General features: G+C 46.1%; 3 protein-coding genes and 1 long non-coding RNA gene across 4 annotated transcripts; 2 read left to right on the top strand and 2 right to left on the bottom strand.

Moving 5' to 3' along the window:
• The first annotated feature begins 20,403 nt into the window (after window positions 1-20,403).
• Window positions 20,404-30,467, top strand: LOC129381100 (uncharacterized). Its single transcript, XR_008609326.1, has 2 exons — window positions 20,404-20,564; window positions 30,162-30,467. It is a non-coding gene; the product is annotated as an uncharacterized lncRNA (long non-coding RNA).
• Window positions 30,468-43,814: 13,347 nt separating this feature from the next.
• On the bottom strand, window positions 43,815-106,241 carry LOC126548468 (cytochrome P450 4V2-like). The gene is made up of 11 exons (XM_050196661.3): window positions 104,222-106,241; window positions 96,022-96,131; window positions 93,343-93,431; window positions 72,316-72,515; window positions 68,232-68,301; window positions 67,563-67,689; window positions 58,828-59,043; window positions 55,089-55,262; window positions 52,021-52,087; window positions 49,380-49,559; window positions 43,815-44,223 (listed from the first exon to the last, which is right to left on the bottom strand). The coding sequence occupies exons 1-11, from the start codon at window positions 104,469-104,471 to the stop codon at window positions 44,030-44,032; spliced, it is 1,677 nt and encodes a 558-aa protein (XP_050052618.1). The 5' UTR covers window positions 104,472-106,241; the 3' UTR covers window positions 43,815-44,029.
• A 9,626-nt stretch (window positions 106,242-115,867) lies between these two features.
• Window positions 115,868-222,301, bottom strand: LOC126548471 (cytochrome P450 4C1-like). Its single transcript, XM_050196662.2, has 11 exons — window positions 222,049-222,301; window positions 160,520-160,629; window positions 158,721-158,809; window positions 150,645-150,838; window positions 143,539-143,608; window positions 141,858-141,984; window positions 139,883-140,089; window positions 123,181-123,354; window positions 120,082-120,148; window positions 116,868-117,047; window positions 115,868-116,453 (listed from the first exon to the last, which is right to left on the bottom strand). Exons 1-11 carry the CDS (start codon window positions 222,281-222,283, stop codon window positions 116,278-116,280), a joined length of 1,629 nt encoding a protein of 542 aa, XP_050052619.1. The 5' UTR covers window positions 222,284-222,301; the 3' UTR covers window positions 115,868-116,277.
• LOC140215494 (uncharacterized) lies at window positions 173,675-175,639 on the top strand. Its single transcript, XM_072286016.1, has 2 exons — window positions 173,675-174,218; window positions 174,295-175,639. Exons 1-2 carry the CDS (start codon window positions 173,711-173,713, stop codon window positions 174,531-174,533), a joined length of 747 nt encoding a protein of 248 aa, XP_072142117.1. The 5' UTR covers window positions 173,675-173,710; the 3' UTR covers window positions 174,534-175,639.
• Window positions 222,302-281,110: the final 58,809 nt, after the last annotated feature.

Raw genomic sequence — 281,110 nt, 5'->3', positions numbered from 1 at the left:
GTTGGAATAGCCCCTTGTGTTACTTATGACCTAGACACTAACAGATTAGAAATCTTCGCAGTACAGGTAGCTGTGAACAATCACTCAGATGAGGGGATATTTAAATCAGAGCAAGGCAGACATTCTTTGGGTGAACAAATAAAGCAGCTAGCGTCTGTGAGCTCAAAAGAATGCGAACGCACCGTTTCACAGTGAAATCTCGTAAGAGCTTCCTCCGCTTAGTGGTTGTCATGTCCTTCGTAGCCACCGGTGTCCACCGGTGACCGTCACGCGAATCCTGAAGCGAATCGCAAGAAGTTTATAATTGAATAAACGATGAAATGTTCAGTGTCCTGCGAAGATTCAGTTATCGGACTCGCAGATGGTCAGTTGAAGATTTCACCTCTCAGAAATTGCGCCGATTCTGCAGCAGAAAAGAACTCTTGTGATAACATAACTGGTACCTATAAGTAATGGACAACCCGCCGTGGTTGCTCAGTGGTTGTGGTGTTGGGCTGCTGAGCGCGAGGTCGTGGGATCGAATTCCGACCACGGCGACCGCATTTCGATGGGGGTGAAATGCGAAAACACCGGTGTACTTAGATTTAGGTGCACGCCGAAATTTCCGGAGTCTTTCACAACGGCGTGCCTACTTCAGAAAGTGGCTTTGGCACGTAAAACGCCATAGTTCAATTTTTAAGTAATGGACAGTACAGTCAAAGGAGTGTTTCAGGCTGTAGCCAAAGTTTCGACAAGGGTGCTTATCTTTATCAGGGCAACTTTCAACTCAAAGACAAGTCATCTTGTCGAAAGGCTGGCTACAGCCTGAGACACCACTTCTTTGATCACTTTAGATTACTTCGTTTTAATCTTCACGTGAACTTTCTATTTTTCTTAACACTGTTGCGCAGAGTGACGAAGGGACAGGAGCGAGAAAACAACGCACGACCCCTGAGCGCAAACTATCAACTGGTTTATTTTTCCGCAAACGAACCATAATAGTCTACACGCATGTGCAGAGGTGCTTATCCCGGTCTACCTACGCCCTCTATTGCCAGTGATTATGCTAATCTCTTTGTTGCTGAGTAAGATCGATGGCGCGCTTACACATGAGTCCCGTGTGTCCATCATGACGTCGTATGCTTCCACGACTTCACTTTTTCTTTGGTTCGTAAATTTCAGCAGAATCACTGTCTTGTGGAAGCTAGCCTTGCACTTGCATGAAGCGCAATGAGTGTCTAGGTGCCATAGTGCTTGTATCAGGCTGGAGTTGTAAAGATGTTCTCGCAGTCTGTATTTTACGCACCTGCCTGTTTGGCCCACGTAATCAGCCCCGCATTACAAAGGCATCCTGTAGACTACTCCCGTCGCGCAGTAAATAAATCTTTTGTCGTGGTTTGTAGTGCCTGTACTCTGCGTGTTCCTTTCTCTGGTCATTCAATTTACTTTTGCACACACTTCCTTTAGCTTTTGTGGTGCTGTGATGACCACTCGTACGCCATACCTAGCAGCTACTTTTTCAGTCGTTGTGATACGGTGTGCATGTAGGGCATGGTTATGAAAGGTTTGTCCTTCGTATCTTCCTTGCACCAGGGCTTCTTTGAAGCAAGGCATTCATGATGGAATCTATGAGATGGCGCCGGTATTTACTCCTCTTCAAGTGCTCGATGTGCATCCGAACACCGACTTTCCCAATGTGTTCGCATGCCTTCCTTGTAGCCTGCAGCAGGTACACAGTGGCAAAGCTTCTCTTCACTACCTTTGAGTGCCCCGAGTCATATGGCAAAATCCTTTTTTCACTTCTTATCTTGTAAGTCTAGCATGTGTGCTTGTTGTCAAAGGGTAAATTCAAGTCTAGAAATTGAGAGGAATTCTCGCTCGGCAGTTCGAACGTAAACTGCAGCCCGCTGTGTTCATTGTGGAACAGCCTGAGCACCTCGTCCTTACAGCTCTCAGTAAATTTTGCTGCAGGTAGGCATACAAGGAAGTCATCTACGTACCTAAAGCACCTGGTTGCGCGAATCTGCGCGAACATTGTTACAATTGCAGCCTGATACAAGCACCATGGCACCTAGACACACATTGCGCTTCGTGAAAGTGCAAGGCTATCTTCCACAAGACTGTGATTCTGCTGAAAAGTAGGAACCACAGAAGACAAGAAGTCGTGGAAGCATACAACATCAAGATGCACCCCCAGGGCTTATGTGCCAGCGCGCCGTCTATCTTACTCAGCAATTAAGAGATTAGCATAATCACTGACACTATAGGGTGTAGGTAGACCGGGAAAAGCACCCCTGCGCATGCGTGTAGGCTATATGGATGCTTCGTTCGCGGAAAAATAAACCAGTTGGTAGGTTACGCTGAGCTGTCGTGTGTTGTTTTCTCGCTCAGATCCTGCGCCTTAATCGCTCTGCGCAACAGTGTTAAATATGTCCAACCAACTAGCCCACTGCGGAATTTTCCTGAACTTCTGTTTTGTTTGCATAAGGGTTTGCATGCCGCGGGAACTGTCGAGGTTATTGGTTCGACCGCGGTTGCGAACGCATTGCCTTCTATTGAGTACATTTTTTTCCAAGTCCACGCTAGAAAGAAAATGAAAGCGAATTTTGTTGAAGGATGACTCTCAGTGGCACCGTCACAGCACTTGCCTGCCCTGAGGAGAACTACCACGCCGCTGCTTAGCCGGCGATAGCGAGCCGCACAGCGTAACGGCCGACAGCGTATGCGCGTCAAGTCACCTCTCGGAGCTGGCAGTTACGTCAGGCCGCGGTGGTGACAAGGATGTTTTCCTCAGCGAATACGTGCAAACGTTGCGAAGCTTGCACACCGACAACTCACCAGTGGATGACGTCATAGTTATGAAATGTCAGGAGTTCAGCGTCAGTGCGAAGAGCGTTTCATATTCTATACGCACTACACTCGTTTAAGATGACAAAGACTTCAACAAAGGAAGTGAATCGCGCAACTCACGCCACTTAGCGTGTAAAAAAGACATATCTGGCGGCACTGTGTGCTTTCTCGTATAGATAACACCTGCTTTAGAAGCATGAGTAGGACAGTGATCTCAATGCACTTAGATCATTGTATGAGAACAGCTTGAGTGCTATTCGCTGTTGTCAAGCAGGCGACGGATGGTGTTGCTTTTTCGATATTTCTTTTTTTCTTTTGTTCGTTTGTTAACCATTGCAGGGTGATTGCACTGACTGCTTACACTAATTGCGTTCGCGGCTTTTGTAGAGAAGAAAAGAAGTATTCCTGTGACTTGGGCAGGTCATGGTGTATTGGTTAACGGATTTTGAGGTACGAATCAACGCTCACGATGTAGTATGATGGGAACCGTGGTTGAGCACTTCGGTTTCGTTTTGCGCAGCTGGGTGATTTAGTGACCGGAAATCTGAATACACTCTCGGTGCTTTGCATTTCGGCTGCGTCGGAGTGCGGGAATGGGCAGCAAGAAACCAAACGCCCGTCAGCAATCTGAGTCGCAGAACGTCATACACGGTCAGCCCACCGGGGCTGCGCAGCTGTGAGCTCTAAGAAAAAAAAAAGATTAATAAAACAGCCGCGGTATACTAGGAGTGTGCGAACATTCGAAAGTTTCAGATAACGAGTCAAACGCCTTTATAACGAACTACTCTCAGGACCTCCAAAATCCTCCGTTATACACGTGACTACGTCGTAAAGGTCATGCACCGTACCGCTAAGAATAGAGAAGGCTAAGCACGCCCAACAAAAGGTAACCTTTATGTGCATGGAATCCAAAGAGGCTAAGTGAAATAAGTTGTTTTTTTTTGTTTGGGCGACTGCTGTTAAATTCATTCCAACGAAGTTCACAGCATGCTCTGCGGTAAAAGGCAGCAGCTGCGCATAAAGCTGCAGATTATCGAACGCTGCTATCGTCTCGTTAGTTACGTCGGCGCGGTATTTTATAAGGATACAAAGAGACAGCTTGCCTGTTCACGATTCGCCGATTATTCATAGAGTTGTGGTACGCACAGGAATTTATGGGGCCAGCGCTGAGGCACGCGCTTCAGGCTAAACACACTCGACGTGGAAGGCGCCTTGAGCATTCTTGTTGTGGCCTTGCGACGCAAGATGGTCTCGAATTCATCGTCAGAGGCAGAGTACGACTCGGTGCCCTCGCTCTTGCTGGAAACGTATCCCCGTTTCTTTCAGGCTGTTCCGGGCGAACATCGCGAGCCAGGCGGAGTCTCGGGTGGCTTTCGTACGCATCGCTGCCCAGGAGTCGCAGTGTGCTGCTCCTACTCCGGTACACAGTGCTCCTACTGATGAAGTGTCAATTGCAGGTCGTCAGATCATATGCTTCCTGCGCTCAATAATGGACGTTTTCCGTGTGCGTCAGCTAAATGTGCTGTGTACATAGTTGACGCACTGCGTGCAGTGCTGGCATCTCTGGAGCAGAGGAACGCTTAAAAAGCTCGACAACACCTTAGCTAGATTTTATTATTAGTAGTATTATTATTTAGTTGCCGGTATTATTTCCATTTATTTGCTTTTAGAGAAGCTATTACGTGTATTTAAGGTTTGAATTAGTGGACGCAGCATTAGAGTGCGGTAATAGACGCAACAGCCAGTGACAGACTGCGGCGTTCACTACAGTGGAACGCCCGCCGTGGTGGCATAATAACTATGGCGTTGCACTACTAAGCCCTAGGGCGCGGGATCGAATCCCGGCGGCGGCGACGGCCGCATTTCGATAGGGATGAAAGGAAAAAAAAAAACGCCCGTCTACTGTGCATTGGGTACACGCTAGAGATCCCCAGGTGGTCAAAATTAATCCGGAGTCCCTCACTACGGCGTGCCTAAATGATGGTTTTGGCACGTAAAATCCCAGAACTTAGTTGTTAGCTACTGTCGAATAAGGCGAAAGAATTACATTGCAGATTTATTATGTAGCCGCTGCAAGGCTTCTTGCAATAAGCCCAAAGATAGATAAGTTTGATATATATATATATATATATATATATATATATATATATATATCATGGTTCCATAAAATTGGCCAAATGCCGTTCTTGATGGAGACAACAACGTCTTCACATTTAGCTTGGTGGCGGTCGAATAGGTAGTTCGTGTGTCACCGGCCCCCGATAAGGTAAGGCTGTAGAGCTGTGCAGAGCATGAGCTGGTGCAGAAGCGCTTGATGTTATGTCATGCGGGTTGTGTTCTGATGTGCTGTCTCCCCTTTCGGGTATCTTTTCTTTTTGATATGTGCGTATGTGCTCCAATAATTGCACCGGCTTTCCTAATTATTCTTATAGAAGTAATGCGAAATTGATACTGAACATCTACTTGATTTTTTTTATGAATTACAGGGAAAACCCATTACGAGCAAAACGAGAACATGGTGAAAGTGGAAGCCATCGTTTCGACAAGTGGACTTGTCCTTCAAAGCGGTTTCGAGCACCGGTTTCGTGCCGCTTCTTCTATTGCCTCTTTCAGAGACCCGATGGCCCACGACCACCAGCGAAGCAGGTAATACAGGGGCGCTGTGCACGCCGTTGACACGCCGGCTGACACATGGCCGTTGACACGTGGCTCACAGGCGGCCGTGTCACCGGCTTTGTGCACAGCACTCCTTTACTCTCCATTCTAAAATTTTTTTTAATTATGGGGTTTTACGGGCCAAAACCACTTTTTGATTATGAGGCACGCAGTGGAGGACTCCGGAAATTTCGACCACCTGGGGTTCTTTAACGTGCACCTAAATCTAAGTACACGGGTGTTTCCGCATTTCGCCCCCATCGAAATGCGACCGCCGTGGCCGGGATTCGATCCCGCGACCTCGTGCTCAGCAGCCCAACACCATAGCCACTGAGCAATCACGGCGGGTTCTCCATTCTACAGCTTCGCCTCTAACACAGCTTCGCTCGTTGCCGCACCCACCCGCCTTACTCCCTCTCCCGTTTAGAAGAACCTTACCTATATACATTGTGCCGAGGAAAGCATATGTCGCCTTGAAAAAGACAAGTCCATTTGTCGAAACATTGGCTACCGCTTTCACCTTGTTCTCGTTTTGCTCACGGTTTCGAATTTCCATCTCCCACCTGCTCCCTGTTTTCGACAGAAAACTATTGAAGTGCATATGAAACAGCGTCAAGAGGGCTTCTCTAGCAAGTGGGTGTGGTGTACACTTTATGAGACACTTGCTAGCCCTCTCTTATTTCGGTTTTATTATTATACTTTCTTAATGTTGCAGTGGCTAACGTCCCGAAACAACTACGCGGTGGGTTATGGGGGACGCCGTATTGAGCAACTCTGGATAAATTTCGACCACCCGGGGTTCTTTAAGGTGCACCTTAGTTTAAATTCTGTCCACATCAGAATGAGGCCGCAGCTGCAGAAAATCGAACCCGCGACCCCGTGCTCAGAAGCACAAAGCCTCCACTGAACTACCGCGGCTGGTTTGCGTTATGTTCACAAAAAATAACATTAGGCTGACTGAAAGCACCTAAATCTTATTGCTAGGTTTTTCTTCTCCTCCTTTTTAATATTGATAATATATTATTCTTGCAGCGTAAGATGTTACGGGCTCATTCCGATAGCCCTTTCTGTTGGCGATGGTGTCCGCCGCCTCCGCCTCCGGTGTCTGTAACAGCTATCGCCGGGAATGAGAGAAAAAAAGATACTTACGTCCCGCCGGATGCGAACTAGGCCCACTGCGTGGGAGTGAGCTACTCAAGCACTTAGCCACGCCAGCGCTTGCTAGCATGCAGCGGAAAAATGTCTTATAAACGCATCCTAGGGTGCTATTATGGTGGCTAGAGGGGGGTAGTGTGACGGGCGCCTCATCCGCGCCATGGAGGAGGAACGCGCGGAACGCCGTGAAAATTTTGCCACCGCTAGGGGCACTGCTGTGTTCAAAGGTGCCACGCTTGCGACGGCCGGGCACTGACAAGGCTTCGCCGGCTGCGTTGAAGCTTCGCTGTCGCCTCTGTCGTCGTCCGTGAAATTTGTCTGCAGTGTTGGGTCGTGGCGTTGCCACACTGTTCAGACTGTTCAGACTGTTGGATGTAATGAACCCTGCCGTCAAGCCGCTCAAGCACGTGCTTTATACCTGGATGCAAAGGCGGGTATCGATCTTGCTCGCAAAAGCTTTCTGTGTTTAAAGCCCCAACTGATGTCTTGCGAAGGGAGCAGTGGGCCTGAAATATTAAACGGGCTGAAAAAGCGCTTACTAACAACAGCGTGGTTCGTGAACGGCACTTCGACGAAAGATTCGTCGAAAGGACCTACCGGCACACAGTGAACGGTGAGGTTGTGGAATTGCCGCGCGATCGTCCGCGTCTGAAAGAAGACGCCGTGCCCGCTGTGTTCCCTGAGGCACCTAAGTATTTCATGAAGAAAGCTCCGATGAAAAGGAAAGAGAAATATATGCGAGCAGCTTGGACCTGCTGCAAAACGGCAAAAGCTGAACGCAATCAACAGGCAAGACGCCCAGCAAGAAAACACCGTAGCGCACGCGCAGCTACGCCAGAGGCCAGATATACCAGATATCATTGCCTCAGATACACAGCATGCCGTGCAACTTGAGCGTGCGTGTCATAATGTCTGCCTACCTGATGCAACATGGAATAAGGTAACCTTTCCAAGTGAACGTTACAGTGAGGTTTTCGGAGCCAGTGAGCTCGAGGGCGAGCAGGTTGACCACATCTTGGGGCCGAATTTAGTGAAATTCAAGTCAGAAAGCAACCAACCGGAATCGTTGTGTTGCTCTGTATTACTCAGGGGCCAATTGCGCTCACAGTGCACTGTTTCTTCGCCGGAGGAAGCGCAGTCAGTGCTCGACAGCACACATGCACTTATGTGTGGAGGCTGCAGCGTGAAACCAGAGAAGCAAGGAAGATAGATATCGCTTGCTGGGTGTTACTTTTCCATCAAGTGCACTTACGCATGTGAAAGTAACGGCCCCTGAATTCATTGCAAATACTTGAGAAAACTGCTGCAGAATCAATTTTCACGAAAGCGACGGAACGGGAGAGAAAGTTGAAAAAATAGTGAATGAAAATGTTCGGTGCAACAGAGCCCTGACTACACCATTGCCATTTCTACTCTAAAAATATTAGCTCTCCAAGGAAAAGAGAAAATTCAATTTAAATGATTTCAACACTGAACCTTCGAGAGCGAAAAATAAACACGCGAACCATTGCTTCTTATAAGAGAAAATATTAAGCAGTTTACACTCCAAAGCGCATAAAGAAACAAACACTCAAGGCACAGTTTGACTGTTCGCTCACGTAAATGGATTAATTCACAAGAAGTTGGCGAAAGATGTGAAATCTGGTCAATGCTGAGAAACATTTAATTATAACCTAAACGCCGCTTGCCAGTTGCGTCTATCAGAAATATTGTGGTTTTCGTTTATGTTCAGTAGCACCATTTAAAATTTCAAACGCACGCTTTTCAACGAACTAACAAAATTACTAGTTCATGTCCTGTTAACACGGACGCGGCGTGTAATTATTGGAAAAACAAGGTGAAAGTAAAAACACGCGGCCCAACGCGATACCGGCCAGCGCCGCTGGCACCTGTCGCGCAGCCAGCGCCATCTGCGGGGGCCGCCATTTTTCATCACAAATTTGTGCACCCCTCCGCTCCCGCCCGTGACACTACCCCCCTCTAGCCACCATAGTGCTATTCTCGACACGCATGGCGGCTGCACGGCCGCCATTATCCGCCATGTTGACTCTCTGATTGGCTGTGGCGAGCTCACGTGCCTTGAAATTTGTGCCGGGAAACGGAAGTTTTGCGAAATGTCATTTTGCGTTTTCATCAAGATGACGAAACGTGACGTGGAGCTGCAAATTTTATGGACTAATACATTTCTTTTGGTCCTTGGCAGATATATTGTGATGTTAGCGCTTCAAAAAGAATGTGAGCGGTAGCGTGCAGAAGCCAGTGCAATGCATCTGCAATTGCGCGAATATGTGGTGGCGATCCAAGATGTGCGCCATGCCAGCTTGCTGATTGGCTGAAGGAATATCTCGTGAGGAGCGTCACAGGAAGGGCTGTTTCGTAAACGTCATTTTGACGATGCGTGGCGTTGCGCTGGGCCGCCATTGCTGAGATTTTCCGCCATAATTTTTGCTGCGACGAGCCGCGCGAATTATGCTAATGAGCAGCCATATGCAATGGCAGCCTAGAGGAATGCGTATCGCCACATTTTCCCCGTCGTTTGGCACCACGAAAATCTTTTGTTCATAACGCGTTGTTGGAATCGCACCGCTGGCCCGAGTTGTTGGGGTCTCGGTGCTGACGCCCGTTATTGCCAATGGGTCGCAAGCCCCAAGGGTAGCGTTGGCCTGGCGGCCTGGGGCACTGGAAGCATCCGAAGGTCCCGGCAAAGCATGAGAAGACTGGTAACAGAACAACTTGTTTATTCTAACATAGCAAAAGAGCGGCCGGTCAGGTCGACCGAATTGGAGAGACGGGAGAGCACGTAACTCAACAGTACAAATCGGAGCCTCTCCCCTGGCGTCCGGGGGCAGCTGCTCTTATACTCTCGGCGTCGCGGTCCAAAAGGGAAGGAGGGAAGGTCACGGGATGAAGGTCACGGGACGGCGGAGCATGAGCCCACGACGGCGCGAACTGTCGGGCCGAGAGACCTGCTGAACCGAGTGTAGTGACGCATCGCCAACCCTCACCCACACGACGGCGCGAACAGTTGAGCCGAGAGACGTCCAGGCTCCTCATTCGGGGAACTCCGCTCCCCGGCTGCCGCGCTTTGACAAGCGAGGGCACACACACACACACGCACACACGAAGACACGTGGCACTGAAACACGCCTGGACACGCTTGGCGGGTAGGCGTTGCGGCGGCGTCGAACAGGCCAAAATGTCCGCCGTTCTGAACAAAGCCCCGGCGTCCGTTGCATCCGCGCCGGCATTACCGCGCGTTGTAGGCGAAACGTAACAGACCGCCCCGCCGGGGGAAGGAGATCCCGATGGTCAGGGGACTGCATCCGCTGTCCGGAGGGATGTCGCTCGATGATGCTCATAACCGAAGTTGGGCGTCCTTGGGCGTTTCTTGAGCGCAGCGCACAGAGAAGGCCTCGTTCTCACGTTCAGGTGCACACAGGACACTGCAAAGTGACTTCGGGAGAGTTGACATTTTTGTTCTCGTTTCCGGCAAGCGTTAGAACCACGCCAAAAGTCAACCGCTCAGTCAGCAAGCACGGCACAACCCTCACTAAGCCCTGCCAGGCTCTTCCCCCTTTTATACTGCTGCCTAGTTCCTTACAGTAGTTTAGCAGCACTCAGAACGCGTCCACAAATCGGAAAAATTTCACTAAAAAGCACATCATCACTTTGAAACACTACACAAAAGCAATAGGTTAAAAATCCTGCCTCAGGAAGAAAAACATCAGTAACAAGCAATTTTGAGGCTGATTCCCACGTTAGGGGCTTCGACTTAAGCCATCGGCGTTACCGTTGAGACTCCCCTTTTTGTAACGCACCTCAAAGGAATATTGTTGCAAAGCGAGGCTCCAGCGCAGGAGGCGGCCATTTTTGGGAGAGATGGTATGCAGCCATTGGAGAGGGCAGTGATCCGTTTCAATGATAAACCTCGAGCCAGCTAGGTAACATGACAATTTCTGAACGGCCCACACGATACACGCACACTCTTTCTCGGTGGCGCTATACGCCTGCTCACGACTGGTCAGCTTACGACTAGCATACAGGACGGGGTGTTCTACTTCTCCATTTTCCCGTTGGCACAGTACAACGCCCATGCCTCGCTCACTAGCATCACACTGAACAACGAACCCTTTTGTGTAGTCGGGTGATCGTAGCACAGGTTGGCTTGTTAGGGCGCTCTTTAGGGCGCTAAAAGCTCTTTCCTTCGTCTCATCCCAGACGACTGTTTGCGGCTCTGTCTTTCTTAGAGCATCCGTCAAGGGAGCCGCGATATCAGAGTACCTGGGGATGTACCTCTGATAGTAGCCGGCGACACCTAAGAACGACCGAATATCGGTCTTCGTGCGCGGTTGCGGGAAGTCTCGCACAGCGGCCACCTTTATTTCAGAGGGGCGGCGACGACCCCGACCAATCACGTGTCCGAGGTAGACAACCTCGGCCTGTGCTAACTGGCACTTGGGAGCTTTGACTGTCAAGCCCGCATCGCGCAGGCGGGTTAGCACTGCCCGCAAGTGCGCCATATGCTCAGGCCAGGATGCGGAGAATATCGCTACGTCGTCTAGATACGGTAAAGCGAATTCTTGCTGTCCCCGCAACACTTTATCCATGAGGCTTGAAAAGCAGTATGGCGCGTTCTTCAAACCAAAACTCAAAACTTTAGGACGGAATGTCCCCATTGGTGAAATGAACGCCGCATACCTACTAGCCTCTTCTGTAAGTGGAACCTGCCAATAACCCCTGACAAGATCTAGGGTGGAAATAAACTGAGCGCTACTCACTCTCTCAAGGCGCTCCTCGATGTTAGGGATCGGATAAATTTGATCCTTAGTGATGGAATTAAGCCTGCGGTAGTCGACGCAAGGACGAGGTTCCTTGCCCGGTACCTCAACTAAAATCAAAGGGGAGGTATAATCACTCTCACCCGCTTCAATAACACCGAGCTGTAGCATTTTCTTTACCTCAGCCTCCATAATATCGCTCTGGCGGGGTGACACCCGGTACGCCTTGGATCGTACTGGCTCTGGGGAGGTAAGTTCTATGTCATGAGTAAGGACAGAAGTCCTACCAGGCCTCTCAGAGAACAGACCTTGAAACTCTTGTAAGAGCTGGTGTAGTTCGGTTTTCTGCTCAGGCGACAGCGATGCTTTACTTATTAAGTCACTAATGACTTGATCGGTGTCTTTCCTGTTTGTCACTGAGCCTAGTCCCGGAAGCTCGACTAACTTTCCCGCATCGGGAATTTCCTCTCCAGTATCTGGTGCCTTTAACGCTACAGGCTCAATTTTATCCCGTTCGGGCGTGCTCTGAATACTAGCTTGCTGCGCCTCTGACCGTTTCTCATCGTTCAACAACGTCGGCCCCGCAACTACCGCCTTTGCAGCGAGCTCCCGAACCTTCGATCTGGTTAAGGCCTGAACGCTAGCCTCACCAAACAAAAGCCCCTTCTCGCGCAGGAGGTGATCGGACCTGTTCGAAAATAGGTACGGGTACTGGGGGGGCAGCATAGATGACACTGCGGCCTCCGTCTCAAGTGCTCCGAAAGGTCCTTCAATAAGCACTTTTGCTACCGGCAGACACACGCTATGAGCTTCCACTGCTTGCTTGATCCATGCGCACTCGCCCGTGAACATATCGGGTTCTACGTAAGAGGGGTGAACTACATCCATTGTAGCTGCGGAATCGCGAAGCACTCGGCACTCTTTCCCGTTCACGAGGAGGTCTCGCATGTAAGGCTCGAGAAGCTTCATGTTCTCGTCAGTGCTGCATATAGACAAAAACACGACTTGTGTTTTTGTTTCTGGACACTGCGCCGAAAAGTGACCCGGCTTCTGGCATGTATAACAAACGCGCGCTTGCCTCATCTCGAACCGCTTTCTGCGTTCGGCTTCGGTTGCCGCCGTCTCCTTACGTTCGGTCGGACTGCTTTCACTCGCATCCGCACTACGTGTGTCCCCCTTTGCTCTCATGGGCGTGAACTTTGGCCTCTCAAACTTGGAGCCAAATTCACCCTTTTGACCGTCCTTAGCTCCACGAGCCCGACGCGTCACAAACTCCTCGGCTAACTCAGCGGCTCTAGCCACCGTACTAACGTCTGGCCTATCCAAGACCCAGTACCGCACGTTCTCAGGTAACCGACTATAAAACTGTTCTAGCCCGAAACACTGCAGAACTTTCTCGTGGTCACCAAACGCTTTCTCTTCTTTGAGCCACTCCTGCATGTTTGACATAAGCCTGTACGCAAACTCTGTATATGACTCACTTTTGCCTTTCTCATTTTCCCGAAACTTCCGACGGAACGCCTCCGCTGACAGCCGGTACTTTTTTAGCAGACTCGATTTCACTTTGTCGAAATCCTCTGCCTCCTCTCTCTCCAAGCGAGCGACTACGTCGGCCGCCTCGCCGGGTAGCAAAGTGAGCAAGCGCTGTGGCCACGTTTCCCGAGAGAACCCCTGCTTCTCGCACGTTCGCTCAAAGTTAACCAGGAACAAACCAATGTCCTCTCCAAGCTTAAACGGCCGCATCAGGTCAGTCATTTTGAACAATACTCGTTCTCCTGCACCGTGTGCCTGACTTCCATTACGAGCGCGTTCCATCTCTAACTCGAGACGCTTCATTTCCAAAGCGTGTTCGCGCTCTTCTTTTTCTTTCTGTTCTTTTCGTTCACGCTCATCTTTCTCTTTCTGTTCTTTAAGTTCGCGCTCCTGTTTCTCTTTTTGCTCTTTAAGTTCGCGCTCCTGTCTTTTTGCCGTCTCCCTCTCCTCAATGGTCTCAAGGCATTCCGACAGCTCGTCATCCTCAGCTTCTAACTCAAGAATAGCCCTTAGCAGTTCTGGTTTTCTGAGTTTGTCTGAGACATCCAGACCCAACTCTCTCGCAAGCTCCAGCAATTTCGGTTTGCGCAACGACTTCAAATCCATGGCTGCTCTGAATGCTGCTTTCTCTACTGCCTACTATTGTCTTGCCGCAAACTAACCCGGTAGCAACGACAACCACAATTACCAGCTCTGTTTCTAACACTAACAAAAGCCTGGCAAAACTCAGAAGAAGAAAGTCCCGCACTCACCAAACCTCGCAGCCAAGACTTCAGCGCAGTCGTTCCGCTGCAGGCAACCAGTCATCACACAGGGCTCGTTGCGCTGCTCCCGGATGGTCGTTGTGCTGCTCAGCATACAGTCAACCGCATCTCTTCGCTGCTGGCCTCCGTTGTCGCGATCTCACCGCTGGCAACCAGATGTTGGAATCGCACCGCTGGCCCGAGTTGTTGGGGTCTCGGTGCTGACGCCCGTTATTGCCAATGGGTCGCAAGCCCCAAGGGTAGCGTTGGCCTGGCGGCCTGGGGCACTGGAAGCATCCGAAGGTCCCGGCAAAGCATGAGAAGACTGGTAACAGAACAACTTGTTTATTCTAACATAGCAAAAGAGCGGCCGGTCAGGTCGACCGAATTGGAGAGACGGGAGAGCACGTAACTCAACAGTACAAATCGGAGCCTCTCCCCTGGCGTCCGGGGGCAGCTGCTCTTATACTCTCGGCGTCGCGGTCCAAAAGGGAAGGAGGGAAGGTCACGGGATGAAGGTCACGGGACGGCGGAGCATGAGCCCACGACGGCGCGAACTGTCGGGCCGAGAGACCTGCTGAACCGAGTGTAGTGACGCATCGCCAACCCTCACCCACACGACGGCGCGAACAGTTGAGCCGAGAGACGTCCAGGCTCCTCATTCGGGGAACTCCGCTCCCCGGCTGCCGCGCTTTGACAAGCGAGGGCACACACACACACACGCACACACGAAGACACGTGGCACTGAAACACGCCTGGACACGCTTGGCGGGTAGGCGTTGCGGCGGCGTCGAACAGGCCAAAATGTCCGCCGTTCTGAACAAAGCCCCGGCGTCCGTTGCATCCGCGCCGGCATTACCGCGCGTTGTAGGCGAAACGTAACAGCGTGCTCATAGTATTTGCATCGCTTTCGGGTGGTGTTGACATTTGTGTTTGGGGCCATCATTTTTTAAAAGAACGCGTTTATACGAAATAATATTGGTTGAACATAGCAAACTTTCGGCAATGTTGTCCACTTTTCACTGCTGCATTTGTATTGTAATCAAGATTAATGCCTTTTTGCACAATCAAAAGTTATGACAACGGCCTCTTTCTAATTTATAAAAAGAAATGTACGCAAGGCGGCGCCTTGAAGTTTCCTCCCTCGGTGCGAGTAACCAGCGAAATGAACAAGAGATGGCAGCGCCGGCGCTTGCGTCGCGCTAGTGGATATCTCTGGCGCGCGCAACGCTATCGGTGATACTCGGCTGTTTCTCAGCCAGCCGAGTCGGGCTGAGTCACTTGCGTTTCACGAGATAGCGATGACGTGGCCTAGAACGTGCGCGCATCACCACTGGTAGGTCGCGTATGTTGTCTCAAGCAAGAAAACAAGCGCATTGGCGCCAACCATGCGATGACTCATTCCATTTTCCGGGGACACGCATCCCAGCTATTGAAGCAGACGACGGCTTGTACGCAGCAGACGACGGAAGCGAGAAGCGTTTTCGACGGAATAATCATATGCTTTGAGATAGCTGCTTTATTTTTACTGCGGAGGAAAACTGTTTTGCTTTACTGATAACGCTACATTCAGTGCCATCTTTTCAGTTTCTTAGGCGAAACGTCAAGTTGGCGTCACGTTACATAAGCAAAACTGGGCCACCAGCGCCATTTTGTTTGCGTCGCGCCTACGTCACGCACCGAAGAAAATGGCGGAATGTCCAGGGGCCGAATCTTATAACGGTTCGGAATACGAACCGTTCGCTTCGCCGCTTACGTCACTAGATGTGCCACTCCCAAGCCGGCGGTGGAAGAAGGGGAGCACGCGACCAATAGATGAGAGGGTGCCACCTCTGAAGTGTACGTCATTATATGACGAGGTAATCGAGGAATTGCAGAATGTTTCTGCTTGCTAAATAAATGTAAAATATAAATTAAATATTATACGCCAAGTTCTGAAGTATAAACGTGTGGTGCCAGGCGTTTACGCAATGCAGAAGTAATTTATTAATGTCATTCTTTTTTATTCTCAGCCGACAGGCGGTATCGCAAGCGTAAATGAGTTGGCAGAGCGCAGCGCTATGTCGTCTGCTACCAGGAGCTCGCACGATGCACGCAACAGGAACGCACTGCCGGCACTTCTCAAGTAGCGAGTGCGACAAAACCGTGAACTGGTTCTTAGGGACACCTTTACTAGCCGACTATATCAATTTTCCATCTTTTTTCGCCCTTCGTCATCGGCTCGGACATGACTCGCTCGCCGCCGCGCTGCCGCTGTCCCTGCGATAAGCCCCACGGCGCGTCGCGTGATAAAAGCAATGGAACTTGAAATCGAACATTACGATACACGGGCCCTGCATTGCCTGCGCGAAGTCAAATCGAAGAGTGTGGTTCTGACGATGCGCGCTGTGCCGTAAAATTGAGTAACAAAGTGCGGCACTCCCGAACCAGAGAAAAAAAAGGGCAGCCAAATAAGAGATCTCCACAATATCTTCCCGTCCTGACTGTATAGTTTTATCAGCCGAACGAAGGAAGTGCTGAACGAGCCTAGGTTGAACCCTTCTGACTGCTGAACGGCGATATGCGAGCTATTCACGCTGGCGATAGCACTGAGAATTCGATGTCACCATGCAAATATCTCCTTGGCATTGGCTTTGAAGCTGAGGTCACGGGAAAGCTGACCCAGCCCTTCAACCGGCCAACACATTAATTGCGAGAGCAACTTTGTGGACAGTGTCGGCAGCAGAGATCTAGGTCATTCCGATGAATGCTTCACGTCCGACCGACCTCTGGGAGCTGCAGGCCGGTGGCGATGAACCGCAGCGCGCAATATTCCTTCCTCTGCGTGGAATGGCCACTCGTACGCTTGCACCTGAGTCCCCTCCATTTGATAGCGTAGCCTGCAAAAGGTTTACTTAGAAAGCCAGGAAGGGCGGTGCAACTCATTATCCGTCACTTCTTCGAACGCGTATCGCGCTTCCAGCCGTGGTCGACACCGAAAGAGGAACGCCAAGCAGACGACGAAGGCAAGTAATAGCCTCCGAAGCAACCAACGCACGCGCGCGCGACGCCCGCGTGTCTCCGGAGTCGCGCGCGGCCACGGTCACAAGCCAAAGCCAAGCCACAGCAACGGAGCCCAAAGCGGACTACCCCTTCGCCGGTTACTACGACCGGTTCGCTTTGAAGATGATTGACAGATGCGTGACGTATTCAAAAATTGCAATACCGCCCCGCTGCCTCTGACGACCTGTGACGTAATCAAAATGTTGGCCAATCAGGTGAGGCCAAAGGAACGGTTCCCCAACCGAACCGTTATAAGATTCGGCCCCAGAATAGCGCCCCTAGCGCGCAAGGAGACACGCGGTGTGACATGCGCGCCACGTAGTGTCGATACGTGGACATTTTGCATTGAAGTTGCATATTATTACACAAGGTAGTAAGCCATGTAGTAACACAGGGAGCGGTACAAGGCAGTTAAGGAAGGTTTGAGGAAGAAAAAAGAAGTTTAAAAAGGTGCATACAAAGATACCATTAAAAATATATATTTTGTATACCTTATTAAATAAAGCTGGCCAGGTGACTATGTCACCCCCAATCGGATACCATCATCATTAGCATCGTATCGTGCCACTTACCTTGCGAAGTGAGATGCGCGCCGCATAGCGTCAGTACTTGGGCCCTTTGCATTGCAGTCGATTGTATTACACCAGGTCACGGTGGTAGAATAGGAGCGGTGGCCAAACGAGCGCCCCAAGCGCGTTGCCGCCCCTCTCGAGTTTCTACAGCCGTCGCCAGGTGGCGAAAGAGGTTTATGGACTCAAAGACGCGCATCGCAAGCTTTCGCTGTGCTGTAAAAGCTCGGTTATTACCGCAATTTTTCTGGCTTTAAAAGGCTGTTTATGATTTTACTAGTTTGTAGAGGCTGTCTATTGGCCTTGCCCACAGAAATAAGTATGTCAATTCTATGGAGCTTAAGAATTTCTAATCGGCGCTGGTAATGTCGATGAGACTGACACGGAACGCCGATCGCCAGGGACGCGCGTGTGTTTTTCTGGAAGCGTGAAAATTCTTACCGGCACGTGTAGAGCATAAAAAAAAAAAAAAAACTTTTGGTTTTCCCATCACTGTGGGTAGCATTGGGCTTATGGACGTAGTTGATTTACAATCGCCTGGCTCTAACTAAATTTCACTGTGTGCTCACCAATTATTTAATTATTGTTTAGCTCCCTATAGAAAACAAAAAAGAACTGTGCAAAATAAATATAGCAAAACATTTTATTGGCAGTTAGCTTGTGAATACAATTACGCTATGCTAGAAACTCAATACTTTTTCAAGGTTGCAGTGTACAGTTAAATGAAATGCACCACGAAGGCACAATTGAGGGCAAGAAAGTACGTGAACACGAAATCTCGTACGCCTTTTGTTGCGAAGCGCTAGTTCAAACCAGTTTTGATAGCTTCCTTAGTTTTTTAGTCTTCTCCTCCACTTTTCGGTTTTTTTCTTTTGCATACTGCCGCATTCTCATTCATACGTAGTGTAGTAGTGCAGCAAATGAACCATAATGGCTGCCTTGTGATCATAGCATGCAAAGGCAAACGTATATATATATATATATATATATATATATATATATATATATATATACATATACGTCAGTTCTTTTTTACCCTTTATAACACGGGTTTCGTAAATCTCTGTCTTGCGAAACTCAACTATCCGAATTTACGCACGACCTACTACTACACATGGACGATCATCTTCAAATAGATGCAATACTCCTAGATTTTTCAAAGGCCTTTGATCGCGTGTCTCACAATCATCTCCTTGCAAAATTGTCCTCCCTAGGTATCCACCCCGAGATTATCAAATGGATAGAAATAGAAACAGGACGCGTCCAGTTTACCTATGCTAACAATTTTCAGTCAACCCTTACCAGTGTAACTTCCACTGTTCCCCAAAGCGCAGGTTTATCTCCTCTATTGCTTTTTGATTTACATAAATGACCTTCCCACTAACATATCAACGAAGCTGCGGCTTTTTGCAGGTGGTCGCGTTCTTTATAACCCTCTTCATACACCTAACGACACAATCGCCCTACAACATGACCTTGACACTATCGATTATTGGTGCGAAAAATGGCATATGCCTCTAAACCTCACTAAATGCAAAGTAGTATCTTTCACGCGCAAACACACCGCCATACACCACGCTTATCGCATTAACTCTGTTGTTATTGACCACACGTGTACTTACAAATATCTAGGAGTTCATATGACGCCATTACTTTCATGGGTGAAGCATATTCAGACAATTTGCTGTGAAGCTTCACGCACACTAGGGTATTTGCGACGTAACTTAAGATCCGCATCGTCCGAAAAAAAAAAAAAACTAGCATGTTTAATGTATGTGCGACCCAAACTTGAGTACGCATCATAAATCTGGCCTCCCTCGCAAGCTTATCTCACCGATGACTTAGAACCCGTACAAAACCGCGCTGCTCGCTTCATTACGTCACAATATTCAAGACATATGGGTGTAACCACCTTAAAACAAACTTTGTCTCTTCCACTGCTTGCTTCACGGCGCGTAACCTCTCGTCTTTGCCTTCTTCACACGTTTCCTTACTTCACCCACTCAGGACACGCCCTCTTAGAACGCCCGTTCAGAACATCATCCCGTTTATCTCATACTCGCCCCTTGGCGGCGATAAAGGGCCGGACGACGGCGATGAGCAGCTCATTCTTTCCGCGTGCCGCAACACTTTGGAACGCACTCCCGGATAATATTGTTTCGTGCAGCGACCGCAGAACATTTCGCGAAAAACTAAACGATTTTGATAATACCAACGTGACCACCTAAATACCACACTTGTCTTATTAATATTTATTTATCGCCTCGTTGGTACTGTTTATATGTTCCTTTTGCTTCTTTTTTGTAATTTTCTCTCTTCCTTTTGTACATATTACAATCAATGTGCCCTTTCCTATGTTACTTTCTTATGAAGCTGTGCTACATTAAAGTACGCCCCCCGCCCCTTGTGTAATGCCTTCGGGCCCTTAAGGTTGAATAAACGAAATGAAAAAAAAATATATATATATTTACTGATTAACACGAGAAGAAACAGATGTACTTATTGATCGTGAACATATCAAAAAGATAATCGTGTCAAACGTGATTCATTTGACAATGACGCATTAGTCACCGCATAGTTCTCGGAACCAATCTTTATCCAGCAAAATAAAGAAATAAAACAATTAAACAAACAAGGAATAAACGACGCGTCTGAAGTCACGCGTAAATCCGCGCGAAAATTCCGCTTTAGACGACGGTCAGAGACATAAAAATACAGTTTGTATGATCGCGAATGCCCGCCGGGTACGTACTTTCAAGTACGGCGGAGCGGTGAAATGGGCCCAGATAATGTTCCTATATATCTCCCGCAGGGAGCAGAGTTGCGCATAACTTTTCCGGCGCCGCTCGCACCGCTATTCGCCGAGAGCTATCACGTGGTGGAAAATGACGTCAAATGTTCAACGGCGCCGCTGAGAAGCCAACTTTACAGGCGCGACGCCGACTAGTCGTTTCCGTCAGTGCCATGGATATCGCAATCAGCGGACCGTCGAGCGTGCGTTGCATTCATAGGCTCCGTGTTGCAGCTACGGCATTCGACTATATTAAGTCAAGGACCTTGGGGAAGTGATACGAAACGCATCATATTGACACTTGTGTTCCAGCATGACGCGGCGCAGCGCACCGAACTGCGCAAACCGCAAGCACGGTGGCAAAGCTTTTTACGCGGTACCGTGCGGGCGGAAAGATGTGCGCCGGCGACTGGTATGACTACTGCTGCGTATGGGCCGAGACCGGCCGGCTCCGAAAGGGCAATGTGAGGTGCGTTCGCCTTGTTTGCACTGAAGCAACATAAATTATCTCGAGTAACACCCCTGTCAACGCTGAGGTGCCTACGCCTTGCATGAGATGTTGTTCACTTGTACGATTTTCGGCGTATATGTGCAGAACGACACAGAGACGGGACGAAGAATGAACGACTCGTCTGCATCGGGCTGCACATATACGCCTACCATATATAACCTACCAACTCACCCAATTCGCTGTATTGCTTGTACGATTGTTCTGACTATGCGGGTCTAGAACAGTCGGTTCAAAACGGAGTAAATACTAGCAGATACAATTCTTCTGTTATTTACTCCTCTGTTAATACTCCTCTGTTATTTATTTCTGTCGGCGTTTTAATATTAATGTAACGTTGATTGACGTGCTAGTCTTCATTTTTTTGCAAGCGAAAACCTCGCGCACTCCCTCTTATGAGACAGCTGTGATAGCTTCAGCATTTACCGCCCGCAAAATCTTGCTTCTTAGATCGGCCTTAGTCGACACGAGGAATGTAAAATTTTGCCGGTATGTATAATAAGCGCTATGTTATACTACATTGACCTTTGTAGTATGAAGAGATAAAGAAAAATGTGTTCTCATATTACATTCAGCAATGTGCGAATAATTACTTTGCAAGTATGCCATCTTGGTGTGATTAGTTCAATAAAAATGACCTGTTGTTACTCTTAATAGCTTGTCGCCTTTCCATTTGCTTTGAATTGCCTTTCCAGTTACTGCGACAAAACTTCATATGCAAGCTGAAAAACATTGCACCCCATTCGTTGCAAAGTACTGTGTGTTTGCACGTGAACTTTGAGCTGTTAATTCGAGCCACGGGCGTAATCAGGATATTATTTGGGGGGATCGGGGGGGGGGGGAGGGGAGTGTCCTACCTCCTATATGCACGTCCATGCCTTTGTTTATATATGTACGTGTACATTAGTGCATACAAACTAAACATTTCGGTAGACTGGAACTCTACCCAATTCCGGCTACGCCAATGGGTCGAGCGTAGCCTGCATTAAAGAGTGCCATCGTTCTGAGCGCTTGCGAACGATTGCCGGATGTAGCTCGCGAACAACAGACAAAAAATTGGCAGTGGCTATACGTAGCGAAAGGTAAGGCATAACACGGTTAGCCTTTGTTAATCTTGAGTGCAAGTCCAGGTTAGTCTGGTTGTCTAGCTATGTTGCGGCGTTTAGCCAGTCGTTCGGCGCGCTGTTCGTCTGTTTCCTGGGCAATTCGTTTGCTCTTCATCTCGTTCCGATGCCGATTCCAGGCCTCCTCCTGCTTATCAGACTTGTCGCCGTCCATACTGCCGCCTCGACTGTGGTTGCGACGCCCGCGAGCTCTCGTTTTCAATCCTCCGACATGTTATCAGGCATGCGACGCAGCTGGCGAAGCGAGCGGAAGCGAGCGCAACGACGAGGAACGCGTGTGACGTCATACCAAATGGCGGTAGCGGAAAAGCGCGGCGCTGCGCAGTGGCGGAACAACTGTGGCTCGGTGCTACTAGTTGCGCACGCGCAGTAGTGACTAGGGAGCGAGAGAGAGAGAAAAGTATCCGCGGCTAGGCACGCGTTGTGACGTCATGTGCCTCCTCGGAGCACCGCCACGGCGAAATCGCAAGTTCGCGGCCAGTAAAGCTTTCGCTTAAAAAAAAAAGAAAAGCAAATGGAACACTGCGCAGCAATAGCCTCCTGCGGGCGCGAGTAGCGGCTTCACTGCATAACTGGAACATAATGCGGGACCTATGTGCTACTCTGCTCCCTGCGGGAGCATATACAGGGACACTAGGCCCACCTGCTGCCACCTTGCGCAAAGCCGCCGCAACTTGAGAGACGTCGCGTATTGCGCAGCGCATTGGCGAAGCGGCGCCGTTTGGCCACCTCTCCCATTCTACCACCGTGCACCAGGTTGAACGCCATGTAGCAGTTCCGTAGGTAGTGGTAAAAGGTAGATCGAGAAGTCTTGACGAAGAAAAAGAAGTATATGATGTATAAATATTGACGTGATGAAAAACATGTATGGCATACCTGATTAATTCAAACAGGCTAGGTAACTATTGGTCACCGTCCGTTTAAAAAAATCCAATTAGATCATCATCACCATCATTAGCATCATGACGTGCCATTTCACATGCGATGTGACATGCGTGCCGCGTAGCGTCGATACGTACAAACTTTTCATTGCAGTTCCATTATAATCGACCAGGTGTCCCGATATGTAGCATTGCATATAGCATTTGCATAGTGCCTGTAGCTCAAGCTGGTTAAGTCAAGCAGGCTAGGTGACTATTTACCACCACCCCGTTACGAAGGGTATGCCAATAAACGATCATTACCATCGTCATCATCACCAACAGCAATGTACCTACCTGGCCAATATACCTGGCCAAAGCAAGCGGGCAGCGCAACACCAATAACAGAAGCAGGCGACACCGGCGTCGGTCGTCTGCTGTGCGGTACTCCTCACAAGCGTCATTGCGCTTTCGATACACATTAACTTTCTAGGCAACTAGAAATTATTCAGACGTCGCCTGTCATTTTAAAATTTAGATTGTAAGTGAATATTATTCAAAACATTATTATTAGTAAGTAAACATTGTTCTGGTATTAGTGCAACTACCGTTAGAATCCAGGCGGCGCTAGCGTCGACTGCGAAAATCGGCCCCATTGGCTCTGGGTATGTCACGGGCTTGGTATATAGAGCAGGAAAAGTCGCAACTCGCCGTTGACGCCGGGCGGTCAGTTCAGAACATTCTCGTGAAAACGACTCGAATATACTTCGCCGCGAAGAGCTCGTACTGCGTGGTTACGAAAATGGAGCTCCTGAGGAGCCGCTCTCCAGCTATGACTGTGCTGCATGTGCTGCACAAAAACCTGTGACTTTTATTGCTACAGCAATTATATGAACACTGCAAACGCATTTCTGCCGTCGCCATCGCCGTGAGGTTCCGTACGAAGTCCAAGGGCGATAAAATAATCGCCGCGCACCGTGTGCTGTATGTGCGAGTGTAAGCGTGCGAGGGTGAGCCGGCAAACACGGCTCAATCTCGCGTGTACGAACGAGGAAGGCGGGTTGGAAGCGGGCCCTCTCCTGTCGCGTGCTAGGCACGGGCGTGAGGCGAGGAAGGGGGGGGGGGGGGGGGGCGGGGCGTTCTTTTCCGGCGGCTGCTGCGCGGCCGTGCGGGCGCCGTATCTTGAAAACGGATGTGCGACGTGACAAAAGTGCGCGCCCGCGCGGGCCTCATCTTCAAAGTGATCTGCGATGTTTGCAGAGTGCACGTAGTACCGGTAGCTTCGCATGCGCTGTGCTTTCGACGTTTCGTTCGCATTGAAGCGAGAGATGTACGAAGGTCAATTCAATCCCGGCTGCTGCCGCGATTCTTCACTCCAGCCTTTTCACAGCGAGTTTCTCCGCTCATCGAGGGAGATGTGTTCATGTTTACGCGTGCGCGCGTGATACTGTGCTTGTTAATTTAGTTAAAACACGTTGGCGGGCTAGTTGGTTTGAATCCACGATAAAATGTGTAAGCTTGACTGAACTAGGACAGAGCTGTCTCTGTGTGTATGTTTCTTTCTACGTCCTCCTACAGTCGTGCTTATTCATTATATCATTGTTAATTTAGTTAGTGAGCGAATCATTGCAAATTTATACGGATGATAAAACTACTATATTTACTTCGTATAGCTATCTACTAATTTGCTATCGCAATCGGTGCTTCGCCTTTTGGGCGAAATTGCGACTTTTTTATTACTTCGCCAATAAGTGTTTTCTCGTAGCCACATGCATGCTGTCGAATGCTCAGAGTTCGATGGCAGCCTTCGATGTTTCACGTTTCAAGTTTCAAGTTGATTGCTTCATCCATTAGTGGTACATATATGCAGTAGAAGTTGTACAGAAAGAGGTCCCACAGTTAGAAACTACCAGGGAACACCACGCCATATGCGACAGTAAAAAAATTGACTCGCCATCCCGGCCCAGCGAAAATGAATGTCCAGTGAAGCTGTTGGAAACCACCGCTACAACTGGTGAAGGGGGTATGCAATGCTTCATTGGTTTAGAGTAATGTGAATAATAATAATTTAGAGTAATGGTAGTAATGCTAGTAATGGTAATTTTGGCAGCACGCCGACACAGGTCGTATTGCAGTGTTTTTTTATCCCTTTGACGTTCCTCGTATTCACGTTGCTCCTCGGGAGTCCTAAGTGTGGGTTGCGTAGCCATAACGGTGCTACAACAACAATGAAATAAGTTGCTAGGCTGGTTCTTTTATGTACAAACTCTCCACGTCATTCCCCACGTCGCAGGAGGCCGTCGTCGCGGCAGCTTGCGCAACAGTAATGTTTACCGGGAAACGTACGCGGGGAGCGCTATACATACCTCGCTTTGTTATTAGGAGCGCCTTATTATCAATTATGGGGTTCGGGTGCTTGTTATTTATTGAAACAAATGCTGTTCTCTATGCTGTATGCGTGATTCCAAAGAATGTATGCACTTGTCGCTTCACTTTGGTGAGTGCTTGAAACCTCTGACTTACTTACCGTACGAGCCGCTGTTCCTGGCCTGCACTGCCGCCGGGATCGGCCCACATTTTCTGCTAATGAACGCGGACACGAAAAATGCCGACCAACTAGAGGTTAACAGCTTCGCCGTAATAATACACGACATGGTAGCCACAATTGTGAGTGAAATCGCCCGAAGGCAGGTTTGAGCAGTCTGTGCACACCTAGAACCTATAGAATGGCAATGTCGCATGCACGTGGACTCTCCCAAACACGCCGAGGTAATTGCGTGCGCGAGCCACGCAACGTAAGCTTAATATTGATCGATCTATCCAAGCCGTGCTCACGCATGCATTGCCTCGTTTGTGCTTCGGCTATCGAAGGCGCGTAAACTAGTTGGTATCTGCCGATGACCCTACATGCGCGAAAGCTGGTGTGCTTCTACACTTGCCACAGTGCAGAGCCAAGTTGTTCCGTTGCTTCTGGCGAGAGTTGTTTTCGTGTTCTCCGAGGCGAACATTGAGGTACCGTCTGGTTTTGCCTATGTACGTCTTCTTGCAATACAGTGGAATTTCGTTCACGAAATTCGTTCAGTTCACGTGTGGTCCCGTGTGCCTGATGGTACATTCATCCTTTTTTGGCTCCTTCGGGGTTTACACGTCTCCTGAGCCAGCTTAACTTGTTTGGGGCTGTAAAAGTGACAGGAACTCCTACTCACTGAGCGACATTTTTGATCCCATGGGATAAGATACTGATATAAGGAATCACGCTCGTTTTTGACCAGTCGCGGGTATTTTGCCCGTGTTGGATACTCTTGCGGATGAATTTCAGGACTATTTCCGCTAGGTCTTGAAGTAGCCGGACAAGAAATCCCGCGTCGGTCAACCTGCTTACTCGAGTTTTGGAGCTCGAGCCAGCCTTGTGGCTACATGACCTTGAAAGGGCGTTTGTAAGTGCGGCGGTCCTTATTACTCGCTCGACAAGTTTCGAGTGGGTCGAGTTGGAGGGAAGTAGGCCTTTCGTTGAGCGGGGTGCATGTTGCCAACATACATGCTCATCGAGAAAAGTTAGGTTTGTGTCCAGAAACCTGAGCTCCAATTGACTTTTCTAGTGACTAACTCTACAATGACTCTACAACGGAGTGACTGTATGGGATATCATTAACAGGATTATCAGAATTGCCCTGCTTGCAGGATTGGATCGAGTAACAAACGACAGTAAACCCCTTGAGAGGACACATGGTGTCACCAAAGGACCAACATTAATTACACAGTTGAGGGAGTCGGCCAAGTTTACTAGTGTACTTACTTCGGGATAGCTCCACTTTGCTCGGCGAGAAACCGATCGACGGACCGACAGGAACCGAGAGAAGGGGTTGTAGGCACTGGAACGCCGTGATTTAATAATAAAATTTTAATGTCACACAAAACAAGCTTGGGCTGAGAAGACCCTTCAGGTTGTCTAGGTTGAACTGAACTGCTCGATGACCAGAATAATACAACATATCAGCGCGAGAACTTGAACGAGATACAACGACGAAACGACATACACGTCTACTTGTCTACGAGAACGGCCATACTCCTCGTCTCTAGTTCAAGTTTTCGCGCTAGTAAGCTGCATCATGGATTTCCAACTAGCACGACCTCTCACACGACCAGAGTAACAACGAGTCGTGGAACGAAAATGATCTACAAGTACGAACTACCCCTCGACATAACCCAGGTCACGTTTGCGCAGCTAATCTATATGTATACTCCCACATACACAACGCTGAGAAGTGAAACGACTCGTGCAACCGCTGCAAACCCGACCGCCTTATGAGGTACTGCATGTACGACGGCTTTAATAAAGTGACGTTGTCGCCCTCGAATGGGTCGCTGTGTATGCTTGCCACATAGCCAGAAACAGTGCCACGTACTGGACCGCAGTCACGCTTCATCGGTCGCTGTAAGTTCATGAGCTCCATCATAGTCTTGGGCTAAAATATTGCCTTTCATTGTGAATGCCTTGTAGTTGTTGATATTGATATTTTTTCACATATACCCTGCGGGCGTCGTTGCGAATAAGGCGAAGCGTAAGGTAGGAGTGACTAAGTGGCACAGCACACGTGAACATTTTATAGGCAGCGTGGTTGAGTTCCATGGCGTCAAGCTCGAGCTGTCACAAAGGCGACGAGCAAATGGCATGGGGTGCAGACGCCGAGCGTTTCAAACATAGAGTTTCCTATAATATACTAGAGGGAACTCTGGCGCTGCAATCATTGAGCCACCATGGGAATGATGGGAAATACATGTATTTGTCTGATCTTTGTGTTTGTGGAATCAGACGTTCTTGTGGATTCGTTTATTACGCTTTTTGTATGCCTTCATTGTCGTAAATTTCGGTGCAATCTATACTTTTCTAAGTGCAGAAGACTTTGCGAACACGCACACTCACGACTACTTGCAACGGTTCAGCTTTTAGAGGTGGCAAAATTGAAACGCGCCAAGCGTCTCAAAACAGTGGCTTGCCTGCGATAAATTAATAAGGCCGTTATATGTCACTCGTCGATGCATGGGTCCGTACGTAATGGTTTCCCTATCGGGCGTCTGCACTAAATGACTAAAGGTCCTGTGTTCAAATCCTGCTGTTGGCCAATTTTTAATATTGTTTATTTAATTATTTATCACGCAGTACATTGTTGAGAATGTCGAGTTGAAGTAGGCATGAAGCCGTCTGAGGCCAGAAGGACGAAGTTTAGGCCAATTCATGTACATCGCATAATTCCCATGTTGGCGCAACCACTCCCATTTCAGCTTCAGGGGGCACTAGCGCCAGAGTTGCCTCTAGTAATTATGGTACGAAACTCTATGGTTTCAAAGAGCTGATTGGATTTGGAAGGAGAGAAGTTGGCATGGGATCGTGGCCTAATGGTTAGACCACTGGGTTGCTGTGCTCGGCGGTCGAGGTTCGATTCCACCGTCGGCCACACATTATTAAGGCGGAAGCCTTAAGTGGCTCGTATCCACGATGGTCTCGAAAACGCGGCGTGCGGTAGTTGTTGTTGTTGTTGTTGTAGCCGGCGTGCGGTACTGAAAGTCATTTGAGCTTGCCTCGCGCAGGCACGTGGTCGTGCCACTGCTCGCGCGTTCGTCGTCGTCTTCCACAGCTGGCTCCGATGCTGCTCATCACGCAAAAAAAAAGAAATAAAAACACGGCAAAATAATTAAGATATAGGTAATTCAGGCACTCGAGCCTTCGAGCTTATGTGGAAGTCGAGTGCATGAGGTTTGTTCCAATTAAGGTAGCGTCAATTAAGGCACTCGAACCGATGACCGTTGGTGGGAGAAAACGAGCAAGAAGTAACAACGAATTCGAATGAAAATATCAAGTAATTAAATTAATGACTTTTGAACGCGCAGGCCTTCGCCTTCACTTTCTTAGGTGTATGCTTAAGTGACTGTCAAGGTTTTTTTTTTTTTTTTCAGTTTGCGCGGGGCTGTAAAAGAGGCTTCACCCAGACAGAAGCGAAATACAGATTGCTAGCAAGCAGCGCTTTCGCACTAAAATAAGCGAGGAAGTTAACTGCGTTCTCGATTATTTGCGTGGTTCCTTGATACTCGCATCACTTTCTGTAAAACTACTAGCATATTCGACATAAGTACGACCGAAAATAAAATATTCCCGTCACGTCTAGGACCCTCGAATCTATTCAAAGCCCTTCTGCTATATTCATTTATAACGAGTGTTTCTACAACAGTAGCGCGTCCTTAGAGACTAACTTTCACGACTTAGAAATAAGACACAAAACTTGCAAGTTCTTTTTTTGTAGTTCAAATTCTTCCTCTCCTAACTCTGCAATTTTGCCTGAGCATCGCCACTGCGCCATTGCGCATCCATCATAAGAAGACTATGTATATCAGCCACCCGCACATACTTCTTTGTACGTGAGGTCCTTCGTTCAGATGACCAGGGACTGGAATGATCACGACGATCAAACTCTATAGAAAAAATTTCCTTTATTGAACAGACGCCCACCCCTCATGTAATATAATACCCTGACAGGGTAGGGTGTCTGATGAATCAAACAATTATTTAAACAAAACAAATAGTGGGTATTCTGCAGAGCTAAAATGGATTACGGCTATGTATTGCCATAGATAGTCTTTAGCTTGCTTAATCGCCTTGCGTTTTATAACATAGCACTAAGAACAAGGGTGAATATAGGTGACCTGCTTGCTGTAAAGTGTCTGCTACAGTTAGAAGTTTTCAACTTTTTTTCTGCAAAGCTCCTACTCGCTATGACTGACGAAGGTAACAATCTAACGTAACCCTATTTGGAATTGCACGCCTTGTCTAGTATGCCCTGTAATTTTTACAGGTTAACCACAAAGAGCAGGTACTGATGCTCTGAAAGAAGTATGTGAGGTTAGGCAGTATATTTCGCAACTTGGGGGGGTATCCACAAGTTACAGTGACTTGTATTAATGTGCTCAATCTCCTTACCCTTATTGCACAGATAGCATTGCCTGTAAACAATAAGACTCAAGAAAATGAACACAAGGCAGATTTATTGTACTAGCGTCTGGGGGGGTTTTCATTTCATTGTACCTGATTTTGACTTTTCCATCAGAAAGACAACATTCCGTTTTTCATTTCTGCATCCTCTTACATTGAAAGTATCACTTCTTCTTTGCTTATGTTGGGAAGTTTGAAACTGATAAGTTATCATATTCGCATTATTTTTTGCGTATTTAAGAACAAAAGTTTCAGTTGGTCCATCCCTGAGTATGCGTGTTAAGAATGCAGGTACACATATATTTACACACGCTGCTCTTGCGTGGATACCATCATGGCTAAAGGTATTTCCGTTGCAGTGCGGAATAACCAAGCATCAGTGCCAAGATTAGGATAGATAATCCTGTGTGGCTGCTGAGATCTGTGTGCATCTTAAGAAGTTATGATGGTGGTAGGGGCTGAAATTACGTGCCAGGCTTAGTAGGTGATGCGGAATAAATCTGGGATTGTAAGTTAGTTGTCACAATTGTGTTTTTGCATGGGTATTTTTAATTGTATTTGCCACCTGCCTATCTCATATTCGTTCCAGGTGCTTCATTGGCATATGCGAAGAAGAGGGAACACAAAGGAGCCCACTCAAGAACTCTGGCGGCTCTTCAAGAAGAAAGGGAGCTTTCTGAGTCTATTTTATTATTGCTTTATTGACTTCAGGTACAGGCTTACATTTTCCGCTTTTCATTTTAAGCTCTTCTGATGGAGCAAGACAGGCTGTTCATAATCTTAAAGTACATGGCAACTGAAAACGGACCTTCTTGTGTTTTTCTTTTTTTTCCGACGTCTGTCCTGAGCATTCATGTAACCTTTATGGAGCGTCAATTATAATTGCATAAAGACATTTGGTTGTGTTAGACAGAAAAGGAGAAAGCTCATCAACAAAAGTTGAGCTGCTGACCCATACAACAGTCAAAAAGGTGGTTTCATTCATTATTCTGCCTAACTATTTATTTTCTAATGAACTCTTGACTGCATGACTTCCACTTTAATTAGACTACTTAATAGATGCCTACAACACTGGGGAATGCTGCACAACAAAAAGGAAAGGGCTCACACACACGAGCACCTGTAGCAATGGCTCGTGTTGCGATTTCTTTTTTCCGTGTATTTGTGTTGCATAACTTTATGACGTTTTCATTTGTCATCAAAACTGCTGTACAGCACAGCAACCATACATATTCATTACGGTGTCATTACGGTCACGATGTCTCTGAGGTGAGATACCTCATGCACGAGTTACGGTTCTGACCCTGAACTGACATATTACGTTTATATAACCGTTTACCCATGCTACAGCATTGAAAATGACGGTAGGTAACTACGTCTTTAAAAGTTTTCGTTCGTGGTCCGGCATTGACAATGTTGGGATGTACTACGGCTTCAATGGTAGTTTCTTGTGGTGCGGCATTTCTAATGGTAAATAAGTATGGCTTTAGAGGTTTTTGCTTGTGGTACGGCATTGGTAATGTTAAGGATCACAACAGCTGTAAAAGTAGTTTCTTTAGTTACGGCATTGGTGATGTTGGTTGGTAATTACACCTCGAGTAGTATTGTTGCGTAGTTGTGACGGTAAAAAAAAATGAGTAGCAACACTGCGAATGACGAAACTGACATTTATCGGACGAATATGTACCCACAAAAACAGGCTACACTCAAAGAAGGATAGCAGCGAATATAGTCGGCGATCGTCAAAATCGGATCTGCGGGCAAGCGCGTCGGCTTTTACACATGAGTCATCGAAAGTTCCAGAATAATCGCACAATGCGGGTCCTACACAATGCGGGTCGCGCATACATGCAATCAGATTACACAAGGTTCGGTGACAACGGACAGCGGATAGAACCGTCGATAACATTCCAGAAGCTTCCGATACATGTAGGCGCGTCCTGCGCTGAGGGATGACATTTGTCAGACGGTGATAAGCGGTCACCCAAAAAACACGTGTCAGTATCATGTATCATTGCGGGAACTTTCTCGCATCAAGAGTTTGCAGGTTGTTGTACCGTAATTTGACGGGACTTTTTTTAACACTGTGAGCTACAGGAAAAAAGTGGGGGCCTAGTCAGAGGCAGTGCTTCTGCGCAATACTAAACGAAAGGGGGTGGGTGTGGACTCGGGACTTCAACAAGTGGACCCAGCAGCATGAGGCTCGGAAGCCCTTCAGTCTACATGGGGTTAAATAAAGTTATGAACTTTCTAGCTGAAAGCATTCACGCGTTTTCAATAATCTTCCGCTAATCATCATCATCAGCCTGGTTATGCCCACTGCAGGGCAAAGGCCTCTCCCATACTTCTCCAACTACCCCGATCATGTACTAATTGTGGCCATGTTGTCCCTGCAAACTTCTTAATCTCATCCGCCCACCTAACTTTCTGCCGCCCTCTGCTACGCTTTCCTTCCCTTGGAATCCATTCCGTAACTCTTAATGACCATCGGTTATCTTCCCTCCTCACTACGTGTCCTGCCCATGCCCATTTCTTTTTCTTGATTTAAACTAAGATATCATTAACTCGCGTTTATTCCCTCACCCAATCTGCTCTTTTCTTATCCCTTAACGTTACACCTATCATTCTTCTTTCCATAGCTCGTTGCGTCGTCCTCAATTTAAGTAGAACCCTTTTCGTAAGCCTCCAGGTTTCTGCCCCGTACGTGAGTACTGGTAAGACACAGCTGTTATAAACTTTTCTCTTGAGGCATAATGGCAACCTGCTGTTCATGATCTCAGAATGCCAGCCAAACGCACCCCAGCCCATTCTTATTCTTCTGATTATTTCAGTCTCATTATCCGGATCCGCAGTGACTACCTGTCCTAAGTAGATGTATTCCCTTACCACTTCCACTGCCTCACTACCTATTATAAACTGCTGTTCCCTTACGAGACTGTTAAACATTACTTTAGTTTTCTGCAGATTAATTTTTAGACCCACCCTTCGGCTTTGGCTCTCCAGGTCAGTGAGCATGCATTGCAATTGGTCCCCTGAGTTACTAAGCAAGGCAATATCATCAGCGAATCGCAAGTTAGGAAGGTATTATCCATTAACTCTTATCCCCAATTCTTCCCAATCCAGGTCTCTGAATACGTCCTGTAAACACGCTGTGAATAGCATCGGAGAGATCGTATCTCCCTGCCTGACGCCTTTCTTTATTGGGATTTTGTTGCTTTCTTTATGGAGGACTACGGTGGCTGTGGAGCCGCTATAGATATCTTTCAGTATTTTTACATACGGCTCGTCTACACCCTGATTCCGCAATGCCTCCATGACTGCTGAGGTTTCGACTGAATCAAACGCTTTCTCGTAATCAATGAAAGCTATATATGAAGGTTGGTTATATTCCGCACATTTTTCTATCACCTAATTGATAGTGTGAATATGGTCTGCTGTTGAGTAGCCTTTACGGAATCCTGCCTGGTCCTTTGGTTGACGGAAGTCTAAGGTGTTCCTGATTCTATTTGCAATCACCTTAGTAAATACTTTGTAGGCAACGGACAGTAAACTGATCGGTCTATAATTTTTCAAGTCTTTGGCGTCCCCTTTCTCATGGATTAGGAATTTGTTAGCGTTTTTCCAAGGTTCCGGTACGCTCGAAGTCCTGAGGCATTGCGTATACAGGGTGGCCAGTTTCTCTAGAACAATCTGCCCACCATCCTTCAACAAATCTGCTGTTACCTGATCCTCCCCAGCTGCCTTCCCCCTTTGCATAGCTCCCAAGGCTTTCTTTACTTCTTCCTGTGTTACCTGTGGAATTTCGAATTCCTCTAGACTATTCTCTTTTCCATTATCGTCGTGGGTGCCACTGGTACTGTATAAATCTCTATAGAACTCCTCAGCCACTTGAACTATCTCATCCATATTAGTAATGATATTGCCGGCTTTGTCTGTTAACGCATACATCTGATTCTTGCCAATTCCTAGTTTCTTCTTCACTGCTTTTAGGCTTCCTCCGTTCCTGGGAGCATGTTCTATTCTATCCATATTATACTTCCTTATTTCCTTCCTTCCTTCCTAATAGGACTTAGCAACTTTGTTGAGCTGTGCGTAGCGTTTATGCTGATGTCGCAGCCAACTATATTTGGACAGCATTTTTCTCCCGGACTCACGGCTTTTACGGACGTTCACTAAATGGGATTCGGCATTTATTCTTCTCTCTTCTTCATGTTCTGCAACCTTCAGTTAAATTACAGCGCACTTTAAAGGATGTAGTGGCTTTAAAAAAATGTTAAAAAGAATTTAGGCGTTAAATATAACGCAATTCTTTATCCACGACACATCAACCCGTTGATGACACACTTGTAAGTAGAAATGCCTACGCATGCATGTATACAGTAGACCGGGTGCATTACGTCGCACGGCGAGATGCTGTTTGAGGATACTATCAGGAAAGGTGATGCAAGGTAGATGACCGAGCACAATTCAAAGTGGTACCATTCCCACAGCGGCCTTTTGAAAGCGAAATGACTCTACTCCGGACACCTTCAAAGGGCTCTCCTTGTGAAGACGTTTCCATATTTATGATTTTTCGTCTTGAAGCGGTCGCATATGTTCTTTATGTTTGGATCTTTCGAATCATTTGTACAAGTGACCTTCGGTTTGAGGGAACTGACGCTGAAACTGATAACCAGGTGACTTGACACATTCTGTTTTCTTTAGCCGTCTTGATTGCCTAGCATATTTTATCCACTTAGGTGACTAAAAAGGGCTACATTTTCTCAGTGCTTCTTCCCCTCAAGCCATTACTCATAGCCCTGTAGGTTCAAAACCACAACTCTTGCAAATATCCACGCATAAACTGATGTTCTTGCGCGGCTCCGCATCCTGTTCGTTCATTTCTCCACCAACATCATAGTGCCGAACACACACAGCCTCCTTTCCGACGAGGTAACAAACTATGAATTCGATCCGAATATTGTTTGCAAGCAAGTCGAAGCGTGTTCTTACCGGCTCGTGCTCCGAAGTTCGTCTGAATTTCTTCCCCTTCCCTAGAAAAATGTTGTTGTCATTCCGAGAATTTAATTGCGACACTTTGATTCTAACGTCATGCTCTATGCATGCAAATAGAGGAACAGGCACCTATTGTTTTAATTGTGCCGTCATTTTTGTTTCTGGGTGCGCAGCAGCCAACGTTTTATTTTCGAGGGTACTTTACAGCAGCCTTTATGATGTGCCCATGGGGGTGTGCTAAATTAAAGATAACTGACTCGTTAAAAGTAGAGCCAAGGGCAAAACAACGCCCACACTTTGCCTAAGTTTGTTGAGTCGTCTTCCTCTTCTGTCTGCAGCTTCTTAAAAACAAAGAGCGAGAGGAAATGATGGAATGGCAAGGAGGTCAACCAGACGCCTGTCCTGTTTGCTGCTTGAAGCTGGAGGAGGAAAATTGACCGGATATGCAAAGAGAGATAGATCGGAGGGACAGAATTAATACTGCGTGTACACACAATAACGCACAGCTCACTATAAGCGGTAACTGAGTCCAGTCGGCTTCACATACTGTAACAGTGCTCTGGTCACACTCCCGTGGAAGTACTGCCATCGTGTCGGTTCAAAAATGTCGACAGTGCGGTTGTGCTTCCTAAACCGCTTGGCCTAATGAACTATGACACAACAGATCTCTGTTAATCTTGCACCGCTTCACGTGGGTCGCTTATGTTCATATTTGTTGCATTTGCATTACATGTCAAGCTCTATAGTAAGCGGCTATTTTTGTTTCCTTTAACCACGGTGATACTGAACTACTGCGCCGAACTTGTCGAAATTTGAACAACCATGCCCTCTGCAACATTTTGCATTTCTAATAATATCCACGCATAAAATGGAGAAACCACAAGGAAAGTGCTTCCTGCTTCTCCTTTCAGCATAAGGCCGAAGTATGCTTATTACTGTCCCTTTCTTCGCATAAATGGTTGCCTGCTTCTTTCGCTGACTATTTGCCTGCGCGTTTACTCTGTTTGAGGAAATTGTATGCAACATTCACAACCAGGATAATATGCCGTGATGGAGGGGCCCTATAACGTAAGACTATTTCAATGTGTTTTTATTCCAATCTCCTGACGTCAAATTTGCGTAACCGCTGATGCAAGCATCGGGCGGTCACCCGCAGGGTTGTCTGAACAGACCAATCAAACACTCTCCTCGTTCATAGGAGGACCCTTTTGTTTGCTTGAAAAACGAATAACATTGCCTGCGCTGAGCGGCTTGTCTTATGTAATTGGCTGACAAGAGGCGAGGAGCACGCTTAAGTGGAGAGGGATTCGACGGGGCCGAGCCACTGCACTGAAAATCGATAACCGGACGAAGAGGGTGGTGCCGTCGTCTGCGATTGGTCCGCTTTCCCTTACTTAGCTTGCGGTGGCTGGTCGAAAATAGCGGCGGCATGCAACGGAAGCTTAAGAGGGACGCTAAAACTATCACCTGACGCTAAAAACTATCACCTGACGCTTAAGAGTGACGCTAAAACTATCAACTCTTCAGCAAAGAAGAGTTGTCAGAACGAGGTCGTAAACATGCTAAAAGTGCTCGAAAACATTACACGGCGACGCACGAAGTTTTACGATACGCAAATAAATCCATGCTTTCCGGCAGGTACGAGTAACCAGTGCCGTAGCGATCGGCGGCAGCCGTCTCCTATTCCTTTCGGAACGCGGCTGCCTGCGGTTATTCAGACAAAAACTCAGTTTTGTTCGGCATATTAATGGATCTTTAAAGCGTACACGTTACGTTGACGCGGTGAGTTTTTGCGGTTTTGTGACGCCGCGTGACAGGCAGGTGTAGTGGGTGGAGCCCGAAAGCTTTTGACTAATGGCTGAGGGCTAATGGCCAAAAGGCATCAAATCAAAAATAACTATTTTTCTTTTGTTCAGTCAAATCATTCGTAATCAGTGTGTACACGTCATATCATATGGGGAGCTGTCGCGGGTTTCGTGACGTCGTGTGACTGACAGATAAAGTGGGGGTGGTCCAAAAAAGTTTTTGACCAGTCGCGTAGGGCTGATTGCAGCATTGGAATAGAAAAGTTTGGAATAGTTTTACGTTATAGCTCCCCAGGTCACCTCGTTGTAATGTGGAAAAAAAACTGTATATGCAATCAAAGCGCAGGCAGTGACGCTGAAGCGGGGTTGTCACGAGGGAACTGCAACCATCACGTGTGCGCCCGTTTAATGTTTGAAACGACACTTTCCCAAGTGAGTTACGAAATCAAAACACGTTATTTGTTTAGGGTTTGCCAGACGTAACTGAAAAAAAAAGCTAAAACCTGGGATTAAATTGTACAAATCGCCACGTTTCTTATGTTCCTATGCAGACACTTGTTTGCCCAGTTAATATACACCTGATGTGTAGTGGTGCAACAATGTCTGACATATTCCGGAGGTTTGCTTCCGGAGGTTTGCCACGCTATCATGCATTGGAAACATTCTATTCCTTTTTCTTCTACTGTTGTGTGCCTGTAGCACATTGAAGTCTACTCGTTATAAGGGCGACCATTAAATAAACAGTTACCGAGAAGACCTCCGTCCTTAGCATGTTCAAATTTCAGTTTGCCCATGCTCGACTGAGTGCTTTCTCTTGCTATAGTTCAGAATACGGCTATTTGTAGGCTATAGCGTAGCCACTTGTTCCACCTTCTGTGCGGACTCCCCGTGCCATTCGGTCGACTTACCCCTTGCGGCTATGGGTTTTAAGGCGAGTAGGAGCTTTTGTTACACAAATTAGGCTTGACTTGCCATTAAAGGAATGGGTTCTAGACGGCTGCCGTATCCACTATACACGAGCAGATAAATCACCGATCTGTCGCTAGCCCTTTATAAGAGGCATTACATGCTGCCCTAATCTCAATGACGGGTCCCTCAGGGTGATAGAAATGAATCTCGAAGGCCGTGCCTTTTGCCGTACTGAAGGCTTCAAAAGGGCCGGCGACGTCATGGTACCATTTGTTCTACCAGTTATTCTCCACAACGAACGAATCGTCCGGTTGCAGCTGCAAGAGCACTTGGAGCGTATGTACTGCAAAGAGGCCTTATCCAACGGGTCAACCTAGCTGTTTCGCAGAGTACGAAGAACATCTGCCTGCGTTCCAGCAGAGCGTTTAAAGGCTAGGGTTTCTCATTATCTATTTTGCTAAAGGTGCAATAAAGTGGGCGAAGAACGTTTGCCCTAGTATTGCAGGAGCTTTATTCCCGAAAGGAAGAAAGAGACGTGCAGGCAGGTTAAGATGAAGAGCATCTACCGATACGTCCATGCGACACCTTATGCTCCCTGGAAAACCAAGGATCGCGCGAACGGGAAGTCTCACGCCATTTGATAACATTCGATTGCCAGGCTGAGCTGATGAGAACTTGAAAACACCCTCTCTTTTTTTTCTTGTTTTCTTCATGGAAACTAAACTCACATGGAGTTATTGCTGGCCGCAACAGCCATGGTAACTCCACTTGAAGTTCCTAAAACATCACTACTACTCTGAAACTACTGAAAAGCTTTGGGAAAGTGCCACTGCATACAATAACACGTATGTCAATCATGCGTGCTGTCATGTACGTGCCTTCAATGGGTACCAACAATGGCGGCCTTTAAGGCCAGTTGCACCATGCACTTTACCTGTGAGAAAATTTACGCTTGGCAGAAAATTGCGTAAGTCACAGGAAGTAGCCGCTCATTAAGTTCTCGTGTGAAAAAAGGTAAAAAAGGTTCACGTATGTGTTCATACTTTGTCACTCGACAAGTTACAGGAGTATAGACGCTCTTAAGCCATGCGAAAATTCCATGTTTCGTGCCATTGCCCAGAGTATAGCGTACAGAGCGATCACTCTCCGTCTTGCCCAACCTGTTTGACGGTCGACTTGCCTCTGTCGAAAAAAAGAAAACAAAAGAAAAGACTTGTACGGCATCGACGCTACTAATAGTCACATGAGCAATGTGTACAACCGTTACTGCACCTTTCACTTTTTATGATTCACTGGCCTACGTGAACGACTATGATGAAAACATCTTTTAAGTTTTTTAATAGCGATGCTGTTAACGAAAGTTCCGCAACTATTTTCACGCGGCGTCGTGCGACGGCGTGGTCGATACGAAATGTGAATCGAATGCAGCGTTTCTCGGAGTCCAGAATTTAGTTTGAAACGTAATGATCAGTGACTATAAAAGAAATGTTACCTTGCGTAAATCTGGTTAAAATACAAGTTATTTGCGCGTTTATTTAACCAGACTCGGAATCATGGAATCTTTACACAGCCGGGATCACTCGGTCTCAGTCTCCCCAGAATGATACTCAGTCGAGCTCACTCTGACTCAGACTCATCGGTCCGTGTGAGTGAGTGAATTTGCCGACCTATGGGCACGACTGCTTTCGCTACACGCAAGCCCTGTAGTGCCATCGATATAAAAACGTTTTCTGCATGTCATGCTACCCGCCGCGGTTGCTTAGTGACTACGATGTTGGGCTGCTAAGCACGAGGTCGCGGAATCCAATCCCAGCCACGGCGGCTACATTTCGATGGGGGCGTAAGGCGAAAACACCCGTGTACTTAGATTTCGGTGCACGTTAAAGAACACCAGGTGGTCCAAATTTCCGGAGTCCTCCACTACCGCGTGCCCCATAAAGACCGATCCACATGACGGACCTAGTCTGCGGGCCGATCGGTCACGTGATGCGACGTCACGGCCCGCCGCGGTCCGGTCCGGCGCAGAGCACATTCACACGGCGGACCGCCATAGCAGGCGGCAGAGCAAACCAACCAGCTACACTAACGATTTTTCGCGTCATCATTGTAATGATTCCGGCTCGAGTCCCTCAAAGCCGGAAACTGCTCAACGAGGGATACGAAATAAAAAAAACCTCCTCATCACTCCAAGAGGACATGGTGTTTAAAAATATATATGCTGCACGCACGTGTAGGTGGAACGGCGGACATGAAACGGCTAGCTTTTGCTGAGCCGAAAACTAGATTGGATTTGGCTGAAGACACTCTGTTGCCGGACAACATTCGTTGGCTACGCCGAAATCGCTGCGGTTTGCATGTGGTCCGCCGCCAAAAATGAAGCGGGAAAAGCCTCGGCGATTAGTTGGACCGCGAGGGCCGCGGTCTTGCGCGGGCCAACGGTGGTCCGCACGCACTGGTGACGTCCTATCACGTGATGCGCGGATCGCGGTCCAAAATAGCAATTTGGTCCGTCGTGTGGATCGGCCTCAATCAGATCGTGGTTTTGGCACGTAAAACCCCATAATTCTTTTTCTCCATGTCATGTTCAGCACTCGTTAATGGACGTTATGCAATGCCCGATAAGCCTTCAGGCCTAAATAGCAACACGCTCTTACAACATGCAAGTCCCGCTATTTATGAGTGCAGCGAACGATGGCGCGATATTTTATTTGCCTTTTTTGTAGCGATTTGGGAAAAGAGCTGCAGTATAGTCAGCGTCGATGGGGCTAAAAGATTCAAGATTTTTTCAAAGGAGAATAACCACTAAAATGTTGTATATGCTTTAATTAGCGTAAATATGAACATGCGAAAATGCAAAAGCTCACAAGTTTATAGATACACATAAAAAGCGGGTTTTGGTCGAGGCGCTTGTATTGAGCTTGCCATAATAAAGTTCTTGGGCCGCAGACCTTTGCTTGAATCGTTCAATGTATCATGCATATCCGAACTTGAATAGACCATGTTCAGAACCACAGATACAACAAAGTCCTTCAATGCATACTATAGGGTTGAAGGAATGATTATAATTTATTACACGAACACATAGAGACATTCAGTCACGTTTGAAGAGATATGGGCGACAACTTCAGAAACACATACCCGGTGTCTCTAGGATGTACGTCTCAGATTATGAAATATGGGAGATTATAGACAAAATGCCAATTTTAAGTGACCAAGCTACATAGGAGTGGTGGACATCAAATCTTGCGCGATAATCGCCGGTACATTTATTAGTGGTCTTAAAACTAGAAAAATTTAACTAGTAAAAATTTGTGACTAAGTTCCATAGGAGTGGTGGACATCAGACCTTGAGCGACAATCGCCAATACAATTATTAATCAAATATCTAGTCGTTAACTTTTTTAATCAATGTTGTAATTCCGAATGTGAAGTGGAGCCAGTGCTCAACGCGCCACCTGTCGTTCAATATTCCGCTCCTTGCGCCAGTTACGAGATATCAGTACTCAGAACCTCAACGAAATGAATGTAGGCATTACGGAAATATGCTAACTTGAGCAGCAACATATTTCAAGGCGCAGTTTTCATCCGCATTACTCGAAAGTGGTGCCAGGGGCGAATTTTCTAGCAGAACATTATGTTTTGACTACATGCGAACTTCAATTTGCCATTGCAACATGCCCCTCAAGCCACCAAGTAAAAGCTATTTACAAAAGTTGTGTTCACGTATAGGCGATTGCAGCGTCAACTCTTATCACCGCCACGGCTAAGAAGGTTTGCCAGTGAAGATAATCTTTTTGTTTTGAATCTTATACATTTGAATAATTTTCGACAGTAGTCGCAGAAGCGCGTGGTATAGGGAACCCGGTCGCGTTTGCGGTGACCGAGCTTATGCCACTATTTCGTAGCAACGCCTTTGGTGAGCACAGCAATATGATTACCAAACGTGGGTAGTTTTTTTTTTTACTATTCGTGCCTTATGAATACACTCTGAGCACTGCTCTATGGCGGCATCGCTATGCCTGTGAAACCCATAAAATTAAATTGTACTTTCGTCTCGAGTGATGAACAGGCCAGGGGCAGCCCTCGAGAAGAAAATGGCCTGCAACCAAGGCTAAATGGTCTATCGTATCGCAGCCTGCTCTCCTACATCCGGGAGCTTAACTTATTCTCTCTGATGTGATGCTGGAAGTGCACTACGTTCCCCTAGCCACTGTGCCGGCGTAGTGGCTTTGGCGTTGGGCTGCTAAGCCAGAGGGCGCGGGATCGAATCCCAGCCGCAGCAGCCGCATTTCGATGGCGGTAAACTGCCAAAACGCCCGTAAAGAACCCCAGGTGGTCAAAATTAATCAGAAGTCGCCCACTATATTGTGTCTCATAATCAGATCGTTGTTATGGCACGTAAATCACCATAATTTCATTCATTGAACTACTTTCCTCCACTTCTTCATAGATCTTCGTGGACATCCCTGCGTAAATAAATGAAGGGAAGTCATCACCATCACAATTTTTTAGTATCGGGAGCGCTGAATTGACTGATCGTTAATTATGCGAAGTTTCTGTGTGCGTTTAGTACCATGATTAAGCAAGAGAAAAGGATTAATGAAATGCTGGGCAGGTAACTAGCACTGAGCTTGGTTGGCTACCCTGAACTGCGGTAAGGTGAGGGAAGAAGAATATTAAGATATGGCGAGTCTGCAGCTGTAAACATTATTCAGATCGAATCAATGTTAGAACCAATGTCTAGCGAAGCTATCGTGGATCAGTGATTTATATGCTGTATAAAACTAAGTTCGATGAGTATTGTCTATTTTACATTTATGCAATTCGTAATACCATGCAATGTTTAGGCACCTCACAGGTCGCAACTCTAACGTCATGCCGTGTCTCTGTATGCGAACTACACTGTTTACAAGCCATTACGAGATGCAACCACCAGTTCAGGTGGATGCACGCGGTGAGACGTCGGCGATGTTTGATCGTTGGCGCAAGAATGGTGTGTAGAGGTATACATACAGAGGGAAATGCACGTATAAATGCCCCTTGTGTCAGAGTGCCGATAGATATTTTTAAAGGCTTTATACCCCCCCCCCCCCCCCCCCCCCGTGTCCCAGTAGGCACATAGCCATTCTGGGGGATTGCCAGGAGGTGGACTAGATTTTAATGTAGAGAAAGGAGGAGAGGTCGGCCTGGAGGGCGTGTCTCTAGCCTGCTACTCCTCACTGGGGTAAGGGGAAGTGGGAGATACAGGGAAAGGTAAGGTGGCAGGTCATTATGTTATGGTACAATGAGCTACTATATACACGTTGTCCAATACACAGATGCGCGCTGTAGACACATTACACGCAGGAGTAATCGTGTCGACAAACAACTTTATTGCGCAAACACATTTCGCACTGTCTGCACGTCTCACAGATTCTTAAGGTGATCGTCTAAGCCAGTCTCACGTAGAAAATACAAGAGTGACTTTATGGCACGTTGGGCATAGTCAACTCTTCTCCACGCGCCTAAAATCTTCCGAAAAGGGGCGCGAGTCCAAGCAGTCAACACTAGACTTAAGTGTTCTTCGCTCGGCCGCATACTGAATGCACACGCAAAGTACGTGAGCTATTGTCTCGGGAGTGTGACAGACGCTACAGTCAGGGTCCCGTTCTCGTCCAATCTTGTGAAGCTATCGGTTTGTGTGCGCCACACCGAGCCGTATTCGAAGGAGGAGTGTTTGCTGGCCTCTCCGCCACCGAAGTAGAAGCCGGAATCGCAAACCAGCGTCAAGTCTATGGAGGCACTCTTGCCGATGTTCAGGGTTGTCCCGTTGTCGCGCCATAGAGGTTTTGACGGAGTTATGGAGCAAGGCGTTAATTTCATACCGGGAAAAATTAAGTCTCATAATCTTCCCGTCAGTACGTGTGGGCCTTCTCTGCCTCCGCGTCAGCCTGTTCATTTCCAGCTATTCCACAATGGCTAGGATTAGCCAGGAATTGGCTCATACGCAGTGGCCCGATAATTGGAGTAGGCCAAATATATCTAATTTCAAAGAAACCGTTGAATATCACGCACTATCTAGTTAAGAGGTCTGTATGCATGACACCTATGAGTTGACAGTTACATTATATATACGTGTTGTATGTTGTTATTTATTGTTTAATTACGCGCTACAGCGGTATCATCACTGGCACTGCTATGGATGTCAAGATGAAGTGCTTATACGAGCCGGTGCACATATAACTTATCAAGAGGTGTCTCCAGATGGAGCCAAGGTTTCGACAAGGGGACTTGTTTTTGCCTTGTAGAAACTTTGGCTGCTGCCTGACCATGTAGATGCCGAAAGCTTGCTATAGATACGAAAAGAGAAAAGTGCGAGATTCAAGCGTAAGAATTAAAACGATGTAAGGATATACACGAGATTCGCAATAGCGTCCAAGTTTCAAATATTATCGTGTACCTGCCGTTTAGCGCTTGCTACCTGGCAGGTTGATATGAAACAATAGAATGAAAAACAGAAATAAACAACCCACGAGTAAATGATCCAGGCCTCCTTCATTTTTGCCATCCAAATGATTTATTCGATTGCACTCAAAGCCCCTGGTATATACAAACGCGCGAAAACTAAAACAACAAACAAACAACAAGAAAACTACACTGGTGCCACATTTACTGTAGCATAGCAAAAACAATAGTGCGAAAGGAGGTACTAATAGTAGCGCGGTACAAACAAATACAAATACGTAGTGCAGAAAGAAAGGCCCAGTCTTCACGTTGCTGACACCTGCCACTTGTCGGTGACAGGAGGGCGCCTCCGAAACCAGACGCGCAGTCCACCGCGGGCTTTTACGATGATCTCGTAGCTGACTCGCAATTGGTCGAGCGGGCGCGTCGACTCGACCGAGAACTTGAGCAGCAGTTTAGCCATGATGACCTTGGATTCCAGAAGGGCGAATCGCTGGCCTGGGAAGTGAGCAATGACATCGGGGATGTATGACATCGCGTGCCGTACATTGTTTAGCTCTAGAGGGGGCCCTATTATAACTTGAACTGCTTCCGTTAGCGGCATGTCATGACGCTGTTTGGTGGGGAAAAAAGTCTGCCTGTCGTACTGATTCTTGCTCATTTTGAAGACTGGGTAAGTCGGTATAGCTTACTTGGCGACAGATATCGCAACAATCGCACAACCCAAAAGACGCAGCACATATAAACACAGAGCGCCAATTTGCAACTGAACGGTTACCTTCCAGGCCTGTCAGTTGACATTCCACACTTTAAAATGACCACGGTGGTTCCTGGCGGTCCGATATTTTTTAATTGTAGGCCATATATGCACGAAATGTGTTGAGTGCCACAAAGACGCAAGATTCCGTCCACCTCCGAAATCTCTGGAGAAGCGCTCTTCTTGCCTGAATCTGGCTGAGGCGGCACAGTTGCAAGAGCAGACATTGAGATGCAAGGAGGCGGATATTCGCACCAAATACCTTACACGTGTAGCAATAAATCTTTGTTGGTAAGCAACTCGGCCGAATGTATGACAGGCATCTGCAGTCGTACGCCGACGGCTCTGTTGACAAAGAGAATGAAGCTAGTGCAGAGGCGTATAGGTGATACCGACTCTCAATAATTGGCTGCCGGGCTTGACCTCGTCGTGTCTTCGACGGCAAGTCAAAGTGTCGCCGTTGCAGCAGCCTTGTGCGAACTGAATAGCCCGCCTTGTTGTTCTCTTTTCAGACAAGGCTGCGCTTCAACTATTACTCTGGGGGTTTACCATTGACAAGTGCATTAAGAGTGAATTACATGTTGTTAAAGAATTTTAGAAAGTCGGGTTTACCATCATGTTCCAGTGGGTGTCTTCCCATATCGGCGTAGCAGGCAACGAGGCCATTGACAGTCTGACGCGCGAATCGCTGCAGTTTAAACCAACGAAGAAGGCTCCCCAGGAAGCAGAAAGAGAGATGAAAAAGGCCATCTTAAGATGAAGCTTTAGCTCGGGTACTCCTATCTAAATACATGTAAAAGGAGCATTCGTTTTTCTGAGCAACCACTCTACCAAATTTGACGAGGTTTCTTGCATTTAAAAGAAAAACTTAATATCTAGTGACTGTTGGTTTCGAATTTTTGATTTAGTCGTAATTTATTTTATTAGAAATTGAAAAGTCCCAAATGTCAGAAAATGAAACTATCAAGTTTACAACTTTGTAACTCAGAAATGAAAAACTATATTGTAATTATGTGAATTGCATCTAACGATGCATCTAATGCGGACAAAATTGATATGCTACACATGAATCTAAAAAAATACAGTAATACGGAAATACAGCTTTTGCAGAACCCTTGTGCAGAACGTAACAAATTCACGTAAAGTATAAAATGACATATCGAACTTGTCCGCTTTCAAAGATCTAACGGATGCCATATAGAGGACCGCGATATCTGTTCTTGATGCCGAGCTATTAATTTGTAAACTTTGTGCTTTTATTGTTTTCGGACTTCCGAATTTTTTGAAAATTATTTTAACAAAATGCAGGTCTTAAATGGAAATTCCGCTTCCAACAGTCACTAGAATTTACCTTTCTCTCTCAAATGCAACAAATTTCATTAAAATCGGTCCGGGGCTTATCTCAGAAAAGCGTTTCTGCGTTTTACGTGTATTTGAATAGGCCGTGTCGGAGTTGGGCCCGAGCTAAAGCTTCCTCTTCAGCCACTTTCTTTTATTGTGGTCTCCATCGCCTGAACCTTGTGTGATTAATGGTCTTAGCTGAACTGATGCCGCTCTCCTTTATCGCATCCGCACAGGGTCAGCGCAAACTCCAGCTTGGCGGAGTAAAACAGGACTCGGCCCATCATTGACGTGTCACGCTCTCGCTGACATCGAACAATACATATTAAAATGTCCTGATTTTGAAGTGGAACGTAAAATATTAATAGATGAACTCAAGCACAAGACGGCAGCATACTCAAATGTAAGTGATATTTTGTTTCCCCGAGGACTTTAGGAGCAAGATGTTTGGGCTCCATTCTAAAGTTCCTCCGTGATACACATTTGGCAAGTGAATAGTGAGCTGTGTGGGTGGTCATGGCCCGGAAAACGCCGCAACGTATTGGGATCCATGTCAACTTCTTTTTGATACCTGGTGCTGTTAGCAAGGAAGCGTTTCAAACCGTATCGTGGTTGATAGATGGCGTTCAGGCTGAGAAATTGCCGGCAACTATTGCAAGGCTAGGTCCTCCTGCAGCAAGCAAGCGCCCTACTCACCCTCCAAGCCTGTCAAATAAATCCCTCGCCGTGGTGGCGTCATTGCTTTTGGCGTTGTGCTGCTAAGCCGGAGGGCGCGTGATCACGTCCCGGCTGCGGGGGCCACATTTCTACGGGGACGAAATGCGAAAATGCTCGTTTACCCTGCCTTGGGTGCACGTTACAGAACCCCAGGTTCTCAAAATTATTCCGGAGTCCCGCACTACGGCGTGCCACACAATCAGACCGCTGTTTTGGCACATAAAATCTCATGAGTTAATTAATTAAAATAAATCGCGGAAAAGCCAAGCACAGGAAATGGCGATTTCCAATCATGTCATGCCATATCACGTGATTCCTCCCTGCTGGCAAAGCACGATTTAGCACGAAAACCAACAGAACAACCAGATCAAAATAAAATTTGCCTTTTCCTTCTCAAGATCATGACGCGATAAAGTCGACTTCTTTCCTGGTCAGGGAAACAAACATGCTGCCCATGCGCATAATCTCGGCGGCTTCTACATTCTCACACCTGATTTGACTGTTGTCTTTACTAACAATGGCATAATCTTCAAACAGGGGCTTGGAACCGCAGCCGCGAGAGTAGGTGCCAAGATGTCCACTTACAGTCATCGAAATATGTAACTATGGGGTCACGTGATAGGGCACGGCATAGGCGGTGATGAGAAATCTGGCTTTCGTCATTTATTTTTGTACTTTTTCCGATATTTGTTCCATAAGCTTGGAAATGGATCCTTCTATTGTAAGTGAGGGACATGTGTGTGGTTATGCGTCTCTTTTGTGTTTTGTGGTTATTACGCTACCTGCAGGCAAGTATGCACTGATTTGTAGAAGTGAGCAACATGAAAACAAATAATTTGTAGAGAAATGCGAACAAATAAAAAATAGACAACAATCTAACCAAAGCAGCGTGAGCTTCGCCTATTGCTAGCCAGTGACGGCCACGTGTTACAAGTTTCAGAGTGTGATATCTTGATTTCGAATTAAATTCTGGATTTGAATTTTCCAGAACTGCACAGTGAATTATAAGATACGCCGCAGTAGACGCCTACGGATTAAGTTTGGCGACCGGTAGTTCTTTAACCTGCACACAAAACACGGCACACGAGCGTTATTGCATTCTGCTCTATCGGAATGCAGCCGCCGCGGCCGGCAATCGAGCCCACGACCTCGTGCTCAGCAGCGTCACGCTATAGACACTGAATAAGAGCGGCGGATTTTCGCACTTTTGACTATCGCAGGTAAACGCATGCGACGCTGTATACTTGTGATGTAACGGCATGCGCATGCAAGCGTCACGTACGAGCTTTCTGTTTGTACCCGGATGCCTACGCTCAGAAAATTTGACGCAAGATGTGCGCGGCTGATTCATATATATATTGCCGAGACGTCAAAAGGTAACGCATGGACGGTAATGCTAGAGATCAAACAAACAAAGCAGCGATGCTCATGCTGAATGTCGTGCTTCCCACACAACGTCTCCTCTCGGCGCGTCTACCTTCCTCTATGACATTCGCGTTGCTTGATGGAAAGATGGCGTTGCCCCCAAAATTTTGAAACGGAAACCTTAGGCTCTAATAAAAGCCATGGAACATGTCTTGCAACAACATACGGAGTATGCTGCACAATGGGAATGCAAAATATCATTTGGTTTCTTTTTCTTGCTTCTCGAAGAGGAGGAGTAGGAGGAGCGTTGCTAGTCACAGGAGGAGCTAGCCTTGCAATTTCTGCCGGCAATCGCTATGCCTGAGCGCTGCTTGTTAAGTAAGACAGAACCTAAGCCTGTCAGAACGTAACAAGAAAGACTAACGGCGAAGACGACTTTCAACTGGGCCGCACCGTCCATCGGACGCCATCCATTCCACTTCGCCCTGCTGTACCGCTTTACTCCACCTATATCGCAGAGGAATTTGAAGAGAAACCGAAACATTTCCCTCGTAAATATCCAATGCCCTCGTGGGAACAAAATGTCACCTGCTCTCGTGTGTGGTGGCATTCTGCGCTTGAGTTAATTTTATTACAAAATTACGTTGTGTATCAAACTGACGAAGTTCGAATAAATAACGGTCAGCGTCACCTAGAGCTCGAACAGTGCACACACGATGATGATGCTCTACGTCACGTCTCGCACCACCAAGCTGAAGTTTGCGCTGACCCTGAGCGGATGCGGCAGAGGAGCGTGGCTTCAGTTATGTGCAGTCTCATGTCACGCAAGGATAGTGCGACGGATACCACAATGAAGGAAAGTGACTTAAGAAAGCCTGTATATTCACTCTTTTCACTTCCCGAGGCGCCTTCTTCGTTGGTATGAATGCCTGCACTATACATGCAAGGGTGTCAGCAACCTTGATTCCTGGTTATTGCTTGTTGTAGTTATATAAAGAAAGGGTGTGGTTTGCGTGCGCCACACAGGCGTCTTACGCGCACTGTAATTTGCGCTTGTATATGAAATCAAATTTTTGTTGGTGAAAAAAAAAAACAGACACAAACGATTTCATTAATGAAAACACCCCGCTCCACGAACGTATACTACAAGGGGCTTGAATGGAGCTTGCATGCACAGGAAACATTTCTGTTATATCCGAACATATAAATATCAATCAAGAAAGAAGCAGGAATATTGATAATTTGCACTCCTCAAGTCTGTGTGCGTCATTCTAAGCGATCCGTTCCGCTTAGTTCAGCACAACAACCAACCGAATTCCTCACTTTTCTGAGAGAACGAGCGCCATATTTAGGCGCAGAATGATCGCTTGAAAATTACTTTCCGCCCGCTGTAATGTGACAGCAACAATAACTGTCTGCATCATCGCAGGAGCACAAGTTTGCATCGCGTTGTTTGTAAGCATGCAGTACAAACCTATGCAGTTCTTGGGACCACCAGAGAAAGGTAGGTACGAATACGGGTGGCGCGCGGTGAACTCTTCGGTCAGGAACCTCTCGGGAATGAAGGATTCCGGGTCCTTGAAGTACTTAGGATTCTGGTGCAAACTGAACAGGTTGATGTAGACGTTTGCACCTTTCGGGACTCGGTAGCCGTCTGAAAAGAGCAGAAGAAGGCGCGAGCATGTAATCCGTGTAAATCACGGGTGTTACGGGGAGCTTCTGTAGACGCTACATCATTTTTTTCTGGTGTTTGCCTTCATGGCTGTTGGTTCAAAGTTCCCAGAGCTGTAGAGCGCGGTAAACTTTAATGAGTACTGTCTGTGGGAAACGGTGGTGTTGCAGCTTGAAACGAGTGGTCTCGGGCAATGTTATGGTCTTTTGATATAATAATTACTTTGTGTGTGTCCCGTCAAGCGAATATCAAACACTATTTGACGTCTTAAATCACTGTTAACAATCGCAGCAACAAGTACAGAAACGAAAGAGAGACTTTCAATCAGAATATGTGCGGCAGTCATGTATCTAGTTTTTTTTTTTTTCGGGATCAAAGTTCTCCTCAGGAAATAAGAAAAAAATTGCAAATGCCATTGTTCTTTTCTAATTGGAACGCTTTAAGTGCATAAACTATTTGACAGCCTAGAGCGCGAAAACGTATGTGGGGCTGAATTCGCAAAGCTTTTCGTTCGTTAGTGCTCTTTGCCAATGGCCGCCCTCCTTCGTTAATGATATGTATCAGATTTGACTGGAATTTGCTCCTACGTACAATTTTAGCGTAATTGCATTTTGTCAATACAGGCCTAGGGTACATTTTCATAATAATGTTCTTGCCATGAAGCTCTTCGCATGCGCAAGTGCAAGCAGATCGGTATGCCGGACTTACTCTCAACGAAGGCGGCTAGTAAATGGCAAACAGCCCTTCCGCACAAGAAACATTTTGAATTCGAGATCATTTCATAAATGTGGGGCTCGTAAGGCTTTTTGTTTCTATATGAGAACGGTTTCTCACTGGGCAGCTGTACATGTGTTAAAAACCTTCGCTTTCACCCCAGTCGCAGCTGTTCTGACAAAGTGGTGTTGCTTAGGAACTGCTCTAGCAATGTAAATCTAGGCCATGATCTAGGCCGAGGCTCCCGAGCAGCGGCCGTCATGTTTAGCTACGACTCGCGAGCGTTCTGCGCCGCTATGCACTGCAGGATGCGATAGATGCCGCCTCGATGACGAAGCGCCCGAGGGACGCACTGCTCGGTCAGAAGCGCTGACTGTGGTGAAGCGTAGGCACCTGTAGACGTCTGAGTAGCGCGCATCTACTGCGCAAGATGTCTCTGTGTGTACCGGGTTGTTACGTGACCCACGTCCCGGTAGACACAGAGCCCCGTTGTGTACACACGTCGGGTTCACCCGCTCAAGTACCACACACGGCGCTTGAGGGGGTGGCATGCGGCGCAATCGGCGGTCGCTCAATATGGCATTTAAGAATGAACTTGGCATAACATAGACGATTACCAGGACAAACAAGAGAGCGAAACGCAAGCGAGTCGCATATAGAAACACCGAGAGGCACACCACACATGCCTTCTCGTATGTCTCGCTCAAGTGTAGCGTGAGGAGCCTCCCGAAATTGAGCTTTTTTACAGTGCAGCGCTTTATCCCTGCCCTCGCATGTCTTTTATACTTGATCACACGCATCTGGACGAGTATATGCCAAGCATGTAACTTGGCTAATGTCCTCCAGTTTTCACTGATGTATTCTCTCTATTTCAAAGTCGCATGTCGTCTTTACTGGCGTTTCATGCATGCGAAGTTCTCACTGCTGACGTGAGGTTGCTCTGCAATATCTCTATAAACTGATCGTAACGCACTCTGTTTATGAATTGTTACGGCGTTCTGTCATCAGCAGGGCAGACGGACACCGCCTTCTCGGGGTCTTACAAAATAATTCTTCGCAATGACATAGCTTACAGGAAGCTTACAGCCCTTAGGGCTAAATCGCACCGGACGGACTGCATGGTAACTTGCGTACGCGGGTGCCTTCGTTCATTTCCCCTTTTTGCAAATTCTATCATTCAAATACACGTGTGCGTGACGGTCGCAATTTTCGGCCGCTTTGTGGTGCACACGGGTCTCCAGATAAAAGGCCGCGCACTGCGTCACTGCATTACCATACAATGTCTTCTCCAAATGCAAGCAAACGCGTCGACTCGGCCGGCGCTTCGGCGCACAAGGTAAAACACGTGGACGGCGCTTGTTCGGCAAAACACCTTTGTGAGGGCAGCGCGCATATATGTTTTCTGTCGACCACACATGTCTTCGTGATTATTTTAAACGCGCAAATGCTCAGCCAACTCGGCCTTCCATTCTGTACGTAGGATTGTCTGTGTAATGAAGGTTCTTGCTTGCGATGGCTGAAAAAAAAAAAAAAAACTTGTATATTGCACACAACTCTAGTCGCAATTATGGTCCTTAAGGAATGAGAAATTTTCTTGTGGTTTTGCGAGCACGCATTTCTTTGTTTTTACTGTTTCAACCTACACGAAAGGATGCATCGTCTGCGTGAGCGTCTCAGAAGGGCTTTGAGATAATGAAAAAAAAAAAAAAAAGAGACGTGTCAAACTTACCAATAACCAAGTCTTCTTCCAGGTGGCGTCCAATCAGCGGTATAGAAGGGAACAGGCGAAGAGTCTCCTACAAAAGATGTGAAAATGCGTGTTTAAGAGTTGCTTGGTTTTTCCGGTGATGTCTATCAATGGATTGAACTGCCCCGTTGGCTGTTCTTACCGCTTTGCTTAAATCCCCTGTGCAATTCTTTCGAGTTGCTGCCTTTCCATCGAAAGAGTTTTGATGTAGTTCCTCACGACAAATTAATTTTCATATTAGGATTCCTTGGTCTCCCTAGCTTCCTCAATACTGTATTCCTGCTTACTTAACGGTTCGAAATGAGTGCGTAGTGAGTGATGGACAACCGTCTCATCCTCTTCAGGTGACCTCCGCCGTTCCTCGAGGCAGCGTGCTTGCCCCAGTATTTTTACTTATTTATTGTAGCGACGTCGTCGGTGTAATAAATTCCACCAATAATATTCGCCTGGTTGCCGACGATTGTATAACTTTTAACGACATTAATACAGGTAATGATCAACTAGCACCTACTTTAACCTTAAACAATATTCTTGAGTGGATCAATGAATGGGGGATGAAACCAAACTCTCATAAATCTGTGCTCCTACGTATAGCTAACAAACATACCTCTGAAGTTTTCTTAATCCATTAGCCCAGACCCATTGACTGAAGTCAACGAATTTCGAAATTTCAGTTACTAACAACCTAAACTGCAATAGCCCTGTTATCAATATTGCCTCTTCTGCGCTTAGAAAATTATATCTAATACGCCCACATGCCCACAGATGCATCCCTTGAAGTGATGTAATTAGCTTATACCACCTTTATTCGACCTAAACTGGAATATTATTTCGTTATTTGGGATTCATTCACTAAAACTACAGGATACAGAGAATAGCCATTCGTTTTATTTTTTCCCACAGTCTGTAACCGAGCTATTGAGCACTTATGAATTTCACACCCTTCAAACGAGACGAAAAATACTACTACTGAAATTCCTTTACTCATTAATAAGCCGTAAGTTCTCTGTATATCCTAGCCCATGCCTCACTCTTTCTACCTCCAGAAAACACCCGTCATTCCCATCGCCTTACTCTCTCTCATTACATTGCCAGGACAAACCTCTTTAAGTATTTCTCTTTTCCCAGAACTATATAAGAATTATATGCCATATCTTTTCCTAATCTTAACTCTACAGAATCACTTGAAACTCACGTTACTAATAGTTCGTTGTAGGTACAATTGCTGTTTTATTTGTTTTCTTAAGGGTTCATTTTCTTGTGATATTTTATTAGTGTTCTAGTTTTTTGTATGCGTATTTACCAGTGTACCTTGCCCCTCCTGCTTGGGCCACAAGGCCTGCAGTATGAGGTTAATGATGAAATAAAAAAGTAGAAGGCGACATGTTGCATTTTGGAAATAAGGCATTGCTTTTAGCACTGAGATGCGTGATTAAACGTAAATAAGCCTCTGAAGTAACGTCCAAGTGAATACGCATGCTTATTCTTTGCCACCGAAGAAATGGGAAATTTGCATTGCACCCTATTACCTGCGGCTAAGACTGAATCGAACATTCATATTCTATTAATGAACTAATGTAGCTCACCATGCGCAATTATCAGCGTTTAGCACCACAAGAATATCCCTTTACAGCCTCTCCGCATGATATTCTGTTCCACCCTACTCTATGTGTAAGGGGCCCGAATATCTTTATGCAAGCTTTAAGTTAAGGAAATCACTTAATTCCCCTTTTGGCTTCCCAGACATCACACCTTCACGCTATCCGACAAAGGTGGCATATTGCAAGGAATAGCGCAAATAAAATACAGACAGAGGAAAGACAAGACACACGGGCTATGCGTCGTGTCCTTGCGTTGTCCGTGTTTTATTGCGCTATTCCTTGCGGTATATCATACAAAGGCCAACTATCTACACCGCAACGAGAACCGCGAAGGTGTATGTTAAGGCTGCCATGGTGCAATGATTCCGTGATTCTGATTCCAATTCAGTCACAGCGCAGGCGGAAGGTTGCTGAGATCAATACCATAGGCTGAAAGTAATCAGTTTTGTCGAGAAGTGGAACGGGATTGTTTTATTGTTGAGACATTGCTCTATTTGCTATTTGGAGGGTCGTTAGATTCATAGGTGCCTATATCTCACCCGCAAAATGCTAAAAAGTATATTGTTACCCATGTTATGGTGAGATAAAGAAATGAACGTTGACGGAGACGGAAGAGACGAAAGGCTGTGTTGTATTTTCGTTTACATCGTCGTATTTTCTTCACCCAACCTTAAGAATATCAGTTCTGCGGATAATCACAAGGTAGAGGAAGTTTCAAGGCAACTGTCATACACCTTGCATGGAGCTACAAAGGAAACCCCACATGCGTTTTTTAGAAACAGAACTTCGCATTTTAAGAAAATTTCTTCCTGGTCAAAGGATCAAAGCCGGAACCAAGTCTTTTCCTCGACCTTGCAGATTTCAGCAGAGCTTACTTGTTTATTCAATAATTCTACATTTCGAGTTGTCAATAATTTCGGCCTCGCAGTGTCGTCTGCTACCCTGCTCGTTAGCTGAGACGTTAGAGCGACCACCCGGCAAAGGTGTTTCCCTGATAAACACAAATTTTTGGTAAACCACAAGGCTTTGTTTAAGAAAAATCCTTGTGGGTTTTCTTTGTAGCTTCATGCTGCTGTTGGGTTGATCAAATTTTTTTCAAGCGCTACCAGTGTTCTTAAGAACAATAAAACATTTTTACACAAAGAACGAAATCATTCGCACCACCAGATGGAAAAGATCAGCTCGCGACGTCAAATCCGTGGTGCGCATTTCTACGGGCTGTAATAGTTTCTTTGAGCGCTTCACTGCATCACATCGGAGCTTATTACAAACCATGTGTACTCCCCTTAATTTTAATCACAGAATAACGATGAGTGTAGGGCAGAATGGTGTTGTAGACAGCTTTACGAATCCAGCTACTCCTTACGAAATTCAAGAAACTTTGTGGCTTATAGGATATGTATTACTTAAAGGCGTTGCCGCGGGACGAGTTTGGTACTGCGTGCGCACCTTGATACAGCACTCAAGATATTTGAGATGGTTGACGTCAGCCTTAGTGACATCCCGGTCACGGTCGGTGCCGAACACTTCGTCCAACTCTGCGTGCACCTTGGCCTGCTTGTCCGGGTGGAGTCCCAGGAGGTAGAAAGCCCAGCTCATTGCAGATGTAGTCGTGTCGTTTCCCTGCGTTAAAAAGAAGTCAAAGTAATCTTACCTTCGTGGAACTAATAAGTGGGCGAATCTAATTGTCCGAAGCGGACGCAAGGGGAGAGGAAACATTCGCCGTGGCACCCTTAAAATAAAGTTGTCTTCGCTAGCCAATCGATTGGTGCACTGTTTTCTAATAAAGCGACGTGCACGCCGACACTTGCGGCCTCATATTGCTCCATGATGACATCTAGGGTGCATTTGCAGCCACTTTCCCGTTTGGCAGTTTATACTTCACGCACTTTGCTTTGCTGGTCGCCAGAATGGCGCTAGATAACCCCTTTACAACGCCCCCCCCCCCCCCCCCCCCTACCCTTCTCCGAAATATCACGTAATGCTTATGACTAAACTAGCAGAGCCCGTATTAACAACTACGCTCTTAAGCTCGAACTATTCATGAGATTAGCTGCTAGCTAATTGTGACATTGAACATATTCGCAAAGGTGGCCGGCTAATAGCAAAGCGCTTTTATGAAGAAAATGTTTTTTGAATTAGGGACCAGTTCAGCATTACACATTACGAAGCAGTTTTTCGTGTGAGACACAAATATCGTATGATTCATATTGTGCATACCACACGCATATTCTACACTAGAAACATACATTGACCGCTATGCCATGGTGGCCGAACAACGCAGGTAAGCTACCTTGCCGTCTATGAAAGTCTCTTTTGAGAGAAAGAATAAAAAGGGGAAGAGGCCTGGTGGTGAAAGAGGGCCCGTATTCACAAAAATGTTCTAACACTAGAATTCTTCGTAAGAGCAGATGTAAGCCAATCTTTATGTTGAACATATAACTAGGGAGGGCGGCTGGCCTCACGAAAGAAAAACTTTGTTGATTCGGACCCCAGAAAAGCAACTTAATGGACAAGGCTATAGTCTGAGAGAAGCTGGAAGAGGAAAAAAAAACCAGAAAGAGAAAGAGACGCATATAAGGGGTGCGTAATACAGTTGTAACAGAACCAGTAATAAAGTTCTCACACTAAGACCGCTGATTAGAGCAGATTTCAGCCAATCGGGAAGCTGGACACAATGTTAACGAAGGTGGCCGGCCAATAGCAAGCAGCATTTACGAACTAAAAACATTGTGATTTTGCCACTGGGGCCAAATTACCAATTCTTTTTCGTTCGTAAGTGATCTCTGCCATACGTCGGCCGCATCCGCTAATAGTACCGCTAGCATCAGGATTGGGTGTATTATTTATTGTCTTACGAACAATTCCAGCGTAAGACTTTTTTTGTCAATACGGGCCCTAGTGTACGCGCGGGGGGACACTGGCGTCCAGTCAGCCACGCTCGCACTGACCATTCAGCCAAGAAAAACAGGAGTTAAGGTTTGTAGATAGTCTACCCCATACAAATAAGCAGTAATGGAGAAGTGACTGGATAAGGGTAAAATATAGTTTTTTTAGCCAGGTTGGTAGAAGAAGCCTTAATTTATGCATTAGTCCGACTGAGCGTGATATTTCGGAACACAAGTAATTATCATGCTCCTTCCAGGTTAACTGCTCACTGAAGACCACACCAAAAAAACGTGTAGACCTCACACGTTCAATGCTTTCCCCTCTGAAACTGAGGACAGGCTCGAAGGTTAGAATTTTATTTTTAGGTTTAAACACTATAAATTTAGTTTTTTTTTCACATTTAGCTGAAGCTCATTGGCATTTATCCATAATGATAGTTCAGACAAGTATTTGTTTGCATTTGCTACAGTGTTCAACAAGTCAATACCGGAGAAAAATATGTTAATGTCATCTGCATACAAAACTATATCCGCTGAACCAGGTACATTAATAATATCATTGATGTAAAGTAGAAGAAGTAAGGGCCCTAAAATGGAGCCCTGTGGAACACCTGAACATATTGTGCCAAAAGCAGATGGAACACAGTTTACAACTGTGCACTGTATTCTTGACAACAAATAGCTATTAATAAGTCCCAGAGCAATACCTCTTATTCCATAAAACGGTAATTTACGTAATAATATTTCATGTTTAATAGAATCGAACGCTTTTTTGAAGTCTAGGAATAACCCAAGTGTAATAAACTTATTTTCAATATTACTAATAATTTTGTCTTTTATTTTGATAAGTGCCATTTCAGTGCATTTTCCTTTCTGGAAACCATACCGATCAATTATTATTTCTGATGTTTTAGTGAGGTAAGAGGTTAATCGGCTCTTGATAACATTTTCTGCAATTTTTGAAAAAGACAGATAAGACTGATATTGGGCGGTAATTATTAAGATTATCATGACTCCAGCTTTTGTGAATGACACACACCCTTGCCGTTTTTAATTGCTGCGGAAATCTCCCTTTTTCTGTCATTAGGTTCCATATGTGCACCAGGACGGGTGCAACTACATTAGTTATAGTTTTCACTGCTTCTGCTTTAATATCGTCAGTTCCAGTAGAAGAATTATTTTTTAGTTGTGACACGTACTTCTGTATCTCATATGGCGTCGTCGGCTCGAGATAGAATGAACTTACCGAACAATTAAGCACATAGTGAGTAGGGTCTGGACCGGTAGAGGTGACATTGTTATTAGCACATACAGTTAGAAAGTAATCGTTAAATTTATTTGACAAAGAGGCACCAGTATAAACTGTTCCGTCGATTTTGATCTCGTTTGGTATTGATGGATTGGCTTTCGAACGCAATTTATTGAAAACTTTCCATATTTGCTCCGGGGTATGTTTCTGAAAAAGACATCTTGGTATATTACTCTTGCTTAGCTTTCTTCAAGTCAGAACTTAGTTTATTTTTCGTTATTTTGAAAGTATGAAGTAAGTTTAAATCTCTACTTTGTAAAAACCTGGCAACAAGTTTGTTTTCGTTAACAATTCTTTTGCATAGTTCCATTGCTATCCAGGGCTTTCTCGACCTTTTATGTTTCGTACGACGAGTCAGTGAGAATGCAATTTCGTATATCGCTAAATGTTTTTCAAGAATATATCGTAACAAAGGCTGGGGTTTGTTTCCTTGTACACTTGAGACCAGTCCAACTGAAGGGCTAATTCGTAAAAATGGCTCAATGTTTTTTCATTTTATTTTCTGTAACAAGAATGCTGTGTTGAATTATTTAACTCATGTTTATGAATAGGTAGGATAACAAAAAATAGAAGATGGTCACAGAAGCTACTACACCAGCAATAACATCAGAGCATAGAAAATCCGTGAAACACAAGTCAATACTAGTTTCACTATATTCAGTAATTCTTGTCGGTGGTGTAATTACATTCTCACAATTATAACTTGACAAACTATCAGATAGGTCTCTAGACGCCACACTACCTGATTTCATGTCAGTGTTAAAATAGCCGAGTACAACAAGCGAGTTGTTAGTGTTAGCAATGCACTGGAGTGTATCCCCTAAATACGACAAAAAGTTGCTTATCTTTCCGGAGGGAGGCCTGTAAATCAAAGCTACGATTATGCCATTTGATGTAACAACCAAAACTTCATAGTCAAAGCGTACCGTAGAGAATTCTTCAAGATAAGTATATCCTATAGCATAACAAAAGCAATAGTCTCACAACATACTCCGAATATTATGGTGTCTATGTCCTTCTTGACCTCGTCGATGGTATAACTGCTCTCTTCGAGATGCTTCTTCAGCAGGTAGTCGAGGACGATGGACTCCTTTCCGATGGGCTTGCTGTAGGCCTCGCCCTCCTCATCTTGCTCATCACCATCACCATCCTCTTCTTCGTTGTTCAGTTCCATCTCTTGCAGTTTTTCTTTACGCTGCTGCATCACCTGCGCGGAAACAAAAGAAAACAGCACGTTGGTGTAAAAGCATCGGGGATCTCTTACAACAGGCTAAGTAGAGTGTCTTAAATGTTGCACACAGTGCGAAATCGGCCTCAATTAAGAAAATTGGGCCAATATATGGCTACAATTTTTACCATTTATTTGTAATCGTAATTTCACTGCAGTTTTACTTCTACATATGCTAAGGTTTTGTGAGTGACAATAGTATCTGAAGTAATGAACCTGATGTAAATGAGAAAGAAACATTAAAAAAATTTAGTTCCGGAATCTTACGTGCCAAAAACCACGATCACATTATGACAGACACCCTAGTGGGGAACTCCGGAGTAACCTTATCCCATTGGTGTCCTTTAACGTGCACCTAAATGGATGGATGCAGAACTTTAATAAGGTCCTGAGGTACGCGACTCAGCGCGCTGCGGGCCGCTCCCACGTTGGGACAGTCAGGCCTTGCCCGACCGCCGCATCGTGGGCCCTCTGGACAGCCCATATTTGCGCCCCGGCATCGGGGCTCTTGATAGCGGAGAGCCACTTGTCTTCATTGATTCGTTCTGTGCCTCGTAACGAGGGGCAACGCCAGAGCATATGGTCTAGGCTAGCGATGTCATTGCAGTGCCTGCAAGAACTAGTGGCATAGGTGTCGGGATAAATTTTGTGAAATAAAGCCGGGTTGGGATATGAGCCTGTTTGCAATAATCTGAGGGTCAATGCCTGCGCTCTGTTTAACTTCTTGTGTGGAAGGGGAAAGTCTCTCCTGCCGAGATAAAAGTGCTGCGCAATTTCGCTGTATGTGGTCGGTTGATCTCTGTTCTCCACCACTGCGGGCCGGCGTTGGAGTTCTCTATGGTCGCGGAAAGCGAGACCTCGCGCCTTGGAGTGGGCCAGCTCTTTGAGGTTTGTGGGGCCTCCCATGATGGATCCCATGTGAGCGGGGAACCACGTGAGAGTGTGGGTCGCGATGCTTTTGCCGTCGAGGATGCGAAAGGCTTCCTTACACACGGCGCCAACGCTGAAGGCGCGGATGGCTGCCCTGGAGTCGCTAAAGATATTGGCATGTCCGTCGTCTAGGAGGGCCAAGGCAATGGCCACTTGCTCGGCCGCATGCGACGACGTGCTTCGTACCGAAGCGGCGTTAACGGTCGAACCCCTGTGGTTGATTGACACTACCGCGAAATTGTTGCTGTTGCCATACTGGGCCGCGTCAACGAAGCAGCAGCCGCCAGGGAGTTCTGTTGCGCGGCGTAGGAGCGCCACCGCTCTGGCCTTCCTTCTTTGTACGTTGCGCTGGGGATGCATATTGCGCGGGGCGGGCGATATGATGATGTTATCTTTCTGCTCTTTTGGAAGGCCCTGGTAGGCGTTTTCGACAGTGGCCGGGGGGACGCCCATCTCAGTTAGGAGTCGTCTGCCCGCCCTGGTGCCGGAGAGCCTGAGAATCTGTGCCCTTTCTTGTGCTTCTGCAATCTCTTCCAGGGTATTATGAATACCCAACTGCAGGAGTCGGTCGGTGCGTGTGTAGTTTGGTAGCCCGAGCGCGCTCTTGATCCCCCTCCTTATCATGGCATTTAGCTTGTCTCGCTCGGCCCTCTTCCAGACGTGCATGGCCGCTACGTACGTAAAATGGCACAGCAAGAAAGCGTGTACTAGCCTTAACAGATTCTCTTCGCTCAGGCCTCTCCTTCTGTTAGCTACCCGCCTGATTAGACCGATGACGCTATCCGTCTTTTTAGCTAGTTTGTGAATGGTGATGCTATTCGTGCCCGCCCCTTCGAGTGTCATTCCCAAGATTCGAATGGACGCGACTTTGGGAATGGGATCTCCGCAATTGGTGTAGAGATTAATGTCAATTTCAGTGGGGGGTTTCCAGTTCTGTGGCTTGCGGCCCTTTCTACTTGGGCTGTAGAGAAGGAGCTCCGATTTCTTTGGGGAGCACCGGAGTCCCGTGCCGGTTAGAAAGCGCTCTGTAGTGTCGACAGCTTCCTGGAGAGTGGCTTCGACTTGTCCGTCACTGCCACCCGCGCACCAGACAGTGATGTCGTCCGCGTAGATCGTGTGACCGATGCCCTGGACCTGGCCTAGATACCTTGAGAGGTCGACCATTGCGATGTTGAAGAGGAGTGGTGAGATGACTGACCCCTGGGGGGTGCCTCTTCTGCTCAGCTCCATTTTCTCCGATTCCAAATCTCCAGCCTTGAGGATGGCGCATCGGTCACTCAAGAAAGATCTGACGAAGGCATGGAAGGACGAGCCCAGGTCGAGCTTGGAGATGGCGTCGAGGACGAACTCGTGACGGATGTTATCAAAGGCCTTCTCCAGGTCCAAACCAAGGATGGCTCTCGTGTCCCGAGTGCAGCGTTCCAGGATTTGGATCTTGATAAGCTTCATGGCGTCCTGGGTGGAGAGGCCTGGCCTGAAGCCTATCATGTTGTGAGGGAAAAGGTCGTTGGACTCGATATACTCGGCAATTCTGTTATGGATGGCGTGCTCGGCCACCTTTCCTACACATGACGTCAGCGAGATTGGGCGGAGGTTGTCCAGGCTCGGCGGTTTACCGGGCTTTGGGATTAGTATGACCTTCGCCAACTTCCATTCTTCAGGTACAATTCCCTGCTCCCAAATCCGATTTATCTCATCTGTAAGAAACTCGATCGATGCGTCCTCTAGGTTTCTGAGAGCCTTGTTGGTAATGTGATCCGGGCCGGGTGATGACCTACCATTGAGGTCGTGTAGGGCGCGGCGGATTTCACTGATTTTGAAAGGCTCGTCCAGCGCGGAGTTCGGCTTCCCTTTGTATACTGGGTATGCCGCCTCATCGGCCACAGTTTTGAGCGGCAGGTACTTCTTAGCCAAGATCTCCAGCATGTCCTTTTCCGAAGACGACTTCTTGGCTTCGTGGAGTGCTTTAGCGAGGACAGTTCTCTGGTTTGACTTGGTGCCGGAGTCGTCGAGCAAGTGTTTGAGAAGATTCCACTTCCCTCCCGTGCGCATCTGCCCGTCGATTGAATTGCAAATTTCGTCCCATTGCTGCCTAGACAGGGCTTGGCAGTGCTCGTCGATCTGCTTGTTGATCTCGGCTATCTTTTTTCTCAGCTTGCGATTCAAGCGTTGGCTTTTCCACCTCTCGAGAAGTGATTGCTTAGCCTCGAGAAGGTGTGCTAGCCTACTATCCATTTTGTCTGTCTGTAGAACCGTCTCTATGGTTTTGGTGGTGGAGCAGACATCTTGCCGAATTAGTGCGCACCACTGGACGAGACTCTCCGGCTTTTCTCCACGGGCGGCGCGGGCCTTGCGAACCTCACGGAATTTGTCCCAGTCAGGCACCGAGAATGCCTTCTTTCTTTTCTGCTCCACTTGTAAGCTGGTGACCGTAATGTAGTGATCACTACCGAGGTCTATGAGCAGATTCGACCACATGGCTGAGACAGCGTTTTTAACAAAGGCGAGATCCGGGACAGAGTCCCTGGTCGAGGAGGTGCCCCGTCTGGTGGGAAAGGCTGGGTCCGTCAATAGAGAGAGTCCCGCATCTCCCGCCTCCTGCCACAAACTTCTACCCTTGACCGTGTCGTGCGTGTAGTTCCACGCGTGAAAGGGGGCGTTGAAATCGCCGGCCACAACCAGGGGAGAGTTTCCGGCGAGTTTCGTTGCCCTAGTGATGATGGTTTTGAAACGTTGTCTGTGATCGCTCGGGCTGCTATATACGTTAAGTATAAAAATGCTAGAGATATTGGATTGGCTTGGGATGACTTCTACTAGGGAGGTCTCCGTCTTGCTAGGCCGGACCCCTAGATCGTGTGCGACAAAAGTGAACTTGCTGCTGACTAATGTGCAGATTCCTCTGCCATCCCCACGGAGAGCAAGAGCTTTGTATCCCGGGAGTGAAACCTGATCAGTCATCGTTTCTTGCAATAATATAACATGTGGCTTTTCTTTGTGAGTGCGAACAAACTGCTGCAGGGTGCATTTCTTATGGCGAAGTCCCCTGCAGTTCCACTGCCAAATCCTAAATTGGGTGTGTGGCGCCATCCTTGCTGTATAGAGCGCCTTCCGGCGTTGCTACTAGGGTCTCGAGGGAGGTGGTTCTATTAATCGGTCCGGGAATGTGCAGTGGTGGCGGCGTAGGTACCAACGCGCCATCCGTGAAGTAAACGGGACGTACGTGGGTTGACGTCCTGATGTCCATTTCCTGCACCTTGGACTCTATCTCTGGCATTCTGTTTTCTAAGCATTGAATTTTGACATTTTGCGCGTCTAACTTCTGATCCACGACCAAGAATCGCTGATCCACTGCAGATAGTCGTTCGGTAATCTTCTTGATCTCGTAGCAGATTGAATTCAACATTTCTCTGACTTCGGACTTGGCTTTAGCCGGTACATTTTCGGGCATGCTGGGAACGGCCTTTCTTTTGGCTGGGTTGCCTGAGTGGCTCGCATCCACGACCATGGGAACATCTGCAGTTTGGGGAGAGGGGGTCCCCGAGGGGGATGAACTAGCGACTGGAACGGCGTGAGGTCCCCGAGGGGTTTGGGGAGAGGGGGTCGCCGAAGGGATTCCTGAGGGGGTTGAACTAGGGACTGGGACGTGGTGAGGTTGATTAGCCTTTCTGAGCTCTGCTATTTCGGCTCGCATTAACTCGATTATGCTGCGCATCTCGGCATTTTCTTTCCTAAGCTGAGCTATTTCAGACGAACCATGCTCTGGCGCCGCACCCCCAGTTACCTTTACGGCAGTTCTCCCTCCACTCCGCACTCTGTCTGCCCAAGTGGCACCTTGTTTTCCAGCACCGGCTGGCTCCTCGAATCGGACCCTGTTCTGTGGGCCCCGGGAGTGGCTTCCCGATCTGGAGCGGCCCCGGGACCTGGAGCTGGAACGGCTCCTGGACCTGGACCGGGAATAGTTCCTGGGCCTGGACCGGGAACAGCTCCTGGACCTCGAGCGGCTTCTCGAGGGGGAGCGCCTGCTCGAAGGTCTAGCCGGTTCGCTGTCGGCGCTTGTCTGCGCTGGTGGCGGGTCTCGCTTCCTGGATTCCGCATTTCTTTCCCTTCTCCTCCGCCGAACGATGTACGGGAGTTGGAATCTTTGCTTGCAAATCTTGTCCGCTGTAGCGTGCGGGCCCCCGCAGAGGCTGCAAGTAGGCGAGCAGGTGTGGTTGTCGTCGGGGTTGTTGGCCCCACATTTCCTGCATAGCTTGTCCTCCGGCGCTGGGCAGACGTCGGCTCTGTGGCCTAGTCTACCACAGGCATAGCAGCAGTCGTGCTGCCTGAGGTACAGGGAGCACTTGACTAGCGCCGAGCCGTAGAATACGAAGTTGGGGACCTTGTAGCCGTCGAAAACGATGACTACCGTTTCGGTATTCTTGATTCGCTTGGCTCCCAGGGCGAACGGATTTCTCTCGCTGAGAATGCTTCTGTCCAGGTCGGCCTGGCTCTCCGACACATCAATTTGACGTATGACACCCTTACACGTGGCGTGCGGCGCGGCTTCGTAAGTGCTGAGTTCGTACTGTTTGATGCCCAGGGTGATGCAATTCATTTTTAGATAAGCATCTGCGTTATCGCGAGACGCGGTGCTGAGGACGATAATATTTTGCGTTGCGTTGGGGCAGACGATGTCATGGCTAGCTTGCTCGGACGTGAGTCCTGCCGCGGCGGCGACGGCCCGACCAAGCCGAGCGGAGCCCGTTTTCTGAACATCCAGACCACCCCTGAGGCGGGCGATAATCTTCCAGTGTTCCTTCTGGAGCTGAGGCATTCGCGACGACTTGATGATCTTGTGCTTTAGGCTAATGGGCTTTCTGCTGCCATGGAGACGCTCGCGGTGCCCCTGGCTGCTTGCCGCTTCACGGGTGCTGTCGCGACGAGAGACGCGCAGGGCGTTTTTCTTGACAGCGGCGGAGCGCCAGCCGTGCTCCTCACCAAATTCTTCCGGCGGTAGATCGTCTCCATCCATTACGACAACCATTCCCTCTGCCATGACGAGGCGGGACTAACCCTGCCCGGCGAGCGCTGGTTAGGCCTTGCCGTCAGACTGAGGGGAGCGTGGCGTCACGGAAGAGAAGCAGCTCGAAAAACCAACGAAAAGGCCACCCACCGTAGAAAAGTTGGTATCTGTGGGTTCCTCTCTTCCTTATGCATCCGTTGGTGCAGAAATCATAGGGATTGAGATGAATTTCTCAACGAAAATATCGAGCAAAGCAGGAGCCGGTGTGGGCACGACCGTACTACTCGGCGTCTTCTTCTTCCTCTGCACCTAAACACGAGCGTTTTTTCGATTCCGCTCCCACCGTAATGCGGCCACCGAGGCTGGAATCGCACTCGAAACTCCAAGTTCAGCAGCGCAATGCCATAACGAGTAAGTTACACGCGGCGGGTAAACTAGAAAGAAACAAATGGCTCGATGATACAAACAAGACATAGTTTCAGTTTCACAAGAAGATAGAGACTTCTGCTGACGAATTCACAAAGCTTGTCGTTCGCAAGTGTTCTTTTTCACTGGCCGGTCGCACATCGTTAATAATATGCACAGCATCAGGATTGGCTGAAATTTTCTCTTACGAACAATTCTATCATAAGAGGTTTTTATGAATACGGGCCCTGATCAACACTGGCCGGTCAAGGCATGACTCAGAATGGAGAAAACATTTCTACAACGGGACGAATCCTCCATCGTGGCAACACCTTGTTGTTATTGGCCTGACGAAGACAAAAAAAAAAAGAGCCTTGAGGAAGACGAGTCTCTCTAATGAAACTTTGGCTCCAATCTTAGCCATCAGTCGTCCCACCGCTGTCGATCAAATAGTTAGATGACTTGGATAAGTTCCCCACAACACATAATGTACACAATTGAAATGTTTCGAAAAGGCCACAGTCCGGCCTCTAAAGAGAGCGTATCACTCCGAATTGCAAGTTTGACGCACAGTTCTAGCATCTACGGGGCATAAAGCAGACATAGCACACGTGAGATGTCCTCGTCTGGTTCACCGCAAATAGATAATTAGAATTCGACGCGCCCAATTTTACATTGGAAGTAGTTAGTTTAGGCAATACCTAACCTGAGTCGATGAAACAGCTACCACGTCTCTCGGCAACTTAACAGAAAGTATGAATTTTAGTTCAGGATACTGCATATAGAATGAGTATTTTCGCTGTATTTCTAAATATTGTCAGATCATTGAGTGGCAAGTTCCTTTAAGATGTGTCTGGACATCATAACTAAACAGAGTAATAAATGATGCATGTCGGTGTATTCGTGGGCCCGCTTTACCATTTTATCTGCCTAGTCTTTCTCGGATAAAGCAAGGGGGCTGAACACCCACTTAAATCATCATGTCTATGAGATGCTACGCAATGCACATGTTTCATTATTTAAACAAGTCAAGATGAACTTTCGCCCATCCTCTTGATAAGTAAAATTTCACCTTGACTTTAACATCCAACACAATGTGTTCCTCATGCATATCCATCGTCTCCCGACAAAGCCTACCGTGATAGCGAATACTCGCTTCACTGGTACGTTTCTGGCAACCTGAGAAAAAAATCACAGTTGTACCTCAAAGGCGAGGTATTCACAGCAAAAGCAAGGTATTATAATACTACACGAAGCAAACCTGGTAGTAAAGGTTGCAGTAGGCTTTCGCTTGCTAAATCAACACGCTTGGTGGAAACTTCGAGGAAGCATGACGTTACGCAGTCACCCGTAACCTTTTTCAAACGAAGGTACCATGCTGCTGCTCCCTTTACCAGAGGGAAGGGGGGGGGGGGTTGAGAGGGCTCTGTCTGCTCAGTGTTATTCCTATCGTGGCATTTCTCTTCTTTCAGCATGTATATATATATATATATATATATGTATGTATATGTACACTCAACTGGAGCCCGACGCCTACATACGGCCGCTGCTTGAGTGCCACTATAATTGCTATCTAAAAACAGAACCAACTAGCAAAACCAGATTATATTTTTGAAGTTGCAAGTCGTAGGCTGAGACGGGGGCGAAATGAGACTGAAATTTTTTAATTGATGCTGTTTTTTTGTTTATGGTTATAAATGAGAAAAAATATGGTATCATATTAACAGGGTGTTCACTTTGGCTGATTAGTAAATCTTGTTAAACAACATCTTTCAATAACACGACACAGGACACAAGGAAAAAACCACTGAACAGTGTTCTGTCCTGCGTTTTCTTTTTTTCACTGCGTGCTCTTTCACGCTGTTTAAAGCTGTAGTTCCAATCATATTGGTCCTTTTGTCATTGCCTTCTTTATTATGAAAAATTGTGACGCTGCAATTAACATAAGTAGTGAAAGTTATTTCTAAAAAGCCGAGGATATCTCATTTTCCCCTACGGGGAGCAAAATGAGATATAGGTAGAGTGGGCAAAGTGAGACAACCCCCCAAAATAATACAATTGAATAATTGAAAACCGGGTACGTTTAGTAGTCCACGTGTGCCGCTACGTGGGTTTCATGGGCACACTAACAGCAGCTTATGCCCGTTATAAGGAAACTCACCGACATGCTAAATTTCTCCATGTCAAGAAGGGTCTCCCTAAAAACTTTTCCTTCATACGTGAGGTCGTATATTTGCTGTATCCACATCCATGGCCTGAAGCCTCGCAAGACGATCATAAAGGACAATCTGAAAATAACAGAAAATTACTGCCATAGGGTAATATCTAAAGCTCCGCGGTTATTTACTGAGGTAGTATTAGGGGTTCTTAAATGAGAGAAGCATACAATTTGACTTAAAAAATAAACAGCAAGTAGCCCAATGATGAGCAGCAGTTTTCGAGCCGTACTCATAAAAGAAAAGTTAGAACTGCGCGCTAGAACGCTAGAACTGTTCGTGAGAGTAGATATCAGACAATTGTTACGTTGGACATAATAGGAAATATGGCGGACGAATGGCAAGCAAGACTTACGAACGAAAAGCATTGTGAATTTGGCCCTTCGTTCGAGTAAAAAATTACTCACACGAACTTCTAGGTGGAGATTTCCAGTTTTGATTGTGTGCATCGATATTACGTACTTATAGAATATGGTTGTAGAAACGGATGCTTGACGTTTAGAAGTCTTTTTTCCCATTTAGCACTTTTTGGGTAACTGGGAGGCCGTTATTACGTCGTCTGTTTCTGAAGTTTCTGAACTTTGGCACTGTTCGAGGATTAGAAAGCAAAGTACCTGTTGAGGTTTTTCCCGAAGGGGTTCCCTGTGTCAGTCTGCATGCCCAGGACTGTTCCCATGGAAACTCCTGCGGAAGAAACAGTTGTCGCTGTATTCATGTGTGAAATATCGGTGCTACGGAGCAAAGCGCGGATATCTCAAATAAATGGGTCAAGGATACTCATGTGAAACTACAGACAGTGAGTACGAGGGTTAGGCTTTCGTATTTTTTGCACAAACATATTGTACTCAAATTCGATTAAAGTTTTACAAGAGCGAGGACGACGACAACACCAACGACAATACTGATGCGTTGTCCTCTCACGTAAGTTGGTATTCGTTATGGAAAGAGGTAACGACGTTGCTAGAAGGGAATAACCATTATTTTAGCTCTCGAACACAAGTAAAATTCTACGCTTGCCACGTTTCCTCAAACACGCAATGGCGCAAGACCTAAAACACCCGCCTTGGTGGCTCAGTGACTGCGGTTGCGCCGGTCAGCACGAGGTCGCAGGTTCAATTCTTGGCCGCGGTGGCTGCATTTATGATGGAGGCCGAATATTAAAAAAAACGGGTCTGCGGGGCTTTGGGTACGCGCTAAAGAACCACCGGTTGTTAAAATACTTCGCTATGGCACCCCTCAAATCCATCTTTCCAGTTTTGGGACTTTAAAGCTCACAACTCAATTCAAACAGCAAGAACCGCATATTTTTTTTTTTTTTGGGGGGGGGGGGGGCTTTACAGAACAGCAAGGGTCACCAACGGAATGGGAGAACAGTGGCAGCCTCTGCAGCTTGTTGCCCGCAGATGAGAAGCAAGCGCTTGAACCTATAGTTGCTCCTCCTCCTCAGATGCTCCTCCTACGATGGCGGTGGTCGCTCTTCACTGTCGGGACATATTCTGCGCTGCAGCATTCTTTATTCTATTCCTGACTGGGGAGACCCCGAAGAATGGTGTGCGATGCGCTAATTGCAGGAAACATGACGGTCACGACCAGCGGTTGGCGACTCACCTTCAAAGCTGGCAAGGCGCACGATATTGAAAGTACTATGTTTTTAATAATTCTTTAAACATGTGACAAGAATGAAGACCGTATTGACAAATAAAAAGAAAAACTTCTTACGCTAATGCATTTTTTTTGAAGAGCAGATGGCTGCCAATCGTGACCCTGGGCACATCATTAGCGAAGGTGGCCTGTTAGAGGCGAAACACACTTAAGAAGGAAACGCTTTCTAAATTCTCTTCCTTTGGCTCTACAAATTTATGCTTAAATATCTTCCTCTCTCCCGAGTAACTAAACAGTCTTCTTTTAGTATTACTTATTATATAGGATGATGGAGCACAGATGTAACTATACAGATCGCTGCGAGTTCCCTTCGGTCGCTGCAGTGGACTTAAATTTGTATTATTATTATTATTATTATTATTATTATTATTATTATTATTATTATTATTATTATTAACGAAAGCTTTACTACTGTCATTTTGTCGATCTTGATATATTTCAGAACGTACTGTCTTTGTGTTCGGAGCTTCGCACTTTCTCTTGAGCCCTATTTCTCGCTGCGCTCCTCTCCTGATATCTCATTGCCTTTTCTCTCCTTTCGTTCACGTTCTTCGTCTCAGTTGTGCGTCATTTGCTGTATTGCTGTTCAAACCCAAGTATTAGTCTCATCTCAATGAAATTACGGTTCGAAATAAGCGCGCAAATACGCTTAGTAGCATATTCATTAAAGCTTCACCTCCAACTGCGGCTCAGTGGCTATGCCATTCTGCTTCTGAACACGAGGTCGACGGTTCGATGCCTGGCTGCGGCGGGCTCATTCCGACAGAGCCCGAATGCAAAAACGGTGGCATACCTTGTTTTCAACCTACGCTAAAGAACTGAACGCGGTCTTAATCGATCCGAATTCCCGGCTGCACCTTTTCCCTAGGCAGATTGTGAGTGTGGTACGTAAACCCCATGATCGTTTCTCTCATTTAAGCATGCTAGTTCTGCTCTAAACGTCGAATGGATTGAGCTCATGACACATTGAAATTAAATAATTACGAAATGCATAGGCTAGTTTCTTTTTCATGATTAATCGCCTTGTTCAAGCAGACCCGAATGTCTTAAAATTTGTTACATGTATATATATTTTTTTCACCCTTTCACGGTTTTTATCCTTCCCGCCAAAATCTACGTTAAGGATTGCCTATGAATACGCTGAAAGTGACACGAAATAATTCAGTGTTCAGCTCGAATTTAAAAGAAGACAGGGAAAAGAGCTGTGTTCGTAACCAACTGACTATCCTGGCCGCTATTAAGTTTTATTGTAAATAGTTGAATACGTATAGCTGAAGTAAATTACGAACAATATAATCACGTAATGAGCGAGGTTCCGGTCACAAAGTGTTATAAATCAACGGGCAAAGCATATCTCTATCATTTATCTAACGCATATGCTCTATAACTGTCCTCATGTCATCAAATGAGGTTCTAGGATGTCTATCGTATGATATATTTTGATAGGCATTGCGTTGAACTCCGCGAGAATTTTAGTTCGCTGCCACAAATTCGCGCAGGGAGGAAGGAAAGCTAGATATCGCTGCAACTTTTTATCTCGGTCGGTGAAGGCAGAAAGATAGAGAGATCCATCTGAAGCAGAGCTTTTAAAAGAACTTAATTCCTGCCATTCTCTCGCGCTCCTTGTAGCATTTAGACACCTCGGCTACTGAGTGGTATATCTTTACAACTTAGCCATGATTAATAATTCAATGGTAGGACGCAACGACACATTGCAAACGACTACAATAGACAACTACATTTTTTTCATAATTTTACACTCGTTAAGGTGTACTGCTCACTGCTAAATAAAAGAAACAGTAATGGCCAGTCAATCATTGCGGTCAAAAGCCGAGTGGCCGCTACTTTTTTTGTGGTCGACTGTACTACTATGACATGACAACAATTGTCATCAATCTTGGGCAGATTTTTTTTCTTTTTTAATGCTGCGAAGCAGGCACTTTCATGCTAGAAATACCATGAGCACATAAGCGGCTCATAGCGTTACCGAAAAGGAATTATAGCGCGCGTTGCTTTAAAAATAAAACAAAATATGCACAAGGTTGACTATAGTTATTGTTGAGGAGGAGGAAGAAGAAATAAATAGAGAAGGCAGGGATGGTAAGCAGAAATGCGTCTGGTTGGCTACCCTACTCTGGGGGACGGGAAAGAGGGAACGGAAAGATAAGATAGTGAGAGGGAGGGGAAGGAAAGCCGCGGTGAGCTCGTGCACGCACGCGGAGGGCCTGAGCGAGTCAAGGGATAAGATTGGACTATAGGTGCTGCGCAATTTTCCGAGTGTGTAGCGCTCGCCATACACTATTGCTATCATTCGCGCGGGACCCGGCATTAGCTTAAATCGCTCTCCCGTTTAGTTATAGAACGACCCACATACCAAGTGTCCCTGCGATTACAGTCTCCAAGGTATTAAAGACTCGAGGCAATACATAGCTTTTAGTGAAAATGCTTCATAGTGGCTGGATACATTATAATTTGCGAGATAATCGCGAATGCAATTAATAAACAACAAGTCTTACTAATCTACTTTCTGTATTGATTACCATAGGGGATATTGTAATGACAGAATTTACCTGCTAGTACTCAAAGCAATATATTTCGCTTGCAATTGCGCCATTCCACTAGATCCGAGAATTAGCTACTAAACATTTTCAGCAAAATATGTTGCCATTACACTCAATATTAGTCCGCGATGCTGGGAAATAAAGTACAGAGAAATATTAACTGCAGCAGCAATGCACTTCACAGGTCATGCTGAGTGTGTATTTCGGGGAACTGTTGTTACCGCAAAAATTCTAGTAAAATCATTCTGCTTTCAGTAGTACCTAACCTCAATCCTGCTATTACAATACGCCCCTTGAATCATAAATTATACATTCATTTAGCGAAAATTTTAAATGATTAACGACGCTGCCGATATGTTGTCAGTAAATGTTATTTTTGTCCAATCCCCTATTTTTATTAAACCGAGGCACTCGTCTTCGAAGCACACTGTATAAGCGCTGCATGCCACTAATATCGCAGTGGTGAAATACTTACGGCCGATGATGTCTAGCGTCAAGTGCTGCATGAGCGGGAAGGTGGCCAGTGCCTCGTTGGGCTTCTCGTCGATGTGCTTCTCGAGTTTCTTGATGAGGACGTTGCCGTTCTCGTTGAAGTGGCATATGTAGTTCTCCAGCACCCGAAAGTGGAACGCCGGCGTGAACAACCGCCGCTTGAATCGCCATATGTCCCCGGTACTGGTAGAAATGCAAAAAAAAAAAAAAAAAAAGAAGAAGAAGCATTAAGCATTAAGTTTGCGCTGACTTACTGCAGGCCAAGCGGTATACATTCTGCTTTGACAATTTTAGTCGGATCGAAGGTGTGCTTGAATGGGGACAGAAACTTGGACGCCAGTCTTCTCCGACTGAACCGTTCGAGCGAGTGCGCCACCCTTTGCACATGGGCGTCAGCTAAGAGAATCTAGTGCCTCGGACGCAAACGCGAGGTGCACCCTACGGTCACCATGTGCGCATCGATTTTCACTTCCTGTAGACGTTTCTAACAAGAGCTCCGCACGCGTGGCTGCGATGCCCGTTGAACTGTTTCAAGTGCGCATGAGCGCCTGCTTGGAAACTCCACCATGGCACCTATTCCGAAAATTCCGTTTCGTGAGTGCAGTTTGCCCTTCGCCATCACTTTGTCGGTCGCATATTCGTACGGCATTAAAGTAAGTCGGAACTGGCGGCCGTATACACACCTGGAGTTGTGACTAACTGGCAGGTCACTTTATCTTGTAAAGCATGCATGTGTTGCGTGCAAGGCATTAGAAAGGCATCGCATGCATCGGAAGTTTCTGCGTAGTCGAGCAGGTCGGCTGTTTTGGGGGGAGGGGGCATTAAAATCTCATCGGAAACGTCTTTATTAAGAGAGACATATTGTGCTAGCTCTGAAAAGTGGAAGGCTTCTTGAGACTCTATGTCGTCAAACACAAACTCGAGAGTGCGACTTTACAAATTCAATGGTTGCCGCATACGGGTGATTTGAACGAATAGCTTGCCTACTTAGCCCACATCTGCGTGTTTGCTAGCTGTGCTGACGGAGTCTCCATCGAGTCACGTGTTCATTTAAACCATACAGCTCTTTGCGATGGTCTCCCCGAGCGGCCTAACGTCGCTGCTGCCGGAAGCCGAGCCCGCGGTTTCGTACTCTGTAGCACCGCTACGGCTGGAATTAATACTAACAATGCAGCAAGTATAAAAGGGCTAGCTTGTTCTTTTTCTGCTATGACACGATATTAGCTGCGGTGGATATCACAAATGTTGGGATAATCAAAAATTAACCTTCTTAACGAACTATTCTTTGCTAATCAACAATTTTATTGTTTACCGTAACTGACACTTCGCAGGGTTAACTTAATGACACTCAGTGTCCAACGCATGCCTGTTTAGTAATAACACGAGGCTAGCACCAGTCTCGGGATATCAGTCTCAGATCTCGCTGCAAAATGGCCATTGACATTCTTTGTATAATTCATCTCACAAAGGCTTGCTTACTATGTGGGGTGTCAATGTACGTATCTGGAAACCGACTTTAAAGACAAATATCGGGAACATGGTTGTAGTTTCAGTATTTATTCTAAGTAGACATGCCTTGAGCCCGGACCAGCCTCGATTCTGCAGTGGCGTCATCTGCCCCAAAGAAGAACTAGTTAACTTTTAAACCTGAGGCGTTTTCAGTGATTATCCCACAATTTACGTATGATGCCTACTGGCATTGGTGGAGCGCTGCCAAAGAAAAAAAATTGCTGCTTTACTTATTTGCATCAAAATTACGTGAAACCTTTGCAGAAACCTTCTATAAATATCTACTTTCATGCACCAGCAGGTTTGGCACTGGCTGCAATGAAGTGCGATTCCAACTTCCCGTTGTTCAGCATGTATCATTTTAATCTGATAATACGACATTTTCATTCTTGCTATCATTTAGATCAATTTTCACATAGCCTAAAAATCCTTCACGCCATCTATTAGGGATGGAGAGTAATTATATTATGATGGCACGCACAGCGTTTTTGTTGGCTATTAAAGAAAACGTACGCGTAAAACAGTAGAAATAATAAATTCACTGTGTGATTAGACAATACATCACTGCTAATTAGACAAATTAATTTTGAAACAAGTTTATGGTGACTGTTTGGCCTAGCGTCACCAAGGAGCATGTCGGAGGAGTTGATATCTCGATTGACTCTATGAGAACTACGGGAAAATAAAGTACTAGATAGCAGCGTTGCTACAGTTCTCGGCTTTTGAATTTGGAAAGTCATAGCAATTATTTTATTTCGATAATCAGTGGTGTAGTCCCATCCGACTTTAGCCATTTCACACGACATCGTATTAGTTCCTCAGCAAAAAACAAGGAATAGCTTGCAATCAGGCGAAAACCATTCACACCACTCAGAACTAGTCTCACAAAATCTAGCAAAGATACTTCCCGGATACACCTGTCAGTGATCGTGGCATATCATCGCAGCTCTTCGTGGTAAATCAGGGATTAAATTTACAAAGCTCGCTCTGTAAATTCCGGACACCTTCGCTAGTAATGTGTCCAGCCTCAAGATTTACTGGAATTTTCTCTTACGAATTATTATATAGCGGGAGAGGTTCCTCTGAATATGGGCCGAGGTTCCATATTCGCAAAATTTCTCTTACGTAAACGCCATCCATTGGCAATCTTGGCCGCGATAGGCTCGTTATCATGGGGACAGCTATTAGTGGCGGGTGTGCTAATACAGGCCAATGAGGAAGAATCCTTACGTCAGAGGGAGGTTGTGAATACAGGCCCGGAGCCCCTGTTACGTGAATACCAAAAGAATTTGTTTCGAGTGATAAGAAAAAAAAGAACGTCTAATCGTGTGATCCAGGTCCCGTATTGACAAAAAGCTCTTACGCTAGAATTGTTGGCAATGACAAATTTCATGTTCGTATGGGTGGGCAGCGCAATGCGGACTTGTCTTTCGTCCGGGTTGCGCTGCCCACCCATAGGAACATGTTCAATCACCAACTCGCTCAGCTTGCCTTGTCAAGACAAATTTCAGTCAACCCCGACGCTGAACACACTATTAGCGAACGTGGCCGTCCAATGGCAAAGAGCAATTGAATAAAAATGGCTCTGTGAATTTGGCCCAGAACTTGTTTACTCGAAAGCTGTGCAGTGTACATTGGTCGTACGCGTACGATGAAACAACCTGTTCTAGATGCCTCGCTACTTACTCAATCAATATTATGGTCCTTGATTTTGCTTCTTTCTGTGCTTCCATGACTTACTCGCATTCATGCGACTTTACATACATTGATAGAGCTGGAAAACGTTGTAGGTATATTGCATGGGTTGCGTTAGCTCAATTCTATTTCTTTCTTCTCATCCACTGTTTGCGACCTTGTTCATTTCATTGAATTAGCTCTCCACATATATTAAGGCGAAAGCCTTAAGTGGCTTGTTGTTCTTGTTCCCTAATGATATGGCGAAACCCCCTCTGGGGGATTGGTCATAAATCGGGTGGTGAAGGAACTGTTATCATATTTTTAAAAATAAATTGGAATGGCTCATACCTGAAGAAAGCAGCGTCTAGTCCAGTGAAGCAAGAAATACCATCATCAGTAATGGCTCTTACCCCCGTAGCAAGCAACGATGAAACGGCTGAATATGAATTAAGAAACGAAAGAAAGAAAGACGGAACAAAAGCAAGAACAAAGAAACAAAGAACGAAAGAAAGAACGAAATAACCTGTATGTAGTGCATGAGGTGCTTGCATATGTCGTTGTGGAGGTCGCCATACTTTTACTTCACACTGCGACTCGTTATTTCTCGCAAGAAGACTGACCCCTCCAGTCGTATAGGTCAATGCATTATCACTTGTGCAGCAGGCTTTCACTTTCACGTGTTATGGGAGTGTAACATGCTGCTGAACTTTGACGCGTAAGCATTCTAGGGCTACTTTTCTGGGAAATGTGGGTCCGTCTCTCTGTATACATAACGCGCGACACGAGGCACTCCATAGGTATACATGAGGTCCTATGGGGGCATGTACGAGAATGCCTTATGACTGCGTGTGAGTACTGATATTTATGCTTATGACTATGTATAGTCTAAGTGTTGGGTAGGGCATGTAAAAAGGAGTAGCTGGCCCATGCCGTCGTGCGACTTATTCACGCTAAGGATGTTTTAAAGGGAGGAACGTGTTCTCATCGAGAACGAAGAGTACTGGGTTCATTTACAATATCTACATAAGAAGTGGAGAACGTTACGTCTCATCAGTCTAGCATCACTGAATTGAAGCACCCTGAGAAGCAAAAAAAAAAAAAAAAAAGAAAGCCGCCTAAACTTTTTATCCTCCCTAGATCCCTAGGCCAGGCAAATCTGCCGCCCCACCTTCGTCCAATCGGAGCTTCTAAAGTCGTTGAAGGGCCCGCGTTGGAGGGCGAGGGTTTGCACAATCACTCGCGCACCTTTGTTCACTGAACACAGAGAAAGGAGGGGAGTTTGGTAGTCTGGGATCGTCACGCTTGACTCAAGCTGGTGCGTATTGGTTCCTGGGATGAGTTAGAGCGTCTGTCAAACGACCGTGGCGGTCACTGGAGTCCATGAGAAAACGCCGTAGAACACCTTTCTCCATAAGTTTTTTACTCCCATTGGTCCGTGATGGCGATAGTGAAGCAATAAACAACGCTCGATCCGCCAAACGTGTCTCGCCTTGCTGTCGCCGCAGCTGTGTCCGAGGAGGACGCATTGTTATATTCACGAAGCAATTTGTCGCAGTGTTGCAGGAGAGGCTTGAAGGTCACTACCCCCGCTGGGCGATTGAAGCAATAGTGAGTAGTGTAGAGGTGTTAGAAGTAATTAATGTCAATAAAAGACTAATAAGACTAGTTCAAATGACTTAACTAAGCCTAAATAAGACTCATTATGACTCATACAAGGCAAGGAAGCCTAATGGGGATAATTTACGCTGAACTTACATAAGCGTAAGGAGATTATTTTAAATAAATAAGAATAGTGAGGATAATTTAAATTGTATAGGTTATAGTAAGTAGCCCAATGAACAGTAAATATGTTAAAATAATTAGGCTTAATCAAAATTAATGAAGAGTTTGTAAGATACATTAAGCCTAATTTCAGTCGATTACCGTGAAGTTAATTAGGGCTATTCCGAATAACTTAAGAGTAAAAAGATGACTTATGTCTAATTAACATTAAGTATGATGTATTACTTAAGCCTAATCAAGGTTAATACGGGTAATGAAGATTATTTCCTATTACATTGCTTAACCATAACTCAGGTTATTTGCAATTACATTAATTTCGCCGAATAAGGTTAATTCCTACTTATCAGGTTCACCAATTATGCAACCCCAACAGGCCATTGCAATACTTACAGAACATTGCGTCATCCTCGACACTTAGCCACGATGTGCGTAACTCGGCCATTCAATGAATCATTCGTTGCATGAGTGCAAGATGAGCGACTGGAAATAAGGCTTACGCCCTAGCTGACAAGTCTCACTAGGGAGTTTCTGGAGTAATTTTTCTCTGCAACGCTTTTTATTACTAAGTAAGAGGAATGCTTTTTGCAAGACAGTTGCTTTTACTGGGCGCAACTTAGGTGCAACTAAGACCCATATTAAAAAAAATCCTCTTACGCCAAAAATGTTCATAAGAGAAATTTCTAGCCAATCGTAAGGCTCCACATATTAACGGCTGAGGCGACCAGCCAATGGTAAACGACATGAGAGGAAATCTCTCAGAATTTGGCCTCAGATTAAGAGCGCACCGCTGACGAAGCAAGGAAAGGAATAGAAGTGAAGTAGAATCGCCGCGTTATTCCGGCCTTAGGCTCGTCTTAAGTGGGGGAGCAAACAAATGAATCGCGCAGGAGATGAAATGACCGTTCTTTTTCTGGTTATTTCTTCTTTTTTTGCGAGAAGCATGTGTCATTCGCGGGCCACCTTCGGTAAATAATATACTCGCCATCACAATCGTCTGGCACCTGTTCTTTTACGAACGCTCCATAGCATACGAATTCCTTTGTGAACTTAAGTGTGGTGCCTTAGCGAAGATGACTCTAACCTGGCGAGTAGTCACGTAAAGTAAAGGTTGGCGTGCTCAAGGTCGTCCTCCACGGCGCGGCAAGAGCCGGAGGCCCTGGTTTGGCCTTTGTTATTTTTCCTCTCACGAGCGTGGCCTGAGAAAGTTCGCCTAAGGAAGGAAGCCGCGGCGGCGTGCTCTCTCCGACAAGAGAGTAAACTGGGACGGAAAAACAAATTCAAACGCTTCTATTTATCTTTAAACTAGGGAAGCCGTGGCGGCGGCGGTGGTGGCCCCGGCTGGCTGTGGCCCTCTCGCCACCGTAAATGTCCCGGCCCGTCGCTCACCGCGTTGCTCACCATGAGTAGCCGCGGCCTTGGCTGCGTTTCGTTCGTTGGCCACCGGCGAGTTCGCAAAGTTCCTCCCCGCATTACGTGCTTTCGTGTACGCCGCGTTGTCCGGCATCGCGAATTGTCACGCCACGTGCGGCAGTTTTTTCTTTCTTTCTTTCTTTCTTTTTTACTTAGACGCGCAACCGAGAACTCAAGGTCGTCAAACGCGTTGTCTCGAGGTGCATCTGCGTGTGTGTTTGCGTCCGTGGTGTCGCCAAAGTGAAGTTTCCTGTAAGTTTTTTTTTTCATTGTGTTTTGTATCGTTGTTCTGTGATGCAGCTAGGCCTAGCCGTGGAAGCGCGTCAGTGGCTAAACTTGGAGCACAATAGATAACACCTCTTCCTTTCTTTCTTTCTTTCTTTCTTTCTTTCTTTCTTTCTTTTTAAATTAAAGCAGATGCGCAAAAATTGCTTGCGACCGACCGCGCAATTTACCACTTGTTCCAGCTGATAACTCGGAGAGAATGACCTTGCTTGCACTACAAAATGCTATGTTTAGTTCGCTAAATAACTTATTTTCGCAATCTGACTGTCTAATTATTCGTTATGGTGCACACTTGTTATTGCTCAATTGAAGCCATTGAGCAGTGTTGTTGTATTCATTAAGAAGAACTGATCATACTCACATTAGTTTTGAGATATTTGCGCCGTAAAGGTACATTACTCGCATTTTTTTATTTATCAACCAATAGAGCAAGGGAAGTTTCGCTACTGAAGATCCTACTATCCTAAAATCCTAGCTAAAACGCGCACACATGCAAGAACCACTACACGAGAGGACAGCATAAGTAGAAAGAAATAGAAACATCAAAAATCTTTTTAGAGTCTATGTAGCGGGTTGCTTTCACTCTAAGAGATTGTAGATTGTACACGCTACACTGGCCATTAATTCACTGTACTATAATGCGAAAACCACCCTCGCATACTTTGGGCAACACCATGTCTAAAACTGAACAGGTTACGACAAGGTAACAACAACACACAGACAAGCGTCCCATGGTCAGTGATTGTAACGGGACCATTGGTTAGTGAAAGTTTTTAAATAATCTAAATTAACACTGCGATTTGTCCTGCAAGTTTTGTCTGCCTCTTCATGTAAACCACCTGAATAAACTGAATTGCTTTAACTGCTACTAGGTCCTCTTTCTCTACAAACATCTGTTCAAAAAATAAGAAAGGTGGTGCTACATGCGAAAAAAAAATATAACGTTTCTAACATTATTTATAGTTATGAAATAAATTGTAACGAAAGTCCTAAAGTAGCTGCATTTAAAGAAATTATGCCCCTTTAATCAGAATACATCGGCAGGCGTTTTTTATCACACTTCAACAGCGCTGCTGTTTTGATGCTATAAAACAGTTGATGAGCATCTTAATTCCACTGCTTCTAAGTTTCACCTTGACGAGATCTATAGACTGTTGATATTACTTCAACTTTTCATTTTGTTTGAAACTTTCTCTTTAACTTTGTCTTTAACTTTGTTTGAAAGAAATCCTATTTTTTTTTTTCGAAACACATCGTGTAAGTTCACAATCTTGTGGCCGTGGTGAAGCAGATGAATGTATAATGCCTCTCGTAGGACTGTTCGGTTTATGTCTAGTAAAGAAAGAAACTACGCGATATTAGGAAAGTGCTGGAAAACTAGGCTACGTTCCTTGACACTATATTCGGTCAATGACTTGTTTCAGTGGGAGGGACAAATACAGCGCAAGTTCTTGTCCCTCCTTGGACGCTGCGCTGACATACGGTCACAATTATTTTTAGGAGGTGGTGCCTAGAACACAGACACGAAGGCGGTACTGCAGCAAAGATGTGCCACAGGAATGATAAAAGAAGTACAGATACACATAAATGTTCAGTCTGGTCACAAAAATAAGCTTCAATATAGGCCACAAGACATATGAAGTCACGTTGATGTGAAATTATGTGAAAGAAAAAGATCTTATGCGTACCCTGCACACTGGGAATTTGTGGATGTTATGCCATGTGTTATTCATGCGATGACATTAATTGTGTCAAAGAAATGTACGAGAACGAATTAGGTTTACTTCTTTACGGTTCCTTAAACGAAGTGCATGGTTCTCGCTACTGTACATTCAAGCGTATCCATACCCGTGACGGCTTCCATCCCACTCGCAATACCGAGACGCTGCTTGTCTCGCGGTTTCAGTTTAATTAAAGTTTATCATCAGTTCAACAAGTAATGATTAGGTACTGATAGTATGCAGACGATGGTCCAAAAGTCAACGACTGCAACAGAACCCTCGCCTGCAGTCGTTGCGGATGTAAGTGCAAGTAGACGTGTATGTAGTGATCAAAACAAAACGCAATGCAACGACATGATCTGAACTCCCAATCGAGACGTTGGTAAGTGTACTGTGGAGGTACGTTGAACTCTACGAACACAATTAGTGACGCACAAACCAATACAGCTACGCAAGTACTTCTTCTCCAAACACCTCCATCACAGCTCCTTTTCGTGCTTTCCCTATCTGCGCCATATCTGTGTGGGCTGCGTCTTCGTCTACTCGGCGAGATCCCGACGCCGAACTCGCAGAAAGAGGCGAAGAAGCAAGGTCTGCATGCTTCTCTCGAACGATTGTAATGCGTTCGCATTATCAGGATTGACTACCCCACACCTTTGATTCCACTGCCTACAGCATAGGCTTGACTTACGAGCCTCGTCATAGCCTTTGCAAGGATCGGTCCGGGAAATCTGCACCTTTGATTGCACAGACTTTGGTATTGGCCTAGAGCTTTTGATTACACAATCTGTGGGCTGATCGGCGAGAAATACAGCCACGCGAAACCCCAAGTTGGTGCGTAAAAAGAAAGCTACGCCTTAAGTACTTTTTCAGTGTGCTAAAAATATTTGCTTGGCGTCATGTGTATCTGTCGGTGTTCGCAAGGCGTAATGTCTTACAAGTTTATCTTGCGCTGATTATGATATCTTCACTCGTTGCAGAGATGCTTGTCAAGAGTTGTCTGTTGCCGTTATTCTGCTCTTGAATTGCATAATTTCTAGTGTTCGAGTTTCTAGCGTTTCAGTTTCTTGTGCCTGTGCATGAATCCCGTTCTCCCTAGTACCTGCATTGGACTTGCTTTGGCAAATTTTCCTGTTGCGCTTCTGGAATTCTTTCTCATTGTTTTTAAATCTGTTTTTTTATTTTATAACCCACTCCTGCATAAGTGCTTGGTGTGTTTTGTGCTGTGTAATATGAGAGGTCGGCAGTACTCCTGAAATAAATAAATAAATAAATAAATAAATAAATAAATAAATAAATAAATAAATAAATAAAATAGTGTTGCTTCGCACCTTTCAATCTATTCCTCATAGACTTATTTACTGTGAAACGTAGCGCAAGTTGGTCGGGTGCCCAGCTGGCTGCCAATCAGTTACCCTTCCTTCCTGTTGGCCAGGAATGTGATAGTGAGAGCCGGCGTGAGCGCAAAGACCTCTATGCGTTTAACAAAAAAAGCTGCAAGTTAGCCTCTTACAGCTATTGAGCGTTTTTGCCTGGTGCCAACTAGACTTTTAGGCCAGAATTCAGTTTTTTGGCCTTTACAGGGGTACACAGTCCGGCGTATTTTTTTTTTATTCCACAGGGCGATGTAACGCTAAACAGATTTCCCTAGCCGCGGGAAAGGAAGCTGAAGGTGAACAAGAGTGCTTTAATTCCTGCTACGCGCTGACGTAAATCCGCCGAAAATCCATATTGAGTGTTTATGCATTCGTTCTTCAACATCTCAAGCAGCTTCTGCGTTCTGAAATTATTACTTAAGAATTCGCAGAGTCATGCAGTAGCTTGGACCATAACAAAAAATAACCTCACTTGGTCAGGGTGACAGGTTTCAAAGATGTACCATAATTTTTTTTGAAGTGTGGCTAAGAGGACCATAGGATTTCGTAAATTTCGGGGCCGTTTAAGTTGCGAGAGCGAATATGCCTTACCACAAAGCTGTTCATCGAGTGTTACATTGTTTTTTTCTCTTTGTTCCACGGGCCTAGGCTGCGTAGGTTTGTGACGCCTGCTGCCGGGACAACGGATCAGGAAATTCGTGGTATGTAGGGAAGCAGTTCGACACTTGTGACTACAGGCATAGAGTTTCAAACAATAATTACTACAGGGAGCTCTGGCGCTGGCGTTTACGGGAGTTGCAAGCGGGGTAGTTTAGCCAGCATAGAAATGATGGGCAGTGCATGGATTTGCTTAAACTTTATCCTTCAGGCTTCAAACGCCTTCGCGACTTTGTAAAATTGTCGTTTTCAACAAAGTACTGTGTAATGAATAATTAAACATCATCAAACTGCCCGACGGCAGGATTCGAACACATGACCTGTACCACAGAAGCCCGATGTTGTAATCATTAGGCTACGGACACGTGTATCAGCACTCGGCATAGAACACCCTTATGAACGTCTCGTGGGCAAGCCAGTGCGTTGAGACGCTTGGTGTGTTTTGATTTAACCACTACATGGCTGAACCGCTGCAATTAGCAGCGATTGTGCTATGATAGCAGTGTTCTACATTTAGCAAAATACAGATTGCTCTGAAATTTAGGAAACTGAAGGCAGATAAAGCGTAATAAACAAAGCCACAAGAACGTGTGAATCCACAAGCGCGAAGATCAGACAAATCAATGCACTATTTATGTACACCCATCATTCCCATCGTGGCTGAATGATTGCAGCGTCGGAATTCAGTCTAGTAATTATTATGAGAAACTCTGACTACAAGGTATTCAGTGCCTGTTCACTGTATGACACACGTGTTACGCCATGTGCTTGAGGGGCGAAATTCGCCGACCGGTTGCGTGTGACAAGAGAAGGTTTCGCCAGTTTCAGCAGAGAAGAATGATTATTAGTTTTCAAAAAGAGGAGGATAAAAGACTTATATATGTCTGCAACCTACTCCTCATCGTGGAGGAGTCACCGGTATTTGTACAACGAGGAAGTCCTGCCCCCATCTCACCCTTTCGGCAGTATGACTCCGTTGTCCTGGGTATAACGTGTCAGCGTTCAGATCGTGCTAAACCGGCTGAACTCTGAGACCTGATCAGACGTTAATATTCGTGCACCTTGGCCAATATTGTCGCTGGCGCAAATAGCAAGTGGCATGCTACTGCCGTTATTTACCGCATTTGCCGGTAAATTACGCGACCACGAATATAACGCGAGGGCGGACTTACACCCTCTCAGAAAAATATAATTATATTACGCTTGCACGTGTCAAGAAGCCGAATATAACGCGAGGTGCGTTGCGAGGTTGGAAATTTCGAAGAAAAAATTGCATTGTATCTGTGGAAATACGGTAAGTTCACCGTATCGACTGTTCGCATATAGTTGTGCTGTGTGTCCTCTTGTGTGGGCGCACTTTTCACTCTCTCACTTTTTTGCGCGTTTCTATTACTTTTCCCTTTTTATTCATGTAGGGTAGCAAACTGGGCTTTCGTCTGGTAGATCCAGCTACCTTTCCTGCACTTACTTTCTCCCTCTCCATCACTCGGCACGTTGTTAAGCATTGGGATTTTGCTTGAGGGTGCGAAAAAATCTGACTGTGAAGTTAACATCTCGCAACACAAATTAATAAAAAAATGATTAACGCAGTTTGGGATTTAATAATAGTTTTTTGAGCGTGCATGTTGTTATTGCTACGCGAAACTGTATAGAGTATACAAGTTCCTTCATGTTTCGCGGTGAAATGCTTCTTGCCGAATTCTAACGCTAGAATAAACCTATTGTTATTGTACTGTTTAGAGATACTAAGGCTAAAAGGGGACAAAAATAGGGTGCTTGTTTGTCCACAAATCGCCGCATGACAGAAGTTTATTACACCATTTGAGTGATACCAATGCGACGAATCAGCCTGTAGATCTCAATGTTCTAGCTATAATCACAATTTTTAAACATCCGCCCCGTTGTTTAATGCCTTTGTAATCGCCCAAATAACTATCTCACAAATAAATACGTCTGATTGATGAGAACAACTCTGCTGTTTCGTAGTATATTGGCATTCCTTTCATTTACCTCTCGCGGCGAAATGTAGCCCGAAACTAGGCTTGCTCTGTTCGTGATTTTCTTAGCGTTGCGCCGTGCGCCGCCATCTTCGTCATGCTGCTGTCAATCCTCGCCCTCAGTTTCGCTCACGCCACTTGGTGTGGCCATATAAAAAAAAAAAAATAATGCTTCGCCACCCGTCACCGCTGGTGATGGAACACATCCCAGTGCCGAGCTTTGAGCAGAGCGGTGATTCTCGGCGTTTAGCTTGCAAAAAACAAAAACATAAAGAAAACAAGAAAGCTTTCAGATGTCAATCAACGTAGAGCCGTCATCATGCCGTCGTCGTCGTCACTGTCGCTGTCAACGGGCCGTGGTCGTTCCGTCAGCGTTGTGATGCCGTCGCCGTCGTCGTCCTGCCATTATCGTCGTGACGCCGTGTTTAGACGAAGCTGCACGTGTATAGACTCGGACGAAGAAAACAACACATACAACAAGGACTGGCCCACTCCTCGTCGTACGTGTCCTTTTCTTCTTCCATGCTTTCCTTTCGATTTGTTTTTCGCCTAGTCATTCTTAAGCTAGTGTTGCGTCTTTGCCGGCGCTGCAGACGGAACGCAACATGAGATAGACAAGATGGGCGGTGTGTCACGCTCTGCCCGAGCCATGGCGCTGCAAAGACGTACATACATGCCCCACAGTTTGAGCAACCAACTAAGCCAGCTTTCTGCCTTGACACTGTCTAAAGTGGTTGATTGGGTCAACTGGCCCAAACCACAAATTTACTGCCCCTGTCGTTGGCATTGTCGCTGTTGCTGACAGTCGGTCAAGTTCTCACAATAAAACTTCAGTTGCATGCGGTTAGTTCGTACGTAGTATGTTAAGGTGAAAAAAAAAAACCAGCGCAAACACGCACGACAACCACAAAGAAGAGACAAGCGCTAGCGCTAACAAGTCACCGCTATAGTGCTTGTCTCGTGTCTTCTTTATGATTGTCCTGTGTGTTTGCGCTGGTTTCTTTCACCTTAAAAGCTCGCCTAAGATTAGAGGAGTTAGGCAAAATGTTCGGGGCGATGGTGTCGGGACTTTGTCGCTGGTTCCCGCCAGGGCATGTTGGAAATGTAAGCAGCAGAGACTACAGCGACGAATAATTTGGCAGTGCGATATAAAGGCCCGCCAAATTGTTCTTATGGTTGTAGTAAAGAATTGACGTCGCAGCCTATACTCTTTCTATTTATCCTTATTCCGTCGCAAAAAGAAGCAGCTCGGACCATCATTCCCGATGACAGTATAACGCTGACGCCAATTTCGTCAAAATATGGCTACGCACATTGTGCTCAATTGTGGCTGATTTATTTGGCGACATCCTTGACGGCTTCTCTTTTTCCTGCCCAAACCACTGGCAGATCTGTCAGTGATGCTCCTGTCAAAGCTGAACTTTCGCCGGTAAAATAACCATGGTCTGGCTTGCCAAGCCTCTTGAAGCATAAGGCCCATCGGCGAATTCGCCTTACAACTCGGAGAGAGGTGCTCGGTTCTGTGCCAAAACGGAAAAGGAGCATTTCCAACTTAACATTGTTTTCATTGATGAGCCGGGTTAACGTCCAGTATTAGCACTCAACCTTTTGAGTAAAGCTGCATTCATTCGATGGACCGGATTCCCAATTCAGTCCGCTGACCTGGTGTCACGTGTTTTATATTACGGGAGTCAGTAGCGTAGAATCCCACCGCGAGCGGCGGTAGGATTCTGCCCATGAGTGTCGGCATATCTGGTTAGGGAACTGAATCCGCAGTTACGTCCATTGCGTCCATTGCGAGTCTAGAGAGTCCTAATTGTTGTTTCAATAAGATCACAGACCCAGGAATGGAACGCGCAAAGTATTGTCAACCGTACCACTGTGCTTCGCGTGCGCCATGTCACAGCAGCCAGAGACGTTCCTTTGACAGTCTACATCGATACAGATGTCCTGAGATCACACATCCGACAGCTGACTCGGATTCCCTCCCACCACCTTGCTTGCGTGCCAGCAAAAAGGCCACATTCAACTTTTGCCAAACGTATTGTAAGACATCAGTCCTACTTGCCATCACAATTTACGCCTGCTACACGATTATCCGACCCATTGTGGTGTCTGCACCGGCCGCAAGCGCAGTTGACAATTCCAGGCATCACAAACAAAGCCGGAGCAGCGCCTTTGCAATCTTTGAAACAAGCAACTTTGGAACACATTCAGAACATGCAAAGATTCCGACAACATATCTACACAGATGGTTTGGTGAAACTCAACAGCTCTGCTGCTGCAGTCTTCATCCCCGCAAAATCTGAAGAAATCAAATTAAAAACTTAATGTGTGACCACATCGACGGGTGCAGAACTCGCGGCACTCCGTACTGCATTTGATTTCATTAAGCAGGAACCACCTCAACAATGGACTGTCTTTAGTGACTCGAAGGCCGCACCTTCAGTGCATGCAAAGCCCAATGCGCCACGGACCCAATGAACAACTGGCCTCAGAAATTCGACACATATATCAAGACAAGACAAGGGACACAACATAATCTTTCAATGGCTTCCAGGACATTGTAACATCAGTGGGAACGACCACGCCGACGAAGCCGCCCGATCTGCGCATGAAAGTGATCAACGAGTCTTCATTTCGCTGTCTCGAACAGACGCTGCGGCTGGGCTGCGATTGATGTCCCGCGATTGTACTTTGCCCCTGTGGGACTCGACCGTTTGCACCATGTGTCGTTTGCGTTCATTGTCTCCGGAGATACGGATGCACCTCCCGCCTGGGTTGCCACGACATGAACAGACGATGATGTATCGTCTGTGGCTAGGCGTTGCCTTTACGAACTCGTATGCTTTCCTTATCGGAGTGGCCATCAGCCCCACGTGCGACAAATGCAACAGCGAAGAGACGCTCACACACATTATCTGTGTCTGCCCGCGATATCGTGCCCAGAGACAAGTGATGTGCAGAGTACTGGACCAGTGGACAATCGTCCACTATGAGAACTGAAAGATTTAGGTCAGTGCTCTGAAAGAACATCCGCGTTGAAGGCCTTAGTCTCGTTATTAAGGTTCCTGTGGTCTACGGGTCTTAACGATAGATTTTAAGAACGCCGCCCACCACCTCTCTATAGCGTACGCGCTTTGTTAGTGCTCGTCTCGCTTTCTCTCTATCTCCACCTTCCACTCTCTTTATCTTTTTATCTCCCTTAGCCCTTCCCTCCGTGCAGGCTAGCCGACCGGAACTACCTCTGGTTAACCTCCCTGCCTTCCTCTGTATTCTCTCTCTCTCTGCGATGTCAAATAGTGCCTCAAATTACTTCGTGCTTTGAGGTACTATTTGGCATGGCCTTCGGGATCGGCCCACTTTTCGCAGTACTTTCATCGTGGCAGCTGGCGATTTGATGCACTTTGTAACGTTGTACCGGTTTTGGGATCGGCCCAGGACTTAGCGAAACAGGCGCAACGTTTCTTCATCGTACAATAAATCAGTCACCACGTCATCGCTAGAGACCAAATGTTTTAGGTACTAAATGTCCTGGTTGTCGATGCCTTAAGCCCGCATCTAAAGCCTAATTTTAGGCACGATAGGGAACACAATCGGCACTATAAACCGTTCGCAAATCACGGCCGGTGTTATGTATTGAATATGTGTAGCCCATTTTTATGTCAAGAAACTGACGTAACGTTCACTTGTGAGGTTGGAATGGCAGCAACCATATTGCAGAAGCCATTGCTTCACAGGTCCTAGCTAGGTACACCAGAGGTCGCCTTTTTGTCAATCCGCATACGGCAGCCAACAAGCTGAATACATTTACTCTAACACTACGTGATGGTAGTGTATATTTATTAGCCAAACTCTCCTTCTTGGAGTGGAGCATCAAGTGGAGCAGGCACGAAAAACACAATATGCGCCAGGAAAGCTTCTAAACGGTTAATTACAGAAGCTGTAATCCGCACATTACGACTAATGTTTCAGTAAGAACGTCTGAAGTTCCGTTGAGCAGAAAAAGAAATCATTGTTTCTTGTCTAAGGTTGACTGCGTTCTTACCCAGATTTTTTTTACAGCTGCTGCCGCACACATGGAATTCACTAAAATTGCATTATAGAGCGATAGTTGCTCCGCGACTCGCAAACGGTTCACAAAAACTCTTTCTTAAGCGCTTTTTGTATGCATTGATTTTATTGACCGCATTGACTGTATTATTCGCAAAGTGTATCTGTTTCTTTCAAACGTTGGAGCAAAGGAGTAAGTACCTCCTTAAACACACTTCCTCAAATAAATATAGTGAATACGAACGGATTGAGGGGCAGAGTTTATTGCTTACCTGTTGCGCAGTTTAGATATGCCAATATCGGCCGGTTTGCATGTACAACCAAAGAGGGAGTGAAGGTGACGAACAAGGGAACCACTAAACTACAGTGGACAGTACTTCCAGCGGACCTAATACGCTTCCGTCTAACGCACGAGCAGTGCTATCTGCATACAACAATATTTTCAAGCTACAGTACAGTAAACCCCTTTCTCGAAATGCTGCTTATTTTTTCACAAATCCCCGCCTGCAGTGTGACGCAGAGTTACGTGCCCACTGCCGATGAAGAATACTTTTGGGGACATTTTTCTCTGGCATTACTAATCAGTGTCAGGCATATGGTGAGAGGTGTTCAAAGCACAGTTGACATTGACGAGGCAAATACTCAATTACAGGGGCGTGTCCAAGAGGTGGCAATACCCCTGGCTACGCACAAGGGCCCTTAAGGAAGTATATGCACGAAAAAAATACTTACGTTAGAACTTTTAGCAAGAGGCGATACCAGCCAATCGTGATGACGGATGTGTATTTAACGAAGGCAACCATCCAAAGGGAAATAACAGTTACGAAAGAAAAGCTTTAGGAATTCGACCCAGGAGGCCCTATAATCGAATAGTTTTTTGCAAGTAAGGATTCTTTGTCTATGCCAGCCCGCGTTCGCTAACTGTAATTTAGATGTATACATATATAACGATTCGCCGTCGTCTGTTCTTATGAACCATTCTTGTGTTCGAACCTGTTAATGACTGCGGGTACAGTGGCCATGTTAAGAAGACACTTCTATGTTGGAAGGGCTCATAAGAACATGTGAAGGCCATTTGTGAAAGCGAGCACATTATTTGTGGAGGAGACAGCCCTTCCCAGAGAACTTGTTCTTACGGAAGAAATGTTCCTGCGTTGGTAAAGCCTAAGTCCTGGACTGACAAAGCAGTCCATACGCTAGAGTGGTACATCAGAAGAGGTGCAACCTGACAATGATAATGAACGTATTAGCGAAGGCGGCTGGCGAGTGAGATGCCACTGTTACGAGCTATTAAGAAAAGCTTAATGAATTCAGACCCATGGCTTGCGTACACGCATCATTTCGTGCCTTATAGAGTGACTCGTAAAAACTGGCGTTAGCCAATTATAATAACAAAGGTGATGTCAGCGTTGGTGGCCGACCTATGGAACACAGTTCTATCAACAAAATGCGTTGCCGCTTCAACCTAATATTCACTAAGCTTCTCTAACGCAAGTGTGCATTCTTTATTGGCCGATGCCTCAGCCACACAGGCAACTTCGCACCACTCCTGATAGCGCTCAATATCATAACCAGATGATCGCCACGTTGACGACCGTAAGGGACTACGTGCATATGCGTAAAATAAGCTTTGCGGGTTCGGAGCCACCCACATCGTGGGGCTCTTCGTGTTACGCTGAGCGAGCTGTATGCGGGACCACTGTATCACTCGGCTGCGCGCACCACTCACGTACTCTCGAGATGCGCCAACAAAACAAAAGCTCACAGGAAGATGTGTGCTTGGAGTGGTGAGTCGTAGCTGGTCAAAGATGATCACTGAAGCCAACGTTTCGAGAGGGGGACGTGTCCCCTTGTCGAAACGTTGGTTTCGGCGACATTACCTGACGGCTGCTGCTATCGCAACTTCCGAGACATAGAAATAGCTATTACGCGGCCGCATTTCGATCTATATGTTTAATTATGCGCCAAAGGCCCCATCCGACGCTCGGGAGTCTCGGCCACACGATGAGGCCTCGTCACATCGACCGCATGGTGGCGTATGGCGGCGACGTCGGCGCCGGTCAGAGTATTAGGGATAGTCACTCAGGCTATTACATAGCGTCGCTTACAACTCTGCCGCAGCGTCTGCCTAGACCGAACCTTCTTTAGGCGCTACGTAGCTTTCCAAGGCAGCGTCGACACCTTGTTCTACGCAGCGTCGCCATGGCGTTTGAACCAACCAGCGCCGCTCCAATGCTGGGCCCATCCTCCTGATGCCTCCTCCTCTAGACAACTGGCGCATTTTCAATACCCTCTCTCTACTATCGCGGTTCTCTTCCTCGCACAGCGCGCGCAGAAGTGGAGAAGGAATTTTTCCGACATACACCAATCGAAGCACCGTTACCCCGCCATTAGAATAGTTCCTAATTGAAATTTAACCCACAATACAAGGAGAAAGAGAATAGAGTGAAAATTAATTGTTAGGGCTACGTCAACGGGCTGAAGACTCTACCAAAACCTTACCTGGACGAGGTGATCAAATGCCAGAAGGCTATATACTTTTCGGCAGAATACTCTTCTGCTTCACAAGGCCATGAAGTTGTGAACCTACCATCATAAGAGCGTCACCAACACTTGTCTGCAAAATCAATTTACGGTTGCGTCATAGGCGTAGTCGAGAAAAATGCGAACTGAAGATATTACTAAAATAATAAGCCAGACTCAACTAAGCTTGACATCTACGTAATGCGATGTTATACGTCATATAAGTGTTCTGCAGCGAAGGGTTATTGGTTTTGTGACGCGTGTATCATATGGGTACGTCTGTTTATGTATGTATGTATGCGCACATACCCAGTGGCCCCTGGGGCACAGACATTTGCGTCTTTGGAAATTCGCAAGCGCCAAGGGTGGAGCGAGTCCAATGTGCGTCTGCAGAGCATTTTTCGAGCAACCCGAGCAGAGCCAGACCGCAGTCGCGCAGGTCCTCGCCCTATTGCAAGTTTAGCTTTCTCGTTCGACGAAAATAAATCTTTATGTCGGCTGAAATGATGCTCTTATTTCAGCTCACCGACAAATGTGATTCGTGTGTATACGGATCTTTTATTCGAAATTAAGATGTCAAAGCGCAGATAGTACGGAAGTTGACGTCAGCCGCACGGGTTAAGCGCGTTCGTGTTTCGTGAAAGAGGCGAGATGCCCGTCACAGAAAACATGGTTGAACTCGTCAAGAACGCTTCGCAATGAAACGCCTTTCATAAATACCCCATCAATAGGTGATGGCCGGCCTACGGAAGGAGAGGGGATCAAAGCCGGTATAATGTAAGGATTCCTTTCACTCAATTCTATTCCTTTCTCGCGAACACTCGCGAACAGCGAGAAGGATTAGCATCGGGCTAGAATCATTACACTATCTTGGCCCAGCGCTCCGATCAAAGAACGATTATATTCCAAATCATTTTCTCTGCTTTTCTTTACATTTCGTTAGTAGTAAGAGTGGCGCTGCACCTAAATCAGTTAGAAGAATCGCCCATTCATGAGTGATAAATGATAAAAAGTAATAAATTCCGCCAAAAGGAATCATTACATTAATCCGACCCTTTTTTTCGAGTTTTGAATAAGGGGTCATAACTGGTCGATAACCGTAGCTATGTTTAGTAATTTAGAATGTTTAGTTCTTTCCTCCTTTTCTTTTTTAGCTTTATGTGGTGCTTCGTGCGAACGTATGTATCATTGAGCGTGCCTATGTTTTTATAAATATACCGGCTGTTTAGGAGACTACTGTCTACAATTAGTAATAATAGAAGGCTGGAGACAAAATCACTATTTTGCTGCCCAGGATTTTTAGCACTGATACACACAAGAAATTGGGGAATCATCGAATACCTCTCAATTTTACAAGGTATCGTTTTTAAAAATAATTAATGGATGTAGCCCACATGTTTCATTTGCAGTATTGAAGCCTGTAAGGGCCTATGCAATGCCCACTAAGTTGTGTTTCATCACTTTTGATACAAACATCTGTCAAAAAACTTGCGGAAAAATGTACTGGCGTTTTACTCATACGCTAACGTCATGCTACGACAGTACATTTCGTTGCTGATATTGCGGAGAAACATCACGAAAGTGGTGATAGCCTGAACAGTGCCTCTAAGTAAGACAAGCCATGAGCCATTGGTCAGCTCCAATCCTGCAACTCAAACGTGTGCGCTAAAACCACAACTAAAAACCTAATTAGAAAAAATTATGCAATAAATACGTTACGCGCGATTATCGCATAATTTACGGTGTCTGTCATAACTCTTAACCTTCTGAAAATGAAACAAAAACACAACATGTCAAATTCGCTAAATTTAGCATTTTGAGACGGTCGTTTGTTGAAAGCACCACGCACTAACCCCTTTACGATCTATCTCGATTAAATTACACAAGTGCTTAAAGCCCTCAGGATCATCCCGCTGTAATTTTTCAAATATCTCTTAATCCGGGCGTCTAGTTTAGCACAATAAGAGAACTTTCTCGAAACAAAGCAAAAGCCAACAACTGTCAGCACTTTCCAACTTACGCAGTCACCAGGTTGTGCGGGCCCAGCCAGCTTGACAGGAACCTGTACACGAAAGGTTTCCGGAAGTTCTCCTTGCTCGTCAGCAGGGTCTGCAATGCGCGACGCCGATGCTGATATGAACGAGTTGTAACTGAATATGTGGGAGTGAATTTCCAAACCGGAAATCTTTTTAACTCGCAGCATAACTTGATACTGGCGGGCGAGAAAGCAACCCGTTCTTTTTTTTTTTTCCTAGATAGTTGCAGCGCTCCTCTGGTATGACCATTCTCTGGCTGTCACAATCGAATAGCAACGTAATTTAACGCGCGTTTGTCAGAAATAAAAAAAAAAGCTATTCGGTGTCGTGGCTACGGCTTAGCGAAATAATAATAAACCGGGCTGAATCCACAAATGTATTACTTCGTAAGTGCTCTTTGCGATTGGTCGGCTGCCACCGCTAATTTGCTCTTACGATCGATGCTAGCATAAGAGCTATTTGTGAATTGTCGCAAGTTTTGGGGTTGAATCACCCTGCAGCGTGAGAAAATCTTTTCGCCGGGCCAAATTCCAAGTAGAGTCAAATCATTTCCTCTACGGTTGAAAATATGTCCGCGCTTCTCTGTCAAGTGAGGAAATTGATTCTTTACGTGTGCGTGCCATCTGACAATGAGGAACAAAACCACAGCCCTTAAGAACCAAAGACTTGGCTTGATAGAATTGATAGAATCTTCCGTTCGTAAGTGCTCCTTCCTCTCGCCCGGTCGCCTTCACCAATAATATGCCCAGCGTCAGGAGCGGCTGGAATTCGCTCGTAGGAACAGTTAAAGGTTAAGAGCTTTTCGTGAATGCGGGCCTTTCTGTGCTGTAGGTGCCGTTCACGATGGGTCATCGCCACGGTGGCGATGGGCTCGTTGTTACACCGATCGCTAACGTGAGTGGCGAGTGTGCGAGCGCCAGTCACTGAGGAAACACGTTTCAAGTGAGAGAAATTTGGTGAATACGGCCCTTGCTTCATCCCGTGCCCATTTTTTTTTGTGTGGCTTGCTATAGGAAATATGATTACACGATTGGGTGTTCGACAGTGCCTATTGATTAACTGTTCAGGTCCCCTTTAAGCAATATAAATAATAACTGATACATTTCTATACAGTATTACATGTAGATGCAAGAATTATTTCAGTCATAAACGCTTGTGAACAAGTGGGACAGATCGGGGAAATGGGCCATTTCCTTTAGAATAGAATCAAGTGCAGTGTTTTCTTTTTTGTCATGGGCTACTTTCCTTTCTGAATATCCTGCAAACTGTGTTTACAGAATCAGGTATACAAGCTTAGTGCGCATTTTGAAGTTGTCTTTTACGACCAAAGTAGCTTTATATCATAGACGACTTTCGTCATGGACACCAGCAGTTGGAGTTGATCAGGGGAAAAAAATGTTTCTTTTTAAGTTTCTTCTTCTTTTCAAGTTACCTTCATTGCTAAAACTTCTGTGGAAAACCGACACACAAACAAAAAAGAAACTATCACTACCATCTGTGACATTTACTCGAATCATGCAAATACAGAAGAATTATCTGCCCAGGCGGACATCATTTGCAAGAAACACCAAAGCAATCCATTAACCCCTGCGTCTTCTCTGGACCGAAATAAAGTTATTTCACCCACTCACTCACTAAATGAACTAATTATAACTATTACCTTCATAATTATCCATTTTAAGGCTAACGCTTACGTTGCAAAGTTGAAGGTAATTGTCATAACAGCGCATTTCCATGTTTCTAAATTTCTAATTAAAAAAAATTCCGTCAATCTTTTTTTTAAAATTTATCTGTTCACGCACGCGGCTTCGCAACGCAGGCGTCCTTGAGCAACGCCGTGTGAAGTAGTAGGGCGGCGTAAAATAGAGCTTCACCATACAAAGTGGTGAAGCGGTCTCTCTAGCCCCTGCTGCTGAAGTGACCGTGCGCGAAATCGCGTGTTGTGCAAACCGCCAATCGGGAATCAGCTCGTGGCAAGAGGGAAATGCGACTGCAGCTTCATTTTACGCCACATTTATACGTGACACAGGGGTTGGACAACTGGAAGTGTTGAAAAATCTTATATAAAATTTGGTATACGTTTAAAAATTTAAGAAGACTGGTGGGCAAAACCAACAGCGCCTTCCAACGTCGCTTCTGCAGTCCGTGCAGAGATGTGTGCGTGCAGGAGGGGTGAACAATGAGCGTCCATTTGGCTCGGATGCCCCGATCTGGTCGTGTCAGCTCGTGCCATTAGTGTCAACGCTCAGAAAACATATTCTAGAGACGCAGAAGTAGTGCTTGGGCTTATAAGGATAGTTCGGAAAAAGAAAATTAAAGTGAAACGATGGACCGCTCATGTCTCGCAACATCGGTCGGCACAAATGTTTCACTCGTGAACAGTTCCAGGAAATTAGGAATGAATCCCTTTGCGATAATTCAGCTATTTGTAATGCATAAATGGCTGACTGAGCACTCGCAATGCAGGTGCTGATTTTGAGAGAACCAGAAAATCGCCAAAATGGCGCGCCGGTGTGCATAGGAGTTGCACCAGTGGCCGCCACGTGCGAGCTAAACAACCGGCTGTGCCGGCGAAAAACGGGCCACGTGGTGACCCCAACACCATTGCCGTCACGTCGTTCTCCCAGCGCACGTTTTGCGCAAGGTGCTGCGTAGATAGTTACCTCAGCCGCATCTGGAGTATGCACGAACACGACGGGCATCGGGCCAAGATACACCTTGAACGTTTTCCACTGGTACTGTCGGGTGAGCTCATTCACAATAGTCAGGAAACCTGCGGCAAACCGTAAGGCGACAAGTCCATCAGGAAATTCGTGCTTGCGCCGGACATGGCCTACGCATAAATTGGCTGGGGTCATTATGAGCAATTGCCGAGTTTGTGAGCGAAATGCTCGGTCTATTATGTCTCTCCAGCCGTCGAGCGTCAAGGTATCAGCACTGACAATGGGCCACTAGCAGTGGCGGCAGCATGGTCGTGGCAATACCTCTGTCGTTCTGCTGTAATTTTAGCCACGGTCGTGTAATTGGACTACGCATGCGAGTCACTTCTTGCACAATAATGTCACGTGCTCTGCTTCCTGAATTGCTGAAAATTCACGCGGTGTCATCATTGTTAATTGAGAAGGTTTCTTTAGGCCGATCAGAAAATGGGGCTTTGCAGCACCTTAGCCGCAGATTCTTCCCGCCCAGACCATCTCGCATCTGCTCTCGTCAGTGCAGGCGCCCCAGTTAGCCTTCCCTGACTTTCAACTCTTTCTATCTCTCTTCACTGTTGTACGTGCTTAATGGCCTGTTGAATTCCGAAATATGCGTGCCGCTTGGGTTCTTTAAGTCGTGTTGCTTTCTCATACAAAACACGATTGAAACACACAATAATACGCTATAAGACATTGAAAGCCAATTTCCTTTCCCACGTTGGTGACTGTGCGCGGAACTAGTGTGATTTATACGTAGGCGCTTAGCTTGGTTGCTGGAGTGCATTTGCTGTCCCGTCAGGCTGCGGCCACACATCAGAATTTTTGGTGATCAGTCGAAAGACCTATATCATTTTCTTTTTAATTTACACATACAGGTGGGCACACTCTTAACGTCTCTCGAACAAATATGCAGTCTATAGTGAGAGAATATTAATGCGCGTGTTCAAATACGATTGTTAATACACGCTATCCATAGCCATAAAATGGAACGTCAAAGGGAAAAGGATATGAGTGCACTTCATATGCGCGGTAATTAGGCGGAAGTGTGATAAGACAAGGCATAGTAATCAGTCTGTAAACACTCTCCGACACAATTCTCGGGCTATGAAAAAGAATAACGCATATTTCATAGAAATTCACAAACGTAAATAAAAAAATACAATAAACACGCAAAAAGCCACTTTCCTGCGTGTCATGCCAGGTAAACAGTATGCATATCGCAATAAATAACACGCGTGTCCCACTATGCCCCCACATTGAATGCTTGACTGCGACCAGCCATAAATATCTAGATGGCTGCGTAATGTAGCAAAGTGCCTATTCTGTTCTGGCTGGCCTCGCTGCCATTCCCATTTTATTTATTTATCTTTCTGTCTTGAGTCATACGGGCTAGCCGTAGCAATTAGTAACGCAACATCAAGTCTTCCGGTCCCTTCATCAATAGTCTGGAAATTGCGTGTGCTGCGCGAATGACCGCCTGCAGCTTTAGTTTGTGTTTCATGTTTGGTGTGCTCATCTGTGACAGAAAGCAGTCTTAAGATGACGCAACAACTTCGTACAAGCTGAAAAGAAATCAGTATCAAGAACAAGCCACACGTCACGCACAGAGTCCACTGGCTGACGAAATGCGGGATAGCTCACGCTGTGTACCCCTTTCCCGCGCGAGAATGCAGAGTAGCACGCTAGATCATGCCAATGTCGAGCCACCTGTCGGCCCGCTTTGTAAATAAATGCTCTGCCGCGCTTACTTCCTACAATGCGAAGTCGATGTCGATTTCAAACAAACGCCAACCCCAAAAGATGTAGCACACTTTAATAGATGTCAGTTGATATTTAAAGGGGTGTCAGCGATGCCGGCGATATTTATATCCATTGTTTAAGAACCACATAGTTCAGTCATGAAGCGTGTTTACAGCAGGGACTTCCGGACGTATTGTAGAATTCATTTATTTCATTCTCCTGCCATGAATCATACCTCTTGGGAACAATGCACTGAATACGAGCTTCTAGTGAGATTGAAGTTGCTAGAAAATCGGCCAAGAAAAGCACGACTATTTGATTGCGCGACCTATATCTGAGTCGAAAATAGGCAACTCGGTGTTCTGATTGTAGCGGTGGCGTTAACTCATTTTTGTCCCGAAAAGCACTCGATCTCCGCTCGAGAGCCTTACGATAGCCTTAAAAGTCCCCATGAAATAACGTTTAGAAGGCTTCTCATTGATGAAAGCCCTCTTAGAGTGTCTTTCACCTTAGGCACCAAACGGTATCACCATGCCGTCCACATATCGCACTCAAAGTGCGTTGCTCCGCACCTGTTTCGACATCATACGCTGATGACGCGCAGCCAGCAGAATCTCCGGCGGTGCCATTGTTCTGAATGCGTTGTTTGCGTACTCCTCCGCGCTCAAGGTAACTACGTTTCTCAACCCTAGCTGTTATTCGGATGGTTCTTTTGAAGTCGGCATTTATAGCAGCCTTTTTCCGCCCCACTGTCGACTCGTTTCTGTCTGGGCGGAACACAACGCCGAGGAACAATCGACGGAGGCCGTGTACATTGTCCGCCGCACAAGCAGAAACTGGACAGGTGCAAGGAACTCCTTTTGGTTGCCGTGAGGTGTACTATGTATTTGGACAGGAAGCGTTGTTTGTGGGGACGAACGCCGTCTTCCGTGAAAATTAAAGCGCATTGGCAGCGAAGTGTCAATTACTCACGTGAACCGGCATTTACAATTGCTTGTAAAAAAAGTTTCGAGTCAACGTTTTCATTTTATTGAGACCTCACGTGTCCTAAGGGTACATAGAAATGAATGCTGAACTCAGGATAGCCGCAAACGCTGCCGCTCCGTCCCATAGATGTAACCTGTTTGCTCCAAGAACCACCTTTGTAAAGAATGACGCAATGGTTTCGACTAGTAGCTGTAGCTATTATTAGGGGCGGGGGGGGGGGAATTTTCTCGTCAATATTTCCGCATATTTTTTCTTTATCTAGCCATGCCCAAGCGTCATATGATCTAATAACAAGATTGTGGCTTACTAAAGTATCCTCAAAAGCTCCTTATTAAGGCCGGCAAAGCTCCGAGGTTAGGAACTTTTCCAAACAGGCGCCTAATATGATGTGTGGCTGGGCACAGTACCTTACTCGTTTCAGTCACCTAAATATTGTCAAGTGCTTAGACTATACAACTATTTATATCCAAGAATTTCCCGAATCAAAACTGTCTCGAAGCTTGATGGCTCGGCTCGTCGACAGTCCGGATCACATCTCAGGCCGGAAAAGCTACGAAATATAATGGCAACTATTACGCGGGACAGGCCTGTCTTGCGAAAACCCCCCCAAGAAAACGAGATAGCCAGAGCTAGCTGTTTTACTCTGCTTGAATGAATGACCTCAGTTGCTATGGCTTCAGCACAGAGAATTTCTGGAGTGCAGTGTAATGACGCTCAGCCACGGGTGCCTCAGAGGTTCCTGCACACTCTCACTCACGCAAAAGTTAAGAAACCATAACATCATCAGCAAAAGTTTTACAATTGCTTCTAGCACAGTTCCGCAACGCGGAATCGCTTCAATACATTACATTGGAAGAGCCTTAGCATGCAAGCTATACCACTTAATTCGAGGCGGCATGCCCACGCTGCGAAAGAAAAAAAAAAGATCGCTGCACTTTTAGTCGCTCGTATACATTGTAGGCTCCGTTCTATCGCACGCGGCAATCGAAACAAGCCTAAAACAGAAACTAGCCATGCCGCCAGTGAATAATATCGAACGTGTAAATTCGAAGGTCACGAAAGGAAATGTTAACTGTGGGGACAAATTAAGAAATTAAATTTTACGCGCTACAACCCCGATATGATTGGGAGGCACGCCGTAGTGGAGAACTGCGGATCAATTTTGACCCCGATGACGGTCTTTAGCATGCACCTAAATCTAAGTGCGCGGGTGCGTGGCCGCATTTCGTTCCCATCGAAATGCGGCCGACGCGGCCGGCATCGAAGCCGCGACGTTGAGCTGAGCAGCGCGAAGCCAATGGCCATTCAGCTACTGCGGCAAGTTGAAACAAAGCACACGACAGCTGTCAAACCGGAAGCGAAGCCTTGCTCGGTTTCCGAAAAAGTCCTCGTTAGGCACTTTAACCTAACAAAACTGCGGACATTAAAGGATTTGGACGTTTTTTGCTAGCATAAATGCGTATCGCGTGAATTCCTCGAGTGCACACACACGCACCTGAATGAAGAAAACAGCGCCAACGACAACAACAACAAAAAATCTGTTTCAAGGAAAACATGTATGCTGCAGGGTTGTGGCAACTAAAAGGTGGCGGACGCTCGCAAAGTAGCAGAGAAAGCGGACGTGCAAGGTAAATGAACGCAGCCTCGTCACTTCAACGGTGATCGACACGGCGAGAAGTCGGCTTTTAATTTAAAAATGGACTTATAGATGTTAAAATAAGGTCTTTGGCTGGTGGCCGTGTCATCAATACTCGGCGTCATCTTAGAAATTAAAGCTGGTGCCAGCTTTATAAAGGCTCCGCCTTGGCGAAATACTGGCTATAGTTAGCGACTTTTAAGTCACGGTAAACAACAACTTTGCCTTTTTTGGAGCCTAAGTGACTTATTAGTGAGCTATTCAGTGACGTAAATATCCAGTAAATTGCCCTATATTAAAATACCTCGAGGAACATTGCTTAAGTTATCTGTCTCGTCGGCATCTTGTCCCCAGTGTGGATACATGCACATTAATTTGTCTGTATATTTATGAATATACTCTAATAGTGAGCTAACTGGGTGCATCAAATATGATTTTTTAGTAAGAGCACAATATAAAGATCTGATGGAGTTTCAAAAAAATCTGGTGGTTTTTTTTTTTCTTTTCACATTCTGCCCGTTGACTCGGCACCACAGGCGGTAATTAGAGGAAGACGTCTAGTAAGAATTAAAACATAAAAATGACATAATTCTGAGCAAGTCATCATCATCAACCTTTAGAAACGTTTCTTAAGGAATGGACCATTTGGAGCAGTGACTCGGAGACAGAGTCAAAAGAAAAAGAAACAGAAAGAAAGCAACAAAAGTACGAACAATTGCTTCAAATCAGGAGGCTTTCGCATGATACGCATGATTCTTCACTGGGTGGTGCTCTGTTTCTTGCGGCGATAGCGGTAGCCGACGATGCGGCATCAAACACTCTGGCAAAATCTCGAACCGCCGCTGTTCAACTTCAAGGAGACATATAAGCACGTTTTATTTTATTTTTTTCGTTACGGTCGCAATACCTCGCAGACTAGCCAAGGATTGACGCTCGTAACCTTGCTGGCATGACATGAAAACAGGTATTAAACGCCGAAAAAGACTGACACGGACAGGTAGGACGCAGGACGAGCGCTAGAATAACCAATCAACTCTGGCACACAAAAGAAAACAGGGCTAGAAAATGCTTGAAGCTAGCCCCAAAGCAGGCAAATTAACAGGCCACTGTTGCAGGACGTAGCGAAGACACAAACCGTTTTGTGATTGAATTCCTCTCCGGTACTAACGCTCCGCAATTTCCAATGTGAGGCAACTTTGACAGCGTGAGAAAAAGTGCATTGCGCAATAGGATAGCACTGAACGTAAAAATACTGATGTATAAAACTGCCAGAGCCCTGTCAAGAAGTGTATAGGGCAAGATATTCGTAGCTGAGAGTTCCTAAAAGCCACCATTTTGGTCAACGTTGGCTAATCTGCTATCCCATTTCCAACTATGTTAGCATTTGGTGTAGTATGTTAGTAGTGCTTGGTGTCTAGTTTTCAACTGATAACCCATTGCATTTTGTACAAAACATAATCGACTGTGCACAGCAGGTTGATAATAAAACGAAGCATCATAGATGAAAGACTTGTTAGTAATAGTAGACCTCCTATGGAATATGAAAATACTGGCCCCCCAAAATTGGTTCAGCGCCCTTACAAAGGAATTGTTCAAAACATGAATGGGAAACGTGTATGCTAAGAACTAGTGGTAGCTTCGTTACACACTCAAAAATAGAGGTCCGTAAATGGGCAGTCGTTTATTAAAGCGATAGCTTTCTTTGGTTCGTTTTTTTTTCATCCATGTTCCCTAGTCTTCCTTCAAAACCATTTTTGCATTGCGCTTCTCTGACTAAAAAAAAAAAAAAAAAGCTCAGCCCATATCATCTTGCACTGTCTTATTTGTTGTAGTCTTACCGTTGGCCCCCAAAGCCAGTCGGCCTACAGACCCTGGTTATTCTCCAACTCCGACAAGAAGCGTTAGCGCTGGCACCAATACACTTTTCCAAATTCCTCGCACGACCGTGTATTCATTTTAACCTCAAAGTGCTCTATGTTTCATCATTGCTGCATTCCGCTTCACTTTCATTTTCAGATTATCTTGGAGGATGCTTGAGTAGGTATTTCCTTCGTTTATGTTCACACCCAGGTATTTACATTGCTTGACTATGACTTCCTGTTGAATTGATACCACGTCATTACTTCTCCCTTCATTAAATATCCAATTGTCGATTTCTCTGTACTATACTTAAGGGCTGAATTCGTCACTGCATTGCCACTTATATTTGCAAGTCGCGGCAAATTCCTTGTATTGTGCGTTAGTAGCACTATGTGACGAAAAAAAAAAGAAAGAATGACAGCCATCCCTCTCTCGACATTTCCTCCACCTTGCGGGATTCTGCAGAACTGATTTTCCATAGCACAAGGTGACTGCAAAGTTGAGCCGCCGCGGCGCCTCTGGATAGTGACGCTTGTCGCCTACCGGGAACGCCGACTGAGTTAGACAGCAAGACACCTCGAAGCTCTGCTACCTTTACTACTCTTCTAGGTGTCCATGGTGCCGGGAATGTTGCCCACAAAATTACTCACTGATAAGATAGATGATAGCGAAATATCCTCACTGCTGAAATGCCCGCCTTGAAGAGTACAATTGCTTTAAGAAAACAGACGTTTATAAACCTATTTTCATAGCTTCAACAGCTACGTGTTAAGCATGCCAGTGCCATGGATTTTTCTCGTGCGGTATGCATCGTACAATGCACTTTACGACGTATGTTGAAACATGTCAAAATTTATTTCCATAACTTGAAGTATCTTCAATTACCCTCAACCTCGCCTATGAAATTGAGGCGTGTCCGAAAAAAACTAAATTATGGGGTTTTACGAGCCAAAACCACTTTCTGATTATGAGGCACGCCGTAGTGGAGTACTTTCGTAGTAAATTTCGACCACCTGAGGTTCTTTAACGTGCACCTAAATCTAAGTACACGGGTGTTTTCGCATTTGGCCCCCATCGAAATGCGGTCGCCGTGACCGGGATTCGATCCCGCGACCTTGTTCTCAGCAGCCCAACACCATAGCCACTGAGCAAGCACGGTGGGTAGTTGTGTCCGAGGTTAAATACTGCCCTGAAAGCTGGTTTGAGGCTGGGACCAGATCACAGCTGCAGTAGCCATTTTCCGGCCATTGGTGCTCTCAATGTCTTATGCATGAGCTTCCACACACACGCACACACACAGAGAGAGAGAGGATTGCTATTTTAGAAAAAAGCAGTGAGGCCAGTTCGAGTCGCTGCGCTCTGACCTACAGTACACAGCTTTTGCTTGAAAGCGACTGATAAGTAAAATCGATAGACGTTTTATCTCTTTATTGCTCTAAACAACGAATCTCTCGTTACTGTGCTTGAAGTTGTACTCCAAGTCCAGTAATGGGAGTTGTTGCAGATTGTAATCCATTCCACTAATTGCGTGAGAACTTTTCCAATGATATTGCTGCCTATTACCAGTTTAGATATATTGGTTGCAGGAAGTGATACGCTTCTTACGACAGCGAGTCTGAAATATTTCGCGATATTTTTTTGTTTTGTTTTGTTTCCGCGTTTCCGTCAACTCTTGCTCGACTGCAATCTCCGCTTAACAAGCATTACTTTTGTTAGACGAAGCACATGAAAAACCCCTCTTCCACTACGATTTCTGCCATGGACATAAGGTGGTCTCGAGAAACATGCTCTCGCCGCTTGATAATGGCGACTCGTGAAATGCAGCGCTGCTATGCATCTTAGCTAACGAGAATTCCGACACATGGAAACGCCACACACTTTAAAAAAGAAAAAAAGAAACTTGCTTAGCTTTGGCAATAAGAAGAAAAAAACCGTTCAACTTACCGGTGGTCGCGTCCTTGAGTCCTATTGTCTTCCGCGTTGTCCAGTAGGTCTTTACGGAGAACCAAAAGGGGATACCATCCCATGGACCCGGTATGGGCCTCAGTGCCACCCATATCTTCAGCCATTGCACCAGAGGTCTCACCAAGAAGAGCCATAAGAGGAAGGCGACCAGCCAGGGTGATACTCGCCCAAGGAGAGCATCGAACTGCGACGGCAGTGATGGCGACTCCGGAGACAGCAGTACTAACATGCCTCGCTCGTTACTTTAGAAGACCAAAGCGTGAGAGACTCGTCGTTTCCCAGTGCGCAGACACCTTAACTACCTGGTACTGAAGACTGCTCTACTGTGCGACGTCGCTCTAGAAGGTCCACGCGAGAACGTTAGGCAAGTCGATCGTCACGTGGCCCTTCCTGTCTTTGCGCAAGAATCAAACTCTAGCTTTCGAGCTACCGGTCGCAAGGGCGGAATGTCTTTCAAACAGTCACGAAACACAAGCTCTGGGTTTCGAAAGCACCTTAATTCACGCGCACTGCGCGTTGGCGAAGGTGGCTTGCGAATAACCTAAGATGAGCGGAGTCGCGAAAGTCGTTGAGGGTAAGGAGTTGCTTCGTCAATTTCTGGATGATGTTCCGCAGCTCGCAATATCACTAGGCTTGAAAATAGCTGAAGTAATGTCCTCAAGAGTCTCTGTGGCACCAACTTTGGCGTGACACGGTTTAAAAAGCGGTTTCGGTATCACTGTCGCTGGTGCAGTTTCCAGCAATACTCAGAGGAGCCGTGTTTGTAGCGCACGAGGGGTGAAGCACGATGTGAGGACGCAGTTGAGTGAGAGCGCCCTTTCTTTTTTCTGCGGTGCACAGGCCCCAGCTGGATGCGAATACACACTGGGTTCACGTGGAAAGGAGACTTCTGTTCATTCTGAAGTTTCGCTTTGTTTACGTTTGTTGTTCTCTCTTTCGTTTCTCAACTTCTTCGTGCCCCTATCTGAGTGGCCGCGGTCAAGCAGGTTACCTGGCCAGGGTCAGCGATAATAAGAATGGTTCCATTGTTTGTGTTTTTGTTGTTGCGACGTCACTGTGAGGGCGAGAAGGTTTGGCACGAGATAACGACAAACGAAGACAAAAGGAAGCGCGGAATACTAAGAGCGGTCTAGAAAGGGAGGGAGTCTCAGGGCCAAACGCCCTAACGGGCAATTAAGCATGCTCTGGGATTCCAGTTTATTTTCTGTTCTAAAAAACGCGCCAGGAACTTCCCTCAACGGTTAGCGCGCATTGCATTAACACCTCTTCATTTCATCCTTTGAGGACATTGTTTCCAAAGGTTAGCCGCCTTTATATCCCCCTCTCGCTCGAATTAATTGCAGCTAATGCACAAACTAACGCTACACATACGCGTGCGCTTATTCATCACACCTCCAGTAAAAAAAAAAAAAAGAGCCGACTTTATGCAACCTGGGGTTTTCATAGACTCAGCCAATTATGACAATTTCATGGCAGTTTCCCGAATTGCGACGCCCACGCGTCACGCGTTCCCGACGTGAAAGTGTAGATGTTGAAAGGAAGGCTCGTTAGAACCAATCATCCACTTTGCTAATTGAGTTGCGGAGCAAACTCCGGACGAGAGCCTGGCTACTGTGGTTTACCCTTATTTGCATTACATTAGCTTGCGAATACACGATGGAGGTCAGGCTTATTAGATAGTGGCATGTACTCTAGAATTGCGGACAAGCCACAGCTGAAAAGAAACCAGCGTCACACGTCTGCCTCTTTTTCCGGCTTTTTATGCCGAAGGGCTGTCTCGCGTTGGTGACACGTTCAGAGAAAGGGATTAGCAGTCACAGAGAACGTCAGGTGCCGTTGGTTCTAAGGAGCGGGTGATTGCGTTTCGTAGTTTGTGAATGAACTTAGTTAACAAAACCCGGCCAGCAGATCGTTCAGTTGAAAAAAAATCGTTCAGTTGAAAGAAAGTGCAACATCATTGCACTTTCTTTTGTGGTCGAACCGTTACGCTTGTTTGCTCTATTGTGCGAGCAGCTGTGATCATTTCATCGCACACAAACGGAAGTGTTCTTGCTCCAGGCCAATTCCGATTTTCCTATTCAATTACCTTTAAAATGCAGAAATGCTTTTATGAGTCCACCCCTGGACCAGTTTGAATGAAGTGTGTTGAATTTGAGAGGGATACTTAAATTCTAGTTACTCTCGTAAGCTAAATTTTAATTTAAGGCCAGAAATGTTATCGCAAAAATTACGAAGTTTGGTAAATAAAAAAACATGAGTGGTGCATTGAAGATCGGTGCATAATGCATCAATTTTGTCTGCGTCGATGTAATTGTGATATCTTTGTGTACTGCTGAGTTACAGAATTGCAAACTTGACACGCGAATTTCGCAATTTTCAAGAAGTTTGTGTTGAACACGTGCGTGTGTGCGTGATGTCATAGGACTTCACATTGGTTGCTTCCCTAATACAAAGACAGGATGCACCAGTTTTGAATCCCAGTCCTTATGTCGTGTCTTCTTGCGCATGCCAAGGTAAATTGTAAGTGGAAACTTGACAAACGTTGATAGGAATTTTGCAGAAAAAATATTATAGCCTTAATTTCGGAAGCGAGGCTATTGCCATTAAACTCTTCTAGAGGTCGCACGAACTTGCTTGTCATTGCATATCTTCGCTCCTGCAGTGATGCCGATTTCTTAGCAGGTTCAAAATGTAGTTCACTCTTCTACTGCTACGGCTATGCATTTCACGTTAAAGGCTACTGCATGAACTAGAACACAGAGTGATGTGACCACGAACGCAGCAGCAGCCATTGCGGATTCCATGACCGATGACTTGTGCAACTGTGCTGTATGTATTGACGTGCTACTGTGTGACACGATTTGACGACGTTTGCAGGGAATTTTGAAAGCTCCAGACCAGAATGGTAAACCAAAACTGAACCAAACGAAAAAAAAGTAGTTGTTCTTGCGTGAACCGGAGCTCAACCAACACGTAAAGGTTTTCTTCACTTCGGGGTAAAACCGAAAAGAAATAAATAAATGTTTTCACTTTATGACGGCAGCCTTATCTGGATCTGTTGATTCATGCATGCCTGCACTTGTGGCTATACTAGGCTACCTCATTTGTAAACGCACACAAGCTTTCCCCGGCTTCAAAAGAGAATTATAGTACGGTTTTGAATATGTCGAGCTGGGAGGCATGTCTGTTAATAATGCAGTGGTCAATGCTTGAAATTGATGACCATCAGACAGTTCTCCGTTAGGCGGCGCTTTCTGAGTTGTTGATCTTGATGACAACGGTATGTAAACTGAAGTCAGTGGGACAGAATTTACGCATCATTTCTTTTCAGGTGTGCTTTCCTGCCTTCCCAGTTGTTGTCAACATGTTTATTTTACGCAGCTCTCATAACTGTTCTTCCCTCAGCGAATACCACGCATCCCTTTACTCATCGTAACATTGCTCAGCTGCCGTTAAACTGAATTTTACGAATCTCATTTAGTTGTATAGCATTTATTGAACCACTTCACTATAGCACTTTTGTTTCCGACAGAATCCCACATCTGCTCAACGTTTTTTGGCATCTACTGGCGACCTCAAGAAGAGCACGCACAATGCGTTTTAGTCTTTTCGTGCAGCTCAGGAGCACAGTCGTGTTTTTTGTTGAAGATAAGCTTATGCTGTTTTCCTGTAAATATTCCTCGGTTATGCAAACGAATGGTAACTGGTTTGAAACTGTTTAAACAGTTAATTTTTCGCTCAAGAGTTGAACCGGAACTAAACCGTTTTCGCTGAACTAGAACGAAAGCCATAACAAAGAAAGCATTCGGTTCGACACTCTGTTCAACGCTATTTTAGGATGGAGAAGCCTTGGGAAGACCCTGAGAGAGCACGCACTTTCGCCTCGCCAATTTTAATGCGTTCTCGTATCTATTAATTCAGAAGTGCCCCTACACGGTAATATCACTGCTGTTAAACAACTCGTCGTACAGAGAGAGAGAGAGAGAAGGCAAAGGAAAGACAGGGAGGTTAACCAGAGTTAACCAAACACACGCACGCACACAAACACACGCACACACACACGCGCACACACACACACACACACACACACACACACACACACACACACACACACACACACACACACACACACACACACACACACACACACACACACACACACACACACACACACACACACACACACACACACACACACACACACACACACACACACACACACACACACACACACACACACACACACACACACACACACACACACACACACACACACACACACACACACACACACACACACACACACACACACACACACACACACACACACACACACACACACACACACACACACACACACACACACACACACACACACACACACACACACACACACACACACACACACACACACACACACACACACGTACACACAAACTGTTTCGGTGGGCACTGTCACACAGCCCGCAAAGGCATTCCTAGTGTTATGCAGTCGTCGTACAGAAGATTTGCACTGAGACGTATAGCAGGAAACATTGCAGAATGATGTTGGAATGGAAGGCAAATATAGAACGTGTTGCAGAATACTAAAGCCTTAGACGAGAAATATTGGCTTTAACCTTGAAGGCCTTAAAAAGGAAATGCTGCCTGGGACTGCGTGGTCGCGAAAATATGCGAGTCCTTGCGAATGCAGAACCTAGGAGCGGCGTATGAAGCGCGTGTGGTATCCCTCACAGTGCCGCTTGCGAGGAACGTGGCAGCATCTGTCGTATTGCAGAAGAGCATATGCATTTGTAGCACCTGTGTGGCTGTCTGTTGTCGTTTCGGACATCCTATTGTGTGCGCGAAGTGTTCATTCTCTTCCTGTACTTATAGTCTTTTTCCCCATCTTCGCACCCCTCCCCCTTCGTCATCCGCCGTGTAATAGGGTAGCAGATCGGACGTTCTTCTGATTCACCTGGCTACCTTTCATCCGTTTACTTTCTCTAATCTCCTTTGCGCGAGGCGCGCAAAATGTTTGCGCGTGGGGAACAGCGTCCCATCAGACTCATCCGACTGCACCTCGTGCTTTGAAGTACAAGATTAAGTCCGGATTTTGAACGTTCTCTTGATACTGGTTTAAATATAATTATGTGGCGACTGATTCTCTGGACAGAATATAACACGAAGTGAAATAATATTTGCGAGGTGCGGTAACGCGCCGTACATAGGTCGCCTTTAGCAGCTCGCGGGTGATACTTGACTTATCACCCGTTTTTACACACTCTTTATGCCCCTTTTAAATGCTCGCAGTCAAACATTGTCAGTTTGCGTGTTCGAGCGCTGCCTGCACTGTAGAGACAGCAATGATGCATTGGAAAAGGGGCTGATAAGGCGTACATTGAAATGAATAGGATGCTGCAAGGGTCAGCAAGCAGCAAGGACCCTGACTGAGCATCTACTAATCACCCAGTGCCATAGGAGATTAACCGATCGAGAGATTGTTTTTTTTTTTTTTTTTTTCGCTCGGAATGAAGTCACAACTTTTCTGCGTGCTGATGGGAGTAGTATTTTCGTGTACGGCGAAAAATGCAAAGAGAAGAAAGAAACTCATGTTGAGGCTGTGGTGAACGTTAAATAACGCCACATGATCGAAATTGCTTCGCAGCCTTCGAATGTGGCTATTTCATTTCTCTTGTATATGCATGTGCGCGAAATAAGTGCGTGTAGGATAAGGTCACAGCAGCCACCGTCGCGCTTATGAGATCTTCCGTGTTGCTGATATCCAATAAATAACGCCAGTTTGAGAATGCAAGAAAACAATGGAGACAGGAATTATCGCAGCATTCAGAAGCTGTGCCAAAAGCTGAAAATTCAAAACAAAGCCACAAATATCATGCAGTCTGTAGAAAGCCTAGATTGTGATTGCGTATCCTGCCTCCCCATTTTAGGTTTCCGGTTGCTTAGGTCTAATGCGATGAATAACAAGGTGGGAATAATTATGCTATATTTCCTGTTTTCCTTTGAGTACAATGCAGCGAATAGCATGAAACAGAGAAGCGATATATTTTCCGGACACTTGCGAAAATGTTTAAAAAAAGAACCAGCCAAGAACTATCCCCACTTTTTTTTAAGCTAGAGAATTCTCTACTGTGCTTTTCCTGTGGTCAGATATATGCGCATTGGGCAGGGCGCTTTTTCCTTGTTGGGTCGTGATTATTCTCGTTCATAAAGTAGCTTTTCGTGCCCATGAAGGTGCGCATTGCAACGTAAATTCCGGCGTGTTTGGTTTTATGAAGAGGACTTTTGTTCAAAGCAATACGCTAAACGGAAGCGATACAGGGGGGCATAGACGCGAAGTCACAAATGCGAAGAAGACGGGACAAGGCTGCATTGTCCAGTCTTGTTCTTTGTCTTTTTGTTTTCATTTGTCGAGAAGGTTTTATTGCTCTTTTGATGGTGTGCCAAGACCCATCACTGTCCACCCTGCTACAGGACCTTCGCTCTTCATCGAGAGTACACTTATTTACTGACGTAGTATAACGTTGACCTTTCGCGGATGTATAAGCTCACGTTCGTTTAGATAAATGTGGACGTCGCAAGTATAACACACTCTTTTCATTAGCATGATATTAAAAAAGAACAACACATACACAGACGCAGGGGACAAGCGCTATCCCATCTGTTTTTGTACGGGTCGTCGCTTGCTTCGCTCTGAACTTATTGTAAGCATCCTTGAAGTGCAACCTGCAAGTATCACAAGCCACAAAGCCACGTCTTGTTTACCGGTGGCATCAACGTTGGAATGTCAAATGAACACAATAAATGGTTTGTCGACGAGATGCGCCAACTTCAAATGAAATTTACTACACTTCACCGAACGTTCACATGCGCCAAGAAGTCTTCCCGGCATATATGTACTTTCCGGATTGCCACATGATCCTTACGACTTTCGAATGCATGAAAAGTAGACATCGTTACGTGCTTCGAAGTATTGTGTGTTGTGCCATGCATACGAGACATTTAGTGTTCCTGTCTGTGCTCCCTGATTTTGGCAAGGGAACATAAATAGTGACATTCAATGCTATGCTCTCCTTCTATGCTCCCCTCAAGGAGCATAGACTCAACCTATACAGGGACAGGGTTTTGGTACGGTCTAGTGGGTATTCCATTGCAAACATCACTTACAGCGCGTACACAGACAGGGACCAAAAGAACGACGAAGACAAGCATTTGTATGTTGAGTAACACGCATATATGCCGAGACACCAAGGCAAAAGCGCCCCCCCTACCCCCAAAGCATAAAACCGACATGAGTATGCATTCAAAATTCAAATAAACCATGACCGCCGCCTTAAGATGAACCAGAGTGCATGTGCGACCTCAAAAAAAAAAAAAAAAAAACTTGTTCTTTTTCTGTTGTTAATGCAATTGACGGCTTACTAACCGAGTCCCCTTCAGCGATCGCTGCTGCTTCAATGATAAGTCTAGTGCATTCATTAGGATGCCTAGCTAAGATAGTTTTTTTTTTTTCTTCAAAAAGCGGGATACAGCCGCATTGTGCGCAAAAGACGCAGATGAAATGAAAGATGAGGGCAGACAGGTAGATGCCTCGATGTTAGGTTACAAGAACATAGCAATAAAGTGCGCAAAAGGCGGGAAGGGTTTCTAGGTGTCCATTAAAAACCACTATCTTAGCCAGGCATCCTAATGAATGCACTAGACTTATTGAAGCAGCAGCGAGCGCTGAAGGTGACTCGGTTAGTAAGCCGTCAATTGCATTAACAGATAAAGAACTTCTTTTTTTGAGGTCGCACATGCGCTCTCGTTCATCTTAAGGCCATGGTTTCTTTGAATTTTGAATGCATACTCATGTCGGTTTTATGCTTTGGGCGGGGGGGGGGGCGGTTTTGTTTTGGTGTCCCGGTATATATGCGTGTTACTCAAAATAAAAATCAGTTGGAAATCAGCGCTTGTCTTCGTCGTTCTTTTGGTCCCTGTCTATGTACGCGCTGTAAGTGATGTTTGCTATACAGGGACTCTACAAACATTTTAAATCGCAGTCTCCCCATGCCATCACCATTTCAACGGTTCGCGGCTGCACCAGCCTGCAAGCTCCGCCATTACAATTAGTTCCCGCCAGTCAGCGTACGGAGTGGCGATATGTTTTAGATAGCTGGTGGCTATTTTTTTTTTGTTCTTGCTCTGGGTGTGTAAACTTTTTGAGCTTGGGCCTGTCGATGACAGCCTCCAACCATGCTCAAGATTTGAATCCCAGTTCACGAATCCGTGACTTAAGTCAGGGGTTTGTCAACTTGTACAGCTGTACAGATTCAATTAAACAGGAAGATCAAGTGCGGTGGAAAAGGAAACCATTTGGCAGCACTACATCAACGACGATTTGCATCGCGATTGACTCGAACACGCTCGAAAATTTTCTTGTGGCAGGACATTAACCAAACAACACAGTTACACAATCGAAAGGAACACTAGCGCAATGAACAATTAGCGAAGCTTACATGATCTATCTTCAGCGTGATCTGAATCTGAAGCCTACATGATCTTAATCATGAAGCTGTTTTTGTGCAAGAGCAATTCGTGAAAAAATGCGCCGACTGATAGCGATGGCGAAAATAACGTTAATAATGACAGCCAATCAATCACAAACAACTCTTCGGACTTAAAGCTTAGAAGAAAAAAGAAAACGGCTCCTACAACCGAAACCGCTTGTAAATTTGACCCCTGGTGCTTGCAGAGGTGCGTGTCGAATACGGAACATTTGTTTATTTCTTTATTTGCAAATTTCAAGAACACCCACACCTACAGATGCGGCACTAATATCAACAACAACAAAGCCGCGGCGCTCTTAAACCCTACAAAGGATATATAATAAGCGCTTCAGAAAATCAATTCTGTGCGAAGCCTCGTAACTGTTGTGTTAGTAGCGTTATGAGAGCTTTATTTGCCGGCTTCATTATCAAGCGTATCAAGTATAAAAGAACCCTTTTAGTCGAAGTAATGCAAACAGCACTCCTTATACCACCCACACCCCCGACTCCCCATTCCCCGCCCCTCAATTGAGAGGGTGCCTTACATTACTTCATAAAGAAAATGATTGCTGTTAAGCCGCTCCTGCTGTTTTATCTGAAGCAGCACAAAAACTTTTTTTGTTGCTTTCAAATATATTTCAACGTTAATGGTACAGTTATTTTGCTAGCACTGTCCTCATCTACTCATCACACCATTCCCTTGTCCCCGAGTGCCTCTTACCTATGCTGGATTGTACGACATTGTCTCCCGTACCTGGACCTCCTGCACGAGGATGATTGGCGACTGACAAGACATTTCTTCACATCAACGCGTATCAGCGAATGAGGCTATTTTGCTAAGCCTACAGTCTAATTTTGTAAGGAAAATATGTGAGCCACGATCTATATTTAGACAGATTTATGAAAGGCCGTTTGTAGTCCTTAAAACGTTCTCACCAAGTTTCTGAATAAGATACACTCAAACTTTTCTTGCTACTGCAATAACTTATTGAGTAACCATTAGCACTTTTCATTGGCCCTAGCGTTCCAAAGGACGATATAACACAGTTTTCCCAATTAACCTGTAGCTGTGACAAAACGCATGATTTTACTACACTCAGTAGCTTTATCATTGCAGAAAGTAAGTGCGCTCAGGTTGTGTGGGAACATGCGCACCAATAAGGCACCCGGATAACCAAGCGCATGGCACGAGCTGAGCTCCGCAGGTTTGCACGGAGAAATGCTTAAGATATATTTTAGTTGTCCTCGAGTCATGTATTGTTCTTATTGTTACGCTCTTTTTCTTCAGCACGCATCAGCTGTATGTTCCTCTCTTCTTTACTGCTTTGTCACACACGTCCCGAAAGCTCAGCTGATATGGCGTTACGCAGCTGATGTCTCGGGTTCGATTCCCGACCGCGCGAGCTTATATTCAGACGCACGTCTAACCTCGTAATCAAAATTAATCCGGATTTACTTACTACGATATCTATGATAAACCACGTGATTCTTTTGGACGTTAAACTCAATGTATTTTTGCCACAATTTATGGGAGCCGTAAAGCAATGGAAGCTCGATCGGCCTGTCGGTGACAGTGCATGTTCAGCTATGGGCGAAGCTTCGCGGTGACCTTCACCCACCCGTGAGTGAAAATTTGCTTGCAGTGCATTAAAACCTGAATGTATATTATACCTCGAGTATTTAGAAACCACTTGAGGAACTGCCGCAGAGATGCAAAATTTCGTTGCGGAGAGCACTGCTTGTTATTGAACAAGATGTTCGGAACACGTGCACTTAAAATATTCTTGCTGCGTTTATGAGGTAATGGTCCGGGCACGGTTTGAGTCCCTTTAGGTTGACTTCACAAAATTTTGCCCAAAGCTGCTATTGGCCGAATCGTCCGTTTTGTACCGGTGTATACCCCCAGCGCATTCTCTAATATTTTCAGGAAAAAAAACACACACACTAAAAATAGCAGAGACCTACGTCGCTCGTTAGCGTGAATAGCTTAGAGCTTCCTGCATCTTGTTCCTCGCATCGCGCATTCGAGAAAGTTGGAATGACTCGGCTCACATGCGTTTGCTTCCCGTTATCTGTTACCTTCCTTTGCTTTGTTCATGGTCTCCGGTATACAAGCGGACCTTACTCACTTAACACAATAGAACGGCTGAGAAAAATCCTCGTCGCTTACAACGCTGTGGTGCCTACGTCACGCTGGAGGAGTCCTAATTGCCTTCGCAGGCCGTGACGTCAGTGCTTTAAACGCTCACGCAGGAGTTGATATTGTCTCTCGAATAAATTTTTTTTAAAACCGTGTTTCACGACTCAAGGTCGCACGAGAACTCGGGACTCGCTGCGTTATGCGAATCTTATTATTCATTCTTCCGGTAAACGCTTGCCCTTGTCGCCATTATTTTATTTTTATGGCCTCTAGACATTTCACGGTGTAGCTACGTTCCTGTGCCACGAGGATTGCACACTTGCGGATCGAAAGAACACTTCCCACAATCTTCTTTTTTTTGTAGCAATGTTTTTTTAGGTGATGTAGACTATGCATTAACGAACGTAACTGAGCGGTTATGGCCGGAAAAGCAACACGAGGTGTTTAATGCCCGACGACAGAGAGGACCTTATTACAAAATGACAGTAAAGAGAGTAGCACACCAACAAACAAAGGACAACACACCAAGAACGAAAGGTGTTCTGCATACCCGATGATGAACAAATTTCTTGTCAATGTGATGAATGCAGACGTTGGCTTCCTTATCTGCTTGCGTCTCATCTGCAATCATGCGCTTTCAGCTTGCACGACGAAGGTCAAAAATAACATAAGGGAGAAATGAAGCGTGCGCGGTGTTGTAGAAATTAGCTGGCTTGTTCCTAAGAAACAAAATTACTATCAGTGTCTACATTATAGGGGGAAATTTTCGTCAAATGAAAGGACACTGAAATTCTCTAACATTTAGTAGGTTTCACAAACCATTATTGTGGACGCATGACAGTACTGACAGATTAGTAGTACAACCACGCCTGTCTCATAACTTCTCTCATTGTGGTTCCACAGCAGGTATAAACACAGTGTAGGAAAATACAGAACAGACAAACAATGAAGGGAAATTCCAAAACAACATGTGTATTATTTCCAAAGTTGGCCTCGACTTTTCATTAGATTGTCTCTGGCAATCCGTTGAACGCTCAACCTAGTAATTGCCACTCTAGGTGACGCAGGCCAACGTTGCTGTCCGGTAGTTACATCGCGTCGCTCCCTGCGGTAAAACGCAGCGTGCGCACGGCTAATCAGTGCAACTCTTCTTATCTGTGCGAGAGGCGCACTTAGCGTTCCCCAGTCGTCGTCTTGCCCGCCTGCGGCCGCGCCGGCACTCGGCTGTGTCTCCCAAGCGAGACTGCGCGTGGCGTGGTAGCCCACGTGTAAGCACGTCCTCTTGCTTCACGCGCTCGCACACAAGCAGTCACTGGCACACGTTCGGAAAGCACGCAAACACACATGCCGGCAAATATCTCGTCGGTTCATGCGTACTGGCCGGGCTTCCTGCGACGAACCCAGACGCGGAGTCCTCCCTTGACCTTGGTCACCATTTCGGTGCTCACTTTGAGCCGGTCCAGGGGCCAACTGGCTTTGAACGTGTAGCGAAGCAGTACCTTCGCCAGGACGACTTTGCCTTGGCGATACGCGAAGCGTTGACCTGCAGGCAGATGCAAGCGGATATCATTCATGATGTGTGGCGTATATGGCATAATTAAGGGCACGGAATTCAATTCTGGTGAATGCCTATATAATTCTGGTGGATAATACGGTGGTGTGAAGAAAATAATTGACCCAGTGACAAAATATGAGTAAGCTTTAGCCGTTATGATCGCTTTGTTTGAAATGTCGCTGAAATTTCCACTTCGTAATCTCTGTAACACACATTTATGCGAAATGAAGCTATGCGATTGCTCTACGTGATATTTTCACCTAATTCTTCGCTGGATCATTGATTTACTTGTGCGTGCAAGTGCACAAATAGATGACAGTGTGCTAAAACGTTGTGCTAAGTTGTGAAGTGTGCTAACCCCCCCCCCCCCAATCAGTGGGTGCAGTGAGGTCCCAATCTTACCGATGCAATTCTTCGCACCAGCTGAAAAAGGTATGAATGCGAAAGGATGTCGCTTCTTGTCAGCTCCATCCAAGAATCTGGCAGGTATGAACTCTTCGGGCTTTTCGAAGTGGTTGCTGTTTCTGTGTAGGCCGAATATGTTGATAAAGACAGTGGTACCTTTAGGAATCACTACGCCGTCTGAAAGTAAAACAAAACAAAAGCAATAATTATAAATGCTAATGATCACGAGAAGCGAATGCGCACGGATGGAGTTTGCCATTGAGACTTTAATTCTGGACGTTTTAGATGAGTTAACTCACAGTCATACATGTTCCTATACAATACCCTGACATGGAAGCTGCGCGAAAAAAATACTTTTCTGAACTTTACCGCGCCAATCTACCTATGCACCCTACATTTTTCCTATCGGCTAAGCCGATATTCTCCCTCGACCGGCTGTTATCTTAATGATGTGAACTTTTTGAAGAACATATCTTACCGCTTTTAAACTCATCTTCCCTACGCTACCCCAAATCCTCCATAATCATCCTAAATTCTCTCAAGAAATGCAAGACTAATGTTTTTAATTTCTTGGCCTTTACAGCCGCCGCAGCACATCACAGGCATTGCAACCCATTATACCCGCAGTCATGTTTGTAACATTCTACCGCACTACTAAACACTGTTACTGGCGCTCTTTGGCCGTTGTAGCCGTTGCGGTATAAAACACTATTAAACAAAAAAAAATATTTTTTTAGAAATTTCCTACAGCAAATACTTGTTTTGAAAGGTAGTACAAGCTGCGTGAAGAAGAAAGTCTTCTTCAACTTGCTGTACCAGTAACAGGGTCAAGGCGTATAAATTATAGTAGAAATATCGGTTTCGCGCATTTTGCGAATGCTCCGCTCGACGTATTCTGAAGATAGACTCCAAGGGTATAAATTTATTGTTGTTGGTTAATTTGACGGCATTTTAACGTCAAAATAATGAGAAAAATTAAGGCGCAGTCATCAACTTTAGCTTGTTGTGATATATTGTCAGGATGTAAATCAGTGCTCACCTGATTGTTTATTACACCGTAACCAGCAGTGTCATTTCGCGTACTGCATTTGAACTAAGTAGTCTTGTTTACGCCGCTACTCGAACGTTTAAAGAAGCGGAGCGACATAAAGTGTTCGGTTAAATAAATCTAAGAGGAGGGGTTGGCCTTGCCACACACTTGACATGATATTCAGGTGTGTGTGGCAACAAACACACATGCACCCACCCACGAAGACGCGCAAAGCAAGTCAGCACATTAATTTGAGTAAATTTAGAGGGGCCTGCCAGGACCTGTCTCCAATTACAAAGTGTAGCGCGCGACAAAGACTGCAACGCACGTTCATGGTCGTGGGCGCTGCAACAGGTAAAACTACGCTCCCAGACATAATTGTCAGGTAATCCCGAAGACAGACCTTGCGGTTGCGGAGCGTCCGTACGTGTAAATTGCCCAGCCCAAGCCCTCGTTAACTCTGCACGCGTGGCGAAGGGGTGTGCTGGATTCTTGCGACAGCAAGAGACTCGTGCAGTCGCTATTTAAGCAAATGCTTGGAAGACAGATGTTCGTACCTTTGCAGGCCACGTGGCGTGCAGAAGTTACAGGATGAAAAGCAAAATCACGCTGACACTTCTTTTCCGTGCCCCAATTCACGCCATGCCGCGAGCGCAACGTAAGGGCAAACTACGAGTCGCTCCGTCCCTTTTTTGAAAGCAACCATCATGAAGAGCCCACAATAAGTTTCGGGCAGGAGGTGAAAACTGAATTACAGGGTTTAACGTTACAAAGTTTCTCTCGGGCTGTAGGAGACACCGGAGTAGCGGGCTGCGTATTAATTTCGACCGCCTGCGGTTATATTTACGCGTGCAGGCGTCTTTGCTGTCAGTGCCACTGCTTAACACGTCCGCCGAGGCCCGGATTCGAACCTGCGACCGCGTGCTCAGCAGCAGAACGCCACAGCCACTCAGCTCCCACGGCGGATCACTACAGTGAGCTTTTGACATTACTGACTGTGGAATCAAATAAATTGTGGGTTGCAGTGCCATCAACACGCTCTTCATTGGAATGATTAAAGGTGTTGCTGTGAAAGTTTAAAAATTACGTTAATGGTGTTTTTTTTTTTTTTTTTTGCTTCTGACGGGCCGAATCCATGATCTCATTATGAGGCATGCCGTAGTGGGACTCCGGAATAATTTTGACCAACTGGGAATCTTTAACATGCACCCAATACACGGTACAGGAGCGTTTTTTTGCATTCCGTCCCCGTAGGAGTGCGGCCGCAGTGGCCGGGTTCCAACCCTCGACCTTGCGCTGAGCGGCGCAACACCATAGGTGGCTGGTGAACATTTCTGCGCGGTATTCTGAACGCGAATGGTACTCCACAAAAGCGGGCGCTATCACTTCGCGAGAGAACTGTGTAACGCACAAAAAAAAAAAAAGAAGAACACTTCGCCTTCAAATCGGCATGGTGGCAGCACGCTTGCAGCTTGTTTGAAATTCGTTCATGTCGCGGTAGAGCACGCCTCTCCCGGCTACATAAAATGAAGCACTTGAAAAAAGAACACAAATCAGAAACACCTGTGGATATCATAAACCCAATGCTTTAGATAGCGCAAGTTAATGCAAATTAGGGCCCGTATTCAGAAAACGTTCTTACGCTAAAAGCGTTCGTGCAGCCAATAGCGATGTAGGACATATTATTAGCGAAGGTGATCAGCCAATGAAAAACACAACTTACGAACGCAAAGCTTTGTGAATTCGGCCCCAGCTGCTCACATTACTTTTGCGTCATTTGTAGTATTCGGTTCTTGTGAGTTATATACTGTGAGGAAATATGTCTATCTTGTCATTAGAAAAAAAAAAATGTGCATTTGGTCAGCTACTCTCGGTGCGGCACTGCATCGCATTCGTTTTCCGTACAGCTGCATAGTAATATTACTTGAAGGGAATACGGTGCTATAGTGTCGGAATTCTCTGCCGGCGTGGTGGTTAATAAGTGGGAATGATTGGCAGTATGTATTTTACCAAGGTAGTAATTCGGGCTAGGTGATCTGTCATATTGGGAAATTGAGTAGTTCTCAAATGACAACTTACGATATAGGACAACAAATGGCGCTAGTCTTGCTTTTCAGCTGCATGATCTACCAAAAGATGTATTGAGAACAACTAAAACAAAAAAGAACATTGACAACTCACCTAGCTTGATGCTTTCGTCGAGGACCCTTCCTATAAACGGTATTGGAGGAAAGAGGCGCATGGCTTCCTAAAAACAGAATAAAAAAAGAAACAGAAATTTTCGTTACTGCGTACACATTACACGCCCCTCCATTTAAGAGCTCGAAGTGCTTGTACCTGCAGTGAACCATAGGAGTAATTTAGCCACGGCTAAAAACCTACGTGCACCGAAAAACTGAGTTGCCGCCCAGCAAGTTGTTGAAGTGACAGAGGGGGGAAAATTCCACGGATAGAAACTTCATTGAAATGGAAAAGATTTGAAGGAGGGGTGGTCGGAGCCTCTCAGTCCAGGGCCCCACTGGCCTCTGCCGCCTGCCTGACCTGGCTAATTAAGGACTTTTGTCCTGCCAGGTCGGAGCGGGCGAGCTGTGCCTCCCACTGCTCCATTGTGTTATTGGTATTTGGCCTATGAGGGTACTTAGTGCACTCCCAGGTTATATGTATTAGGATAGGTATGCCACCGCACCAAGGACAGTTGGCCCTATAACGAGTGGGATACATGGAATTTAGCAAATTTAAATGGGTGAATACCCCGGTCTGTATTTTACGCCAATCGGCGGCCTCTTCCCCGCCAAGTTGTGGGTGAGGCGGCGGGTATTTTTTGCGGACTCCGCGCTGATGAGCAAGGATGTCTTTGGCATTTAAATTAAGTTTCACCACTTACCATGCTCAACACACTGCCACTTCCAAATGCTACTTTAACTGCAATTTTATTCGCGGGCAAAATTATTCGTGAAAGCGCCTTTAGTTTTCAGCAAATATCTCGCATATCCATAAGCAAGAATTATGATTGCATGGATTGAATTCAACCTCTGGATCATTTCACGGTGCACAACAAAATTAGTTACCCTCCTGAAATCAAGAATTCTCGTGATGACAGTGACGAGGACCAATTTGTTAAACAAAAGTGAGCGCAATTCTCTAACCAGCGCGAAAGTGGCAGAGCAGCGTCGGCCTAGACCCAGTGTCAGAATCGGCCTATGGAACACACGCATGTGTCAACCTCTGCCACGGTTCGAGTGCTTGGTTCTTTTGTGCGGATAGATGTATGTCGAAACTTGCGCTGCATAATGTTACTATGCTAAGAAAACTACCTTTCATTAGGTGCAATATCGTAGTTCAGAGACAGGCTTCATAAAGATACGAGAAACAGACGCCCTAAAATATATAATAGATTGTTGGCATCATCGGCTTCGTTAGGTACCTTTTGCGCAAACGGTTTTCTTCTCAGTAGAGCTTGACTATTCTAGAAATATCTCGTACGTTAAACTTAGCAAGCATTGGGCCTGAGATTTTGCGACAAAATGTGGTACCACTGTATGCTCTACGTGCGAATTTGGCGTTTAGAGTACATTTTTCGCAAGTAACTTGCAGCTTACGGCCTGTGTCATTGTACTGCGCCCTATACTATGTTAACGCATGCTTTTGATAGTGCAGACTTTGCGATGTAACTACAACATGACAACATCAGCAAGAGATTGCATTTGAGCGTATGTTTCCAGTCCGGAGCCACCAGAGGCACTCGCTGTTCATGCCCAGATCAGGTGACGGCCAGACCACACTGAAAATTCCATCACCGATTGTTTCTTGCACCTGCCGTCTCGTATCGTACTCTGCTTTGATAAAGTTATAATAGCGGATGAGTTATGAAATTGGGTTTTGACCATACCTGATTTTCAGGCTCTAATATGCATTTGAACGAACTCAGCCTTTTTCTATGCATTTCAGCTCATGAGAAGCACGCGCCACTACAGCTGGCAGACCAGCAAAGGGCCTCGCAGAATGTCAAAAGGATGGCCTCCGAAATTACCGCACGCTGTGCGTTATAAGCAGTAGAGGAACGCCGTAATCTTGGACGCCCTGCAAAACTGTTTTCACACCGACAACTTCGCCTGCTGCCTAAAAATTGTACAGTGGTTTGCGAAAATTTGATTGCTGCACAAACCTTCCTGACCAATTTTATTGCCATGAGTGACCCGCAGCGCTACGCTGTGTCGTACCTATACATTTGCTATCCCCTTCGTTTAATGTTACGTCAAATTCGCTGCTATTGTTCCGAGGGCGCCGTCACTCTAAGGGTGCAATAGATACACCATTCCTGCCCTTGTATATCGCCAAGTAGGTCCGACACTATGGTGTTCCGCTAATTCTAAATTTGTGTCAGTTGTCAAGCACGACATCCAACACGCACTTCTTGATCTCAAGGTCGGCGCTCTACCGAAAATTTAAACCATGGTCTCGTGTACGCTAGCATGGATTTGAAAAGCACAATTGCAAAACACTCCGGGTTGTCGGGGATCAAAGAAATGTCCTGACAGCTATGGAGTGGGCGAAATGTGTGCTTGAAACAAACTGATCCCTGCATTCTATAGCAGTTTGAAAACGGTGTTGATGATGAGAATTTTTCCATGGGACTTCCTCATGTAAAAGTTCTACTGGCCCGCAATTGTCTGTGTTATAAATGCATCATAAATTTAAAATCTCAAAAACCAGAAGAAACGCATCGCGCTAATCCGAAAGGAAGCAGAGCTCATGAACAAGAAAGGCGTTCGTGGTCTCTGCTTCTTCTGTACCACTTTAGCTCTAGCCTTTGCACAAAATTTCCCATCAACTATCCCACTAATTGACTATTTTATTACCGAACTATGCATCGGAAAAGAAGAATATGTGAAAGAAGATGACAGATGTTTTGCCACAGTGACACATGTGAAAATATTGCTGGTGTCAGTCAACTCGTTTAATTGTTATCATACTTTTAGCTAGTTGTGCGAAGTGAGAAATGCAGCAGATATTTTGTTGCTGGCTTATTAACTTAGGCTTGGGAAATAGTCTGCCGATAACTTAGTTCTTTGAGTAATATGCAACATCGTATTACTGTATCTAATAAACTGCACGTTAAAGTAGCTTCAAAGAGGTAATATCTGCAGTTCTGCAATGTGCTCTTGCTCATGGATTTCTCATGACTTGACATCACACCCTGCATCCAACGAACAGAACTGATTATTCCTGCGGATTTTCACTTCTGTTGACGTTGGGCATGAAGGTCTCCTTGCATTATACCTTGAAGCATGCCTCGAGGAACACCATGCGGTCTACGTCGTCTCTCGTAACATCCCGGGTAATGTCGTCCATAAATATGGCGTCCAATTCTTCCTGGACTTTCCTTTGAAGTTCAGGATGCAGCCCCAAGAGATACAGCGTCCAGGCCATAGCAATAGATGTAGTGTCGTGTCCCTGCGTATGAGAATGAACATTTAGAGTGAATAAAAGGGAAAAATTGCCATCCACCCGACAGGAGCACGAAGCTACAAGGGAAACTCATACACTCTTATACGGGTTTCTCAGTGTCCCTCTACTTCGAGTTGTCGATGAATTCGCCCTCGCTGTGCGATCTGCTCTCTTACTGGGTAACTCAGGCGGTAGAGCGACCGCCCTGAAAAGCGTGGATCCTGGGTTCGAATGTCCGGATCAGGATAAATTTTCCTTCAACTGCGAGGCTCTCTTTCTTTCTGAGGAGCCTTATCATCATCATCATCATCATCATCATCAGCCTGATTACGCCCACTGCAGGGCAAAGGCCTCTCCCATACTTCTCCAACTACCCCGGTCATGTACTAATTGTGGCCATGTTGACCCTCCAAACTTCCTAATCTCATCTGCCCACCTAACTTTCTGTCGCCCCCTGCTACGCTTCCCTTCCCTCGGAATCCAGTCCGTAACCCTTAATGACCATCGGTTATCTTCCCTCCTCATTACATGTCCTGCCCATGCCCATTTCTTTTTCTTGATTTCAACTAAGATGTCATTAACGCGCGTTTGTTCCCTCACCCAATCTGCTCTTTTCTTATCCCTTAACGTTACACCTATCATTTTTCTTTCCATAGCTCGTTGCGTCGTCCTCAATTTAAGTAGAACCCTTTTCGTAAGCCTCCAGGTTTCTGCCCCGTACGTGAGTACTGGTAAGACACAGCTGTTATACACTTTTCTCTTGAGGGATAATGGCAACCTGCTGTTCATGATCTGCGAATGCCTGCCAAACGCACCCCAGCCCATTCTTATTCTTCTGATTATTTCACTCTCATGATCTGGATCAGCAGTCACTACCTGTCCTAAGTAGATGTATTCTCTTACCACTTCCAGTGCCTCGCTACCTATCGTAAACTGCTGTTCCCTTCCGAGACTGTTAAACATTACTTTAGTTTTCTGCAGATTCATTTTTAGTCCCACCCTTCTGCTCTGCCTCTCCAGATCAGTGAGCATGCATTGCAGTTGGTCCCCTGAGTTACTAAGCAAGGCAATATCATCAGCGAAGCGCAAGTTACTAAGGTATTCTCCATTTACTCTTATCCCCAATTCTTCCCAATCCAGGTCTCTGAATACCTCCTGTAAACACGCTGTGAATAGCATTGGAGAGATCGTATCTCCCTGCCTGACGCCTTTCTTTATTGGGATTTTGTTGCTTTCTTTATGCAGGAGTACAGTGGCTGTGGAGCCGCTATAGATATCTTTCAGTATTTTTACATACGGCTCGTCTACACCCTGATTCCGCAATGCCTCCATGACTGCTGAGGTTTCGACTGAATCAAACGCTTTCTCGTAATCAATGAAAGCTATATATAATGGTTGGTTATATTCCGCACATTTCTCTATCACCTGATTGATAGTGTGAATATGATCTATTGTTGAGTAGCCTTTACGGAATCCTGCCTGGTCCTTTGGTTGACGGAAGTCTAAGGTGTTCCGGATTCTATTTGCAATTACCTTAGTAAATACTTTGTAGGCAACGGACAGTAAGCTGATCGGTCTATAATTTTTCAAGTCTTTGGCGTCGCCTTTCTTATGGATTAGGATTATGTTAGCGTTCTTCCAAGATTCCGGTACGCTCGAGGTCTTGAGGCATTGCGTATAGAGGCTGGCCAGTTTTTCTAGAACAATCTGCCCACCATCCTTCAGCAAATCTGCTGTTACCTGATCCTCCCCAGCTGCCTTCCCCCTTTGCATAGCTCCCAAGGCTTTCTTTACTTCTTCCGGCGTTACTTCTGGGATATCGAATTCCTCTAGATTATTCTCTCTTCCATTATCATCGTGGGTGCCACTCGTACTGTATAAATCTCTATAGAACTCCTCAGCCACTTGAACTATCTCATCCATATTAGTAATGATATTGCCGGCTTTGTCTCTTAGCGCATACATCTGATTCTTGCCAATTCCTAGTTTCTTCTTCACTGCTTTTAGGCTTCCTCCGTTCCTGAGAGCTTGTTCAATTCTATCCATGTTATACTTCCTTATGTCAGCTGTCTTACGCTTGTTGATTAACTTCGAAAGTTCTGCCAGTTCTATTCTAGCTGTAGGGTTAGAGGCTTTCATACATTGGCGTTTCTTGATCAGATCTTTCGTCTCCTGCGATAGCTTACTGGTATCCTGTCTAACGGAGTTACCACCGACTTCTATTGCACACTCCTTAATGATGCCCACAAGATTGTCGTTCATTGCTTCAACACTAAGATCCTCTTCGTGGCTTAAAGCCGAATACCTGTTCTGTAGCTTGATCTGGAATTCCTCTATTTTCCCTCTTAGCGCTAACTCATTGATCGGCTTCTTATGTGCCAGTTTCCTCCGTTCCCTCCTCAGGTCTAGGCTAATTCGAGTTCTTACCATCCTGTGGTCACTGCAGCGCACCTTACCGAGCACGTCCACATCTTGTATGATGCCAGGGTTAGCGCAGAGTATGAAATCTATTTCATTTCTAGTCTCGCCGTTCGGGCTCCTCCATGTCCACTTTCGGTTATTCCGCTTGCGGAAGAAGGTATTCATTATCCTCATATTATTCTGTTCTGCAAACTCTACTAATACCTCCCCCCTGCTATTCCTAGTGCCTATGCCATATTCCCCCACTGCCTTGTCTCCAGCATGCTTCTTGCCTACCTTGGCATTGAAATCGCCCATCAGTATAGTGTATTTTGTTTTCACTCTACCCATCGCCGATTCCACGTCTTCGTAGAAGCTTTCGACTTCCTGGTCATCATGACTGGATGTAGGGGCGTAGACCTGTACAACCTTCATTTTGTACCTCTTATTAAGTTTCACAACAAGACCTGCCACCCTCTCATTAATGCTATAGAATTCCTGTATGTTACCAGCTATATTCTTATTAATCAGGAATCCGACTCCTAGTTCTCGTCTCTCCGCTAAGCCCCGGTAGCACAGGACGTGCCCGCTCCTTAACACTGTATATGCTTCTTTTGGCCTCCTAACTTCACTGAGCCCTATTATATCCCATTTACTGCCCTCTAATTCTTCCAATAGCACTGCTAGACTCGCCTCACTAGATAATGTTCTTGCGTTAAACGTTGCCAGGTTCATATTCCAATGGCGGCCTGTCCGGAGGAGCCTTATACAGAGTTGAATTTCCGCTCTAAGTCAAGCAGATCCTGCAGCAGGGGATTCCGCTCTTTATACTTTTGCTTTGTTCTGATATACTGGAGGAATAAAGACCGAACTAGATTCAGCGTTTCTATTGACGTCGCCTCGCTACGTGTCGACGCCAACAGAATGGCGCAGCGATCTTGTTCTGTCATTGGCATTCCGGCTTTTCGCCTGTCCTTGTGTCGATGAGTGACACTACGCCAGCGGACGCCAGCAGAAACGACGCTGAATGTTGGTCATCTCTAACAGCGTCTCCGGGCACACCACGAGGCGTAAGAAATGAATTTTAATTCCTGACACTGGTTTGCTCATTCCAAGCAACATCCGTAGCACATGCGAAGCAGCAAGACGCAGCGCTTGTCTCCTGTCCGGGCCATCACCAATTTTTTCAGTTGCCATAGCAAGTTGCCGGCAATGTGATGCCACTGCGAGGAAGCTTGGAAAATATTTACGACCAGAGCAACGTGGAACAGAGCCACAACCTATTTTATAGGTTTCTTTGTGAAGCCGTGTCTAGCGCGACTGAAAATAGTAGCCGCGCACAGCAACCACTCGCATCGCTCACCATAACGGCCACCATATCGCAATACACCTGACATTTTCGCTTGTAATTCGATCTCGCCAGAGCACTCTGCAACTGCCCGCGAAGCCCACACGCAAGCAGGAGATAGGTGCACGCGCTCTTCAACACCGGAAGCTTTGGGCGCTTTCGATACGCCACTGCCTTGCGGACGCAAGGCCATTAAATGCGCTTAACTAAATCTATTCAATAGCCTGCATTACACCTGTTAAAACCAAGGCCTATATTGAAAAAGCCTATTTAAAGAGTGTTTATCAGTGGCATGCTTTAAGCACACAGCCGCGATGTCGGGTTGATCATCATGGTTATGGCCTATTGTGGGCGTCACTTACGGTTTAACAGTTTGTTAATATGATCTTATAGGTTGTAAACGTGAGATTAGGGTTCAGTGCATTAAAGGGGCTGGCCCACATGAAAAGTGGGGTTCTTCGATATTTGCTAAAAGCCAACTTAAGGCTACGCACAAGAACGCTGAAAACAAATGTCTCATAAATTTCTTAGCTTAATCAGTGACAACTTGCTTAGAGAAAAATGTTTTTCTCGAAGATGCTTCTTAGAGAGCATAGGATGTTTAAACGCAAAAATTTTAGTTGCAAGAAGATCTGCCCTATAGAAAGTAACTTACTACGCATGTTTAGGGGCTATCGATTGCCCGTTTATGAAGGAGCCCATAACGTGCAGCCTAGCAGCTGCTTAATGGCGAGATACAATCAAACTTAATGCACGCGCGCGTGCGCGTGCGTCGAATTCAGCGACGTCACGGTGGAGAAGGACTGGCATCTATCCTCTAGCGACCGACGCAACCGGCGTGACTAGCGCCACCGGGCGCGTTCCAACGTCTCCGGCGCACGCATAGCTCCGCTCCTACTTATCGCCGGCCGCGCCGGGCCTCGTCAGCCAAGCGTTCCCGGCATGCGTTGCGCGAAGTGAGTCACTTCGGTGTCTACATACCGTTGCGCTAAATATGCACTCCAAAGATGATTGTGTACGGGCGTGCGTGTGCTGTGTGCGTGTGTGCGTGCCCGCGTCCGTGTGTGCGCGCTTCGATTGTTTGCTAGTTGCAAAACACTGTACCAGTGCGAGGTTGCTCAAGCCGCGGAGATGCATGTGCGGCAGCGTTCAGCAGAAGGCAAGAAGTTATCGGTGTACTTTTGATGTCAGTGGCATAGGTCGATCATTGGGCTAGTGATAATGAAATCAAAACTCAACCCAATTTCGGGTTGCCGGATCTAATGTACGATTACAAGATGATGTTTAAATGTCCCCCTTGTATTGTGCCAACTGAGCACTAAGTAGATTTAATAGCTGTTTGGTAGGATCCACGTTGGCATGAAAATAACCTCTGTAGCACCTGAGTAATCTTATGTCGAGCGTGCAAAAAGAAATCTGGCAAAAAATAAGCGCTATATTTCTCATACTTACTTGCAGCATTCGGCTCCGTAGAAAGATTGAGAACAAGAAGACGAATAAATTGTTTACTCCCTCCAATTCACGCGCATCATGTTTTGCAGAAATATTTCAACTAGAGGGAGGATATAAGAGGAAGCTGTCGAGCTGATCCTGAAAAATTATCGGCTTGCTGCACTGCATTGGTGACACTAGGCGCACATCGCGCGTACGAAGGAGTCATGGCGAAAGTGTGCACAAGTCTGTCAGGGTGCTGTTGTCATGACATGCGGGAGATTCAACTGTGTTAACGCTGGTGGGACGGCCTGCTCAGAATGAAAAGCTAAGGTCGTGAACATTACAGCTTGTTTTTCACTTCTGACTTTGATGAGGTTGATGGCAGATATATATATATATATATATATATATATACATATATATATATATATATATATATATATATATATATATATATATATATATATATATATATATATATATATATATATATATATATATATATATATATGCACACACATTCAGAGTCAGAATTTGTGTGTAGAGGTTGTTTTAGGTTCTCTCCATGCAGTCATAATATCAGCAAGGTTAGGCAGTCTAGTTGACCAGGCTGTCAAAGGAATCCACAAGTGGAAAAAGTTTAAGTAACATTGTTTGGTGCGCTAATAAGCCGTAGGTGAAAGTTTGCAAGGGAATCTAGCTAATTGACTGTTAAGCGCAGAATTCCAAGGCTACGAATTTAATTGCAGTTGGTGAAATTTTTAATCCAAAATATACTAAGTAAGAACATTTTTTGTTGTTTTCCTGTAGAACCACGTGCAACCTCGAGGCGGTACCATGAGCAGTAGACTAGAACACCACAGCGGACGCACTTTTAACCTCGATACGGCGAGACACATCATCGCCAACAGCAGCAACTGTGACCGTGAACAAGTTGCAACAAGCCGCACTGATCTATATGACGAAGACGAAGTCACTGTGCAGGCGACCAAAGAGCCGTCCGAAAGCACATAAAAAAAAACGTAGAACTAATGACGTGTTGGAGCAACAGGTGTTGTCCCATCTGCCACAAAAAAGGGCCGCAAATGAGGCGTTTGGCTTGTCCATAGGCATGACCCTGGACAGAATGTCCAGGCGAGCAGAAGCCACATGCAAAGCGCTGATAATGAATATTATTGCTGAATTTGACGGATGATCATTTACGAACTTCGCAACAATTTTCGCTCTTTTGTTCAGAAAATTTGACAGAGACACTTACGGCTGCTTACGTGGGGGAATGCGAAAGCAATATTGCCGATTTGATGCAATACTTTTATTTTGTGCACTCATTTCATGCACTCATGACGGCGCGACACTTTCTCCCCATTGGCTGCGCCGTCACGTGCCCAATGACGCACGCACTTGGCCAAACCTTTGGTCAGTTATATGGCTGCGACATGGCGTGTGCAATGACGCACGCAATAGGCAAAACTCCAGCCGGCGTGAAGCGTGGAGCCAGTGTGGCGTCGGGAAGCGTGGTCGTCTCGCCCCGCGGTGACCCGTGTTCGATTCTCACCCACACCGAAATGCGCGAAAAATGTTCTTGAAAGCCATAAATTTACTTTGTTTGCAGGAGCCTGCCTGGGAGATTTGATGTCAATCTGAGCATATTTTAAAGTTCACTTACTCTTTGCGCCGTCAGCCATTTTTGGTACCATATTTCGATCACACCGCCGCCGACAACGCCGGATTTTCGCGTAATGGGGCATGCAACGCTTTCGCATGAATAAAGTAGATGGCTGCTGCTGTTCTTCGCACTGCCTAAAGAATAACATTTCTGCAGTGTTCGATACTGTATGCTTGAAACAATGTATTGTGGGGAGGGCATTTGTTGTTTAAATCGTATTAGAGCTTTCATTATACCTAAACTATATTTAAGTTTCAGCGTGACCTAGATATTAAAGTGCGCTGTAATGTTTCATGCGATGCTAGTGCTCACGGGGCAAAGCAAAGGTAACCGACAAGTCAGTATAATTTGATTGTCATTTTGTCATCCAGATTACGCACTTTTATCACTGAAATTTCACAAGATGTGTCGTGTCGTATTTAACATTTTTGTTATATGTAAGTTAGTTAACGTTACGTGATTGCAAATGTGACAGAAAAGAAAATCCAGTTTTCGGTTGTGATACGTACGAAAGTATGTGTGACTCATACAAGAAAAAAACTGCCAAACATAATTCTTGGTGTGATGTAACGATCTAATTATCCCATCTGCTACGCAACGCTTATCCGGGGAAAAAAGAAAGCAGTTCAACACAAGCTACTTAGGTCAGCAAGCACTCCTGACAAGGAAAATAAAGTGACCTAAAACCCCTAGGTCGGCATTTGCGAAGTAGCGACAAGTTGCTCCTCTCCTACCACGCTTTCCCTTGCGGATCGTGTCGGCCGCCATGTTCTTCCTAACGTGCACCGGCGGCGCGGTTATACGCGCTGTATGCACAGGAACGGTAGCATTTGCAGTCACGGCTTCGCTGTAAGAGGCAGTAAAGAAACGTGGCCAATGAGTTAGGTGCTGACAAGAAGGGAAACGTTCCAGTAATGCGTTCCAACTGTTATTTACGCGCTGTTTTGTCGTAGACGGTGCGAGCAGTGAAAGCGTGTAGTCGTGGTGCGGCTGCCTAGTTCGCGAGAGAACAGTGCACGCGCGCATCTTTGTTGATGAAACCTCAGATAGCAACTGCCGCGGCCGGCAGCGTCTTTACTTTTCGTTTTGTGCTGTAATAAAGCCACTACCGAATCTCCTGTCTGTTGGTGTTTCGATATTCAACAGTAGCTCAACTAAGTGATTTTAAGTAGGCTGTCGCATTGCGCGGTTACGCGTAATTCGCGCTCAGGAACAAACCCACGATCACAAAGCCAAATTTGCCGTTCACAGCCGAATCTGGTTAGCACTATTCAGACTTATGCTGTGCTTTTCGAAACGTGCATGGCGGCTACAGTTGTGCTATCTGCGCCTTTATTATGTGTAAATCATTCTCTTGAGGCGAACAATGAAACATTGCAGCAGCAGGCAGCAAGAAGCACCCGGAAAGGTACGCTGTCTTCCAGCAAACAGCGACAGATATACAGAAGTCACCTTCGTTGAATATCTGTAACCGACTCAACTGCGGAAGCAAGAAAACAAGCGTGCTAGCGCCGTCGAACTGACCCAGGAAAAACATGGTGGACGGAAGAAGTTCCCAGCCAGAAGTGGGCGCTGTCCAATAAAGTGTGTCGGCGGTGCCGCAAACGTTTCGGTACTTAGCTCTCATAAAGGGACTTTAAGGTGACCGAGTGAGTGTAACGGAGAATGTCACATATCCACACAAAGAACGCAAGTTTGTGCCTTCAACCACGTTCAGTGGTTGAAGGCACAAAGGAGAAATTAGTACTCTGCACACAATGTTGTACAACGTGGCTGTGAAAAAGCATGGCATGTGCTTTAAGCAATGAGTCCCACGGCCTATTTGCCTCTCACAACGCTCAACTGCCATGGCAAGGCGCCTTCTGCAGACACAAAGTAATCAGCAGTGTCATCTCTTGAGGCCATGGCAGCATCAGCCGGGCGGTTACTAGCTGGCGACGTGTAGCGACCGTCCGTCACCTTGTTGTCCCCGTTCCTTGGAAATGCAGTTGGCCGTGCCGTGGGGGTCATTGCCCTTTGCTCCCCTCACCGTGCCTTGACGTGGGGTCATTGCCACCTGCTCGCCCGAGGGAGGCGCCGCCACAGCCACTCGGCAAACCTGCTTTTCCTTTTGAATAAAGGCAGTCGACTCTCGATTCTCAACCTGTCAAAACGTGTTTTACTTGCCCCAGCTAAACCGAGCTCCAAACAAGTGGTGACCGAGGACATTTACGCTTTTTTTTCGAACACTGCCATGGACGATGCTGCTCCTGCTCCTGCCGACAGAGAAGACGCCACGATTACGTCTCCTGTCATCACCGCAGAGCGTCAGCTTCCCATCTTTTGGCACAAGAATAATCGAGTTTGGTTTATGCAAGTAGAGGCCCCCCCATCTTTAACTCCGGTGCATCACTTCACAAAGAGTAAGGTACCTTCACGTCATTGCAGCGGTACCCTGCAACATCGCCGATGCGATGGACGACTTGCTAGCGGGTACGCCTTCTGCCACAGCATATGACGACCTTAAACGCACGGTCCTGCAGCACCTCGGGCCATCGCAACAGAGTAGGCTCCAACAGCTCCTCTTCGAGTTAAATGGCGACCAGCGATCATCGCAACTCCTGCACTAGTTGCGTCAGTTGCTGGGTGGCCACTCCGCAAACGAGAGCCAGCGCCTCCCACAGACTGCATGCATGGTACTGGCGTGTTCCGACCAGGCGAGTCTTGATCGGCTAGCTGCGCTCGCTGACCGCAGATGCGACTTCTCGTCTGCGGCACAGCTACCTATCGCCGCTGCGAGAGTCTCGCGCCTGGAGGAAACAGTCGACCGCCTTACCAGTGCACTGGAGAAGCTGACGACGGATGGCAACACTGGTGACCAATTTGGGCGCAGCCATTCGCCTTCACAGTCTCGCAGCGCACCTAAAGGTTCGCCGCGGCAGTTGTGCTGGTACCACCGTCGCTTTCGCGAACAAGCAAGTCGCTGCACCCAGCCCTGTTCGTGGACTGGAAACGCACCGGTCAGTCGCTAACGGCGGCGTGCGACATCGGTCCTTGCGCAAGCCTCCTATTCTTCGTAGTCGACCGCATCACCGGCACCCGCCTCCTCGTCGACACCGGAGCCGAGCTGTCTATCGTTCCCGCCACTGCCGTAGACCACCAACGCGGCAAGTCCACACCCATGCTCCACGCGGTGAACAACACTGCCATCGCGTTGTAAGGGCTCCGGTCACTAACGATAGACATCAGACTCCGGCGCTTGCAAAGATGGGTGTTTGTGATCGCCGACGTCAGCTTTGCCATACTGGGAGGGGACTTCCTCAGCGATTTCAACCTAGATGTGAGGGCTCGCGATCGGCGTCCAAAGGATAACGCCACATCCCTCGCTTTACTTGGCCTGCAATCCAACCTCACCTCATCTGGCACCCATACGCTTCAGCCTGTCTCAAGGTACGACAAGGTACTTGCTGAGTATCCGCAACTCACGAAGCCCCGAAACGATGCGCTGCCCGTGAAACACAATGTGACGCATCATATCGCCACCACCGGCCCACCTGTCGCCGCCCGGCAACGGAGGCTCGCTGGACAGAGTTTGGAAGTCACCTGCCCTGAGTTCGAACGCATGCTTCAGCTCGGCGTTATTTGTCCTTCCTCAAGAAATTGGTCTTCACCTCTCCATCTGGTTCCAAAGCATGACAGTGGCGACTGGCGGCCTTCTGGTTATTACGGAGCTTTGAATGCCTTCACTACTCCGGATCAATACACCGTTCCCCACATACATGACTTCAGCGCTCGTCTCGCACGAACCAAAATATACAGCAAGATCGATTTGATGAGTGCCTACCACCAGAGAGAGAGAGAAAGAGAGAGAGAGGTAATTAAATTGTGGGGTTTTACGTGCCAAAACCACTTTCTGATTATGAGGCACGCCGTAGTGGAGGACTCCGGAAATTTCGACCACCAGGGGTTCTTTAACGTGCACCTAAATCTAAGTACATGGGTGTTTCCGCATTGCGCCCCCATCGAAATGCCGCCGCCGTGGCCGGGATTTGATCCCGCGACCTCGTGCTCAGCAGCCTAACACCATAAGAGAGAGATGTAAGTCATAAGAGAAAGGTAGGGAGGTTAAACCGGCTGAGCCCGGTAGGCTAGCCTGCTCTGGGGAATGGGGAAAGGCGATTGAAATTCCTGTAGAACCCAGCGTCATTCCGAAGAAAGCAATCACTACTCAATTTGGCATATTTTAGTTTGTACATATGCCTTACATTTTGAAGAATGTGGCACAAACTTATCAAAGGTTCATGGACGAGGTTACGCGAGGACTCCCGTTCATTTTCATCTACCTAGACACGATATTCTCGTTGCAAGTCGCACAGACGAAGAGCCCAAAGAGCACCTTCGCCTTCTATTTGAGTGACTGGATGAACACGGCCTGGTCCTAAAGCCCCAGAAATGCATTTTCGGAGTTGAAGCCATGGATTTTCTCGGCCATCGCATTTCATCCCAAGGCATCAAGCCACTGGAAGCACGGGTGCGGGCAATAGGGGGATTCCTCTCTCCAACCTCCTTCCGAAAGTTGCGTGAGTTTCTGCGGCTCACAAATTTTTACAGGCCCTTCATACCATCCTGTGTGCAATTCTTCAGCCGCTTACCGACCTACTCCGTCCCGACTCAAAAAAAAAAAAAAAAACCCACCTACCTTCCACCTGATCCTCAGAGCACGAACACTCCTTCCAGGAAGCCAAAACGTGGTTGGCGACGGCAGTGTTGCTGATTCATCAGTTGCCCGACGCGCCAACTCGCCTTATGGTAGATGCGTCGACCAAGGAAGTGGATGCAGTGCTGCAGCAGCTCGATTTCACAGACTGGAGGCTGCTGGGTTGCTTCTCAAATCACCTCAAACGTACAGAACCTCACTACAAAACCTTCGGGAGGCAGATGTTGGCCATCTATTGCGCTGTCAAGCATTTCCGTTTTTTATTCTTGAAGGCTGTAGCTTTTACATTCTGACCGACCACAAGCCGTTAACCTTCGTTTTCAAGAACAACAGTTCCTTGTACTTAGAACATGAGCTTCGGCAACGTTCCTTTATCTTCAAATTTTCTGCGGACATCCGCCATATCTCTGCGACCGAAAATCAAGCAGCTGACGCACTGCCGCGGATCGGTGCTGTGCGTGCTGGCTCTGTGGATTTCCAAGCTCTAGACTCCGCCCAGCAAAACGACTCCGAGCTGCGCCACTTACGGGAACAAAGCTCGTCGCGCAGCTTGCCGAGGTGCCGCTTTTCTGCACAACATTGGTCCCGTTCGACACATCGCAGGCAGTTACTCGCCCGTTCATGTCCCATCAGTTTCGGAGGACAATATTCGGTTCATGGCACGGGCTCAGCCATCCCAACATCGGAGCGACACAAAGGCTTATTACAGACCGCTTCGTCTGGCCAATGATTCACAAAGATGTTCGAAGCTGGGCAACAAGCTGCCAAGCCTGTCAAGCCGTGAAAGCGACCCGTGAAGCCGTGAAAGCGACCGGGTTCAGCTGCGCAGCCGTTTCGACCACCAGAGAGCTGTTTCGATCACGTGACTTGGTGGGGCCTCTTCTGCCTTGCCAAGGTTTCAGGTACCTCCTCACGTGTGTTGACCGGTACTCAAGGAGGCCTGAGGCGGCGCCTCTACAAGGCATCACAGCTGAAACAGTGGCGGAAGCATTTGTTGCTACGTGAGTACCGCGAGATGGTTGGCCTTTGCGCATAACTATTGACCGAGGCCGACAATTCCAAAGCTCGCTTTTTTCTCCCCCGACGAGACTGCTCCGCATGCGCCTTCATAGCAACGCGGCTTACCGCCCAGAGCAACTGCATGGTCGAGCGTCTCCACCGACAACTGAAAGCGTTACTGACCGCCATGCTCGACTGTGTGGAAAGGCTATCCTTAGTACTACTGGGGCTGCGAACAACAATCAAGGATGACCTCGGAGTGAGCGCAGCGAGATGCTCTATGGGTCAGCAATCCGCGTTCCAGGACAGTTTTTCGGCATTCAGCGAGGCACTCTGCCAGCGGCCACGCATCACTTAGAGAGGCTACATTCCCAGCTGGACCAGTTTCGACCTACACCCCCACGTATCGCCCACGGGCAGCCTATGTTTAGTTTCTCGGCAATGGACACAACCACGCACGTCTTTCTGCGGCGTGACTCTATCAAGCCACCATTGACTCCTTCCTATGGTTCCATCGTGTGGTTTCGCGTTCAGAGAAAACCTTCAAGATTGACGTTCGCGGCAAAGAAGAGACAGTGTCTTGGACCGCGTGAAACCAGCTTATCTTGTACATTAACTCTTCGTTCCCTCTGCCATTCACACCTAAGCCTCTGACATTCTAGGGGGGCGGGGGGGAGCCCTTGTAGCGACCTTCTGTCACTTAGTTGTCCCCGCTCCTTGGAAGTGCAGTTCGCCGCGACGGGGTTCATTGCCCTTTGCTCCCCTCACCATGCCTTGAAGTGGGGGTCAATGCCCCCTGTTCTCCCGACGGGGGCGCCACTACAGCCACTCGGCAGACCTCCTTTTCCTTTTCAATAAAACCAGTCGACACTCCGTTTTCAACCTGTCCAAACCTCCATCACTTGCCTCCGCTAAACCCAGCTCTCAACAGACGCATCCGGACTCCCAACCTGAGCTACCATCTGTCTCCACTGGCCATTCTGCACTGTTTCCCCTCGGACGCTGTCGCTGTATTCGTCAGGACAATATGCCTTGTCTGTCATTTGAAAGTCATGCAGGCGCACAGCAGCCTTTATCATATCGGTAAGCAGGTCTGACTCACTTTCTACCGTTCACAACACTCGCGATATTGAAACCAATATACCAAGAGCGTTTTTGACACATCGCCGTGCCCGAGATAGGCGATAATTCTACTTTCTTTTCACTTAGATTTTTTCCAGGGTACAGGCACATCAGGTACGTTCGGAAGGAAAATGCTGCATCACCTGCAAGACAAACGGGCCACCTGGACACGCCTGACGGTAACCGTAAAGTACCTGCTTCAAAGTGGGTTCGGAGAGCACTGTCTCTAAAAAATGAGCCGTCTGGCAAGCGGCCTTGTGTTCCGCTTTCAACAAGGGTGAACTCGTAGCTGGCATCCGTGACAGCGAGGATAACCAAAGAATAATATTCCTTGTAGTTGAAACAATCTGGTACGCTGCAGTCGGAGTATTTGGTGGTGAATTGCTTCCCATCAATAGTACCAATACGATTGGGAAAGTTCCATTTCATGCTAAAGTCTTCCCTTATTCACTTCCACTCTGCTGTGCTTGGACACCTAAGTACGACAGGTGACAGACTGTCCCGTATGGCCGGCAACGTCTCCCTCAGGGTCCTTGCTACTGTCCACGCATGCATTCTGTAGCTGATAGGTATATCCACAATGATCCCCCGATAGTGAGAAACACGCGTAGAAAAAGATCAGATTCTAATTGCACTTTCAAGTGGTCAATGTCCACTAGAAGCCAACTCATCTTAATTTCACCAGAATGACAATGATTCCTTGCTCCTCTTCCACCATAACTCACACATTATACGTAACGGAAGGATACAAATAACTATGGTGGCGTTCGAACAATATTAACAACAGAGGCGAGAAGTTTAAAGTTCAAATACATAATTTTTCTGTAACTGGTGCACCGATTGATCGTGCGCATATTGAAGACCTTTGGAGATTATGGACTGCTCCTTCACGAATTCATGAAGCGCTAATAATAAGGTAACTGGATGGGTGTTGCATAAGTATAACGCCCAGACACATTATTTCAACAATGTATTTCGTATTTCAACACAAAAGCGCAGAAACTACACTGGAGTTGTCGAAGTATGCGTAAGCATATCTCCAAATTTGTGTTGGCCCGCTGCGAAACTTCAAGTTGGCCCACCCCCAAGTTTCAAGATGGCCCACGTCCAAATTTCGAGATGACCCGCCCCACCCCCAAACGTAAGTTAGCCCATCCCTACTATAGGTTCCTCATCCGTTTTTTAATAGAAGCCTATGTATCCCTATGGGAATTCATTTGTATCAATTGAACTTTTTTATTTTGTTTCGGTTGCCTCGTATCGCCTATAAAGCTTCCAATCATGTACATTTACTCTATTATAACGATTAAATGCCTCAACTGCACAAATTACGCATTTTTGTGCAGATACAAGGTAGTACACTTTTCGCGGGACGGGCTGTGGTTCTCGCCAAAAAATGCTTACGCATTAAAAAATGAAGACGTGCATTTGCCTAAACGTGACCGCGAGCCTTCTGGCGGGCTGATGGGCCTTCTGCGAGTTGGTGGACGAACGATCCTGCTTTATACAAGGCTCAGTACCTCCAAGAAGAATGGCGCAAACGAACAGGTGCAAGGTAGAAAGCATGGGCAAGCGCAGGCTAGCAACAATGGTTTGAAACACAAGCCAAAAATAAACCATAGTTGCTAGTCTACGCTTGTCCGTGTTTTCTATCTTGTTCATGTTTGTTTGCGCCATTCTTCTTTGAGTTTGAATTACCAACACCCTCAACAGCTAGTGCTTCTAAATCGCTCAGTATCTCCTCGAAAGAAGGCTTTGTCATCCTGCACTAAGAAATGAAAAGCTGATCTTATTTCTTCACTTCCAGATGATCGCACCCGCAAACTGCAAGCGCAAGAATTTTATATGGATTTTACTTTATTTATAGTCCTGGAACTCGCCAGCATTCCGTGTCTATAACGTGTGCTCACCTACCTGAAGAACTTAAGATGATACTCGGGGTCACCTTGGCGGAACTTCTGCGCGAGATGATGGTATTCGAGTTCCGTGCGCTTATCAAAAATCTCCCGAATGTAGATTGATCGCCTGCGCTTGCGACGCTGACGATGCGGCAACAATGCCAGCGCCAGCTTGCGTCGTGCAGGGTTGCTCCATGTCATCCTCGAAAGGTAAGAAAGAAAAGGGAGACTCCTAGATAGCGACGATGCTTGCAGGTTCGCGCGTAAAGAAAAAGCGCGCGTTTGCGAGAAAAAAAAACAAGAAAAAAAAACGGCCGTGGCTTAGCTTGGTTAAGCCTGGTGATTGCGAAGCAATAGTGGCGAGAGGAGCGGAGCTGTTTTATACAGCTGGTGTGGCGTCACCCTGACCGTAGCGCCCCTGGTGAGAGGAGCGGGAGTTAGGCCGCCGTTGGTGGCTACCGCCTCGCCTCGCGATGGCGTGAGATGGGGCTCCGTTTTTACACAGCTGGTGTGACGTCACACCGACCGTAGCGCCCCTGGTGAGAGGAGCGGGAGTTAGGCCGCCGTTGGTGGCTACCGCCTCGCCTCGCGACGGCGTGAGATGAGGCCCCGTTTTTACACAGCTGGTGTGACGTCACTCTAGGTCACGTGGTGTGACGTCACGCAGCGAGGTCACGCTAAAGGTCAATGGTGCCTACCACCGCCTCGCCACGGAACGGGCTGAAGTGCGACCTAAAGTAGTATTGCTTCGCAATAAAAACAGACTTCAGCGGACGCGCGCATCCGCGTATCTGTGCGCATGTTTTGAGACGGTTGCTGTGGCAACACGCGATCTCGGTGCGCTCGGTGCAGTAGGAGCCCGTTGGAGTGTATAGGGTCGAATTTCCGCCGAGCGAAGCGTCGCCCACGCGACGTAGCTGAAAACGCCGGAATATAAATTGCCCTTAATGAAAGCAGACCCTAAAGCTCACCGCGAACAGAAGCAAGTCAAGGTCCTTGCGTATCTCCTGCATCGTGTAGCTCGGGTCCTTGAAGTGTTTGTCGAGCATGATATCGATGACTGCCACACGTCTCTCGGGCTGAGGCCCTCGCTTGTACTTGACCTCCTCATCTTCGCTTCCGCTGAGGTCCCCCTGGTTTCTGTACAGGTGGAATGTCTTCTTTCGTTCGCTCATGATCTGAAGAAGAAAAGGGAGAGATGGTGCCTGGAGAAGCGAACTCACTATCATGTTGACGAGTTACACCGTTGGACAAGTCCTTCCACAGTGTAACTCGCCAACGTGATAGTGACTCGCGATGGGCGGTAACTGCCCTTGTCGTTTTTGTTAATGTCTGTGTTTCTTCTTTTTCAGCGTGTCCTTGAATTACACCGTCTTTTCGGCGACCTGATAACTTACCCTCATCTTGCAGGGGCAAATTAGTACTAGCGCAGTTTGTTTCCCTGGGAGAAACAATGCATTAAGAGGAAGCTTCAGTTTAAGAGCTCCTATCTGAATTCATGTATGTGGATATATTATCTTTCTCAGTAACCGCTGCGCCAATTTTTACGAGGTTCCTGACCTTCAAAAGGAATATCTAATATCTAGTAACGGTAGCAAGGGAATATTTTTTATTCATGGCATCAAGCTCTTTAAAAAAATAAAGAAAATGGAAAATTAAGAAGAACTAAAGTATCATGTTTACAACTCTGTAACTCAGCAACAATGAAAACGATATCATAATTCTGGTAACTGCAGCTAATAATACATCTAAAGAGACAACATTGATGCATCACACATCGCTCTGAAATAAATTTGCAAGTACGTGCGGACGTCGCGGCTCTTCTACCATCCACATTCGCTTGCCCCTCCACATCTTTGTTGTGGTTGTTTTTCGCCTTCCCTGCCCTGTATAGCCGTCGTTCCCGTGACTGCATATCGCGCCGCGCGAAGTAAATGCTCAGTTGCAAGTTATCGTTGTGTTGATCTCTCTTTATTGCACCGTTTTTTCACTGCTATCGTTCCTAGCTTCATACACCCACTAGCCCAACAGCAAACTCTCCTTGTGAGTAAGAATTCTGCAAAAGGCTCGTTGTAGGCATTGCAACGATTTCGTGCAAGCTGTCAATTTATATATCTCTATATCACATTTGTCTGCAAGGGATGCTGTAACAGATTGATTTGGCATAACTGCGATATCTGTTTTTGTTGCAGAGTTGCAGATTTCTAAAGTTTGTTCTTCCATTTTTTAACTTACCAATTTTTGGCAATCGCTATACAAAAATTGATGTCCTAAGCCACATTTGAGCTTCCTAGAGTTGCTATGTGGAATTTCACTTCCCCTCTCCAATTCAAGAAATTTTATTCAAAACGGACGAGCGGTTGTCTTGTAAAAGCATTTATGTGTTTTACATGCACTTGAATAATGAAATCGGAGTTGGCCCCGAGCTAAATCCCCGTCTTAAGTGTGCACAGTAAAAATGCAAGCTTAAAATTAACGTTGCTTTGAAGCAACATGGACGTTTCAGACTTTGGTCAAGTGCGAAAATTTGTAGCAGTGCCAGAAATGAGACGAGGCACGAGAAAATGATAGAGAGAAAGGACGTGGTAGGGGGCTATTGACATCGAGCCAGAATGGAAAATCTAAGTTGATAACTCCGTCTACACAGCAAGTGTCAAATGACATGCTTTACATGAATTGAAAATGCGCTGGTTAAGAACGACTCCACCAAAAAATTCACACGGGATGTCGCTGGAAAGTTTGCATTAATCTAAAATTACCCGCTCTCTTCTCCTTTTCTCTTTTTATCGCATCTTTTTAACACGTTCCCCTTCTCCAGTGCAGGATGGCGAATTGAATATTCACACTTGCTTAAATTCTCAGCCTGTCTTGCATCAGTCCGTCTTACGTTTGACCTGAGGCCTTACTACATATTTCAGCATCTCAAATATTCATTATGTAGTTTACCTTTAGATTGAATTCGTTGATGCCGCTGACCATTTTTCGAAACCACATCCCTTCCAGGGAGATGTTGTAGATGGTGTTAAGCCACATCCATGGTCGGAAGGCCCGGACTGCCATGAGAAACGTCACGCTGAATAAACGAAGACGACAGGTCATGGAAAAGACCAGGAAGAAAATCAGTTCCAGGTAGTCCTCTCATAATGGCAATACAGATGCATACACAACTTTCCTGTTCTTTATTTGGTAGGTGCTCTTATTAAATAACTTTTTAATGAAGCTTCATGAACATTGGACATATCGGGTGTTCCAACTATCATGCACCAAGATTTAAAAATATGAAAATGCCACGTAGCCGGACTGAACCAAGGTAATGTTGCTTACCTTCGCTTGGACATACTAAGATTATTTTTTCATTCCACCTAATTATTAAGCTTCTCAAATAATATAATTATATAGATATGTCAATGAGAAAATTGTAGAGCAACATGAAAAACTCACGATACAGCTTTGTGTTGCTCAGTATGTGCTACATAAGAGTGTTTTTCCGAGCGTGAAAGAAGCCCGCGAATACACGCAAGATTGCCGCGCGACTGGTTGTTCGAGGCACTTTGCGTGTATTCGCGGCTTACTTACAAGTCTTACTCATTTTTGGTGAGAAAACATCAAATGACCCATTGAGCATAAAAGCCGGCGTCTGTCGTCTGCAGCTGCGAAACGGCACCTAAAGTCCCATTGGCTGCGACGCCAAGTCCCTAGCGCACCTCGACGGAGCAGAGCGGGCGAAAGGGCACACACGCTGCCGCGCCACGTGCTGCCGTGAGGGGAGCGGGCATCGCCGCGACACCCTCGCTCTCGGAGGCCTGCGTTATCCGCGCGTTCCTCGTCCGCGCAAGCTCTCGCCTGCGTTCTAACTTCGCTTCGGTAATCGCTATAAAGAAATTAACGTGTAAAAAACCAGAAGTTCGAAAGGAAGAACGTTGGCGGTAGTGAGTGTCGAACCAACGAGCCCACGCTGTACTAAACCAACGCCTCTTAGATAGAACGCCTGTGCACTCTGCTTTATGACATGGACCGAAATTTCTCTTGCCTAGCCCGCCGTGACGAGAGCGGGGACGTCAAAATCCCCGCGGCTTAGTCGGGAGCATCCCCATTAGATTCGGTGGCAATCTGGCAAGGTAGCATGACATCACGGATGCAGGTGAACCGGCCTTGTGGACAAGCGTATCAACGCGCTCGCTCGCCCACGAGGAGTTCATAACTCGAAAGGCCGCAAAGCGGCGAGCAATTAGACATTACTGCTTTCGGATTCACTGCTCATAAGAAATTCTTAGTTGTCTTCGAATTTTTCTTTAGTTGATGCACTTTGCACTTGAGACCTGGAGGATTACTTTTTTGCACGCGGTCCATGACCAACGCACAATCAATCATCATAGCCGTTATAGGGATTCACAGACCTCTTTTTTTTTTCTACCCAGGACGCGATGTGACAGCTTTGCCATTGACTAGCGTGCCGGGAAGGCCAAACGTTCGGTATACACGCGTGGTTTTTCGTGTTTTTCACTAGGAAAAACCTGAAAGGTGCTGCTCCGTTTGACATTCCGGACTCTGAACGCACGCTGATGAGGGACAATAATTCGACATGAACAGTACCTCGTGAACTAATTGCGCCGAAGTAAATACTTACCCAGAAATATATTCGCTGTACTGGTTGTTCTGGTTTTTCTGAGTATTTAAGTTCACGCCCATCAGAACTTCTGAAAAAAAAAAATAAAAGATGAGAAAGGAAGTCACTTCGAGAACGACAAAAATCGCTGCCGCTGGAACTGCCATTAGCCAGCAGATAGTCTGACAGTAAATTTGAATAATATTAGCACTCATAGTACCGCTATTGTTTCTTAAAGAAGCTTAATATCTTTAGCAACAGGCAAGGTCTCCGCTGTTGCAGCTTTAACCAGGGCTCAAAAATATTTTTGGTCTGCTTTAGGAGTGGCGCGGCGAAAAAATGCTTTTTTTGCGCTCTGTGGAGCAAGTCAGACTATTAGTTGATTTTGTACAGTGACATATTTAGTAAAGATAAGTTAACCAACTTCGCGAGCTTTAAGCTCCCCAAGGTTAGGATCCACCGCGGTTGCTTAGTGGCTATTGGGTTGCGTTACAGAGCACAAGGTCGCTTGTTGGATTCCCGCCCATGGTTGCTGCATTTCGATGGAAGCGAAAAGCAAAAACACTCGTGTGCCCTGCTAAGGGTGCACGTTAAAGAACCCCATATGGTCAATATTGTACCAAGCCCTGCCAGAGACGAAGCTGAGGACAGTACAGAAGACGACGACGCTTGCTGATGACCCGCGGACTCGCTTCCATCTTGTGTGCCTTGCATGTCAGTGGACGCTTTCTAAATACCCTGTAGATATATTTTAAGCATGTTTTCTCCCCGTAACATTTTGCAGGAGGTTGCGGGCACGACGGATTTACGCAGCGGGCGATCCTTGGCTCCATTCGCAATCGCAGCTCAAGGCGAGAATGCTTCAGGCACGTCGCCACCAGGGCCGGCCGTAATCGTGGCATAACCGCACGACCATGACACCTTTTCCGGAACGGATAACACAATCTTCAACGTTACGAACGGGTGAGTGCGAGTAAGCACTGGGACCAGACGGTCATGCTCGCTAACCTGATGTTTTACATCGTGGGGACGGCACGCGTCTGGTTTGAGAACCACGAAGAGGAACTCACCAGCTGGGATTTGCGAAAACAAAAGCTCACTGATTTGTCTAGCAAGCCTCTGCTCGCCGGCGTGCCGCGCAGAAAGACCTTGGGTGCCTAGTTCAGGACATGCTTGCGCTTTGACGCAAGGCTTACACTGCCTGGCCATCACAACCTCGTCAACGTGAACGTGGATGGTATGCCTGTAACAGCACTGATTGGCACAGGAGCACACATCTCGGTTATGAACTCGAACCTCCGTACACGCCTAAAGAAAGTCGTCCTAACTCCTGCCCGCTCGCTGTCGTCCGCGTTGCCGACGGTGGAACTCCTGCTGTCACTGGGATGTCTGCCGCCCGTGTGACTGTAGTAGGACACCATACTTCTGTTTTATTTTTATGTCATGGCGCAGTGCCCACACTAAATCATCTGAGGCCTTGAGTTTCTGTCGGCACATTCGGCCGTTATTGACTGCTCTGCGGTTGTTGTCGAGCTCGCCCTGCCGTATGCCGTTGATCCTCCTGATCCTACGCCGAGTCGACTATGTTCCACCGATTACGTTCGCCTACCTCACCGAACCGTCACCTATACCACCGTATCACCCTGTCCACCTGTCACCGGCGATGATTACGTCGCATCGCCCAAAGCCACCGTTCTCCTGTCGCAGAATATCGCGTTTCCGCACATGGTTGTCCGCGTAAAAGACAATGCTGCCTGTTTTCCTGTAGTGAATTTCGGCCTCTGCCTTCAAGTGCTACCTCAGGACATATCTCTTGCAACCATAGGCCCGGCTTCCGACTACCATATTTCTGCAATGATTAGTGATACTGCGTCGCTTATCTCTGCTGGTTCGGGCCCTACAACCGGAGTATTAGAACCTTTCACAACAATGATCGCTCCTGACCTTCCGGCCCACCATGCGGACGCACTTCATTGCCTTCTAACCTCTCACCGGGACATTTTCGAGCTCGATTACCGACCATTGGATCAAATGTCCGTTGTGGAACATTGGTTACACACGGGCGACGCCAGCCAGATTCACCGACGGCCCTAGCGCGTCTCCCCTACTGAGCGCGAAGTCATGCAGAAGGAAGTCGACAAGATGCTTGCCCGAGAAATTATTGAGCCTTCTTGTAGCCCTCGGGCTTCTCCGGTCGTGCTCGCGAGGAAGAAGGATGACAGCTGGCGCGTGTGTGTTGACTATCGCAATCTCAACAATGTAAAAAAAAAGACGTGTATCGGCTGCCGCCGATAGATGGCGGCGTCGATGCTTTTCATGGTGCAAAATATTTTTCATCGATAGACCTTTGCTCCGGGTACTGGCTGATTGCAGTTGACGACATGGACCGTAAAAAGACCGCCTTTATTACACCGTAGGGCCTCTATCAGTTTAAAGTCATGCCGTTCGGGCTTTGTAATGCCTCGGCTACATTTGAAAGTATGATGAATGGTTTTAAGTGGTCAATCTGCCAGTGCTACCTCGATGACGTTATTTTATTTTCACCAACTTTGGCCAGGCACCTCAACCGTCCTTGGACGATTCTTTCTGTTTTCCGCAAGGCTGGGCTTCACCTCATTTCATAAAAATATCACTTCGGCCACCGGCAACTTATTGTGTTCGGACACCTCGTCGATTCTTCTGGCGTCCGCCCCGATTCCGAGAAAGTTCGCGCCGTCAAGAATTTTCCCGTGCCGACTTGTGCCAACGATATCCGAAGCCTTTGTGGGTCTCTGCTTATACTTACGCCGGTTCGTACGCCATTTCACCTACATTGCGCGTACTCTCACAGAACTTCTCAAGAAATACGCAGTTTTTGTCTGGGGTCCAGAACAAGCTCCTGCGTTCGCTGAACTTATCGTGCGGCTCACTTAACCACCAGTTCTCTCCCATTTTGACGTGACCGCCCCAACGGAAGTTCGAACCGATGCCAGCGGCCATGGAATTGGTGCTGTTATGGCTGAGCACCAGCAAGGTTGTGACCGTGTTATTGCGTACGCTAGCCGTCTTCTGTCCCAAGCGTAGCAGAATACTCCATTACAGAACGCGAGTGCCTTGCCCTCGTTTATGCAGTGGATAAATTTCACTTCTATTTGTACGGTCGACTATTCACAGTTATCATCGACCATAATGCCTTATGCTGGCTTTCATCCCTAAAATATCCTACTGGACGTCTTGGTCGGTGGGCTCTACGACTCTAGGAGTGCTCATACACAGCTGTGCATAAAAACGGCTGATTGCATGAAGACGCTGATTGCTTGTCGCGCCATCCAGTAGACCCACGGGAACTTCCTGAGAACTGCAAGCCTACCTGCGTGCTGTCGCTTACTGCGTTTCGGAACATCGGAAATGAGCAACGCTGGAACCCCTACTTGAGAGACGTCATTCTCAGGCTGACTTCTGAGACACCTTCGCCTTCTCTGGGTATATTTGTGCTGTAGGAAGGCGTCTTGTACCGCTACAACAGGCACCCTGACGGTCCTGAACTGCCCTTACTTATTCCCACACATATGTGTCAAACTGTCCTCGCACAGCTACACGATCTTCCTACTGGGGGTCACCTCGGAGTCTCTAGGACGAATGACCGTGTTCGGCATCACTTCTTTTGGCCCGGCAATTACCGTTCCGTCTACCGTTACGTCGCTTCCTGTGGGCAATGTCAGCGCCGCATGAAACCTGCAGTACTCCCAGCTGGCCGCTTTCAACCGATTGACGTACCATCGGAGCCATGCTTTAGGGTTGGTCTTGACCATGGAGGACGGAAAAAGTTAGAAGGGAGCATCGCTCCACGCGATTGAAGCAGAGTGTGGTGGCCCAACACGTGATTGCACGACAAAGTGCGCGGTTGGTTTTAGTGTTCCCGCTCTGCAGGCTGAGCCACGGCAGGCAGCCGAACAAGCGTGCGCCTAATGAAAGCTTTTGGCATAGCTACTGGGAACCAAACGTGTCAGCAAATTTCGATTTTAGCTCCGTGATCTCGACGTAAGAGGTCACGTGTTGGGCCCCCACTGTGCAAAACGCTGGCTTCACGGAGCGTTCGCTTGCCAAGGCTGGCTGCATGATGTAATGGTCTCTCCTAACCTTCTTTTCCCTCCATGGTGGTGTTCTTACTTGGCCCTTTTCCGCTATCTGCCTGGGGAAAGGAGTGGACTGCAGTCGCTACCGACTACACCACCTGGTACGCGATCACTCTGGCTCTCCCAATCAGCTTTGCAACCGACGTCGCCGACTTCCTCCTCTAAGACGTTATACTTCACCGCGGCGCTCCTCTACAGCTCCTCACAGACCAGGGCCTCTATTTCATATCAAAGGTTGTCCAAGATCTCTTGCGCTCCTGCGCTACAAAACACAAGTCGGCAATGGCGTGCCAACTTCAGACCAACGGCCTCACAGACCGTCTTAATGGAACTATCAAAGACATGCTTCCTATGTATGTTTCTGCCGACAATCATGACAGGGATGCCGCTCTGCCCTTCGTTACATTTGCCTATAATTTCTCGCGACATGACTCTGTGGGCTTTTCTCAGTTTTATCTTGTTTGGAAGAAGCCCCACGTTACCATTTAACACACTCCTTCCCGCCGTTCTTGACACATCGTCAGATTACGCCCATGACGCCATCTTCAGAGCTGTAGAAGCGCGCCAGATTGCCCGCCTGCGCCTTACCGCTTCGCAGGAACAGCAACGACGCTTCTATGATGCCCGCGACCGCGATGCCCACTTTAACCCTGGTGATATGGTCCTTCTTTGGACATCATCACGGCGAGTTAGCCTTTGCGAAAAGTTCATTGCGTCTTACTCTGGCCCGTACCGTGTGTTGCGCCAAACGATCGATGTCACATATGAATTAACGCCTCTCGATTCCACCATGTCTCGACCTTCCACCGATGTCGTCCACCTCACGACCTATAGCAAGCACTGGGACGGCGACTTCGCCGCCTGGGGTCATGTTGCCAAGCACTGCAAGATTCGAAACTGAGGACAGGACAGGAGACGACTACGCTCGCCGATGTCCCCCGGACTGGTTTCCATCTTGTGTGCCGTGTATGCCAGTGGACGCAATGTAAATACCCTGTAAATATATTTTGAACCTCTCTTTTCCCCGTAACAACATTATCCCAACGTCTTTCACTGTGGCGTTCATCCCATTGGGAAACTAAGCAGCGTTAAATGGGTAAGGACACATACATGAAGTATGCTTTTTAACACTACCCAGTCTCCCAATATAGGTCAAACCAACAAAACCGAGTAACTATATTGGCAGTGTGTTCAATGGGACTGGTTGGTTCATCTTTAGAATAAAAAGCAGGAACAGCGCAACACAGGACGGGCGAGTAAACAGGACAGAGTGCTGTGGACCTGCCCTGTTGCACACTATCGGAACGTTAAACACTACAACATGTTTTCAAATTTTAAGAAAAGCTTCTCGTGAGAAAGTTGCAGATAGATCTAGGAAATGTCCGATACAACCCTTCTTTAACTTTGTTTATTGTACAATAACTTTTCCTCGTCATAAGGAACACATAGGAAATAGGAAAAAGCCCACGTGACAATTAGGCCACTTGCGAGTTACATTAAGTTATCGGGTTTACGTGCCAGAACCATGATATGATTGTGAGGCACGGCGTAGTAGAGGGCTCCAGTATTAGCTTTAGCCCGCCTAGGTTTACTTAAAGTGCACTTAATGCACGGTACACGATGGTTTTTGCAGTTCACTCCCATCGAAATGCGGGCGCCGCGTCCGGAATCGAACCCGCTACTTCGAGCTCAGCACCGCAACGTCAGAGGCTGGGCGCGTCCTCTTGCAGGTCACCGTTCTCTCAAATGTGCCACCTATGAACAACGTCTTTAACCCAGGGAGCTACCAGTGAGAAACTAACAAGGCGTCGATGATTTTGAGTTCCTCAATATGCTTGTGGCTTCTGGGAGCCGCTGCACCTGTTGTCTTCAGCAGCCCTGAGTTTCACCCTACGCATACAATACGAAAATGCGGCGCTGCAGTCGTTCAAAAATTATAGGAATGATGGGTAGTAAGAGTACATGGATTTTTCAACGATTTGGCATGACTTTTTGCAGAAAGCAAACTACCGCTTCTTTTATTGCTCTTTGTGGTTCAGCTGTTTGCTTGATTTTCACATAATATTTCCTTAGAACAGTCAAGTGTCATAAGTTGACGACTAGTATATTCTGCTATGGAAATTGAACCACATCTCGACCTTTCTGAGCATGCCTGTCAGGCTTGCTTCAAGATGCGAAACTAGAGGCACTTAAGGGCAAAGTAGGAGAAGAATATCTTGGAATACGAGCCATGTCGGAAAATTAAACAAAATTAACTTGCCTTCCAAAACTGTTCTGAAATTCTTAACAGAAATGTACACACCGCTTGTAGAGAAATGCACATGCCGTAACCACCAAAATAAAAGTAATGATTCATTTTATTTAAGGATACACTTTCCAGATATAAGCTTCTGCGCCCAGTACGCCAGCCAAAAAGCCTAAATCATCACATATACGCAATAAAAACGCGTAAATACACCTAAAAATCCCACAAAATTAAATATATATATCATCAATTTACTCGCGAAGGATGAATTATACATATCTTTTGGCTTGCAGGAAACATAAAACCAGCATCACTATATTCTTTTCTTGTGAGGTTTTCTCCAAACAAGCAAACAACGCAAACGTGTCTTTGAGATTATTTATCATACATTTCACATTCATTGGTACTTCCATATTTTGAAGAAGGCTGAATTTATTTTCTGTTTTCTCCATGTCGTTGCAAGTAACCGAGAAATGATGCCGATCAGATCCCCTTATTCATATCGCACATGAATGAGTTCGTATTTTGAATGCCTTCCTTGTCGTGGCTTCAAGAAGTTATAAACAACATTTCCGTTTTTCTTATTGAAAACGATGCTGTGCCACAAAAAAAAAAAAAAACGATGAATGTCATTGGAGAAGGGCGTCCTATTTCACACTTAGAAAATTGTATTCACTTATTAACTAGTAAGAGCCCATAGAAAGTGTCGCGCGACAATGCATGGCAAATTATGATTTTTCTACTAGAGCGCTGCCGCGGGGCCATACCTCCGATGAGATCCAGACTGCACCGTTTAGCAATATTTTGGATGGGAGCCAGCTCTTTCTTGAGGCTGGCTTCTTCCATGCGCTCAGCCATGCTGTCTGCGTGCTCGTTCACCACGTCCATGAACTTCTCCAGAGTCTTTGAGTGAAAAGCAGGCATCTGCAGCTTCCGTTTGAAACGCCAAATGTTGCCTGCGCTGCGTAGGAAAGACCGAAAAACGAAACATGCTCATCGTGAACCGGGCGCCATAAAAATATAAATTCTGTGATTTTGCATCCCAGAACCATTATCTGATTATGAGGCGTGCTGTAGTGCGGGACTCCGGATTAATTTCGACGACCTGCTTTTTTTAACGTTCACCCAATGCACGGTACACTTGGAGCCGGCGTAAAAAGAAGATCCTATTCAATGAACAGCTGAGCTTAACTGCAATAGAAGACTTTATTGGATAACTATAGCAGCATGGAAGCTAGTACAGAAGATCATGAAAAAGAAAGAAAAAAAGAAAGAGAAAGTAAAATGAGATACTGGTCTGTATACCACCCCTTTCATTTATTGTCAAAATGGTATCAATGGCTCGAGCTTTCGACTGGTACACCAGCCTTATTTATTTTTTGTTTTTATTTATTTACATGATACTGCAGACCTTTTTGATCCAAGCAGGAAGGGCACATTCAAAGAAGGAATACAATGCATTGTACAAACAGCAATGCACATATATGTGAAGATGCATGCATGTAGATATAAAACACTTCCAAACACATATACAGATCTGGCACCTCCAAAAGGATCACAATGGAAGTGACCAAAAACTCTCTACTAGAGGTTAAAAAATATCGTTCATGGGCTTTTTAAAGCTTCCACACTAGAAAAGATCTTCAGGTAGGGAATTCCAGTCAGCTATTCTTTTCAGAAAAAATGAGAAGTTGTGGAAATTTGCTTTTGCGAAATGAGGAATTAACCTTTAATTGTGTGTGTGTCGTGTTTTGCGGGTTAAAGCCAGCGTGACATATGGTGTGGCCGGGATGCCAAGCTTACCATGTAACCAGGAGTGCAAAAATTCTATCCTCACTACTTTTCTTCTGGTAGAGAGAAGTTTATTTGATTAGTTTTATGAGGAGGAGATGCAGAGTCAGAATTCCTGCATTTTTTGTAGATAAATCGCACGGCACGCCTTTGAAGCTTTTCCATCTTTGCAATGTCTTTTTTTTCCTGTGAGGATCCCACACCACGGCGGCTTAGTCAAGTTTTGGCCGAACAATAGATTGATAAGCTAGTTTCTTCACACTGGCAGGTGCTCATCTTAAGTTGTGTCTTAAAAACCTGCATAGCAGATGAGGTTATAAAGCAAATGTGAACACACCAAGTATGCTGGTCCCTAATGATTACACCTAAATATTTGTATTTTGCGACCTGAGTCACAGATGTAGTGTTGAGGGTGTAGTTAAACGTAAGAGGAGTCTTCTTCCTGGTAATGCTCATAAATACTGTTTTCTCAAAGGCCAGTGACATCTCCCCTTTGTCATACCAAGAAAAAAACATCATTCAAAACAGTATTCAGTAGGCTTTGACCTAAAACAGAACGTCTTTCTTTAAACATACAATCATCGGCAAAAAGGTTAATTTTGACGTTTTCATGAATAAAGGCGGCCAAGTCATTTATATAGGCTATGTGTATTTATATGTAATATGTGTATGTGTATTTGTATAGATTACGTGTATCAGTCAAGTCATGCTGGGACGAGGAAGAGAGAGAAGTGCCCAGAGCTCACTGCAGAAAATAGTAATTACTTGGTGTCCGCTGGTGATTTCAATATCGACATGCTGACCACTTCTGTACCACAAAAGACTATGTTAAATATTTTAGCTTCAAATGGTTATGAAAATTTAATCCGTACGCCAACAAGGATTACATCCGAAAGTGAAACATTGTTGGACTTGCTCGTTACAAATGCTGACACTGAAAATGCTACTGCCGGGGTGATGTCACACGATCTTAGTGATCACCTTCCAGTATTTCTTTTTCTCAGAAAACACAACTTAAAAAAAAACAGGAAGCATGAGTATATCGTATGTCAAAGTATTACTCAAACACGTCTAGATAGCTTCAGAGATGAACTTCTACGGTGCGACCTTAGACAAATTTTAGAAATAGATAACGTCGAAATCGCGTATGGCAAGCTTATTGATGAAGTCTCTCGAATATATAAGAACCATTTTCCAGAAAAAAAGCTCAGGCTCGGTAAAAAATTACGGAAGCCGTGGATAACTCCCGAATTGCTAAAACGTATTAATTATAAAAACGCGCTCTATCACAAGTTCGTCAAGACTAAGGATCCAGGTATATTAAAGGAATACAAGTCGTATAGAAACAAGCTAAATAAGGAACTAAAATCGCATAGGAAGTCCTATTTTCATGCAGAATTCGAGGGTTGTTTGAACAAACCCGATACCTTATGGAAAAAGTTAAATGATGTCTTAAATCGTCCAAAATCGGCTCCGCGAATACAAACTCTAATACTTGGTGGAAACGAAGTATCGGGAAGTGCTCTTGCAAATGTTTTTAATGATTGCCTTGTAAACTTTTCTAGTGGTAGTGCGTCGTCTGACATTAGTGAATTTATGCCGAACAGAAATTCATCTTCACTCTTTCTTCATCCCTTTACTGAGCATGAGGTGACATCAGTTTTCCTTTCACTAAAAAATAGCTCGAGTTGCGACGCAGAAGGCATGCAGGTTCGCCCTATCAAGTATGTGCTTGATATCATTTCCCCGTACATTACCTATATTTTTAATTTGTCTTTGTCAAGCGCTATCTTTCCTAAACGGATGCAAATAGCCAGAGTGTCTGTATTGTTCAAAAAAGGTGACGTTAATTATACTAAAAATTATAGACCCATTTTTATATTACCTGTTTTTTCGAAGGGTCTAGAAAAACTAATACTAATGCAGGTTTGGAAGTTTTTTGACAAGCACAGCCTAATTTCTCCAGCCCAGTTTGGATTTAGAAAACGACGGTCTACAGAATTAGCACTACTCCATCAAAAAGAATTTATTTTATCGCAATTTGAAATTAAAAACATTGTCCTTGGTATTTATATTGATTTTACTAAAGCATTTGATTGCATCCTTCACTCGGTTCTACTTGATAAGCTTGAAACCTATGGTATTCGAGGGCACTGTGGAAGCCTTATAAAATCTTATCTTGACAATCGCTATCAATATGTCGAAATAAACAATAGCCGCTCAAATTTGAAGCATATCACCAGAGGCGTTCCTCAGGGTAGTATTCTTGGCCCGTTCCTGTTTATCACATATATAAATGACTTAGTAAATATCTATAAAGATGCGAAATACGTAATGTACGCAGACGACGCCAGTATATTTTTTTCGTCACCTGACTCTAGTAGCCTTGAGAATAAAGCTAACACTGCTCTGAAAATTCTTCATCTATGGTCAAAACAAAACTGTCTACAAATCAATATAAACAAAACAAAAGCAATAATCTTTAGGCCCAAATCTAAGCAAATAAACAGTTCCATCAACCTTGTTTATGACGATGTAAACCTAGAAATTGTAGATAGCTTTAAAATACTTGGCGTTATTTTCACACAAAATATGCTTTGGGACATGCACATGAATCGGTATTGGGCAAATTATCTCGTGTAGTTGGCATGATGGTGCGGCTGAGACCTCTTTTACCTTACAGAATCAAGGTTCTTATTTATAACACCCTATTTTTTTCTACACTTTATTATTGTCTGCTCCTGTGGGGTACCACATCACATACGAATCTAGAAAAGATACATATACTTCAGAAAAAATTTTTGCGAGTACTATTTAACCTGCCTTACAATGCCCACACATCAGACTTATTTCAGATAGCAAATATAATACCCGTTTTTAACCTTTATAATTACAAGTTAGGTCAAGCTTTCAAACGGGAGGTAAAAGAAAACTTAACGTTTCTTCATGAGTTATCTAATCTCACCAGGAACACACATTCTTACATCACAAGGTGTACGGAACAGTGGAAGGTGGTCGCTCCGCGTGCCAATTATTCTACACAAAAGATATCATACACACTACCAACACTTTTAAATCTGTTTCTGAAATCAGGTCTTGATATTTATATACTGGTGTACGAGCTTTACGTGAACATTTTGTCACTCAATCTTTCCTAAATAATTGAAGAACGTTTTTCAGATAAGTTGTGTTCTTGCGTTTACTTTTTGTCCATACTTCACATATAGTCAATTGCTATGTACATATGTGTCTCCTGTTGAATCGCTGTTTGCCTTGTAAAGGAGGCTGCGGGCTCTAGTCAAGTCGCTTGCCTCTAAAGCGACTTTTACCGACAGTCTCCTCCATCACTGATGGAAATAAAGAAGTTATTATTATTATTATTATAATCTGCAGGAAACTAAAGTAATGTTTAACAGACTCGGAAGAGAACAACAGTTTACGATAGGTAGCGAGGCACTGGAAGTGTTAAGGGAATTTTATTTTGATTTTTGTTTTACACTACTGTGAAATAATGAAATAAAACTGGAATACATCTACTAAGGGCAGGCAGTAACCGCGGATCCGGATCATGAGACTGAAATAATCAGAAGAATAAGAATGGGCTGGGGTGCGTTTGGCAGGCATTCTCAGATCATGAACCGCAGCTTGCCATTATGTCTCAAGAGAAAAGTGTATAACAGCTGCGTCTTACCAGTACTCACCTACGGTGCAGAAACCTGGAGGCTTACGAAAATGGTTCTACTTAAATTGAGGACGACGCAACGAGGTATGGAAAGACTAATGATGGGCGTAACGTTAAAGGATAAGGAAGTAGATTGGGTGAGGGAACAAACGCGAGTTAGTGACATCTTAGTTGAAATCATGAGAAAGAAATGGGCATGGGTAGGGCATGTAATGAGGAGGGAAGGTAACCGATGGTCATTAAGGGTTACGGACTGGATTGCAAGAGAAGGGAAGCGTAGCAGGGGGCAGCAGAAAGTTAGGTGGGCGGATGAGATTAGGAAGTTTGCAGGGACAACATGGCCACAATTAGCACAAGACCGGGGTAGTTGGAGAAGCATGGGAGAAGCCTTTGCGCTGCAGTGGGCGTAGCCAGGCTGATGATGATGATGATATCGTTGTTGGTATCGTTGTCTTGCAACTGTTCCTGACAAATCGTCCCTAGGTGTCATAATTTCGTCATACAAAGTATATCATCCATCTTCGACACGCGCGCGGCCGACGGGTCATTGCTGGATATATTGCATTGTAAACAAGACACAATAGCGGGAGCCGTAGCATTTTTCTTAGCAATTTTTTGTGGTTGGCGTCTACAGCATGCCGTCAGGGCATTTTACAGCGAAACTGTTTATGGCTAAGGTTCTGTGCAATTTTCATGTGTGCGAGCGAAAACTATCATCGTCAGCAATGGCTAGTGACACAGCACGGGCGATCGTCGTCCTCTTCTTCCACAGCTCGCTCGTTGGCACCCTCGGCGTAACCGTGTGAACTCGCTCGTGCTACTGCTAGCGCCTTCATCGTCGTCTTCTTCCACAGCTGGCTCCGATGCCGTTCATCACACTAGCGTTCCCATACTGCCCCTCCCTCGGCCTCCCCTCCCTGCCTCTCCCTGCCCCTCCCAGGCACTGAAGGCACTGGCCCACTGCCCGTCGGCGAGCTGATCTCGGTCTCAAATTCTTTGCGTCAGTAAATCGCGAAAGGAAAACAGGAATCTATATAACGAATGTGTATAGCTAATGTATAACACGAATGAACGCGAATGTATAAAAATAAGTAAGTTTGCGTACCTTTCGTCTCAATGACCACCGATCAGGGCAATAAATGTGTTCGCACCTTTGTTGAAAATTCTGTGTCAACCTCTTTGTCATGTGCTACACAACTTCGCTGGTCATCCACATTCACAGAGTAGAGTGACTCAGGATTCTATCAATTCTAATCGCTCGTTTTAAGCAAGTTATTTCTTCTTCTGCTTTATGGTTACAGAGAGAGAGAGAGAGAGAGCAGAAAGGAGAAAGGCAGGGCGGTCAACCAGATGGGAAGATCCAGTTTGCTACCCTACGCTGGGGATAGAGAGAGGAGGGTGAGGTACAGTGGTACGTCGGCACCATTGCACACTACTATTTTTGCATAGGGTAACCGAGGCTGATCATCCAGCCATACTGCCAGTTTAGAGAAAGGTTGCGTTGAAACACAGGAACTGCGCTATCACATGGCAATACTGTGCATAACGAAGTGGTGCGCTCGTGTCCTGTTTGGTTGTGTTTTTACAGGGGATAGCTGTGAGCGCCATGCTCCGTGCCTGCGCAGCCGTGTGTCTTCGCCATGAGATGTCCGCTTTCGAGACGCTTCACTGGTTGCGGGAGATCGGACGGGCCGGGAGCGCAGCTGACAGTACGAGACACTCTTGACGAGTGCAGCATTGCCAAAAGCGCCTTTTATTTTGCCACCTGTACTTATATATCCACGAGGACGCCACTGATCATTCATATAATTTCATTGTATCCTAAACATCAGCCATAAAGAAATTCTCATCCCCATTCTGTGATGACGTTAAGATAACAAAAACGCTTGAATAAAGAAGGCACCGCAACAGAAATTCAACTTTCGTCGCTGCGCCAAAAAACACAACCAAATCACGACCGCTGAAACAAGCTCACGGGGCACACATTGTGGCTTGCGACGCCAGTGCAAGAGATGAACCCTTCACTCTGCCTACTGAATTTTCAACAATAGAAAACATTTCCATGAAGTGCAGTTTTATATATGCGGATCGAATGGCCTCAACTCTTCGTATCCATAAATAAATCGCCTCATTTATGCTCAGTTAATCTCCTGCGAGAAAGCGAGTTAGAGAGAGGAAATTCTTTAATATATTCTGGAAACGTTCACCGGCCCAAGCACCTATATACAGCTTCAGATGACACGAAATCACCTATTCATACAGAGCAGACACGCACACAGTATACAGTATGCAAATACAACAACGCTGTCATTGCAGCAGCTTGCGACATAAGAGCTGCTCGATGTGTATGATGTGTAGCTGCAGTAACTTGCGGAGGTTCTCACCCACACCCCTACCCCTTTCGTTTTTCTTGCGGTGTGACTTCAACGTTTTCCGCACATCGGAGCAATAAAAACATGGTCGCAAGGTACAGTGCTCATTTGTGGCTCTGTCCGGAACGCGTCGCTATTCCTGGGCTTTGCTGTAGCAAAATATCGCTTGGCATGCTTGTTTTGAAGGATTGGCAGCCGTTCCCGCGCTATGGTACGTATAATATAAACAGGGTAGTGCGCCCAGCAGAAGACAGCTATGCGGGAATAACGCTCGCGCAGCCGCATAAGTACGAGTGTTGTTAAGGTATGCAATTTTCGCACATCAGGGGCCGAATTCACAAGTTTTTTTATTCGAAGAATTGTTTTCTATTGACCGGATGCCTTCGATAATGATAAGTCCAACATTCATAGACAAGGGGTTGTTGAAAGGTGCTGTGAAAAGTGTGCATTGTTATGTGTCAGAACATATTCTTAAATATTAACTTTGAATATGTTGCTGCTACACGACCCACCGTATTTTTCTTAATTAATATAGCCATCATATTTCCTTCCTTTCTTTATACCACTGCTAGTATTACGAGCGAAACTGAATAATATTTATTTGCGTAGTCACTAGCTTATTTACTGATTAATTTTAATCTGCCAATTGTTTGCTTATTCACGCATAATCGCATGTGCAAGCATGTACTTGTAGCTATAACATATGCAACAGCACGGCCTAGGTACCGTTGAATCGTACATTGACTATACTGCGAAGTATGCAAACAATATTTCGCAACAAATCGTCTCACTACGATTCTAATGCATAACCAATGCTACACCCTCACTACATCTAAACTTAAAGCTATTCAAAATTGGTAACAATAAGCTAACAATGTTGCGTAGTAAGAAATTCTTTAAGACGTTAAGCAATTCTCCGTCAATGTATGTGGTAGTCAACATTTTCCGTAGGTTCGTCGACATAAGATATGGACGGCATCGTTCTTGGGTTCACTCACATATAAAGCATATTTCTCGGCCCCAACCACGGTATGGTGAACGTGTAGAACAAAGGCTTCCTCAGGTTCTCCGAGCTCGACAGAAGGACCTGAATTGATTGGGAAAGAGCCAAATAGTGTTGTGTGAAATGAAAGGACAAGTATTATCATGGGAACAAAGTTGCGGGCTACAAGAAATTTATTCGCGCATCTTTCAATCCCCAAACAACTTCCAATTACATACACTTTGAAACATGACAAAATTATGACCACCTGTGCAAGAAATATTCAAGCAAGATCTACTATATCAATAGAATTGCATTTTTTATCGTACATAGTGCAGAAATTACAAAAAAATAATGAGAACGTCTTCGTTATATGCTAGGAGTGTAGTACATAACAAACATTTTCACGGGAAGCCCGCCCGTCCATGCGTCTGTTACATTTACTTGTATGCTCAAACACGTGAATGGACGGATCGAATGACGTGAAAGTCGGTGACCTTTTAGGCATCCATGTGCTGTAAAATTATATTTTTTATTAATCCCCGTACGTTGATAAGAAGAGGAGACGGCATGTAGAGAACTCCGTTCTCGAGATCAAGGCAGAGGATTACCCGAACTCATCTCGCGTACAGCCCTTGTTGATAGGCGGGCGAGAAAGAAAATGGGGACGAAGCCTGCGCATTGTCTGACCCCTGCCCTGTCTGCCTTGTTCAGACTGCACAGCAGACTTTATTTGAACCCCTTGTTATGTCACTCTAGTTTTATTCTGAACAAATAAATCTAAATTATAATTGATAAGCAGATACGCGACAGAATGCATACCAAATTGGGTATTTGGAGTGTGCATCGGGGGGGGGGGGAGAGGGAAACACATTCACCGGCTGTAGAAACTTGTGAGTGCGTTGGGGGCAACATCGGACATAATTGCATGCCCTCAAAATGCTTCTTCAAGTACAGCGAAATATATTTTAGAATTGTTGCTGTAAGAAAACGGTTCAACTTTCAGTTTGAAACTGCACACGCAAACTGGAGACACGTATGCTTAGAAGCTGGTTTTGAAACTATCTTCGTTGGTTGAGAGGCGTTAATTTGAGAGTGCTAAATGTAAGTGGCTCATCGCTCAAGGCCACCGGCGCCGGCGCCGGCCTAACAACCGACGCGGTGAGGAGGAAGCAGGAAGGCGGTGGAAAATTTTCACAGAAGGCGGAACGAGTCTTTGGCGGGAAAACACTTGGAGCCTAAACAAAGAAGCGCGTCTGCCACCGCTAGAACTTGGGATGAGACTCTCCAAGGTCGTACAAAGCTGCCGGGTTCTTTTCGCTTTATTTTGTACTTAACGGCACTCAGCTGTACAGGTGTCTTCCGGAGCTGTCACCGTTGATATATTACTAAAAGTCAGCAATGTCTTTGAGTGCGGCCACACAAGCTGCCACAAAGTCGAACTAAACCTGTCTACCGGCTTTCTTCGCATCGTGACAAAAGCCGTTCAAAACACCCATATGAAATGTCACTCTTTGACTGTAGAGCTGCGAGTTTCGATCCCACTGCATAGCGCCTAGAAGCCAAGTTACATCGTTATACTATAGTATACGCAGTGAAAGACTAGACGGCACCCGTAGGAACAAAGATGGGAGATTGGACAGCTAGAAAATGACGGTTCGTTGTACACCGGCAAATATCCGCTTACCTAAAAACAACAATCGCATAGGGCTGTTATGTCATGCTTCAGCTGGTGCGAAGAAGCGTTCTCGAATGAAAAACTCTGCAGCTTCTAAGTGTCGTGTGTCGTGCGTAGCTGCTTGATCGTGAACTTACCTCTGCGTCTTCGGGGTTTTGTATGATCACGAAAGGTGAAAAGCCAAGGTACGCCTTGAATGTCCGGTTCTTGTACATCTCGCACAGGGCCCGTAGTAGATATGAAAACTCTGCGTCGGAGAAGAAGACATCATAAAAACTGAAACGAGAACAGCAAAGAGCAGCATACACGACTCTCGTCGTACAGAGTACGCTTATCTAAGCCAATAACTCATATGAGACCCTGACTATAAGAAAGAAATTTACATAAGAATAAAAATGGGGTTGAAGCACCTACGGCAGGCATTACCAAGTAATGACCGGCAGCTTACCGTTATTCTGCAAAAGAAAAGTCAACGATTATTGCATTGTACCGATACTAACATATCCGGCAGAAAGTTGGAGGTTAACCAAGAAGCTTGAAAACGGTAAGGACAGCGAAAGGAGCGATAGAACAAAAAATAATAGGTGTAACTGTAGGAGAAAGTAAACGGTGATGCCAATATCTAGTTCACATTAAAAGGAAGAAATTAGTTGGGCCGGTCATATAATGCCACGCACATAACCGTTGGGTTATAATAGTTACAGAATGGGTGCATAGCGAAGGGAAGCGCAGTCGAAGACGGCAGAGAGCTAGGTGGCGTGATGAAATTAGGAAATTCGCAGGCATAAGATGTGGTCAGCCGGTGCAAGACAAGGGTAAGTGGAGTGATCGCTAGGATAGGCCTTCGTGCTGTATTGGACGTACATAAGCTGATGATGATGATGACGACGACGACTAACAAACTGAAGAAATACTCGGAGTGGGCGAGAGAACGTTTTGCTGCCGGTATGGCAGGACCACTGCAGTTCTTTCGCAAAAAAAAAAAAAATCCAATGAGCCCCGAAGCCTTCGAGCTTTTTGTTTCAAACAGAACACATGCAGTCTCTGAATTCATCAGTCGTACAAGTAACAGTGCACGTGTCGCGTGCGAGAAAACCTTAATGTCTGCTAAAATGATGCCTCTCAGTCAAACCAGAGTCCTTCCATGTTTTCTCATCATAAAACTCCGCCGTCACACTATTGGAGAGGCTCCTACGCCATTCAAAAGAACTGAATTATGGGGTTTAACGTGCCCAAACCACTTTCTGATTATGAGGCACGCCGTAGTGGAGGGCTCCGGAAATTTCGACCACCTGGGGTTCTTTCACGTGCACCTAAATCTAAGCACACGGGTGTTTTGGCATTTCGCCCCCAGCGAAATGCGGTCGCCGTGGCCGGGATTCGATCCCGCGACCTCGTGCTCAGCAGCCCAACACCATAGCCACTGAGCAACCACGGCGGGTGTGCGCCATTCAAAGCTGCCGCGATGCGACGCCACTGTGCCTCAGAGGTCATCGTTTGCATATGGAAACGCTTTCGCGGGGCGAGACACGCTGAGTAATTTGATGCGTTCTGTGCATGTGCTGCGCTATTTCTCGAGTTCTGGACTGTTTAGCTGAAGTGGTGGGGTGGGACGACGATGTCGAACATGTGTTGCGTGCCGTGGTGCCGTTCCTGCTGCAAGAGAATGACCGAAAAGGTGTCGTTGTTTTGTTTACCGAGTGACAAGGAGCAGCGTGAGAAATGGAAGCCCTTCCATATCGCGCCAGGAAAGTGGTGGTTTTAACTTTGAATGCAAATATACGCGTTTGTGCGCGAAACGCTTCGACGCCTCGGACATCATAACTGCCTTCGATTTCGGTATCAACTGCGACGCCATGTCCCTGGAGCGTGAAAAGCTGACGCTGAAGCCCAACGCCGTCACAAGGATTTTTGAAGGCCTTCCAGCATATCTCAAGAAACCCAAACATTGCTCCCGTTGATCCACAGTTCGACCCTTACGCAAACGACCACGTGTGTCGTGAGGTACGATTAAAGAGCGCCGACTTTTTATTTTTTTAGGAATTCTGGCTACTTATGTTAGTTTAAGAGTTGATTTGACATGTGTTATGAAATGCTTATGTCTTACGCTCTCTTGCGTATGGAAACAATCGATGATGCATTCTGCATTTAGTTCCCTTCGCTTGCAGGTGACTCCTGCGCCCCAATGCATGTCTCCCATGTTTTGATGTTCTTTCTGTATGCTTCTTATATCAGTGCCACGCTTTTAACAAACTTCTTGCATTGTGAATGGTGGAAGTTACGTTACAGTAACGCGGCGGTTGCGGAAGTTTCGAAAGCTAGAATACCGAGGCTGTCCCCCACACAACCACGGCGGTAGTGGCGCTCCTGTGCCCTCTCATGCACAGTTACGCCTCTAGCGGCGGGCGCCGGCTCTATATGAAACTGAGGGGGCAGTTTCGTGACCAGAAAAAACATGGACTGTGGTCACACCAACGTACCCCACGAATTCCTTCTCAGTTCACTTCGCAGAACAATGTTAGAGAGACCGCCCATGCCCGACTATTATCCGGAAACAGGTCATCAAGTTTAAGAAGGGCTTTCTTTCGCTTCTAAGCAGCTTTCGTTGAAACACGCGTAGGCTGGGCACGAAACAATCGCAGAGGCGGGGGACGTCAAGGGCTTCTTGTTTCTTTCGTCTTTGACGGCGATTAGAGGCCGCAGACAATGCATCGTTTTACATAGCGGCAGGTGTAATCTCTTAGCAAGGCGTAGCGGACCAACGAAGCAGTCGGCCTCTTTCTACCTTCATGCGTTGCCCTTCTGTGCGTCGTATTCGTGGGAGAACCAAAAATAAAAAGAGCCACAAAACAATGGAGTGCGGGGGCTGCCCACGACTCCAAGCAACAGTGACAAATTCTTGTGACATGCAGTCTCCTGGGGCCGTGTACTGACGTCGCCTAGCTGGTGTGCCTACATCTTAATACTGCATATGTATACGTACGGGAGGCAAACGATCGTAAAGCGGAATTTTCCTGAAACTTCGGTGGGCGTCCACTTCATTTCCGTGTGCCTGGGCTGTGGTTCACTGTCGTTTCACCATCGTTTCAACCTATACTGATCCCGCCTTTCCCCCGTGGCAGACCAGAAAGTCTACTTTAAGAGTGCAGGTGTTTTAGGAGTGGATTTTTTGGTCGCGTTGGTATTGCAGTGCTAAGTGTAAGAGCGCAAAACACACACAGAGACAGAGCTCAATATCACAGCGCTGTGATGTTCAGCTCTATCTCTGTGTATGTGTCTCGCGTTCTTACATTTAGCAACGCGTTTCAGCCCCTTGATGCCAGAGTGTGCAGATGTGTTTTGCATCTCTGGTTTATCACCCCTTTTTCGGCATTTAACGGAGTTTTCCGACGGTCCTTTCAAAGGTAGTTTTCAGGGGAAACCTCCTCTTTTTCACTCTTAGATTGACTGAAGGCCATTGGATTGTAATACGTGCTGTGAACTTTACTTTTCTCCACCTTCTCATCTTGCTTTTTTCCCCTCCTTCCCCAGTGCAAGGTTACTCAACCAGCCTCGGTTAAACTCTCTGCCTTTATTTTATTAATTATTTCCCTACCTATTATAAATAGGTAGATAGAAATTAGTTTGTCGCAATTGAGAAAGAAAAACAACCTAAATTCGCTGGTGGTCACAGAAAATGGTTAAGAGCTTTGAACAGGTTATGAATGAAGGAAAATGGGAAAATTTCAAGAAACAAAGCAAAGCCCGCCACTGCGTAAATCTTAAAGAACAGCAGAGCCGAATTCACAAAGCTTTCTGTTGGGAAGAACTACATGCCAGTGGCTGGCCGCGTTCGCTCATAATACTATTACCCGCTGTGGTAGCGTAGAGGTTTGGCGACTGCGTTGCTAAGACCGAGGGCGCGGGATCAAATCCCGATGGCCGCGGTCGCATTTATATGGGGGCAAATTGCAAAAACACGCCTGTACACTATGCATCGGGCGCACATTAGAGAACCCCAAGTGATAATAAAAAGATTTAAAAAAAAACAAGAGCGACCGGATTCCCCCACTTTGGCGTGCCTCAGAATCACATTGTGGTTTTGGCACGTAAGATCCCAGAATTTCATCAATTGATAATATTATTGCCATAAAAATTATACGGGCACTTATACCGTGGACACTCGAGGCTCTCACGGTGTCGACGGCGCAGGCGCGGCCCGCCTACGCAAAGTTCGGTCTGCGGAGACGCGAGTGATGCGCAGTGTGGGTGCACAAAAATGACGAATCCGCAGAGGAGCGTGGGCAGCGTTCTGCGTCCCACTGCTGACACGAGGGTTGTGCGCACATACGCAAGCGTTGCTGCCGAGAAAATGCGTGCATGCCTTGCAGCCACACCAGTGCTTCCAGTGCGTCCAGTGGACGGAGTGCGACGTTTCAAGCTACGAGCGCTGGCGATTTTTCCTTCAGTCTGATCTCGTGCACCTTCCATGGTACGAACGCCTGCTGCGCCACTTGCGGTGATTCGTCAATATGCCAGCTATGCGATACTCCTGGTCGCTGTCTGGGCACCGCTTCTGCTGCGCCAGCAGCCTTTGCCTGGCGTGCTGCGTCACGCCAACATACAGTGACCTTGCGTATTTTTGAACCCCGCCCTAAGGGAGCTACAACTCTGCGCTAAACCTTGCTATCGCTTTCAATGAATCGTGCCTCGAGCAGAAACTGCAATTTTCTTATTTTTATTTTTTGTGTTGTCTTTCTAGCGATTTGCCGCTATGTATTCTTTCGAAACGCTTTAGTGCAGGAAGTCTATTATGAATGCGGGTGTACCGATTTTCGTGTTCGTAAAGTAACCTGACAGAGGTTTTAAAGCGGAAGAGTTTGATGAGTATACTTGGCTTGTGACCTTAAAGGGTGTCCGGTGAATGAAAATTTTGAGAGTTTCATTTAGCCAGGGGCCTTATAACGCAAAACTCTTCGAATCTGTTTTTATTCCAGTCTCATGACGTCAAATTCACGTAACCACCGACGCAAGCGTCGGGCGGTTACCTGCAGCGTTGTTTGAAAAGCCCTATCAAACACGGTCCTCGTTTATGGGAGGTCACTTTTTTTGCTTTCAAAGCGAATACCATTGCCTACATTGAGCAGTTTTTCTTATCTAATTGGCTGACGCAATGCGAGGAGCACGCTCAAGTGGAGAGCTCGAGGGTTTCGATGGAACCGAGCCAGCACTTCGAAAACAGATAACCGGATGAGAAGGGCGGAGCCGGCGTCTGCGATTGGTCCGCTTCCCCTTACTTAGCTTGCGGTGGCTGGTCGAAAATCGCGGCGGCGTGAAACGGACAGTTTAACATGCCGCTAAAACGGATCTTCAACAAGGAAGAGTTGACAGAACAATGCCGTACGTGTGTCGAAAGGGCTCTATAATGTTATACTGCCACACAAGATATTTTATTATGCGCAAATAAACCCATGCTCCCCGGCTGCTCCGACTTGCCAGTACCAGAGCAATCGACGGGCAGCCATCTTCTATTCCTTTTGGAACGGGACACTGCCCAGCTATTCACTAAAAAAGATTCGGTTTTGTTCGGCATATTAATGCGCCTTTATCGCGTACCCGTCACTATGACGTGTGAGTTTTCGTGTTTTTATGACGCCGCGTGACAGACAGGTGGAATGAGCGCAGCCCGAAAGCGCTTGGCCAATAGCACAGCGCTAATGACGGAATAGGCGTCGTATCAGAAATAATGATGTTTCGTTCGCTTGGTATAATCATGCATAATCAGTGTGCACTTATCATATCAAATGGGGCGTTTTCGCGGTTTTCGTGACGTCGCGTTACAGACAGGCGAAACGGGGGTTTTCCGAAAATTCTTTGACCAGTCGTAGAGGACCGAGTGTAGAATTGGATTAGAAAAGTTTGGAATAGCTTCACGCTATAGCACCCGAGGATAACAACCCCATAAAATTTCACGTCTTCTTTTCTTCATATTTTTTTTCGTTCTTTTTCTGCCAATGGGGTGCATCTCAGTAAGCGCTATACGTTTTTTTGACAAAGGGCTACCAGTCCTGGCAGCTCCTTCAATGAATTAGTACGCAGTAATTAGACGCAATACTAATTTTATTGTTAATGCATTTAAAACTTAGGGCGCGAAAGCTAGTGTAGGACTTCGGACTATACCAAGGAATAGAAGAGGAAGTCGAAAATCCGGATACCTCGGATGACACCAGAGGTACATGAACAAACGAAAATTTCAGCTGTATAAAAATAGTTAAAAACCCGGCTGTCGAAGGAGTGGAAGGAGTTCAAGCAGTACCGTAACACGCTCACGAAAAGGCTGAGATCCCCATGGGTAGAGTATTATTTATCATATACGTATGTTAATGATGGACGATCAGACGTCCTGTGGTCACTGTTAAACATAATGGTGCATTCTGATCAAAAACATGGTCTTCTTTTAAAACTTAATGCACATGACAAGGAAATAGCTGGCAAAGCTTTGGCCAATCCTTTTAATACTCGTTTCACTAGCATGATACCGAGTGGTACCTTGATTGATGCTAGCGAGTATGTCAGCGTACGCAATAATATTTTCTTATACCTGGTCACCTATAATGACTGAAGCGATTGTAGCAGTTACCCAAAAGCCAAATAACAGCAGTAGATGCGACATTGATAGAATTCAGATCAGGCCGGTCAAGCACGTAGCTCATGTTATCACAGCAGTTCTTACTCATATATTTAACTTGCGCTTAACAACAGCAGTTATGCCGACCAAAATTCTGATTGCTAGAGTATCTGTTCTTTGCAAAAAGGTTGGAAGAAATAATTTGGGAAACTGAAGACCTGTATCTATTGTACCACTGTTCTCGAACGCCTTCGAAAAAAATTTTGCATATTAGATTTTCTTGGTTTCTTGATAAGTATAAAATGTTAACCCCTTGTCAATTTGGCTTGCGTAGAAATAAATCCACTGAATTAAGATTGCTCAGGCAGGAGGGATACATTCTTGAACAGATTTAAAAAAATAATTCGTTCCTGGTGTTTTTATTGACTGGGTCAACGCCTTCGATTTAGCGCACCACGATATGCTCTGCAAGAAAGAACACGTTTATGGCGTTCGCGTACTTGCTCTTTCATTAATAAAATTGTACTTGTCGTGCCGACAACAAATAGTGCGGATCAATAACTCCAGCTCTGACTTCATAGCTTTACTTCGTGGTGTACCCCAGAGCATCATAATGGGCCCTTTGTTATTCAACCTCTGTAATCATCACTTTGTAAACATTATTTTACGGACGCCAAAGATATCCCATATGCTGATGATTGTAGTATATCTTTTTGATGTTCTTACATGCATGAACTTATTGGGCCGTTGAAAATGCACTGTCACGAATACAGAAAACTGGTCCATCTCGAATGGATTGCGGATTAGTGAGAATAAAACAAAAGCTGTAATATATAGACGTAAAAACGAATTGTAAAGAACACCTGCAGTATTGAAATTGTTGAAAAGCTTAAGTGCCTTGGCATGGTTCATTCCTCCAATATGTCCTGCGATAATCACATCACGCGATTATCAAGAGGGCTAGGAACCTTCCACTGTGAGCTAAACTGTGCTCTCTCTCTCCTCTCTCTCTCTTCATCCCTATACCCCCTTCTCCCAGTGCAGGGTAGCAAACTGGCGTGCGTCTGGTTAACCTACCTGCCTGTCCTGTCTTCTATTTATCTAACGTTAATCACCAAAAGAAAAAAAAATTAAGACTGAAATTCTTCCACCGTATCTTCTATAATAAAACAGGCACTGATAGGCGCAACTACTTCTCGGAGCCAACTTGTGTCTCGACTCGACTCGACCACTCAAAGAAGGTGCGCGAATACAGTCGTAACAGGCACCGTTTTGCCAAACCCTTTTTTCGGCAAACTGTGACAGACGGGAATTTGTTACCGGAGAAATGTGTTTCGGCATCTGATAATCACGATGTTTATTCGCGCCTGTGTTCGTGACAATGTATTACTGTCTTAATTTTGTTTTAATTTTCTGTTACACTTGAAAACGTTAACTTATTGTATCTTCCCACCTTGATGTTACTTTACGTATTCTTTACTTATTTGTGTGAACAATTTAATACATCTTTCCCTAACTGCCTCCCCCCCCTGCGATAATTCCTTCGAGGCGACGCAGGTATTCTGTAAAGAAAAAGTAAATAAATAAATGTATTTAGAAAAAAAGAAAACTAGCCCAGACAACTAGTGAAAATGGTCGTTCCCGACACTTGCTTTCTAGAAAAGCCGAACTGCTGGTCTAGAACGAATTGTTTTGATCACACCCGAATTGTCATCTTGCGTGGAATAGAGCGCCCCTCTCAAATCTACAACGTTACTCGCTGAGGATAGCAAGAATGCCTTCGCTTTATCGATAATGTCCCTCATGCCTCTCCAACGGCGTATTTGCCTCGCAGTGCAGAAGTAATAAACATACATAATCACTATATAGGTATAGGTTAGGCATCAAAATAATACTAAAGATGACATAAATAATTTGCCCATGGTAGCCCATTTACATCACAGAGTTCCAAGCTACATTATACGACACGCGGAAAGCTGGATTGTACCGGCTTTTGTTTAGACCCAAGTAAACAGCGACATCTTTACATACTGCCCTCTCTGTTAAATAGCTATGAGCGTAGCAACTTCGCCTTGTGCTCATAGAGAACTGCGCATTACATTTCTATAGATAATAAAATTCACCTATTCAGATATTTCATTTTTTATTTTACTAGGCTGCAAATGCAGTGACTACTTACGTTCATCAATGCTCTTATAGTTGTTTGCCGTAACTGCGTGCCTTGTCTGATTGATCTCGAATAGCGGTATAGTATGTTGTATAGTTACTTGTCTTGCAAATATTTTTGCATCCGCCGTTCCAAAGTTCCTAAAGGTCTGTAATGTTCAAGCTGTCTTGGCAGCTATTTTTTCACAGACCCCTCTGTATGCATTTTGCATAAAGAGAAAAATAAATATTGACTGATTGGTTCATTGATTCAGTCATATATCTCCAACAAGCCTGAATACGAGGAAAATTTCTTTTTTAATGTCTTGCAACTTCACCACATTAAGGGTGTCCACAGGAACAACAACAACAACAAAAAAGACAGAAATGTTAGAGAATAAGAGTCCGTGTCAGCGTCCACCCAAGGTCAGCATACAAAGCACTGCGGAGCGATATTTGCGCAATGGAAGCCAAAAAGGAACAACTAAGATGAAAGCTTCCATCACAAGCAATAGGTGATTGGGATGTCAACGGACATCAGTCAAAAATCATGAGGTCTAATTCAAGCTCGTATTTATTATATCCTATCACACAATTATGTTTGAAATACTACAACAGAAAGGATAATGGTGGCACCATGACTACCAAGAAATTTTAGATGCGGAGTTTTGACCAAATTCGGCACTTATGCGGCTGGAAAAAATCACTTTCAGACTCACGCTTACAACCTCTGCGCTTTTTCCAGCGACATGCACGTCAGTTACCTAGCGAGATTTTTGCCGTCCCGAGACGGTACATGAGCGTAGCGCACAATGGCGCATGGTCTACTGGGAAACAACAAATCATCTGTATTTTAAACCGCAAGATACAAATGAAAGGCGTGTGGTTTGAAACGCCTCACTCCTGCCACGCACGTTGACGTAGCTCGCACAACTAATACCGCGTCTCTGTATGGCATAGGACGAAACTGATTGCACTACCACATAGGAGCTCACCGTCGTGCGGAACAATGAATCGATATATGTTTGCACCGAGCACATCGGAAGCAATAGACTTTTTGCAAATAATATACTGCGCAGGCGTGAGAAAGGTTTCTTTCCAACCAAAATTTATCGACCACCGGTCTAGTAGAACTCAGTATTGCCGCACCCGAAACCCAACACATCCCTCTACTCTGCAGGGGTTCGGCAGTGGTATAAGCTGTTGAATGGGAGCAACGCATTCTCTCAGAGTGCCGAGAAGCCGTCTGTGGGAACCATAAAATTGCCCCGGAGTAATTCTCGGAAAGCATTCAAGTTCGTTCTTGCGCCCTCCGCACTCAAAGGGACAAATATCGCCGAGAGTTCTAGGTTGGAAAGCAGCCTTCCAGGCCAGCCGACTTACTGAATTTCGCAAATGGACAGTTCTAATCACACACAAGTAGCGAGAAATGGGCGAGTTAGAATATGTTCACGATTCCCCAGCGCAACAAGTAGACAAAAACGAAACAGAAGAGACGATCATGGAGCTCTTGATCAACTGAGGCTTTAATGGAAACACATCGCGAATATACACGATTTTACGGAGAGAGCGGGGATACTCTCGAACCGGAAGCACTGCGTTCGATTCGCCGTTTCCGTTTCCGGTTACCCAGAGTGGCCCTCTGGCATTGGGCTGTTAAATTTGCTCGACAGAAGTTGACACGTGCGTGTTTCAATGTGTTTTCTTCTTTTTGCGTGCGCTGGTTAACAGCAGAAATGCCTTTCACCGCGCCTACGTCGTCCGGTCAGCACTGTGTAGTGGTGGGTTGTGGCAACAACCAGTGAAAACGAAAGAATATCGCTGATAGCTTGTGCGAAAAACACGCTGTGAAGAAGGAGCAATGTGGTTGCGACATGTTTCTGTTGCACCGCTTCCCCGCGAACGTCGACTTGGGTCGTCAGTGAACTTCTCTGATAAACAGGAAAGACTTCGTGCCAAACAGAAATTCACGTGTGTGTTCTGCGCATTTCCTTGATGGAAAACGCACAGAACAAAACCCGCTGCCGATGCTGAACTTGGGTTACCAGAGAAAGGTAAGTGAACACTTGTTCATCGCTACCTGACCCGTTCTAAAGCACCGCATTTCATGTAATTAGTGCCTTAGACATTGCATTGGGCCTTTACAGCTCTAGTGAAAAAGCTTTGAAGTCATGTACCGTAGCTCGTGGCTATTTCTGCCCCTCGATTTCTGCCGAACCTGAATAGGAAACATGTGCCGCAGTTTCACGCTCGATAGTGGTGCTGTGAAAATGTTACGATTGAGCTAGGCTTCATGCTATCGGTGCGGAGGACACGATATCGAACTGGTGAGACGTTAACTTTTTACATCTTCGTCGCTTCGCTTGTCCGTGGCGATGTATCAGCAATTGTTGCTGAATCGAAGCCTCGGTTCTTGGCTGCGATAATAGATTTGCTGCGGTGACCTAGCGGTTAAGGCGTTTCGATGCCAAGGCCGAAGTCATGGTGCCGATACGCAGCCGAGGCGGTGACATTTCTATGGAGGCCCAAACCGCAAAAACGCTCCTGGCACTAATGCTTGGGTGGTCTAAGAACTTCGGGTTGTCAGAATTAATAAGTTCGTCTCTACTGCAGTGCACTTCATAATTTTGTCAATGGCTTTGGCACATAAAACCCAAGAATTTTTAGCTGTGATAATAATAAAGCTTCGTAATATTTCAGGTTATCTTTGGGCGCAGACGCCTGAACCGTGACGAAAATACGCCAGCACCAACTAAGCGGAAGGCAAGTGTACAGACTGTTATCACTGTGTGGCTGATAATGATTTATTTCCGTTCCAGAGAAAAATGAGCAGAGACACACGAGATGAAGAGTCACGTCAGGTTCCTTCACAGAGTGTAAGGCTTTTCTTTGGTCTAATTTGTCAGAATCTGAACATACCAGTGAACTGAACTATGGAAAATAGCCGGTGTGTGTCGTTATAAGAACAATGTAGCCAATTGGTCACAAGAAAGATTTATGTATGTTGCGTACCACAATATGGGAAGATATTTCGTTTGTTAAACAAACTTGTATTTGAGAACAAGAACTTAGCTAGTTGATGTTTTGCCTAGAAGTAACTTCACTTACTGGAAATGCCCCAACTAGGTCTTTCCCGCACTGTGAAGTTTTCATAACTATGTAGGCCAGTGGAAGTTCTGTCAATACAACAGGCTTAAAGCTAATGATGTGTTTTTACAGGTCACTTATGATGCACAAGCTTCCACATTGACCTCTCTTTTGGACAGTTTGGGATATGTGAGTAGGCATTCACTGTCTTGACATACTATCACTGAGAATATGTGCTCACTGTTATGTGTCCTACCCATACCAGGTTGGAGATGGGGCCGAGACAATTCTAGACAGCTCTTCTGCATGTCAGGAAACAGAAGTAAGTAGTCCTGCCAACAGCTTAAGCTTACAGGCACACCAGACACTATAAAACCATGCCAACTGTTGCTGTCGTTCTCTCAACAGGAGACTTCCCACAGTGAGCCTGCAGTGTTCAGTGCTGCATTTGAAAGTGAACCAGCTGTAAGTGACCTCCTGCACCACTTATTGACACAAGCGCTGTTCAATTCTTTACACATTATGAAAGAGTAAGCAGTCGTGCAAATTCTTCTGCCTTCTTATATTGTCATATTTAAAGATGACTCAACTTCAACAGGCTGCAGCTCACATGGAAACCACATCATTCAACAATGTTTTGGGGAATGAAGATGTAAGTGCTCACACAGCCAATCTAGGCTTCTGAACATGGTGCCTGTTTAAATAGTACACACATTCACATGGTTTCTCCTTTCATAGGCTCACTGCAGCGAAGAGACGTTTCCCAGCTCTGGCACAGTTTATGAACCAGATGTGAGTGGTCAGGATAATCTAGGCTTTCTCATATGCTGCTTCAAGTGGAACTGAGCTGCCAATTTCTTCTGCAGGTTTTCCTTCACACTGGAAATTCACTGGTCAGATGTACATTGAATAAGGAGCCAGATGTGAGTGTACAGGCACTCTCCTCTCACATGATCATGTCTACTTCCTGTGTCACACTGCAATGATGATTGCTGCTGTGCTTTGTTTACAGGCTTTCACTTATGGCGTAGCTACTCCAGACAGCAGTGTTGCAGAAAATGAAGTTTGTGGGAGCTTAATATTAGATCACGAAGTTGACGTAAGTATGCACGCAGATTACTTGAGTTGCTGGATGACGTGTTTAAGTTTCTTACAAAACTGTCATTTTGTCAGATTCACGTAAGCAAAACCGAGCATATCATGACAAGGAAAAATACAAAGGTAATATTTTGTAATGTTAACCTGTTCTACATCATGACATGCCTTTCCACTTCCTTGTAGGTGATGAAAGATAGCTCCACACAATGGGAACTACCACCAGCTGACCATTCCTACACCAGCACGAGACTTTCTATGACCATGAGAACTATTTCCTATTGAACACTGACCAGTGATGACATTCTATTTTACACTGGCATTTCTGCGGCTGTATTTGACAAGCTCGTGTCAGCACTGAAGACTCAAGACCAGCTGTACGTAATTGACAAACATGAGGCTTAGACTTGGCCTCCTTTGTGGAGATTTAGCAAGACGGTACGAGGTCTCTGTAGCTTATGTTTCTGGAACATTTTCGAGAGTGCTGGACGACCTGGTGAAGATCATGCAAGAAGTTGTAGTGCGGCTTTCCCGCTCAAGGTTGCGGGCAAGCATGCCTGAGAGATTCAGAAACAGCGAGTACAGTCGTACAACATGCATATTCGACTGCACTGAAGCACTAATGCAAAGGCCATGGAAACTGATGGCCAGATCCCAAAGAGTCAGCCAATACAAGGGTGCAAACACGATGAAATTTCTTACCGTCATAGCACCAAATGGATTTATAATGTTTGTGTCAGATGTGTATGGAGGCAGGGCGTCAGACAAATACATTGTAAAGACATGTGGAGTGGAAGAGTACCTCCTCCCAGGTGATGAGATAATGGCAGACCGTGGTTTCAAGCTTGACCCTTATCTTGAGGTTCAAGGGATTAAAATGAACAGGTCTGCATTTACAAAAGGTAGGTGTCCACAATAGTGTTCTTATAACCTCCATAAACTTAAGAGCTACACAGTAATTACATGTACATGATTGCCTTTTCATCCTTTTTTTCTCAGGAGAGGATCAGCTACCTGAAAGTGAAGTCACCGAAACTAGGCGCATCGCTTCGCTACGAATTCATGTTGAGCGGGCAATCAACCGAATCAAGACGTACAGAATTTTCAAGCAAGTACTGCCCATCAAGTCAAGAAAGTATGCCAGCAAAATTGTCCTTGTTTGTGCAGGACTCTGTAACCTTAAACGCCCGCTCATCAACGAACAGACAAAAGCATAAATGTCCCGTATGTACTTTAATTTAGCCTTAAGCACTCTGTGAGAAGTGAATAGGGTAAACTTGACTTCACTAATGCCGTTTTAAAGCGAAAGCTTTACTGGCCGCGAACTTGCGATTTCGCCGTGGCCTTGCTCTGAGGAGGCACATGACGTCACACCGCGTTCCTCGTCGTTGCGTTCGCCTCCACTCGCTTCGCCAGCTGCGTCGCATGCCTGATAACATGTCGGAGGAATGAAAAGGAGAGCTTGCGTGTGCTGCAACCACAGTTGAGGCGGCAGTATGGACGGCGACAATTCTGATAAGCAGGAGGAGGCCTGGAATCGACATCGGAACGAGATGAAGAGGAAATGAATCGCCCAGGAAACAGACGAACTGCGCGCCGAATGATTGGCTGAACGCCGCAACATAGCTAGACAACCAGACTAACCTGGACTTGCAATCAAGATTAACCAAGGCTAACCATGCTATGCCTTAGCTTTCGCTACGTATATCCTGGCATAGCCGAGGTAAGCCACTGCCAATTTTTTGTAACTTCACTGGTTTGGTACCTGTGAAGCTTATGGAAGTGATTTGAAGCCAAGGTGTTAAAAGGTGGTTGAATGTTTTTTATTCATTCAGTATACTTGGATGGCTCCAATGAAGCAGACATTATGAATAAATAAAATTTCACTTGCTCATCACAAATCGCAAATCTCGTCATACTTTTTGCACACAGCCAGCTTTTTTTATGATGTAGGTCCGCAAGGTGAGGCAGGAGATGCAAAAAGTAGAATGTTTTGAGCCTCTTCAGGTTCTGTTCAATGTACCGTGTGTCAATAGGCACATTTACAATGACATCACTTTCAGCCGACCACACATAAAAATAGCAGGTGCTTTTGCCACAGCAAAACATGCTAAACTGCACTTGGTCATAGTAACCATTTTTGCCACCTGGACAAAGCACAGGATCCCCATTCACAAGCTTAACGTCATACTTTCCCTTTTCAATTAATACCATGCAATCTGAAACTGTGGGACACTTGATCTCAACTAGGGCATCATCAGCACAGATGCCATCAGGGCTTGCAGACAGCCAAGGATGTGTACTGCTCACTACCATACCCGACTGCGCTGCAGCCAGACCAGTCTTTCTCATAAATGCTACTCTTGCAATGGCTTCGTACTTCAGCCCATGCTTTGTGGCAGCATTACCGGTAAAGCTTGGATTTGAAAGTGCAGAAACAGCTTTTGAGGGATCAGTGCTTTCCCTTTTAGGAAGCCGCTTCACATTTGATGCAGATAGGTGAAGGCGCCTGGCCATGCGCCATAGCGGGCACCCCTGTTCCCTAGTGGCAAATTCAAGGGAAGCCCGTCCTTCATTCAAAAGCATAAGAAATTTTTGATAAAATACTTTGCAAAGGTCGCAGCCTTCTGGAAGTTCCAAAGGGTCTGTATGTGAGTGGCGAGGCTGGCTTGGCAGATCAGTAGCACGTGGGTCCCAAGCAGCCGCATTCAATGTACTATGAAGCAAAGTACATGCAAGATATAAAGCAATTACACACAATTCGCACTGCACTGTGCCGGCTAACACCACTTGCATATATAATGATGTGCAATAACCAAACATGATATCTACTGTATTTGAAAGGCACCAAAACCTACTATCACAATCTGCATTACCATTTAGTTAAATAAATGGCAACAAATAACCCGTCAGTCTCCTAACATATGCGAGTAAGTGCCAAAAAGATACTGAGGCCATACAGTGCCAAAAAAAATATACGGTTTTAAAAAACAGCCGCCGCTGTAATTTTAAGGTATTTCACTTAACACAAATGCACTCATTTGATGTTGGAAGAAATGTGCCCTCAACAGGAATGTTGAAGAGATCTGAAAATGGTTTGCTCCCAATGTGGTTTATCAGCTCTACATCATTTCCGAAGCGATGAAACTTTCGTGTGGGTTTTGGGGCCTTATTTTCGGAGTCCACAGTTCGTTTTTGCAGCTTAATGTCCATATCTTCAAGCAGGACAGGTTCCACATTCCTCTTTGTTCCCCTGTTCCACTGAGCTGTTTGGTCAGTACATGATGTGCCGGTCAGTCCCGAGGCGACAGCCATATCGACTTTCCACAGTAGTGCACCAATATGGTTGCAAACCCTTGCTTTCCCAGCCATACACGAGCGACCAGCAGTGATCACCAGTCTGGTGTGCCTGACGCAAGCCCATGCCGTCCAAGGCTTTTGATTTATGGCCTGCGATGGTCGAACATCCGCCTTGAGGTACACTAAGTCTGCGTTAAAATTAAATTGTGACAAAGCACCTGGCCCACCCAGTCACTCTGTACAAAATTGTAAGAGTCTAGGCTTTTGTATGCCTCAGCTTCTTTGAGGTCACACGCCTTGCTCTTGATGAGGTAGCACACAATGTGGGCACTAGACACACTTGGCCACGCCTTGACGTCGTTCACCCAGCTGTTGACAAACATTGGGTGCACGTAGGTCACTCCATCTGAAAAAATAGGTGACATCAATCAGTGAGTGTATATGTAGGCTAAAACTAGAACGCTGTAAGAATACGTAATCAAGCTTCCTTGCGCACAATATTTGCATATACTGCAGCAAAAAATACAATGATTAAAAATTATATTCTGATGGTTTACGTGCCAAAACCACGATTTAGTTACAAGGCACGCCGTAGAGAAGGACTCAGGATTAATTTTCGCCGCGTGGGTTTGTTTAAAGTGCACCCGATGCATAGTACACGGGCATTTTAGCATTTTACCCCCATCGAAATGTGGCCGCCGCCAACGAGATTTGATCCAGCGGCCCAGGGCTTAGTAGCGCAACGCCATAGCCACTGCGCCACCACGGCGGGTTATCAAATACAATGGGTACATGCGATGGGAGAATGCAGATCATCGATCTGATATGTGTTAAACTGTGAGATGCACTTGGAGGCGACATTGTCATGCCCGTGGCTCAGACTGCAACGTCCCTACATTCCCGTCACTAAAACATTAAATGCTGTTTGCAGTGTGGTACTCCAGATTACTTTGACCAGCTCAGCTCCTTTAGTGTAAACACAATGCACGGCAGTGGGCGCTGCGGCCGGCCTTAAGTCCAACAGCGCAACGCCATAGCCCCTGGGCTACCGCGGAGTGCTCGTTTTTCTGAGACGGTAGATATCGCTTCTTTCCCACACCGTTTCCATTTATTACGCGAGATGAGGCTTTGTAGCACGCCAGTGATGCGGACGGATTATTAGGACGGCTAGACGGCTTTCCGCGATCGCAGATCAGTACAAACTGCGTCGTTCCGCACATGTCTGAGTGGAAAGCACTTGCAACAGAGAACGAAGATTTCGGTAGCACACCGCCGCGAAGCGATCCTAAGCAGCTTGGTTGCAGACCAGTCATGCGATAAGATATTGTTCATAGCAGCATAGCGAGCGATGGCAAGATGCGGTGTCCGCACCGCCACAAACGTGTGAGCTGACAGCTGCTTCTAACACTCCCGTTCAAAGTACAACTCACAGATGCTGCGCGATCACGGACACGGCGAACGATGAAACACAGCATGCATTGTTTATTCTACGATAATTGACGCGCAATACATTGCGAGTTGAGCGCACACACTTACCGATGTCGATCGTATCCACAGCCGACGATGTGCGGGTCCCGCTGGCTCCTGGCTGCGTGTTGCTGTTCGTTGTGGCCACTGTGGCCATTTCTAAGCAGCGATGAAGACTTCGCGAGCAGAAAGATGCGTCTGTAACGCGCTAACAAAAATTCCGCAGGAATTCACAGACACAAACGTCGGTACACCTCATACGAACACGTTGCCAAAAGGCGCTGCCGGCGCAGTTACCAGCCCAGCATGGCGCGGCAATGACGCTTCCGGTGAGAGCCGACAGGTGGCGCTAGTATGATGCATATGGCGGCGCCCAGCTGCCTTAGGTAAAGTAGTCTATATACGACGCGGATTGCACCAAACCGGAAAAATAAAGAAAATAAAAAATAAAGCCACATCTTGTACAACATCACCGCACATATATCAAGTGTGATTAAGCCTGATTTAAAAATTCAAATTCATCCTGTGTTTGAGTGCTGGAGAGCTGATTTAAGCATTTGTTCAATCTATTCTTCCAACCTATTTACATAGGTTGAAAGTATATTCCGAAATGGAGGAGGAGGAGGAGGATGAAGGGAAGAGAGAGAAAGACCGGAAGGATAGCCACTGCATAGATCGGCTGGCTACTCTGCACTGGGACAAGGGTGTCAAAGTAATTGAAAATTATAGAATGAGACACGAGCAAGAAAGAAAATAAGAAACAAAGAAAAAGCGGACAGGAGGACGATATCACGTGCGACACTTATCAGAGCCTGTCGCTGAGTCAACTTATCTATAGAAAGCGCAACAACGCGTTCAACGCATCCTGTGCTGAGCACGGTCTAGACCAGTGATTGTGGATTCTCGCTTCCAACAAAGGGCGATTGATCAGTCTGTTTAATGTGGTTGAGAGTTCTCTTATAGGCGCAGTGAAAGAAGGACATTCACAAAAAAAATGCGCAATCGTCTCCTCGCAACCATTTTTGTCGCATGTAGGGCTGTCGGCCCTTCTGATGCGAAATGAAAGAACGTTTCGGAAGGCAACGCCGAGTCACAGGCGGCACAGATACGTTTTTACTTGACGGGTGACGGAGCTGTAGATCCGAATCAAAATTACGGAGAGGAGTGTTTGTAAAGTCCGTCGAGTTCCACTGTTTCAGTGTGAGCTCACGTTCAAGCGAGCGATGACTTGTAACTGCGTCGGTTATCGACAGGTGTATTGCTATACAATAGCTATACCCCGCGAAGGGCCGAACGGGTGGCCTTATCCGCATGGTCATTGCCAAAGATGACGCGATGGTCCAGTGTACTTTGATATGCTGTGTTGTGTCATTGGTCGATTACATGGGAATGGAGTTGTCTTATGTCAGTGACTAATTGTTCATTAGGTCTGTGGTAAAACTGCGAGGTGAGACACTGGAGGGCTGCAACACTGGAGGACACTGGAGCGATGAACCATGCCTGCAACGGTTCTTGAATTATGAACTCTATGGACAGCATTGAGGGCGGAGAGATCAGTAGCCTTCTGCGACATCAAATGATATTTCTTAAAGTTGATGTTCATGGATCTCGCGGGAATGATCCGTGCACCTGCTGAGTTCGCAGAGCAAATCGAACCATCCATGTAGACGTGAAGGCGTCCACTCTGTTTTTCGTACAGAATGAAGAAGCAGGACGAGAAGGACTCTGTATGCACGAAGTCTGGCAAGACATTCTGAATTAATAGAGCATTATCAAATGTGTTTATGACGTGGGGCAACAGTGGTAAATGCTTTCAGTGGAAAAACCCCAGTGTTTCATCGGAACAATAATGCTGAAGACATTTTTCATTCCCCTTACATTTGCTTAAGTTTAGCACGCGGTTGGTAAACTAGCTGTCGTAGAAAAATGTGGAAAAAAATGTGTTTTCTTCGTCCTACATTTTTTATTATACTTCCCGTATTTATTCTATACATGTGATAAGCTAGGTTACAATTCGAAGTATACTGTTTGTTCATATAACTGTTTTTTCTTGCATAAGTTTTAAGGTAAAGAAGGCATGCCTCTGCGTGCTTTGTTTGAGCAGGAAGCTTCTGCGCCTTGATACAGCTCGGCGCATCGAAGGTAAGCAGAGTATTATATGGCACACTAAAATATTCCTTACACTTTAGTACACACTTGTTGACACAGGAACTTGTTCGGAAAAGGACAGGCAGTTGCATCTAGGAGATTACAACAGCCACCATGTCGGAAGCACACAGGCCTCGCGACAACGACATCTGCCAGGTGACGTCCCACGCAAGAGGCTGCCGCACAAACATCTTGAAGAAGCAGTGATGGTCAGAGTGAATCGCATGTGCGTGGTGCCATCTGTCTGCTGGGACTGCAGTGTAGAGCTGGAAGCTGGGCTTGCTGCGTCCGCCCTTTCCGCTACATGCCTTCCTCGTCTGGCGACCTCCTCATCCTTAGCTTCGCCCTCGCCACATGACGTAGAAGAACTGGACTTAGCCCGCTGCGGCCACTTGAATTTGAAATCACGCCCCCCCGGCAACGCGCATTTAACAGCCAGACTCACTAACCATACGAGTTTCACACAGAGATTACTAAAGGAAACTCTGGAGCTTGTGCCTGCGGCATCTGCATGGTAGGGGGTTCAGCCAGCAAAAAAAGCGCGGATAGGCATCGGAGTTGGAGGTGCGGCGTCAGAGGAGTTTGCCTTGCTAGCTGCCTGCCAGTGATCATGGTCCCTCCTAGATTTTCTTTCCTTCCTCCATGTATTAACGGGGAGTACATAGATTTGGCTAAACTTCATCATTTTGGCTTCAAGCAGCTTTGTGGCTTTCAAAATTAACCATTTGCAACAAAATGTTGCGTGATAAGTGGAGCAATTTGCAATGATTATGCATGTCGACATAGGCTAATTGCGTTGATGTGTTTAGAAATCTATTAGTGTTTAAACATTTAGAAATTTAAAGTTAAATAAATAACGTTACGAAAAATGTTTGAATCCACAAATTGATGCACTAACCACCATTCCCATAGTAGCAGAGAGGGCGCAACGCATGTGCTCCCTCCAGTGATTTTTGCCAGCTACATGGCGCTAACCACTGACCTCAAGCTCAATATTCGCGCCGGGCAATATGTGTGGAGTTTTGTGCTCCACTTAGGCTCTAAGAAAAGTGGCTCAGTGCATATATTTCGGAGACCAGAGCAAACAATACCGCAGCAGAGGAAGACGACGTTGTAGGTGTCTCAAAGGAAATTTATAGGACATAACGGCGTTTAACTTCGATCTCAAAATATTCCATTAGTGTTTTTCATAGATTTGACCAATTATATTTTTAATTACACCTACTAAGTACACCTACTATGATGGAATAATTGTTACTCGCATGCAGTCGACCCTTCGTTTATAAGCGTACCTGCTTTCTTCTTCTGCGAGAGCAAGTTCTCGTATTTCGGTTGCCACCGCTTGTTTGTTACCGTGAACTAAAGGCTATGCGAATGTATTTTCTCTGACTTATACATGACTATATGGCGATAGGGGCATCCGCAACGGAAACCACAATTAGGCGTTTCTTCGAGCAGAAAACAGCTCTAAACGACAGGACGAAGAGAGAGACACAGACCACAGCACTCACTAACAACCAAATGTCTTTAGTAGTCTTTCAGTCAGCATATATATACACTACCACTATCTTAAAGCACAAAAAGCAACATAAATTTAGCATGCTCAGGGGCATGCTGAATTTGTTGCTTTTAGTGCACTTGGTTGTTAGTCAGCGCTGTGGTCTGTGTGTCTCTCTCTTCGTCCTGTCGTATAGCGCTGTTTTCTGCTCGTAATCATGAACTAACCAGCTCAAATGCGTACTCTTCTGCGTTTCTTCGACCTTTCCAGTTACGCTAACGCGGGCCGATGGGTTTGACACAGATTGGTACGCTGATAGTTTTTTGCGACTACTGCGTATGAAGAAACCGCTGACGTTACACCATCTTGCTTGCCGTTTGAAATCTAGCCTCCAGCAATAGAAACCTGTTTTCGCCGCTTATCGCTCTTTGCCTCACTTTCGGGGGCCAATGCACGCGGTCTCCTCTGTTAAAAGAAAACAAAAGTCGAAATAAAAAAACATTGCGGCGTAATAACTGAGGAACAGGGTAATGTGCATACTTGGGACAAGACGGTTCAACACAATACAGAGAAATAAACAGCGCAAGTTTATAAAGACCAGAAGGAACGAATCCGTGGTAATGACTTCAAGCTAACTTTAGTGACTCAGAAAGGTTTGGGCGCGAGCTCGTTGGTACGGATAGTTCATTGTAAATAGCGTAAAAAAACACATATACACGGCCATATGCTATTCCTTGTCCGTGTTTGTGCGTGTGTGTTTGGCACTCTTTAAAATGAATAACTGTGGTGCTTTGACAAGACCCGGGGCGAAAATAACCCGTAAACCGCAATGAAGGTAGACTACACTGTAATGCAAGATGAATAGTGATGCGTCTACTGCGTGTCTTGTGGCTTCCGAAAAGCTCTTTCTTTTTTCTTTTTGATGTATTTACAAAAACGAAAATGTGAAACTGGCTGCGCATTTTCATTTTTAAGGCTGTCATACTGCTGTGCTTAGGTTACGCCCCTCGTGTGCTGACAAAAGCACTTCTATTTCGGGCTGTTTTCTTTTGGACGCGCGCACACATAAACAACTGTTCAAATAAAAAAGAACTCAAGTTAAGTTGCGCGTCGGTGTTCTTTGGATGGTTGTGTTACTAATGCAGTTCAATTCCTAAACAAAATTATTTATTCTTCACTATATTATTGCAGCCGATATTACTGTTCGACACGTATGTGTTGCAAAAAAGCCTACTATAACTGCGTACGTGTACAACAAGGGTGGCTATATTGCCCTGAATTTGGCATTTGAATTGTATGTTCTAACTTACGAGACATTAGTGGATGATTTGAACATTAAACAATTATTCAATGCATTTAAAAAAATAGTTTCACCTGCGAAATGAGTTTGTTCCTCTTCGAGCTGTGTCGTCCCGACACATCAAGAATAAGCCATGGTTTAACCATCAGCTGCGTATTTTACTATGGAAGGTTGGGAGAATATATCGGCAGTTTAAAATCAGACAGTTGAGTGATCGGTTGACACAGGTAATGGAATTGAAATGGCACTTCAAGCTCCTAAACGAAGTGGCTATGAACTTGTACTTTGGGAATCTAGGTCAGAAGCAAATCAGAGACCTCAATGAACGTTGGAAGTGCATTAAGTATTAAATCTAATGGAAAGGCAGAATTGTTCCCTTTCTGCAATACTTTGATCAAGTTGTTGATGATAACGTAAGTGAAGTTGAAATCTGTGTTAAATACTTTTCGTCAGTAATGGATCCTAGTTCAAGCAAAATCAACGAAGATTTTCCACTCCATGAGAATAAATTGTCAGAGGTCACGTTTAAATGGCGACTGTCCGGATGTCCGGATAAAGTGTGAAACGGAGGAAAGAGAGTGGTCCAGGTGGTTTCCCGGCAGAGAGAGAGAGAAAACCCCTTAATGAAAGGCAGAGATTTTAGCCGGCGTACAGACATCGCTGAGATGCTACTCTGCGTGGGGAAGGAATTGAGTAGAGAAAATGAGAGAAGGAGAGAGGCGCAAAAAAAAGGAATAAGTTTTAAAAATGGGCACTGAGTTTTCTGACTCATAGCCAACGGCGTGCTACGGTAAAGTCCTTCAGTGTATGCACCGTCCTACAATGAGGTGACAGAATTCGCTGTGTGAAAGGTACATGAGGGTGACAGAGCAGAACTAAAGTTTGTCGAGTTGACCAATGTTTTCTAAGTATGTGAATAAAAAGTCTATCGCATGCCTCTATTGTGTGAGGCAGGCTAAAGGGCCTAAGACATAGTCAGATGACAAAGGTCTCTGTGTAAGCGAATGCATGCAATGTTCATAGAACGCACGCTCGTCGGCATACGCTCGACACTCAAACAGGAAACGCTCCAGGTTTCAAATGAGCCACAGTTGTTTCAGCGTGGACCTGTCACTTGACCGAAGCGGCACCGTAAGCCGTTTTCATAGGCGGTGTTCAGGCGAAGACGATGATATAGAGTTTCCAAATGACGAGTAATGTTGGAAGGGAGTCTGGATCTGAGAGTTGGGTCGATTGAGTAAAGGAAAGGGTAATGTTGGGTCGGCCAGCTCCACAGCCGGTCATTTCTTTCAGGAGCAAATATTTTAGCTAGTTGGGAAGCATCAGATCTAGTGAAATAAATCGGCTTATAGTTTTGGTGTTTAAGATCTTTGCGTGCCGCTTCATCTGCTTTTTGTTGGCCAGAATACCACAATGAGCAGGTATCCGCTGAAATTTGATACAGCGGCCTCATGCAATGGCCAAGACATGCAAGCATGCAATGTCGAAAGAAACAGGCTGATGATTGTTTTTTTTAACAGAATGGGCACAATTTTTATAGTGCTCCTTTAGAGTGGGTGAAAATCGCACATTGATCCTGGCAGTAATTCTGATGAACTGCTCAGGTTCTTTATGTATGTATTTTTTTTAATGTTCCAAAAGTCGATAAATGATTGCTCTCTGACTGGCGATCGGAAACTGGGACGCATAGTGCCAGTGCATAAAAGTGGACAGAGAAACCGAGTTTAGAACTACAGACCTGTGTATTTAACCAGAATTACTAGTAAAATTTGGAACACGCAATTTATAGCTGCATCATGTCTAATCTTGAACACAATCATCTCATTCGTCCTCGTCAGCACGGATTTGGGAAATGTTTATCTCCTACAACGCACTTGTTCGAATTTACACATGACTTTAGGAAACAAAAGGAACCAAATTACTGATTGTGCATTTTTAGATTTCAGGAAAGAGTTCGACATTGTTACTCATCATCTCTTGATCTTGTAATTACGAAAATATAAGTTGTATGTCGAAATAATCGTTTGGGTAGCAGAATATCTTTGCTTAGGTAAATGTCTGAGGTTCTACATGGCTGTTCCTCTGTTTACTTTCCTGTGACCTCTGGTGTGTCCCAGGGATCCTTCCTGGGATCACTTTAGTTTTGCTCTGCATCAAGGACATTGCTTCCGGTATCACATCTTCGTTTAGAACGTTTTCAGATGCTTTTATAGTATGCAGCCGGGCGGCACAACATACAGCCCGCTGGCCGCATGCGACGCACGAGCGGATTTTTAGCGGCCTGCGGCCGAGTTCCGACAACTGTGGTGTGCTGGTGCAGCAATTAGAGTATGACTATATAATGAGAAAAACAGTAGCTATTTCGTCAAACATAGTAAAAGGTATTAACCATTGGCGGAAGCAGGCATATTAAAGCTAAGAAAGTGTTGGAGCGCATGATCTCTTGTTGAGAGCAGATAGGGAAGACGCACGACCACTGAACCCATTCGTCAACAAGCCATCAACTGCATTATTGGTGCAGCATACATATTTGAATTTAACATGCGCATTCCCAACATGTTTAGATTATAAGATTGCGGACGGTAGCGATTGCAAATAGATGCTTTCGTTTTGGTGTGTTCGTCTTACGTTTCAATCTTGACAATAATTTTCTCATATTGCGGTGTATCGGCAGTAAGCGACACTGAAGGTCACTAGGATCTATTACATTGGCGCCGACGACATGGCTCGAGACTTTCTACAAGGAGATGCATATATCATGTGCATTAGACTCGCCCTTGCTAACTACGGAGAGCAGTTAGGCGGTACATTCAAACTGCTAAGATATTCTGGAATTTTAATGACATGATAAGCTGGAAATTTTGACAGCAATCGTTGAGGAAACCGGCGTACTTCAGCGGAGCCATAAACTGAAAACTTTACGAAATACCGCGAGTGTAGCCTGTTTCAAAGCAAGAACATCTGTTCTCTAGAAAGAAATGGGGTCCGGCCTGGATGACCACGCATCCTACGAGTCTAGTTGCATAAATATTTGCACAGAAGAAAGGTGACCACTCAATACCGCCCATTCGCGTGCACTGGCTCTATTACTCAGTTGCTTTCTGCCTCGCAGTCATAACAACATTTAAAAGCAGAAATACATGCGCATAAATGGACTGCTGAAAGCTTTAAACGAAAAATTATGAAAATAGCCTCACATACGCCTCCACCCGTCTCGAACCCAGAAACCATTACGGGATTTATCGCTGTTTTTCGAGCACCTCAATGCAGTTTTGCACAACAGTAATTGGTTCGCGGTATTAGGAGCACACTAATATTAACGATTGTTCGCAATGAAGCGTAGCCATAGCGCATGGCAACAGGAGAATATATGCGCATAAAACGCACAAGCTATGAGGGGGCATATAAAATACACCCATCTTCAATCTTGACGGGACGATCACGCTTGATCCCAATTTCCGGGCTATATTACTTCAAAAGAAAAGAAGAAAGGAAGGTGCGCAGTTAGCGCTGGCAACGCATATAGGGGAAAAAAAAAACAAGCGGTAAAGATTTTATTCAGAAGGGTCTCCTCGTCAAAAGTGAAAAATAACATAAAAATAAAATATAAAGTCCGGCAGAACCCATCTCGCTATGTATGTGGACGCTACTGCGATTAGTATTGAAGCAACGTATGGACACACCATACTGGCCACCGCCGACAAACGTCACGTATGAGCCGTGTATGAAGCCGGGATGCTATATCGCCCTTCCGTCTGGACACGCTGCGCCATCTAGCGCCTCCAAAATAAAGTTTCCTCGAGGCGCGTGTGTGAATGCATATTCAGACAGGATTGAATGAATATTTGTGACGGGGGTATGACTCCGCCCACCACCGGATAAATTTAAATATTTTTTTGTAGTTGAAGAGCGGCACATACACAATGGCTCATACGCAGACACCGAAGTTGGTGTGAAAGAGATTCATTGAGGAGCAACGCATATTCAGTTACACATAGCTAGTCGATGTAGAATAGTTCACTGAAGAGCGGCGTACACCCAGAGACACAACCCAGTGACCCAAGTTGGTGTTAAAGAGGTTCATTTAAGAGCAGCACATAAGCAGCGGCACATAGCCAGTAACACAAATTGGCGTGAAACGGGTTAACTTATGTGCGGCGCATGCGCAGTGTCACATGCCCGTGACCAAGGTTGGCCCAACGATTGGCTTCGAACCCGGTTCCCTCATTACAGCAGCCCGATGGTGTAACCACTAGACCGTGGACTCCCAAGTGACCCAAGTCAGCGTAAAATGCATGGTTACAGACAGACAGACAGACAGACAGACAGACAGACAGACAGACAGACAGACAGACAGACAGACTGACAGAGAGGCTGGCCCCGAAAAGTGCGTGAATCACCCTAGGAATGGTAATCGCATTAATGAGCACCAGAAAACCATCTGTCTTGTCCTCAGCAATCGAAAATATACTCTGTATAAATAAACACTAATAACCTTCAATTTTTTATGCATTCGTGGGAGTCTGCAACGGATCATACGTTAATCGGATTATAGGAATATTTTTCGAGCTCGTGAAATCTTCGTGTTATTGAGACTACATTGCATAATCTGCTTGGATCAGCTCGGTTCACCGGTAATCATACTGCGTCTCCGGCGAATCGGATGACCGGAGATGATTTTCGAATTCAAATGGATTAGACGAGGCAGACACTCCGCAGGAGCGTCGCCGGGTGGCGAGGAGTAAGAGACGAGCTTCGGGGTCGCAGACAAATGCTGGTACATTGAAAACCCCCAAAGGAAACGACGCCGCTCTGGCAAAAGGAAGCAGATTATAAGAAGGCTGGAAACACTCGCTGAAATACAGCCGAGCTGTGAATGCGACACAGACAATCCTGCAAGCGAATGCGCGCCTAAATTTGTTATATTCATGTTGTACTTTGCCATGGGTTTGTTCTCACTTTCTGTGGACTGTGCGTTTTAAACGGCACATTTTGTTTTGTATCAGGTGCTGATTTTAACCGAGTTGCGAGGCGTATATGCACAATCGCTTCTGATCGTTATTTATATTTTATTTTGGTTCTTTTTCTGAAAGAGCATACGTTTGTTATACCTCGTGTATACAGATAAGCGAAAGGAGGATCTGGCAGTACTCATTATTCTAACGTTCCCTATGCGCACGTTTAATAATAATAATAATAATAATAATAATAATAATAATAATAATAATAATAATAAATGCCTCCTCCATTTTTTTTCTTCCTTTCCGGTAACGCTGCTTCGGAACAGTCCTTCGGACGTGCTTCCAGGCGAGCCTCTCGTTTTCATTAAAGAACCTCTTTCTCTTTTTCACCTTGGGGTACTCTTTTCAGAATATGATAATGGCTGCTCAAGGAAGAAACGTTCGAGTGAAGCCAGTTTTGGTTTTTGCCTCCAACGTTTTGTTGTTTTTTTCTCTTGTTTCTCCTTTCTCCCATTGTTAGTCTAATTGCGCCGTCACCCAAAGAAGAATGCCGCCATCTGTCGGCGTAAAGAACAGGCCCTTCAGAACGGTTCAGGGGAATCTACGCTAGATGTCGCCGGTAATACGCAGTGCAAAGTGGTTTGATGCGCTCCTCCTCGCCCGCTCCGTGTCGAGAGGAAACACTATGAGGCTATCAGGCCCCAGGAGAGCCACGGAAGCTTTGTTTGTGGGACAGTGGTTCTTCGAGAGTAAGCTTCAAAATGGGGCTCTTGCATTGCCCAGGGGGCGCTGCGAAAAAGGTGCTAAAAAGCGCCCTCTGTCCTAAAATGGGTCGTACCAAGCTCGGTCGTCTGCTTCGGAAAGCACGTTTACAATATGGACCCGCCAATTTCGTTTGTGTTGTATCACGGCCTGCAGCGAATATCGGGCGCCGAAGATTTTTTCAGGAGTGGCACGCTGCGTAAAAAGAAGAAATTATGCAGTGTCGAATACGTGTATGCCGTTCAAGAATTAAGCGGCGAAGTTTTAGCGCGGTGTCAATCGCAAGTGAAGCGAGTCACGTACGAAGTGGAACTTCAGGTAAGGTTTGCACGCTGCTAGATTCAAGCGCACAAACGCGAGGAAATGCTTGCTATAAATGAATCCACAGCAGCGCTAAGCAGACATCATGTGTGCGGAACTGCTCGAGCACACGACGGTACGCGCCGCGACGGCAGCGGTCTTTCGACATGCCGCGAAACGGCGGGTCTCCTGCAATCTTTGTTGGCTGCATGCCGCTAAACAAGTAGTTATGCCGGCGTTGTAGTAGCGACCATCTGTCCCTTTTAGTAACTGGTAATAACTGATGGAATGCATATGAGCTCGCACGTACGTGCGAATCGCGCTGCAGCGCGAGCTTGTGCGCTGCTCGCTTGATGTAGCTTTTAATGACAGCGCTCGAACATCGATGTGCTGCAATCAATACTGCCTTGTTGCGCTGCCTCAACGTGCTGGCTTGAGATCAAGAATGAGCGCATTTAACTCTCTAACCTGTGCTGCTCGTAGTGGGGTAGTGAATTGTCACCGAATCAACCCGGCCATTTGTGGTCATTTGCACACACCTGGGCACTTCACCACTTCGCACCGGTCGAATTGTTAATTGTCGCTGTGGCCGGGTTTCGAATCGTGAATCACCAGCCATGCCTGCTGCTATGTCGGTCTGCCGTCGGGACTGTAGGTGCAAAAGACCGAATTTTAGAACGCAGATCTATAATCAAGCAAGCTTCAAGACAGGTGAAGCAGTCAGCATGGCGCGAAGTTTCGCTTACCCAGCGCGACGAACTGCAGTTATACAGCGCGCCCGACGCTCTGCTTCGTGAGGCCTTGAAGGGAAACGATAGAATCGGATGTTAGGATTCAGGCCTTCTTGTTCATGGCAGCCCACGACGCAGCAATATCGACGGTGACACTTTTTCGATGCTGAGCTAGGTCCCTCCGGATCGGCGTCGCCGATTCCTTCTGCTTACAGCATTACGACCCACGGCACACGGCGAGTCCGTTTTCGTTAAACTATAGGCTGCGGCCAGCTCGCAGCGTGGTCGACGTGGTCTGTGAGAAGCGACGAGCCTTTTCGCACTCGCAACAGGGCAGAAAAAAGTGCGAATCGACGCAAAACTCGGCCTAGAAACGTGCTTCGCCACAGCCAGGGCTCAATACGACCCAAGCTGGTACGACCCAGATGTCGTTTGCCGCGCCGCCACCAGGCGCCGCTACTATACCTCAAACTCCAGCGCAAGACGCCCATGGCGCGCCTCTTGCCCTCACGCTTCTTCTTGCAGGAAGGAATGTTTACCGCGTTTACTGCTTGATTTCGTGCGATGAGATCGTTTAGCGTGCGAAAATAAAAAATAATACTGGCAAACGGAGACCTCTGGAGAGCATGTGCGATTGCAATAAAGCAGGCGGCGCAGGATCTACGGGGGCACAATTAAGGGACAGCGGGGGCCGATCGAAGCTTCAACCGGGTCGGTCCTTGCTCGAGTTTTGTGGTCCCCGTTACCACATTGGTGAAGGCCGCGATTTTGTAGCGATGCACACTCCGACGCAATCGCTTCTCACGCGACGCCACGCCAGAGTTATCAATGGGATCAACCGGCCGTGAATGCCGGATGAAAAGTGTGGCATAGAATGGAGTGGAAGGCATCGATAGAAAATCGCGGCCCTGGAGGCGCCGCCAATGTATATAGCAGAGAGTAACACGATGTTTGCACTCGCTGCCTGGCGCACGCAGGAAGAAGCGCGAAAAAAGTAGGAGGCGGGGCCTACTGGAACGTATTGTAAAGAGCCGCTCCCTTTGCACTGCGTTGTCCCTCCCGCCCTCATTCTCTTCGGAAGGCACTGCAATCGCTTAAGCCGCTCACCGACCACGTCATGTTGTGGGTAACGGGTGAAACTCGAGTTGCGATTAACACTTCATTGTTACAACACTCCTCTCTGTAATGCCCTCGGGTCTTGAGACTATGAAAATAAATAAATAAATAAATAAATAAATAAATAAATAAATAAATAAATAAATAAATAAATAGTGATGGAAAACGAGCCATCACGTCTATGGCTCTTCCGAATGGCGTGGTGCCACGAAGGGTTTTCTGTGGTTGATCTGTTGTTACATTTTATTGGCAGATGGCTGTTCAGGTGGCATTTCTTCTGGCTCACTCGCCAGAAAATTTCCCCTCACCCCTGACCTCCCTTTATCTCTTCGGAGATGCTCGCTGCGTCATTTTCCCAGTTTCCGCGGTGCCTGCAGCGATGCCTGCCGAAATTTTGTATCTTATTCAGAAAATGAACGAATGAATGAATGAATTTGAATTGAGTTCTGGGGTCTTACGTACCAAAAGCACGATTTGATTATTAGGCACGCTGTAGTGGGGGACTCCGGATTAACTTTGACTACCAGGGGATCGCTAACGTGGCCTGAATGCACGGGACACGGGCGTTTTTGCGTTTCGCCCCCATCGAAAATGCGGCCGCCGCAGCAGGACTTGAACCTGCGACCTCGAGCTCAGCAGCGGAACGCGATAGCCACTGGAATAGCAGGGCAGGTGAAGTTATTACCGAATAGGAGTGAGCAGTATATCAGAATATATTATGTCAATACTGTATTCTTTATTGTATTTTACTGTATTTATTGCCCCCCTCCTTAATGCTACGCCCACAGGCTTTTAGAACAATTAAAAGGGAGGAATTAAAATTCTGTAATAGTAAGGACCAAGGAAAGTTCAAGCGTACCTGGCGAAAAGCGACAGAATAGTAATGAATGACACAAAACATGCTGCATTCATTGAGCGTGCTGTGCATCAAGCCGTCTGGCTGAAGCAGGAAACGCATGCAGAAGTTTATCGCGCTATGATACGGGGATTTCGTTCCACTTTTTTTTTTCTTTTCGGACACAGCAGATTACATAGGGCGCGAAAGTGATCTACCTTCGAGCTTAGTGAACAGAGGGAAATTAATATCACGCTGCGTCAAGCTCTCCTAACCTGTGGCTTCTATCATTACGTAGGCGAAGTCGGGGAAGCTGGCAAGTGCCACGGTTTCAAATAATTTTGTAATATTAAGCTGGGTGTTCCAATTTTGCTGTGTATGTTACAGGCGCTAAATATAGAGTGTTTCAGCTAACATTTTCAAAATTTTAAAAAAGAAAACATTTCTGCGGCAGATAGCACAATTCTAGACCATGAGCTGGTCTTCTCGAAGAGGCGGACATTAGTCCTGTATACAAAAGAAATTGAAATGCATAATCGACTAATTAACAAAATGGATTAATCAAGTTTCAAACTAACTAACTTACGACGCGTATTCTAATTTACGAATTCCAGCGGGTGAGACTGCTAGGCCAAACAACTTGAAAAAAATTGTGCAGATGATACCATTTACGACATATGGGCCGTCAAACATGCGGTAAAAATGCACTGTCGTTCCACTTAATTTCACAACAAAATTTTATGCATTGAAGTACAAAGTAACTGCAACGCCAACGCATTTCTACGCAAAGTTCGGGGATTAATATCTCGAAACTGGTATCACCCTGAGAATTCGTTCCAAGTGGATCCGCCATGTGAGCTCCCAGGCTACGATTTGTAAAAGGCGACATGTGCCGTAAGGTAATTAGTAGAAAACTTAAATAGCGAATTTTCATTAATTAGACGAATATGAAATTTAATTTTAGTGGAAATATTGTCCGCCTCTTCTAGTAGACCAGCTCATCAATTAGAATTGCGCTATCTGCCACAGGCAATTAAAAAAAACATTGAAAGTGTTCGCTAAAACACCCGCTATGTTTTAGATACCTTGAAATATGTTTTGATGCGTTTATGCAGTGTTTTCTGTGTATAAAGGTGCTGAAACGACGACGATATCGTAAGGTGGGGATAAGTGCAAGCGCCAGTCTAAGGTCCTGCATAATTTCACCGCCACTGAGAAGGACTTGATGAAGACCCACCTGGTTTGGAATTATTACGAATAACACAATGACGCGCGCGAGACATCACGTCATTGCGACCTCGTCTTTGCAACTTCGTCTTGACTTCCTTTGAGCCTGTGGGCGTGCTATTCCTATATTTTCAACCAAGACAACTGTCCGGACTATTTCATGGCCGCCGCTCCGATAAGCTTCGTCGGCGAGGTCTTACCGACGATGGCGTAACGGCGCAGCAGTCACTAAAAATGATGTAGCATTTGTGGAGAGCACGCCGAAAGTGCCAGTCGACCCAAGTTCTTGCGTAAAGTAGTAAACTAGTAAAGCCTCGGAAGCCTCCAATGATGGCTTTGAAAACATTTCGCATAGTCGCAAAGCAGTCACATGCCTGAGGTATCACTGGCGTGACGTATAATTGATTGTGAATTCCGATGGGCGATCTGCAGTGGCCCCTACGTTGAATACTGATTGTTTGAATGTACTCGTGCTGCCTTAGATCCATGGCTGTCTCTCGCTCCGCTGATGGGGCACTGATTCAACCGGAACCTCGGGGTAGCTTTGCGTCACTTCCGCCCGTTGAAAGGATGAGTTTGTTTACTTACAGGTTTCAGACATATACATAGATGCCGACGTGATGGACTTGTATGTACACGCTTCTTTCTATTACCTTGTCATCACTCATCACTCATTTGCTTACCTGTCCCCATTTCTCAGTGAAGATTAGTAGACCACCGTAAGCTATAGTTCAGGTTGACCTGCCTGCCTTTCCGCACATATCTTCGCTCGCTCTAAGTGTAAATAACGGTGCGCCACATTACACACGTACATTTGGATGATGGCTGCATTTGTGACGGACATGGTGCTCAACTGAAGCTCGATTCGAGCAACACGCCCGAAAGCGTGTGTCTTGAATTGGAATCTGAAACACTGAAACGCCCTACCACTTCCGACATCCACTGCCTGCAACCCTTAAATTTTCTGTCACTGCCAGACCATGGCTGAAATGAATCTGCTGCGAAGAGAACCTATACGACCCAGTGAACGTGATACGCGATCAAAACACACACGTGAATAGCCCCCTTCCTCCCTTCCCCAGTAAAAGAGGAAAAATAGAAGAAAAAAATAGGAAAAGGAAAAAAGAAAAGGCGACCGTGGAATAACGAGTCCCGGAAGAGAGCCCGACGTGAACCCAGCCACACTCGAGGGTTCCGAAATTGCCGTACCACCTTGTCATCAGCCGGGAAGCAGCGGAGCGTGAAGTCGAGGTCCAGTACAGCGGGGTGCACACGTGCGCACATTGCGTGTTCTGAGAGGGCGTGTGGAGAAACCCCGCGATACGCAGCTTTCTTGTTGAGCTGGAATGCGTTGAGACTCCGTGTGCACAGCGTGTCCTTCGAAGATGCTGTTTCTCTTTCCGCAACATTTTGAAGTTTGCTCCCGCAATATTGCCAATTATTTCTGAATATCCGTTCTGAAATATGTCGAAAAGTGGGGCACGTTCGTACTTTATTAGGTGTGTTTCCTTGTATTTCTTTTTCTCTTGTTTTTTCACAGAAAGTTCACCCTTACTAAAATTCTGGCCTCTAAGCACAGCGCACCGTGATTTGCGAACGTACAATGAGCGAAAGAATGATTTTGGCGTTGAGTCGCTCTTTGCTAGCATTAAGGTAGGTTTGCTTCTGAGTGGCGAAGTGTGCCACCATGACTGATTAAGAATCGTCGCCACACACACACACACACACACACACACACACACACACACACACACACACACACACACACACACACACACACACACACACACACACACACACACACACACACACACACACACACACACACACACACACACACACACACACACACACACACACACACACACACACACACACACACACACACACACACACACACACACACACACACACACACACACACACACACACACACACACACACACACACACACACACACACACACACACACACACACACACACACACACACACACAAACACACACACACACACACACACACCTATATATATATATATATATATATATATATATATATATATATATATATATATATATATATATATATATATATATAAACGAGAAGAAAGGGGGTTAACCGGGGGCCTGATTTTTATTAGTCATATCATAAGAAGCCAACAGAAGAGGTAGCGTATGTGAGTTTATTGGCCAGTTGCCTTTACCCAAAAAGACCACGTTCTCGTGACGCCTGCGGCAAACAAGGACGTTCCATGTCCGCCGTCGAGGTCTGTGAGTGGTGGCGCTGGCTAACACTCCCACGGTTACACTTTAGGACACATAAATACCAAAGAAAATGTATGGGAAAGCGGCGCCGCGCTAGCTCAATTGGTAGAGCATCGCACACGAGATGCGAAGGTTGTGGGTTCGGTTCCCACCTGCGGCAAGTTGTTTTTGCATCCACTTTAATTACCATTAATCTATGGTTTCTTTATTATATGTATTAAGCACAAGTAATTCCGTGTCAGTGTTTGTTATGATATGACTATATATATATATATATATATATATATATATATATATATGGCATGACGCGCCGGATCCAGTGTATTTGGCCACAGAGGTGGAAAGGACCGGCCCCAGAAACACCGCGTTTCAATGCGGTCGTACTACTGGCTGCCTCAAATTGGCTTAGAAAATAAAAAAAATTTCAACGACTCAGAGAATGATGCACATTTCGGCGCTCAGGATTTCTTTCATGTCCACAGTGTGTCAAAGAGTGAAAGGTTTTCTTCGAAGGACTGAAACGTAAAGCGGCTTCGTGCCCGACCGGGGAGGACTGTCTTCGGGTCCTTACACTGGATATTCAGGAGGGATGTGCTTTGCCTCGTAATAAAGTTTCTGAGTGAGGCTGATTTGTCCAGAGAGTCGTGAACTTTTAGCAACGCTTGCTAATGGCCCACAATCACTTCAGCATCAAATTTATTCTTTTGTACCGCGCTACTAGTCGTGCAGATTGGTAATCAAATTAATTTGTTTACAGGAACGTGCCTGAGAAATTTGACGTCAATTGGAGCATTTTTTACTTGCTTTTACTCTTTGGCCCGTCAGCCATTTTTGGTAGCATCATTCGGTGACACCGCCGACTACGACGCCGGGTTTTCGTGTAATGGGGCATGTAATGCTTCGAATTAAAATAAAAACAGAATTTTGGCGCTTTCAACACCGCTTGAAATCTTTCTCGTTGGAGAATCAGACACAAAAACACGATGGCGAACTATTTTAGCTGCTTAGACGCAATACAAAAGATTTCCTGAGTTGCGCAAGGCGACGGCGAAGAAAAATGCATCTGTCAGCACAGATAGTGCTGGTACTTCTTTTTCTTTATTCTTTGTTGAATGTAACCGGGAAACTGTGTATAAATACAGAGAGAATGCAGTAGTGCAGTATGCAGAAGGGAAGCGAAGAACGCAAAAAAGGGATAAGACAGCAGAGACACATTGACTGACAACCTTCTGTAGAAGGGCCTTACTTTGCGCACTCAGTTGGAAGGCACTCAATATCGTTCGTCAGGCTCTTGATGAAACATAGGACATCGATGTGGTAGAGTGGTGAGCATCTTCTGTAGGTAAGATCCAAGAAGACTTCGCCAGATAGCTCTCTCGGAGACGATGTCTCTGAATGGCTTGCCTTCTTTGTGGGCTTTGACAGAAAAGAAAATGGAGAGGCTTATACTTTTCCCTTTCTTCACTTCCACAGTAATTTCTTTACAGCGATTACAGGGGCGAAGTTAGAGAGCTTGCGTGGACAATGAATGCGCGGATAACACAGGCTTCCGAGAGCGAGGGTGAAGTGGCGTCGGGGCGACGCCCTCTCCCCTCTTCAATACCTGGCGCACCAGCGGCGCAGCAGGCGTTCGCTTTCTCCCGCTCTGTTCCGTCAAGACGCGCACGTGACAGGGCATCGCAGCCAATGGGAACTTAGGCGCCGTTTCGCTGCTCCGGACGACAAGTGCTCGCTTTTTCGCTCAATCGGCTATTTGATGCGTTCGCATCAATAATCTACTTCTTGCTGAAAAAACTCATTTCAGATACTCGTGAGATTTGATCAATAACATCTTTCATTGGTCAAAGCACACTCACCATGTTACAGCTAACCCAAGCTGTAAACTGCTCTTCCAAGAGCTTTAAAATTATCAACCCCTACTGTTCGGTTCCTAGTCTGCTATTGTCTGACCGCAAGTAGACCATGGTTCTATAATCTGGAGCCCTTTTACTAAAATAGATATTGACAAAATAGAGAAAATAGAAAAAAAAAACATAATGCTGCCAGCTTTACATATAACCGTTCTGGACGCTCTTCAATAAGGCTCTTTTGGCCAAGGCTAATTTGCCTACCATGTCCCAGAGGAACCTCCGTATCTATATCTTCTCTCTCCCTTCTCTCTCTTCCTCTCCACCCTTCCCCCAGCGTGGGGTAGCCAACCAGGCTCTTGACTGGTTAACATCCCTGCCTTCCTTATATTCCTCTCTCTCTCTCTGTTCCCGACTTCATTTTGTAACCAGCTACATAATAGGCACTACAACACTGATACATCAAAAGTAATCTCTTGTTCATCCGGATGTGCCACCAGACAAAGGAATAATTTAACATTTACCCCCTTTCGCACATGCGTTAATTCCTTGAAGTATATTCCTTCTTTCCGAGAGTGTTTCACTAGTAGTACAGTCTAACTTGTGATGAAGTTCTACAACAAAGTTCTGACTCTTTTGTTTCGGAACTAATGTGGTGAAATTGTTTACTTTTTTGTATAGTGTGATTTGTGTCTGTATTTTATATTTGCCAACTTTTATGATTTTATCGCAAAAATGCTAGCTTTCTAGAGCTTGTTTACGATGGTCATACTGACGCCAATCACTTTAGGACGCTGTTCGATCTGTTGTCACCTCAGCTCTGTAATTTTTGCATAGGTTTCGCTATCCATTAAGTAAGTTATTTATATCCTTGGAAGACGGCTGCATCTTTAGGGCGGTACTGTCCCTATGGGAAGGGTACGGCTGCTCCGGCGCCGGAATCTTTAAAGGGACAGCGCCATCCGAAGGAAGCCAGCGTGGCGGAGGCGGCCATGGCCTCATAAGGCGTGGAGCTGCCAGTCATCAGGGACGATCAGCCGTCCAGTGCGTCATCATCGCTCAGTGGGGACGACTCAACTATCGTCGACCCTGACGAGGAATTGGCTGATATGGCGGAAGTGGGCAGCGACGGCTTCAAGGTGGTGAGTCATCGGAACCAAAGAATGGTCGGAATCCCAGTGGTAGTTTTGCCAACAGAGAAAGGTGTTGATTTGAGAGAGCGGAACCCTATCAGGCTCTTCGAAGCCATTAAGTTATTGCTGGGACCTGCTCCGATTCGCAGTCTCTTCACAACGCAAGGTGCTCTTCATCTAGATATCGCAACGGAAGAGCAAGTTGATATTCTTCTCCGGTGCTCTCAGATTGGTGACATAAGAGTTAAAGCCCGGTTGCCCCCCTTCTACATGACTAACACATGTGTTATTAGGGGCGTACCAGTGTAGTATTCGGAAAGCGACCTTCTCGACTACTTGAAACCGCAAGGTGTTCTGCATGTGAAACGTATGATGCGCCGGGTGGAGCCTCAAGAAAAAGAATGGGCAGTGAAACCTACTAACTTTGTTGTGCTAACGTTTGCACCCAACACCGAGCGCCCAGCAAAAAATTGACCTCGGTTTTACCAAGCATGCAGTCAAAGAATTCGTTGAAACTCCTCCCCGATGCTTTAAGTGCCAACGCTTTGGGCATGTAGCCAAAGTTTGTATCAAAGATCAACGTTGCAAACGATGTGGTGGCGCCCACGATTACAAAGCCTGCAAGACAGATTTTGCTTGCGCTAATTGTGGGGCTGACCATCCAGCGAGTTTCGGTGGCAGCCCCTTCCATGTAAGCGCCTTACACCTTCGAATATCGTTCATTAGCGGTCCCAAACCGCATCCTACTGAGAAGCCGATACCTGGAAGTGACGAGTTCCCTGCGTTAGAGTCGGAAGTTGAGTTCCCTGCGTTAGAGTCGGAAGTTTGTGGCGTGGTAACAAGCAACGTCAATGTGCGACCTGACCCTAGCAAGACGGCAAAGTCCTCTGTGGGTGAGTCGGTTGTTCGATCTGCTTCAGCCAAAAGTGTCCAAGTTCCGCAGCAACCAGATCAAAACCAGACTCGAAGACAAGGAGGACATTCCATTGCCTCAAAAGAGATGAAGAAACCAGCTGCAGTGGCCAAGAGTGGGTCCCAGCCCGCATAATTTGTTGAAGTTCTGAGGCAGTGCGTCGAGCAAAATAAGGAGCTCAAAATTCGGGATCTGTCCGACCTTCTCCAAGTTTTTACATACGAAGAGAAATTCTTCATGTGGCTTTGAACGTCACTGATCTTTGCACCGATAGTATTGAAGTAGCGGCGGTGAGGATACGGCTCGACTTTCGAACTCTTTCTGTTGCATCCGTATACGTATCTCCGCGGAAGAAGGTAGCAATAGATTTGTTTCTTCAGCAGTTTTGTGACCGTTGCCCAGCGCCCCGAATTATCTGCGGTGACTTCAACGCCCATCACTCTGTATGGGGTGATAGGAACACAGATTCCCGCGGACGCAAACTTGTAGAAGTTATCGACAGTTTGGACCTGTGCGTGGCCAGTGACGGAAGTCCCACTTTCTTCCGGCCTCCAGCCTCAGCCACATCTATAGACCTAACCTTACATTCGCCTGACGTCCGTGTGAAGGGGTCAACTGCAGCTGACCACATGGGAAGTGATCACTATCCAATTTTAGTGTTTAGTGCCGACTTCCATATGCGCGGCGCTAAAATGAGCCATGTTGTTAATTGGGACAAATACAGGGAGCAACTTGCAAGTGTTTCTGGGGATGTGATAGACAAAATGATTTATGGTAAGATGGCTGCTACCCGGTGGTCAAGTTGCCTAATCATTTTCCGACTCCAGATTTAAAACTCAGGAACCATTGCGCAGCGCGCAGAAGGGCGGAGCGACAACTGATGCGGAAGAAAGACGACAGATCCTTGAAGACGACATTCAATAGGCTTAACTTTGCCATTCGACGCCATACGAACAAGCTCTGTAGGTCGCAGTGGGCGTCCTTCTGCGATAGCTTGACTGTTTTCTCACCGATGACGAGAATTTCACGAGTCATTGGTAGCCTTGCTGGTGATTCTCGTCCTAGTAAGCATTTCGAAGCGTTTGCACTGCGCAAGCAGAAACCTCTCGCGTGCTTGGCAGAGGAATTTGCAGATGCATTTGTACGTGCAAGTTCAGGAATTCATCCATGTGCTCTGCCTGCAACATCTACGTCTGTTATGGACCCCGCGTTCACACTTCGAGAGCTACAGACAGCATTCAGCAGCCTGCGGCGTCGATGTGCACCAGGTCCTGACGGCATTACCAACCAGATGGTGCAGAACCTACCTCTGGAACACCGGAAGATGTTCCTAAGCTAGTTCAATCGAGTATGGGAGACTGGCGACGTTCCTCCTTCATGGAATATGGCTTGTGTTGTCCCAGTGCTGAAGCCCGGCAAAGAAATGACAGACTTGGTCTCGTATCGTCCTGTATCACTGACGTCGTGTGTGGCTAAGCTCATGGAGAAGCTGGCAAGTAAGTGTTTATCTTGGTGGCTCGAAGAGAGAAGGGCTCTGCCAACATGCATGACTGGATTCCGCACAGGTTTAAGCGCGCAAGATAGCGTCTTGGACTTGATAAGCTACATTGAACATCAAAGAGCTTTCGGTCCTCTCAACACTAGCTATTTTCCTAGACGTATCAAAGGCTTATGATAGCGTCCTTCTGAGCTCAATAATAAATAGTTTGCAGGCCATAGGCGTACAGGGCTATCTTCTGCGATTCATTCACTCATTTATCAGTGATCGTAAAATTCAAGTGCGGTTAGGAACTACCATAAGCACCGAAAGGCGGTATCGCGAGGTGTACCTCAGGGAAGTGTTCTTTCCCCAACGCTGCTTATTGTTGTAATGACTGGTCTCCTCGCTGAAGTGCAAAAACATTGCAGGCATATATCCATATGTCGATATATGCGGATGACATTTGTATTTGGTTAACCGGATATCAACACAAGCGTTTAGCTCTGACAGCTCGACAGGCATTACTTCCAGTTCAAAATTACCTTCAAGGTGCTGGGTTGACTCTCTCGGTGGAAAAATCTGGCTTCATCATGTTTCCAGGTAGAGGAAGACGGTATGTGCGGCTGAAGATAGACATTGATCAATCTTGCCTTCAATTGAAGTAGAAGCGCTTTTTGGGCGTTATTATTGACTACCCTCCACAGTGGCGACGAGCTGTGGACTCTATTGTGACATCACTATCTCCGTGTCTCATTGTGATCCGTAGAGTTGCAAGTGAGCAATGGGGAAATCACCCTTCTTCAGTGATCAGGCTGCACGATACCCTAATGACGGGTCGAATAATGTACCAGCTCCTTTTAATTTCCCCCTCGCTATCACAGCTGGAACGACTTGAGGTTTTGCACAGAAAGGGCCTAAGGAGGGCTCTTGGCGTTCCGCAGACTGCTCCTAACAATGCAGTACTTTATGAGTCTCTATCGAGACCTCTTAGCGTAGTCGCTTCACAAAGGTTATTGATGCAAATTGGCCGCCTCAAACAGATGATAGTCGGGCGAGCCCTTCTACAGAGCCTTCGAAAGAGATCTGAGTCCCGTGCATACTTGGCCCTTAATAGTCTTGGTTACCTGGGCCTTGACGCTAGAGGTCGAACTAAGAGGTTGAAACCACCTTGGTCATTCGCGAGCCTCGATTGTTCGTTGACAATTCCTCACGTTCGCGCTAAGTTCTCCTTTGGCGGCAACGCGTTCGCTCGTACTGGAACATCTTGAGACTGAATGTGCACGTCATCTTCAAATTTTTACTGATGGCTCTGTGGACAAGGTCAGAGGATCTAGTGTAGCTGCTTTTCACATTTCCTCTTTGAAGATTGGTCGGTTCGCTTCACTGCAGTCGTGTCCTCCACAACGGCCCAAAGCGTTGCCATTGAGGAAGCTCTAAAGAAGCTACGGTTTTGTACGCCTCAACCTGTTGTCATTCTTACAGATTCAAAATCCGTCCTTCAAAGGTTAGAGCACGGGTTCCCTACTGATGCCTCATGTCTTAGCTCCCTACGCTCAGTCCACAATCTCCATATCAAAGGCTTCTCCATACGTTTCCAATGGGTGCCTTGGCACATAGGTATCATAGGCAACGAGATGGCCGACAGCCTCGCCCATAGAGCGCTGACTGGGAATCCATTGAGAAAAATGCATCAAGAGGACAAGAGACTCTTCAGAGAAGCGGTGTTGTGCCATTTCAGTTCTTTGTGGAGCTCACCTCACAAACCATGTGTGACCAAGGGTCTCAAAAGAAACCAAGCTACTTTACTGCTCCGCATTCGCACGGGCTCTGCTCGTACCCCTGCGTGGATGTATAAGACTGGCCTGGCGCTGTCTCCATTATGTTCAACCTGTGGTGTGTGCGGTGATATAGAACATTACCTTATGTGCTGTACTCTGTATAACGCGGAAATGAGTGTGTTATTCGGGTCGCTCAAGAAAACAGGAATTCCTTACAGCTTTCTTCAGGACATTGTTTTCCCGCGCGGGAACCAGTTTTGTAGGAAGGAGGTTTCTCGCCTTCTTTTAAATTACCTGCAGGACACGGATTTAGCCTCCACATGGTGACCTTAGGAGTGACTATGTGTAGCTGTGAGGTCTGTGTCTGATTTATGTGATTTATGTATTTTAAGTGTCGCTACGGTGGAGCAATTGCCGGCAGCAACTGCAAGGCTACCAGTAGCACACCAGTAGGCCACCAGTAGCCTACAACCACTCAGCTCAACAACTCAAAGCCAATCACTTTACAGCCGTTTATTGGCGTTCTATTTAAGGTTGAACTGATCTTAACAGAATGGAGACATACACTGGTCGAGCAATATTTCAGGACCTTTCTGTTTGTAGCCCCTAGATTGTTATGACCTACAGGCGGCACCGTCACCACTAAATTGGCCGGTGAACTTTTGGCCGAAATTACATGGATATTTCACGAATAAACATCGCGAACATGTTTGTGTTTCTGTGATGCAAATTTCTTGGGTGCTTAGAAGTACGTTTGTTTTGGACTAGTTTGTTAGATACAGCAATGGGGGTCATAGCGCTGGAAGACACGAACAAGAGCGAGGCAACAAGTACGAGCGCTAACTTTCGAGTGGGTGTTTATTTTCGGCTGCCCGCTGCTGGTTGACGTAATCAGAACGTCGCCTCGAGGGGCGCGGCGTTGCGTTCGCTGCAGCCTGCCATTTTGGGTTTCGCGCACTCTCATATCCGAAATTAGTCGCGCCGCAGTCGCACTAGTAATCGCATTTTGCCAAATCCAAATGTTGATATGGCTTGTACGGAGAGTTAGCTTCAATTTCCCGATTACGATTAGCCCGCTGAAACAATACTTTGAAAAGGTAATTAGTGAGTTGTTTGTTAATTAGCGACTAATTACCACGTATCACCCCTCGCCCCGTAGTCGGCGCTGCTGACGGGATGTCTGCGAGAGAACCGTGCCTTTTATTTCAATACGACTATTTTTAAATATTACTTAAATATATTCGTAGAAACACCCGGTATATAGCAGCCTGCGATTGTTAGCACTTTGTTTTCACTGTGTCGCGTCTTTTGGGCGGTTCGATTCCTTCTAAACAGACAGAACGCTTGAGTTTCTAGAAAGGAAACATGAAGTTGGTCAATTCTTATGGTCTTTGTGATGTTCAGAACTAAAAGCGCGAGCGATGAGCCAAAATAAACACAATGATTGCATACGCTTACGCGGCGGTTGACTGAGTGATTCATTCCTTCATTCATGAAGTTTAATGTCCCAAGGCAATAGTGAGACTATCAGCGAGGCGGTATAGTGGAGGACTTGGATTGAGTTTTGACGCCCTGGGGCTCCTTCAGTTGCACTCAAATCTCACAGAACAGTAGTCTCCTCATGCAGGGGACTTTTGTCGGCGATTGTACGAGAATCACGACTTCGTTCATGAAGTAGAATCACCACGCGAGCGCTCACGAACAGCTCTGGTGACTGGGCGGAACCGGCGTAGGACGTCATTTGAGCGCTCGCATTTAGATCCGCGCTGGTGGTTTTGTGGCTACGGCTTTGTGCTGCTGAGCACAAGGTTGCGGGTTCGTTCTCCGGCCGCGGCGGCCTAATTCTCATGAGAACAGGCGCTCGTGTAGCGGACATTGCGTGCGTGATGTAGGGTGTTCTTCAGAAGAACTTCAGTTTGGCCTAGTTGGTGTTTACGGCCGCCCGTGTCGTTTTTGTGTTATCTTCCGCTGTCCCCGTCTTTACTTGCGGTCAATCTAATATACGGGTGTTCTTGAGAGTACTGCAAACATTTTTAAGCCTTCCTATGGGAGATAGCGCAATTATAGTTATTGAGCTGGATTACTTGAGGAGGCTGACGAGAAATCAAAATGCGTAATTGACTAATCAGCGCAATTTCTCTGATTGTATTTCTCACTAATGACTGTACGGCGCATAATGCAATTTACAAATTGTAGCTGATGAGGTTGCAAGGCACCGACTTGTCAGGAAGGCATTTTGAGGCGTGCGCCGTCAAATTTGCGCTATAAAAATACACTGTTGTTCCAGTTACTCTTTTTAACAAGACGCTGTTTTTGCGCACGGAAGGCACAAACAATGCCTGTAGCGCCAATGTACATCGTCACACACTGGAATTAATAAAACATTGCCCCGCGTTTAAATTAAATACTACTTTGCCGTTGTTTCGCGCATTACATGCTTCTAAGGTCGTGGGCAACGTACGCGCAGTAGTGGTATAGTGACTCAGCGTTGGCTGCAGTCCCCATCTTCACTCGTAATCACTATTACACTAAAATGGGCAGCGATTTATGTGACAGAATGTTTTTGGGGAAGCTAAGTGCACAAAAGGTGGGCAAAATTAACAGTGTTGCTGGTGCTAATAAGCGGCAGGAAATGATTGGAATCTCTTTTTTTTCTGCAATCCTTACGTATGCAAGCTTTGTAGTAAGGGTCGTGTGGGACGGCACCATAAAAAAAGGGGATAGGGGGAAGGCAGTGCGACATTTAAGATATTCACCAAAGGCCCTCGGAATTTTCAGACCGGCACTGGTTGTGGCATTACTATCTTGCGATGCCACTTCGACCCTCATGAACATCCCAAGCGCCAAAGGCCATCGCAACACCTTTGCATTTCCAGAAGTTCGACGAGACAGCCCAACAATTCCCAGATAACTATCAGTGCGTACTTCGCCCCTGACGTCATAAAGGAAGGCTGACTCTTCCACAAAATCTATGTATTCTAAAAAAAAAGGCGGGAGCAACGTGATCTGGCTGGACCTTTCCAGTGATGACTCTGTCTTGAAAATCGCAATTACGATGAAGGTCGCGAATTACAATGTAAAAATATAAAGTTTCAGAAACCATTCGGCTGCGGCATTTATGGAATATTCTGCTCACCCCCCCCCCCCCCAAAAAAAAAAAGAAAAAAGAAAAGAGAAGACATTGCACGGCGCTTGCTAGCGAGGCTTAGTGCCAATTCTTTATTTAAGTTTTGCAACAAGTGTATGTGTGAAGTCAGCGATGCTTATAGACGTCGTACATGTATAGTTTTTACACCAAGGTGTCTAAGCGCACTCCATGCGCAGCAGTGAAATGCACGATCACTTAACATGAGCCACGCAACATTCGAACATACATAGGACGCGTGCTTGGCAGGCACGCTATAATTTCTTCCGGCAACCATGTAAGCCAGGAGCGGCAACCAGCGTTGCGAATGTCGTCGAGTCGCACTTCTCTGCGGAAATATTGCCTCCCCGATCCATGCGGCTTGCCGCACGTGTCACACCTTTTCCTTATTGTATAATTCATCGTCCTTTCGACGCCGTGTTCGAGCGCCGCTCTTTCCTCCGCACTTTGGCTGTTTGCGCTCGCATTATAGGGTCTGTCCTCGCACCCTTGACTCGCCGCGTAGTCAGCCGTTCAGTATACGACCTTTGCTTCTCCGTCGGTCAAGGCTGCCTCACACCACCTGGCAGAGCACGCAAGACCATCCGTGTAGAACTGCCTTTTAATGAAGCATGCGCCGGGCCAGTAACTGAACGAAGCTGTCTTTTTTCTGGGCAAAGCGTCTTAGGCGTGACTCCAGCTTCGGAGGAACAAGAATTGCGCCCATTTATCTTTCTCTAGGCTTCTTCTTCTCTGGCTGTTGTTGATAACTGGAGACGCTTCTCAGTTAATGCCAGCATTCGTCGACTAATTAACGCGCACGCGACATAATATTCCAGCGCACACGACACCCTTACACCGCTGCCAATGCGGCTGGTGAGACAGGCGTCCTACTTGTGCCCTATGTTTATGCAACTACTCAAGTTTATAGTGTCCCGTGATTTTTCGTAAGCCTAAGCTGCCAAGTCTTCTCAATGTTTAGTGAAAAAAATATATATATAGAGGTTGTCGCACATAATTTGTGCCAACGCTTTAAACATGAAAGGCACTCCGGACGCGAGTTGAACTGAATGCATAATGTTGGCACTGGCCTAGAGTTACCCAGGCTATTTTTTATTTTCTTCTTATCTAACGGATTAGTTACGTTTAATTAATCAAAATTTTAAGTATTGGCTGCGGACCTCCAGTGTGATACGCAAAGTTGTAGAGCACTTTGAGAAACCTCTCAATAAATTGTTTCCAACACCATATATCTCAACGTGGTTCTTTTTTTCCGCGTTCCAAAGAAAGCCCGCGAAACATGAAAAAAATAGCACGTGACAGGGCGCTTGCGCACTGTTTTTGTGCAGCTCTCAAACGTGCGATCGATGAACAAGGTCGGCTGTAGTGAGACTGACCCGCCACAGGGCGTTATGTCTGGTGTAGGTATCTGGGCATGCGGCTCTTATCGCAGTAACTCTAGGCCAGTGCCAACATTATGCATTCGGTTCAACTCGCATCTGGATTGCCTGTCATTTTTAAAACTTTTGCTTAAGTTATATGGGACAACCTTTACACTCGGGTAGAGCAGAGCTGTGTCTTTCTATAATTTAGAAGCTACGAAAGATACGGGAAATGAGATGCGCAAGATATAATGCTTTATGCAAAAAATAGATGTAGAGTAAATAGCTTATTGATTAATTAATTCGTGAAGGAACGGGATAATCTGTGAAAACATTACATGAAATTTTGGGGTGTCGCGCGCCTATACCACTGTAGTAGTAGTCCATCAATACGGCACGCCGTATTGAAGGACTACGAATAATTTTGACTATACCCGGGGTTCTTTAAAGTACACGAAAGTACATAGCGGTTCTTGCATTTAGCCTCCGTGGAAGTGCGGCCGCCACGGCCGGTATTGAATCCACGACATCTAGCTCAGCAGCACAGTACCATAGCCGCGGGACTACAACGGCGGGTGTGGAAAAAAAAAAACAGATATTTTACGCAGCTTGGAAAATATCAGGCGCTTGAATAAACTTGTGTGTCGTTTCTTGTAAAGCGCACACAGCGGTGGGTGTCTAGTAGCTGCTACTGAAACGTCTGGAAACGCGAATGTGTTGTATGTAACAATGAAATGAATGCAGAAGTTGAACCCGGCCGTTCTAACGGGGCATTTATTTTTCTGCCTTGACACATGCTCCTTGCTATTTGCTCTAAGCTTTCTGCTGCTTCTCTCTTTTTTTTACGCGCAAGCGTAACTGGCAAGCTAGTGAAATTGGCGAATGTTTGTTTGAAGCCGCGAAGGAAGCAAAGGAGGAAGGCGCCTGGAGAATGGCGCGCCCGGGAGAGTACGAAGGAGAGCGCTGAGCGCGCGGCAAAGGAGAACGCCCAGACCACACGTACGTTTTCGGAAGCGTGCAAGCTCGCGTCCGCGCGCCTTGCGCCTGCCGCGCCTCGCGAGGAATGGCGGTTTGCATCCACAAAGACACGCGACAGCGCGCGCTACCCGGGCCGACTCATAGACGCCTTGGCAGACGCCACTTCGTACGTTGTTATTGACAGTGTTTCGAAATGCTTCGATATATATAAACGTAATTGTTATAGTTTTATAACTGTTAGATCAGCTCAATAAGGAAAGAAGAAGCACTTTCTTGCATGATATAAATCTGCTTCACTGAGAGTTGAATGTAGCGCGCCGTATGTGCGTAGCCAGGCGCGCCGACGCAAGGCAGCCCAAGCGCGCGATAACAGGGAGGAGCTGTTCACCGAGATCGCGCCGCTTTTCGACGCGCACGAGCCGTGCCGCACCGTCTGCGCATGCGTGGGGGCGCACGCGAGAGCTTGCGCGCGTCCGCAAGCGTACGTGTGGTCTGCAGGCTGAACGCCACATAGAGGAAAGTGTAGGTAACGTTCAGCGAACGGGGGATGGAGAAACGAAGCGAAGCGTCGCGGAGGAAGAATGTAAGCGGAGGCGCGCTGGGTTGAGCTCCTCTGGCAATCGGTACGGGTTGTGTGAGCGTTACGAAGGTACCGGGTTCATCTCGTGATCGAGTGGCCGAGCGCCGAGCGAGAATGACGGAGCAGCAACGCAAGCGGTGGCAGGTCGAGCGCGAGTCGACTGACCCCGAAGTCGTCGCCAAGCGACGGGCACAAGCTGAACAAGTGCGGCATAAGGCGCGGCCTTCGCGTGCCCAGCAGACTCCAGAGGAACGTGCTAGGCGGCTTGCGACAATGCGGGTGTGTCAGGTAAAACGCCGTAGCTTAGAAACTCCCCAACAGCGTGCAGCCCGTTTGGAAGCCCAGCGCAGTGTCTTGCGCGAAGCCGGGAAGCGCAACACCAAACAGAATGTATCGATTGCGATAGCAAATTAGCAGACAGCTATATGAAGTAAGGATAGTAGTTTTATCGGCTGTATAAACTTCCATTCATTCACTATTTAACTACAGGCAACAGCTACTGTACAGGCAAACATGAACACCTCACTCTCGATGACCGTGGGCACTCGCTGTCATACGCTGGCGTGAGGAAGTGTCGCCGCAGCAGCGAGCGAATTGCCCCCCCCCCCTCCCTCCCCCCTTGGTGCTTTCTATCACTTCAACGAAAACTTCGCGGCGAGAGCATAGCGCCCATGCAGCTATGAGCCGTCGGCTCCGTCCGTGCACTACACTATATAATTGCTATCGCAATTATATACAAATGGTACCCATACGCTTACGTGTAACCTGCATTCGCGAAGTAAAACGTCACTGTAATTTTTTTAATTGCTCGTGCAGAGTGACCTTGGCGTAACAAGAGCGTTGTCTAATCGCAAAAGGTAACTGCGCTCGTCGTAACGTTTCACAGCGCTCCAAAAGCCACGGTTTATTTTCTCTAGCAATGTCCTCGCTTAGCATCCAAAGTGCTTTCAGAATATATATCAGGATTTTCCGCCGCCGTTTGGAGGAAACGTTGAAGCTTCGCTAATCTTACCTAACGTCAAGGCTGAAAGCAAACAAACGCCTGGGTCCGGCCTCGAAACCCACAGAGTGTATCTGGCTGTCCACGACAGCCCAACGTTGCCCCTTGAATCTACGCACCCCGCTTGCCGGCCATTTCTCTTCCTTTTACTGCCAAAGAGACCCGGTGGCCGTACGGGAAGCTGGGATAACTCTAATTGTCGAGCGCTCCTGAGGCACGTGCAAAGGTTGCAGCTATTTTTGACAGTGCATACCCGCCTAAGTGCGTTGGTGCTGCACCCGCGGCTCGGAGAGAACGGCCCTTAATCTCTCGACCAGCGGAGGCATGTGACCGAGTATAAATATATATAGCTCTAACAAATGGAAGCTGACACACTCCCCGGCGACCAGGCCGGTGGCCTTTGCATTTTACCTCGAGTGTAGCTTGGCGACGTCGTACCTTCTCTCTCGTGAAGCATACGTCATTCCTGCTACCCGCGGGGCTACTCGAATATTTGCGATTTGTCTCCCCTTCACCGGATTCGATGAAGGGTAAATGTTTTAATACTGTTCTTAGAACCAAATTACCACATTACCACTACCACCACCACCACCACCACCAACAACAATACTTCTACTACCACTACTACTACTACTACTACTACTACTAATAGTAATAATATATTTCAATAAAAGGTTTTATTTCCCCTAAGCTGCCCTTGTAATGGTTTCATTGTCTGTTGGCTTCATGCTGTAATTAAGCAGAAAGCGCTTCACGGAGCGAACACGTTCCACAACCGTCCTTGGTCGCGGATGGATGGATGCATGATTTGAGCGTCCCTTTTCAAATGGGGCGGTGGTTGGCGCCACCAAGCTATTGCTATTATTTTGGCTAAAGTCCTACCAGCCTATTAGAAAAAAAAAGAAAGAAAAAGAATTCCCAGCATCCAACTATCAGAACCACTATTGGGAACTTTGTTTTTGTGCGCCTGCGTTGTTTGCGATCTCTCTGCTTTTCTGCCACCAAACTTCCAATCACTTCTTACTAATCTCTATTGCGGAAATGTTTGCTTTGCCCATGCTTAACTAAACCAAAGGGCTTCCAGGAGGCCAGAAGAGCCCAAATTGACAGCTGGGCAGATATCTCCACATTCTAATAAAACATGTTCCTTCGTTTCCTTAGTTTTACCGCAGCAAGCACATGATTCTTCTTCCTCGGTCTATCTCGCTTTGTAAATATGCGTTCTAAGTCATCTTGATCTCGCTTCGAAAAGTAAGGAGCTTCCCTTGGAGTTATCATAAATTGCTTCTTTCCTGATTTCGTTTTTTCATCTTCACATTAAAAAAAAAAGGGAGCGAAAAACGTGGAACCAGCCGCTTTCTTCCTTCAGGCTGGTGAGTTCTTCCTTCACACGCACTTCACATGTCGCGCCCTCTCACGGCAATCAAAAGGGGAGGAACGTTTCTCCCTTGCGTGCGTATCTTGCGTCGTCGCCGCCGGTGACCCGAACATCGGATACAATAACATCTTTTAGACGGAAAGTAATGCTAATTAGCATAACCTGAGGTCTAAACCTTTCATGAGAAGCGACCATCAGTGTCGAACCTCTAGCTCGAAGGGAATGCGATACGAAAGTATTGATTCCGATACGAGAATAGTTATACTCGAAAGCAGCGTCCGGCTGCTGACGCACAGCGAGGCGAGTCCGTACTCAGGCATCTCGGCCTAGAAACCGCAAATATCAGCCAACCCTTCTTGTTTTGGTGCGTGAAATTAGGATGAGGAGAAGGTTAAGCTATATCAAATGCATGCATTTGTGGTCGTTTAGAAGCGCCATCCACGACGGCTCCGACGCGAAAGCAAAATACGTTTGCCGGCGCCATCGCCCCGTATCCGAGCGGTGTGAGCGCATCACCGCCGCAAGCTACGCCTCCAGATCCACAGATGGAACACAAACCTTGCCACCAGAGCAAGGAGGTGCATGAGCGTACCATGCAACCAGATATACAGCTGTATAACCAGCGTCGCTTGCGTGCCGGTTCGTCTGAGTCTCTCCCCCCCCCCCAGTGGCGGCTTCTCCGTGATGCATCGCGTAGCGCGCACGACACTACAGAGACAGGAAGCGGCGACCAACAATAGAAGATGTATTTTCTAAAAGGCGCGGTACAATGAAACGTACAAACAAAAAGTATCCAGAAAATAAATTTGAAAAAAAAAATAACTTACTGACTTCCCCGTGGCAACTTAGCATATACGGCTGTCGGCGTGTGTGAAGAAAAGGAGACACTCTCGGACATAACATTTAGACTGACAATTGATACTACAAAGCACGAAAAGCCTAATGGAAGGCACAAGGGTACGAGACAGACGGATATGCCCAGACGTGAACGGGAGACGAAGCTAATGGGACACACATGGGGACTGCACGATTGTGCACTGTTTCGAGTGCCAGGATTCTATAAAGCTGTGGGGCACTGTCGAACTTGAACGTCGGTACGGAGTGAAACGATCCTCTCTCTAGCAGAAAGCATGGTTAGCATGGCGCAGACGCGGCTTTGCAGTAGATGCGCTCGGAGACAGACGGTATAGTCGCAGCTATCCTTCCAGGTTACTTGTCGCGATGGTTACGCTTCCGCCACTGTATGTACGCTATGGTTATAGTTGGGTTTAGCCTAGTAGACTGTATCGCAACAATCTTCGTTACCACGACTCTCCTGTATATGGATGTAACGCAACCGACACCAGCAGTTATCCTTCTGATATCGTCAATGGTGAGCGGGGCCGGTCACGCCAATCGGCGTGAGTAATGTTTAGTTCTCGTATGAAGTAGTACCCTGACATGGCGGCGAATAACTTGTGTCGTAGCCTTCTTGGATGCTATGATAGTATTTACATTCCGCTCTCATCCAACCGCTATATCCTTACAAATCACACGCAGCTGCTCAGCGTGTACCAGCGAACGACGCCCTCGACGTAGCCGAATACTTTTGGTCTGTGGACAGGAAGACCAAACATGATTTCGAAGGCTTGCGCGAAAGCGGTGGCTTGAGCGTCCCGGTCAGATTCATCCCTACACTATACGCCCGGCTTCAAGTCCGGCCGCTGCAGCTGCCGGCACACAGCGCGCCGGCTCGCACGTACCCGCTTTGCAGCGGCGTATGGAAGTCGCGGATAGCAGATTGTTTGCATTTCTGTGTGAAATTAGGCGAGAAAATGCTGAAGCGAAGTCAACAGAATGCATTTTGCAATCGTCAGCGGTTCTTGAAGTGCCATACGCTGCGGCTTCGAAGTGAAAGGCTTAGATCGCCATCGCCCCCGAGTTGATAACTGAAAGTCGCTAGTCACAAGCAATCAATATAATGCGGTTTCATATTAACAGGTCTGTGTGGATTGGGCGTGCCTATCAGGTGACTATACCCAAACAAGTATTCTGTCGAAATTTATTGTTCAATTACGTATAACAGAGAGTCACTCACTGGCACTACAATGCAGGTCGAAACATCATGGCCGTATAAGAATGTTCTAAGGCATATGAATCAAGGCGGCCCGAGCAGTGTTGGTGTATGTGCCGTGCGTTTGTGTCGCGGTTCCTCTGTTTGTGTATAGAATGTGCGAAAGTGCTCTATGTTGTGCATATTATGTGCGTGAAATTGTTGTGTGTTGTTCTGGCGTGACCTTCCCGTAGGGTGAGTGCAAAATAGAATTTCAGCTTTCTTTTTTTTTTCGACAGCTTTTAGTGCCATCTATCGGACCGCGCAGTAACTATACGTTTGAAGCCTCTCCAGGTGGCACTGAGCGGGTTGTTTACATAAGCATGCGTGTGTGTGTGTGCGACGAATTGATGTATGGATATCCTTATGTTTACGTAAGTTCAACACCGCAATGTTCTAGCGATGCATTTTCGGATTGCATCCCTTTTCGCGCTTCTACAGTGGTTAGAGGGACGCTCCGCCCGAGTTATTACCATGATCAGCCGGCCGTGAACGGCAGGTGATAAGAGTGGTAGACGAGCGGAAGGCATCGCTAAAATATCCTGTCGTACTTGCACCTGCTTCTTTGTATGCGCCAAAAAAAGCTTAGGGAGATTTTTTTTTTTTCCAAATATCAGTAACGTACACTATGCTTATGAGGCGTGCGTTGTTTTCCAGCTGCAAACTAGCACAGTTGGTAGGCCTAGTCGCATGCATCGCTTCGTTTCGCTTGCCTGGAGTCGGCAATGTTGGTTTTGGAAGGCACAAACCGTTCCTCCCATGAATGAAGGAGAAAAGTTGCTCCATTTAAAGACGAACATAGGGAAGTCGTTTCTTCCTTAATGGCGCAAGGGTCACTCCTTTCTTTCTTAGAGTGTTGGGTATATGTAGTTACTCAAAGCAGGTTTCTTTTCCATTGCTGCCATCCATGAGATCGTCTCAGCCTCTCTGACTTTGGGTTTGACGTTCTTTGTTACCATGTTGCTTACCATACCGGTCGCATATTTGCTGGTAAGCTTCCGAGTTATTTTTCTCCACTGTGAGTCAATGGTTTTCATGTAGGCTATCGCAGCCCACCCACTTTCTTCCATATTCCTCAGTTGTTTTTCAAAATCAATTTTACTTTGAGCTTCCCTGCCTTCAAAACTTGTCCAGCCCCTATCCTCATGCGCAGCTTCATTTGTAGCTTTCCCGTGAGCGTCCCACTGACCTTTCGTTGCCATCGAGTCCTGATATTAAGTGGCACTGGGTCGCGACACTGGCGACACAGCGCCCCCATTTGACGACGACAAAAGAAAAGCTCCGCTATAAACACAGCCTCCAAACCACGGCCATTCTTGTCGCCCTGAAACTGTAGAGTGGGTAGTGGAGATTTGGGCTTCTTGGTTCATGATCTTCGATTTGTAACCACAAAAAACAAGGACAAGACGAGACTCAAAGCGCTTTGCGTGTCGTCTTGTCCTTGTTCCTTGTGGTCCTTCCGTCTGGGCTATGAAACCCGAAGATGTAGGATTGGGGTACAGCAAACATGGTAACGAATGAATGACAGCGCGCACGAATGGGCTTATTTTCCTGAAGTAAAACTTCTATCTTCATAGTAGGTTAGCATAGCGCGCACTCTTACTTTAATAAGTAAATTATTGCCATGCGACGTGACTCACGCGCTAAGCGCATCAATGCGCCAGCTTTCACGAGGGAAGTTGGCAAATAAGGGTGTTACTCTGCCTTAATATGCACGCGGCTGCACACTAGTGGCTAGAGCATCGGTCTATCAATCTGGTGAGTCCGGGTACGAAACTAACTATATTCGAGCAAGAATGTGAGAAATGAGGTGCGCGAAATGCCTAACGCGCTCTCTACGTAAGCGTCCACTCGATGCTGCGCAACTGAATGGGCACCGCAGTTTAAAGAAATGGACTCGCCCCCCCCTCCCGCCCCCTAACAAAAAAAAATATATATTGCGGTGCATCCATTCTTAAAAGATAATTGGCGACTTTAGTACGAATAGCAACTGTCTTATGATTGGTGCGTAATTGTTGATGATGTGCTATAAGAAAAGCGGCACATACCCAGTGATCCACACCTGTGACAAACGATGGCGTCCAAAAAGCTTATTGAAGAGCGGTACCACCGAGCGGTACATACCCATTGACCCAAGTTTCAGGAAAGAGGTTAAGTGCATACATACATACATACATACATACATACATACATACATACATACATACATACATACATACATACATACATACATACATTTAAATACATACATTTAAAAGGGCTTATAAGTGCGGATCTCAGTTTCTGTAGTGTTGGGAAGGCGATAGTGCCGTTGAGCGCGACAATGTCCCAATGCTGACACCGGTCGCGGTCGCGGCGGAAGCATTTTTTTTAAGCGAAGTTTTTTTTGCCTACCTCCTCCGGTTTTTGCGTGGCTTGGTAGGTTTATCGCTAGGGAGGCTCAAATGAGGGGGGGGGGGGGGGGGAGGGGTCTTGGCGCTCGCAGGGGAGCATCGTGGCTGAGGGCGGAACTAGAGGCGTGGCTTTGCGTGGGAGAGGAAAGTTGCCCAGCAGCTCGCTGCGTTATAACGGGTGAATACAAGGTGTCATTACTAAAGGGAAAATGAGACTTCCACCCAAGCGTAGCCGATTGCTACAAAGGAAGGTGTCATTAAAAAGATTACCTCTCCGATGGTAGGATTTTAATTGAGGTTTCCCAGAGCTGTTCCCTTATGCTCAACTCACGAGGCCATAGACGCAAACATGTAACGACAGATTAAAAATATTATCACTCTTTAATTTATGCAAGAAAACGGTTTGAGACGCTTGGAAGTGAGAGCGCGCCTGTGTCCTTATTCTTCCCCGTGGCATCTAGCGCTCTGGGGCTCCACGTGACAATACAACGCCTTTGGGACCATCCCAGTTAATGCGTTACAACCTCAAGATCGGACAAACTCCGTGGCAGAAAGGATGCGTCAAGCGTTGCGTGTTGGGTTATGACGCTATAACCAAGAGGAAAACACACCTTTGCGACGAAGTTCGCGCACAGTGGTTCGCCTCGCATTTGTGTCTGCGCTGGATTGCGAGATGGAGCCGTGCAACTGCAGCGCAAAATGACGAAGCTTCAACTAGACAAGAAAATAGGGAACACCGAGACAAGCAAAGCATAGTGAAAAAGCAGTGTAAGATTAACGCGCTTTGACAATAATCTTTTATGTTTCCGCCACAAAGTATTATTTTTGAGTATATTTTTGAGAATCATGACGCTTAATGTAAGGAGCTATTGCCGTATACATCACGATTAGGCCATGACACGTTACAATGAGAATGCGTTGCATGATCCTGCTCCCATTTGTATACATGAGCAGTCTTCTAAGAAGGAATCTGAGTTGCCCTATGAAACAATGTACCGCTTGTTGCTGCTTGGGCAACAAGCTTATGCCAGCCGAAGTCCTTTACTGGGGTTCATCGTAAACTCATTTGGTTTTCACATTCAGGTTACTATTGAGCAGCTAGTGCGTAGAAGCGCTGCTGATCAAAAGTGAAAACATTAAGCATTATTGCAACGCTCTAACTAGCATCCAGGCATTACAGTTCAGTGAGTTAGCGTATGGTTTGTCGCACACACAGGGTGGGCCATGCTGGATGATGGCTCAAGTACTCAGTCAATGTGGCCGTAATGAAGGACATATAATACACTGATAAATAAAGGGAGCAGCACTGGCATTAATTCCACTTGATTTTCTCCATCTACCCTGCTTCATTCATGTCACCCATTTCTTGTTAACGTGCTTAAACTACGAATCTGCTAATGGCATTATTCAGTGAAACATGCGGCCACTTAGAATGCAGTGTAACGATGCAGAGTGCAAACCTAAGTATGTATAGAGAAAAATATTATGGAAGAATATTTGAATAAAGAAACTTTAGAAATGTATAGAATACAAATATTTGCAAGAGAACTGACTTGGAATATTGAATCTTATGGTGTGTTTTGAAAGAAAAATTATGGGTTTTACGTGCTAAAACCACTTTCTGATTCTGAGGGACGCCATAGTGGGGGACTCCGAATTTTTGGACCACCTGGGGTTCTTTAACGTGCACCTAAATCTAAGTACACGGGTGTTTTCGCATTTCGCCCTCATCGAAATGCGGCAGCCGTGGCCGGGATTCAATCCCGCGACCTCGTGCTTAGCAGCCCAACACCATAGCCACTAAGCAATCCCGGCTGGTGTTTCTAAAGAAAAAAAAAATGATCGATAGATCAGTGCAAATTTAGCCAAGTTCACTGTCGAAGAACACTGTATTTCGCAAGCATCTTGACAACAAATATGCATGAATACGCTAACGATGCAAGAGCCTTGATCAGGTAACTAACAGATATCCCGCAGTAAAAACACAAACAAACAAACAAACTCAGAAACTGAGGTTCGAAGAAATTATCTCCGAAACTGAGGCTTTTTTAGAGGCTCGGTGCTCCGTATTTCCTGTTGATATGGGCGAAGAGCACACTTGAGGAGGCTTGTTGAGGAGATTGTGGACTCGAAGAGACCTTGAGGAGGTCATCTTCTCCCGCGGGCGCAAATAGTCATTCCTTATTCTGTGTTACCCAACCTTAAACTCACATTAATAATATGTAATGCAGGGCCCATTATGAAAGTAATGCGCATCTTCTGGGAAAATAAATTTTTTGACCAGACCTGTACAAATGTTTAAAATTATTCAAAATATTCTCCCCCTGCATCAATACACTTCCGGAGACGTGTCTGCCACGCCTGGAAGCCACCACGAAAGTTCTCGACGGGAATGTCTCTCAGGAACGCTGTGACATGCTTTTGGATGTTTTGCACGGTCTCCCAATGCGTTCCTTTCAGCGCTCTCTGCAGTCGGGGAAACAAAAGAAAGTCGCACGGAGCCAAGTCGGGCCTGGGGATGGGGGACCACCGGGTCCCCAGAACATTTCTTTCGAGTGCGGTCCTCCAGGCCAAGAACTTGGTAACGAGGAAGGACGTGCCGCTGGGGGCATTGTCATGCTGGAGCTTGACCATGTATTTGATGCCAGCCCTCACGCGCGCGACCCGGCGTTTCAATCTTTTGAGTATCTCCAGGTAAAAGGCGGAGTTAACAGTTTCTCCCTGCGGCACAAACTCAACATGGACGATTCCTCGGGCGTCAAAGAAGACAATGAGCATCGTTTTGATGCTCATTCGCGCTTTCTTGGGGCGGGGGAATGATCTTGTGTGCCACTCGCTGCTCTGCCTTTCCGATTCTGGGTCGTGCTCGCACATCCAGGATTCGTCTCCGGTTACGACAGAGTTAAGAAAGTCCGGCTCATTTTGAATCAAATCCAACAATTCTTGACAGCGCAAAACTCGAAGTTCTTTCTGATCTTCCGTCAACACTTTCGGCACAAGCTTCGTGCAGACCTTGCGTCTTTGCAGATCTTCGGCCCCTATCCTATGTACCGCGAATGTCGACATGTGTAGGACAGAACCCTCGCCACATTTGCCAACCGGTTTATGATCGCGTCATAATAAAATCATGCGCATTATTTTCATAATGGACCCTGTATACTGTTGCGGAATGGAACACGAATCGAATAATGCCTGGAGAAGTCGTAATCGAAATTGCCAATTTCCTGACGCCCCTATGTAAATATTAAGCTTAGCTTATACGTTCAGGCTACGTTCAGAACAAGGGTTGAGGATGCATGTACTTCATTAATGCCCGGTTGTGGCAGCCGCATTTTGATGGGGGAAAATACAAAAAAACACTCGTGTACTTAAGTGTGCGTTAAAGAACATCGGTTGGTCAAAATAAAGCCGGAGCTCTTCATTACGGCATCTTTCATAGCCACAGTGTTGCTTGCGGACGTTGAACCTCACGAAGCAATCTGGCAATGAGTGTGAAATCATAGAGTTCCGTTGGCTAAAACGTTTGATGATCACCGAAAACGCAAGACATATGACCATTATACGAGTGTGCTGTAAATTGAGTCTTAACCTTCTCATGTGTAGAAATAAAGTGGCAGTTTCGCCCCAAAGGCGAAGCATCGATTGCGATAGCGAATTAGTAGAGAGCTATACAACGCAAGGATAGTAGTTTTATCAGCCGTATAGATTCGTAAACATTCGCTGATTGACTAAATTAAGAAGCATGGTGTCAAGAGCGCACAGGAAAACAAACACATCTCATTCGATGAGTGCGGTCAGTTGCTGTGAAAACGCTGGCGTTAGGAAGAGTGGCAGCGGCAGTGAGCGAATTGGCGTTCGTGCTAAGCGGTCGAACTAAGCGGCGATAATGTAGCGCACACGAAGCTATCCTCCCTGTGACAACTAGCCCGCGCGGCCGCTCCATACGCACCCCCCCCCCCCCCTCCTCGGTGCCTTGCGCGCCGTGGAAGACGGTGCGGTTCCTTTCCGCCTTCCTTCCTTGCGCGGGCAAGATTAAGCCACCATCGTCGGCTCACCCTCGCATGCTTTCGCTGTCACCTACAGCATGCGGTGCGTGGCCCCGGTGTTATCACACTTGGACTTTATACAGAAAATCACGGAGACGCCGACGACGACGGCGGAAATGTGCCGGAGGGCCCATATAATTGCTATCGCAATAAAATCTTTCGGTGGATTTCTTTCGAACTTTCCGCATTCTTACAACATGAAGTGTGCCTCTGAAGTAAAGAAGCAGTAGCACGCGAGCGGTAAAGAGTTATCATGTAATGACTTCCAACAGCGGCAGAAGGGAACGGACGTAAATAACACCTATTATTCATATGAAAACAAAGACACATACAAGCATAATGGCAGATGCTCGCGCGAAAGGACGTTTACTGCCTTCCCGCTTTCTTCTACGGAGAACACAGCGCTCGTAAATAAATTGGGTTAGGCGTGGAAAGCAAAAATTTCTTTCGTCTCCTTTACCTTCCTTTAGTATGGTAGTGGTTTGTAACGAGACGCCACATCTTTCTTTTCCCTTTAGGGCTATGTGATTTTCTGTGATTTGGCAGTTTATAAACACGCGAAATAACGTTGTTGCACAGAATGAGACACATTCCGTGTTAAAAAGAACCTGCTTTAAAAAAAAAGAGATCTGCCAATTTTCTGCTCTAGTCGACGCACTCATTATCTTCTTTACTGATTACACTAGGCAACACGGTGAAGCTCGGCAATAGTCAAGTCGTGTCCGGAGTAGAAATCATGTGACCCTCACAGGCCTTCGGACCTCCGTGCCCCAAACCTGCCACTAAATAGATTATTGTTCTAGTTAATATCTTCGCGAAATGCGTTATTTACGCCCTTTGAGACAAAGTTATGCATAATCATAAACAAATTAAATTTAAAGGCAAAACACACTTTATCATTTTCAAACTAACTTAAACTAAATTTTCGGGCTTTACGTGCCAAAACTGCGATCTGATTATGAGACACGCCGCAGTGGGGGACTCGAGAACAATTTTGACCACCCGCATTCCTTTAACGTGCACCTAAATCAGCCTGCCTACCGCTAGCTGCAGGCATCTTGAATGTATGTGCAGAGGACTATTCAAGTTTGCTCCAACCCACTGTCACGGATCTCCAAGTAACCATCGGAAAAACAAAACGGACTGGGCACCGCAGTCCTCTCATTTCACGGAACCCTTTCCAGTGGTGACGCCGTGAATACAAAGGAGGCAAAAGAAAAATGAAATATTCATGAAAATGTATAAGAGCAAACAGAATAACGCACATACAGTGTTATCAATACAAATTGTTCGTCAGACGCACTGCAAGAGCGTCACTGTTCGCCCGACAGCTAGCTCAAGGGGGTAAATGCCCGATGGCTTTTGTGGGCGTCATCCTTAAGACCGACGAGGGCAATCAATAATTTCGTGCAAAGTGAGGTGCACCCAACTGAGTGTCTGGGAGACAAACATAAGGTGACTTATTGCTGCACAAAACTTCTTTCTGCACCTCGACGACGACGACAGCTTTGTGCTATTATTCAGCAACCATCTCTCTGGGGAACACGTATGGTGTGTCAATTAACCAAATTGTTTCTGCTGAAATGCGCAAGGTAGGGGAAAAGTCAAATTAAGAGAGCATTGGCCTCCACTTGAGAGAAGTATGAAGCCCCAAAAGGAAACTCAAAGCGGGTTCCTCAGAAGGAAAATTTTGAAGTTGAAGAAAAATTCGTCCTAGTCGAGGGAGTGGAATTCGACGCAGCCGCTTTCACTGCAGACAACCATACTACCAACTCTGATAACCAATCGGAAGTCTAGCCGATAGCAAGATCAAGGCGAACGAATACAGAACTCGAAGCCCGATAGAATAATAATCAACCCTAAGAGGGTTCCACAGAAATCTTCAAGGTCAATGACCATTCATTCAAGAGAAAGTTGGGAGCCATCCGGCCAGAAATAGTACGGAGATGTGAAAGTTAGAATCATTGCATTTGGAAACCTCATGACAGGTGCTTCACACAGCATTCAGGAAGCTGCAGATAATTACGTCCAGTTTTAAAGCGTGACGATAAGCTCTCTGAAATTAATGCACTCTGGAATAATACATAGAAAGAGAGCGCACAACCGAAGCAACCTCAATCAAAGTATGTACATATTCTTATCGGTATAACTGCTATGAGAAAGCCACGATGTTAGGTATAGAACCGCGTAAAACTGCAGAATTTTTAACATAAGGAAGATTTTTTTTGTTCAAGTGATACTTGAAGCGATCACCTGAAAAATTCTCGATGCGACTTGAATTTCGCGCACTACGTTCTGACGTCCTTTCGTAATCACGAAGCGGAGTTTGTGGTAGCGAAAGCAATCGATTTTGCAATCCTGACGTCTAGTTCTTATGTGAAGTCCAGTTCTACTTTGATAACACAAAACGGCGGCGGAACGAGACGTCAGAGTTAGAGAGCTCTTCCCCATTTTGGGACACTCGCATTCATCTTTTCCAATTAAAAGAGCAACTTCTTTATTCTTAACCTAACTTCATGTCACTGCGGAACCGTACCGACCGAAATGAGACAGAGTTGTCAAACAGTGGTACATGGCAAGCGGCGATGCTTTCGTCGCTTTTGGAAGAATGCATTGAAGTCTGCCAGCGGAACAAGTCAGCCATACCATCGGCGTGGTGCTACTGGTCAGCCAATGTCGCCGCCGATGCCGGTACTCACCCGTGGCCGCCGTCTTCTGGGTGATGACGGAGCGCCGAGATCGATACATCTTGAGCATGGTCCAGAAAGGCACAGCGTCCGGAGGGCCGGGCAGAGGCTTCAGCGCTTGTCGCACGCCCCACCACTTCCGTACAACGCCGAGCACCCATGTGACGAGGCAGAGTAAAACACTGTACGGAATCCAAACCCGCAGAAAGTACGCGAAGAAACCGAAAGCCTGGGCCGTGGTCGCCATTGACTCCGACCGCGTGCCGCCGCCGCTGCCGTCGTCAGGCTCACTGTGTCCCGCGGCGCTCAGTCGGCGACACTTTTAAGAGAGTTGGGATGGAACAAGAAATGGTAGCCCTTCGTCGTGGTGTAACCCTTCGCAAGCGGGGCATCGAGAATTGCATTACGAGCGTTTCATCCTCCCCCATGGCTGGTCTTCTCATTCATTCCTTCGAGACGAAAACCTTACCCTCCTCTGCGAACCCTCCGCTGCGCATCTACCCCCCTCCCCTCCTCCCCACATCCACGTTCTACGCTCGCCGGCCGAACTTTTTTTCCTTTCATTCATTCGACACGAGAGCACCCCTTGAAAAGAAACCCCACAAAGACGGAAAGCTGGAAGCGTTCGCCTGCGGATGGGAGAGCACGCAACTCACGCCTACATTGTTTAAGGAGAGGGAGGGTGAGGGACCAGCGCCTGCCTAATCATTGAGAGCGTATAGGCCTGGCGGGAGAATTTAGATGGAAAGCGCATCCGCCCCGAAGAATGGCTTTTGTGCGCTGCTTTGGGGCTACGTGGTCACTTTTTCAAAAGTAAAAATGGGAAGACAAAGAAATAATTTATACAAGGAGCGCCGGGCTAGAATAATAGCAGAGTGTGTAGAAAAAAACTTAGGACTTGTCATGGCAAGTTTCGTGCATGGCTGGAGAAGAAAATAAAATAAAAAACTGGACCGGGGGCACCCCTTATTTCATATCTTCAACGAAAGGTGAAGAAACTCACTTTTGGTTATCGAAAGCTTTGCAAATGAAGACGCGTGCGGCCACTTACCCTGCGATTTCAGATTAGAAGTCTTCCATACTACGCCGTATGCTAGCGTCACACACACAACTGATAACATCAGCGTCTTGTTCTCTCCAGCATGCAAAACACGTCCCGAGTCGTTCTTACAGGGGAATATTTGAGACGTGAAGTGCGGCGTGGTAAAATAAACAAAACATGACGCCAGCAGGCTTTGTTGGAAGTTTCCTGAACTCAGATTTCCGCTTTATTTTTCTTCTGACATGTTTTCGTAATGTGTGACTAAAGTCTGCGAAGTTGTCCTTAGTTTTCTAAGAATCACTTTTGCTCAACGTGGTGAATGAGAGCTCGCTGTTAAGATCGTCATGGCAGAGATAAACCGTTGTCTGCACGCGGGCAGGTACGAGCATGCCTGAAGTAGCAGCAAATTTTCCTCAAGCGCAGTCGCTAGAAAACGTGGCGAAAATGTATAGAAAGAACGGTTTCGTACGCTGTGTCGTCAACCTTTCCCTTAGTTATTTAAGCTTCCAGAAATTAGAATTGAGTGTTTCAGGTAAAAGCGATTATTATGCATCCAGCTTTTATTTAATTTTCACATTTTTGTTCGTAGAGTACAATTCTTACTGAATAAGCAAATGCGCAAAAATAATATAGGAAAAGCATACGAAACTTCAAAGATGTCTGGCTATCGGTTTCAGAGCATGCAGTTCGTCCAGAACTCACTGTGCTGTGAAAAGAGTAGGCGAGCTAATTTGCTTCAATTTTCGAGCCTCCATTGAGGCTGTGAAATAGCGAAAGCTGCCGAGTGCACATTAATTATCGTTTTGCGAAAATTTCCTGTCCCTGAATAGCGAAGGATCCTCAAGAGTCAGTCAATCAAATATACGTGGTTAATAGGGGGGGGGGGGGGGGAAGTTAGGAGCCAACTGCAGTAACACGACATCAGCCTAAGCAGAATTTCCTACGTACTTCGTGGTAAGCGGTACGCCGATTCCATTGTCTTGCCTCTTCGTCGGTGGGAAAAGCGGGAGTATTTCCATCAGATGAACTTGACACGAATTAAGAAGGACGTCACACACTTTCTCCAAACCGTGCTTCAGTGCTCACCGCTAGCCTTTCCATCTTTGCCCACTCATGTGCAAGAAAGCCATTCTGTGCATTTGCGAGTACGATGTAGGAAAGTTCTCGACACTGTATGTGCAGCTGTCGCTATTCGGCGGTCGGGTGAACAGGTAGCATGACCGACAGTACGACGCAAACAGCCGGTCGGAAGCGGTTCCGCAAAGCTTTGTCAGCTTTCATGAAATGCAAATTCCGTAGCGTATAGATACCTCGCGAACAGCGCCAAAAATATCCAAGGACGCCTTTGAAAGCGGCGGCCACTTTATCAGAGCCAGCAAAACAGCCTAATATCGTAGCACTTACGCGTGCTTGGCGGACCGTGAAAAAAACCTACCTCTCTCGCCTATCTGGTTGCGCGGGTCGAAATTTCGCTTAATTTCGTGAAAGCGGACAAATGCGCTCTTGAGTCGGTCAGGGAGCTATTTGCACTTATCTCTGTAATATAGGAAGCTTAATGGCGCACCCAGCGTCCTCGACTGAAGCCACCGGAAGTAATTAAGGGATCGTGTCCGGGAAACCGACCTTTCGCGACCTTGTAGCGGCCCTTCGCATGAACGTACGCTCGGCAGTAAGCCATTTTTGGGATTAAAGTTGCTTCTTCTTTTTTTTCTCCCCCTGAAATTCCTGCCTGTAGGGCCACGAACTACCTACCAAAGAGAACCGGAGAAATCTTCTGTGGATAAGCCCCATGTTGAGGTGTTTTTCTTTTCTGAACTGTGTGCCAAAAAAAAAAAAAAAGAAGCTACGTATATCATTGAAAATTTCATACGTTCAGCTAAGTGCTACAGGCGCTTATCTGGCTTTTTCTATCCTAGTTGCCGCGGTCTTAGAGTGGTTTGTGCAAACAATGGCTAGTAAGCTTAGGAGGGGACAAATTGAAAGCACCTCCGGCAAGCATGCTTGGCAGCGACCACTTCGCGCAGTCGTGCATCGACTTGACGGGAGCATGAATGAGGCTACTACCTGATGTCATCGAGGTGGTCGTAAATATCCCGAAAGACATGAAAAAGATAAGAATATACAATTATCTGAAGTTCATAAAGGAGTTAATATTTTAAGAAATTACGAGTCGCTGAAACATATGTTTTCCGCCTCTCTCGTTTCACTGCCTGCTTTTATCGATGTCTGCAATATGCATTCATGAGTCCTTGCAGAACTTACTGCTAAGGAATCAAATGTGCCAACTAGAAAAGTAGTGTTACCAATAGATGGGGGCGTGTAACTATTCGGTTATTCCAGCGACTATAGGCGGCGCGACGGTAGGTCAAAATGGCTGCTAAGGCGATCTCGCAAGCGTGTGCATCTCGAGCAGCAAAGCACGTCAGGCCCTCTGGATTTGCTGCAAACCATACTTTCTCTCTCGCTAAAGAGACGCAAAGGCGTGCAAATGAAGACGTAGCTACATTCAACGCAGGTCTCATCATATGCTGCGGCTCAAGTCCATTAGAGACGATTTTTGCATAGGGGAGCGCGGAAGCGTTGCGGAAAAAGGAGACGCGGACAGGACAGACGCTCACTTACGACTAAGTATATGTTAAGAGACAAAGCACCAGGAACGTTATTGCGCATGCGCTGTCATCGAGAACTGTAAAAAAATTTTTTTTCACTTTTTAATATATATATATATAATATTTGCCTAACAACGGGGCATGCATCACTACATCAATAATGGCAGCTATAGTTCAGGCGATAGCAACAACGGCACGTACAAGGGGCCTGACAGAAGTCATACCCCCCCCCCCCCGCCCCCCCCCCAAAAAAAGAAAAACGCGGGGGGGGGGGGACGTGACAGAGGAGGGGGGCGTAGAAAGTTTAGCCAAGGGCGAGGAATGTAAAATCCTTATCCGTCAGATGCATTGACGGGGCACTAATACAAAGGTAAGCGTAAAAAAAATTATGGGGTTTTACGTGCCAAAACCACTTTCTGATTATAAGGCACGCCGTAGTGGAGGACTCCGGAAATTCGACCACCTGCGGTTCTTTAACGTGCACCTAAATCTAAGTACACGGGTGTTGTAGCCCCCATAGAAATGCGGCCGCCGAGGCCGGGATTCGATCCCGCACCCTCGTGCTCAGCAGCTCAACACCATAGCCACTGAGCAACCACGGGAGCTACAAAGGTAAGCATGAACGCGAATCTGACCAGCCTCGAGGATTTCCCTTCTGAGTCTGCCTTTAGATCTGCTTATAATCTCGGTTTTATCGAACAGGGGCTTACAGCCACAATCCCTGCAGTTCGCAGTAAGGTGCGCGGAGTTGCTCAGGGCCTTTTAAGATGAAGAATGTTCTCTTAGCCTGTCATTTAGACAGCGCACCGTCTGCCCAATGTAAACTATCCCACAGTCGAGTGCTATCTCATGTACCACTTCGGTAGCACAGGAGGCGAGCGGTTTCGTGTGTTTCCTTTTACAGGTCTTGTTCTTGTTGTGGCCGTTTTGCAAATGCGCACAACCGAGAAAGCTTGAGAGGAGCTGTGAAGACGAGGTCAACGCCCTGTTTTCTCCCCATCCTTTTCAGGTTGTGTGAAATCATTTTGTCTCTGAAAATATACATAGTTGCAGGTGAGTGTCTTTCCTGTCCACGTCTCCCTTTTCCACAACGCTTCTGCTCTCCCCTTTGCAAAAATCGTGTGAAACCAACTAGTGCAACAGCTTACTATTCCATTAGAGAAACCGAGGTCAGCATCGAATCGCTCTGCCTGCAGACGAGTGCAATAAAGGGCCCGCGGCACTGAGTTAACGCCGCAGTACGTGAAGGTACAGGCTCTGCAAAGGTCAGCATGTCGTTACTAGCCTTGAAAAGTGTCACGGGCACGAAGCCATATATTTGTGTTTTCGCAAACACTTAGCAAACGCAAGTGCGTACCGGTAACATATGTTAGTTGTTTTTCAAGCGCTCCTATTTTCAACAAACTATTTCGGTGCAGTAAGAAACAAACTTTAGTGCGTATCCAAATGCACACTTAAAAAAAGAACGGCTGCAGAATACAACAATTTACGAAACTCGTAACGTATAGGGGTGATCAGGCTCGCCTAGACCCTCGAGCAGCGTACGGCGGAGCAAGTGAACTGAAGTGTCTAAACTTAGTAAGTCCAGGAATCTGGGACATCGACTACTACAGCAAAACCGATCCTTGGGTGATGACGTTGGCGTAACTCTAGGCAAGCATCTTTTTAAATCATTGATTGCCGAGCAATGCCTCGTTTTTTGCAAATTGCCCTTGAGGCACTTAATCTCGACAACGGTCTTACGCTATATGTAGCGTCTAGTTTAATTCCGCTGGCTGTATTTTTTCCCTGGGACACTTCTGTAGACACATTGAAAAGGCATAGGGTGATTTCTTAAATGCTGACTGCAGCCCCGCGAGAATTCTTCCGCTAATTGCACTCTATACTCTGTTCCATACATAGCAGTCAACACTGTGGGAGCTACGCAAGAAGTTCGCTTGAGAAAAGTTATCACTCCGCGCGTTCCATCCCTGCCTTGCCGCGCGTGAACAGCGTTCGCGAGCATGCACGTGAGGCCTCCTCGCCACGGGTTGCAAATAAAAAACCCCAAAAGAACAACGAAAATAAAAATGATCTAAAACAACGCATTATATAGCAGCTGTATACCACAGTGTGTCTGTTTCTAAGCATTAAAACTTGTTTCTCTCAATACTGAGCCTATATAAAAAACATTTACGCACAATTGCGGTAAAAAAAAAAGAAACATCCAACTATATCCAAGCGCGAACGAATCACTGCGAGAAGAGCCTCCATAGCGTTGACTGATATATGCACGGAACGGAGCATAGTGGCATGTACCCTATGGCTCCCTATATATGTAGGTCCAGTTTGGTTTTATTCCGCTGGTTGAATTTCTTTTTTCCTGGGGAGCTTTTCTACAGCTACTATGCGGAAAAGCAGCACTACAGGGTCAAAATATTCGTCCGTCGTTGGATTGACGCGAAATAGCTCGTCGATTATGTTAAAGCACGTGGACTCGGATGTCCAGCTTTGATGCAAATTCGCGCCCTGGCGTATAAGAAAAGACGACACTGTCAGAACCCGCAAGAAGCAACGGACGAAACGGCTTATGGAGTGACATTCAAGCATTTAGCCCGATTGCGCGCGCAATTTTTTCTCTAGTTTCAGCGCATGGTAAAATGTTTTCATTTATATTTACAAAGAGAAGCATTATGTTCCAGCTTTACTCATGAAAACCAATCAGTAGCTACACTGCATTAATTAGCAATTAAATAAGTAACTACACAGTACAGCTAACTAACAGGACTATATTTATTAGTGATCACTAGTTACTAAGATACTATGCTAAGTTCTTGGTTTTACACACCATTATTGTTATGGACATAAAATGAAATATCATAAAAGCAGTGATCCAACAATGAGACGGGCTGGGAACTAGCGTGATAAAGCCAGTAGTTATAATGAATTATTTAACTGATACAATGGTAGTTTTGATTCGTGTATGTCGTCACTGGTGTCATTAACACTGTCATTAAATGAACATCTTAATATTCCTTTGCTCAGTGATAACGCCGAGTCTAACTTTCATATGGCATTAGGGTCATGGATATCAAATTAAAATTCATTCAAACAGTGACTCATTTATGATAACTAGGAGTGGTAGGGCTGAGTTAGTAGTGGTCACGAATCACTTTGTTTAGTATGACAGTGGTAGCCTTTATTCATATACGTCGTCAGTGATATCAATCAAAAAGTCATTAAATGAATATTTCTTTGATTGCCATCGCTGACCGATCACACCCAATTATCAGTGCTCATTAGTAATACGCTCAGTATGATGTTCTGGTATTTCACACAATGCGAGCGTAATGAATATCAAATGAAAGGTCATAAAATCGATAATTTAATTATATTAACTTCGAGTTGGTAGGACCGAGTCACTAGCGACAAACCGCTTCGTTTAGTATAACAATGGCAACCTTGATTCCTGCAAGTCTTCATTGGTATTAATGAAAAAGTGACTGCATGAGTATTTTGGTTACCATCTTGCGTGAGTATATTGGTTACCCAGCAGACAAGGTGGAAATATTGGGGATCACTAGTGATTATGTTCACTTCGCTGTTCTCGACTGAGCTCCTCACATTTTCACAAAATATTGCTTCCCTCGGAATTTGAAGGTGCTTTAAGGACGTTCTGCTTGGAATAAAGTCACTCGCACTGGGAGCTTTTGGTCACGGCTCACAATGGTTTGACGCGGATAGACAAGACGCTAAAGAGCGATAGTGGCTTATGATGATCGGAACGTCATCAGCACACTTGGCGCCGCCACCTGCAGTACTTTGTTTACGTTATCAACGTACCTTGCGCCGCGGTTAGCACCAGTTCGGGTTGTCGCAGCGCTGTCGTTTGTACTGGCATGATCTAGTTTCATAACATTGATAGTTACACGGGGCTGCATGGAAATGAGCAAGTGGCGCAATGGTTACGCAAGCTTAGACAACTCCCAGAGGAGTTTCCGCGTCAATTTTTGGGATATGGCGGGGGCTGCCACCGATATAAATGATGGTTGATCTTAAAGCTAGAGCTCTGCACTATGAGGCCGCCAAAACAGGTTTTAACATTGCATTGTGAACGCTATAATAGCGAACGTTTGCTCCAAAAATTGTTATCGCGGGTAGAGGCGCGAAGAGTTTTAAAGCGATAGCCTCGTCGCGGCCAATCCGCAATAACTGTTGCAGACTATAACGGTCCGTCCGCACGGCACGGAGTAAGCAAGGTCCATCTAAATTGGTCGAGAAGCTTGGAACGAAAAACCGGCCAAAACCTATCGCCAGAGATATCAGTTAGTGGTGCAAGATTGAAGCGCGATCAGGTGAAGGGCGTGGACAAACATTGAAATAAAAAAAATCTGAAAGAACATTGTTCGGGAATTTTTAATAAGAATACTGTCATACGAGTAAATATTGCATTTCAAATATTTACGCTGTACTAAAACAACAAATGTAAATTTTTTATCAATTTTCCAATTTATTAGTTCGTTCTTGGCGACTCCTACCAAACAGTGATCGTGGCGCTAGACTCGGCAAGACTGCAAGCCAGCTGTTATGTCGAGCGGAATGGCGTTGCTCACTTGAACGCGGCTGTTACATACAATTTTTTTAATTTCCTTGCGGGTTTATTCAAAGTGTGGCGTGTGATTCACTTCAGATTTTGCGTGACCTAGTGCACGGCCTTAATTGGCGAAAGGTTTGAGTTCAGATTTTTTCTTGTCGTGCAAGTTCCCGCTCCGGCATCCGACGCGCTGTCTCTCGTGGGGACTATAAAGGCGGAACGCTCCCCGAAGAAACGTCGCGCTATGTTGTTTCATCCTTCGTAACAAGGGCTCTGAGTGACCGACGGGCAGCAAAATTAGTAAGTCGAATGTTTTACAACTGATAATGTGGGGCAGTGATGTCTTGTTTGATAACTGCTGGCTATGAATACATGGTGCCACACGGAATTGCGAATGGCTCCGTGAAAAGTTTCGCATATGTTATGCATTACGACTGTGTCCTAGGCATGGTACTTTTCATCCATTGAAACATATTTTGTTGAGTCAGTTATATTGGTTGCATTATTCTAGACGAATAAAAGGGGAGTTGCTTTTGAAACCTCCGTGGCACTGTCATTTACTTTCACCCTATTCACTCGCCTTCTTAAGGAACGTACAGGCGCAATAGCCGTCAATAACAGCCTAATTATGTTCACATTAAGACATACGCCACTCCTACAGTTTAATGACACGCTTCAGCTGAGGTGAGTCACAAGCTCGCCTAAGCTCAAAAAAAGAAAGAAAAGAAAAATAACTGCTGGCGTAGCGATCGAAATGCCGCACGCTAAAGAAATTCGAACATCGATCCGCGCCAAGCAGCATAAGATCTGGACGTCACTGCCATTTCCGGCTGTGACGGTACTTTATATTTTTTTTATTTTTTGCTTGCTGTTAGTTGTCCCCCCAATACGTAGATGGCGATGGTTGCAACGAGCCGCCGTTTTCTTGACGTGTGGGCTTCTATGGAAGCTTCTCTACCAGTTTACATTATACCTTGGAGTAAACAGCCTTCGTGCTTTCAGTGCGATTCGTTCAGCCCCGGTCCACGACGCCCCATCATGCGCAGAGATGCTGCAGACGCGGTATCGCGCGGCGACGACGGTGAGCGTGCGTACCGCTCCAGTGCACACGATAAAGTGCTCCTGCCGGAGCAGTCACAAGTGCGTAGTAAGCATGCGCTACTGCTGCCACGGTGGGAACGCGCCTTTGCCGATACCGGTGGGGTATGGTCGTTCTGTAACATACATTTTGCAAGTCATGGCACCCCTCGCTGTAATATTTATTATTTTAGTACCTATCTATTTTACGCACTTTACAGCGACTGACTTGAATCTATTTTATTTATTTATTTATTTATTTATTTATTTATTTATTTATTTATTTATTTATTTATTTATTTATTTTATGGATACTGCGATCCCGAATAGAGATCATAGCAGGTGTGATACATAAAAAGTGTTTACGTAAAAACACACAAATATGATACAATAAAAACTACGTATATAATAGTACATGAGTATAAGAATTTGTCGAATGTCAAAAGCAGAAAATTCATGAATAACATAAATAATTTAGAGACAAAACAGTAAAGCCCAAATAACACCAAAAAGGCAAAACAAGACCAGGCAGCACTGCACAGCTAACAAAACCTAAACAGCGCAAGAAAAAAGGCACATGCAAACAAAAGTAACACTGCTCAAAGAATTATTTTAAATATTTCTCAAATGAAGACAATGAATCCTGGGTTAGAACATCATCGGCAAGGCTATTCTATTCTACACTGTTTCTAGGAATAAAAGAGTACTTAAAGCAGTTATTACGTGGAACTAAAGCTGTTATTACAAAAGAATCTCGTTGTCTTGTAGGATAGCCTTCGGAGTACGCGATAATATTATTACGATATGATCAAGCGATGCTCAAGAAACGAGCCGCCGCGAGAACGACGACGAAGTTGGTCGGTGCGCTTGGCGCGAGCGAGTGTCGCCCTGGCTGCCTGTCTCCAGTGTAAATAGCCTCTAAATAGCGTCTTCTGTCTGTGTCTTTGCACACGCAACGTTCTGGTGGAGGTCAGCGATCCCCGTCCTCACCACGGAACTCATAAATGGTCGGCACACCGAGCTTGTCACCATGCCTCCCGGTGACGCGCCCACCTCTGGAACGGCTTCGGCTTGTCCCACTGCTCCAATCGTCACGGTCGCCCCACATCGCGACCCAGGTGTGTTCTCTGGCCTGGAGGGACAGGATGTTGACGACTGGATCAAACTCTATGAACACGCCAGTGCTAATAACAGGTGGGACCCAACGATTATGCTCGCCAATGTCATCTTTTACCTCGGCGGCACCCCACGCGTGTGGCACCAAACGCATGACGACGAGATAACCAGTTGTGACAATTTCAAAGAGATGCTACGGGAACTGTTCGGCGACCCCATTGGGCGCAAGGCTGCCACGAGAAAGGCTCTTGCGTCTCGTGTACAGTCATCTACGGAGCCGTACGTTTCCTACATCCTCGACGTCTTGGCTCTATGCCGCAAAGCTGACGACGCTATGTCCGAAGCCGATAAAGTGTCACATGTTCAGGCATCGCCGACGACGCTTTCAATTGGCTTGTTTTCGGCAACGTCTCGACTATCGACGCCATCATCAAAGAATGCCGTCGCCTTGAACAAGCTAAGAGCCGCCGAATCACACACCACATCACGCGGCTACCCAACACTGCTGCTGCGTCGACATGTGAGGGTCGACCACGTTAGACCACCACCTGTGACGACGTCACCCGTATTGTTCGCCGCGAGCTCGAGGCTGCCTGTTCGCCAGCTTTCTCCACGACGCCTCCCGATCCGCCAGCAACCACCATTGCGATGATCCAGGCCGTCGTCCGACAGGAATTTGAGAACATGGGTCTTTACTCCGTGTGTTCCACGTCTCAACCCAGCGTTCCCCAGTTCTCTAGCGGCCCTCCTCATCCTCGGCAGACCTTTTCCGCCACATCTTGCCGCAACCCGTCCGATTGGCGTACCCCTGATGACCGGCCGATCTGCTTCCACTGCTGTCGCATCGGCCACGTTGCTCGTCACTGCCGCAACCGATGGCCACCACCTCCTCGAACATACACCGCCGCTTATTCCTGCACCTTTGGACCTTCCGTTCCCTATACCACCCGCCATCAATCCACTGCCGCTGATGCTCCTGCTCCGAACCTGCGGTACAGCCGCTCGCCCTCACCTCGACGCCATCAGTCTTGTTCGCCCCAAGCCCGTCGCTTCTCTTCGCCGCCTATCGCCTCCCGAATCCAGCCGGGAAAGTAGGCACTGCAGCTTCTGGAGGTGAAGCTGCGTTGTGGACCCCGTCATCAAATCCTCTGCTCACGTTACCCACGAACCGAAACCTCCTTGACGTTGACTTTGACGGCTATCCTGTCACGGCACTCATCAATACAGGAGCACATCTTTCAATTATGAGTGCTGCCTTCCGACGACGACTGAACAAGCTCCTCACCCCAGCGTCGGCACGCGTCGTCCGCGCTGCGGATGGCGGTACTGTGCCTATCATCGGCATGTGTACGGCACGCGTCAGCATCGCCGGCCGCCACACTCCTGGCCTCTTCACCGTAATTGCTCATTTCCGCCCCCACGACCTCATTCTCGGCCTCGATTTTCTCTCCGCACATTCTGTTCTTATTGACTGCTCTTCCAGTACCCTTCGCCTTGAGTTGCCGATGCTCGCAGAACCTTCTGACGCACCCCACTGCCGCTTACGTCCCATCGGCTTTCTTCGCCTGCAGCCAAGGTCAATACCCTACATTGAACTGTTGTCTTTCCCACCATTTCCTGATGGCGAGTACCTCGTCACTCCCCTGCCCAACATTCCAATAAGGTATGACGTTACAGTGCCTCACAGTATACTTCATACTACTGGGAACCGCACTCGCATGCCTGTCTGTAACTTTGAATTGGCAAAGCAAATTCTACCGCAAGGTATTTGCCTTGCCACCGTTGATTGTCTCGGCGACCAATACGTGGCAGCGTTATCGACCGATGGTTCTCGCGAGCTTAGCAGGACCCTCGCACCAGCCTCGGGTGCCGATCCCAATATAAAGAAAATGGTTGCGAGGGACCTGTCCTCGGCGCAGGCTGAAGAGCTTTGCCAAGTATTATCGTCCTACCGAGATATTTTCGACATCAACGATCGCCCTTTAAGCCAGACGCTCGCGGTCAAGCATTGGATTCTTACCGGCGATGCTACGCCTATTCACCGACGACCGTATCGAGTTTCTGCGTCGCAACGCCGAGTAATTCGAAACGAAGTCAACAAAATGCTCGATAAAAACATCATTGAGCCTTCTTCGAGTCCCTGGGTGTCACCTGTGGTGTTGGTTAAGAAGAAGGACGGAACTTGACGCTTGTGTGTAGGCTACCGTCATCTGAACAACATTACTAAGAAGGACGTCTACCGGCTCCCACGTATAGACGACGCCCTTGACTGCCTGCACGGTTCCAGCTATTTCTCGTCTATTGATCTTCGTTCGGGATACTGGCAGATTGCTGTTGACGATATGGACAGAGAAAAAACCGTGTTCATCACACCTGATGGCCTGTACCAATTTAAGGCAATGCCGTTTGGATTATGCAACGCCCCTGCCACCTTCGAGCGCATGATGGACTCCTTGCTCCAAGGTTTCAAATGGTCCACATGCCTCTGATACCTCGATGACGTCATCGTCTTCTCGCCAACGTTCGACACTCACCTTGAACGTCTCATAACCTTACTTGATGTATTTCGAAAGGCGAAGCTGCAACTTAACTCGCCCAAATGTCGTTTTGGCCACCGGAAAATTACTCTTCTGGGCCATCTCGTTGACGCTTCCGGAGTACAGCCTGATCCCGACAGAACTCGTGCTGTCAGAGAGTTTCCGGTTCCGAAGACAGGCGCAGACGTTCGAAGTTTTCTAGGGCTATGCTCGTACTTTCGTCGTTTTGTTCCAGATTTTGCGACAATTGCTAGACCCCTAACTAACCTTTTGAAGAAAGGCGTACAATTCTCGTGGGGCACTGGAGAGGCCGCCGCCTTCTCTCGTCTCGTCCCTCTTCTAACCTCACCACCCATTCTCGCCCACTTCGACCCTGATGCCCCTACAGAACTGCGTACCAGCGGTCATGGCGTAGGTGCCGTCTAAGCCCAGCGTCAGCGTGGCCAGCATCGCGTTATTGCTTATGCAAGCCTCCTCCTATCACCATCGGAGCGCAACTATTCCATTACGGAACGAGAATGCCTTGCTGTTGTCTGGGCGGTTGCGAAGTTCCGTCCTTACCTTTACGGTCGCCCTTTTTCCGTAGTCACTGACCATCATGCTCTCTGCTGGCTCTCTTCGCTAAAAGATCCTACAGGGCGGCTTGGTCGATGGGCTTTGAGGCTACAAGAATTTTCATATTCTGTGGTGTACAAGTCTGGCCGCCTGCACCAAGACGCTGACAGCTTGTCGCGTTACCCTGTTTCACGACTCTGACTCCTCTAATATTGCCAGTGCTTCTTGCGTATTCTCTGTATCACAGCTGCTTCATTGTATAATGTATATAACGTCTGTTTGTTTTTACTTATTGCGGCTGCGAAATCGTGCGTAATTCCAATTAATTGTATGCTAGTTGACTAACCTCGTCTAAAGCCGTGTTGAGCGTTTGTTAGCACTTTGTGTTGTTCTAGAAAATCAACTATATGTTTATAAATTATGTGCTAGAAAAATTTAGGGTAGATGTTAATCGAATGGGCCGATGATTTGTGACATTTGATTTGTCACCAGCTTTGTGCAGTGGTTTGATTCTGGCTGTCCTACAGTCGTCAGGCAATACACCATCTTTCAGATACTTATTAAACAATACAAACAAGTGCTTGGCACACCATTCTGCATACCTGTTTAAAAAAGCATTTGGGATATCATCCGGGCCAGGAGATTTTTAAAAATCTAGTTTTAGCAAAAGGTTGACAATGCCGTGCTCAGAAATTTTCACATCCGGCATGCGGTAAGGACATAATGAACATTCAAAGATAATTATTATCTGTCATTAGAACAGATTTAAATGGTCATTGAAAGCTTACAAACCGCAGAGTTAGGACTCAGAAAGTGGCCATTAAATGAAAACTAAGTGTGATGACATGAACTCGGCTTAATAGACCTCCAGAATTTTCCCGAGGAGGTCTTAATGAAAGAAGGAAGTGATACACTAGTATTTTGCCTTATAATTCTCAGTTTGTGGTTTTAATTGCGTTGCTATTTTACAACTGACTTCTTGTAGTAAAGGACAACCCGCATGCTCAGATTTGTTCTTTTTCAGTCTTCTAAGCTTGCGTTGTAGCTTCAGTGTTCGTCCAGTAATCCAAGCATCGGTACCTGTACATTTTTAGTTATTATTGGCACAAAGCGTACTATACATTCCTAAATAATGTTTTTTTTTTTTGAAATCTAGCCATTGGTCATTTATACTACAAGTGCTTTCTATAAAATTATTATAATAAGAATCCAGCAAATCAATGATTGATTCATCAGCGGCACGATAAAAGTTTGGGAACTGGCAATTTTTATTTGCGCTTATCATAAGAAATATCAGTTAAAGTTAACACCACAGCTTCGTGATCAGATATACCAGGTGTGACGGTTTTTCACAGTACCACTCACGAAGAAATCTAAGATTGAAATAGCATTCTGAATTCTGGTGGGTTCAGATACAACCTGTAAGACATCGAAATTATAAAAGATGTCTAGGATTTTAATGTCATTCATATCTGAGGACTGTGCGGAGAAAGTGTTCCAATTCAGTGCCGCCAACGCAACACCAGCAGCAGCAAGTGTAACCGCGTGGCAGTGGAACTGTCGCGGCTTCGCAAGGAAGAAGGCAGTCATCCAACAGCACATCGTACATGCCGCGCGCAAACCAGACGTTATACTACTACAAGAAACACTCACCGACGCACCGTCCCTCCCCGGCTACAGAGTGCACAAGGGACCGCCCGACGGCAGAGGCCTGTGCACACTGGTCAGGAAGGGACTCACGTTCGTCGAACACGAGCTGCACAGCAATATCAAGATCGAGCACACGCTCACCGAAATCATTCCGGGCAAGAAGAAAAAAGGAAGCATATTTCTGCTCAACGTCTACAGCAACCCATCGCAGAGAAAACAGAGATTCAAGACATTACTGCACAGAGCCAGCACCGCAGCGGGCCGCAACACGTTGATCGCGTGCGGCGACTTCAACGCGATGAACCCTGCCTGGGGCTACAACAAGTACACAGCAAAGGGCCGCGACCTGTACCAAGACGCCACGGAACTCGACTTCACCCTCATCACGGACCCGACACATCCGACGAGAATTGGTAACTCCGTGTCCCGGGACACCACTCCGGACCTCACGTTCGTCAAGAATGACAGCCGGGGCGCGATCACCTGGAGCAACACGGGGACCGACCTAGGTAGCGACCACACCATCGTTGAAATCTGCATACCGGAACACAACGACACCAGCATCAAAACACACAGATGGATAGACTGGGATGCATTTCGAGACGCCAGAAGCCAGAAGAGCGACGGTGACGACGAGATCAAAGACATCGACTCGTGGACGGCCGAAATCACCAATAGCGTACGCGACGCGACTAAAGAGGTTGAAACGGGCGCGGAGATCGACAAAGTAGACAGCCGGCTTGCGCATCTCATCGAAGCCAAACAGTCGATACTCAATCGCTGGATGAAACAACGTCTTAACCGCAGACTGAGAAAGAAGGTGGCGGAGCTGAACCGAGCGATCGAGGATCACTGCCGCACTCTCTGCACGCAACAGTGGAACGAGATCTGCAACGCGGCAGACGGGCAGATGCACAGCGGGAAGACGTGGAACCTGTTGCGGCACCTGCTCGACGAAACCAAGACCAAGTCACACCAAAGGGACAGACTCGCCAGGCTCATGCATCAGGCGGTCTCAGCACACGGCGTCGACGAAGTCACCAGGCGCATTAACGACAAATACCTGCCGACTACACCTACCGAACAGCACGCGCCATACAGCGGCCTGCCTAACGGGAAGCTCGATCGTGACATCGACGTCGAGGAGGTACGCGCGGCCCTGTACGACCTCAACAGCCGGTCGGCAGCCGGCCCGGACCTCGTCACGAACAAGGCTCTCAAGAACCTCGATGACGGCTCGATTGAAAAGCTCGCAAAATACTACAACAAGTGCTGGAGAGCGGGCGCGCTGCCAAAGCTGTGGAGGACAGCCAAGACCATCCTGATCCCCAAGCCGGGGAAGCCGCCGGACACGGATAACCTCCGGCCCATCTCGCTCACGTCCTGCGTGGGCGAGGTGCTGGAGCACGTCCTGCTCAACAGGTGGCAAGACTACCTGGAACGAGAAGGGCTGTACCCGGCCACTTTAATCGGCTTCAGACAGCACCTCAGCACGCAGGACGCGATGCTGCAGCTCAAACACCAAATCATCGATGATGGCGGCAGCACTCGCGACAACAAAGCAATCCTAGGGCTGGACCTGCAGAGCGCCTTCGATAAGGTGAAACACTCGGCGATTCTGTCCCAAGTCTCCAAGCTCAACATGGGCGAAAGATCCTACAACTATATCAAGGACTTCCTCACGGACAGGACCGTCGAGCTACGAGCAGGCGACCTACAGACTCAAGAGAAGAAGCTCGGGAGCACCGGCACACCGCAGGGATCGGTCATTTCGCCGATGCTGTTCAACCTGGTAATGATCGGAGTGGCCGAAAAGCTCGGGCACATCGAAGACGTCAGGCACACCATCTACGCGGACGATATCACGCTATGGGTGACCGGTGGCAGCGACGCCCACATCGAGGGTGCGCTGCAAGCCGCTGTCGACGCAATAGAAAACCAGCTGGAAAGCACCGGACTGAGATGTTCGCCGAGCAAATCGGAGCTTCTCATACTCCCACCTACCAAAAACAGCAGAAGCAAGACCAGACAACGCGAAAACGAAAAAATCAGAATCGTCACCAAATCCGGCAACGTGATCCTTGAGGTCGGCAAAATTAGGGTCCTAGGCATGGTCATCGAAAAGCACGGAAGAAACGGCGAAACTATCACCCGTCTCAGGGCAAAAGCAGCCAACGCGATTCGACTCCTAAAACGAGTCACTTCCCGAAAGGCTGGCATGAGAGAGGAGAGCCTACTTAGGCTCGTCCAATCCTTCGTCATCAGCCACGTCGCGTACGTTGCAGCCTACCACAGATGGCTGCAACACGAACGAAACAAAATCGACGTGCTCATCAGAAGAGCTTACAAGACGGCGCTGGGCCTGTTCGAGTCCACGAGCACGAACCGCTTGCTACAACTAGGATTATACAATACGCTCGAACAAATAGCCGAAGCGCAACGGACTTCTGAACTGGAGCGGCTGTCCATGACCAAAGCCGGGAGGAAGATACTGGACGATCTGGGAATTAGGCGCTCGAACGAGGTGGAGATGAAGCTCCCCGTCCCCGAAGAGGTCCGACACCAGACCAGAATCGACCCCATACCGAAGAACATGAATCCCGAGTTCAACAAGGGAAGAAGAGCGGCGAGGGCCAAGGCTCTCATTGACCAGCATGCCAACGACGAACACGAGCGGTACGTGGACGCGGCCGAATACCAACGGAACGCCTTCACAGCGGTCGTCATAGAGGCGTCAACCGGCGCCACGAGGACGGCAGCGAGCGTGAGAAGTGCCGGAGCGGAACAAGCGGAGGAGGTAGCCATCGCCCTGGTCATCGCCCACGCAGACTGCCACACGGTGCTGAGCGACTCAAGACAGGCGGTGCGAAACTTCGCCAAAGGCCAAATCTGCAGGGAGGCTGAGCGCGTACTGCGAGCGGTCAAACTAAAGGAACGAAAAGTACGACTCAAGTGGTTCCCGGCGCACGCGGGCGACGCATCGGGACGCAATGAGAACCATAATGAGACGGCACACGCCGCAGCGCGAGCGCTAACCAACCGCGCCCCGGCGACAGACCGTCCGACGTGGTTCGGAACCAAGGACCGCATGACAGATTACAGTGTAATCACGAAGGCCTACCGCCTGGCTCGCAGGACTCTCCCACCCCCACACCCGAGACTGAGTCGAGCGGAGGCGGTAGTACTGAGACAGCTCCAGACCGGATCGCTACCGAGCCCGAAATTGATGAATCGTATGTACCCCGAGACATATCCGACAGATATGTGCAGAGTCTGCCGGAGGGAGACTGCAGACTACACGCACGTCTTGTGGGACTGCGTCAAATATCCAGAAGATTCAAAATCAAGAACACTCCCACCGCGGCTTGAGGCAGCCGCGAAGAGCTATGACCGAGACGATCAGCTCTGGGCCGTCCAGCAGGTCCTCGAGGCGCTCGAAATGCAGGGACCCAGCGAGCCGGCAACGGCGAGCGGAGACCCGCGCTGAGTAACGGCGACTTCGAGGATGATGTAGGCCCTCGTCGGGGCGCGCGCGCGCCCAACTGCAGGCATAAATAAAGTTGTCTCCAATCCAATCCAATTCCAATTTATATTCGGCAAATTAATATCACCGGTCAAGTTAATCTATCGTCTGGCTTTATTTGAGAGATATGTAATTCTCAACATTTGTAATTCTAAAGCACTGCCCCCTTTGTGGCCAAGTCTCTGTGAGCACAGCCATTTCTGGTTCATGAGTAAAAAACAAAGTTTCAAGCTGGACTGCTTTATTTACTACGCTACGGTAATTAACGTTTAAAATAGATAGTTTCTGGATATTTGTTTTTGTTTTGGGGTTCATTTGTTACCTTTAGAAATGCTATATCGCTTGCCCTTGGCATCCACATTAATCGTATCAAATACAAACCAGAGTTTAGAACCATTTGTTTTCTCTTATGTTGCAGTTTTCCACAGTTTTTTTTTTTCTAGTTGCTCTGACACTGGGGGGGGGGGGGGGGGGGGGGGGGCAGAAAAATCCTCTGAAACTGAAACTGAAGACCCCTTAAGCTTGAAACATGCCTTCAGTATAGAACTTTTTCCACGAAAGTCTAATAACGTTATTATCACAGGACGATTTTTAGTTGCTTGTTTAGCTAGTCTATGGTATCGTTCAATACCGTTAATGGTTACTCCTAGTTTTTTTAGGAACAAGTCATCTCTGATGGCACTGGTAAGGCTTTCAGTAGTTTCAGAGGTGCCCTTTTCAGTGCCTTATATTATTACATTATTTCTCCTGCTATGGTTTTCAAGTTCGTCATTTATTTGCAAAGTAAGAAGCATGGTTGTTTCGTGCTGAGCTACTGTTAATTTTATTTCCTCGGCTTCCTTTCTTTAGTGACAGTTAGGGGGCTAGCTGTTGTTCTAAGCTTTCAATACACTCATTCAAATTCATAGTACCGCTTTCGATTTTTCCTTCCTTAGTTAAAATATTATTGATTGATGCGGCCACTTTTAGGTACTTTTACAGTCAAATAACATCTACCTATTGCAATACATCTACACATCACATTGACAGATCATTGTCACCACATCACCACTTGCGCGGCGCTCCTTGGCCATATCTGGTCCTTGCGCCCCTAAACACAATACATCATCCGATACCAATGGCATAAGAACTGAAGCAAGCGCTATGCCGGTGTTGTTTCCGCCTGGTTGGCTTCTCTGAACGAGTGACATCACTTGTCAACAACGTGATGACGCTCGACCAACGGCGGTGTGGGTGGCTCGAAAAAAGAAAAGCCCTGAGATACAGATACACTATCCTTCAGTATACGCAAGCCCATGCCCAGAGTACACTCTAGTTAACCTAGGAGATTTGAGATTGGTTCATGGTAAATTAAAACAAACATAATCACGACAAGTAAGCCATAGAATGTTGATTCCACAATCAAGCTTCATCCGATCGGAAGCCATGCCACATATTTACCACACGAAAACTTTTCTATAAACAGAAAGGAACATTCGCACACTCAAACACTGTGTTGGATCTGACGTAAGGCTTTCGTTGTTGTTCTTCTTCCTATATAATAATAAAAATTGACTGGCCATCCCGCCACTGCGAAAGTGGATGTCCAGCGAAGCTGTTGCAAAACCACCACTACAACTGCTGAGGGAGGTATGCAATGCTATTTTAATGGTTCGGATGCTTGTTTCGAGCTTGTTCTTTATCGAACGAAGCGTGCGCAGGTCTGTACGTTGCATGCATTATTCCAAGGATAGTATGCACTGTTCGCTTCACTTCAAATGCTGAGTGCTTGTAGCTCTACATTACAAAAGGGGGAGCGATTGCTGCTGATGATAATTCCTGCTCACGGATGGACACGAAAAATGCCGACCACTGAGAGGCTAACGGCTTCGCTGTAATAATATTAATAATAACAACAATTATAAATAATAATAATAGTAGTAGTAGTAGTAGTAATTATTATAATTGTTACCTTCGTTCTTACACGGTCATGGAAATGGCCAGTGGTTGTTGCTCAGTGAAAACGATAGGCCAGGGTTGACATGGGCGAAGTTGAAGAAACTAAACGGACGCAAATTTGAGATGGAGACACTTGAGCTCCTAAATTAATAAACAACGTAGATAAATTCGCTGTTTATTGATTTAGAGACTCCTATACCGACGCGGCTTCTGTTACAGATGACTGGCCGAAAAGCAATGGAGTTCTAGGAGTACAACCCAATAGCGACAGAATTTTTCATGCTGCCCCCATTTTCAGCAAATGGAACACGAAATGAGAGGGCGGCAGCGCAGGTTGTAAGTTTCACGCTGCTATAACGCTCAGCGAGCGGGCCAACGATCGCTTATTCCTTACGTTAAGAGTATTAAATGCGCTTTATAATCTCAAAAAGTAAATTTACCGTATGATGAGGCTCGCAGATCAGAGAATTTATACCTTTGCGCCAGGTTTACAAAAACACAAGGAGCTCTTGTCTCGGTCGTAGGACGTCACAAATATTTTAACAAAGGTGAGAAAACGCCCCAAAAACGTAGATATACTGCTTATCGCCTCGAAACGCTTACAGACGTGTCGCACTGTTTAGTGTCTTTAGAAATTATTTAATATTGCGTATCGGTAGCTCGCAGCAAAGGAAAAGAAAGTATGGAATAATTTTGCGTATACAAACCGAAGCACAATGGCGGTAAGAAAGAAAGAGAGAGATGAAGAGGAAAGGCAGGGAGGTTAATTAAATATTAGACTCCGTTTTGCTACCCTACATTGGGGTTGGGAGATAAGGGTTAGAAAGAGGATAGAGAGGAAAGGCTTAAAATGCACACACAGAGACACACACACAAAGGGCGTTCCACTTAGAGACGTTCACAAAGGCTGGTAGATCACAAGAAGCGCAGTAGCGCTTGCACAGCCTTCTTCTGTGGCGTAAGGTCCTGTCGATGGTGTAGAAGTCCTTCTTCCGATAGTGGTCGGTCGTCCAGCTGGTTCAGTTCGTGGCGAAAGGGTTCCCTCTGTGGAACGTACTGCGGGCAGTCGCACAAAATATGGCCAGCCGATTCGTCATGGCCGCAGTGGCCACAGGTTGTGGTGCCTGCCATCCCTATGAGGAACGCATAGGCTTTGGTAAAAGCAACGCCCAACCACAGTCGATACAAAAGCGTGGCGTCTCCATGGCGATGCTTTGATGGGACTCGAAGGCTTAAAGTGGGATGAAGAGAATGTAGTCGGGAATTCCATTCCATTCATTCCATTGCGACGTCGTGCACTGAAGAGCAAGCAGGCGGAGCTTCCGTGCTGCGTCAGTTCTAGAAAGTGGTATTGATTCCTGGTGGTCCTCAGTATGGGCTGAACCAGCAGCTTGATCGGTCCGTTGATTGTCGAGAAACCCGAAGCGACTTGGAAGCCATTGGAAATTTATTTTATGGTCTGCATCACTTATACGGTGAATAGTCTTTGTAGTTTGAAGTACTATCTGTTCGTGCGGTCCACGTCGTAGAGGTGACAGTAGAGACTGCAGTGCCACCTTTGAATCGCAGAAGATCGCCCACTTGAGTGGCGGTTCATCACCGATGTAATGAAGGACGGCAAAACGCGCTGCGAGCTCTGCTGCCGTCAGTGTTGTCGCGTAAGTCGTCTTAAATTTGATGGTTGTAACTTTTGCTGGTATTCCGATTGCCGCAGCAGAGCTGTTTGGCAGGACAGGTCCGTCAGTGTAGATATGCGTAGAGTCATGGTAGCTCTCGTATAAAAGTAGTAACATGAGCTGTTTAAGGCTGGTAATGACAACAGCTTTTTTGGTGATGCCAGGTATTGTCATGTTGATTTTTGGCTGAGCGAGGCAGCATGGAGGAATCGAAGGTCTCGCAGCCGGAGTGAAGCTAGCTGGCAATGGTCCACCATGTGCGGTTAATGTTTGGCTGAAAGAGGTGCGTGGTCTGTTCGCTGGTAGAGAGGCTAGGTGGTGGCGAGGAGTCCTGGCAAGATGCCTTATATGGGGCCTCAGCGCTTCTATTTCAATGTGTGTCTTGACAGGGTGGTCTCTGGTGATTGCTATAGACGCCCCTGTTGATCCACTCTGAGGCAGGCCTAGACAGATCCGGAGCGCTTGAGCCTGAACACTTTGTATTGTGCGTAGATTCGTTTTGCCTGTGTTGGTTATTGCTGGCACGCTGTATCGTAGAAAGCCGAGAAAACGCACCCTGTTAGTTGTAAGCATAGCACTTGTCGAGATTCCCCAAGTCTTGCTAGTGAAAAACTTGAACAGGTGGCAGATGCTTGTCCACCGTTTTTTTCATCTTTTACGTGAGGGCTCCATGAAAAGTCCTTGTCGATTATGACACCCAGAAACTTGTGTAAGATCGAATATGTGATAGTATTTGGTCATTTATATTTACGCTGTAGTTTGTCATGCGTTTGCGCACAAATGGCACTAGTGCGCATTTCTCGGAGGAAATTTCGAGGCCTCTATTACGGAGGTAGACCGCAGTTTGAGTGGCAGCTCTCTGAATTCTCGCTCTCAACTGTAGGCGTGTTACTACAGACGTCTATATGCAGATATCATCCGTGTGCATTGATAGCCCGACTGTACTGGGCGTGTGCTCAAGGAGAGCAATTAGGGCTAGATTAAATAACATAGGGGTAACTATAGCGCCCTGGGGGACGCCGCGGTAGCTATTATGTAGAGAAGTATGGCTCTCCTCGGTGCTTACCAAAAAGGATCGTATGGAGAGGTAGCTCTCTCCGTATTGAAGTCTTGAGGTATTGGTCGCAAGCTCTTCAAGTACAATATCCCCTCCACCTTTTATTAAATAACTGCTATTACACTTTCTTCTGCTGCATTTTTCTTGGACACGTCTTCGGAACTTCTAACCTCATCTTTAGTGGCCCATGGAACTTGTGTTTTCTGCTCGGTATTACGTCGAATTCCGATCACGTGGCTTCCGTACAGTTGAGTCTAGAATTTCTCTGTTGCCCTTATATGTTGACGAAATGGCTCATGAAATTTATCTCTTTATCTTTCAATGCATACGTGTTATTGTTTCCAATTTTTCTCGATGATTTTATGCTGCGCCCATTCTTTCCCGCTCCGTCAATCCTTCGTACTTTATAAGTTTAAATGTTACCCAATTTCTTCTTGCTGATGACTTTTGACAGTTCAGCCTATCCGACCTGGGCCCTGGTATTATATACTTTCATGCTCCGTCTTTTCTTTATTATGTTCTTTGTTGTTTTGCAGAACTTGCCTGCTTGCTGTCGCAGTGCCTCACCTCCAAGCTACATTGTGGCCGGTGATGTTATTTTAGTCATAGTCTCACTCGTTATTTCTAAGCAGTTTCCATCCTTCCCTTCAAGAGCATTATATCTGTTCGTGAGCAACAGCCTGAATTCATCTGCTTTTTCGTTGACTGCTTCCAGGTTGGCCTCTTTCCTCTCGATTAATTTTGTTCTTTCTGTCTTCAAATTGGGAGAAATCCTTGACCTCACTAACTTATTATCACTACCCTTCATTCTACCTAACACTTATACATTCTGAGCTACCCAGAATTTTAAATCTCTGTAATTTCTTGTTTTTTTGTTAGGTTAGGCTTTTTCAGGTCCAACTCCTGTTATTGCGCTTCCTGATCAAGATATTCAGCGAACTGTACCTGCATATCTCCTCTGTTGTTATTGCGATAGCAATTATATAGACTCTCCAGGCGCATTTCTGCCGTCGGCGTAGGCGTCGCCGTCGTTTTGATGTTCTTTATGAAGTCCATGGGCAACAATAGACCGTTTTAGTTCGGCGTCCGCAGGAGCTGTGCGTACGCAGCAAACCCGCGGAGGCGTCAGTGCGCATGCGCAGTACGTAGGAGCACGCACGGTATCTTGCGTGCGCCTGCAGATTTTCAAAAGCTGCGTAGCGTCCGCTGCGGGCTCAGCGTCCTCAGCGGGCTCAGCGGGCTACACTCAACAGAGACGCTTTTAGATATGTGCCCAATTTTTTTTTTAATATGTCAGCTGAAAAGCAAGAGACTTACAAAACGTTTGTATTTCTCTCACTTTCAACACCTCTGTATTCGGCCATCTGAACCCGTAGTATGAAAAGGCCAGAATTTCAACCAGTTTAGCAAAGAAGGATGTAGCGAAACGGCTTTTTAAACTTGTGGTTTCTGTTGCCACACCGCCGGCGCCAGCGAAAAATGGCCTTGCCCCACCTCCGATGAATACCCGGCGCCGCCGGTGCACGCCTCTACCGCCACCTCGCGGCCCACGCAAGGGGCCGCGTTTCTACCAGAAAGCTTGCCTTCATGCATAGCGTTCGCGGCCTGCGTTTCCCGGTAAACAATACGGTTACATACGCTTCAGTTCCGGGGAGCGTGAGAAGTAGTCAGGGATGATTGAATGCTATCGCTTTCCACTCTTAAAGGTGAAGCTTAAGCGTCCTCGAAACTTTCTTATATCTCGGCCTGGATTCTTACTTTTAGTAGAGGGAACGCGAATAAATTTTTCAGCTGTGAGTCTTTGTCGAAACTTTGTGCTTAGTAAGCACTTCTGATTGCAGACATAGGTGTATGTCATTGTTTTTAATTATCGGAAATACGAAAATAACACATCTCATTGTGCAAATGCAAGCCCCTTTCCCCACCCCCATCTTTTCTTTTTCGGCTTTTTGCAATGCAGTTGACTTGTCTATTTCGTTACAAAGGCGGCAACACCGACAATAAACTATAAACTGGGATATCATATTAAGAACTTCACAAGTCCGAGCTCCAATTTCGCTCAGCTATAAAACTTCGCACATGGCATTAAAAAAGAAGAATAAATGCAAACTCGAATGAATAAAACAAGCACCAACTCGGATAATTTACCAAACAGTGAAAGCCAGGGTGTGCAATAAAGCACAGTTTGTCAAAACTAGGCACTGTCCCTATTCGTTACGCGTATCTGTATATTCCTTTCTCCACGAATATGCAGAGCGTTGCTATTGCGTCGTAGTCGCAATTGTTTTCTTTTTTGCTATGCCTCAGTTTACGACAAAGTTTTTTTCATTGAGCAAAGAGTCAGTGAATTCGTCTAGAATTGCTACGCCAGCACCGACGCACGTGACACTCTTTAGATATGTTAACCTTGCTTCCACTTGTTCTAAATGAGATTATGTTTATACAATATGCTTTACGAAAAAAAAAAATACAGACCTCTTCTAAGGCCATCTTTTACTGCGTTCAGCCCTTAATCTGTCAACCAATCAGCAAATGTTATAACGCACATTCCCAACCGGAGAATAAGTGGAATCTCTTGTTCTGATTGTTAATCACACTTTGCTTATGTAACTTTTCCTATAACATCCTTTTCCCTTGAAGGAAACAGAATCAAAATACCTTTTTTTAGGAGCGGGTGAACATTTATTTTTTCAGCTGAGATATGTTATGATGCGGTAGAAAACAAATTTGCTCAGTTACCTCGTCATCACCAGGTTGGATGAACGAAGTTGCTCGGATGCACAATTATTTCCGAAAAATAAAAAGTTCTTTTTTAACCTGCTCGCCGAAACTGTTTTACAGTTCAGTGCAGCTATCGGTGTCAGTTGCATTCAATTTTTACATGAATGCTGCAAAGAAACAGCACCACGCAGTAGACATGTAAACATTTTTTACATGTGGAAATACTCCTTCGAATGCAAAGGCCAGAATAATGCGAGAACTTCCAACCGGCATCATAAACACACCGGGGTCAGACATTTCTATCTTGCTACAAGTTGCACCTCTCTCGTTGATGGCGCTATCAGGCATGTCGCCGATTCCATGCGTAACTACAGTGCCCACGACCCTCAAGCCGCGATTCCGGCGTTCCGAGGGCGCTGTTTCTTCTCGTTGCGCCATATCGCACTTTTTAAGGAGAAGTTTCGGAATGCCACGTTGCGCTGACTTGTGACTACACGCATGCGCAGACGCGTGGAGAGCAGGGTTATTTTTCTTTCTATTGTGTTGTTCATTGCTCCCCTGCTTGACATGGTTCTATGCTTGAGACAGGCAAAAGAATTAAACAAGGCAACACAAGATCTCAAACAAAGCTGGATTGGCGCGCCGATCTCGCCGACAAGAAACATCGGCGGCGGCGCGCTGACGTCTCGGTCCTATGCGGCGGAGGCGAGCGCCATCTCGAGCTGTTGAAAGGAACCGGGCGCTGCTTTATGACCTTTGAGATCTCCTAAAGGGGTTTGTGTTTTGAGTTTCCGCGCAACAGAAACGACACGTTTGCACAGCGCAAAAGACGAGGACATAACGACGAACACAGGCGCTGTGTTGTGTTCTTCCTTCAGTCCTCGTCTTTTGCGCTGTGTGCAAACATGTCGATATGGAATCCCCAACTCGCCCAAGCTTCCACCTTATCGCGTAGCAGGATTGTTTTCTCGTATATTCAAATTGCAATCCGACGCTATCATGTCTGTAGATCGTGTGTAAGTCATACTTTACAATTTTACTGGCACATTTTACTTTGAGAAATTCAATTAGTTCAGTAACTTCCTTGCTCTACATGGAGGGCCTCCGTGGTTTGGTATGCGTGGTTCGAAGTGCGTTTAGCCGAAGTCATAATCGACACTGGCCACGCGGCCCATAGGGAAACATGTTCGACTAGAGCGGAAACTCCCATAGAGCGGAGTGGCCGAATTGACTGCAGCGCACCAAGTGGATGGGATTAACACCTTCCGGTTTCTGTTTTGGGCGCGCGCGTTTCAAACGCTAGCGGGCTCGCGCTACGCCGGCTGCGCTAATACGCGCTTCTTTTTCTATATTTTTTGCTTCTGCAGCTCAATAGCGCGCGGTCTTAGTGCGGAATCGTTTATTCAGTTAAAATTATTGCGAACGATCTTTACAAGCCTCCATCGATTCTGTGCCACGTGCATTTACACAAAGGAGATGTTAAACACCTTATAAATGAGGAAATGTTTGTTTTGCTCTATATAAATTATTGTTCCAGGCTTTTTGTGCATTCATCCAATGTTGTGGCATCAGGTAAGCAGCAGTAGCTCCCGTACGAAGCTCCTTCGGACGGCATCAGCTGAAAAAAGGAAATTACAAGCATGTGTCATTTTAGCATTTAGACCATCTAGGAATACCGCGTGTGCACGGGAAACGTGCAGAAGTGAAGAATGTGCTGCGTTACCAAAAAAAAAAAAGCAATTCGCTTTTACATGGCATCGAAAATACCCGACTCATTCTAAGTCATACTATAAATTACGAAGGAAACATCTGATTTTCAATATTCCCCCATTCCCGGGCATTATTTCCTGCACTTTAAGAGCGCAAATCCACGCGCGACTGCGCGTTTCCCAAACAACTTGGCCTCAGCCGACGCGCATAGTTCGCTACATACACAGAGGTGGCCACAACATAGGCTCTCAGCCAGACCACGCTAGACGCTCACAGAATGCCTTCTATTCGCGCTCAAGAGAAATGCTGGCTGTAAAGCCCGTTTTCAGTCGTTCAGAAGACATACTTTTCAGTTCTTGGTTTTTGAGCTTCGGCGTTATCTTTTACGCGTTCTGCCTGCGCAAGCAACACACTTGCGCAGAGATTGCCAAGAGTGTTATCACTCTTGGCAATCGCTCGTCGCATCTTCGACAAGCGTGAGTAGCGAAAGAAGGTACATTTTGCGGGGCCATAGAAAGCGTCACAAACTTGTCTCACTAAGATTCAGTACATGCCAAACTAGTAACTGTCACCACGGCCGGCCTGGTTTTTGCTAACTGCGTCAAAACGCCAGGCGTGGCGAGCGTGCCTCAAAAGTATCCCAGAAGGTAACCAAATCAATCACGATAAATTTGGGGGTCAGAGAATGCGTCACGAACTTGTCCTAGTAAGGTTCAGTACACGCGAAACTGACTGCGACACATGGCCGAGCTGCATTTCGCTGCGTCAGAACGCCGGGCGCGGCCACTGTGCTTCAAAAGTACCCAAAAAAGAAACAAAATTAGTAACAATAATGGAGTGAGTCAGAGAAAGCGCCAAAATTTGGCCCGGTAAGATTCAGTAGACGCGAAACTGCATCACACGGCCGAGCTGCTTTTCGCTGCGTCACAAAGCCGGGCGCGGCGAGCCCACCCAAAAACAATCGAAAAAGGTTAAAATAATGTTGGGCCTCCTCAATAGCGTCGCAGACATCTCCCGGTACGAGTGATTCACTCAAATTACGCCAGGACGGCCAAGCTGTCTTTCGCTAAATGCGTCACAAGTCTCGGTTCCGTGCCGCAAAAGCCGAAATTGCTTGAAATGAAATGCGTTGCAGACTCAAACAAAATTTCTCACCTAGCCATAGTCCAATAGTGCAGCGGTGCCGCGTCGGAGTGCAGAAGGAACGCAAGAATACGCCGGGAGCCCAACAAACACGCTGCATCCAACAGAGACGGGTCGCCGAACAGGCGAACTTAGCATACGCAACCGGTCTCGCTGGCATCCGTGGCGTGTATAGCGCATGACGGATGCATCTGGAACGTCTGGCATGCCGTTAGCTTGTTGCTAGGTAACGCAAGGAAAATAGGTTGCAAAGTTCATTTATACGCAATATTTTTTAGCTTTATCGGGAAAGAGTAAAAAATAAAGAAAGCCCTGTCAGTAAGTTCATTTCAGATTCAGTGCGGGGACGCAGGGGAGACAAACGCAAAACCCAGCTGGCGTTTCTCCACACCAGATGTAACCACTCTCTATGTGCACCTCACCTTTTCTATGATTTTGGCGCTGCTCTTCCGCACCCTTATAATGGCGAAGCGTACGCACATGAGGACGCGCATACCAAATGCGCGATACATATCCCGCATGCCCCCTTAACATAGAGGGCAAAGCGAGGCTAAATTCCTCAACGTCGGAGCAACTAACTAAAACAATCTCCGCAGTTAACGTTAAGTGCGCCGACGCGCGCACGGCCAGTGCATGCAGATTACGTTCGCTTCGCAGACGAGCCTTCCTCGTCGGACGTGTGTGGTGCCATGACGATTGTAGTGGAAAAGATTAGCACCTGTAGCGAGGGTAACGTGTCAGCGCGTATGTGTATATACTGACCGTCGACTGCGCGCCTTCGTTTGCAGAGAAAGGAGGGGAAAATTCATACGAGGAAAAAAAACGAACAGAGGTCCGCTACTAGCTTGCACTATTACGCACAAAGGCCACGCGAGCTAAATCGCCTCACAGGTTCGTTTTGAGTTCGATAGCAAGCGGTAGCAAGGTATCTTTGACTGGCACTCCAAGAGAGAGGAGAGATTGAGCAAAGAGTAGGCACGTGCTATAGAAGAAAGAAAAGGAAGCATCATGATGGAAAAATAGATATTGATGAAGCAAAAGTAAAGGTGAATACAATTCGTGTTGGCGTGAACAGTAAATCCTTAGCCGAGCTCCAATAAAAGAATGATTAATACAGCATAAGCCAAAGACACTCTACGTGTGTGTCAGGGCGTATGCGGCGATATATTGTTGCTCGTGAAGATGATGCACAGCTGGGGTAGTCAGCTCACGGTCGCCTCTAAATTGTGCGCAAGTAAGAAAATAAAGCACAGTGCAAGAAACCTGAAAAGGCAGGCGAACGCTTGGAACTATGTGCAGTGATCACCAGTAACAAAAATATACTCCGCCTACTACGATCACATTAGTTACCTGTCTTGTACTCTACATCTCTTTGTACGTTCTATAGCCTCGAGTATCAGAAACAAAAAATAACCTTTCGTTTTCTAAACGTGTACGGCCTTATTTTGTTTCCTTCCGTGCATTTTGTAGATATTCGTATGTAACACCCTGAGTGTGACATCTCTATAACGAAACCGTTGAATATCACGCGGCCCTGCATTGACGGGTCTGTGTGTTTTAGAGATACCGATGAGCTCACTTATGTATGATGGTGACATATCGTTATTTATTGTTAGATTATGCATAACAGAGGGACTAAGTCGAACTACTTTCTGGGTCAGAATGCTGGTTTGCTGGGGCTTCGATTGTTTGCAGCACGATCAGCGTTTGTATGTGGATGTGTTCGAGTCTCAGTTCTGCAGCGTATGAGCAAGAATATTGGCTCAGGAATTCAGATACAAGAGCTCACCTGAAGTCTCCCATAAGGTTTGTCGTGTATGACTTTGCAGATATGCAAACAAGACATAGCTCCACCGCAACATGGACATTTAGAACAATCGAGCAAGAGATGAACAAAGAACTTGTCAAGTCCCCTCGTGAAAGCATTGGCCCCGATCTGTCGATCACTTCCGATTGTTTGATTGCTGTTGAATAATATTGTTTGTTGATTGTCTATCTGTTGGTTACATTGCAGATACGGCAATTGGATTCAATGACTGTTGCAGTAAACGAAATTATTTTTTTTCTAGGTGCCTTTGACACCATCGACAGATCCAGCGAGTGACTATGTCTTAGCAGTCTTAAGCCTCTCCAGGTGGCCCCAACCACCAGCTTCATGATGCGAGCGCTGTTTCTTTGTGAGCACTGACGTTCCCAAATGCCGCTCTGGGCTTAAAATCGGATATCTTGTCGCGGTTGGAAGTTAACCAAAGATTGGTAAGCCGGTTGGCTTTGGGACCCACGGTAAAACCACAAATGAGGCCGTGCAGGGTGACATGGGCTGGGCCGCTTTTGAAGTCAGAGAAGCGCAGAGGAAAATTAATTTTGAAGGAGGACAGGTATATGTATTAATTAATAATTAAATTATGGCGTTTAACGTGCCAAAACCACTTTCTGATTACGAGGCACGTCATATTGGGGGAAACCGGAAATTCCGACCACCTGGGGTTCTTTAACGTGCACCTAAATCTAAGTGCACGGGTGTTCTCGCACTTCGCCCCCATCTAAATGCGGCCGCCGTGGCCGGGATTCGATCCCGTGACCTCGTGCTTAGCAGCCCAACACCATAGCCACTAAGCAACCGCAGCGCGTGGGTACGTGGACGAAAATAAATGCGCGGCTAAAGTGGGGCGCGAGTATATACCTGAAAAGCGTGGACACAAAATGGAGGAAGAGGTTAATTAAAAATTTAATTATGGGGCTTTACGTGCCAAAACCACTTTCTGATTATGAGGCACGCCGTAGTGGGGACTCCGGAAATTGGACCACCTGGGGTTCTTTAACGTGCACCTAAATCTAAGTACACGGGTGTTTTGGAGGAAGAGGTCAAGAAAGTTGGCCACCAAGTGTAGGTTAACTTGAAGTGTAAATGGACAACCAGGACTCATCGAAAAAGAAGTGAGAAAGCCTGAGATAGTAATTGGATGAAAAGAATGGAAACAAAAATGACCATCGAAATTTACAAGAATTGCAAGAAAGAAATTAGATAAAATCTGTACGATAACACAAAGAATAGTGCCTTGCTATTTGAGGCTCGAGCTGTGTGCCTAAGGACAAAAACATACCTTAACAAATATTCGCAACAAGATGAGGCATGTGTCTGCTGCAGGAAATAATCCGCAGACCATTCAGCACATCCTAATGGAATGCGAAGGTATTCACCCAATGACACCCGTAGGTAACGTACGCCTTCCAAAAGCGATTGGATTTAAAGTGAATGGAAGCATCAACCGGTCAGCCCTCCAAATATGCAAGATACATTTAGAGTACTGGTGGAAAAAAAGCATGGAAGAGAATGATACGACGGGATCCGTTACAGTCATACCTAGCTCGCGATACAAAGTAGATAGAGAAGTTCTCAGGAAGAGAAAAAAAAAATTAGGGTGATGTATACAAAATGATGGAATAAAAAGCATGTATAGCATACCTGTTTAACTCAAACAACCCAGGCGACTATTTGTCACCGCCCCATTTCAAAGGGAATGCCATCATCATCATCATCATCATCATCATCATCATCATCACCATCATCATCATCATCATCGTCATCATCATGATATTAGAGCAGTCATTACCATCTCTATTTCTTGCACGTAATTCCACACTTTGTGAATGTAGAACGAGGTGCGTATGCTTCTATCGACCGATTTTATGAGGAAGAACGAAGCTGCGCTGTGCGACAGTATTTACGAAGTTCATTCTTGAAACAGGATATTGAATAAAACGGAGGTGTGCTGGACCACTCTCAGAGACTGCTATTTAAGTATGTTTAACACCAGTCCTCGACGGCTGGGACTATATCACACAGTGTTATATCTCCCTGCTGCAGCATGTGATTCTTCGAGAAATAAATGTAGATTGCGATTGGGTGATTAAGGTAGAATTATTCTGCCGCGGACAGGCCGCCATTGGAATCTGAACCTGGCAACGTTTAACGTTAGAACGTTATCTAGTGAGGCGAGTCTAGCAGTGTTATTCGAGGAATTAGAGGGCAGTAAATGGGATATCATAGGACTCAGTGAAGTTAGGAGGACGAAAGAAGCATATACAGTGCTGAAAAGCGGGCACGTCCTGTGCTACCGGGGCTTAGCTGAGAGACGAGAACTAGGAGTCGGATTCCTGATTAATAAGGATATACCTGGTAACATACAGGAATTCTATAGCATTAACGAGAGGGTGGCAGGTCCTCTTGTGAAACTTAATAAGAGGTAAAAATTGAAGGTAGTACAGGTATACGCCCCTACATCCAGTCATGATTACCAGGAAGTCGAAAGCTTCTATGCAGACGTGGAATCGGCGATGGGTAAAGTCAAAACAATATACACCATACTGATGAGCGACTTCAATTACAAGGTAGGCAAGAAGCAGGCTGGAGACAAGTCGGTGGGGGAATATGGCATAGGCTCTAGGAATAGCAGGGGAGAGTTATTAATAGAATTTGCAGAACAGAATAATATGCGGATAATGAATATCTTCTTCCGCAAGCGGGTTAGCCGAAAGTGGACGTGGAGGAGCCCAAATGACGAGACTAGAAATGAAATAGACTTCATACTCCGCGCTAACCCTGGCATCATACAAGATGTGGACGTGCTCGGCAAGGTGCGCTGCAGTGACCATAGGATGGTAAGAACTCGAATTAGCCTAGACTGGAGGAGGGAACGCAAGAAACTGGTATATAAGAAGCCAATCAATGAGTTAGCGGTAAGAGGGAAACTAGAGGAATTCCGAATCAAGCTACAGAACAAGTATTCGGCTTTAACTCAGGAAGAGGACCTTAGTGTTGAAGCAATGAACGACAATCTTATGGGCATCATTAAGGAGTGTGCAATAGAAGTCGGTGGTAACTCCATTAGACAGGATACCAGTAAGCTATCGCAGGAGACGACAGATCTGATCAAGAAACGCCAATGTATGAAAGCCTCTAACCCTACAGCTAGAATAGAACTGGCAGGACTTTCTAAGTTAATCAATAAGCGTAAGACAGCTAATATAAGGAACTATAATATGGATAGAATTGAACATGCTCTCAGGAACGGAGGAAGCCTAAAAGCAGTGAAGAAGAAACTAGGAATAGGCAAGAATCAGATGTATGCGTTAAGAGACAAAGCCGGCAATATCGTTGCTAATATAGATGAGATAGTTCAAGTGGCTGAGGAGTTCTATAGAGATTTATACAGTACCAGTAGCACCCACGACGATAGTGGAAGAGAGAATAGCCTAGAGGAATTTGAAATCCCACAAGTAACGCCGGAAGAAGGAAAGAACGCCTTGGGAGCTATGCAAAGGGGGAAGGCATCTGGGGAGGATCAGGTAACAGCAGATTTATTGAAGGATGGTGGAAACATTGTTCTAGAAAGACTGGCCACCCTATATACACAATGCCTCATGACCTCGAGCGTACCGGAATCTTGGAAGAACGGTAACATAATCCTAATCCATAAGAAAGGAGACGCCAAGCACTTGAAAAGTTATAGACCGATCAGCTTATTGTCCGTTGCCTACAAAGTATATACTAAGGTAATCACATATAGAATCAGGAACACCTTAGACTTCTGTCAACCAAATGACCAGGCAGGATTCCGTAAAGGCTACTCAACAATAGACCATATTCCCACTATCAATCAGGTGATAGAGAAATGTACGGAATATAACCAACCCTTATATATAGCTTTCATTGATTACGAAAAAGCGTTTGATTCACTCGATACCTCAGCAGTCATAGAGGCATTACGGAATCAGGGTGTAGACGAGCCATATGTAAAAATACTGAAAGATATCTATAGCGGCTCCACAGCCACTGTAGTCCTTCATAAAGAAAGCAACAAAATCACAATAAAGAAAGGCGTCAGAGAGGGAGATACGATATCTCCAATCAGAATCAGAAAAATAGAAGAAGAAATCCAATGAGAAGAATAAGAATGGGCTGGGGTGCATTTGACAGGCATTCTCAAATCATGAACAGCAGGTTGCCACTATCCCTCAAGAGAAAAGTGTATAACAGCTGCGTCTTACCAGTACTCACGTATGGGGCAGAAACCTGGAGGCTTACGAAAAGGGTTCTGCTTAAATTAAGGACGACGCAACGAGCTAAGGAAAGAAGAATGATGGGTGTAACGTCAAGGCATAAGAAAAGAGCAGGTTGGGTGAGACAACAAAGGCGGGTTAATGACATCTTTGTTGAAATCAAGAAAAAGAAATGGGCATGGGCAGGACATGTAATGAGGAGAGAAGATAACGGATGGTCATTAAGGGTTACGGACTGGGTTCAAAGGAAAGGGAAGCGTAGCAGGGGACTGCAGAAAGTTAGGTTTGCGGATGAGATTAAGAAGTTTGCAGGGACAACATGGCCACAGTTAGTACATGACCGGGGTAGTTGGAGAAGTATGGGAGAGGCCTTTGCCCTGCAGTGGGCTTAACCAGGCTGATGATGATGATGATGATGAAGTGCGCCGACCTTAGTGGCCGTCTATGACGCCGTGTTCACTCTACCCTCCTTTTCCTCTTTCTATTCCACCTCACCCGCTGTGAAAGTTAGCAAACCAGACGCTTGTCTAGTCGAGAACCCTGCCTTTCCTCGCGCTGATTTCTCTCTCTTTTCGAGAAATGATGACCCGTGGTTTATCCACAATGTCAAGAGGCATCTTTATAATAACAAGTTATTCATCGTGAGCGCTTTATTTATAGCGACATAACGGACCAGTGCAAGTTAAATGTCCTATTCTTTCCATGTAACGTTGCCATGGAAAGAAGTTGCCGCACTGTCGAAACAACTACCCTTGTCGAAACGTTGGCTTCAATGACGTCGCTTGTTCGACCACTGCGGATTACTTCAAGTCTCAGTCTTCCGGTGATCACCCTCTGTGTCGTAATATCACCGTCTGTCTGCTCTGAAGGAGGGGATTACCGTATTTGCATGAATATCACGAGAGGTTTTTCCCCCAAAAATTTTCGGCCTCGGAAGGGGCTTCGCGTTAGTTAAGGTTGGTGACACGAATATGACTCCTCTTCTTTCTCTCTCTAGCGCTGCTGCTACGCCACTTCAAGCTCTCACTGTGCATTTGGCGCCGTGTTTCTTCTCCTGATTTAGAGCACTCATATCCCCCTATCACTGTGGTTGCAGCGTATTAATCGCAACCTTGAGCAAAACGACCGGCACTGTTGTACAGGCACTTCAAGCGAGTGTCTTCGAATTCGCGCAGATCACCGCACAGTGCTTGAAAGGGACTGCCGTGTTCGAGTATGTGACGGGCATTCCTGAAGTGCTGCGTTTCTAATAACTTTGGTGGCATGGTGGACGACGCCGTTCTCGTTGACAGGGATAAAGATGTTAGCAGTACGAACGAGTAAATTGTACACGCGCCCGTGCTCTCGCTTTATTTTGCGGTGGCAGTTCGCAGTAATGAATAATAAAGCCTTGCGAATATAAGATTTTACGCCTCATTTCCTATTTCATTTCGGCATCGCATCGCGTTATAATCGTAATATTTTTTTTTATTGCGATAATAACTATATGGACACTCCAGGCACATTTCTGCCGTCGGTGTCGCCCTTGGGTTTCCGCATAAAGTTCCGCATAACTTCGTCGCCGCGTGCCGTACGCTGCATGTGCGAGTGAAAGCGCGCGAGGATGAACCGGCGATAGGGGCTCAATCTCGTGGACGCAAGGGAGGGAAGCGGGGAGGATGCGCGCCTCCTTCCGTCGCGTAAGGCTCCGTGGAACATAAGGAAGGGGGGCCGTGCGGGCCCATCCGGGCCGCTGTATCTTGAAAGCCATCTGAGACGGGGACATAGTCCGCAGCGCGCTGCTTTTCCTCGGCTTAGTTCACGTTGATGGGAGAGCAACCCGAGGGTCAATTCGCTCGCTACTGCTGCCTCGCCTACTCGCGCCAGCGGTTTGACAGCGACTTACCGCAGTTAAATTATGGGGCTTTACGTGCCAAAACCACTTTCTGATTATGAGGCACGCGGTAGTGGAGGACTCCAGAAATTTTGACCACCTGGGGTTCTTTAACGTGCACCTAAATCTAAGTGCACGGGTGTTTTCGCATTTCGCCCCCATCGAAATGCGGCCGCCGTGGCGGGGATTCAATCCCGCGACCTCGTGCTCAGCAGCCCAGCACCATAGCCACTGAGCGACCACGGCGGGTGACTTCCCGCAGTTATCGAGTGAGATATGTTCATGTTTGCTTGTGTGCGTGAGACACCATGTTTGTCCACTTAGTTAGTATGCCTATGTGTACGGGCTTTATTATTATAAGGCGGAAAATACTACTATCCTTACTTCGTGTTGATGTCCACTAATTTGCTATCGCAATCGATGATTCGCCTTTCGGGGGAAACTGCGACTTTTTTTTGAAAGACCGATAGTCCCTTCCTCGCGTTATATTCGTGGTCCCGATATTTACGTGCAAATACGGTATATTTTCGTCACTTTCAATATGCTGCGAACACGCCCGCTTATCATCCGTTGACACCCTGCATCACATCAATTCACCATCTGTTCAAATCCACATTTTATCGGTCCCTAATACATCAAAGCTCTTTGGTTACACGTGCAAATAATTATCAATCGTTGCCCGAACAAATAGAACCGAGATTCCCCTCTTGTGTTGTCTATAAAAGAAAAAAGTTCATTACCAGTGAACAGTCAGTCTAAGAGATGCATTCTTTTCTGAAAGGCGTTGGTAATCTATGTCGGAGCCATTAATAATTTTTAATATGTTAATTATTGGTCTATTTATTCTCCGTTAATGTACCGCACTTCCCGCTTTGTTACAAAGATTTAGATTTTTTAACCCAACAAGTTATTCTTCTGCATGCTTGCGTGTAATTTGTTTAGCGTCTTACGTATTGCCTGGCTTATTATTGATGAACTGAGAGTCCTTCATACTCCGCCCCTCTCCGCCATTCGTAATGCCTTACGGGGTCCTTACAGTGAGCCAGCAAAGGCATAACTTTCTTACGGCACCCAGTTAGGACGAGCCCATCGATAGCCGAAAGAACCTGTGGTGGCATCGTACTCGCCGCTACAACCATTCTGGACTTACAGGGTGGAAAATTAACCCGCGCGCGCCCTTAGCTACGCCAGAGAACCAGCGCCGCCATCGCTTCGGAGTCGCCGGGCTCGACGACGGACTTTGTCCCGGTCGTTTTCGCGCCACGCAACAAATCCCGCGACGCATAATTCAAATGCACAGCAACCAGTCTTCAGCCCATATCAGATGCCGTCGTGAAACAGGCAGAGACCCTAGTTCGTATGAGAAACAAGTGCCTTACGGTACGCAAATACCAGCGGAATGGCAGAGGAGACCAATGATTGTGACATAGGGCGCGTTCACTGTGGCACTACGATGCGTGCGACTGCACCGATTGTTGTCGCTCCAGCCGCAGCATGTGAAACAGCCTTGGCTCGCCCTTCGTTATGTTGTGAACTACTTCCTGCAAATTAAAAGGGAAGTATCTTCACGTTCTTCAGGTACGACAAACAACAGTTTTTATCCAAGCAAGAGAATACGAGTGTCACGAAGTTGTAAAGTTTGCCTCATTGGAGGGTTCTCTTGTGTGCACCAGTTGAATTATTCAACAAAATATGCGGTTGGGATATAAATTTATAGGTTGGATATTGGCAGTCGTACACCTTCGTACACCTTTTTTATGTGTTGAACATTATGCATTTTTTATGTATATTTGATCTTCACAATAATTGGTAAGTACAGGCTCTGCCACCACGATAAACTTGCTTTCCGAAACCACACACACACACACACACACACACACACACACACACACACACACACACACACACACACACACACACGCACACGCACACGCACACACACACGCACACGCACACACACACACACACACATAAATATATATATATATACTATATATTCGGAAATAATATATATATTCGGAAATCAAGTTTTTCTGCTCTTCAGAACAGAAATCATCGTGTGGATGTTGTTACCGTTTATCTAAACTTACAGTACCATTTTGGTGCTCGTCTTTTTTGAGTAATTAGCCGAGATAAATTAACTTTTTAAATATAGCTTGAAACGTTCAGGCATCAATAGGAAAGTTGTGGAGCTCCACAAATATTGCCCAACCCAGGCACTTCCAACGAGATAGACTTAACGTGGCCGTTTTTATTCCGGAAAAACGAAAGCCCGCGGAGTTTAAAAGATACCACTTGACAGCGCGCTCTGTGCGCCCGAATGCGCCACGATTAAGAGCTCTCAACCGTGCTTTGTAAAAAACATTGTTCGCTTCGTGCCTTTCGTGCTGCCCACGACAGAGCTTCGCGTTGTGCTTGGTTCCGAGATAATCGCCAGTGGGCGGCAGTTGAATTACAGCGCGGCGCCAGTTTCTGCGGCGATAATTGCACTCTCACGCTAGCAGAATGCATGCGGAGGAAAAATGACAAGCTTATGAGTTCAAATTTGGGAGCTTGACCCCAATAAGCAAACACGCATTATAACAAGCTTGATAACATCGTGTGAAATACGCTGGTTGTCACAAAACGAAGAATTGTAAACTTACACCGAAGGTTGCTTTTTACCTTCCTGTCCATTCCTTGTCGGCAGAGAAATTGTAATTTCATATTACTCACGGGCCTTTGCCACGTCATACAAAAGTTTAACACTGATGGCTCTTTGCATGGATAACGGTTGTAGAAATTTATTCGCTGTGATGTGTGTCTAAAGAATGTGTTCAAACAAGTCGCCCTCTGCCATAACGCAGTATTGGCACCTTTTCATCACGTCCGATGTAGCCTTTTTGATGACGCAAGGCGGTATCTCGCTGCAGGCCTCAGCAATCTCTGCCTTTAGCACTTCTGGTGTAGTTGTAGGTTTGCGGTACACTCGGTCTTTCAGATGTCCCCACAAGAAGAAGTCAAAAGGTGTGAAGTCCGGTGACCTTGCAGGCCATGCCACTGGTCCATGCCGCCTGATCCACTGGCATTTGAAGGCTTTGTCAAGCCAGGCTTGGGCAAGTCTGCTGCTGTGAGCTGGTGCACCGTTGTGCGGATACCAAGTTCGCTTTAAAAACGCAAGAGGAAGATCACAGCGAAAATCTTCGACTGGGCCTTCCAAGATGTCGTTCATGTACCGCTGAGCAGTGAGCATGTGGTCAAAAAATATTGGGCCAGCTATTCTTCCGTCAGAGATACCGCACCACACATTGAATGACAATTGGTACTGGTGTCTGGTCTGTGCCACCCAATGCGGGTTCGTATCGCTACAGTGATGCACATTATGGATGTTGACTTGAGAATTTCTGGAGAAGGCTGTCTCATCAGTCCAGAGCATTTTGTCAACAAAATTCGGTACTTCGTGACTGTTCAAGGATCCAATCTGAGAAATCGAGCCGCCATTGAAAGTCTCTTTCTTGCAGCTTTTGTTGCAGTTGGAGGTGATACGGATGCATTTCAGCTTTCGATCGTAAGAACTCTTGACACTGAAGACTAAAATGCCGACCTCACCACTCACATCCCGCGCGCTGGAATGAGGGTTTGCAGTCATAAAAGCCAAAATGTCTCCTTCAGCCTCTTCACTGATGGTCCCCTTTCTGTGCCGCGTCTTCTTGAAGCTACCTGTTTCAGCGTCAAGAAACTCCTCATAATTGTGTTCGCGCTAGGTCTTGCCCCGCATTGCCAATTTCGGTATACCTTGGCAGCTTTCCTCTTGTCGCCGTGTGCCGCTCCCAAGGCTAAGACCCTGTTCGCCTTCTGCTCACTTGAGTACGGCATGCTCTAGGCACTGCAAACAAATTCTTCGGAACGATTGCGCGGCACGACAGTGATAGTCGAACTAACATGCATCTAGCCGCTGGCACAGATTGGAAGCGGCGTTGTAACAAATGAAGCTCTCTCTCGCACAGGTTCCAGATGTATGATGCATGTTTTGTATTTTTTCTATTCCTCATCGACTTGAACGCTGGAAAGAAAACTGCCCTTCTCCTCATATCGGTATAAATGACGGCGCGTTCTTCGGCGACAGGCGCGGGCGGCTGCTGACGAAGTGCTTTTTTGGAGCGCCGTCGCCAGCCGCTGCCGGTAATGTCAGAGCCGAGCAAAGGTCGAAGCCCTTTCTCGTAAGTGAAGGGAAGGCGCGGCGCTGGCGATGTTTTTACAAATCACCCGTGAGAGCGCTGTAATCGCGGCGTATTCGGGCGCACAGAGTGCGCTGTCACGTCCTATATTTAAACTCCGCGGACTTTCGTTTTTCCCGAATAAAAACGGCCACGATAGTCTATCTCGTTGGAAGTTCCTGGGTTGGGCGATATTTGTGAAGCTCCACAACTTTCCTATTGACGCCTGAACGTTTCAAGCTACATTTAAAAAGTTAATTTATCTCGGCTAATTACTCAAACAAGGACGAGCAAAAAATACTCAGCTGCATGATACATGATACATGATACTGCAAGTTTAGAGAAACGCAAACACCATCCAGGCGATTTCTATTCTGAAGAACGCATAGGTTTTTTTCAAAATCTTGGGCCAACTTAATTAGCTGGGACACCCTGTATATATATATATATATATATATATTGACATGGTGAAGAAATGACACAAAATTTAATTTATTATTCTTTTTTGTTTGACTACCCCGAGGGGCTGTTTAGACTAACGTAACATCGGTGAAATGACGTGGCGTAGCCTGCTCGCGAGGCCCTCATTCGCTGGGCTTTCCAAGGCTAAGAGCACGTCTGGATTGAAGCTTACGTGGACATGCGTGAAGTTGCATGCGCTGCTTCATTGTGTGTATATTCGTAGTGACCATATTATGGCGTTACTTTATGCAAGCTCAAAATCATTTCCTGACAGCCTTTCCTCATTCTGACGCGAAATGTTTTGCCCTCTCGGGGCGCGTTTGTTTCTTCCGCTATAGCACGCAAGGGTGAATAGATTCCGCCTGCTTGCGCATTTGCTTAATAGCACTTTCTGTGCTTACGAAGGTTTTCTCTTTGTCGAGCATTGTTCGGACAGATGTTTCGAAGCGCGAGAGCAACGTATAAGTGTCAGCTCTGACTGAATTGCGGGCAACAGGTGTATTGCGTAGCTTTATTCTGCATTCTTTTCAAAGGAATTCGTTTCAAAAGTGTACTTTTGTCCTGGCGCACATTCCATAAGCACACCAACTTTTTCAATGACTTGTCAGTGTCTTGTGATTATGAGTATATTATGGGGCAGCAAGTTGGAATAACGAACTGAAACGTTTAATTTTACGCCCATTTCTCGTCTAAAGCACCTCCCTTATGAAAATGATTATGTCCTTTAGGTTTCCTGTATGTTGAAATTTGGACACTGCTTTTATGTTTCCTTCATGTGTCATCCCTTTATGTATCCCTTATGTTACCGTACTTTATGTTTCCTCCATGTTGAAATTTGACCAATGATTTTATGTTTCCTTTATGTGTCTTTCCTTCGTGCATCCTTTATGTTACCGTCTTTTACGTTTCCTCCATGTTGAAATTTGACCACTGCTTTTATGTTTTCTTTGTGTGTCCCACCTTTATGCATTCTTTATGTGGCCCCAGTGATTAAATCTTGTATTTTATGTAGACGTGCATAGATGAAGAGTTCGCTGTACCCATTTTATATTTATGCACTTTTTCTGAGTTTTAATGTTTTGCATTGGTTTTCATTGTACGGTTACTCTTCCCTACATCATGCATCGTACGGACTGGAACTCTGCTATGACACAAATTCATGACAATTTGTTCTAAAATTGCATACTAATTAGCCTTCATAGAATATTTCAGTATAACACTTGGAGTACCGTTGTACGTTCCTCACTGCAGTGCAGCTGTTGTTCTAGTTATGTGTTTCTTACAAATATAAAATGTAATGTTTGGATGGAAAGATGTCAGGTTGGATTAGTGCTTGCACTTTTAAAAGAAAGTTATGAGTATACTTTGCAAAGGTTTGTCTGAAACTACGAGTAGTTTATTGGACTATCTGCATGTTACTTTAATTTGCCATGTCTGCTCACAGCAGACCTCTGGAATGTGGTGCTTGGATGAGAGCTCACAGGGCACCTGAAAAACAAAACAAAAGCCAATCTTTTTCACGTATTCAAAACTATTCATATAAGCAAGAACAGCTTGGCCTCTACGCACACAGCCAAGAGACTTGCAGCAGTCAAAAAAATAGCTCATAAAAACACCAGGGCCACACAGAAGCTTTGAACGAATTGTTTGAAAGAGACTGCGCTGTTATCTGCCAGCCCAATCAGGTATGAAACTGCTCACAAGTTATTTTAAACCTTATTGCAGCAGCTGCTAAGTAGTACGTGAACTTTAGGAGTAGGCAATTGGCCGATAAACCTTTGTGTGCGACCTCAAGCATCAATTGAGGTTCCCAGAGTTGAGGCCCTCGCTATGCCATGAGCAAGAACTTGTCAGTATTTACCAGGAAAGCTTGCTAATATCACAGGCCTACCATCCTGCAACACTACTGTCTATGCCATAAGATGCTGTGGTTAAAAGTTAGTCGCGCACACATTCTAATGCCAAATTGAAATGCATTATAATATCCTGTGCATTTTTCCCCATTTTCTCAAAGTTTTTGTAGTTCTTACACGTCCTTATTGTCAGTTGCAGGCTGCAGGTGTGCATTCTACTGAACCTTTAGCACAACACTTTACTACCTTCAGGAGGCCACAGAAGGTGGCAGGCTAACATGCTGTGTATGTGTACTTACGGCAAACTGAATGGTAGCCGCATCGGCTTAACAAGCATGAAGAGGTGTTATTCGCGTGGCGAGTTGTTTAGGCTTTATCGAAATTGGACAGACAATCAATAAACTTCATGTGAATACATTATCGTAATCTTATGCTTTCTAAACAGAAAAATGACGAGTTAGCTGGTGTTTAAGACGAACTGCATTATACTTCATCACGTGTCCGTAATAGAGCGAAATGTGGGAGACGATCGACGCTTCTATTAAGCAATCACCTTCCATCAACGCTGCACCCTTTAAGAGTTCTTAGTTGCGTTGATATCCTGCAACTGCATGCAGCTATTAGATTCAGCGGTGGTGTGTAACAGGCGGGCGTAATGCCGGCACGTAAGGGAGGCGGGCTGGCTCAGTATGTAATCAATGCTTTGCAAACTTCCCCTGCCGGCGATTAGCATACGCTAGTATCTGCACTGCAAGTGCAGGCACTGGAAGCTTGGATGTCATTGTTTCTACCTTAATCTGATAACACCACAGCGGTGCAAGCGAAAAGCGTTACCATGAAATACCATCAATGGTGTGCTTTCCCTAGTGTGGTACATAGCACCAGCCCACATGCCTTAGCATGCCTGACAATATTATTGTGTATATCTTGCGTTGCTGATAAACACAATGGCGTGATTGCCTAGCCCAGTAAATAGCTTTGCATTCCTAAGAATCCGGCCAAAACCTCAACAAATCAGATAGCAGTCCAAGACAAACTGTTATATACAGCAAGCCAGTCGAAGGATCGCATTGTGCAGTGCAGAACATGCCATGAGCTTTCATTTCATCTCTAACCCACCACAATCAAAACCAGCACAAGTTGAAATCCAAACTGCGAACTCACATGTACAACCATCATCAAAAGAAACAACCACTGTGTCCATGCTTTCAGCTGAGTCTGGGACATCTAGTTGGCCTTGAAGCTGCCACCATTGCAGCAACAGTCAAGAATGCATTGGAATTAACCAGACATCGTCTGTAACCACAAGAATAGTGGTTAAAAAGTAAGATGCTTGTTGTACACACAATTCTGTTGAAAGAGCTAGGGCTTGAAGGCCAGAAATTTAGTTATGTATGGATCTTGAGACATAGCGCACTGTTACACAACTTTTGTGTGACAGCATTACTTAGGAGACTTTCTGCCTAAACCATGTCTTTAGGTGATTAAAACATTTTCGTACCATCACCGAGAGCGCATTATTCACAGTAGAAAACCTCAATTCAGTGAGAGTGCAATAAATAATTACACTATATCAAAAAGTGACTGTTTCAAGATTGCACCAAGTGCAGAGTGGCACTCAGATCAGATCGAAAATCTGAGGTGCTGAGCGTATGGTACCACAAACCACAGATGCATGCATAAGTTCGAGGCAGTACTTCGCATTGTTTGCATGTCACGGGAGCTTGTACGTGTATTAGGCAGTCGATAAGTAATAAAAAATAGAAGGTAAAAAATATTCTCCACATTTGAGACAAATGACGGCATAGGGCAAGCTTTGTCTTATCAACTGAAGAAGCGCCGCGAAACGGAGAACAAAATGCAATGTAACAGAGAATCCTCTGCTTTCAGCTGTGTTGTCATGGTGGTCTTGCAACTACTCTATTGGGCTGACTTTTATGATTCAGCAGCATTCTATACCACATTATTATCACCAACTGAAATTTCTGTGACATATAAAGGAGACCCGCTTCCACCCTGAAGCCCACGAGATCTTGGGACACATATTGAACTTGCCGCATTAAAAGGGTAATGGCTTGTTGTTTGCTTGAAGAATTAATTGAGCACTCATACTGTGACTAGGAATTTGGCAGCCAGCTTATAAAGCAGCAAATTTCATTGTCTTCATGCTGGTATTTTTTAAGAGGTGAAGTACGGTATGCAATGCATAATTGTGACCGAGACAAGGGAAGAATTTAGGTGTGCAGGTATTAGTGCGAGAAGTTAACTCCACAGGACTACGTAATAATTCAGGTAACCAAAGCCTTCTGATTCTCTCGGGTGGCTCATAAAGAGGCACTCTCGTGCTCCTCACTGATGTTCCTAAAAAACAATCTGGCTCGAATAATATACAGTCTGCATAGAGTATATATTGCATAGTCACTCCAGCCCTGTTTACATTTATCTCAGAAGAACCTATTTTAGTTACATTGCTTCAACTGAGGTTTCCCCAGTTAAATAAAAGATATTCTGCATGTGATCTGCTACTAGAAATCCTAGAAATGGCACACACAGTAAAAATGATTGCATATTACACAAACACATCCTACAACTCACAGTGCAGTGCTACCTTTGTACGCACCTTGTAAAAGCATGCAGGTCAAGTGCATCGTTGTGCGATCCAGTGCGAAGTGGTGCAGCAGGTTCCTACAGGTCGTAGGCTTGACTCCAGTATCCGCATAACCTTCAAAAGTAAGAAATGCTTGTTTTATTGCGATGTGAAGCTGCAAACCGGTGACTTACAGTGTCATGTGGAATTGAAAGAAAGGGACTCACAAATCAATCTGTGCCTGTTTGTTCAGATGTCTCGTAGTTATATCTAAAATGGTTACACAGTTATATTGTAAAATTCAGGCGGGAATAAAACCAGCAGCAGACATCAGACTACCTGGGAAATTATCACCAAACCTAAATATGTAATAAATGAAACGAGCAATCGATTATGAACGGTCTAAAATACAGGCCGCGATATTATAGCGATGCCTTTTCCGATGCTACTCCTTTTCCTCAGTGGTCTGACCGACATTCCCCCATCGTTATTAACTAGAACAGCCAGCCGTGGACGGTGGGTTATAAGAGTGGCATACATCGAGCGGAAAGCATCGCAATAAAATTGCAGCCCTTATTACGCAGTGCTACAACCCACTGTCTTTGACAACAATCGCAGGAACTGGCATCCTGTTCTTCAGATGAAAACATTAATGAAAACGAGCGTCTGATCGACATGCCTCGATTAAAAAAATTTCGCTGTTGTAATGTCGGTCTATATTTGCCGTACAATATAAAAGACAAATACGCGAGCACGCCGAAGAACACGAACAATGCAGACAGGTTCTCGCGAAGCTGGACGTCAAACTGAACTGTATCAATAAAATTATCTTCACACAAGCTAATATCTTCTCAAGTGTCAAACACCGCAGTCGCGTGCCAACTCGCGATGCCCACGACACATCGACATACATTACACACGTAACTTGCGGAAATGCATATCCACGGAAGAATTTCTTGCCGGGAAACTACCTAGGAAACAGTAACGTTGAGATTTTGCGTAAATGTTTGCCCATTCAGTCCCAGCAATCAGCAGTAGTAGCACATTACTGCAGAAAGCAAGTAGGCGGTCAGAAATAATATATTTCACGGAAGCTCCCATTGGTGAAACGATTTGCTAAATGTGCACAGCAGCATGGGCAACATACGCTCCAAAAGTGCTCTGTTGCCAGTGCACAAAGCTTACCACATGAACCATAAGCTGCGAGAATGCGCGCAAGCGTTAGACCTGCTTACCTTCAGGATGTGGTCAGCAAACGCTCTTTCGGCTCGCAGAGGCACCACGCGACGACGCTGTCGAATTGTCGATGAACACCAGCGCACGAAAGCACAACTTTTAACAAATTCTTCCACGCACCATAATTCGAAGCCACAGTACCAGGTATTTCACGAGCGAACGCGGACAGGCGAGAACAAAGGCAGCTCGGATGGGCGCTGTAGTACACGTAAAACACTGGAGTATCACAGCAAACATAAGGCGAACTAACAGCGTTACACGAGTCCAGAGGTTTCCTGATGGTTCATGCACATGATCCGTATCACATTTAGTTTAGGCGCTTCCAAAGTATGATTCAATTACCGTGTAACTGCAACGAGCACTCTCGCCACTCTCACCAACACAACGTGGCCCAGCTCAATATATCATCCAGATGGATGTTATGAGCGCCCCCTTTAGAACGGCGCCGTGGGTTGCGTCACTAAGCTCTTGCTGTTATACTGACTAATGTCCTACCTAGGTTAAAAAAAAAAGAAAGAAGAAACCCTATGAACTGCTAGACAATTTTTCTGATACCAAATTTCCTGATCCCCTATTGCGAACTGTGCTTTTGTACGTCTTCGTTTTTTGTAGTTTCCCTACTTTTCTTCCGCCAATCTTCCAATAGCCTCTTACTTATCTTTATTGCGGACATGTTTACTTTTCCACTGCTCTCGCTGAACCCAAGGCCTTCAAGGAGGCCAGTGGTGCCTAAATCGACCGCTGGGCAGACGTCTTCACATTCTAATAAAACATGCTCCATCATTTCCCTAGCTTTACCACAGCAAGCACATGCTTCTTCTTCCTTTGTATATCTCGCTTTATGGGTGCGTGTTTTAAGGCATCCCGATCTCGCTTCGAAATGTAATGAGCTTCCCTTTGAGTTATCGTAAATTGTTTCTTTCCTGATTTCGTTTTTTCCCTCTTAAGTAGTTACTCATGGCAGGTTTCTTTTCCATTGCCGCCACCCATGAGATTATTTCTCCCTCTCTGACTTTCCGCTTGACGTTCTTTCTTGCTCTGTTGCCCCCCCCCCCCCCCCCCCCCCCCTACAGGGCGCATACTTGCTGGTAAGCTTCCTAGTTCTTTTCCTCCACTGTGAATCAATGTTTTTCCTTTACAGATACATCAACACTCTCCCAGTCCATTTATGTTCTGCCATATTCCTCAGTCGTTCTTCATACTCAATTTTACTGCGAGCTTCCCTCACTTCATTAGTCCAGCCCATATCACCCTGCACCGCTTCATTTGTAGTCTTCCCGTAAGCGCCCAATGCGAGGCGTCCCACTGACCTTTGGTTCCCATCGAGTCCTGATTGTACCCCTGATTTAAAGCAAAGAACCGCATTTCCAAAATTAAGTCCTGGAACCATTACTCCTTTCCACATACCTCGGAGCACCTCCTACCTATTGTATCCCCATAGCGCTCTGTGCTTCATTATGACTGCCATTTCCCTTCCCCTTTACTGTTATTTTTTTCCGGTGTTTCCATATATCTAATGCCCTCGTTTATCCATATACCAAGGTATTTATATTGTGTTACCAAAGGTATTTCCTGGCCCTGTATTGCCACTGGCTGTTCACGGTTTTCATTGAATACCATAACATCTGATTTTCTGACACTAAGTCCCAAACAATGAAACGCTCCTTTCCTTCGAGCGCTTCCTAAACTTACGTGAAACCTCCTTACAGCGAAGGACCGATGGGAGAAGCAAGCGTACTCTGAAAGCTCCCTTCACCCGTCCTCACGTAAGGAGCGGTTGCCGCATGCCTGGGTTCGAGATTATCTCTTAAAAGCTTTACGCGAACATCATTATTCTATAAAAAAATGTTCTATCGTCACACAATCTTTAAATTGAAGAGCTAATATAGAGAAGCGTGGACGCTTTCTTCTAGTTTTCTTTACTAAAGTTAAAAAAAATTGCGCATTACAGTGCAAAACTTGATGTGCGCCATCAACGCTGGCACGCCGGGGTCGTGCAACGCCTAGCAACGCCTAGCGACGCTTTCATGCCGTACGCGTGACTGAAACGAACATGCCTGGCAAGACGTACCGTGCTCGCGCTTCTCCGTAGGTGGGCGACAGCGCGCATGCGCAAGTAAACGTCACGTGGTTAAGCAGTGAGGTGAAGCGCTCGTTCAGGGCCAGGAGCGGCGTAAGGACGCATGAAGGTAGCTTTGGAGCTACCTTATGCTGAGGAATCACCAAGGAAGCCTTCACCGAGAGCTCCTCAGTAAGGAAGCTTTCAGAGTGACATAAGGTAGCCTCACCGCAATGAAGGCTTCCTTACTGAGGTAAGGGAGATTTCATTGTTTGGCCCTAAATTTCAAACCTAGATTGTTGCCTTCCTGTCCATAGATATTAGCCAGAAGTTGCAAATCACTTTGCTTCTTAGCTAGCAAAACAATGTCGCCTGCATAAAATAAACCTGGAAGCTGCTGCTCTGCTAATGTACCCGTCTCTTTGTATGAGACATTAAACCCGATATTGCTTCCTTCTAGCGCCCCTTCCATATTCACTGTGTACATCATAAACAGCAATGGGGATAAAGGGCACCCCTGCCTCAGTCCCTTGTTGATATCAACTTTCTCCTCGCTTCTCATCTCTTCCCACTCAACGCAAACGGTATTTTCTAGGTAAATCTCTCTCACAAGCTGTAGGCAATCGTCACCTAAGCCTTACCCTTCCAGGATATCCCACAAAATGTTGCGGTGTACGTTTCCATAGGCTCATGCAATGTCTAAAAAGGCCACATATAACGGTCTGATTTCTACTTTTGATATTTCAATACACTGAGTAAGAAGAAATAAGTTATCATCCAAACGCCTACCTATTCTGAAGCCATTCTGAAGTTCTCCCAACATGCCATTATTCTCTGCCCATGCTTGCAGCTTTAATTTGATTGCCTGCATTGCTAGCCTGTATATTACCGATGCAATGGTCAGCGGTCTATACACCGTTTTTTTCGTGGGTGCCGCCATATTGTGAACGCAGTGGCGCCCCCTATGAGCAGCGCCATACTGGCTTGGGTGAAAGCGGTGTTTTGCATGGCATGTATACGCTCGGCGGTAGGTTCTGGCGTGTTTTTTCGCGGTCGTGCGGTTTGTTTAGTAGTATGACGTGCGTCTTCTACGTGGTAAACGGTTCTGTGAGACGTGCTAAAGTGGTTTAAGGCGTCATGGCCGGAGTTTCTGCTGGCGTTGAGGTGGACGGAACACGGAGCGCGATGTGTGCGCGCATATTTGAGCCTACATTCAGCCTCGGCGATCAATTGTGTATTTCTGAATGTTCCATTCACTAATGTGACCTTATTGCAGTATTATCCTCTATTTCTAAGCTGCAGTTTAGGAGCCATGAAACATACGCGACGATCGTAAGAGCGTGGGTACCGTTCTGCTACGATACAAGCTGTGATGTTATACTTTGACAAGCGTTCAAACTGTTCGCTGCAGGTTACATTGCGTGACTACTTGGTTCGATGGATGAGGTTTCCGCCCCTGAATAAAATAGTTTTGGCTAGTAATAGCAGCATGCCTTACAGTCTGAATTGAGCTTGTCCAGCAAAGGGACTGTTTACGAACTGCGTGAGCGTCCTAAGCAGCGGTAGGTGCTGGATCAGAGATATTTTTGTTCTATATACCGCTTGGTCCAAGTATACTGCATCAGTGGTTATATATCTATAAACGTTGTGCGGCGTGCCTATGCGAGGTCGTATTGCGGCGTTAGACCGTTTTCTCATGCTTTTTCGAGAAAGAGAATTATAACCGAATTTTCTTTTTCGGTTGTGTCCGTTCCATTCTCTACGACGCACTCACACGTCTTGCGGCAATTTTGTCCTCAAAAATAGCCATCGCATTCTTTTTATGTGATCCTTCTCATATATTATGGCCTGTATACAGGCCAAAAAGGCAATGCTGAAGCGCGCAGATTATACATGTATCGTGCTGGTTCACCAACCGTAGTGATCGCTGTGTTGAGCAGGGCCATCGGCCTCATGCAGGAAGGCTAGCGTAGACATATAGTAATTTCATGCCTACTGGGGCCCTATAACGTAAAACTGTTCCAATGTGTTTTTATTCCAATCTCCTGACGTCAAATTTGCGTAACCGCCGACGCAAGCATCGGGCGGTCCCCCACCGGGGTCTCTAAACAAACCAATCAAACGCGCTCCTCGTTCATAGGAGGTCACTTTTGTTTGCTTGAAAAACGAATAACATTGCCTACACTAAGCGGCTTGTCTTATCTAATTAGCTCACAAGAGGCGAGGAGCACGCTCAAGTGGAGAGGGATTCGATAGGGCCGAGCCACTGCACTGAAAATCGATAACCGGCTGAAGAGGGTGGTGCCGGCGTCTGCGATTGGTCCGCTTTCCCTTACTTAGCTTGCGGTGGCTCGTCGACAGTCGCGGCGGCATGGAAAGGAAGCATAAGAATGACGCTAAAACGTATCCTCAGCAAAGGAGAGTTGGCAGAACGAGGTCGTAAATGGGCCGAACGAGCTCGAAAATGTTACACGGCCACGTAGAAAGTTTTATTACACGCAAATAAACCCATGCTATTCGACTGGTGCGAGTAGCCAGTGCCTGAGCGATCGGCGGCAGCCATCTTTTATTCCTTTCGGAACGGGGCAGCCTGCGGCTATTCAGAAGAAAATTCAGTTTTGTTCGGCATACTAATGCATCTTTATCGCGTACACGTCCCTTTGACGCGGTGAGTTCTTGCGATTTTGTGACGTCGCGTGAGAGGCAGGTGAAGTGGGCGCAGTCCGAAAACTTTTGACCAATGGCCGAGGGCTAATGGCGAAGAGGCGTAGAATCAGAAATAATTATTTTTCGTTTGTCCGGTCAAATCATGCATAATCCGTGTGTACACGTTATATCAGATGGGGAGCTACCGCTGTTTTCGTGACGTCGCGTGACAGACAGGTGAAAGGGGGGTAGTCCAAAAGTTTTAGACCAATCGTGGAAGGCTGATTGCAAAATTGGAATAGAAGAGTTTGGAATAGTTTTACATTTTAGCGCCCCTAGACTTGAAATGCGTGAAAACGAAGCCGGTGCATCACAAATATTTGATAGCGCCTGCCGCTCAGGCCGTGCACGAGCATGCGCTCTTATGTTTTATGTTTTAGTCCCTACGCCAAGCGATCAGACAGTGAGCTGATTTACCATTTAATGCTGGTAATACAGAGACACCGGTTCTCTTTGTTGAATTAAAACCGATATAAGCAAAATAGTTCACAACACACACACACACCGCGACTGATAGTGTGCGTACACCGCGGCTGATAAGGCGCGTCACATTTTTGCACCCCCAAGACATATTTGCGTCCACTGTAGTTACCGATGCACCGAAAGGCCTCCCTGACGACCTTATATGAACGGACATGGCTTAAATTTCACAAAGTATGATCTAAAACATTCCAAAATCGTTTCGCAGCAGGCGACAGCAATACTTTCAAGCAGCGCCGCGTCGGATAGCCCAAGCCAGAGAGGAGGAAAGGGTCGCCGCGCGCCCTGTCCTCCTCGCCCGATGAAAAGGTCTATATGGGGAACCAGCGCTGGATAGGCGGCGCGTCGAAAAGAGTCCGTTGCACGCCGCCCTGGCGACGAAACGCGGCATATTCCAGCCACACAACCAGACGACACACACATACGCAGCCGTATTATAGTTCGTATGTTTCCGTTTTCGCGCCGCTTCAAATGGAGTTTTTGTAAAGAAGCTAGCGCCATCAAGTGAAGAAATGACGAAAGAAGCTTTTCAAGCTTTATACATTTTTCACAGTGCGTCGCGGCGAGCACGTGTTTCTTTAACGGTTGCGTCGTGTATCGATGCCATGCTTGCGTGGCTGCCTGCCTCGCAAATCTAGCAGTTATGGCTCCGGTCGTGCTAGGCTATGGTTTCGTAAGTATTAGTTGGCCTGAAGATATTCCATATTTCTCTGGCTAGACATAAAAAATTCTGATGTTACTTCGCCACAGCACTCAATGGAGAAGAAAGCTTTATCGCATCAGCTGACTCACGCAAGCAAAGGTTTGAGTGCTCGGCTGCTTGATCCGTAACAATCCTGGCTACATTTAGCACTAATTACATTAATTTGCCGGATGCATCTCAGCGCCGAGTCCTCATCCGCATGCGCATTTTTATAAACACATAGGTGGCTTAGTCGCGCGTGCGCCGGCACTATGCGCATACAACTCGTATTACAAGGCAGCTTCCCTCCCACATAATTCTTGGCAATGAATGGATAATTTTTACCTTTCGTATCGTTCACTTGGTGCGGTGGCGTTGGAAGGGGCTTGGCGGTGGCATTGCGAAGGAAAAATGGTACATATGCCGAATGGTGCATGCTATTGCTCATTTTGTTTCCGACGAAATACCGACAGCAGATTCTGCTGTTTGGTACTGTCTGCCATGGCTGACCGTCTTCACTATCGAATAAACCAAGGATACACGCGAAATTTGATTTAGAAACCAGCCCGACACCGCTTGACAGGGCGACAAGACGGGAGCTCACTCCGCTCGCCTGACTGCTTGGATCCAACGCCGCCTCCGTTCTTGTTCGTAGGGTTTAGATGGAAAGACGCAGAAGGATACAACCTCCCTCATCCCGACTTAGTTGTGGCACTTGTATACGCAACAGTATCGTCGGCGCCCTTTTGTTTTCCTTCGGCTTTAAGGGCACGCAACGCAATTTTCGTCCGCGGGGGAGGCTGCATTGTGCACGTTCTGACCGCCAGGGCGGCGCTGCAGGCGCCGTGAAAACTCCAGCGCTGGTTCCCCATACGAGTGAATTCTATCTTTCTCCCCCTTACCTTTATAAATTAAATTCATTCTACTTCGTCGTCAACTGTTTGGTATTCGTCTATCTTTTAAAGTTTTTTCCACTGCTTTAACCAGAGCTTCCTTACTTTTTGGTCCTAGTCTATTAATCAGCCTCACGGGAACCTTCCAGTTTCAGCTTTTTTCCAGTTGAAATTTGATAGCACCAGCTCATTTTCCACCTGGGTCTCTTTCATGCTCTTTTTTTCTTGGAAAGATTCGGTTGTTATTTTTCGGATGTAATTTATTGCCGCTTCCCCTTCCAGTTTGTTTCCATCTTCGTATGAGATATGTTGTTGTATTGTTGGTGACTTCCTGCCTAATAATTTTATGTGGTTCCAAAATATTCTAGGTGCGGCCTTCTTTTTCTCGCGTATTTCCGACAACCAGTTCAGTTTCACCTTTTATCTTTGGTTGCACCAGTATTTGAACCATGGTCTTTTTCTCCTGGTATATTTCCCATTTACTGGCTACTTCATCCGGCGGCAACAGCGCCTTCTTTGCCTGCCTGTGCTCTCGGGATGCTTTCTGTCGTTCGGCGATCGCTTCTCGTATCTCCATGTTCCACCAGCTTTTCGTTTTCTTTTTTTTTTTCCTTTCCAACGAACAAGTTGTTCTCTTTACTCTTTACTTGGCCATTTGCCAAGTTCTTATGCAAGTCTAGTGAATGTATTTGTTATTTGTTCAGAGTTCAAATTTGGACTTGCCATTTAGCACTCCTTGCTCTCTTTCCCAACTACATATCCCATTTTCAAAATGACTCCCCCTCCCTTGCTTTCCGACTTAGTTCTGTTGCACCCTGCCCAAACATAATTCTCACGCCACTCTGCGGCAGCGCCGCACTGCGGTTAACAGGTGAATGTAGCCTCCGGGATCTACATTTGCGTCTAGGGCGTGCAGTTTGCAAAAGCACGGCCTTCGAGAATTAATTTTCTTACTCAGGGCAAGTCGTAGCTGCAAGGAAGGCTGGTATTTAAACACAACTTATTGAGTTTAAAGCGCCTTGGTTTGCTGCCTTGTTTTTTTTAAGCATATACAGACATTTTAGACGAACTATGCACGAATTTTTGCCGGCGGACACGAGCCAATCAGCGCGCCGCATGTGCAGCTCCATCTGCTTGCGATGGCGGACCGTCTACGGGCAGCCGCGATAGCTGCGAGACCCACCGATCAGAAATTCGGGATCACCACACATATACACGCTTCTTATATCGCAGAGTGGCGTGTTTTTGAGAATATGAGGCCTCATCTTGAATAGGTGGAACCATATTTCCTCTTAGCGTAAGGAATAAAGGCGAAATACGTGGCGATGGCTGGCTTTCAGCGGCAGGTGGAGCTTCGGCCAAAGTGAAACAGGCATGCTGCTTGCACGTACGCGTAATCGGACAAATACGGCCATACTCCGCACACAACTTTCATACTCAACCAACTAACAATTATAGATTATTCAGTTGTACGCCCAAGCAAGCATTTACGGGATCCGCGCTGACGTACTTCTACGCCTGCTAATATCGACAAAGCAACGATTCCTACTTTTGGTAGCAGCGCGAAAGCGACACGGACAAAAGGAAGAAACACGACAACACAGCGCTGTTTCTGCGGAGTGTTTGTTGCTTGTTTCCGCGTTGCTTTTGCGCTGTTGCTAAAAGTACGATGAATCGTAACCAACTGGCCCACTTTGCTATCTTGCTACAGCAATCACACGCAGTTTTGAAAAGAAAGGCACTTTTAGCATCGACCGCAGATTAAGCATTGGTTAGTGAGCGAACTTTTGTGTATAATTTGCGTGAGCAGTAGAGAAAAGGTATCATGATAAGGCTGAAAAAAGAAATAACATAGAAAAAGCAACATGCCAAGAAGTGCTTCGAAGACCACGGTTTTGAGGTGGAACAGTGGCAGCGTGTCGCAATGTTCTAGCCTTTTTTTTCAGTTTAGACTATGAGAGACGTTATAGATATTCAATTTCACTACATTCTTTTGAACTAGACGTTCTGGAAGTTAGCGGCAGCTCCAGTTCTGCTTTTGGAGGTGGCAGCGCTTGCATTTCCCGCTGACGGCTGCAAATAAATCTTAATTACGAGCGTAATATAGAGACAATAGTAACGTACGTATTAGATATTTACGTGTAATGAGGCTATCATGAAACCAATATAACACCGCGAACAGCTACTTGAATGGTAGGTTGTACATTCATATACGCTCGCAGCAACGTGGCGGATTGGGCCCCGGGGGCGTCCGCCTCTTTTTCGGTTCATGTAGCGCAAGCCATCGAACAGTGCGCGTCGTGCCACCGCGTCTCCAGCCGCTGCGCAATTATTATTTGTCGTGAGAGATAATTCGCTGCATGAGGCTTTGATCACGTTGTAGTTCTGCGGAAACCCGCAAGGTGGAGAGAAGTAATTAATAAAGGGAAAATCAGACATCCACCCGTTCGTAGCAATTGCTACAAAGGAAACCCATACGGGTTCCTCGAAAGAAAAGCCTCAGAGCTGAAGAAAAATTTGTCCTGATCCGGGACTCGAACCCGGGACCACCGCCTTTCCGGGGCAGCCATACCATCTGAGCTAACCAGGCTATTTTTTTATTACGGGTTTGGCAAAAGAAAGTACAATGTGAATATTACATAACCATAAAAAACAACTAGTCAATGCCGGACCAGTGTGTTGTGATAAGAACGATGTAGGCTAGTCACTTTGTCCAAAGCAGTTAGCCAATCAGGAGGATCACTCTGTGCACAGAAAAATTCGCGTATATATAGCACACTTTCAATGAAGTATTCATGTGCTGGGGCCTGAACAATGCCCTCATGTCTAATATCCATACGCGTTCGCCACACGCTATGCATGCACAGAAGCATTAAGAGATCGACAGGCACTCCCTCTGGTTCCGCCCATGGCAGGTAGCGTATCCCCAAAGCACTTAGCGGCAATTCCCTTTTAAAGCTGCGTTTTAGAATATCCCACAAAAACACGGCGCCATGGCAGTCCAGAAAGATATGCTCGATCGGCACGAGACCAAGGTACAAAAATGCCTTTACTTTGCAACCACGGTTTCACTGGGAGAGTGCCTGTATGTAGTTGAAAAAAGAAAAATTTAACAGAAGCTCTTACTGGCATTCGTTTAACTCTCTTAAGAACATCTCGTTCTGAACCTAAAACAAATGCTGTACGATACAACGGTACAGGCAAGAATACATCAACAAGATCTTTATACAACTTCTTACTAGTAACAGCGGCCAGATATTCATTAGAAAATCTTGCTTTTAGTATTTGGAAAGACGCGACCACTTCACGCAAAAAAGCACTTAAAGGCATTGACCCCGTATACATGGACGACACTACATAATCAGGAAATGAATCGCGCACTCGAGCTTGAATCATTGTTCTCAGAAAAGCATCCTTTTGATTACGCAAAAAAGGAAACGTGCTTACAATCTGTTTGAGGAACAAATGTGACAACCGCAGCCCACCATTCCACACTCTGTGGGACAGATTACTACGACTTATACGTCCCCATGTTGAAGCCCAAATAAACGCCGCAAGTACTCTATGCAGCTTTTGCACAGACATTCTCGTCAGACATAACGCTTGCGTCACGTAAAAGATTTTAGCGACTAAAAACAAATTACACGTGGTGGCTCTTGCAAACATTGAAAATTTATGCCCTCCCCATTTGCCGGTCTGGGTTTTCACTCGCACTACTTCATTGTCCCAATATTCTTTGCTATCACGATAATGTGCCCATTGCATGTTACAAAAGGTCTCAGGCTTGTATTGCCGATTGCCATGCCAAAAACTAAGACACTTGTTCCAGTTAATAGCACTTCCACTTGCAGTACAAAATTTTACAGCCTCTTGTACAACTGCTTTAATACTGTCATGGTCCGCACAAAACACTGCTACATCATCAGCATATGCTAAAACTCGAACTTCAGTTTTATGAAAAGTGTAACCCCAGATGTTTGGGCTCTTCAGCAGCCGCAAACAAAAGGGCTCGAGGTAGAGAGCGAAAAGCAGGGGAGATAAAGGGCAGCCTTGTCTCACAGACGACTGCACAGGAATACCATCACTTAACTGCCTATTAATTATCAGCTTCGCTATACAACCATTGTTCATCATTTTGACACCTTCTGTAATAACGGTTCCAACATTGACATGGTCTAGGATCGAGAACAAAACTTCGTGTACGACTTTATCGAACGCTTTGTGCAGATCTAATTGCAACATGGCCACGCGCCCATACCTTCCGTCACAGCATTCAAGGACAGTTCTAGTTGTGTGAACATTGGTAAAGATTGTCCTGCCTTTAAGCCGCATGTCTGATGTGGCCCTACAAGTGACTTAATAACACTTTGAAGGCGTCGAGCTAAAATCTTCATGAATATATTATAGTCCACGTTTGTTAGACTGATGGGACGGTATGATTCAACTGACTGTAACTTAATCGGGTCATTCGTTTTAGGAATTAGTACTACGTGCGACGCTCAGAAGGATGAAGGAGTTGCTTTCATTTCATAGAATTCGCTAATCAGCCTTTCAAGTGCGATTGCCATTTCTGTTCTAAAGGATTTATATAGAGATGCACTGAGACCGTCTGGCCCAGGAGACTTGTTTGAACTAAGCTCCAGAATCGCTGATTCAATTTCCTTAGCTGTAATACTGGCTTCTAGAGCGTGCACAAGGTCATCCTCTAATCCCGGCATCAGCGATAGAAATTCTGTTCTGAAGTAGTCAGTATTCAGTTTATTAAGGCTGAATATATCTTTGTAATGTTCGACGAATGCTTCCTTGATTATTTCTCTTCGATTTATGATTTCGTTTTCATAGCATATTTCTGTTATTTCTTTCGACAGAGCGTGCCCTTTTTCATCACTGAGCGCGCGTTTGGTGGGCGCTCCGGACCACAGTCTTTGGTTACGCGCCCTTATCACTGCGCCACGATAGATTTCTTCGTCTATTGCCTCGAGCTTAGTTTTAGTCTCTTTAATTTCTTTTGTGAACAATCCCGGCTCGTAACACTCCATACTTAGCATAAAATCTAG

Source organism: Dermacentor andersoni, chromosome 1, assembly GCF_023375885.2.
Source record: "Dermacentor andersoni chromosome 1, qqDerAnde1_hic_scaffold, whole genome shotgun sequence".
NCBI lineage: Eukaryota > Metazoa > Arthropoda > Arachnida > Ixodida > Ixodidae > Dermacentor > Dermacentor andersoni.
This window is presented reverse-complemented; position numbering and strand designations above follow the sequence as displayed.

Excerpts from the sequence above, each read along its gene's own strand:
- LOC126548468 (XM_050196661.3), bottom strand. The coding sequence starts at position 104,471 with ATGTTAGTACTGCTGTCTCCGGAGTCGCCATCACTGCCGTCGCAGTTC. Across the intron at positions 96,132-104,221 it reads ACTCAAGGACGCGACCACCG|GTTTCCTGACTATTGTGAAT; the intron begins GTAAGTTGAACG and ends GGTTTGCCGCAG. Across the intron at positions 44,224-49,379 it reads TGGTCCCAAGAACTGCATAG|GCCAGCGATTCGCCCTTCTG; the intron begins GTTTGTACTGCA and ends CTCACTTCCCAG.
- LOC140215494 (XM_072286016.1), top strand. The coding sequence starts at position 173,711 with ATGAGGCTTAGACTTGGCCTCCTTTGTGGAGATTTAGCAAGACGGTAC. Across the intron at positions 174,219-174,294 it reads CAGGTCTGCATTTACAAAAG|TTTTCATCCTTTTTTTCTCA; the intron begins GTAGGTGTCCAC and ends TACATGATTGCC.
- LOC126548471 (XM_050196662.2), bottom strand. The coding sequence starts at position 222,283 with ATGGCGACCACGGCCCAGGCTTTCGGTTTCTTCGCGTACTTTCTGCGG. Across the intron at positions 117,048-120,081 it reads CGACGAAAGCATCAAGCTAG|ACGGCGTAGTGATTCCTAAA; the intron begins GTGAGTTGTCAA and ends TTTTACTTTCAG. Across the intron at positions 116,454-116,867 it reads TGGTGCGAAGAATTGCATCG|GTCAACGCTTCGCGTATCGC; the intron begins GTAAGATTGGGA and ends ATCTGCCTGCAG.